The sequence below is a fragment of the Ceratotherium simum genome, chromosome X (genome assembly GCF_057802395.1).
Source record: "Ceratotherium simum simum isolate JZ-2026a chromosome X, ASM5780239v1, whole genome shotgun sequence".
NCBI classification, from domain to species: domain Eukaryota; kingdom Metazoa; phylum Chordata; class Mammalia; order Perissodactyla; family Rhinocerotidae; genus Ceratotherium; species Ceratotherium simum.
In genome coordinates, this window is record NC_141940.1 from 60397101 (window position 1) to 60629766 (window position 232666).

Below are 232666 nucleotides of genomic sequence, written 5' to 3' on the forward strand. Positions count from 1 at the left end.
AGTTCCTATTGTTTTAATTTTTTAAATGTATTTATTCATATTAATTGGTCTTCTCTGCTTGAATTATTTTTATGGACAGGTAGAATTTGCCATTTTCTAGCCCCTGGTGAATAATTTCTACGTGGTTTTGTAAGAAGTCCTCACTTCAGGGCCTATTGGGTTAGGGCACAAAGCCAATTTGAGTCTCCAATTTGATTATTTTCAGATGTTCCTTCCAAAGAATGTGATGTGGCCAGGAGTAACAAAAAGACAGAAAAGAAACCAGACTATCCTTATTGTAGCAAAGTTACATAATTCTAACTTCTCTTTTCCTAAATAAGATAAACAAGCAACTCTGTCTTATTTGTTTTCTAGAAACGAAAGAGTTAAAACAGTCATTCCCTTCACTTCTCATCCCCATTTTGTCTATGACCTGCCCATAAAGGATATCATGACATATTATGGGCTTTGTTTGTCAGGCTCTTAGATGTGATCTTTAATCATGTTTACTGAAATATCAGGGCTCTTAGCTCAGGAAACTTACTTTAAATATTAGTTTGCATTAAAGTAAAAGTGCAAGAAATGCCAATCACAGAATAGCCATGTAAAATGATAGAACAAACTACAAATATAGGCTGTCAGAGCCCACATGAATCATTCAATAGAATTCGAAACCAATCAACATAATGACATCCTGGATTAGGAAAGTTAGGAACGAAGCTAAGACTCCCTAACCCTTGCTGGAGGGAGATAAAGAGTAGGCACACTCATCTCTCCAGACCAGAAGGATGACTATTATGTTACATCTCACATGGCACACTTTTGCTTGCAATATACTAAGACCTTGCAGCTATTATCTGACTTGGAAAAAGACTAAATTAAAAACAAAACACAACAACAAGAACAACAACAATGAGTAAAATCTGTGTCTCCAAAGAGGTCCTTTTCTCCAGAATATCCATGTTTTATCCCAGTCCCACTCATAAATTTATGATAAAAAGCATATACATTATGTCTCTTTTGAAGGCATTGCAAATTCACCTGTTTCCTGTCCAACTGATTCATTCAAATAAAGCTCACACTCTTTACAAACATCTACTAGGTTCTATGCCTTTTAGAGACTCCACTACTTTGTCTCTCAGGTTCCAGTAAAACTGAAATAATAGGATGGATGAATTTAATTCTCTCTTCCTTCCTTCCCTCCTTCCTTCCTTCCTTCCTTCTTTCCTTCCTTCTTCCCTTCCTTTCTTTCTTTCCTTCTTTCTTTCTTTTTCTCTTTCTCTCTTTATCTTTCTTTCCTTTCTTCCTTCATCCCTTGCTTTCTTCTTTCTTTTATTCATATAGCAAATAATTATTAAGTACTCACTATGTGTCAAGTTACTGGCTAGGTGACAGGTATATGAAACAGACCTGACCTTTACCCTCTAGGAGCTCACAATCTATGGGAGTATCCAGACTAGTAAATCTATAATTATGATATAGTGTGATAAGTACCAGGATAGGTGAAGTATGGGATGTTCTATAAGCATGAAAATTGTACTTATCCAAAGTCAGAGAAAAAGAAAAAACCTGAAACCTGGTAGATAAATATGAGCTGGTATATAGGTTATTGTATGGTAAAGTGCCTTTTGAGTTTATTAACTGAATGTTTCATTTTAGCTACACAGGGGAGAATGAATTTGGTGAGAGGTAAAACTGTAAGAAAGGCAACCTGTTAAGACATTGTTGCCGTAGTCCGTGTAAGAATAATAGTAACTTGATCTAAGGTGGTGACAATGGGTTTGAAAAGAAATTGATAAATTGAAGACCTCTTAAGATAGAATCAACCTGATTCAGCAGTTTATTAAATGTAGGAGGTGAAGAAGAAGGAGGAATCAAAGATGACATCCAGATTGTGAATTGGACAATTAGATAGGCGGTGATGGTATCTGTTGGGATAGGGAACACAGAAGAACAGATTTGAGAGGGAGGAGGAAGATGAGTTCAAATATGGATATGTTGTACTTGAAATGGTTGAGAAACATCCAGGAGGAGATGCTCAGTAAGCAACTGAATATTTGGTCTGGAATCTAGGAGAAATATCTGGGACAAGTGATAGAGATTTGTGAGTCATCAACAGAGATAGTTATTCCAATCATGAGCACATATGAGATAATCTATGGAGACTATGTATAGTAAGAAAAGAAGACTCAGCATACCAACATGGATACAACTAATGGACTAGCCAATTTACAGGAAGTGACACATCTATCATAATGTATATCTTCATCTGAATGATTATTAGGTTATTTATCCATTCATTCAAAGGCCATTTATCAAGGGCCTACTATGGGCCATACAGAGACAAGTTTAAAAAAGATACTTGCTGTCACCATGACAGAACACATGGGTATTGAGAAAACAAAACCAAGAGCTATCATGAAGGTGCCCATTTGCCTTCAACATAAGTGCTTGACAAGTAGCCCAAAATAATCATTTTTTTAGAAAATCAAATGTTGTAATCCAATTCTTTTATCAAAATTAGTAAAGAAAATGAAAACACAAAAATCGTTTAAATCACATTGCTTTCAGTGGAATATAGAGATTTCATGATATAATTCTTTGTAAAAGACAAAATTTAACCGAGGTCTTATATCAGAATAAGTAGAGAAAATGAAACCTATCTCTTTTGCGGCCTTACATCGGATTGTTTATGGCTTCTTCACTCATGGCATCCTTCAGGTCATCATTGAGAGAGTGTTTGAAGAAATCTGCACTGATTAAGCACTATTCCTCAAGAAGTTTCCTGGAACCATCTTACACAATGATGACAATAATGATAATTTAGCCTTCAATTGATGACTCTGAATCACTTTATTAATCAGGTCTTAAAACCGCTTCATACTCACCTAAACTTTGTTTAGAGAATTTCATCTTTTTTTATTAGTTAGGATGTATACTGTTAGAGGGAAAAGACAAGGAGACAATTGGAAAGTATTATCAGCAATACTCAATACTATCTTTATATGTATTGTGCTGAGTAACCACTTATGAACATAAATATTACATTGTACCTTAAGTATAAGACTTGTTCTGCTATAAAATATGTAAGAAATAGAAAAATTAAAAAGCCAGCTGCCGGGGCCGCTCCCATGGCTTAGCAGTTAAGCGCGCGCACTCCGCTACTGGCGGCCCGGGTTGAGATCCTGGGCGCACACCGACACACCGCTTGTCAGGCCATGCTGAGGCAGCATCCCACATACAGCAACTAGAAGGATGTGCAACTATGACATACAACTGTCTACTGGGGCTTTGGGGAGAAAAAGGGAAAAAAAGGAGGAGGATTGGCAATAGATGTTAGCTTAGGGCCAGTCTTCCTCAGCAAAAAGAGGAGGATTGGCATGGATGTTAGCTCAGGGCTGATCTTCCTCACACACACAAAAAAAGCTAGCTGTGTGTACAAATTTTAAAACATGGCCATTTCCCTGAAAAATATTAGTGATTCTAAGGAAATAAAGGAGGATTTAGTTCAAGTTAAAAATTAGAATTGGTAATAGAAGTATGAGCACATTGTTTTTAATAACACTTTTTAAAAAAGTATATAGGGCCTTAACTTAATGAAAGATACACATTGTTGTTGATTTAGACACTTTAGTGTAAGAATTTTGGAATTCTTTTGTTTTGCTCCTTGATCTATTCATAGACAGATTTTATCCTAAAAGGGGAGGAAAGCATATGGAACAGGCAGTTTTACAGTGAGGTCTCTATACAAATCTAATTTTGGTACTTATAAGAAGAGGAAGCAAGTTTCTGAGGTAGGATGCAACTTCAGTATTTACTACTCTGAAGAGCTGGACCATGACTGTAAGCAATACCTGACATCTGAATGGGTAGTCTGGGTTAGATTTTGCATTGCTCTATAATTTAATAACTTGGTGTGACTATTATGCTAAGAAGATGACCTCTTTGGGGTCCATTTATAGTAGCATCATATACAAGCACCAAAATTTAATGTAATTATTCTGTCTTATGAGATGTAATTTTTCAGTATATTGTCCCAAGTCTCAGATGGATCTTGGTTTGAATTCTAGCTCTGCCACTTAAAGTTGTTTGGCTTTGCTTACCCTCAGTTGCTTTTATAAAGTGCAAATAATTACATTATCTACCTCGTATAATTGTTTTGAGGATTAAATGAGACAGAGTATATCAAGTTTATGCATAGCACACGAGCCTGGAATATGGTAAGCACTCAGTTCATCTTAGCTTTTCTATCATCATCTGTGATCTCTGTCATTTCTCTTTTCAGGGAGCAAAGATTTCTAAGCACAACTTCAATCAGTAATTTTTCTATATTTACAAAACAGAGACTTCATCTAAAATGAAGTAAGATCCTACAAGATTTAAGCCCTGAAATCAAGCAACTTTATACAGAAAATGAGGCAATAGATGAATTGGTATGAAGCTTTCTGATTCCTATACCCGGGCTTATACTCAATTGTTAAAATTATGACACATTCTCGGTGTTCCCAGTTGTTTCCTCCACTCAATATTTTTCAGGCATTCCCATCATGAAATACCCTTGACAATTGGACCAAGTTTATATTTTAATGTGAAAACCCATGGTGAGTGAGGGAGCATCTAATGGAGACTCCAAAGTTCTAAGAAAATGTGTTAGGGCCCTTTGTAATTCACTTTTTGATGTTTGGGGCAGAGATGGGGCAAAAATGATTCTGAGGAAAAGGTAATAATTCAGATATTTTAAATGTCACAATATGAGCTTTAATGGGCTGGCAGAAATGTCACCTGGAATTTCCATGATGGCAGAAGAAGCACTAATTAACTCTTTCACAATGCTTGATGCAGACACACCCTTAATGTCTTTGTTTTCTCCACTGCATCTCATTTCCTAATGAGGTCTAGGCAAGAAGCTCTGCATGTGGAGGTCCATTGGTTGGTTGTTGAGGAAAGCCAAAGTCTGTTTGGACAAAATTATGACACACATACCTTTCATGTTAGAATTCACAGCCTTCTCTTTCCCTTTTGGAAAACTTCTTCCTCAGGTAGCTCACGTCTTTTTGTAGCTTTTTGATTTTTTGTACTCCTAAATTGTGTATTTCCTTCCCAAGGTATTTCTCAGCTCTGAATCTCTTTCTATCCTTCCATCAAAACCATCCATCAAAACTTTTTCTCTCTCTCATTCCTCCAGAAACCTAGCAGATGAGAAAAATAAAATCATTTACCACTGATTGTTAATGTCTGCTAATGAAATACTAGTCTGCTGCATCAGATTAACCTGGGGTGCCTGGCAAGTATACAGATTCCAGGGCAGACACACTGAATCGGAAGCTTTTAGGGTAGAGTCCAGAAATCTGTACTTTAAACAGATTTCCCGGATGGTTCTAATGTGCAGCCATGTTTGAGAACCACTGTGAATACATTCATGAAACAGCGACTTGTCACAGGAAACTTCTAGAAAAAATAATGTTGCAAGCAAAAGGAGTAATTCTCAGGTGGTAATATTTGATGTATGGTGGCAAGTTGCTAGAGAACATGTATTTTGGATGGAGATGTCACTGAAATGACATTCCTTGAGTCACTTGTACTTCCTATTATAGATGGTGCCTGAGTACTTTTCAGCCTTTTTGAGCTATTAGAACATTTTAGTCTCTCCTTTCCTCAATCTTCCTGATCCCACTCAGGAGGTACTTAAGCCTTCAATTGTTCTCTCTTTCTACCATTTTCCTGAGCACATAGCTAGTGACAAGATCATGTTTGCCTTCTGTAGCCCTCTAGTTCTTCCAGAGACCTCACAATAAGAAACTAAAGAACCCTATATACTCATAGTGTAGATCTCACAAAAATGGCTACTACTATGTTGATTAGGTCATTTTGCTTCCCAGAGTTCCCACCTCATGCCATAATTAGTGTGAGGAAAATAGCATTATCACAGTTGTTCTAATGAAAGAAATGCAAATTGAAAGACCAGTGGGTCAGTGAAGGAACACGGAAAAGACTTGGGAGTCTCTCAGTTCTCTCTAGTATGCAGCCCATTCTAGATAGTTCTTCAGCTTCAATCAAGTTTCTCAGCTTCAATCAAGAGGATATTGAGTGTTATATTTTAATATTTATATGGACATGTTCATAATTTAAGTCTTATAGTAGTTACACAGGATTAATTGATATTATTTTCTATTTGAGGGCAAAAACTGAAACACTGGCAGGCAAAAATGTTTGGATCTGATGACATTTAAAATTGTCCTAATTCCACGCCTTTCATAATTGCCAAAATTTTGATTACAGATGAGAGTAAACAATATAATCATTTTTCTTTTCCCCAGTCCAATACTAATTTCAATTACCAGCCTGAATGAAAATTCCAAATATCTTGGAGAAAGTATCTAATTCAATGCAGTTTTATAATAATCTATTGGGTCTCTATCTCAATTTGCAGATTTTTCAAGTTACTGTGGTTTCCATAAGTTGCTTATGTTATTATGATTCCTCCTTTCAGTTCATTTACTTCTTCAAATATTGTAGCTTTTAGACTGTTTATTAGCAGTAAAACTAATGCAAAGAAAGAAGGCCATTTTTGATTGAAGAGCTTGTTTTAAATGACATTGTTATTGATTCAGAATCTGTTCATATATTGAGTTCTTTCAAAGCCACGTCATTTCAGTAACTATAATAGAAAATTGATCTCAATGAGAGAAATAAGACTCAGAACATGAAGTATAAGCCTTAATTTGTAAATTGTTTATTGAGTGTAACAAGTACGTAGAGATCCAAGTCTTTCATACTTTGTTGTTCCTATTGTGCCACTAATAATGTAAATAGAGCTATAAAACATTGTTGCAATAACAATAGTAAAGATTTCAAGTTATGAGTCATTGCATGAGTAACTTTTTAATGACAAGCTTCTTTTGGAGGGAATGGCTTCGTTACCCAACAGCAACAAACTTCTACAAGTTCCTTTTTAAGAATATAGGGACTTGGAACAAGTTACAGCAAATAAAGCAATTCTATGTAGAGCAAGCTAGTATGTTACCACAGCAGTAAACATAATTATTAATAAGTGAAAAATGTGGCTTGGAAAAAGACTGCATTTCACAGAAAATTAGAGATCCATCAAGGATTTGAGAAGTCCAACTATTTCTTAGCACCCTGTCTCCACTCCAACCACAGAAATGATAGGATGAAGCCCGGCTTATGTTGTTGTAAAAAAATAAATTTCTGAAAAAAAACTTATGTAGTTTGTCTCAGTGTAAGTGAACATAGATCCCTCTATATGCCCACGATCTCCCAGTAACGCCATCATGTCATAACTAGCAAAACTGCAATACATTGAAAGGCCATTTCTCTTCCCACCTCATCCACAGAATTTCTCTTCCCTTTTCTACTTTTTTCTTACAAAGCAGTCATAATTTAGCTATCATCACAATTGATCAGTCATCTGGTAAACCATTAGAGCTCATTCTGTGGGAAAAGGAGGAGAAGCAAACAAGCAAGCAAAGGCTGAGCTTTCTGCAAAATTTTATCTTTCAATAACTCTAAATAAAATCTTCAATACCAGTCATTTAACATTAAAAGAAACTACCTTCAGGGCTTGTCTGGTGGTGCAGCGGTTAAGTGCACATGCTCCGCTTCAGCAGCCTGGGATTCCCAGGTTCGGATCCTGGGCGCGCACCGACGCACAGCTTGTTAAGCCATGCTGTGGCGGCGTCCCATATAAAGTAGAGGAAGATGGGCATGGATGTTAGCCCAGGGCCAGTCTTCCTCAGCAAAAAGAGGAGGATTGGCATCAGATGTTAGCTCAGAGCTAGTCTTCCTCACAAAAAAAAAAAAAAGAAGAAACTACCTTCAGACTATGTTGGACATTGTAATTTGTTTAATTCTATTACACATACACACACAAACACTCACATCACAACTATTATAGTACTATTCTGTAGCCCAATGAGAATGAAAGGGGAAGATTCTTTTCAATCCATATTTAGTACATATTTTTCCAACTTCAGGGGTCATACATCAAAAACTGAAACTGTGATAAAAATTAAAGAAAGTAAAGTCAAATATTGATAGAAGTGTTTTAATCTGCATTGGAAGTTCACTTGTTCATGTTACAAGTTAAACTCCAGAACTTAAGTTCTGGGAGAGATCCTACAGTAAGGCTGCTGCTCCTTCCCCATTTTCAAACTAAATAAGCCAAAGCCAGTTGCTAACAATGCAGAGTATGAATGCACCCTTTCTCCACTCCCATTTACCCATCTCCATTTTCCCACAGTGCTCTTCTCTATTCGTTTGTTCTGCAACCTGAAGTGGGCCTAAGTGCTCTTAATGAATAGTTCCTTTGCAGAGCCTTCATTACTGCTCTGTTTTCATATCTTTAAGCAGGGAGGCTAGGAAGACAGCAGAGCATTATGTTAGACATCAGAAACCCTGGAGTTGAAGCCTGGTTTGATAAAAAAAATTTACTCTTCATTTTTCTACAGACTTCAATTTTTCTCCTCTATAATTAGAAGTGGTGGTCTAGTGGTTAAGATTCAGTGCTCTCACTGCCATGGTCCAGGTTCTTTTCCTGGACAGGGAACCACAGCTCCTGTCTGTCAGTTGTCTTACTGTGGGGCTGCATGTTGCTGTGATGCTGAAAGCTATGCCGCCGGTATTTCAAATACCTGCAGGGTCACCCATGGTGGACAGGTTTCCGCGGAGCTTCCAGACTAGACAGACTAGGAAGAAGGACCTGGCCACCCACTTCTGAAAAAATTGGCCATGGAAACCCTATGAATAGCAACAGAGCATTGTCTGATATAGCACCGGAAGGTGAGAGGGTGGCACGAAAACACCGGGCTGGGTCCCGCTCTGCTGTACAAGGTGTCTCTAGGAGTTGAATTGACTCAAGGGCACTAAGAACAACAACTAGATTATTTAGATAATCGCTACGTTTCCTTCAGATTCTAACATTCCATGATTCACAAGTGTGTGTTTGCCTCATCTGCTTACTGTGGTTTTATTTCCAGTTTTCTCTTTTTTTCCCTCTTCATAAATGGCTAGGTTAAACAATGGGATATCAAGAATTGAAAGTCCAGTTAGTTGCTTAATTATAGAGTAAGCAGGGCTCATATTCTGAGTAAATAAATCTGCAAAATGGACAACTTCTCTGCAGAGTAAAATAATACCATCACCTCAATAAATACAGTAATAGTGATGATTCATAGAGGCTCTTGATTAAATAGCTCACAAAACCAACACACACACACGCACACTCACTAACTCACAAATATGAATTACAACAGCTAACGAATGTAGCTAGAAAATATTTCTTAGGAAGCAAATGAACAAATACTTGACACTTGTGCTGCATGAGACTGTCCCAGGACAACTCTCATCCAATCTACCTTTTACTTCTTGGAAGAGAATTATGGTTTTGATGACAGGGTAGCTGTCATAGCGGCTATTATAAGGGCACTCCATGTATCTTGGTAATGATGATGGTGATAGCAACTACCATTTATTGAGCTATTATTATGTGGCAAGCAATATGTTACTGTACCAGGTAGATGGGAATTTCAACCTGATGTAAAGTAATGTAAATGTAAAGTAATATAAAATAATATCTTATTTTGCAGATAAGGAAACCAAAGCTTGAGAAGACTAAGTAAAGTTACTGAAGGTTATAAAACTAGCAAGTGGCTCTGCCATTACTACAGTTCTGGGAAATAGTGATGTGTTATTTCTGGTCCATATCTAAGACTCAGAGTGAGGGATGCACAAAAACATAAAACAGCCAATTGTTCCTCAGGAATGTTCCCCACGCCCCTCATTTTTCTCTCAACATCCTTTACGTTATGAAGTTCATCTATTTTCTGGAGAGTTTTCATGTAAAAGTCTGCATGAACCTTTCCAATCCATCTCTCTCAGCTATCACTTTTTATGTCTCTTTGACTATCCCTCTCTGTCAATATGTCTCTGTGTCTCTCCTAGTCTCTTTCTGTCTCTCTCCAAGTTTCTCTCTAGTGAGAGAGAAAAATTGAAGTCACTAGGCTAAAACGACAAGTAAATGTGGAACCTAACATTACACTACTCTCTAAACCCAGTGGGAAACATCTGTGGACAAGCAGATGTGTGCAACTTGATTTCTATTGGCTATTTAAAACTCATAAAAGCAGAGAGTAGAATGGTGGTTGCCAGGGGCTGGGGGTGGGGAAAATGGGGAGATGTTAGTCAAAGGGTACAATGTTTCAGTTATGCGGAATGAATAAATTTGGAGATCTAATGTACAAGGTGGTGACTATCTTTAATAATACTGTATTGTATACTTGAAATTTGCCAGCAGAGTAGATCCTAAGTGAGAGCCTTCTCACCACACAGGAAAAGTGATAACTATGTGAGGTGATGGATATGTTAATTAGGTTAATTGCGGTAATCATTTCACAGTCTATACATGAATACACAGTGTATACCAAAGCATCAAGTTATGCATCTTAAATATATACAATTTTTATTTGTCAATCATACTTTAATAAAGCTGAAGGAAAAAGTAAAAACAAAGAAACAAAATTTAAAAAAAAGTGGTCAGGGAACGCAGTTAGGAAGAGGTAATGATTGAGCAGAAACCTGAAAAGAGAAGGAGCAAGCCATGCAAATTTCTGAGGGGAGAACATTCACAATATAAAGGAAAACAAGTGTAAAAGATTTGAATCGGAGAAGGAGTTTTTGTGTTCTTGGAACAGTAAGAACACCATGGTGGTTGGAGCAGAACGAGTGGAGGGGAGAGTGATAGGAAATAGGTCAGAGAGCTTGAATAATGTAGAGTCTTATAAGCCATGGTAAATGAATTTGGAGTTTATTCTCAGAGCAATGGAAAGCCATTGGTGTATTTAAAGGAGGACAGTGGCATGATATGATGTGTGTTTTTAAAAGATCGATCTAATTGCTGTGTGGTGGATAGAGTGTAGGGGGTCAAGAAGAGAAGCAGGGAGACCAGTGAAGGGCTACTGCAAGTATGTAGGCAAATCTAGGCAAGAGTTGATAGTGGCTTGGATTAGGAATACAGTAGTGGATATGGGGAAAAGTGTTTTGATTTTGAATAAATTTTGAAGGTAAAACTGACATATCTTGTTGATGAATTGGATTAAGGGTGTGAAGAAAAGAGAAGGGTCAAAAATGACTCCTAGATTTTTGACTCTAGGAATTTAGTCAATGGTAGTAACATTTATTGAGATGGGAAGTACTGAGAGAGGAACAAATTTGAGATGGGGAGAATCAAAAGTCCTATTTTGACCATAATAAGTTTGAGTTGCCTCCAAGAAGAGTTTTCATAGGCAGTTGGAATATGAGTTTAGGGAACAGGGGGTGAGGTCAGGGATGGAGATGTATTAATTAAGCAACCACTTTGTGATAAACTCTAGATTAAGAACAATGAAGTACATACTAAAAAATATAATAATAAAAGGCAATATAATGGAAATTTGTCATATACAACATATGCCTGCAGGACAAACTTAGTAATGTTTACAAATAGAAAAGTTTGTACAGTTGATTATAAATTAATATAAATTAACATATTGCCAAAATATCCAAGGGGTAAAAAATGAATATCTATTTGAGGACAAGGTGAGGCTAATGCAGAGTTTCTTGAAAGGTCTAGGAGAGAAGGATTAATGAAAAGGCATGATTTGTTTTCCTCTTGATAAAGACCTTATAACTAGGGTTGTATTGTGCAGATTTAATTTAAATATTCACCATTTCATATTTGTAAGATCACAAAAAGGGAAGTAAGTGAGTGGTACATTTAGTGAGTGTTTTTCTAAAATGTACTTGCCATTCTGGTTTCACTGCCTTTGTTAGCGGGGAAAAAAACAATTACAAAACAGGTAGCTCACGCAGTCCTACTGCAATTTTCCAGATTCACAATAAGCTAACCCAGGAAATTGGAACAATAAAGGCTGTCACTCGTTCAGTCAAGCACATGAGATCATGGAACCTAAAGAGAAGCATGGCTCGAGCAAGAGGTTGGGAACTACACCAATTAGATGGGCATGCTTTATATTAAGCACTGTTCCACAGTTTTGCTTAAAAGTGGCTACAGCTGCAATTTAACCGTTTCCTATGGGAACCAAATTTTCTCCTTTAACTTCGCCTCCATTCTCTCTCCCTCATGTCATGGTGCAGATAAGTATGGACATACACAAAGATATCTCTAGCACACATAACAGAAATAAACATAAAGTATACTAGAAAGTGCTTTAGTGTATTGAAGCGAAAATAAGAAACCTCTTGGGATTTACAGATTTACAGATGTCTTGAGGGTAACAGATGTGTTTCAAGAGATCAAGGCTGGGAAAGATGTCGCGGTACCTCTGCACCAGGAGCTTTTTTCCTTTGAGGGGAGGGTGGTAAGGGGTGGTATGAAGACGAAGAGCTTGGGAACCCCTAGCGTAACACCAGGCACCCCTAATCTCTTTCTTTGGTGACCATCATACCTCAGTCGCCACGGCTTAGTTTTTAGTTGCTATCTTCAGTCACAAGGCGTAGCAGTCTTAAGCAAAACCTGGGAGAAAAAAGAAAGTCAATGAAAATGGAAAACTTATTTGGATGACTGCAAATACCTGCAATTAACTCTAGGCTTTTCTTTTCTTTTCTTTCTCCTTATTTGTTTTTTTTTTTTTTGGCTTAGAAAATGAACACAGATTAAAGAACACTAACAATGTAGATATACTCCTTAGGGCAACGATCTTGGAAAGGTTAAATCATCCTACTGGAAGGATTAAAGAAATCCTGTAAAATGACTATTTTATGTAAGTTTGAAGAGCATTTTTTTGCAGCTTTAACTTTTCGAGAAAAGGTGATATTTAAATAAGGTAGAAACTCATAGGCACTTCCTGTTACTGTTTGCTAATATTTTGAAATACTCTTGTCATCTGATTTGCCATCCTGTTTTCATTGCCTGTTGGTATTATTGAATGGCAATGCAACAGCTCAATCCATGGCCCAGGAGTTTACATGTTTGCAAAGATCTGTTTAGGGTGATCTTTGAGAAACCAGGATCCCGTATTTTACACAGGTTATCAGAAAAAGATGCAAAGAAAGACTTAAACAAACTTCCAAAGTCTACTTCGTTTTCTGTCATTCTCCAGGCAGCGTACCTGTCTCTGCACTCCTCTTGGTTCTTCAGTCTGGCAGTTGCTGCTGCTTATAGTAGGAACCACACCTGATTCATTTTTGTAGCTCTAGCACTTAGAACAGAGCTTTGCCTTGTCTTGAGTCCTACTTTGTGCCAGGAATTTTTCTAGGTCCTATGAAATAAAACAGCGGACAAAACAGACAAAGTTATTACCTCCGCAGAGCATAAATTCCAGTTGGAGGGTGGAGCAGGGGGAATAAACAAATAAGTAAATATAAAATATCTCAGTTAGTGATAAGTGTTATAAGAAAAATAATGCAGGGTATCGGGGTGGAGAAATATAGAGGCTTGTAATTTTAAGTAGGATCATTAAGGAAAGGCCTCTCTGAGGAGAAATTCTAGCATAGACTTGAATGAAATAAGGGGAAGAGTCATGCAGAGATCTGCAGAGATGATCCTGAGATTGCATTACAGGCAGAGGGAACAAATTCAAAATCCCAAAGGCCCTAAGGCCCTAAGGCATGCTTACTGTGCTCAGAACAACAAGGAGCCCACTGTGGCTAAAACACAGTGAGAACAGGAAAAGTGCTACATGGTAAGGTTGAAAAGGTTGGGGTCAGATCTTTTAAAGACTTATAGGTAAGCAAGTATAATGAGAAGCTAGTGGAATATTGGGTTTTGAGGAAACATGATCTTATCTAATTTACACTCTGGCCAATGTATGAGGAGCTGACTGGGGTGAGGGTGAGGAGTGGGCCTAAGGGGAATCTGAGAGATCAATTAGGAGGCTAGTGTAAAAGCTGATGGTGGGTAAAAGCTGATGGTGACTTAGACTAACCGGTTGTAGTGGAGTTGGTGGGAAATGGTCTGATTTGAGATATATTTTGAAGGTTATCTGGCGTCTACTGCGATTTCACTATTCTTTATTTTCCAACTCTCCTTGTTATCTCCACATCTGCTGATCAAACCATGGATTCATCTTTGCCTGTGAATGCTTGAATCCTGAAATTTTAAACTTTATTATCCCACTCTCTGACTATAATAACCTCTAATCCTTTCCATTCTCTCCTTCCTTTCTTTCTGTAACACTCATATTCCACCTTATGGATATCTCCCAGTAGCTTTTCTATCAGGTTACCAGATCCCTTTGGTCTTTCCTTTCTCCATCAATCAGCCTAGACTGCATCATCCACCACCGCATCTACTATTGACATCCATCCACAAGACTGTTCCTTCTGTTTACCTCTTCTTTCAAGTCATCTACTAACTCCCACGCCTCTAGTCTCAGCAAACTATCTCACCTCTTTCACAAGCCATTAGGCTAGAATCTCTAAGCATATCATTCCATACGTATAAACTTATCTACCTCCATACCCATTTTTCCCTGTTTTCCATCTTTCTGTTCCAGTCTAAATAATTTCTTTGCCTGCGCTCTGTATATTATTCTCTCCCATTTTTTAAGGATCCAAAGTCCATCACAAACCCCCTCCCTCAAGTTTCCTCAAAGAGTTTCCCCCTCAGTCCCTATTTTCTCTATCTACCATATAATGTCCTACTTTCTCTATAGCCATTGTGTGGAAATACAGTTTAAATTCACTGCTGCTTCTCTCTCATTGCCCGTCCACTCTTTAACCTCCTTTGATTTGGCTTTCTCTTTATCACCCCACTGAAATTTCTTTTGTTGGGGTCACAATGGGCCTTCCAATTGCCAAAATGAATGGATAAATTTTAGTGTTTAAATAAAAAATAAAAACCATACTTACCTTGTCTAGCATACAAGGCCCTTGATGATGTGGCCCTTACTTAAATTTCTCGGTTCATCTCCCTATCTCCCTCTACATACCCTGCTCTCCAACCCTGTTCAACTATTTACAATTTAAGAGGGTATAATGATTTTTTTTTTGACCCCAACACTTTTGTATATACTGTTTCTCCCTACTGGAAATCTCTTGTGTCCCTGATGAACTTCTGTTTCAAGACTAAACTTCATGTGACAACCAGATAAAACCTTTCTAGAACTCCCTAGTTAAAGATGAATATTTCTTTTTCTGTACCACAACACCTCATACATATGGCACTATTCCCATTATGGTAATATTTCATTTACAAGTCTTTCTCTCCTCCAGACGGTAAAACCCTGGGGGTAGGGAGGAGACAATGTTCTAATTATCTTTATAACTTTATTTCCTCAGAACTTAGAACAACATATATTTGATGTTTGGTAAATATTTGATGAATAAATAAATTCTATTCTTAGGCAATGTGCTAGGTGCAGGGTAAGTCAAACAAAGTATATGACATGGTTTTGGGCCTCAAGTGGCTTCCAATCTAGTTAGGGTAACAGAACAAATAAAAAATAGATATAGAGATAAATAACAACATAGAGTATCCTACAATAGTGCCAAATGGGTGATAAGGACAAGTGCTATGGGACTACGAATGAAGAAGCACTATCAAGAAGGAAGAATTAGTCTGGGCTGGAATGGTCACAGAAAGCTTGAACTTGGTCCCAAGGGATTGAGAGAATTTAGAGTGAGGGAATGGTTGTTTTTGACAGAAAATATTTAATGAACAAAGATGCCAAGGCACGGATGCATGTGCTGTGTTCAGGGACCTGGCAATAAAAACATCTGATAAGAGTGAAAAGTTCAAGACATAGTTCTACCATTTTCTCATTGTGTTATCTTGAGTTTCCTCACCGGTAAAAGGGGATTATAATGCTGCCTATCTCATAGGGTTTGGGGAAAGTAAAAAATATATATATATGAATATAAATACATATATATATATATGTCTGACCCATAATAAACACTAAATAAGTACTATTTTGTTGTTGTTGTTGTTGTTGTTATTATTATTAGGGAAGAGAGAGAGATAAGGGACTATAGGTTGCAGCCAGATTCTAGATGATTGTAAATGCCAGAGTGGTTTTCACTTTATCCCTTAGTTCACGGAATAGTCTCCCTTGAGTGCGGGGGTGTCCCATATAAAATGTTGCTTTAGGAAGATTATTCTGAGAATGGCATATAAGATAGATTTAGAGGTAGAAAGACCAATTAAGGAGCAACTGCAGTAGTCCAGAGGTGAAATTATGAGACTCTAAATAAGATGGTTACCATGGGAATGAAAAAGATAATGAAGCAATGCAAAGAATTTAAAGAAGTCGTTGATTAGATATTGGAGGTAAGGGAAAGAGAAGTCAGTGAGACTCCAATATTTTTAAGACTGAGCACCTAAGATAATGATAGTGACACTGACAATATTGACTGATCCATGGGTGGGCAGTGGTCGGGAATTCGTTTGGAGAAAAATAAGATAAATTTATTTTTTGAAAATACAAGTAGCATGCATTGATTGAGTGTCCATTTAGGTTGGACATTGGTGTGAAGATATGAATGATACAGAGACAATATCCCTATCTGCAAGAAGTTTGCAATCTAGTTGGGTAAATGAGACAATACATAAAACAATAGAGGGCACTAGAGGATAAATACTCAAACTTTTGAGTCCAGAGAACCTGGGGAAAAAAGCTGCAATACATTCTTAAATTTAGAATATATTTCTTATTTACAGAATTCACTTTTTTTTTTTTTGTGAGGAAGATCGGCCCTGAGCTAACATCTGCCAATCCTCCTCTTTTTGCCGAGGAAGACTGGCCCTGGGCTAACATCCATGCCCGTCTTCCTCCACTTCACGTGGGACGCCGCCACAGCATGGTTTGCCAAGCGGTGCGTCGGTGCGCCCCTGGGATCCGAACCGGCGAACCCTGGGCTGCCGCAGCGGAGTGCGCGCACTTAACCGCTTGTGCCACCGGGCCGGCCCCCCAGAATTCACTTTTTAAAATGTTTGTTGTTAATAACATGTTTTTGTGAAATTTTAAAACATGCTCATTATAACACATTTGGGAAATAGAGAAAATACAAAGAAGAAAATTAAAATCATCTATAATTCCACCACCCAGAGAAACCACAGTTAATATATTGGTGTATTAACCTTCACTTTTCTTTCCAGAAAGTGTATACATCAGCAGTATATTAGAGTGTCCATTTGACAACACCATCACCAGTGCTAGGTGTTATCATTCTTTTTCACTTTTATTAAGTTGATAGGTGAAAAACAACGTCCTATTTTTGGTTTAATTTTCACCCCTGATTTCTAGTGAGAATAATTTTTTTCAGATATTCACTAGCTATTTGTATTTTTGTGAATTATTTGTTTAAGTATTTTACCCATTTTTAAGTGAATATTACCATATTTTTGATATTTTAAATCAAGGATCTTTTAAAAAACCTCATCAACCAACATTTCAAAACTCATAACCTATTTCTACAGTCTCTGTGGAGGAGGAACACACTGCTAATCTTCATGTTATGTGCCATTTTATAACCTTTTAAGCATTAATCTTTCTCTTCTCTCTTGGCCGTGAAGTTTACCGTAGCTGTGACTGATTATACTCCCTTCTGTTTGTTTACCATTCACTCAAGGAGGCAAAGTCCACAAAAGACAGCTCCATTTATATCATCCTAATATTCCTCCTGGAACAGAATAATGGCATCATTCAGTCCTTCCTTCAAAGAACAAAAGAAGCAGTGTTGTGTTTTTTTTTTTTTTTTTCACTGAGGAAGATTGACCCTGAGCTAACATCTGTTGCCAATCTTCCTCTTTTTGCTTGAGGAAGATTCGCCCTGAGCTAACATCTATGTCAATCTTCCTCTGTTTTGTATGTGGGTTGCCACCACAGCATGGCTGACAGTGGTGTAGGTCCGAGCCCAGGATCCGAAATTGTGAACCCAGGCTGCCAAAGCAGAGCACGCTGAACTCAACCACTAGGCCAAAGGGCCAGCCCCAGAAGTAGTGTTAACCCACTTCATTTTGTTTTATGTTAGAAAGTTCTGTTTTGTTGACTTATTTAAATACTTCTAAATTGATAACCTTTTCACACTGCTGCCTCTTTTAGAAATGATGACATTACAGATATTGCTGAGTGGATATGAATGCATACCCAGTTTTAAAAATGTATTAGAATAGATTTGCAAATAGTCACTCAACCAGGGAAAAGGACAACTTATTCCAAGTAAGTAGAGAAGAATGACAATTGCCATTATTTTACTACTTATGTGTGTGCTGCATAGAAAATGGCTTAGGGGTTTGGTGGGAAGGGAAGGTGTGAACTGTTCACAATATTTCATATTTATTTTGATGTTTTACACTTACATTAAATTTTGTTAAATTTCTTACTTGCCTCCCTTTAAAAAAGAACATGCACCAACATTTATTTAAACCACTTCCAAGTCTCTCTTCGTGGGAATAAGAAGTCTGTCCAGCTGTTTCTTTGTTAACTATTTTTGTCAGTCTTCTCATCTCTGTGCTATCTTGTTGCTACCAAGGCATTTTGTAGTGTGTTAAAACTGCTCTTACTGATCACCCAGTGCCTTGCTCTTCCCTTGTATGTTAGGGGGTTTATTTTGCTTTGTTTTGTTGGCTAGGAAGTCTTGGACGAGTGATTTGTTAATTCAAGTGCTTTGCTGTTCTAGTACAACAAGATGCTTTTGTGACATAATTATGAAAGAGTCTTGCTTTTCTTGACTAGCAGAGGTTGGTGAGATGTGGCATGGAAGGTTATATTGTTTATCCAATCAAGGTCAGGCTAAAGCAGTTAGTGGATTTGGCAGCAAATGTTGCTGACAGCAGCAGGGAGAGTACCTTATCTGGAACACAGAGTGTGAATATTGTTTATATGATTTCCAAGCTAGCCCTCCTTTTACAGGGAGTGCATTTCTTTGTTCTAACATTGTTTCAAAAATGGATTTCACCCAGAAGACTAGGCATAGCTATTCTGGTACATTTGTTACACTGAAATCTCCTCACAGTGTTTTTTTTTTTTTTTTTTTTTTTTATTGCAGTAACATTGGTTTATAACATTGCAAAAATTTCAGGTGTACATCATTGTACTTCTATTTCTGCATGGACTACATCATGTTCACCACCAAAATACTAATTACAACCCATCACCACACACATGCTCCGAATTATCCCTTTCACCCTCCACCCTCCCCCCTTCCCCTCTGGTAACCACCAATCCAATCTCTGTCCCTATGTGTTTGTTTATTGTTGTTATTATCTACTACTTAATGAAGGAAATCATACGGTATTTGGCCTTCTCCCTCTGACTTATTTCACTTTTGCATTATACCCTCAATGTCCATCCATGTTGTCACAAATGGCTGGATTTGCTTTCTTATGGCTGAGTAGTATTCCATTGTGTATATATACCACAGCTTCTTTATCCATTCGTCCCTTGATGGGCACTTAGGTTGCTTCCAAGTCTTGGCTATTGTGAATAAGGCTGCAATGAACACAGGGGTGCATGTACCTTTGCAAATTGGTGTTTTCAAGTTCTTTGGATAAATACCCAACAGTGGAATAGCTGGATCATATGGTAGTTCTATCCTTGATTTTTTGAGGAATCTCCATACTGTTTTCCATAGTGGTTGCACCAGTTTGCACTCCCACCAGCAGTGTAGGAGAGTTCCCTTCTCTCCACATCCTCTCCAACACATGTTGTTTCCTGTCTTGTTAATTATAGCCATTCTGACAGGCGTGAGGTGATATCTCATTGTAGTTTTGATTTGCATTTCCCTGATAATTAGTGATTTTGAACATCTTTTCATGTGTCTGTTGGCCATCTGTATATCTTCTTTGGAGAAATGTCTGTTCAGGTCTTTTGCCCATTTTTTAATTGGGTTGGTAGTTTTTGTTGTGGAGATGCATGAGTTCTTTATATATTTTGGAGATTAAGCCCTTATCAGATGTATGGTTTGCAAATATCTTCTCCCAATTGTTAGGTTGTCTTTTCGTTTTGTTGATGGTTTCCTTTGCTGTGCAGAAGCTTTTTAGTTTGATGTAGTCCCATTTGTTTATTTTTTCTATTGTTTCTCTTGCCCGGTCAGATGTGGTGTTTGAAAAGATGTTGCTAAGACCGATGTCGAAGAGCGTACTGCCTATGTTTTCTTCTAGAACTTTCACAGTTTCAGGTCTTACATTCAAGTCTTTAATCCATTTGGAGTTAATTTTTGTGTATGGTGTAAGGTAAGGATCTACTTTCATCTTTTTGCATATGGCTATCCAGTTTTCCCAACACCATTTGTTGAAGAGACTTTCTTTTCCCCATTGTATGTTCTTGGCTCCTTTGTCAAAGATTAGCTGTCCATAGATGTGTGGGTTTATTTCTGGGCTTTCGATTCTATTCCATTGATCTGTGTGTCTGTTTTTGTGCCAGTACCATGCTGTTTTGGTTACTATAGCTTTGTAGTATATTTTGATATCAGAGAGTGTGATACCTCCAGCTTTGTTCTTTTTTCTCAGGATTCCTTTAGCTATTTGGGGTCTTTTGTTGTTCCATATGAATTTTAGGATTCTTTGTTCTATTTCTGTGAAAAATGTTGTTGGAACTTTGATAGGGATTGCATTGAATCTATAGATGGCTTTAGGAAGTATGGACATCTTAACTATGTTAATTCTTCCAATCCAAGAGCACGGAATATCTTTCCATTTCTTTGTGTCTTCTTCAATTTCTGTCAGAAATGTTTTATAGTTTTCGGTGTACAGATCTTTCACCTCTTTGGTTAAATTTATTCCTAGGTATTTTATTCTTTTTGTTGCAATTGTAAATGGGATGGTATTCTTAATTTCTCTTTCTGCTACTTCGTTGTTAGTGTACAGAAATGCAACTGATTTTTGTATGTTGATTTTGTATCCTGCAACTTTACCATATTCGTTTATTACTTCTAAAAGTTTTCTGGTGGATTCTTTAGGGTTTTCTATATATAAAATCATGTCATCTGCAAATAGTGACAGTTTCACTTCTTCCTTTCCAATTTGGATCCCTTTTATTTCTTTCTCTTGCCTGATTGCTCTGGCTAGGACTTCCAATACTATGCTAAATAGGAGTGGTGACAGTGGGCATCCTTGTCTGGTTCCTGTTCTTAGAGGGATAGCTTTCAGTTTTTCACCATTGAGGATGATATTAGCTGTGGGTTTCTCATATATGGTCTTTATTATGTTGAGGTACTTTCCTTCTATACCCATTTTATTCAGAGTTTTTATCATAAATGGATGCTGGATCTTGTCAAATGCTTTCTCTGCATCTATTGAGATGATCATGTGATTTTTGTTCTTCATTTTATTAATGTGGTGTATTACGTTGATTGATTTGCGAATGTTAAATCCCTGCATACCTGGAATAAATCCCACTTGATCATGGTGTATAATCTTTTTAACGTATTGTTGTATGCGATTTGCTAGTATTTTGTTGAGGATTTTCGCATCGATGTTCATCAGTGATATTGGCCTGTAATTTTCTTTCCTCACAGTGTTTCTAAAAATGTTTACATTGAAAAGAAAATGCCATTTCAACATGAAGCATCACACAGCAGCAGCAAAATCTGAATTGGAAACTATGGACGGCCCCTCTGGCTCAGCTGAGTTGGAAAAAACGGTCACACTGCTGAAATGGCAAAGCCTTCAACTTGATGTGATTCATGAGGCATTGGTGTCTAGTGCAGGCCATGGAATAGGATAGCAGCTATTTACTCTTACAGTAAGTGATGTTAGGGGCTGTTGGGGTGGGGAGCAGAGGTAGGTTCTGAGAAAAATAGTCCCTACATGGAGCTTAGATGTCCCTCTGTGAAAACTTAAGATAACCTGTTTTGTCAAAATCATGGAATCATTGACTTGGGAAGAAACTTAGATGTCCACCAGAGCTTATCAGAGTGCTGACCCATAGTAGGGACTCCTTAACTATTTGTCTCATGACAAATTTAATAACTGGATGAATGCATAAATACACCACATGCAAGAATTCCTTCTACAGAGTTTCCTGCCAGGTGATCATCTAGCCTTTGCCTGAATACCTTAAGTGACAAGAAACTCACCACCACCGGAGTAATCTATTGAAACTTTGAATAGCTCTGGTTATTAGAAAGTTTGTCCTAATAAAACTAAAAAGAGTCTCCTTGTGGCTTCCATCTATTTGTTTCTCCTACTGGTAATGCTTGGAGTCATAAAGAGTAAATCTAATTCTTCTTTACTAGCCCTTAATATTTTGGAAGACTACTATTATCTCATTTTCCTCACTCTAAGTTTTCTCCAGGCCTAATATTGTTTCCAATATTTCTACTCTCCTCAGTATCCTCCACATGGACATTCTCTTCCAGATATGATTTGATACAAGTAAAGTAGGACTATCATATTTCTTGCTAATAATAATAATAACTAGTGTATTGAAAGTTTATACTTAACCCAGTGCTAAGTGTTTTACATGGATTTTCTCATTTAATCCTTGCAAGAGCCCTATGAGGAAGGTTTTATTATTATTCTGATTCTACAGATCTGGACACTAGGCTCTTACTAGTGGCACCTAAGATTGCATTAGCTTTTTTGTTTTGTTTCATTTTGTTGTATTAGTTGGTTCAAAAAATGCTTGTGATCAATGAAATTCTAGACTTTTCTTCATAAATTGCTGTCAAGTTTCTTTCACAGTTCTCTGATTTTCTGAACTAAATACAGAACTTTACGTTTGTACCTATTACATTTTTTTATCAGTTTCATATTGTTTTTTTCACTTCTTTTTTTCTGGAGCGGGTGCATTTTCTTCTAGCATTTTCATAAAATTCTGTTTTGATCTAAATAAACATTCAACATCTTTTACAATATTGAGTTTATCATTCAGAATGTTAACTACCCTTCCCAGCTTTGTTTCTTTTACATACCTGATTAACTTGCCTTCTGCATCTTCATTCAAATAATAATAAAAATGCTAAAGAAAACAGGGTCATGAACAGAGTTATGTAGAACAACATTCAATAGCTCTTTCCAGAATAACAAAAATCAACACCGTTCAGGTTAAGTTGTTCAATCCACCTAAGTACTATTCGGCTTTCATTTTCTCGTCTTATTGAATATCACATTATGAGACATTTTATCAAATGACTTGTTGAGAATAAGATATACTATGTCTGGAGCATTCCCTTTTCTACCTATCTAGTCACCTCTAAGAAAGGAAATGAGACTCATTTGGTATGACTTGTTACCGATAGACCTTTGCTGTCTCCTAGATCTCATCTAAGTATGCATAAATCATCCACAGTATTATATTCTTAATTTTTTTCAAGGATCAAGGTTAAATCCACCTGCCAATAATTTCCAAAATCCAACTCTCCAGTCTTTTGGCATCTTTATAGATTTTCATGATTTGCTCAAGATTACTGACAGTGGTTTAGCAACCCAATCAGTAAATTCTGTCTATTTAATTTGTGTGAGTTGAAGAGTTAAACCTACAACAGAGGGCTCAGTGATATCTTGCTATTGTCTACCCTATCTTAGGCTTCATTCTTTCTTTACTTCAAAGATATAGTCTGATTTTTGGTATTGATCCCCCAATTTCCTTTCTGTCCTGTCTTGTTTCTCACTGGGGAAGACAAATAAATATGCTATTGGCAATTATCTGAACAAAAATGAATTCTAAACAAGAATGTTCTCAAGATAAAAGCAATTTTTTTTGTATTTAGACAGTGTCATCATCTCTCACTTTTATTTATAATCAAGATAGAATAAAGCTAATGTTTTCTAATCACATAAGCACATGAAACAAATTTGATCCTGTAAACCACTGTAAATCAAAATCTACCATGTTTATAGGAGAGGAAAACATTGAAGTGGGGGAGAGGCACTAAAGTAAAAAGTGAGACACCAAAACTATATGAAGTAAATCCAATAAAATAACAAAAGAAGTCTCAAAAGCAAGCAAGAAAAAACTATGAGACATAATAGAGATAAAGATCTTACAGTTAATGATGAAGGGACACTAGAAGGAGCAACTCTCTAATGAATTAAGAATTGAAAATAAGAGAAGTATCAGACATTTCAGAAATCAAAATTATGGATTTGGGAACAGTGGAGGTAAAATTTTACAGGAATTGAGGGAAAACCAGAAGTTACTTCTTTGACATGCAATTTCCATAGGAGTAACATTAGCATTTCCTCTCCCTATAATCCCCCTCTCCAAACTCGAAAGTGATGAAAAATGTCCTGCATCTGCAAATGATTTTATTTACCTCATACTTAATTTGTCTGCAAAAGAGTCCCAAACAAGAATGTGGTAGGATTAATAAGTGCGTCATAAGGATTAATGCTTCAAGCATGAAGAAGTATATAGTGAGATAGTGGTCTCAAATGTAGATTGCAGGCAGTTCTATTCCATTTGGCCCCAGATCACAGTGAAAACCAAAACCATGGTGTCTTAATCCTTCTAACACACACATACACCCATACGTGTATGGGTGTATCCCTGACTTCCAGGGATCCTATCACCTTTTGGTCTCAGATACCCCCACATCCAATTGGCTGAGGTCTACCTTCCTCACCAGTTTCTTAAAATTGTCTTACCATAACTTATTCACACTAATGGAGAGAAGCTTTGATTATCTTCTATTTTTTGGAATCTGCATCTTTGTTTTTCTTCCATGAACATGAATGTTTGAGACCTGACTGCACTATTTAATTACTAACTCAGCTTTGTCTCCTCCCATCTAAGGCTCTACTTTCACAAGACCTCTTTGCTCAGCCCTGATATCTGATAATCTTTAAAAAGAGAGACTTGGCATGACCTTTCATAAAATACATGATTATGGTTGTACCTATCTGAGATAAATATTTTATGTGTGACTCTTTGCAGGAACCCAGAAAAAACCGATTGAGAACATGCTTGCTTGAGTGTGGCACACTATTAGCTAATTACTACCGTTTTTTCTGGAAATCTCCCTTAATGTGATAAAACCTACTAGTTGAAAACAAATTTCTATTGAAGTGTTTGGTAGGACAAAGCTAGTTCTGACATTTAGGAGCTCACCCTAAAGAACAGTGTCCAGCTAGTTCCTTACTAAAAGATTAATTTGCTATTTCATATGCAAGTTATGTGTTAATCTTTCGACTAGTAAAAGAATATGCCAAGGTCTTAAAATTTGGTGAGCTGTTCCAGGAACTATTCTGAACATTGAAGAAACATTATGACTTAGTTCAAAATTTAGGGAAATGAGAAAATGCCTAGACATATAGAAGAAATTGAATGCCCTTTAGTGTTAACTTCAATAGTATCTGAGTCAAAGATAATTTCTTAATGTTCAATTTTCAATATCCTTATGGGCAATCATTCTACTCAATCCATGTCACTGTAACAGACAAGAATCATTCCAAAATAGCCTCCAGTCAGCTTCCTTTTTCAAATCAAACAGAAACATTAATTAAAAATAAAACATCTTTCACACATTGGTGAGGTTGAGTTTTATTTTTTAGAATAGATTTCTTTCAAGCTCTTTCTGACTAAGCACAACATTCGATTACATTTGTGCCTTTAATCTGTGTGTCAGTGCTGAAATGAATCAAACAGGCCTTTGGCCTCTTTCAAAATAATTGCCTTTGCAGTGATTTTTAGACGCTAATAAAACCATTCTAGAGATAAGGCACTAGGAAAAAGGAGAGGCTAGATAAATACTATCTTTAGAATTGAGTTCTTTCAGCAGTACCTAAAAACAGCAACGTTCATGATGAGGAAAAATTAATAGATAGTCATTTATTTCCTTTCTCATTAAGTAAAGCACATGAAGCACTTAATTCAGCAGCATGTGCCTGGTGGCTACTTAAGTAAAGATGATGATAATAATGACTATTGCTTATGCAGGAAGCTTTCCCCGCAGTAACCTTCAAACCAACTTTCGTCTTAGGCCATTTCTCCTAGTGAACCCATATAATTAGCAACGATTACTGTATATCTTTTTCTCTACACATCTGTGCATATTAGTATCTCATTAATTTGTCTTCTCTTCTCCTTTAAGATTATAAAAAAATTATGATGAGATGATTTATATAAAACACATTCAACAAATGGTAGCTATTATTAGTAGTATTTATGCCTGATAGAGTAGTGTCCAATTCAATCTGTATGTTCTCCTCAAAGAACAAAATCTATGTTTCATTTCCTTGGTGAAGGTACCGTGAGACTGGCACACTTATACACTGACGGTAGATGTATATTTCCAAAGGGTAAATCAAAAATATTTTTAACAAAATAATATATACCATTTTATCCACTTCAGTTAATTTATTCTAAGTATATAATTAGGAAAAGTATGAAGACTTATTTACAGGAACATTTATCAAAGCTGTGTTTATAATAAAGTAAATGTTTAACAATAGGAGATCTGTTGATTAAAGTACAATACAATTTTCTTACATGGCTATTAAAATCTTGAAATGTAATATGTATTGGGCATTGAAATATTTATGAAATATTGCTAGTTGAAAAAGCAAGTTACAAGACAACATGTTCAGATGATATTATTTGTCTTTAAATTTCTATGCATATGCCTAAAAAGAGACTGGAATGACATTTGTCTTTAGATAGTGGGATTATGGATGACTCATGTTATTTTTTTCCTTCCTTTGTTTTCCCAGGTTTCTGCAAAAAGCATGTATTATTCAAGAAATTAGTGGGGGGAAATAGCAATTGGTACCTTTTACCAGTGAGAGCATGGGCATGGAAGATGTCTGGAAGAGCTTCTACTCCAGCTTTATGATTCTCTAGCTTCCCTTCCTCTCCTTTATAAAGGGTACCAAGGAATATTAGGTGGAACGGGTTGAGGAAGTGGGTTAAAGCTGCTTGCCTTCCCATATGTCTGCTGGAGGGTTGCTACCCTAAGTCTCTGGTTCCCTCATTCAAGTCAGGCTCCAGAGAAATGCCTCACTGGCTACACCTCTGTCAAATGCACTGTCTATTCCTGGACAAGGATCTTGGTCCCAAGCTCTGCCTATTTTCCTGCCCTGGTTAACTGGGCTGGTCAATAAAATTCCCTCTACTGCCTTTGCTAAAACTTTTAGAGCTTAACAACAGCTCTAGCAAGAAAGCCTTGCTTTCTTTCCTCTTGGATCCTCCCTTCTTACTCTGGAGAGTTAAAGGCACTTACCAGACAAAATAAACCTCAGGCCACCAAATCAGCCTCTCCCTGTATTACCACTGAAGAATCAAGAAAGTAGAAGAGGAAGAAAGCTTTTTATAATTCTTTTTCTGCTCTTGCCATAAGCACAGAGAGGAGAGGTGGGCACACACCACATCGCATTTCCCAAATTTCCCAGAGCAAAGGTTTTGTAACTCTTGGAAATGTGATAGACTTATCAAAAGTAACTGAAATCAGGTACTTAATGTAAATCACACTTCTATTTGTTCTGTGAGAGTGTGAAACTCACATTTTCAATAAGATAGAAGATAAAAGCTAAGCACTAGTGCATCTGCGTCATCGATAAGTCTAACCATTTTAGCTACACCCTGCGTGTGTCGCACCGTAAAATCCATACTCACATATCATGCGTTGTATTGACTTGGGGAAGAAGTTGGGTGTGAAAATCAGGGAATGTCTGTTACTCTCTCCGACCCTCCAAATGGTATTTTTCCACCTCATGTTACTCTTTTCATTACTATGGTGGCTCTTTAAAGCTGCCTACTTTTTAAGTCTTTGATGTATGTGCCAGGGCCCCTGAAGGGATTGGAACAAGGACAGGGAATATGGGGCCAAGAAATAATTCATTCAACATGTTAAATCTCTGGTAAAAAGGAGTCCTAAAACTATATCTTTCAAGTTCCCAGTTCTAATAGAACATGTTCACCTAAACCATAAACTCATAAAATTTAATAAATAGTTGTCTTATTTCCACCTACTCTGTATTTTCCTAGACTAGAAAGAATCTTTATGGAAGTCTCTATTCCTTAGATAATTTTATTTTATCTTCCCTGTAAGTTTTCTTGGACATTTTTATTCTGTTTTCCTTGACATAGAGTGACTAAACTTAAGACACAGTGATCCAAGTATATACATATAATTATGGTTTTGTACTAGACAATGTTAATGCTTTGTGGGTTTTTCCTAACACATTTCTTATTTTTTAAGACAATCCATTCCTATTTTTTGTTGAAATGTAATTGACATATAAAATTATATTACTTTCAGGTGTACAACATAATGATTCAATATTTGTATATAGGCATACCTCAGAAATATTGCAGGTTCGGTTCCAGACCACTGCAATAAAGCGAATGTCACAATAAAGTGAGTCACGCACATTTTTGGTTTCCCAGTGTATACAAAAGTTATGTTTACACTATACTGTAGTCTAAGTGTGCAATAGCATTATGTCTAAAAAAAATAGTACATACCTTAATTAAAAATACTTTATTGCTAAAAAATGCTTACCGTCATCTGAGCCTTCAGTGAGTTGTAATCTTTTTGCTGGTGGAGGGTCTTGCCTCAATGTTGATAGCTGCTGGCTGATCAGGGTGGTGGTTGCTGAAGGTTGGGGTGACTGTGGCAATTTCTTAAAGTAAGACAGTGATGAAGTTTGTTGCATTGATTAACTCTTCCCTTCACAAACAATTTCTCTGTAGCATGCAATGCTGTTTGATAGCATTTTACCCACAGTAGAACTTCTTTCAAAATTGGAGTCAGTCATCTCAAACCCTGCCACTGATTTATCAACTAAGTTTACCTAATAATCTAAATTCTTTGTTGTCATTTCAACAGTCTTCACAGCATCTTCACCAGGAGTAGATTCCATCTCAAAAAACCACTTTCTTTGCTCATCCATAAGAAGCAACTCCTCATCCATTAAAGTTTGATCATGAGATTGCAGCAATTCAGTCACATCTTCAGCCTCCATTTCTAATTCCACTTCTCTTGCTATTTCCACCACATCTGCAGTTACTTCCTCCACTGAAGTCTTGAACCACCTCAAAGTCATTCATGAGGGTTGAAATCAACTTCTAAACTCCTCTTAATGTTGCTGTTTTGACTTCTTCCCATAAATCATGAATGTTCTTAATGGCATCTAGAATGGTGAATCCTTTCCAGAAGTTTTACAACTGATTTCTCCCAGATCCTTCAGAGGAATCACAATGTATGGCAGCTGTAGCCTTACGAAATGCATTTCTTAAATAATAAGACTTGAAAGTCAACATTATGTTGTGATCCATGGGCTGTAGAATGGATGTTGTGCACTGATGGACTTGCTCAACTCAGGGTTGCCACTAACCCTCAATTTGTGAAAAACGCTATATCTGTGAAGCACATTAAAGCAAAGCACAGTAAAACAAGGCACTCCTGTATATTGCAAAACGATCACCTCAATAAATCTAGTTAACATCCATCCCCATACATAGTTACAAAATTTTTTTTCTTGTGATGAGAACTTTTAAGATCTACTCTCTTAGCAACTTTCAAATGTACACTACAGTATTGTTAACTATAGTCACCATGCTGTACGTTACATCCCCATGGCCTATTTATTTTATAACTGGAAATTTGTACATTTTGACCCCCTTTACCCATTTCACCCCCCTACCCCCCAACTCTGGCAAGTAGCAATCTGTTCACTGTATCTGTGAGCTTGGTTTTTTTTTAGATTCCACATATAAATTAGATCATATTGTATTTGTCTTTTTCTGTCTGACTTATTTCACTTAGCATAATGCCCTCAAAGGCCATCCATGTTGTCTCAAATAAAAGATTTCCTTCTTTTTTATGGCTGGAAAATATTCCATTGTGTGTATATATATATATATATATATATATATATATACACACTACATTCTCTTAATCCATTTATCCACTGATAGACACTTAGATTGCTTCCAACTGATACATTTCTCAATGATGTCTATATCTGTATAATGAATCCCTCATCCTTTACCAAAGTTGTATCTAATATTTTGGACTTTGAGTAATTTTCTTGCAAATTCATTTATTCTTACTTGCCCATGATAAAACTCATTCATATTTTCTAACAACTCAGGCTTGGGAGAGTTTTCTGAAGTTTTCACCATAGGCTTGGCAGTGCATCACCTAGATGTAAGTTAAGTGTCTCTCGCAAATATGGAGGCACAGAGGCAATGTATTGTGGAAGTAAACCTAAATTAAGGGTCAAGATTTCACACTTCTTAGCACTGGCTCTGCTGTTAACTTACTGTATGACATTGAGAGGATCACCTAGGGCCTCTTTCCTCCTCTGTTAAGTAATTTCATCATGGACTCCCTCTTCCATATTTATTAAATTCTCTAGTAGTAGAGAGGAGAAACATTGTCTCCATTTCTTGGCTAGACCCGAGTTCTCAGTCTCCTAATGAGTAAAAAGCATGTCTCCTTGAAAGTGGGATGTGTGTCTTTGGCTGCAAAATAATATAACGTTTAACAAAGAATTCAGCAAATGAATCACCATCAAAGAAGATAGGATGTAAGGAAGAATTTAAACTTTTGCTTGAATTCACATATTTGCATCCTTTTCTATAAAGAGAACATGAATATAGGATAATTATGATTAAATCCATCCAAACCCACACAAGAATATACCTACTCACTTCAAATACTGGGAAGACCAATCTAGGTAGATTTTTACCCTGATGGGCTGCAATCAACTACAGAAGGAAAAAATATTTATCTGAAAGTTTGTCTTTTGTATTTGAAAATGTTGTTTCTGTGTATTTTCTTTGACAGACACATAGTCATCAGCAAGATTTACACCTGACCTATTCTTATTGCTGGCTCTTATATTTTCCATATTGAAAAATTTCAACCCAGAACAATATTCTTCTAATGCATCCCTTATTAGCCAGTTTTTAGAATTAGCAGTGCATCACCCCTAGGAATAATGACATAAATGGTGACTATATTCCCTGGTTGGCACACAAAAGCCCATTTAATTCATGATGTGGCTGAAGTATATCAACAGTGTCTTTAAAATTGTAACAGAGAACACTTTTGGGGAATGGTCCAGAAAAGATTAGTCGAAAACTATAAGAAATTTTAGTCAAAGCCAGGATTTGGAGAAGCAAGTGGTCTAGAGTGGTATCTATGGGAGTTACCTAATAGGCACTAGGAAGATAAAGTCCATCAGGCAAAGACAAATTTAAATTTCCTTCAGGATGTTTAAGAGGAAGAAGTTTCAAGGAAGTAAGGAGAGAAGGGGGAAGAAGCAAAGAGAAGAAAAATAGGTCTTACTTATTAACAGGCTGGAAGTTAGGCTCTCTGCCTTGCCTGAATGAATTGCAATATGCTAGCATAACCATTATTATCTCAGGCGGCATCAGCATGGTAGTAAAATAGGGCAACTTTGTAAAAAACAACAGTGTTTGGATCATTCACTAAAAGTCTAGTCCTGAAAGTATCCTCTTTCTGATATCTCTCTTTCAGGGAGACTCTGAGGTGTTTTACACACAATCATAAATCACGAGTGCCGACTTGTACAGATGGTTCCCACCACTCTGTCTGCCATTCCTACCCTGGTTCTTGATCACCTGAAGCTTCTATAATACCCCATGAAATCACGTTTCTTGGCTATTGATACCTTTCCACTATTTCTTATGCTTCACTTAGATGGATAGCAAGGATTTTGTTTAACAATCATGACACTGAAGTGAGGGAGAAAACTTCCTCTTTCATCTCCTACACATCATCTGCTCTATTACAAGGCCACAAAGCAAAAGCACCTCATGCTTTCTGTTTCTAGTCTACTTTAAGAACTTAAATGTAGATCTTTCATTTCTTTTACTCCTTGAGTCAGTTACAGGCCATCTTGCCCTAGGAATCCGCCACAGTTTCCCAAGACAGGAACAGAAGTCATCATCATCACATGGCCCTCACTGGCACCCACATTATTGTACCTACAGTCATTCTTCACCTGCTACCCCTACCACGCTTCTAAACCAAGTTTGAATATCTTGACTCTCATTTTCCTCAAAGTAAGTCAGTGCCTTCACGAAATTCAACATTCTGAAAGAGTACAAGTCAAGATGTAACCCTTATTCCCTTACATATGTGTGCCCTTAGTCTGAGGAGGCATTTGTTAGCCCCAACTCATCCAGTTATTGTCACACGTGAGGATTGTTTGCCCTGATACAAATAAATTCCAGTTGAAAGACACAGTGGCTCACAGGGCTTTTCCTCAAATCCTGGAACTATATTTTCTAAATAAGTGATTCTTGACTTCTGGCTACAGAGAAGACAGATTTCTGGAGCTTTAAAAAGATATTATAAAAGATGCTCAACATTATAAGTCAATAGGGAATTGTAAATCAAAACCACAATGAGATGCCACTTCACACTCACTAGAATGGCTATAAGAAAAAGCAAACAAAATGACAAGTGTTGACAAGAATGTTGAGAAATTGGAACTCTCATATACTGCTGGTGGGAATGTAAAATGGCATGGCCACTTTGGAAGGCAGTGTAATGGTTTCTCAAAAATTTAAACATAAAATTACCATATAATCCAGCAATTTCACCCCCAGGGCTCTACCCAAGAAAAATGAAAACACAAATGTTCACATAAAAATGTTCAGACTAGCATAATTCACGATAGCCTAGAAGTGGAAGCAACTTAATTATGTATCAACTGTGTGAAGAGGTATGAATGAATGGATAAGCTAAATGGGGTATATTCCTACAAAACAATATTATTCAACAATAAAAATTAATGAAGTACTGATACATGCTATAACATGGCTGAACCTTGAAAACATTATGCTAGGTGAAAGAAGCCAGACACAAAAGGCTTGTAAGATTCCATTGATATAAAATATCCAGAATAGGCAAATCCATAAATATAGAAAGTAGATTCATGGTTACCAGGGGTTGGTGGTCAGTTGCAGGGATGACTACTAATGGATATGAGTTTCTTTTTCAGAGGGATGAATGTGTTCTGGAATTGGATAGTGGTGATGGTTGCACAACTCCAAGAATATACTAAAGATCACTTAATTTTAAACTTAAATGGGTGAACTGATAGTATGTGAATTATACCGCAATAAAAAGAAAACCCTATAGAGACACAGTAGATTGGTGGTTGCCTGGGGCTGGGAGTGGGAATAGGAAGTGTGTGCAAATGGATGGGAGATTTTGGGGGGGTTGATGGAAATGTTCTAAAATTAGATTGTGGTGATAGTTGCACAATCCCATAAATTTATTAAAAACTACTGAATTGTACACTTGAAATGAATGAATTTTATGGTATGTAAATTATACTCCAATAAAACTACTTTTAAAAAAGCTATGAATATCTGGTCTCCTCCTAGACTGATTAAATAAGAATCTTTGGGAATAAGTTCTGGTCATCATTACTTTGTAAAAGTTCCCCAGGTGATTGTAACATGTAGCTAGAGTTGAGAACGATTGTCTTAAATCATGGCTTCTGGGTTAAAGAATTAATCCATATTGGAATAGCAAGTCTTATGGCTTATAAAATACTTGATACCCTCACTAGTACTACACCCTCATCTCAGCCCACTTGCTACTTACATAGGATTCATTCATGCATTCAACAATGATTTATTAGGCATATATTGTGTGCTGATCTGGCCACCTAAGACACAGCTCACATTCTAGTGGAATAGAGAGATATATAAGCAACAAATTGTCATATAATGTAATAATGGATAACTGAGATATATGCTAGGTTCATAAGTCCAGGGAAGGGATGACTAATTTGTCCAGATACTCTACTAAAAACTTATAGTCACGTGAAGAAGCAGATATGCAAATGAATAATTAAAGTGCAGTACCATGAGAATTGTTATAGCTTAATCATGCACAAAAGTAAATGTGAGCACCAAGTCTACCTGGGTTTCTTAGAGAAAGCTTTATAAAGATTACATTTGAAATTGATCTTAAAGGAGGAGAAGGAGTTTGCCAGGAGAAAGGGGTGGGAAATAAGGGAGAATCACTAGCATTCACTGAGAGTTTACCATGGACCAGTTCTTGTTTTGAACTTTTTCTATATGTTCTTAGTGAGCTTCAGAAACTTTTGCAATATTACACAATTAGGAGATTGTAAGGCCAAACGTTGAACCCATTTAGTCTGAATATAGATCCCCAAATCATAACCACTACACTATTGTAGGCTGGGATTCTGATAGCTAGCAAGACAACTACTGTGCAAAGACAGCTAAAGTATGAATAACTTCAACAAACACCAAAATATCCACTTAAGAAGAGACCACATCTGAAATTGAAGGATGAGTGATCTGCTACATTATGCATTTACTAGTGAGTGAAAAAGTTAGTTTTGTATAATTTGGGTAATTCCTGTATTCTTTTATTCCTGTAGCTCTGAAGATAATAAACCAAAGAGGCTGAAAAAAATTAGGATGTAGAGTTACTAGAAAAGAATCTTTATGTCAGCTCTTAGCAAAATGTACTGTCCTTTCAATACCTTACTTGAGAAACTTGAGAATAAGACACATCCTGTAAATTATGGATAAAGAAGGAATAATAGTCATCAATGTCTATAGCAGGAAAGATTCATAACAAATTCATTCAAATATTGGTACTGGTCCCTGGAGTAATCTCTTTTTAGGACCTGGCTACCTCTTTCATTTATTACTCTTTTATTAGACCTTTTTCTTTTGGTTATTATATTGTTACCTAAATTAGCTTAAGAAGATAGGACTTAAAATCTGGCTGAATCTACTTTATTATGAGATCGTGATCGGAACTTAGGTGCAAATGTTATTTGTGAAATATAAGAGTATGACTGACCCTTCGCAACATAATTTAAAAGGATTGTTAAAAGAAGTGTGCGTTAAAGTCCATAGAAAAGTTATGACTATACTCACCCTGAAGAAAAAGATCTTGTGGCTCGCTTTCTCTTTGGAGGCCTGCATCTATGATTTTATGGATATATTTACAGAGACCCAGTGGAAGAATTGCTGTTTTTCTCCTGACTGGACCAACTTGACAAGGCAGGCCTAATTCCATGCCAAACTAAAGACTCCTGTAACGATGTCCACTCTGCTTTTCTGCTGTCTGAATAGGTTCTACCCTTCTTGGAGCAGTAAGAGACTAGACTTCCTTTCGGGCTAGGTGAAATTAGAATTAGCCTTTATTTCACTAATACAGTGTAAGTCTACGTTTTCTGTGTAAAGGTCACTCATTTAGAGGGAAAACAACCTGCTGTTCCACTTTGGAAGCTAGAAATTGGTCTCTAATCAGACTAAGATAATCCATTAATGCACTATTCGTATTTTTGTGGTATGCTAATCACTAATTTGCATCAAATACCTAGAAAAATACTTAACACAGAGTTGAAGACCCTCAATAAATATTGATTGATTGGCGTGATCAGTGAATATATATTTAAATGAAAACCTACTTTGAACCAAGGCTTGGAAGAGGTCTTGTGGCATACTCAAGAGAAAACAATGACTGGATCCATCTTGTAAAGAAATTAAAAGCTTGCTTGGGCAGAAAAGACTGACACATTTTCAAATAATTTTTTAACAGCTATACAAAGTAGCATACAATTAGCTTAAAATTAAATTTCACAAGCCAAATGTTGTAAGTATCATTAAGAGCTTTGAGTAGTTTTTGCATAAATGGAATATTAAATTATTCATACTGTCAATGAATAAAATATCTATTTGCATGTTCACATAAACATTAGACCATGCTACATTTCACAACTATAACTGAAGCTCAGTCAATACTTTTCTTTTAACAGATAATAAACAAGCTCTCTTCTGGACTCACTGGAGACATGACTCTGAAGATATAAAAAATATTATAAATCACTTTAAAAGAAATGCAGTTTTATGACGCAATTTTATAGCCATTAAATTAAGCAACAAATTATAATGGACTTCATATAGGATTTGCTTTAGTGAATAGATTTTTAAATGAGAGTTTGAAATTAGCACAACAAATGTTTGAAAGGTAGTTAGAGCTTTTAAATCTCACTTTGTTCTCTGAGAGTAGCTTAAACATTTTCCAAAAAATGTATTTACATTATTAATTTGCATAGCAAAAAATTTCCTACAGAAACATCAAGAAACTAAACTTAATCAAAAGCAATTTCCCAAATGTAAAAATTTCTAAATTAAGAGAACTTGAATTATTCATGCATTAAACAAACATTTTATAGAGAACCAAACAAGTTGGGAATACATCAGTGAAAAAAGCAGACAAAAAGTTTATGTTCTCCTGGAGCTTACATTCTGGCATGGAAGTTCATGAGATTTTAACTTAACTCAGAAATGGAGTCAGGATGAGAAACATTTACTTAACTCAAAGGCAATAGCCTTTCAAATGCCCATGTTACACATAATTCAGTAAGATGTTTTGGCTGTTATATTTCAAAAGACTGCAAGATAGAAATATTCATTCTTGATTCCATATCCCTCTTTTATTCTATTTGTGTCTTTACATACACTGTATTGCACTCTGTGTGTGTGTGTGTGTCTGTGTTTGACAAAAGATAGAAATGGAATGTTTTGTAACTGTAGCTTCTGTCTTCCTCTTGTTTCTTACAATTTCTTTCTGTTTGTCTCTTTTTTTATCTGTTTGTGTCTCTCAATCTGTCTATGCTATGCTTCTTCTCAATGTAGTTTCTGCTTCTATCATTTATCTTCTTTAACCTCCCAACAATGCTTTGAGATAAATACTTTTATTATTTCCATTTTACAGCTGAGAAAACAAGACATAGTAGTTGCTACTTTACCAAGATCACTCAATTGATAAGACAAAGCCTAGGTATTCTGATTCTAAATCATGGAATGTTTTCATTACATAACACTGTTTCACATTTGTCTCTTCAAAAAAGAACAAACAGACAAGGAATCCAGTTCTAGGTAAGATGGAGTAAACACACAGAAACAATTTTCTCCTAGAGATGCAACAATAAAACCTGCACATAATACATGGTACAGCTATTTGTGGTCTCTGAAAAGTAAATATCAGCAGGTGAATCAGGAAAGAACACCTGAATTTGAAGTGTTACTAAACCAATGGTGAGTTTACCTTTGTTTTCCTCTGGTATCCTGTAGCCTGATTTCAATGCTGTCTGAAATGGAAGTGAGCACTGAGAGAGAGAGAAACAGACAGAGAGATAGAGACAGAGACAGAGAGATCTAGGAGAAACCCGCTAGTTCTGGCTCAAGAAAAAGAGGGAACTCCTAAAGTTCAGAGGCAGTAAGAAAAATCCTTCAGGTTTTTTCTCCCCTTTTTCTCCATTCACTTGACTTAATCAGGTCAAGTGCCTGCTAAAGCAAAAATATAAATATTACCAATAGGCTATAAATAAGAGCAAAAATCTCATAATGTACTATTTGAGATATCCAAAATACAAACCAAAATTACTCAACATATGAATAACCACACAAATCTCAACTCACATGAGGAAAAACAATTAACAGATGCCGATGACAAGGTAACCAAGATTTTGGAATTGTCTGAAAAGGTATTTAAAGCAGCTATTATTATGATGCTCAAACATGAAATCATAAACATTCTTGAACCAATATAAAAGAGAAAGAATCAGCAAAGAAACATGAAGCATAAAGAAAAAACAAAGGGAAATTTTAGAACAAAAAATGCTATAACCAAAATAAAAAACTCACTGGATGGGCTCAATAGCAAAATGGAGATAACAAAGAGTTAGTGATTTTGAGGGTAGATCAATAGAAATTATTCAATCTGAGCAACAGAAAGAAAAAAAGATTGAAAAAAATCAACAGAGCTTCAGGTACCCGTGCTACAACAAGAGGAGCTAACGTTCATGTCACTGGAAATAAAGAAGAAAGAGTGTGGTGCTGAAAAATAGTTGAAGAAATAATGGCTGACAACTTATCAAGTTTGATGAAAGACATTAACCCACAGATTCCAGAAACTGAGCAAACTCCAAACAAGATAAAACCAAAGAAATCTATACCTAGACACATCATAATCAAACTTTTGAGAACTAGAAAGCAGCCAGAGAAAAATGACACGTTATCTATATGGGGAAAATAATTCAAAAGACTGCAGATTTCTCTTTAGAAAGTATGGCAATCATAAAGAAGTGGCACATATTTTTTCATGTGCTGAAAGAAAAGAATTGTCAACCCAGTAATCTATATCCAACTAAAATATCATTCAGAAATGAAGGTGAAATAAGGACATTATCAGATGAAGGAATGTTAAGAGAATTCATAGCCAGCAGAAGTGTTCTAAAAGAATGGCTAAAGGAAGTTCTTGAAACAGAAAGGAAATAATATAAGGAAACTTCCAACGTCAGGAAGAAAGTAAGAACAATGGCAAGAGTAGAATTATGGGTAAATACAATAGACAATTCTTCTTTTGAGTTCTTCAAAATTTGTTTGACTGTTGAAAGCAAAAATTATAGCATTGTCTAAGGGGTTGTTAATGTATGTAGATGTAATATATATGAGAACTACAACATAAGGAGGGCAGTATAAAGGAAATGTATAGTCGTGAGGTTTCTATGTTCCACTATAAGTAGTAAAATATTGATTATAGATACACTGTGAAATAGGTGACTATGTATTTTGTAATTCTTAAAGCAACTACTAAAAAAGATATATGAAGAGATATAGTCAAAATCACAATAGATAAAATGGAAAACTAAAAAATATTCAAATAATCCAAAAGAAGGCAGGAAAGGGGAAACAGAGGAAAGAAAGATAGATAGTACAAGAGAAAATAAATAATAAAGTGGTAGAGCTAAATATGAACACTCCTAGGTATTTATTCTAGAGAAATAAAAGCTATATTCACACAAATACCTATACAAGAATGTTTGTGGCAGCTCTATTTATAATTGTCAAAAACTAGAAACTGCCATGATGTACTGCAATGGGTAAAAGGATATACAAACTGTGGTCCATTCATACAATGAAATACTACTCAAAAATAAAAAAGAAAGAACAACTTAGACAAATCTAGAAGATATTTTGTTGAGTGAAAGAATCCAGTCTCAAAAGATTACATGTTGTATGATTCTATTTATACGACATTGTTGAAATGATAAAGCTATAGGGGCAGAAATCGGATGTGTGGTTGCCAGGGATTGGGAGGTGGGGTAACACAATGGAGTTTTGGGGAGTGATGGAACAGTTTTGCATACTGATTGTTGTAATGGTTACACAAATATATATATATGTGTGTTAAATTTTACAAAACTGTACACCAAAAGAAAAAAGTCAATTTTACTGCATGATATTAAAAAATAAGCAGGTGATTAACTTGCTCCTTATATGGCCTTGCTATTTATTTATCTGTTAGTGGCCCTGAATAGGCTAAAATCATCCCCAGTCCTGGACAATCTTAAGCCAACAGATAATTTTTTTTTTTTTTTACAATAGAACTACAACCTACAATCAATGTCATGAACTTCCTAATTATTCTTCCCTGCTAATAATAAAAGATTCTGTTCAGTCTTTAGGGAAGAAATAGCCTCAATATTTCAGTATAACATTGTACACTATTTGGTATGTTTCCATTGAGTAATCAATTGTCTGTATGACCTCCATAAAGGAGAAGTTTGTATTTCAGCACATGATTAGGATTGCTACCTAGAATTTAGTGCTTTTCCAGCTACTAAGACGGGTGGTTGTTAAAGTGGAGATAGCTGAATGGAAACTTGGCTTGTGGGCAGGTGGGAGCCCCAGATATATTGCTTTTAATTGGCAGCATTTATGACCTTTAATCAAACGCAGAGCTGTTCTGTTTTGGTCCCCTCCTGAAAGCACAAGGATGGCAAATAACATGGTCGCTAATGATTCTCCTGAGAAGATTGTGTCTGCAATCGCGTCTAATAACTAGAAATTGGTTCTAGTATCACAATAATCTCACTATCTTTCTTCTGGTAAGCCCTGGCTTTCTTGGGTGTCAATCTTTTATTAAGAGAGTAAACCGTTTTGGCTGAAAAACTATGTATATATATTTAAAACCACAATAAAACAGCCCCTTCACTGGATCTTCGGTTTGAGAACAGGAACTTCCACCAGACTTGTCTTATGTACGGTTCTAATAATAAGTGCATTATTGATTTGAGTTAACGGCAGCCATTTACCAAAACTCATAAAAAGTCGATTAAAAGTCTCAGCCCTGATCAATAATCCTGTCAAGAGTTCTCAGTGGTGAGGGGGGAAGGTGTTAAGACTGATGGGAGCTGAGACTGGTCCAATACGGAGACTAGGGAAAGAATCAGGGTAAGATGACCAGCTGTCTTTAGAGAAGAGCATGGTCCAAATCACGAAGTTCCAGGAATGTGAGGGAGTACACTGCAATCCAGATCATCATTCATTTGCTTGATCAGTCAATACATATTTGTTGAGTGATTATTCCATGTGATGCACGATTCCAATTGCTGGGGATACTGCAGTGAACCAGACAGCCAAAATTCTTCTTCTCATGGAACTATAAGTTTAGTGGGAGGAGAGACACTAAACAGGTAAATAAGATATTTTCTGATAGTCGTAAGTAATATCAAAGAAACAAAACAGAGTAATGTAATAGAGAATGACAAACGATGACAATAGGGGTGGGGTTGGGGAGGCTATTTTACATATGAGGATCAAGGGGACATTTGAGCTGAGACCTAAATGATGAGAAGGAGGCAGTCATGAGAAGATCTAGGCTGAAGGAACAGAAAATGCAAAAACTCTAAGACGTGAACAAGTTTGGCCAGTGTGACTAGAGCATTAGAGAAGTAGGTAGCAAGACAGACCACTTAGGGTTTTAGGAGCCATAGTAAGTAGTTTGGATTTTATTATCAGTACAATGGCAAGCCATGGGATAATTTATAGTGAGCAGGGAATGATCTGATTTACATTTTTGGAAACAATTATGATTTGGCTATTGTGTGGAGAGGGGGTTTTAGGGGGCAAGAGTGAAAGTAGGGAAACCAGTTAAAGGAATAGCGCACTAATCTAGACAAGAGAAGATGGTGACTTGGACCAGTGTAGTGGAAGTGGAGATAAAGGGAAGTGGGTGCATTCAGGATATTTTTTGTAGATATTACTGACAAGACTTAGTGATGGATTGTATGTGGACTATGAAGGAAAGAGGAACCAAGAATGACTGAAGTTTGTACTCTGAGCAATTTTATTGAAATAGAATCATTTACAGAGATGGGAAGTATAAGTTCTTTTGTTGATGGAGGAAGGATACGAGAAAGAGTTCTGTTTTGATTATTTTTAATTTGAAATGCCTATTAGACATCTAAATAGACATGCCAAGTTGGCAGCTGAACATATAAGGCTGGAAATCAGAAAAGATATTGGGGCTGTAAATGTAAATTTAGGAGTTATTAATATAGAAATCATAGACGAAAATGTGATCCAGTCTAGGAGATCAGAGTGTGACAGTAGAGAATTCTAAAAAAGCATTAGTCTAATGTTAAGCAGTTGTCACAACTGCAGATCAAAGCACTTCTTCTGAGTTGATACAGTAATAGAAGAAACTATGTCCAGTTTAGGTTGAGAGTGAGGAATGGAGGGGTCAATTTTACTCCCAGTGCAATAGGAAACTACTGGAGTGTTTTAAGCGAGGGATTTATATCTGGTTTACATTTTTAAAAAGTCTCTTCGGAGAATCATATGCTCAATGGATCATATGAAGACAAGATAAAAAGCAGGGTATGCTAGGCGGAATTCTAATATGGCCCTCTAAGATTGCCTGTCTCAGGGTAGACATAACTTCTGTCAGTTATTCAAACAAATTCTAATCTAGGTAATGTTGTGAAGGGGTTTTGCAGATGTATTAGGGTCCCAAGTCAACTGACCTTAAGATAGAGAGATCATCTGGGTGGGTCTGATGTAACCAGGTGAGCCCTTTAAAAGCAGAGAGTTTTCTCTGATTGGTAGCAAAAGAGCAAGACAGATTCAAAGCATTTCGGGGAGTTTTATGCACCATTGCTGGCCTGAAGATGGAAGTGCCACGTGGCAAGAAACGCAGGTGGCCTCTAGGACCTGAGAGCAGCTCCTAGCTGACAGCCAGCAAGGAAATGGGTACCTTAGTCTTACAATGAAAAGGAACTGAATTCTGCCAACAACAAGAATAAACTTGGAAGTGGATTTCTTTCCTCAGAGCCTCCAGACTAGGACTCAGTACAGCTGACACTTGGATTTCAGCCTTTGTGATGCTCTGAGCAGAGAACCCCATCATGCCATACCAGACTTTTGATCTACAGAACTATGAGCTAATAAATGGGTGTTGTTTTAAGCTGCTAAATTTGTGGTGATTTGTTATGCAGCAACAGAAAATTAATATCCAATGTGTTAGTTTGCTAGGGCTGCCATAACAAAGTACCACAGCCTGGGTGGTTTAAACAAAATAAATGTATTTTCTCACAATTCTGGAGGCTCAACGTCTGAGATTAAGGTGTTGGCTGGGATGGTTTCTTCTGAGGCCTCTCTCTTTGGCTTGTAGATGACTGTCTTTTCCCTGTGTCTTCACATGACCTTCCCTCTGTGTGTGTCTGTGTCTTAATCTCCTCTTTTTTAAGGATATTGGTCATATTGGATTAGGGCCCATCCTAATCACCTCATTTTAACTTAGCCACCTCTTTAAAGACTCTCCTCCAAATATAGTCATATTCTGAGGTACTGGGCATTAGGTTTTCAACATATGGATTTGGAGATGACATTATTCAGCCCATAACACACAGGGAGACTAGTTAGGAGATTTTTGTAGTAGTCCAGAGGAGATTTAATAGTGACTCAGAAAAGGACAATAATGTTGGAGATAGAGAGAAGTGAATGAATTCAAGATATATTTTTAATAAATTGCTGACAGGACTTTCTGATAGATTATATGTGGACTGTGAAGGAAAAAGCGAAATTATGAAAGACAAAGTTTCTTTCCTGGGCAATTGTAAGGAAGGTAGTAGTATTTACTGAGGCGGAGGAGACAGGAACAGGTATGGGATTTTTCACAGGGAAATAAAAGTTTTGTTTTGGTTATGTTCATGTTCTAACTTGGTTTGGTTATGCTCTAATAGGCATTAAATCTAATGCCTATTAGATCAAGTGGAGACAGCAAGTAAGCAGTGGAAATATGAGTCTGGAATTCAGAGGAAAGGCTGGAGATATAAAGTTAAGGGCTATCGGCATTTAGATGGTATTAGAGCCACGAGACTCGAAAGGAGAAGGGAGATTTTTTTTCCTTGAAAGTGTAAAACATGAAATGTCAATGTTATTAATAAAGGAACACTACACATTTGTTCCATCCAACAAATAACCTCTTTAAAAGAGAGAGAGTTAATTATTATCCTATGTTAGAAATAAGTGTTGATATTTCTTTATAACATTCAATAGCCATAATAAGGCATCCAGGGGCTGGAAGGTTAAGTGCAGGGGCAGAGGGGTGGAGTTAAAGGGTGCATATGTGAGTAAAGATCAATTTCAAAGTACCAGGTACTTGAAATTAAGGCTCCAAGTTCAGACTTGATAACGCAGAAGAATGGTGAGATACTAAAGAGCTTTGAGCAGATGCCTAGCCAAAAAAAGATGGTGTTTTGAGTAGATTAATCTGGTGCTGGTACAATGGATAGTTGGAGAGAGTGAAGGTGGGGTTGTGGGGGACATAAATTTAGAAGTAGAGAGACCAACTTAAGGTTATTATAAGAATTCATGCAGGATCATCAGACAACAAAGATTAACGGAAATTCAAAAGAGAGGTAGTATATTTTTCCTGATTAAAAAAGTGTCAAGTTCAACACAGAGTAGGTTCTTAAAAGAATGTTAATTTCCTTCCTTTTCCCATATCTTCAATTATTGGGCCCATGAGACACAAATTAAATTCTTCCTTTAAGAGTGGAGTAAGATAAGGAAGTTGAATCTTTGCCAGTCTCTCCCCTGTTCCAGGGTTTGATATGAGACAAGCAATTAACATTCTTGAACTATGTCTTAGTAAAATATCCCTGAGACAATTTTTTTTTTGTGGACTCTGCACCTCCTGAAGTAAATGTTACTTCATAATATCATTTTCTTTATTTGGTCATCAGACTCTTCCATAAATTAATTGGAGTTATCATCCTTAAATATAAAACTCACTAAGGCAACTTGTTTGTAATACAGAAGTTTGAATTTAAGTACCAAAGCTAAGTTGGAAATAGAAGTTTGTACTTGGCTTCTGGCTACGTGATTTAAAAGGTTGGTGGGCTAATTTTATTCTGGCAGCCAAGTCTTTTATTGCCTGGCCACTCTCATTAAAAGTCAGTAAGAGTTAAGACTTCATCCAGTGACCCTGAAAAGGGGAGGGCACAGTGTCTCTCCAGGTCAGCCTGAAGCAACAGATCATGACTCTAGTGGGGCTACTACTGTATCCCTAGTGGAGGTTCTAGTCCTCCCCCAACTAGATATGAAAGGTCTCAATCACCTTGGAAACTCTCAGGCTCTCAGAACAACTCCACCATTCTTTGCTGCAGGATATCCCATATCCTACCTGGAGTGGTGAGGACTATAACCTTTAACTCAGCTACGGATTCTCACTTTCTTTCTCCACTGGGTCTAGAGCAAAAAGGAAGCAGCCATTTAAGATTGCTTGTGATTTACCTCTATGTTGCGGGGTTCTTGATGAAGCCCCATTCATCCCATAGGAAAAAGAACCCAATTCCAGCCATACTCCTGGAACTAGAAATGTAATTAGACACAGTCGCTACCCTCAAGAAATTCTCAATCAATCTAGATCATCAAGTCAATCTCTTGTTGTATGTATGTATGGTATGTACCTATGTGTGATGGTGGTTGTTTTTGAAAAGTAGTTTTTATGAGAGAATATATCTGTAGTGTGATTCTACCTAGTATTACATTTATTTTGGGACAATGATGAGAGCACTACCATTTGATGAATATCACCTCTCGTTATAAAAGTACAAGAACACCGTGAATCTATTCTCCTTGTCGGTGTGTCGGCAATTTTTTTTCTCAGTATTCTTATCTCCTCCCCTACCACATTTTTATTACACTGTTGTAATTACTTATCCTAGCTTTTATCAGCCAACTGCACACTGTTTATTGCTTCTATGAAATCTGAATACTCTGTATAGTTGCAATTTTTCATTGTGCAGTTTTGCCTTCAGTAACTGGGTCATTTTCTGTTCAGTAATACCTGTTTCAAATGGTCCTATTCAAATTAATAGTTTAGCTTTTGTTCTTTAGTATTTTTATTTTTTAAACAAAATCTTGTTTATGAAACTTAACAGTACACAATCAATATTTTTAGGCTTAATAGTTTTTATTTACAAGCATCCCTCAGATTCATTTTCTTCACTGTTTTCAAGGATTTTCATGCATATAATTTCATTTAAGTTATATATTTAGTATGATACCAGAGATTGAAAATGTAGCCATAACTAGGAAGAATGTTGCAACATTGCTTGAAATAGAGGAAAAGCACACGGGTCCTAAATGTTCATCAGTATGGAGATTGATTTATAATGCCTCTGTACAATAGAATATTATGTAGCTTTTTATAAGAGTGGAAATTTTCAATATGCTATTGATATAAAAATTACCCATGATAAATTATTCAGAGGAGAAAGCACATTGCAGAATATTTATATATGTGTCTGTGTATGTAAATATATATTTATAGAAACTAAGTATATATATACCTAAAGTAAGTTTGGGGGAAGATCAGGAGGATTTCCATTTTTAATTTGTGCTTTACTGCATCATTTGAATTTTCTAAACAAGTGTGTATTATTCTTGTAGTTTAGTAAGTAAATATTAAAATAGAGAGAAAAGAAGGAAGGAGGGAGGGAAGGAAAAGGAGGGAGGGAGGAAGGGAAGGAGATGTAGCCATATCATGTGGGAACATCTGGAAATCTAATCACTAGCTTCTCAATTGAGGAGATAGTAAATAGCTGAAATAATCAACCAATAACTCACTCAATGAAATTTGCTGAATATCAAACTTTTGAGAACCTCTTGAACATGGTGGCATAGAATGAGATGATGTTTAGGTTCCTTTCCAACCCACAGATTTTATTATCCTAACTACCAGCAGTCTGCTAGGTGCCAAGGGAGAAACAGAAGTAGAATAAGCCTTGTATTTAAGAAACTATCAAACATTTATAAAACACAATATTTTACTTTTGCAAAAGAGGATCATAGGGTCTGTGAGACATACAAAGATGTCAAAACTTATACATAAGTGATATGTTTTTATAAATATATTACAAAACATTGCTGGTTGATGCTCTAATAACCCTTCTCCCTTTTCTCCTTTCTAAAACAATCTCAATCTCATTTAGGTATCCACTCCTTCCCATTGCAGTCCATAGGCCTCAAGGAAAACTGACCTTACCTCCACCTCCGGAGGTGGGTCTAATAGATCCAGGAGTGAGTAAATGACCCAATTTGGGGTAATTAGACTGAAAGGCTTCCAATCAACTTATTCTTCAAGACTGCGTGAGAGAGACTTTTTTTTGCAGCTGGATGTAAATGAGGAGGTCTGTAACCCTGATTGCTACTGGCAACCATCATATAAACATAAGGGGAAATTGCTTTAGGATGAAATTGATGCTGTGGAAAACAGATTAGATATCCCCCAAACTGACAACCTAATGATATCATTAAGATGCTGAATCAATCATTCCTGAATCTCATCCTACCTCTGGGCTGCTTATTATGTAAGATAATAAATATTCTTATTGTTTATTCCAGTTTGAGTCAAGTTTTCTACTACTTATGCATGAAATTATCCTAATATACAATGTGCACAGCTATCTCTTGTGGTGGTGGTATTACAAAGGATTTATTTCTTTTTTAATACTTGCTAGCTTTTCCAAATATTTTATTTTATTTTTCTCTTTTTTCACTTGTTCTTTCTTTAAAAATTATTTTATTCAGGTCATATTGTCTTATAGCATTGTGTAAATTTCAGGTGTACATTATTATATATCAGTTTCTTAATAGACTGCATTATGTTTACCATCAATAGTCTTTTACAGTGCACACGAATTACTGCTAGAATTAAGAAAGAAAAATAAATGTTACTTTAACATGATATTTCATATCACAAAACAAATATATGCTCATTGTAGGGAATATGGAAAACAGTAAAACACAAAGCAAATAAAAATTCTTGTGAACACATCATTTGAAAATAATCACATTTTGTTGTATCCCTCTAGTCCTTTTTCTATATATGCACATTTTTTCTTTACAAAAATGAGATCACACTTTACATAACCTGCTCTTTCATTTAATAATTTATTATTTTATGAACATTTTCCATGAATTAAATTCCCATAATATAATATTAATGGTTGCATAATAGTTTTAATTATAGATAGAGCAATGCATCCTTGGATATATAGGTTATCTTGTAACTATACACATTTTTACTGAAATATATTTGACATATAACATTGTATAAATTTAAGGAGTACAGCATGTAGATTTGATACATTTATACATTGTAATATGATTGTCTTTGTACTGATAGCACTTCTATCATGTCACATAAATATCATTTCATTTTGTGGTTGGAATAATTAAGATCTAGTCTCTTAGCAAGTTTGATGATTATAATACAATATTGTTGTCTATATTTACTATACTGTACATTAGATCTCTAGGACTTATTTACTACTAGTTGCAAGTTTGTACCGCTAAACAACATCTCTCGTATTCCCCCACTCCCCAGCCCCTCGTAACCAACAGTTTACTCTCAGTTTTCACATGTTTGGCTTTTTTTAGATTCCACATATAAGTGATATCATAAAGTATTTTTCTTTTTTTTTTTTAATTTTTTGTTTATTGCAGTAACATTGGTTTATAACATTGTAAAACTTTCAGGTGTACATCATTGTACTTCCATTTCTGCATGGACTACATCATGTTCACCACCAAAATACTAATTACAACCCATCACCACACACATGTACCGAATTATCCCTTTCACCCTCCTCCCTCCCCCCTTCCCCTCTGGTAACCACCAATCCAATCTCTGTCCCTATGTGTTTGTTTATTGTTGTTATTATCTACTACTTAATGAAGGAAATCATACGGTATTTGACCTTCTCCCTCTGACTTATTTCACTTTGCATTATACCCTCAATGTCCATCCATGTTGTCACAAATGGCTGGATTTCGTCGTTTCTTATGGCTGAGTAGTATTCCATTGTGTATATATACCACAGCTTCTTTATCCATTCGTCCCTTGATGGGCACTTAGGTTGCTTCCAAGTCTTGGCTATTGTGAATAACGCTGCAGTGAACACAGGGGTGCATGTACCTTTGCAAATTGGTGTTTTCAAGTTCTTTGGATAAATACCCAACAGTGGAATAGCTGGATCATATGGTAGTTCTATCGTTGATTTTTTGAGGAATCTCCATACTATTTTCCATAGCGGCTGCACAAGTTTGCACTCCCACCAGCAGTGTATAAGAGTTCCCTTCTCTCCACATCCTCTCCAACACATGTTGTTTCCTGTCTTGTTAATTATAGCCATTCTAACGGGCGTGAGGTGATATCTCATTGTAGTTTTGATTTGCATTTCCCTGATAGTTAATGATTTTGAACATCTTTTCATGTGTCTGTTGGCCATCTGTATATCTTCTTTGGAGAAATGTCTGTTCAGGTCTTTTGCCCATTTTTTAATTGGGTTGGTAGTTTTTTTGTTGTTGAGATGCATGAGTTCTTTATATATTTTGGAGATCAAGCCCTTATCAGATGTATGGTTTGCAAATATCTTCTCCCAATTGTTAGGTTGTCTTTTCGTTTTGTTGATGGTTTCCTTTGCTGTGCAGAAGCTTTTTAGTTTGATGTAGTCCCATTTGTTTATTTTTTCTATTGTTTCTCTTGCCCGGTCAGATGTGGTGTTTGAAAAGATGTTGCTAAGACCGATGTCGAAGAGCGTACTGCCTATGTTTTCTTCTAGAAGTTTCATAGTTTCAGGTCTTACATTCAAGTCTTTAATCCATTTGGAGTTAATTTTTGTGTATGGTGTAAGGTAAGGTTCTACTTTCATTTTTTTGCATATGGCTATCCAGTTTTCCCAACACCATTTGTTGAAGAGACTTTCTTTTCCCCATTGTATGTTCTTGGCTCCTTTGTCAAAGATTAGCTGTCCATAGATGTGTGGGTTTATTTCTGGGCTTTCGATTCTATTCCATTGATCTGTGTGTCTGTTTTTGTGCCAGTACCATGCTGTTTTGGTTACTATAGCTTTGTAGTATATTTTGAAATCAGGGAGTGTGATACCTCCAGCTTTGTTCTTTCTTCTCAGGATTCCTTTAGCTATTCGGGGTCTTTTGTTGTTCCATATAAATTTTAGGATTCTTTGTTCTATTTCTGTGAAAAATGTTGTTGGAACTTTGATAGGGATTGCGTTGAATTTATAGATGGCTTTAGGAAATATGGACATCTTAACTATGTTAATTCTTCCAATCCAAGAGCATGGAATATCTTTCCATTTCTCTGTGTCTTCTTCAATTTCTTTCAGAAATGTTTTATAGTTTTCGGTGTACAGATCTTTCACCTCTTTGGTTAAGTTTATTCCTAGGTATTTTATTCTTTTTGTTACAATTGTAAATGGGGTGGTATTCTTAATTTCTCTTTCTGCTACTTCGTTGTTAGTGTACAGAAATGCAACTGATTTTTGTATGTTGATTTTGTATCCCGCAACTTTACCATATTCGTTTATTACTTCTAAAAGTTTTCTGGTGGATTCTTTCGGGTTTTCTATATATAAAATCATGTCATCTGCAAATAATGACAGTTTCACTTCTTCCTTTCCAATTTGGATCCCTTTTATTTCTTTCTCTTGCCTGATTGCTCTGGCTAGGACTTCCAATACTATGTTAAATAGGAGTGGTGACAGTGGGCATCCTTGTCTGGTTCCTGTTCTTAGAGGGATAGCTTTCAGTTTTTCACCATTAAGGATGATATTAGCTGTGGGTTTCTCATATATGGTCTTTATTATGTTGAGGTACTTTCCTTCTATACCCATTTTATTCAGAGTTTTTATCATAAATGGATGCTGGATCTTGTCAAATGCTTTCTCTGCATCTATTGAGATGATCATGTGATTTTTGTTCTTCGTTTTATTAATGTGGTGTATTACGTTGATTGATTTGCGAATGTTAAACCATCCCTGCATACCTGGAATAAATCCCACCTGATCATGGTGTATAATCTTTTTAATGTATTGTTGTATGCGATTTGCTAGTATTTTGTTGAGGATTTTCACATCGATGTTCATCAGTGATATTGGCCTGTAATTTTCTTTTTTTGTGTTGTCCTTGTCTGGTTTTGGTATCAGGGTAATGTCAGCTTCGTAGAATGAGTTAGGGAGCTTCCCCCACTCCTCAATTTTTTGGAAGAATTTGAGAAGGATAGGTATTAAGTCTTCTTTGAATGTTTGGTAGAATTCACCAGGGAAGCCGTCTGGTCCTGGACTTTTAATTTTGGGGAGGTTTTTCATTACTGTTTCAATCTCCTTACTGGTGATTGGTCTATTCAAATTCTCTACTTCTTCTTGATCCAGTTTTGGAAGGTTGTATGATTCTAAGAATTTATCCATTTCTTCCAGATTGTCAAATTGGTTGGCATATAGCTTTTCATAGTATTCTCTTATAATCTTTTGTATTTCTGAGGTTTCTGTTGTAACCTCTCCTCTTTCATTTCTGATTTTACTTATTTGTGCCTTCTCTCTTTTTTTCTTGGTGAGTCTAGCTAAAGGTTTGTCAATTTTGTTGATCTTTTCAAAGAACCAGCTCTTGGTTTTATTATTTTTTTCTATTGTTTTTTGGTCTCTATTTCATTTATTTCTGCTCTAATTTTTATTATTTCCCTTCTTCTACTGATTTTGGGCTTTGTTTGTTCTTCTTTTTCCAGTTCCTTTAGGTGCATTGTTAGATTGTTTATTTGAGATTTTTCTTGTTTGTTGAGATAGGCCTGTATTGCTATAAACTTCCCTCTTAGAACTGCTTTTGCTGTATCCCATAAATTCTGGCATGTCGTAGTTTCATTTTCATTTGTCTCCAGGGAGTTTTTGAGTTCTTCTTTGATTTCTTCGTTAACCCAGTCGTTGTTCAGTAGCATTTTGTTTAATCTCCATGTATTTGTGGCTTTTCTGATTTTCTTCCTATAGTTCATTTCTAGTTTCATACCGTTGTGGTCAGAAAAGATGCTTGGTATTATTTCAATCTTCTTAAATTTATGGAGACTTGTTTTGTGGCCTAATATGTGATCAATCCTGGAGAATGTTCCATGTGCATTTGAAAAGAACGTGTATTCTTCGGTTTTTGGATGGAATGCTCTGTATATATCTACTAGGTCCATCTGTTCTAGTGTGTCGTTTAAGGCCAATGTTTCCTTATTGATCTTCTGTTTGGATGATCTATCCGTTGGTGTAAGTGGAGTGTTAAAGTCCCCTACTATTATTGTGTTACTGTCTATTTCTCTTTTTATGTCTGTTAATAATTGCTTTATATATTTAGGTGCACCTACATTGGGTGCGTAGATATTTACAAGTGTTATATCCTCTTGTTGGATTGTTCCCTTGATCATTATGTAATGCCCTTCTTTGTCTCTTTTTACAGTTTTTGTTTTAAAGTCTATTTTGTCTGATATGAGTACTGCTACCCCAGCTTTCTTTTCATTGCCATTTGCGTGGAGTACCTTTTTCCATCCCTTCACTTTCGGTTTGTGAGTGTCTTTAGGTCTGAAGTGTGTCTCTTGTATGCAGCATATATATGGGTCTTGTTTTTTTATCCCGTCAGCCACCCTATGCCTTTTAATTGGAGCATTTAGTCCATTGACGTTTAAAGTAGCTATTGATAAGTATGTACTTACTGCCATTTTGTAACTTTTTTTTTTTCTCAGTGTTTTAGTAGACCTTCTCTGTTCCTTACTTCTTCTATACAGAATTGATGGTCACTTTAGTTTGACCTCTGTCTGAAAGCTGTACTCTTTAACTCCCCTCCTCCCTCCTTTTATGTTTTTGATATCACATCTAACCTCTTTTTTGTGCATTTGTATCCATTACGTTCTAATCGTGGAAATAGATAATTTTTCCTATTTGTGGTCTTCTCTTTTCCCCTTAAATCAGTCCCTTTAACATTTCTTGTGACACTGGTTTCTTGGTGACAAACTCCTTTAATTTTTGCTTATCTGGGAAAATTTTGATCTCTCCTTCCATTTTGAATGATAACCTTGCTGGGTAGAGTATTCTTGGCTGTAAGTTTTTTCCTTTTAGCACTTTAAATATATCGTGCCATTCTCTTCTAGCCTGTAAGGTTTCTGCTGAGAAGTCAGCTGATAGCCTTATGGGGTTTCCTTTGTATGTAACTTGACATTCTCTTGCGGCTTTTAGGATTCTCTCTTTATGTTTAATTCTGGACATTTTGATCATGATGTGTCTTGGTGTGGGCCTCTTTGGGTTTATCTTGTTTGGGGCTCTCTGTGCATCCTGTACCTGGATGTCTGTTTCCTTCCTTAGGTTAGGGAAGTTTTCATCTATTATTTCTTGAAATAGATTCTCTGCCCCCTTGTCTCGCTCTTCTCCTTCCGGGACACCTATAACACGGATGTTAGTGTGCTTGATGTTGTCCCAGAGGTCCCTTAGACTGTCCTCACTCTTTTTAATTCTTTTCTCTTTTACCTGTTCACCTTGGGTAATTTCTTCTAGTCTTTCTTCCAGCTCACAGATCCGTTCTTCTGTATCCTCTACTCTGCTTTTGAGTCCCTCTAATGAATTTTTCATTTCCAGTATTGTATTCTTCATTTCTGATTGGTTCTTTTTTATATCTTCCATTTCTTTGTTGACATTCTCACTGAGTTCATCTATTCTTCTCCCCAGATCAGTGAGCATCCTTAACACTCTTAGTTTGGACTCTCTGTCGGGTAGGTTGCTCATTTCTGTTTCACTTAGTTCCTTTTCTGGGGTTTTGTCCTGTTCCCTTACTTGGAATGTATTCTTTTGCCTCCTCATTTTGCCTCTTTCCCTGTGCTTGTGTCTACGTATTAGGTAGGTCAGCTATGTCTCCTGCTCTTGGATAGGTGACCTTATGTAAGTGATGCCTTAGGAGGCTTCCAGTGTGCTTCCCTCAGTTCTCAATGTTCCAGGGGTGGCCCCTATGTGGGCTACGTGTGTCCTTCTGTTGTGGCCTGTTAGCTCTCCCTATAGGCGCCCAGGGAGGCTGAGTTATGCTCCTGGCCAGCTGTTGTAATGCTCAGCTGCTTGTAGTTGTTGTGGGCCCTTCAGTCTCTTTATCAGGTGTGGGGAGCCCCAGCACAGTTGGCTGTAAGTTCTAATACCACACTTGTGTTGCAGTATTTCTTTTAAGTGAGTAGGCCCCCAATGTGGCAGGTTGTTAGGCTCAGGGCCTTACAATTGCTGTAAACCTCTAGCCTATTAGGTCTCTTGTCAGTTCTCTGAGGATTGCAGCTGGGTGGGGCTGGCCTCAGGCACAGGAGCACCCAATTGTTTCAGGCTTTGGAAGGTGGGGCAAACCCCCTATGTGGGTCTTTGAGAAGCACAAGTCTTCTGCAGCTGACAAGCCCTGTTGCCCACAGGTCCACACACACAGTCAACACAGTCCTGCCCGTGTGAGCACCCCGACCTCCCCAAGCGGACCCAGACTCTCCACGGCGGGAGCCCCACACACTCCGCCACCACCCCACACTCTCCACCCGCTCCTTGTGCACACCCTGCCCCGCTCAAGTCAGCTCATTTGCCAGGCTGCAGAGAATCCAGTCACCAATCTATGCAGGCCCACAAGTTGCCTGAGGGCTTGTTGTTGGGTGGGGCCAGTCTCTAGGGTGGGCTGCCTGCCCTGGCTGAGCTGGATTAAATCGGTGCTCTAGCGGGTGGAGCAGACCCTGGGCTAGCAGGTCTCAGGGAGAACTCCAATGGCGTCTGTGTCAGCACGCTCACACCAGGCCACAACAATGGCCGCCGCCAATGTCCCAGTCCCTGGAGAGGTCTCACCCCTCACCGAGATGCACTCAGGGCCTGTTAGGTGAGTCTCTTGTCACCGAAGCACTGTGCCCCTTTCTTTCTGGTGATTTTAGGATGCTTTCTGGAACGGGTGAGTTTGTGCATGGGCCCTTTAAGAGCCAGTTTTAGTTTCTTTGTGAACCGGGTTTTCTGGGGGTGCGACCCAATGCTTTAGTAGCTGGCAAAGTCAGATATTATGCCACTGGTGTCGATTGTGCTGGGTCCACAAAATGCCCACAGCGGGGGCGCTCCCCGGCTCAGGACCCCGCGCCTCCAGGGAGGCTGCGTACCTGTGAGCTGCTCCCGGCGGCCATGAAGCCGGCGGCTTGTGAGGGCGGCGTTTTTCCTCTCCGGAAGGGAGTCTCTGCCTCTTCCACCCCAGTTAGGATTGTCCGTTGTTGCAGGAGTTCCTCTTATCCAGTTTTCAGTTCTGTCTCAGGGGTAATTTTTCCACGAGTAGTTGTAAATTGGCTGTGTCCACGGGAGGAGGTGAGTTCAGAGTCTGCTTACGCCGCCATCTTGACTCCGCCTCCGTATTTTTCTTTCTCTGTTTGACTTATGTCACTTAGCATAGTGTGCTCAAGGTCCATCCATGTTGCTGCAAATGGGAGGATTTCCTTCTTTCTCAAGGTTGAATAATATTCCTCTGTGTGTGCGCGCGCGCGTGTGTGTGTATCATATCTTCTTTATCCAGTCATCCTTTTACAGGCACTTAGATTGTTTCCATTTCTTGGCTGTTGCGAATAATGCTGCAACGAACATGTGAGTGCACATATCTCTTGAATATCCTGTTTTCATTTCCTTTGGGTATATACCCAGAATTGGAATTGCTGGATCATATGGTAGATCTATTTTTAAAATTTTAAGGATCCTCCATATTGTTTTCCATAGTGGCTAAATCAATTTACATTTCCACCAACAGTGTACAAGAGTTGCCTTTCCTGTATACCTTCACCAACACTTGCTATCTCTTGTCTTCTTGATAATAGCTGTTCTAAGAGATATGAGGTGATATCTCATTGCAGTTTTGATTTGTATTTCCCTGATGATTAGTGATGTTGAGCATCTTTTCATATATCTGTTGGCCATTTGAATGTCTCCTTTGGAAAAATGTCTATTTAGTCCCTCTGCCCATTTTTTAATTGGATTGTTTGGTTTTGTTGTTGTTGTTGTTATTGAGTTATATGAGTTCTTTATATGTCTTGGATATTAAGCCCTTATCCGATATATTGTTTGAAAGATTTTCTCCCATTCTGTAGGTTGCTTTTTCATTTTGTTGATTGTTTCTTCTGTTGTGCAGAAGCTTTTAAGTTTGACGTAGTCCCACTCATTGATTTTTGCTTTTGTTGTTTATGCTTTCGGTGTCATATCCAAGAAATCATTGCCAAGACCAATGTCGAGGAGCTTCTTCCCTACATTTTCTTCTAGGAATTTTATGGTATCAGGTCTTATGTTTAAGTTTTTGGTCCATTTCAAGTTAATTTTTTGTGAGTGGTGTAAGATAGGGTCCACTTTCATTGTTCAACATGTGTTTATCCAGTTTTCCCAGTACCATTTGTTGAAAAGACTATCCTTTCCCCATTGGGTGTTTTTAGCTCCCTTGTTGAATATTAGTTGATGGTGTATGCAGTGGTTTAATTCTGAGCTCTCTATTCTGTTCCACTGGTCTATGTGTCTATTTTTATGTCAATAACATGCTGTTTTAATTACTGTAGCTTTGTAGTATAGTTTGAAATCAGGAAATGTGATATCACCAGCTTTGTTCTTTCTCAGGATTTATTTGGCTATTTGGGGTTGGGGGGATTCCATACAAATTTTAGTATTTTTTTTCCTATTTCTATAAAGAATGCCATTGAAATTTTTATAGTGATTGCAATGAATCTATAGATGGCTTTCGGTAGTATGGACATTTTAACAATATTAATTCTTCTGATCCATGAACATAGGATGTCTTTCCATTTGTTTGTGTTGTCTTTGATTTCTTTCAACAAAATCTTGTAGTTTTCATTGTACAGAGCTTTTACTTCTTAGTTTAATTTATTCCTAGGTATTTTATTGTTTTTGATGCTATTGTGAATGGGATAGTTTATTTCTTTTTCAGATGTTTCACTATTAGTGTATTATAATAATACAACTTATTTCTGTATGTTGATCATGTATGTTGATCATCCACAAATAATGACAATTTTATTTCTTCCTTTCCAATTTGCCTTTTATTTCTTTGTTTTGCCTAACTAGAAGCCAAAAAGGACTTCCAGTATTACATTGAAAAAGAATGGTGAGAGAGGGCATCCTTATCTTGTTCTTGATCTTAGAGGAAGTTCTTAGAACTCAATTTTTCACAATTGAATATGTTAGCTGTGGGTTTGTCATATATGGCCTTTATTATGTTGAGTTATGTTCCTTCTATATCCAATATGTTGAGGGTTTTTATCATGAAAGAACATTTTATTTCGTTAAATGCTTTTTTTTGCATCCTTTGAGATGGTTATGTGATTTTTTAATATTTTCATTCTAGGAATGTAGTGTATCACATTTATTGATTTGTGTATGTTGAACAATTCTTGCATTCCAGAAATAAATCCACTTGGTCATGGTGTATAATCCTTTTAATATGTTCTTGAAATCAGTGTGCTGATATTTTGTTGAGAATTTTGCATTTATATTCAGCAAGGATGTTGGTCTATAGTTTTCTTTCCTTGTAGTGTCCTTATGTGGCTTTGGTGTCAGAGTAATGCTGCCTTCAGAGAATGAGTTTGGATGTGTTCCCTCCTATTCTATTTTTTGGAAGAGTTTGAGCCTTCTCAAAAGGCTTCTCTTGGTGTTAATTCTTCTTACAGAGCTTGGTAAAATTCACCAGTGAAGCCAGCTGGTCCTGGAGTTTTCTGTCTTGGGAGGTTTTTGATAACTGCTTCAATGTCTTTGCTCATTATTGGTCTATTTAGATCTTATATTTCTTCCTGATTCAGTCTTGGTAAGTTGTGTGTTTCTAGGAATTTATCCATTTCTTCTAGGTTATCTAATTTCTTGGAATATAATTGGTCATTACAGTTCCTATGATCCTATGTATCTCTGTAGTATCAATTGTAATATCTCCTCTTTCATTTTTAATTTATTTATTTGAGTCTTCTCTCTTGTTTTTTTCATTAGTCTAGCTAAAGGTTTTCCTTTTTTTTATCTTTTTGAAAAAAATCTCTCTTAATTTTGTTGATGCTTTCCTTTTTTCCTCTGGTCGCTATTTCATTTATTTCCACTCTGATCATTATTATTTCCTTCCTTCTGCTAACTTTGGGCTTAATTTGTTTTTGTTTTTTTTTCTAGTTCCTTGAGGCATAAAGTTAGATTGTTTGAGATCTTTCTAATTTCTTAGTATATGCAATTATCACTATAAGCTTTCCTTTAGAACTGCTTTTGCAGAATCCCATAGGTTTTGGTATTTTCTTTCCATTTTCATTTGTTTTGAGGATTTTTTTTTAAATTTCCCTTTTGATTTCTTCTTTGATCCATTGGTTGTTCAGAAATGTGTTGTTTAATTTCCACATATTGCATATTTAATATTGGACAGCTTTTGTGTGACCCAAGGAGTGTGGTAGAAGTGACACTATGTGACTCTGAGATCAAGTCACAAAAGTTGATGCAACTTTACTTTGTTCCTAGGAATTTTCACTCTTGTGGCCTTCAGCCATTAAGAAAGCAGTCTAACTGCTGTGAGAACTCTATGCTATAAGGAAGCCCAAACTAACCATGTGGAGAAACACATGCAGAAGTCTTGGCACTTCATGAAGAGAGATGCAGATCCAGCCTTGATCTGCTCTCACAACTCAGAGTTCCAGCTCCAGCCACTCTCTGACATGCAACTGCATAAGATCTCATCACAGAACTACCCCACCAAGTCCATCCTACAGAAACTGTGAGAGATAATAAAAATGATTGCTGTTATTTTGAGCCTCTATGTTTGGGGGTAATTTATTACACATCAATAGATAATTGAAATAAATCTTTTTCATTCTTGAAAGAGATTTTCACTGATAATACAATTTCAGGTTGGCAGTGATTTTCTTTGAGCGTATTGAAGATAAAATTTCATTGACTTCTTCCTTTTATTATGTGGCTGTAGAGAAGTCAGTTGCCATTCTAACTGTTGCTCTTTTAAATGTGTTCTTTTTTTCTGACTGATTTTAAATTTTCCTACCTCTTAGATTTTATGCATTTCCACCTGATGTGTGTTAGGATTTATTTGTTTTTATTTCCCTGATTGGGATTCATTAGGTATTTTGATTCAGTAGATTCATGCTTTAAATCAGCTTTGGAAAATCCTAAATCATTATCTTTTTAATGTTACTCCTGCTTCATTCTCTCTCTCTTCTCCTTCTGGAGCTCAGAGTAGATGTTGATTAAGTCTTCTCACCACATTAGTTAACTTTTTGTCCATATTTTCCATATTTGTGGATCTTTGTGCTGCATTCTGGGAAATTTATTCTCTTGAGCTGTGACCAGTCTGCTATTAAACTAATCCACTGAGATTTATATTTCATTTATTGACTTTTTATTTCTAAAGTTCTATTTGGCTCTTTTTCAAGTCTGCTATATCAATTTTTTACAGTTCCCTTTCCATGAAGATGTTTTCAAGCTTGTCATTTATTTCCTGAAACATAATTAGCATAGGTGTTTTATATTGTGTCTGATGAAGACTTGGAGAGTCTGATTATATTGTCTATTGATTTTGCTCATGGTGTCTTGTTCTTCATGTAGTTGGTTACCACGACTGTGGTGCACATTGTCCCTCGTAAACTTATTTGAGGAGATTCTCTCAGGCCTAAGATCTTCCTCCAGAGAGACTGTGGTTTAGTTCTTCTGGGTGCTTGGGAGTATTATTAGTCTAGAACCACTTTAAACTTGTTTCACAGCTTGTGGTTTCTCATACCATATCACTGCTACAAATTTGGGCTACAACTCCAACTTTAGAAATTGATTTTCCTTTTTTTTTGTTGCTCTACTCAGCATGAAAGCAATTCTCTAGCAATATCCTGGTAGTGGGGAAGAGGAAGATTTATCTCTGGTTGACCCTTATTCAGCGAGTGTAGCCCTTTAAGGATCCTAGCTTAATATGGAGTAGGTCTCCTTTGATTTCTGCCTCCCTTATCCTGTGAGGCCGTTTTTTGCTCTATTGCTCTAAAAAGGGGCAAATAATTAGGAAATAGGACCCAGTAAGAGACTACGGATTTTAACCTCTTCAAATTTTCAATGTGTGAAAACTTCATTTAAAAATTTACTTTTCCTTAAAATAATTTCTAACAAGAAAATTTTTAAAGTGAGAAAACCATGCAGCAACACCAAAGAAAACTCATCATCATCTATAGCAGGGGTTGGCAAACTATGGCCTATACTTTTATTGTAAATAAAATCTTACTGGAACACAGCCATGTTCATTCCTTCACATATTATCTATGGCTGCTTTTGCACTACAAGGCAAAGTTGAGTAGTTGAGCAAGAGATTCTGGCCTGCAAATCCTAAGTTTATTTACTATATAGACCTTTAGAGAAAATGGCTGTTTTAGGAAAAAAAATGTCCTTTCTAAGGAATTCACATCAAACTTTATCTAATTTAGCTATAAATAAACATAGCTAATAGAAGATTTTGATGTTGCAAATACCATGCTTAAAAAGTAACCATTTGGAATGTCCGTTTGACTTTGAAGGGTTTTAATGGTTATAATAAAATAAATCCATAGGAACTTTCAGAACCCTAACTAATCTGTTTCATTTAACATTGCCAGAAAAATGAAAGTGACTAATTACCATATTTTAATAGTTTAAATAATAAAAATGAACAGGGTATTTTATGAATGAACTGTAACACCTCTGAATCATGTGTATGTTTATAGTCATTTCTAATCTGTTGCCAAATTACCTATACAGAAAGATATGAGAGTTTTCATGTTTTGTTTTTCTTTTTAAAAGGGAGGAAGAAAAAGACAAAAATAGAAATGTAGTCATGGTTACTCTACTATCAAGTAATTAATTTCTCCTAAAGAATGACATTGACAAACATCACCCTATTTATATAGCCACACAAATGCACATTTGGTGGGACTTGAACAAAGATCTGGAGAGGACAGAAAACCAAGGAAAATGGTCTCCCAATGACTTGTCTCCATTCTCAGAGTAAGGGATGTCTATCTGATAATAGATACAGTTTTCTTAGGATATAACCCCTTAGTAATTCATGGCCTGACAGTTAATGCTAACCCTTCCCCTCAAGCATGCCCCAAGAGAATATCCACCAAGGAGACTGAAGAGTTCCTCTGGGCCATGCATGCCTGACCTGCCCATCAGGAAGCCAGAGTCCTAGTGCTAACAGTTATCTAAATTTCTAACAATGTTCATTATTTTTTTTTTAGTTGACTTACAGTAAAATTAACTTTTCTATTGGTGTACTATTCTATGAGTTTTAATGCATGCGTGAATTCTTATAATCACCAACACTGATAGGATAAAGAACACTTTCACCACCCCCAAAGAATTCCTTCATGTTACCCCCTTTGTATTCAGACCCTCTTCCCAGCACTTATCCCTGGCATCCATTGTCCCTGTAGATTTTCCTTTTCCATAAGCTCATGAATGGAATAATATAAAATGTATCCTTTTGGGTCCATGTTCTTTTCCTTAGTAAAATGCACCTTAGACTCATCTATGTTGTTACATATATAAAATCCAGTCCTTTTTACTGCTGAGTAATATTCCATTTTATGGATGTATAACAGTTGAAGGGCATCTGGGCTGTTTCCAGTTTGGGGCAATTATGAATAAAACTGCAATAAATATTTGTGTGCAGGCTTTTGTGTGAACATAAGTTTTATTTTCTCTAGCATAATTACCTAGAGGTGTGATTGATGCATGTCATGGTAAGCGTATATTTAACTTTATAAGAAATTGCCAAGATGTTTTCCAAAATGGCTGTACCCACTTTGCATTTCCACCAGCAACGATAGAGTGTTACAATTGCTCCTCATCTTTGCCAGCACTTGGTAGTGTCAGGCTTTTATTACTATTTATTTCTAATTTAATAGCTATTTAATGGTATCTTGTAGTTTTAATTTTAATTTCCCTAATGACGCATGATGCTGAACATTTTTCACATGTTTACTTGCCATCCATTTATCTTCTTTGGTGAATTGTCTGTCTGTTAAAATATTTTATCCATTTAAAAAAAATTAGGTTATTTTCTTATTGTTAAGGTTTGAGAGTTTTTTTTAATGTATTCTGCATACAAGTCTTTTATCAGATACGCAATTTGCAAATATTGTCTGCCAGACTGTGGCTTGTCTTCTCATTCTATTTTTGGTGTCCTTTGCAGAGCAAAGTTTTTAATTTTGGGGAAATCCAATTTAGTGAGTTTTTCTTTTATGAATTTTGCTTTTCACATCAAATCTAAGAAGTCTTTGCTTAACCCAAAGGTATGAAAATGTGTTCCTATGTATTCTTCTATGAGTTTTATAGTTTTACATTTAGGTCTATGGTCCATTTTGGGTTAACATTTGCATACGGTGAAAGGTTTAGGTTGAGGTTCATTTTCTTTGGATGTATATATCCAGTTGTTCCAGTGCCATTTGTTGAAAAGACTTGCCTTTCTCTGTTAAATTGGCTTTACATCTTTGTCAAAAGTCAATTGACCATATTTTTGTGGGTCTATATCTGGACTCTATCTTCTGATTCCATTGATCTATGTGTCTATCTTTTTTCCAATACCACACTCTCTTGATTATTATAGCTTTATAGTAGATCTTAACATTGAGTAGTGTGTGTCCTCCAACTTTTCTCATTTTTTTTTCAAAATTAGTATGGCTCTTCTAGTACTTTTATATTTCCATATAATTCTTAGGATCCATTTGTGCATATCAACAAAGAATCTTGCTGGGATATTTATTGGGATTGCATTAAATTTATAGACCAATTTGGAGAGAAGTGGCATCACAACAATATGCAATCTTCTGATCCATGAACATGGGATACCTCTTCATTTATTTAGGCCTTATTTGATTTCTTTTCTCAGTGTTTTGTAGTTTTCAGAATACAGCTCATACAGTGTCTGATATATACTTTAATGCTTCATTGGGGGGTACTGGGAATATTATTGTTTGTTTGCTTTTATTTCAATTTCCAATTGTTCATTGGTAGTGTATAGAAATGCAATTGATTTTTGTATTTTCACCTTGTATCCTGCAGTCTTCCCAAACTCACTTATTAGTTCCAAGAGGTTTTTTGTACACTCCTTGGGATTGTCTACATAGATAATCATGTCATTTGTGAATAGGGGTAGTTTTATTTTTTTCCTTTCAAATTTGAGATCCTTTTATTTCATTTTATTCCCTTTTTTCACTGTCAAGGACTTCATGTATGATATTGAAAAGGAGTGGTGAGAGCAGACATCCTTGCTAGTTCCTGATTGTAGACAGAATGCACTCAGTCTTTCACCATTAAGCATGATATTAACTGGAGGTTTTTTGTAGATTCCTTTATCAGATTGAGGCAATTTTCTTCTTTTCCTTGTTTACTGAGACTTTTCATTAGGCATGGATGTAAGATTTTGTCAAATGCTTTTTCTCCATCTACTGAGATGACTATATGTTTTTTTTCTTTTTTTGGTTTGTTAATATGGTGAATTATATTGATTGATTTTCTAACATTGAACAGTCTTGTATTCTTTGGATAAACTCCACTAGTTCATAATATATTATTCTTTTTATATGTTGTTGGATTTGAATTGTTAATATTTTGTTGAGGATTTTTAAATTTATGTTCATAAGGGTTATTGTTCTGTAGTTTGTTTTATTGAATTGTCCTTGTCTATTTTTAGTGTTAGGGTAATACTGGCCTCATAAAATACATTAGGAAGTGTTCCTTCCTAGTCTAATTTCTGAAAGAGATTTAAGGAAAAATGAATAATTTTTTCCTTAAATGTTTGATGGAATTCATTTTTCTTTGTGGAAGGTTTATTATTATGAATTCTAGTTCTCTTATAGATATAGGGCTAATCAGTTTATCTATTTCATGTCGGATGAGTTGTGGTAGTTTGTGGTATTATTTTATTTAAAAAATAAAACACTTTCTCCTCTGGTAACCACCAATCCAATCTCTGTCTCTAGGTGTTGTTTGCTGTTGTTGTTATCTTCTACTTACTAGTGAGATCATATGGTATTTGACCCTCTCCCTCTGACTTATTTCGCTGCATAATACCCTCAATGTCCATGCATGTTGTCACAAATGGCTGGATTTCATCATTTCTTATGGCTGAGTACTATTCCATTGTGTATATATACCACAGCTTCTTTACCCATTCATTTCTTAATGGGTACTTAGGTTGCTTCCAAGTCTTGGCTATTGTGAACAACGCTGCAATGAACACAGGGGTGCATGTATCTTTACACATTGGTGTTTTCATGTCCTTTGGATAAATACCCAGCAGTGGAATAGCTGGATCATGTGGTAACTATATTTAATTTTTTGAGGAATCTCCATGCCGTTTTCCATAGTGGCCGCACCAGTTTGCACTCCCACCCACAGTGTATGAGAGTTCCCTTCTCTCCACATCCTCTTCAACGCTTGTTGTTTCCTGTCTTGTTAATTATAGCCATTCTGACAGGCGTGAGGTGATATCTCATTGTAGTTTTGATTTGCATTTCCCTGATAATTAGTGATTTTGAACATCTTTTCATGTGTCTGTTGGCCATCTGTATATCTTCTTTGGAGAAATGTCTGTTCAGGTCTTTTGCCCCTTTTTTAATTGGGTTGTTAGGTTTTTTGTTGTTTAGATGTATAGTTTTTTATATATTTTGGGGATTAACCCCTTATCAGATGTATGGTTTGCAAATATTTTCTCCCAATTGTTAGGTTGTCTTTTCATTTTGTTGATGGCTTACTTTGCTGTGCAGAAGCTTTTTAGTTTGATGTAGTCCCATTTGTTTATTTTTTCTATTGTTTCTCTTGCCAGGTCAGACATGGTACTTGAAAATATGTTGCTAAGACCAATGTCGAAGAGTGTACTGCCTATGTTTTCTTCTAGAAGTTTCATGGTTTCAGGTCTTACATTCAAGTCTTTAATGCTTTTTGAGTTAATTTTGTGTATGGTGTAAGGTAAGGGTCTACTTTAATTTTTTTGCATGTGGCTGTCCAGTTTTCCCAACAACACTTGTTGAAGAGGCTTTCCTTTCTCCATTATATATTCTTGGCTCCTTTGCCAAAAATTGGCTGTCCAGAGATGTGTGGGTTTATTTTTGGGCTCTTGATTCTATTCCATTGATCTGTGTGTCTGTTTTAGTGCCAGTACCATGCTGTTTTGGTTACCATATCTTTGTAGTATATTTTGAAATCAGGGAGTGTGATACGTCCAGCTTTGTTCTTTTTTCTCAGGAATCCTTTGGCCATTCGGCGTCTTTTGTTGTTCCATATAAATTTTAGGATTCTTTATTCTGTTTCTGTGAAAAATGTCATTGGAACTTTGATAGGGATTACATTGAGTCTATAGATTGCTTTAGGAAGCATGGACATCTTAACTATGTTAATTCTTCCAATCCAAGAGCATGGAATATCTTTCCATTTCTCTGTGTCTTCTTCAATTTCATTCAGCAATGTTTTATAGATTTCAGTGTACAGATCTTTCACCTCTTTGGTTAAGTTTATTCCTAGGTATTTTATTCTTTTTGTTGCAATTGTAAATGGGATTGTATTCTTAATTTCTCTTTCTGATACTTCTTTGTTAGTGCATAGTAATGCAACCGATTTTTGTATGTTGGTTTGTATTCTGAAACTTTACCGTATTCATTTATTACTTCTAAAAGTTTTTTGGTGGATTCTTCAGAGTTTTCTATATATAAAATCATGTCATCTGCAAATAGCGAGAGTTTCACTTCCTCCTTTCCAATTTGGATCCCTTTTATTTCTTTTTCTTGCCTGATTTCTCTGGCTAGGACTTCCAGTACTATGTTAAATAGGAGTGGTGGGAGTGGGCATCCTTGTGTGGTTCCTGTTCTTAGGCGGATAGGTTTCAGTTTTTCACCACTGAGTATGATATTAGCTGTGGGTTTGTCGTATATGGCTTTATTATGTTGAGGTACTTTCCTTCTATACCCATTTTATTCAGAGTTTTTATCATAAATGGATGCTATATCTTTTCAAATGCTTTCTCTGCATCTATGGAGATGATCATGTGAATTTTATTCTTTATCTTATTAATGTGGTGTATCATGTTGATTGATTTTTGCATCTTGAACCATCCCTGCATCCCTGGAATAAATCCCACTTGATCATGGTGTATAATCTTTTTAATGTATTGTTGTATGCGATTTGCTAGTATTTTGTTGAGGATATTTGCAACGACGTTCATCAGTGATATGGCCAGTAATTTTCTTTTTTTTTGTGTTGTCCTTGTCTGGTTTTGGTATCAGGGTAATGTTGGCTTCACAGAATGAGTTAGGGAGCTCCCTCTCCTCTTTAATTTTTTGGAAGCGTTTGAGAAGGGTAGGTATTAAGTCTTCTTTGAATGTTTTAATTCACCAGGGAAGCCATTTGGTCCTGGACTTTTATTTTTGGGGAGGTTTTTGATTACTGTTTCGATCTCCTTACTGGTGATTGGTCTATTCAAATTCTCTATTTCTTCTTTATTCACTTTTGAAGGTTGTATGATTTTAAGAATTTATCCATTTCTTCTAATTTATCCAATTTGTTGGCATATAGCTTTCCATAGTATTCTATTATAATCCTCTTTATTTCTGAGGTGTCTGTTGTAATTTCACCTTTTTAATTCCTGATTTTATTTATTTGAGCCTTCTCTCTTTTTTTCTTGGTGAGTCTAGCTAAAAGTTTGTCAATTTTGTTTATCTTTTCAAAGAACAAGGTGTTGGTTTTATGTATTTTTTCTATTGTCTTTTTAGTCTCTATTTCTTTTTTTTCTGCTCTGATTTTCATTATGTCTCTTCTTCTACTGATTTGGAGCTTTGTTTGTTCTTCTTTTTCCAGTTCCTTTAGGTGCATTGTTAGATTGTTTTTTTGAGATTTTTCTTGCTTGTTAAGATAGGCCTGCATTGCTGTAAACTTCCCACTTAGAACCGCTTTTTGTGTATCCCATAAATTCTGGCATGTAGTATTTTCATTTTCATTTCTCTCCAGGTAATTTTTTATCTCTCCTTTGATTTCTTCATTGACCCAATCGTTGTTCAGTAGCATTTTGTTTAATCTCCACATATTTGTGGCTTTTCTTATTTTCTTCCTGCAGTTGCTTTCTAGTTTCATACCGTTCTGGTGAGAAAAGATGTTCGGTATTATTTCAATCTTCTTAAATTTATGGAGAATTGTTTTGTGGCCTGATATGTGATCAGTCCTGGAGAATGTTCCATGTGCATTTGAAAAGAACATGTCTTCTTCAGTTTTTGGATGGAATGTTCTGTATATATCTACTAGGTCCATCTGTTGTAGTGTGTGATTTAAGGCCAATGTTTCCTTATTGATCTTTGGTGTAAGTGGAGTGTTCCAGTCCCCTACTATTATTGTGTTATTGTATTATTACTGTCTAATTCTCCTTTTATGTCTATTATTAATTGCTTTATATATTTAGGTGCTCCTACGTTGGGTGCATAGATATTTACAAGTGTTATATCCTCTTGTTGGATTGTTCCCTTGATCATTATGTAGTGCCCTTCTTTGTCTCTTCTTATGGTTTTTGTTTTAGAGTCTATTTTGGGGAAGAAGTCAAGATGGCAGCATAAACAGACTCTGAACTCACCTCCTCTGGTGGACACAGCCAATTTACAACTACTCGTAGAAAAATTACCCCTGAGACAGAACTGAAAACTGGATAAGAGGAACTCCTGCAACAAAGGACAATCTTAATTGAGGTGGAAGAGGCACAAACTCCATTCAGAAGAGAAAAAACATAACCTTCACAAGCCGCAGGGCCTCACGGACACCCGGGAACAACCCAAAGGTACGCAGCGTCCTTGGAGGAGCGGGGCCCTGGGCCAGGGAGTGCCGCCGCTGGGGGCATTTTGTGGACCCAGCACAATCGAGACGAATGGCATAATATCTGACTTTGCCTGCTACTAAATCATTAGAGAGTAACCTCAGAAAAGCTGGTTCACAAAGAAATTAAAACCGGCTCTTAAAGGGCCCACGCGCAAACTCACCCGTTTCAGAAAGCAACCTAAAATCACCAGAGAAGAAAGGTGCACAGTGCTTTGGTGAAAAGAGACTCACCTGATAGGCCCTGTGTGCATCTCGGTGAGAGGTGAGACTCCTCCAGGCACTGGGACATTGGCGGCGGCCATTGTTGTGGCCTGGTGTGGGCATGCTGACACAGACACCATTGGAGTATTCCCTGGGGCCTGCTAGCACAGGGTCTGCCCCACCCGCTAGAGCACGGATTTAATCCAGCTCAGCCAGGGCAGGCAGGCCACCCTAGAGACTGGCCCCACCCAACAACAAGCCCTCAGGCAACTTGTGGGCCTGCATAGATTGGTGACTGGATTCTCTGCAGCCTGGCAACAGAGCCCACTTCAGAGGGGAAGGGCATGCACAAGGAGTGGGGGTGGAGAGTGTGGGGCAGTAATGGAGTGTGTGGGGCTCCCACCATGAAGAGACTGGGTCCACTTCAGGAGGTCGGGGCGCGCACATGGGGCAGGACTGTGTTGACTGTGTGTGGACCTGTGGGTGGCAGGGCTAGTCAGCTGCAAAAGACTTGTGCTTAACAAAGACCCACTTAGGGGGTTTGCCCCACCTTCCAAAGCCTGAAACAATTGGGTGCTCCCATGCCTGAGGCCAGCCCCACCCAGCTGCAATACTCAGAGAGCTGACAAGAGACCTAAAGGCTGGAGACTTATAAGAAGTGTAAGCCCCTGGGCCTAACAACCTGCCGTGCTGGGGGCCTACTCACTTAAAGGAAAGACTGCAACACAAATGTGCTATTAGAACTTGCAGCCAACTGTGTTGGGGCTCCCCAGAGCTGATAAAGAGACTGAGGGCCCACAACAACTACAAGCAGCTGAGCATTACAACACCTGGCCAGGAGCATAACTCAGCCTCCCTGGGAGCCTACAGGGAGAGCATAAAGGCCACAACAGAAGGACACACGTAGCCCACATAGGGATCACCCCTGGAACATTGAGAACTGAGGGAAGCACACTGAAGGCCTCCTAAGGCATCATTTATATAACGTCACCTATCCAAGAGCAGGAGACGTAGCTGACCTACCTAATACGTAGACACAAGCACAGGGAAAGAGGCAAAATGAGGAGGCAAAGGAATATATTCCAAGTAAGGGAACAGGACAAAACCCCAGAAAAGGAACTAAGTGAAACAGAAATGAGCAACCTACATGATGGAGAGTTCAAACAAAGAGTGTTAAGGATGCTCACTGATCTGGGGAGGAGAATAGATGAACTCAGTCAGAATGTCAACAAAGAAATGGAAGATATGAAAAAGAACCAATCAGAAATGAAGAATGCAATACTGGAAATGAAAAATTCACTAGAGGGACTCAAAAGCAGATTAGAGGATACAGAAGAACAGATCTGCGAGCTGGATGGAAGACTAGAAGAAATTACCCAAGCTGAACAGGTAAAAGAGAAAAGAATTAAAAAGAGTGAGGACAGTCTAAAGAACCTCTGGGACATCATCAAGCACACTAACATCCACGTTACAGGTGTCCCAGAAGGGGAAGAGCGAGACAAAGGGGCAGAGAACCTATTTCCAGAAATAATAGATGAAAACTTCCCTAATCTAAGGAAGGAAACAGACATCCAGGTACAGGAATCACAGAGAGCACCAAACAAGATAAACCCAAAGAGGCCCACACCAAAGCACATCATAATCAAAATGTCCAGAATTAAAGATAAAGAGAGAATCCTAAAAGCCACAAGAGAAAGACAAGTTACATACAAAGGAAACCGCATACGGCTATCAGCTGACTTCTCAGCAGAAACCTTACAGGCTAGAAGAGAGTGGCATGATATATTTAAAGTGCTAAAAGGAAAAAACTTACAGCCAAGAATACTCTACCCAGCAAGCTTATCATTCAAAATGGAAGGAGAGATCAAAAATTTCCCAGACAAGCATAAATTAAAGGAGTTTGTCAGAAAGAAACCAATGCTACAAGAAATGTTAAAGGGGTTGATTTAAGGGCAAAAGAGAAGACCACAAATAGGAAAAATTCTCTATTTCCATGATAAGAGGGTAATGGATACAAATGCACAAAAAAGAGGTTAGATACGATATCAAAAACATAAAATGAGGGAGGAGGGGAGTTAAAGAGTAGAGCTTTCAGACAGAGGTCTAACTAAAGAGACCATCAATTCTGTATAGAAGGAGAAAGGAAAAGAGAAGGACTACTAAAACACTGAGGAAAAAAGTTAAAAAATGGGAATAAGTACATACTTATCATGGCTACTTTAAACGTCAATGGAATAAATGCTCAAATTAAAAGGCATAGGGTGGCTGACTGGTTAAAACAACAAAACCCATATATATGCTGCATACAAGAGACACACTTCAGACCTAAAGACACTCACAAACTGAATGTGAAGGGATGGAAAAAGATACTCCATGCAATTGCTAATGAAAAGAAATCTGGGGTAGCAGTACTCATATCAGACAAAATAGACTTTAAAACAAAAACTGTAAAAAGAGAGAAAGAAGGGCATTACTAAATGATCAAGGGAACAATCCAACAAGAGGATATAACACTTGTAATTGTCTTGCACCCAATGTAGGTGCACCTAAATATATAAAGCAATTATTAACAGACATAAAAACACAAATAGACAGTAACACAATAATAGTAGGGGACTTTAACACTCCACTCACACCAACAGATAGATCATCCAAGCAGAAGATCAATAAGGAAACATTGGCCTTAAATGACACTCTAGGACAGAGGGATCTAGTAGATATATACAGAGCATTCCATCCAAAAACTGAAGAATACACGTTCTTTTCAAATGCACATGGAACATGCTCAAGGATTGATCACATGTTAGGCCACAAAACAAGTCTCCATAAATTTAAGAAGTGTGAAATAATACCAAGCATCTTTTCTGACCACAACGGTATGAAACTAGAAATGAACTATAGGAAGAAAATCAGAAAAGCCACAAATACGTGGAGATTAAACAAAATGCTACTGAACAACGACTGGGTCAATGAAGAAATCAAAGAAGAAATCAAAAAATACCTGGAGAGAAATGAAAATGAAAATACGACATGCCAGAATTTACGGGATACTGCAAAAGCGGTTCTAAGAGGGGAGTTTATAGCAATACAGGCCTATCTCAACAAACAAGAAAAATCTCAAAAAAACAATCTAACAATGCACCTAAAGGAACTGGAAAAAGAAGAACAAACAAAGCCTCAAATCAGTAGAAGAAGGGAAATAATAAAAATCAGAGCAGAAATAAATGAAATAGCGACTAAAAAAACAATAGAAAAAATTAATAAAACAAAGAGCTGGGTCTTTGAAAGGATAAACAAAATTGACAAACCTTTAGCTAGACTCACCAAGAAAAAAAGAGAGAAGGCACAAATAAGTAAAATCAGAAATGAAAGAGGAGAAATTACAACAGACACCTCAGAAATACAAAAGATTATAAGAGAATACTATGAAAAGCTATATGCCAACCAATTCGACAATCTGGAAGAAATGGATAAATTCTTAGAATCATGCTACCTTCCAAAACTGGATGAAGAAGAAGTAGAGAATTTGAATGGACAAATCATCAGCAAGGAGATTGAAACAGTAATCAAAAACCTCCCCAAAAATAAACGTCCAGGACCAGACGGCTTCCCTGGTGAATTCTACCAAACATTCAAAGAAGAATTAATACCTATCCTTCTCAAACTCTTCCAAAAAATTGAGGAGGGGAGGAAGCCCCCTAACTCATTCTACGAAGCCGACATTACCCTGATACCAAAACCAGACAAGGACAACACAAAAAAAGAAAATTACAGGCCAATATCACTGATGAACATTGATGCAAAAATCCTCAACAAAATACTAGCAAATCGCATACAACAATACATTAAAAAGAGTATACACCATGATCAAGTGGGATTTATTCCAGGGATGCAGGGATGTTTCAACATCTGCAAATCAATCAACGTAATACACCACATTAATAAAATAAAGAATGAAAATCACATGATCATCTCAATAGATACACAGAAAGCATTTGACAAGATACAGCATCTATTTATGATAAAAACTCTGAATAAAATGGGGATAGAAGGAAAGTACCTCAACATAATAAAGGCCATATATGACAAACCCACAGCTAATATCATCATCAATGGTGAAAAACTGAAACCTATCCGTCTAAGAACAGGAACCAGACAAGGATGCGCACTCTCATCACTCCTAATTAACGTAGTACTGGAAGTCCTAGTCAGAGCAATCATGCAAGAAAAAGAAATAAAAGGGACCCAAATTGGAAAGGAAGAAGTGAAACTCTCACTATTTGCAGATGACATGATTTTATATATAGAAAACCTTAAAGAATCCACCAGAAAACTTTTAGAAGTAATAAACAAATACAGTAAAGTTGCAGGATACAAAATCAACATACAAAAATCAGTCGCATTTCTATACACTAACAACGAAGTAGCAGAAAGAGAAATTAAGAATACCAACCCATTTACAATTGCAACAAAAAGAATAAAATACCTAGGAATAAACTTAACCAAAGAGGTGAAAGAGCTATACACGGAAAACTATAAAACATTGCTGAAAGAAATTGAAGAAGACACAAAGAAATGGAAAGATATTCCATGCTCTTGGATTGGAAGAATTAACATAGTTAAAATGTCCATACTTCCTAAAGCAATCTATCGATTCAATGCAATCCCTATCAAAGTTCCAACAACATTTTTCACGGAAATAGAACAAAGAATCCTAAAATTTATATGGAACAACAAAGGACCCCGAATAGCTAAAGGAATCCTGAGAAAAATGAACAAAGCTGGAGGTATCACACTCTCTGATTTCAAAATATACTACAAAGCTATAGTAACCAAAACAGCATGGTACCGGCACAAAAACAGACACACAGATCAATGGAATAGATTCAAAAGCCCAGAAGTAAACCCACACATCTATGGACAGCTAATCTTTGACAAAGGAGTCAAGAACATACAATGGAGAAAAGAAAGTCTCTTCAACAAATGGTGTTGCTAAAACCGGATAGCCACATGCAAAAAAATGAAAGTAGACCCTTACCTTACACCGTACACAAAAATTAACTCCAAATGAGTTAAAGACTTGAATGTAAGACCTGAAACTATCAAACGTCTAGAAGAAAACATAGGCAGTATGCTCTTCAGCATCCGTCTTTGCTACATATTTTCAAGCAGCATGTCTGACCGGGCAAGAGAAACAATAGAAAAAATAATTAAATGTGACTACATCAGACTTAAAAGCTTCTGCAGAGCAAAGGAAACCATCAACGAAACAAAAAGGCAACCTTACAATTGGGAGAAGATATTTGCAAACCAAACATCTGATAAGGGGTTAATCTCAAAAATATATAAAGAACTCATGCATCTCAACAACAAAAAACTAACAACCCAATTAAAAAAATGGGCATAAGACCTGAACAGACATTTCTCCAAAGAAGATATACAGATGGCCAACAGACACAAGAAAAGATGTTCAAAATCATTAACCATCAGGGAAATGCAAATCAAAACTACAAGAAGATATCACCTCACGCCCGTCAGAATGGCTATAATTAACAAGACAGGAAACAACATGTGTTGGAGAGGATGTGGAGAGAAGGGAACTCTCATACACTGCTGTTGGGAGTGCAAACTGGTGCAGCCACTATGGAAAACAGTATGGAGAGTCCTCAAAAAATCAAGGATAGAACTACCATATGATCCAGCTATTCCCCTGCTGGGTATTTATCCAAAGAACTTGAAAACACCAATGCATAAAGATACATGCACCCCTGTGTTCATTGCAGCGTTATTCACAATAACCAAGACTTGGAAGAAACCTAACTGCCCATCATGGGACGAATGGATAAAGAAGATGTGGTATATATACACAATGGAATACTACTCAGCCATAAGAAACGATGAAATCCAGCCATTTGTGACAACATGGATGGACATTGAGGGTATTATGCAAAGTGAAATAAGTCAGAGGGAGAAGGTCAAATACCGTATGATTTCCTTCATTAAGTAGTAGATAATAACAACAATAAACAAACACATAGAGACAGAGATTATACTGGTGGTTACCAGAGGGGAAGGGGGGAGGGAGGAGGGCGAAAGGGATAATTCGGTACATGTGTGTGGTGATGGATTGTAATTAGTATTTTGGTGGTGAACATGGTGTAATCTATGCAGAAATAGATGTATAATGATGTACACCTGAAATTTATACAATGTTATAAACCAATGTTACTGCAATAAACAAAAAATTAAAATATATATATATAAATATTATTTTATCTGTCAATTATACTTCAATAAAACTGGAAAAATTTCTAATAAAAATTCTAAAAAAAAAAATAAATAAAGTCCATTTTGCCTAATATGTGTATTGCTACCCCAGCTTTCTTTTCATTGCCATTTGCATGGGGTATCTTTCTCCGTCCCTTAACTTTCAGTTTGCGAGTGTCTTTACGTCTCAAGTGTGTCTCTTGTATGCAGCATATATATGGGTCTTGTTTTTTTTATCCAATCAGCCACCCTATGCCTTTTAATTGGCGCATTCAGTCCATTGATGTTTAAAGTAGCTATTGATAAGCATGTACTTTCAACCATTTTTTTAACTTTTTATCTTGGTGTTTTAGTAGTTCTTCTCTGTTCCTTTCTTCTTCTCTTGCTCTCTTCCATTGAGGTTTGATGGCTTTCTTTAGTATTATGTTTGGGTTCCTTTCTCTTAGTTTTTTGTGTATTTATTATAGGTTTCTGGTTTATGATGACCACGGGTTTCATATACAGTAACCTATGCATATAGCAATCTATATTAAGTTGAGTGTCTCTTTAGTTTGACCTCTATCTGAAAGCTCTACTCTTTAACTCCTTTCCTCCCACATTTTATGTTTTTGATATCATATCTAACATCTTTTTTGTGCATTTGTATCCATTACCCTCTTATCATGGAAATAGATCATTTTTCCTATTTATGGTCTTCTCTTTCCTCCTTAAATAAGTCCCTCTAGCATTTCTTGTAGGACTGGTTTCTTGGTGACAAACTGCTTTAATTTTTGCTTGTCTGGGAAAATTTTTCTCTCTCCTTCAATTTTGAATGATAACCTTGCTGGGTAGAGTATTCTTGGCTGTAGGTTTTTTCCTTTTAGCACTTTAAATATTTGGTGCCACTGTCTTCTAGCCTGTAAGGTTTCTGCTGAGAAGTCAGCTGATAGCCTTATGGGGTTTCCTTTGTATGTAACTTTTTGTCTTTCTCTTGTAGCTTTTAGTATTCTCTCTTTATCTTTAATTCTGGACATTTTAATTGTGACGTGTGTTGGTGTGGGCCTCTTTGAGTTTATATTTTTTGGTGCTCTCTGTGCTTGCTGTACCTGGATGTCTGTTTCCTTCCTTAGGTTAGGGAAGCTTTCAGCTATTGTTTCTTCAAATAGATTCTCTGCCCCATTGTCTTGCTCTTCTCCTTCTGGGACACCGATAACACGGATGTTATTATGCTTGATATTGTCCCAGAGGTCCCTTAGACTGTCCTCACTTTTTAATTCTTTTTTCTTTTACCTGTTCAGCTTGGGTGATTTCTTCTAGTCTTTCATCCAGCTCACAGATCTGTTCTTCTGTTTCCTCTACTCTGCTTTTGAGTCCCTCTAGTGAATTTTTCATTTCCAGTGTTGTATTCTTCATTTCTGATTGGTTCTTTTTCACATCTTCCATTTCTCTGTTGATGTTCTCACTGAGTTCATCCATTCTTCTCCCAAGATCAGTGAGCATCTTTAACACTCTTTGTTTGAACTCTCTGTCGGGTAGGTTGCTCATTTCTGTTTCACTTAGTTCCTTTTCTGGGGTTTTGTTCTGTTCCCTTACTTGGAATGTATTCCTTTGCCTCCTCATTTCGCCTCTTTCCTTGTGCTTGTGTCTAAGTTTTAGGTAGTTGAACTATGTCTCCTGATCTTGGATAGGTGACCTTATATAAGTGATGCCTTACGAGGTCCAGCAGTGTGCTTCCCTCTCATCACCAGTTCATAATGTTCCGGGAGTGACCCCTGTCTGGGCTACGTGTGTCCTTCTGTTGTGGTGGGGTTGCTCTTCCCGTAGGTGCCCAGGGATGCTGAGCTGTCCCCCTGGCTGGCTGGTTGTAATGGTCAGCAGTGTGTAGTTGTTGTGGGCCCTTCAGTCTCTTCATCAGGTGTGGGGAACCCCAGCACCATTGGCTCCAAGATCTCATAGCACATTCCTGTTGCAGTTTTTCTATTAAGTGAGTAGGCCCCCGGTGCAGCTGGTTGTTAGGCTCAGGGGCTTACAATTGCTATAAGCCTCTGGCCTTTAAATCTCTTGTCAGCTCTCTGAGGGTTGCAGCTGGGTGGGGCTCACCTCAGGCACAGGAACACCCAATTGCTTCAGTTGGAATGTGGGGCCAATCCCCTATGTGGCTCTTAGAGAAGCACAAGACTTCTGCAGCTGAAAAGCCCCACCACCCACAGGTCCACACACACAGTCAACACATTCCTGCCCTGTGCACACGCCCTGACCTCCTGAAGTGGATTCCGTCTCTCCAAGGCAGGAGCATCACACGCTCCACCTCTGCCCCCACACTCTCCACTAGCTCCTTGTGCACGCCCTATGCCACAGAGGTGGACCCACTCACCAGGCTGCAGAGAATCCAGGCCGCTTGCTTAGCAGGCCCACAAGTTGCCCAAGGGCTTGTTGTTGGGTAGGGACAGTCCCTAGGGTGGGCTGCCTGCAGTGGCTGTGCTAGATTAAATCGGTGCTCTAGTGGGTGGAGCAGACCCTGGGCTAGCAGGCCACAGGGAGAACTCCAATGGTGCCTGCCAGCGTCTGTGTCAGCACGCCCACACCAGGTCACAACAATGGCTGCCAGCAATGTCCCAGTCCCTGGAGAGGTCTTACCTCTCACTGAGATGCACTCACCAAAGGACTGTGCACCCTTCTTTCTGGTGATTTTAGGTTGCTCTCTGAAACAGGTGAATTTGTGCATGGGCCCTTTAAGAGTCAGCTTTCATTTCCTTGTGAACCAGCTTTTCTGGGGGTACTCCCCAATGTTGTAAGTAGCAAGCAAAGCCAGATATTATGGCACTTGTCTCAGTTGTGCTGGGTCCAAAAAAATGCCTATAGCGGTCATGATCCCTGGCTCAGGTCCCCTGCTCCTCCAGGGAAGGCTGTGGACCTTTGGGTCGCTCCTGGGTGGCCATGAAGCATTGTGGCTTGTGAAGGTGGCATTTTTTCTCTCCAGACGGGAATTTCTGGCTCTTCCACCTCAATTAGGATTGTTGTTTGCAGGGGTTCCTCTTATCCAGTTTTCAGTTCTCTCTCAAGGGTAATTTTTCCAAAAGTAGTTTAAATTGGCTGTGTCCGCAGGAGGAGGTGAGTTCAGAGTCCCCCTGAACTCCACCATCCTGACTTCTCCCTTGTAGTTTGTGGTTTTAAAGGAATTGGTCCATTTCATCTAAGTTGGAGAATGTATGTGCATAGAGTTTTTCATAGGATACTTCATTATCCTATTAATGTCTGTGGAGTCAGTAGTGATATCTCCTCATTCATTCATGATTTGGGTTATTTGTACTTTCTTTTTCCTTTGTCTATCTTGTTAGAGGATTATCAATTTTGTGGATTTTCTTTTCAAAGAACCATCTTTTGGTTTTATTGATTGTCTCTATTCTTTTTCTCATTGATTTCAGTTTTATGTTTATTATTTCCTGTCTGCTGTTTGCTTTGAGTACTTTTGTACATATATTGTAAATAATTATTTTGCAGTAAAATTCCTCCTTATAATTTCTCTACATTACAACACAGATACCTAGAACAGACATCACAGTACCTTACCTTCTAACTAAGCTCTTTCATCCTAGCCAAGCTCTGTAAATTATAAATGACTGCCTTACAATCAAGCTTTATTCTACCTTCTCCTTTTTGTTGATTGAGACTTCTCTGTGACTATGTCATCTGACATTTCTCCACTTCTGTTGTTTTCCCCTTTCACAAGTCAGGCTGCCTCCTATGACACTTTCTACGATAGGCAGATTTCTATCTGTAAAGCCATGGCAAGCCCTTTCTTCCTTTATCCAAAGCCAAATCTAGAGCATAATGTTAAGAATTGTCATTTATTGTGTAGCTACTAGGTACCAGACACTACACACTTTACACATATTTTATCTAATCTACACAACAAAGCCTTCGCTAAGAGCTATTATGTATTTCATTGAGAATAACAGAAGTTCAGCGAAGTAACATGATTTGCCAGGCCATAGAACTAATATGTGGTAGAGACAAAATTTAAATCCAGGTCTGTCTGACTGCAAAGCTACACTCATCAATACTCCAATATATATCCTTCTGGTATACTCCAATATTCTCCTTTTATAAAAATAAAAATATTTTATTCTTAATATCAGAATACTTTAAATAACTATAATTAATGTACTGTACTGTAGCTCATTCTCATCCTAACTTCTCCGTATATGTATAACAGTTTGACTCTTACCCAGTGTTGTAGCTCATCTCTACTTCGTAGACTTTTAATCACTCATTCCTGAGCTGCTTACAATTTTTTACCCAATACATTGGAAGTCTCATCTCTCTGGCACTACCATCTTCCTCTTTTGTCCAAACCTGCCCCCAACATACCGATATAATTCAGGGATTTTCAAACTTTAGTGTGCATCAGAATCACCAGGTGGGCTTGTTAAACAGATTGCTGGGCCCCACCCTCAGAGTTTCTGACTCAGTAGATCTGGGGTGGGGCCCAAGAATTTGCATTTCTAAAAACTTTCCAGCTGAAGCTGATGCTTCTGGTTCAGGGACCTCACTTCAAGTATCACTGGTATAGTCATGTAGCTGATCAAAATGGCCTTTGGTATGTTTTCATATTGGTAGAATTATAAACTAGATCTGAATTCCCACTTACTTTGTGAGTTTAGTTTAAAGCATATGGAGGGGAAAAGCGTAAAGAAGAAAAAAATCTGAAGGACGCAAGTCACTGAAGTTCTTCCACACACAATGTATTCCATCACCAACAAAACTTGAAAAACTCTACACATCATTGACCCATTTAGAAGATCACAGTGTACATTAGCTTATAAAAGGCTATAAGAATTATGTCAATAAAGCCACTTCTCAAATTATATTTAACCAAGTATTTCTTGAACTCTTTCGGTCGCAAAACACTTTTTTAGGTATAACACACTGTGAACTAGTGTTATTCAGGTCACACTTTGAGAAACGCTGCTCTTAAGTAATCTTTTTTACTGAAAAGTTTAGGCATCCCTGGGGATCTGTCAGAATCATGGAGGCTTGGTGCCTGTTCAACTGCATTCAAATCATACCGAAGCGTTATTTACTTTGTCCAGTATCCAGGTCTGATTTTCTCTAGTGTGGCTCTTGGTACATTGGAATTAGTTAGTTCTGAGCAAAATCACACCACGGTTAAAATTCACTTAAGGACAGAGATTCAGAAACCAGGATAAGGGATACCAAAGGTCTTTCAAAGATACTTATCTCTTTTCTAAGTATGTGTATCATCAGATAGCTGATAATCTGATATAGACTTTTGATTTGAATTGATGTCATACTAAACTGTTCAGTTTGTAAACTTTGCCATTCATTTTTTAAAATCAAGACAATATTTTTTCATATCTGATATTCTGAAACATTGGTCAGTCTAAAGTTTCCCAACAGCAGTTAAGCAAGCTCAAATTTAAGTTCTGTCAGAAGGCTGGAATGAAGTTCTGCTGGGTCAAGTGACTGGGATCCATTTAGTAAAACATAGGTGCTTTCATATAATCATCTCACTCCTGTGGACTTCCACTCCCTCTGACCAATGCTTGTTGACCCTTTCCATATGAACATACTTCTCCTTGGTCATACAGAAGGCCTAAGTAAAAAGACTTGAGTAACTTCTCTTTAACTCTCTATCCTTTGTCATTACACCATTAACCTCAATCAGTGGGCCAGGGCTAGAGACAGATTTGAGTGTCATCCCCATAAAACAGGAAGTGGAGTACAGGATTAGTTATACACATAAAAACTCAAATGCTGATGCTGATGATATTCATTTGGTGTTAAATTTATTCTTACTTATATTGTTTAATATTCTAAGATAGTTCTGTACATCAATTTTGATAAATTAATTACTTATGTCTTACCTTAATAGTTTTAGGTAGATAAGCTTTTCAAAAACCGGGCCTGGGGCCGGCCCTGTGGCTTAGCGGTTAAATGCGTGCGTTCCACTATTGGCGGCCCGGGTTCAGATCCCCACATACAGCAACTAGAAGGATGTGCAACTATGACATACAACTATCTACTGGGGCTTTGGGGGAAAAAAAAAAGGAGGAGGATTGGCCATAGATGTTAGCTCAGAGCCTGTCTTCCTCAGCAAAAAGAGGAGGATTAGCACTGATGTTAGCTCAGGGCTGATCTTCCTCACAAAAAAAAATTTAAAAAACAGGCCTATAGCCTGCTGGGACATTCACATTTGCTTTTCAAAGCTTACTATTTCACAGAAATCATACCACACCATCTGTGTATAATATATTTAAAAATCTTATATCTGGACAGTGTATTGCAATTAGGCACTTTCATATTTGATCCTAATAACAATTTTATAAGGTAGACAAAATCAAAACTTTTTCAGATGGTCTTCAAAACAAGTCGGTCAAAATGTAAATCATTGTGTTTTTTTTTAATTACCAACAATGTATACAACAGATATTCCTGATCTTTACTTCATCCCTTACTCCCACCATCAATATGGGAAATTTCATTTTCTACTTTATTCATGTCTTTAGTTATTTGAATTTTTAAAGAATGAGTTATTTTTATAATCAGAAACAATAAAGATTTTTTTAAGTCTGTTAGAACTGAATTAGCTTCTAAGGGGATATCAGTTCTAACGGGAAATCAAATCTATCATCATAGTGAGTTTTTTCAGTACTAAACACACAATATCTGTATTACTAAGTTAAATAAAATAACTACCAGAAATATAGTTAAGGATTCTCCGAACAAGTCTGGAGCTGAGAATAAGGAATCAACTCTTACTATCCCATCCACCAAAATCTTGAAGCTTGCAGAGTACAGAGTGTCAAACCCTTGGGTTTTCAAGTAGAAAACAAAGCAAGTACCATTATTAAACAGTCAAATATGTTTAGAAGTATTTATTAATTAAAAATAGGTGAGTATTAACATCTACTGCATAAAGGAGAAATAAAACAATTGGAGATACATATCATTGAATGCACAAATGAATTCTCAGAGAAGGAGCAGAAACTTTGGTGAGAATGATTGATAAACCTCTCTGAGGTGAACAAGGGTGGTCAACATCTGCTTCATAGTTAGATGTGGTGTGTCTGCCAGATAGTGCCTAATCTCATTTCTTATAAACTATCCCTGAGCTTCAACTCTCCTTCTCTCTTACCCAGAGATGAGAAACAGTGGTGGATGAGTCTCAGGCATTGGATGAGGGTGTCAGTTTTACACATTAATTTTTGCCCAACTGCATCAAGACACCTGCCTCAAAATACCACATATTCAAGAAATGTGAATGGCAGGTATGGTCACCATTTTATGAATTAAGGAATTTTTATTCATCATCTTGGTGTCTTACTTTATTTACTAAGTCAGTTCTTGGCTGCAGATATTAACAGCACTGCGTGTATGTGTTTGTGTGTGTTTTAAATTCAGATTTTAATAATCAGAGCTGACTGGACGACCCCACTTAACACCCATTCCCTGTTCACACATAAAGCTTATTCAAAATGATACTGATGATGATATTGACAAGTTATTGATCTGATATTTTGCCAGGCTGTTTGGCAGGTCATGTGTTTCTAATCAAATTTTCATCGATTCTTGAGGAACAGCATTAAAATGAACAAGGATTAGATTTGAAAGCTCTGCACACAGCACACAAATATAAATATAAATACACAGTAAATTATTTTAAAGAGTTTTTAAGGTCTGTTTTCAGCATTTTGCACCCCTCTCTCCCATAAAAAATTCAGATTCCTTTTAAAGTCACTTACAAGCTAGCAGTTCAAAACCGTTTTTTTTTATTTTTCCACCTAGAAGGTTTACTAGATGGCCAGATGCAGCACATAATTTAAAAATTTATCTAGTAGTATAATTTAGTAGATAAGAGCTTCGACTCTAAAATGAGTTTCCCTACGTTCAAACCCCAGACCCACCATTTACTGGTTGTTTAACTTTGGGAAGTTTTTCAACCTGTCTGTGTCTGTGCCTCAGTTTCTCACCTATAAACCCTCATAAAGTTATGAGGATGACAGATAATCCATGTAAAGCTCTTTGCATAGTACCTGGTCATAGCAAGTGACCAGCAAATCACTACCTTTTTTCACTCAGCAGACAAAATCTGGCTAGTCAGCTTGATGGTATTCTCTTCCTCTCCAGAATGGTGATGGTGTGCTAGGTTCTATGGTGTATGTATATACTAGGAAGACATCCCTTTTCTGAAGACACTCTCAGTGAATATTCTAGAGTCCAGTGGTGCTGAAGTATCTTGTAAGGCAAATACTGATGGGTAAGTAGGCATTATGATTTTAATTTTAAGTAGTAATAAATATAAGTGCTAAGCATGTTTAAATCTCATTATATCAGGTAAGGCACCTCTCAGGACTTGCAGCTTCCTTAACAACTAGACTTTAAAAAGGCAATCAAACTTAGTGTCTCCTAGAGCACAAATAAAATCAGGGTACATTTCTTTGTAAAAATGCAAAACAATAGACATAAATGCTAAAATGCAAAGCATTTGTGGAAGGGTTAGTTTTTTTGAAAAATCCCCCATGTATAGACAGTGATTCAATCATTTAGACAAATCTACTTCAATGTATGTTAGAAAGCCATACCAGGCCTAGAGCAAGATAAACAGGCCCATACATTAGAGAGAGTTGCTTGAAGTAGACCCCATAGCAATCTCCCTTAACTGCAATTACCAGCTGGATTTTGCAAAGAATGCAAATTTATCTGTGAAAATTAGTGTGTCCCTAGGCTAATACCTGTATTTTGGTCTAGGACGCTGGAATGATAATATTCATGCTTGTAACTACGTTTGCTAAGCTTAAGATCCATGGGAAAGCCACTTTCACGTGACTTTTGTGACTTTATTTCTCTAGTGAGTTTTGGCATGGGCATGTCTTTGTCTGCCTATTTACAGTTAAAGTGAATCTCCAAGTCTGTGGACTTGGAAGCTCTGGCCTCAGCCCTGAAATTCCACATTTCTCTCTTTCCAAACTCCCTTACCTACTCTGTAGCTTTGTAGCTATCTCCGTGGCAAAGCAGAGCCTTTTCTGGCAGGTAAACCTGCCCTGTGAATCCGCCCCTCAAGGGCGTGTCAGTACCATTTCCTGGAGCAATCTCACAGGGTGGCTCACTTTCCATTCGTGTTCAAATACTTTGCTGCTTCCTCTGCAGCTGCCAGACCTGCTCCTGTGCTGCTCAGGTAACTCTCATCTCTCCCTGCCACCACCATAGGCAGAGGTGGTGGATAAATGGCTTCTACGTGTGCCTGCCTGCCTGCCTTTCTACCCCTTTCTTTCATGATCTCTCTGTCTGTTCCTTAGGGAGAGCATCTGGGGAGTACCTTGATGACCACTGAGAAGATGATGAGCTCAAGCTATTGGAGTGAGACAAGCAGCAGCAACTGTGGGACTCAGCAGCCCCCAGAGGTGCTGCAGGGCCAGCCCCAGCATTACCACTACTACCATCAGTCAAGCCAAGTCCAGCAGCCTCCAGAAAAAAATGTAGTGTATGAGCGAGTGAGGACCTACAGTGGGCCCATGAACAAGGTGGTTCAGGCCTTGGACCCCATCGACTCACGGGAAGTGCTCTCCCCTCTCAAAACTGCCTCCTCCTATCAAAATTTGGTTTGGAGCGACAATTCTCAGGTACCACAAAGACAGCTATGCCAGGCTAGTAGAGAGGGGAAATCTTTAATCTCATTTCTTTTCTTTCTGCTTCTTTGCCTCTGTTCTACAGGATGTTATCTCTTGGTGGATTGCAGCTATATGTGCGATGTACAGTCACCCAAATTCCATCGCTTGGCTGTTATTTCATTTACTAGTTCCTGTGATTGTTTGTTTACCAGTTCCAATGATTTTCATAATCTAACTAGAGCATAGGATGGCTCATTTTTTGTTGGATTTGATTGGAAAATCTGATCCGAGGTATTCTTTTGCCCCAATTGCAAAGCAATCCTCAAATTGAATACAATAATTTTTATAGAATAAGATCCCACGGAGTCACTTCATGTCAGAAGTAAACAAGTTTTTTGTATTAAATATGGTGGTGTAGGGACAATGGTATATATGGAGTGACGAGCAATTATTTGTGTTCAGCAAATAGTATGCTGCTCCAGGATGAGTGATAGGCACAAATGTCTGTTTGAATTGTCATATGTGTTTCTTCTGAAAATGTCACATTGGTTCTTCTACATCCAAGGTGAATATTTTATGAATATCGGTATAAGGAGTATTGAAAGAGTGGATATAGGATTGAGGAAGGCAAGACACAAGCAATTGTTATATGAAAGCTAAAAAAGGTGGAATTCTAAGACACCCTTTAAAATGAAATAAATTTGTTTTTAAAGGCATTATTTTAGCATCAGTATCTGTGCTAATAATGTTGCCAACGAATGGAAAGGAAAATTGCAAAACTATATAAAATTGAAAGCTCTATGTCTGTTTTTATTCTTTGACTCTCTTTACATTAAATTTGCATATCTTGAAGCTTTCTGGAAACTTCCATCCAAACTGAAATTTTGTTTTCAAGATGCAATTTGAGAGCTCAAAAAACAACAATTGGGATGATATTATCCTATGTTGCATGATTATATCAATCTGGAATAATATGGATTATTTTCCCAAAATCCACACTTTAAAGTAGGATATGAAGCAACATTTCTAAAGTATATAATAAAACTATTTTTAAAAGAATTGTTTTAAGATATAGATAACCCAATGACTACACAGGCCAGAATTTTACTCTTTTATTTCTCTCCTAGCTTAATTTGAGGGAAAAATATGAAGAAAAAGTTCAGGATTTGTTGTTAGCAATTTCCTAGTTGAGAAAAATTCCACCTGTATTGAAGTCAAAGGAAATAAAAATATAAAGGTCAAAAAACACTAGTTTGTATAAGTGATAATAATAATGCACATGTAAATTCCAATATTCAGTATTAGGATGTTAATGAACAACATAGTGGCTGTCACCTGTGTTCCTTAGTAGTCCAAAAACAAAGCAAAGGTCAAAAATAAGTTACCAGTATCATAGGAATGCTAGAATCACCCTATCTGTTATAGTTGTTTAAACACGTTAATCTCTTTTCTTGTCAACTTACTAGTAAAAGAAAGATAAATAGATAAAAATTTAAAAGGTGAAATTTGAGAAATTATAAATATTGACTACAGAACAATTTTTAAGATCAGACTTTATTGTACACTCCTTAGTTTAACTTTCCTTTTTGATAATCCCAGGACCAAGCTAGTCGAGCTTTTGTAAGACTCTCCTTCTTTCTACCTGATATTTGCTAAAGTGATCCTTACAAGACTATCTACATCCTGAAAAGTAGTTGCCCATAGAGGAGTTTATAAAGAACCTTAGGGATAGAAAGTATGGCCACAGAAACTGGGATAAGAGATTGGAATGGAGGGTGCTGTGAAGTCTGAAGTTATTTATAATTGAAGAGAAAGAAAAGTAAGGGCTGGGTGAGGATGAAGGAGATGAGATTCTAGATATGTGGTAAAGGAAAAAAATAAGAAGGAGCTTCATTTCCTAAGTGAAACAAGAAGAGAGAAAATTAGGCTATAAAATTTCAAACTGAGTTAGATATCAAAGAGCATTCATTCACAAATCCACCAAAAGATAATTTGGCAAAAAAGCTTTTAGATAGCTGCCACAAATAATGTGACTAGAAAACTCTTCTATTTTATTTTCCTCTTTCCCTGTTTATTAATAGGATAGCATTTGGTACAGTTGGGCCTAGATTTGATCTGAAATTACCTTCATGCTAACAAAATGGGTAAGATGTGGGGGCAACTTTACTATGTACCGTGCCAAGTGCAAGCAAGCAGTACATATTACTCAAAACTCTTTTTTGGGGGGTTTGTTTTATGTTTTAATAAAATCTTCCCTTAACATGCCATGTTTCAGAGACATTTTGAGTTGGTATGCAGCAATTACTCTGATGCTAGAGTTTGTGACCACGGCAGCTAGGAAAAGGGGTGTTATAATCAATTGTTTGCCATCATGAATTCAATTAAACTTTTACTTTAATTGTTTTTAGCACTTTGGTGTTTGGATGACATTCAGAGAATTCATAAGATTTAAAAAATATATATAATTGCCAGTAGTGAAATATGTTCCCTCTGAGAAACCAAAATTGATGTCACTTTGCTTTGCTTCCTGAATCTTAATTTTAGCTTATGTAGTAGACATTTTAGATCTAACCAAATGTTTTTGCAGCGCTTTAGTATTTTCCATCTCTGGCTTTTTAGTACATGTTTTTCCTCTATTTCCTTCTTATGCACTAAAATGGTGTTTATAGACATAAACATATTTTAAGTTTTTCCAGATATAATGTTGCTTTATTTCTTGTCTATAATTGATTAGATATATTCTATGATTCTCTCGATTATTATCTTGTCTGATTGATAGAGTGTTTCTCAGAGAAAATCGAATGTATAAATCAGTTGCTGGTGAAATTGTCTAAATTGATAGCAGAATTAAAATTAGTAGATTTATCCATATGAACAAGTAAAATCAAACATAGGTGTAATCAAGGTGATAGATGCATTTTAGAACTGAATGCAGTCTTGTAAATAAATGGAATTCTAGAAACTACATAAAACAAAAGAAAACAAGAATCCTTACAGCTCAACCTTATAAAAAGCTTAAATATTAACCTACCATCATTAACTCAAAATGAAATACTGCCTTAATGAACAACATTGATGTGAATTATTCATTGGACATATATTTTTCCCTTCCATTAATTTAGCTTTTCATGAAGGTCGAGATATTTTCCATGTATACAGAGGAGCTCTGTAGTGTGAGAGAGAAATGAATCAAAATAAAATATTTTTTAATACCAGTGACTCATTGAGCACACATCTATTAAGTGTCTATTATGTAGGAAGCACCCTGATTATCTGGATAAATACAATTTGCTTATCTGGGGAGAGTCCACATTGAGGACAGATAAACAGGACCTATTCTGTAGGTGTCCCATATGACTATATTTCATTTTTAAATATTATTTTGTGCTTTGGCCATTAATATTTTATTGAATAAAACAATTTTTGGTGCAAAAAGAGATCTCTTAATGTATGTGTTATATGGGTTACCATTCTTTTGAATTTGAAACTTGCAACCAAATTTAACTCTAGAGAGCAGCCCAGAGGAGAACGTATGTTTGTGAATGGCCTCTGCTCTCAATAATTATTCAGCCTGGGCTTATCTTTGTTTACATTATTTTTTTTTCTTTTGCTTTGGTACAAAGATTGTGGATAGCTCCCTTACCATGCCAGTATTTCTATACACTATTAGAAAATTTTCCTGTTCTGTGGGGAGGGGTGTGTTGCTCTGATAAATTGTTGTTCAAGGGTGTGGTCACTAAAGTGAATGATTGTTCAGGGAAGTAGGTTGCCTGAAAAAGAAATGAGGTCATTGGATAAAGAGGCCCATGTTTTCAGTTTTGGTCATCCTTTTTGTGCTTAAAGTTAAATGAAACTATAGAAATTGTGAGTGCAACTAATTGCAGGGTGAAAATGCCCATGCCATTTGTCTCTTGTTTAAGGGAAGTCTGATAAATTGCTGGGCCTGTTTTCAGTCAATGGCACTCACAAGCTGTCATTATGTATGTGTGTGGCAAAGTGGGGGGGCGAGGCAAAAGGATGAGAGGTGAACTTGTCTTTTTCAACTGTTGTGAACCAAATTTCTTTTCTTGACGTTCATGATAAGACAACTGGGAGATTTGCCATGCTCTTAAACCCCATTTAAAAGTGAAAACCTGGGGCCGGCCAGTGGCATAGTGATTAAGTTCGTGTGCTCTGCTTTGGCAGCCCAGGGTTCGAAGGTTCGGATCCTGGGCGTGGACATACGTACACACTGCTTATCAAGCCATGCTGTGGCAGGTGTCCCACATATAAAGTAGAGGAAGATGGGCATGCCCCAGGGCCAATCTTCCTCAGCAAAAAGAGGAGGCTTGGCAACAGATGTTAGCTCAGGGCTAATCTTCCTCAGTAAAAAAAAAAAAAAAGTGCAAACCTTTCAAGGCCAGCCTTGTAGCACAGTGGTTAGGTTTGCATGCTCCACTTTGGCGGCCTGGGGTTCGTGGGTTTGGATCCCAAGCGAGGACCTACACACTGCTCATCAAGCCATGCTGTGGTGGCATCCCACATACAAGGTGAAGGAAGATTGGCACAGATGTTAGCTCAGAGACAATCTCCCTCAAGGAAAAAAGAGGAAGATTGGCAACAGAAGTTAGCTCAGGGCCAATGTTCCTCACCAAAAAAAAAAAAAAGTGAAAACCTTTCTAAACAAGTATATTTGAGCTAATTTTTTCTTTACACCAGCTGCTATCTCAATAGTGATCCTTTTTAAACTTCCAATGGTGCATATACTTCTAGTTTTTAAAGATAGAAAGCAGGTACCGTAAAAAGACTGTATATAGTCATGCACCACATAACAACATTTCAGTCAATGACAGACAGCATACATGATAGTGGTCCCATAAGATTATAATGGAGTTGAAAAATTCCTATCACCTAGTGATGTCGTACCCATTGTAATGTCATAGTGCAATGCATTACTCATGTGTTTATGGTCATGCTGGTGTAAACAAACCTACTGCATTGCCAGTCATATAAAAGTACAGCACATACAATTAGGTGAAGTACATAATACTTGATAATTATAATAAACGACTATGTTACTGGTTTATGTATTTACTATACTTTTTATCGTTATTTTAGAGTGTACTCTTTCTACTTATAAAAAAAGTGTACTGTAAAACAGTATGCCATGTTACACTGGCAGCAGCCTTATACATCTAATGTTTACTGCATCTCTTGATTGCATCATTTTCTCTTGTGCTTGATTTAATCTCATGTTGTTTTATTCATCATGGCACTTAAGCATACAAAATCCAGTGCTAACATTGCCAGTAAGAGGCCATGCTGAGTGATTGACCTGGAAACAAAATTAAAAATGATTAAGGACTACAAAGGTGGAAAGTCAGTGATGGTTATTGCTCTCCAATGAGGCATATCCCATTCCACCACAGCTACAATCTTGAAGAACAGGAACAATATGACAGAACCTGTTAAAGGATCTGCTTCAGTGAAGGCAATGAGACTAACAAAAATTCGAGAAGGGCCTATATCAGGCATGGAGAAACTTCTAATGACCTGGATTGAAGACCAGACACAGAAGTGTATCCCTCTCAGCACCATGGCAATCATGGCGAAAGCAAAAAGTTTGTTTGCAATGTTGTAAGAAAAGATTGGACTCAATTATGATGTTGCATTTACTGCTAGTTGTGGGTGGTTTCAACAATTCAAGAATCATTATTCATTACATAACGTGAAAGTGAATGGTAAGTCTGCAAGTGCTGATGTGAAGGCAGCTGAAGAATTTTTGGAAACTCTAGATAAGCTGATAGTGGAGGGAAATTACTTGCCAGAGCAAATAGTCAATATGGATGAAACTTCCCTTTTCTGGAAAGGAATGCCTAAAAGGACTTGCATCCATAAGGAGGCCAAGTCAATGCCAGGTTTCAAGGCTTTTAAAGATAGGATAACAGTATTCCTTGGGGGCAATGATACAGGCTATGAATTGAAACCCTTTGTGGTCTGGCACAGTGAGAAACCTAAGGCTTTCAAGCATATCAATAAGCACACACTGCCAGTGTACTACAGGAGCAATAAGAAGTCATGGATGACCCAGCTCCTCTTCCAAGATGCCCTCCTTCATTGCTATGCCAGAGAAATGGAGAAGCACTGTTTGGAGAATAATATGCCTTTCAAGATTTTGCTTGTTGTTGATAATGGTCCAGGATATCCTCTTTTTGTTGATGATCTTCATCCCAATATCAAGTGGTGTTTCTCCCTCCAAGCACCACCTCCTTGATCCAACCAATGGATCGAAGAGTTAAAGCAGCTTTTAAGGCTTACTACCTGAGGAGAATCTTTGCCTAGGCTATTGCTGCAACTGAGAAAGAAACTGAGAAGACACTGATGTCATTCTGGAAGCATTGTAACATCTATGACTGCATCAAGAACTTTGCTTGTGCTTTGGGTGATGTCACCAAGGACTGTATGAATGGCATCCGGAAGAAGACACTCAAGGGGTTCATTCATAATTTCAAGGAATTTGCCAAGGATGAGGAGATTGCAAAAAGCAACAAGGCTATGGGTTGAGATGGTAAACAACTTTAAACTGGGCGTGGATGAAGTTGACGTTGAGGAGCTCCTAGGGTTGGTTCTGAGGAACTGACTAATGAGGAGTTGTTGGAACTGGAACAGGAACACACAGCTGAAAAAGAGGCCAGAGAAAAGGAAGCTGCAGGAGAATAAGAACCTCCAAGAAGATTCACAGTGAAGAGTTTAGCAGAAGCTTTTGCAGACCTCAGCAATCTCCTTAAAAAGTTTGAAATCATAGACCACAACACTGAAAAGTTTTCATTAATAAAGAGGAATGTTTATGATGTATTATCTGCTTACAGGCAAATCTATGATGAAAAACAGAAACAAACCAAACAAACCACCATGGACACATTTCTGAATATGACCTCAGGCAGGTCCTTCAGGAGATATTCCAGAAGAAGGCATTGTTATCATAGGAGATGAGAGCTCCATGAGTGTTATTGCCCCTAAAGACCTTCTAGTGGGACAAGGTGTGGAGGTGGAAGACAGTGATTTTGATGATCTTGACTCTGTGTAGGCCTAGGCTAATGTGTGTGTTTGTGTCTCAGTTTTTAATAAAAAGTCTGAAAAGTAAAAAAAATAAAAAATTTTAAAAATAGAGGAAAGTTTATAGAATAGGGATATAAAGAAAGAACATATTTTTGTACCACTGTACAATGTGTTTGTGTTTTATGCCAAGTGTTATTACAAAAAAGTCAAAAAATTAAAAAAAAATTAAAAGTTTATCAAGTAAAAAAGTTACAGTAAGCTAAGGTTAATTATTAAAGAAAAATATATTTTTAATAAATCTAGTGTAGCCTAAGTGTACAGTGTTTATAAAGTCTTGAGTAGTGTATAGAATGTCCTAGGCCTTCACATTCACTCACCACTCACTCACTGACTCACTCAGAGCAACTTCCAGTCCTGCAAGCTCCATTCATGGTAAGTGCCCTATACAGGTGCACCATTTTTTATCTTTTATACAGTATTTTTACTGTACCTTTCCTATGTTTAGATAGACAATACTTACCATTGTGTTACAATTGCCTACAGTATTCAGGACAATAACATGCTGTACAGGTTTGTAGCCTAGGAGCAATAAGCTATACCATATAGCCTAGGTGTGTAGTAGGCTATACCATCTAAATTTGTATAGGTGTACTTTATAATGTTTGCACAGCAATGAAATCACCTAACCACACATTTCTCAGAATGCATCCCCATCTTTAAGGAACACGTGACTGTACTTTTATTTTCTCTCCTAATTTCCTTCAGGAAAAGAAGAAAAAGAATCCAGGAATGAGTCTCTTAAATGAGGGATTTCTTTTTTTTTTATAATTTTTATTTATTTATTTTTCCCCCAAAGCCCCAGTAGATAGTTGTATCTCATAGTTGCACATCCTTCTAGTTGCTGTATGTGGGACGCGGCCTCAGCATGGCCGGAGAAGCGGTGTGTCGGTGCGTACCCGGGATCCGAACCCGGGCCGCCAGCAGCGGAGTGCGCACACTTAACCGCTAAGCCACGGGGCCGGCCCTAAATGAGGGATTTCCATTGGAGGGAAGAGATGCAGGGAAGGAGCTCTATTACTACTACATTCTAGTACATTCTATTGCTTTCTTCACATGAGAACAGAATCACAGATTTTATCCTAAATTAAGGAAGTGTTTTTTCATCTAAAGAGAGATCGTTAGGGCCGGCCCCGTGGCTTAGCGGTTAAGTGTGTGCGCTCCGCTGCTGGTGGCCTGGGTTTGGATCCCGGGTGCGCACCGACGCACTGCTTCTCCGGCCATGCTGAGGCTGCGTCCCACACACAGCAACAAGAGGGATGTGAAACTATGACATACAACTATCTACTGGGGCTTTGGGGGAAAAAGGAGGAGGACTGGCAGTGGATGTTAGCTCAGAGCCGGTCTTCCTCAGCAAAAAGAGGAGGATTGGCATGGATGTTAGCTCAGGGCTGATCTTCCTCACAAAAAAAATAAAATAAAATAAAGATAGATCGTTATAGTTTACATGTTTCTTCCTGTACAAAGTTCAGAACAACATCTCAACAATAACCTAAGGCAGGTGTTTAACCATGTTACTGGCTGTGATAGTTTCTAACAAAAACATCTCCCATACTATTCAAATGGCAGTTTGCCTTGGCAAATTCTGCCAGCATAAGTGTCAGGTGGTTTTCAGTGATTTTCACAGTCGTTAGGACTGACAGGAGCAGCCATAAGGCTACCATGCTTTTCCTTCTTGGAACATTAGATTACATATTAGTTTTTAAGTAAAGTTTTAAAATTTAAATTAGACAAAATGAATGAGTTCCATGTTCATTTCAACAAGCTTCCAAATATTTAGAGGACAAAGTCCTGTACTATGTATGCAATCTTCTATGTCTGTTACTTAATTCTCATTCCCAGCAGTCTCACCATCTCTCATGTATCTATTGCACTAAGGTCTTGAACTCTTTGATCAGAGCTATTAGTAGGAAAATGGAAAGCTAGTAGGTATTGACTGAAGAGGTTCATATTTTGCAGAGTCTAAAGATCAGTCACAGAGAACACTGTGTGGAGAAAATACCCATACAAATAAATCTATGTGGAATGTCTCAGGGAGAGCTGCAAATAATAAACATGCAGTAATGAGGTAGACTTTGGCAGAACCAAACTATGAAACAGTCTAGCGTAGCGGCTAAGAGTGTAGGCTTAGGTTTTAAACTTCTCGAGTTTAATTCCTGGTTCGGAAACTTGCTAACTGTATGCCTCTGTGGCCTCATTTGTAAAAAGGGGCAATAAGAACACCTAACTCATAGGATTGTACTTAGAATCAAATGTGATGATATATGGTGGAAAACACACAGCACAGTGACTGACACATAGTAAATGTTAATGCTGTATTACCTAGAACAAATTACTTGACCTCTCAGGATCTCAACTTTCTCATTTGTTAAACGGGACAATAATACCTTCCTTCAGGGTTGTAGTGAGTATTGAATGAGATAACATGTGAAGGTGTCCAGCACAATGTCTGGCACAGAGTTTGCACTCAACAATTCTTTCCATTTGTATTATTGATTTATAAAAATATAGCCAACAAAAGCGCCTAGCTGCACAGACAAAATAAGATAATAAACTAAATGAATAGACTATAAAATAAGAGTTCCTTTGACACTGGGAAGGTTAGGTAAACACATATGCTTGAAAGGCTTACTAGGGCTCTACTAGCTAAGAAAGACTAATGAGGAAAAGCATTAAAGCACTTTTCTAAAACTCATGGTATATGATCAAAAGACTGGAATAGCATGAATGTATTTGTAATGTTCACTGGCATAAATATCCTTTAGAAAGAGTAATTTGGAAGTTCCCATGCTCTTAGATTCTTTGAACTTGAACATCAATATTTGAGATGGAGTTTTTAGTTTGTGGACTTTTCTTTTTCCTTTTAAAATGTAGTGACACTGAGCATTAAAGCTTGCTTGCAGTCTACCTCTTACCTATTGTTTCCTTTAGAGCTGCACTTCCAATAGGGTAGCACGTGGCTACTTACATTTGCATTTAAATTAATTAAAATTAAATTAAATTAAATATTCAGTTTCTCAGTCACACTAGCCACGTTTTAAGTGCTCAACAGCCTCATGTGGCTAGTGGCTACTGTACTGGAGAGCACAGATATAGAACACTTCCACCATTGCAGAGAGTTCTACTGGACACTGTGGATCTCTATATTTAAGCTACTCATTTAAATATAGAAACACTTCTAAGATCATCACATTCGAAGAAATTGATGGTGGTGCAAATGTGTGATCAAAGTGCTGCCAATTTACACGATCAGCTATAATGGGCACATAGGAATGAAACAAAAAATGAAGCCACAAACTCTCAAAGTATAAGTTTACAATGACTTTTTCAGTCGAAGGAGAATTAAATTCATAAGCCTTTAAGAAAAGACCTGAATGAAAGATTTTTATGAATATATGCATGTATCTATCCTCTGTCTATCTATATAATTTTCCAAGAACATCACTTTTTGATAGAGCAAATGCTTAAGAAGAGGAAAAAGAGGGACCGGCCCGGTGGCGCAAGCGGTTAAGTGCGCGTGCTCTGCTGGCGCGGCCTGGGGTTCGCCAGTTTTGATCCAGGGCGCGCACCGACACACCGCTTGGCAAGCCATGCTGTGGCGGCATCCCATATAAAGTGGAGGAAGATGGGCACGGATGTTAGCCCAGGGCCAGTCTTCCTCAGCAAAAAAAGAAGAGGGTTGGCAGATGTTAGCACAGGGCTGATCTTCCTCACAAAAAAAAAAAAAGAAAAGAAAAAGAGGAAAAATAACCCCCCTCAATCAAAATGCATCTTCCTTCTTTTGGGCACGTAATCTGGGTTTCATAGCCTCTCTGGAACTGCCTATCTCTCTTAACCTACTGAATTAATTTCAAATTTTGGTAAGTAAAGTTCAAATATCATTCTCATTTTTACAGATGAGGTAACTGAGGCACGGAAATATTATGTGACTTGCTCAAGCTCATACAGCTAGTATGTGGTACAACTGAGATTTAAATCCAGCAGTCTACTTCTATCTGTATGCTTGTAACCACCATGCTATACTGTATATTCCTGGTCTACACATTTGACTCATTTATGTTACACAGTCTCTGATATCTGATTCCTATTTATACTTCATGATCATTTTCTTGTACATGCTCCCATTATGAACCACCTAAAATCTCTTGGCACACAAGCCAGGCGAAAAATAAATAATAAATGAATATTTCAATCCTTTTAAAATATTATTTTATTTACCAAGAAGGCAGATATTTTTTGTTGCTGCTCAGAATTCTTTTTTTATATTTGTCTCACAAATTTTACTGATTGTTTTGTATCAAAATATACAAGGCTCCAGCACTGAGTAATAAGTTGATTAATTTTTAGTTATTTAAAGATTCATAAATGCTTTGGGAGAACTTTGCTGGAAATATTACGAAGAAATAAAATCTGCTTGTACCTTATTGTGGAATTTACGACCTCAGCAATAAAATGGCATTGGATTTATAATTTAGAATCTTTTCAAAAACTTTCATAATCAAGTTCCAAAGTTAGGTTCAAACTCCTCGCCTTGATGCTGTTAAAGAGCCTCCTTAGGACAGTCCCATCTTACTTTTACAGTCTTATCTCCTACCACCCACCTCCTCCCACCTTGTGTTACAGACACACTGTACTGTTCTGTTTCTTGAACAAGTTGAGTATTTTGCCTCCCTCCCACTCCCGCCTTTGTTCTGTCCATTCCCCACTCTGGCAACATCCACCCTTCCCTCACATTTCTGCTGGAATTCTACCTATTCCTCAAAATTCATCTGGAAAGTCGTCTTCTTCAAGACATCTTCTCCAACCCTGAATGTTCTTACTCTCTCCTTAATGTAGTACTCCACTCCCACCTCCATTCCAGATGTGGTCTCCTTTTAAAGCTAGTATCACTTTTTATTATTTAACTATAAGTATTATAAGTTACTTATAATAATAAATAAATAAATGTAAGGTACTTATAATACTGAGTAGTATATTATTTCTGTGGTCCTTCTTTTCCTCCACCATGGACTGTATACTTGTTGAGGGTTGATTTTTTTTTAAATCAAAACTAAAAGACAAATCAAAATAAATGTTTTGGAGAATAGAATGGAACAGGAAATTCTCTCTCTCTCTCTGTCTCTCTCTCTCCTCGCCCATCTCCCGCCTCTGTTTGTGATTATGGCTTGCAAATATGCCTGAATGTGGCTGTCAGCGGGGGCTTTAATAAAGATATATGACTAGGACTGTTTGTGAGTTTCACTCTTTTATGCCTTCTCTTTGAACTGAAAATGGAAAGTAGGACACAAATTGCCTGTTTAAAAAAGTAAACACATAAAATAAATATAAGGAAGTTATTTAATAAGTAAATTAGTTTTCTATTCTAATTCTTGGGTCCCATTAAGCATCTAGATTTGACTTGTTTATATTTGATTTACATCTTTTTTCCTATGGACAAATATTTATCATTACTTATTATGGCAAATGCTGTTAAAGCATTAGTGATTCTGATCTGTCATCATATCATTTCCCTGAGATCTTGTTGTGATGCTTCCTTTAACTAAATTAGCTTGAAGCTGCTAACTAGTCTACTTATATAGAGATATTCCCTCTACCTCCCCTGCTACTGAAATTTTGTCTAGGTGAAGTGTTTTTATTTATTGAATCTTGCTCAGTTACCCTGTAATTGGTTTAGCATATCAGTTACGGGCCCTGAGATTCCCTCATAAAAACTACTACTACTGTTCAGTACTCGGCCATACATCAAAATGCATGTAGAACTTTCCAAAGAAAGATTTTTATCCTCAAACACAGTGTTTACCCATTCCTCTTCTACACAGAATTTAGCTTGGATGAACAAGTTCTTGCATAAAATTATTTAAAAATCTTTACAAACCCAATGACATCTAAAAATATGTTCTGTAGAACAGTTACTTAAATTCCCTACAAAGACCTCATACGACTCTTCTGCCCAAAACACATTCAGTGACACTCAGTGTCTATAAATTTCTTAGTCTGACTTTCAAAGCCCTCCATTACCTGGCTCCTAGGGACCTTACTTCCTGGAACTCCCCTTCTAGTATTCTATACTTCAGCCAAAATGTAAACCATTGTTCTCTAAATATAGCCCCCAATTTTCCACAATTATGCCTTTGCTCATGTTGCTCTTACACCTGAAATGCCCCAATCCCCCATCCTCACCAATCTAGATACGTATGCTGAATCGTATCAATTTTTCGAGAACTTCTTCAAGTATAACCTTGTGATGAAATCTCAGATTGTCCCAGGCTGAAGTTATCTCTTAGCCCTCGAAACTCCCATAGTAAGTTCCTTATAGCTCTTACGATACTCTATTTTATTGTTATTTACAATAAAAGTTTTTACCCTCTAGCTGATTATAAGCTTGATGAAGGTAGAGAGCATATTCTGTCTTTATCTTTTTCAATACCATTACATAACAAGTTTTGAACAAATAATTTAGTTACACATGTAACCAATCCAGTAAAAATAATGCCTCATATTAATAGATGATATTTTTTATTTTTCACTATTATTTTACATATGTTATTTAGTCACCAGAACTCCAAAAATTAAGAAGGAAAAACATAATTACAGCCATTGTACAAATTGTACAGTGTACAAATAAAAATATGCATTGTATATTATTTGTCTGTTGTACAAATAAGGAAATTGAGGCTCAAGTATCTCAAAATAACTTGTCCAAGTTACCAACAGCTAGTTAATGAATGCGCTGCGTTTAGAAACAAGCTCTTGATATTCCCACTATATCAGCTATCTCCCTAATTTACCTTAGTTAGGTACTAGAGTATTTTTAGTTTAAACAACTTTATATTTTTTGGTTTCAGCAAATCATTTGATGATTACCCTTACTGTATTTTTCCCATTCAAATGTTCCATTATCAGAGTGGAAAGTATCAAAAATATATTAGAGGACAAAAATAATTTCTGTTCTAATTTTCAAGGTCTTGCCCTGAAATGATCCTGAAATTCAGAGTATGACCTAAGTTTTTAAGATTTCCCTTCTACCTAAAGGAGAATAACGCCTCTCCAGCTTCTGCTTTCCCTTCTTTCTCCAGTGCACTGAGCTACTTAAAAGCTCTCTCGCTGAGGTAAGTAGCTGAGAAATTGGGGCCATTTGCATTTCATATGATTTGTTAACTCTGAAAAACATAGCTATTTTAACAAACAGTTATAAATAAAATACAGTTTTGTGACTACTGAATTGTCCCTAGGGCAACTAGAGTTTCCCAGTTCTGATTTAGGGTATACTAAGGTATGGACAATTATCTCAAGTGATGTAGTGAAATTATCCCAAAAAGCAGACTGATTTTAATCTACTCTGATCTTAAAATTGGTAATGCCATATGTACTTTACAAAACGAGGAGGAAGCATAGGAGAAGGAACAGGAGGAGGTGGAGGGGGAGAAAGAGGAAGAGGGCTGCTACAAGTTTCCCAAGGCTGAAAATCATTACTTTAGGCAATGGGAGAAAAACAGCCCTGGATTTTATGCTAAGCCTGAGCCCACCTAGTTATAAACAAAATTATTTTTCACCAGAACTCTACCTAAAGAAAGTTACCCAAAAGGCAATATTTACGTATTTAGCAAATTTGAGCCACAGGAATAAACGGCTCAATACTATGCTGAATATTTGATCAGAAAAAGTAGGGCCTTCAGCAAAATTAAAGGGTTTAGATGATATGAGTATTAAATAAAAATTCAGTGTTTTTGATTTTAGAGGCCTGTGAGTACACTCTGTAAATATATCATGCAGTCTATTAAAAAAAAAAACAACAACCCTATTGAATTTGTAGAAGTTTAAATTATTTAACCAGGGGCCGGCCCGGTGGCTTAGCAGTTAAGTGCGTGCTCTGCTACTGGCAGCCTGGGTTCGGATTCCCGGCGCACACCGACGCACCGCTTCTCCGGCCATGCTGAGGCCGCGTCCCACATACAGCAACTACAAGGATGTGAAACTATGACGTACAACTATCTACTGGGGCTTTGGGGAAAAAAAAAAGGAGGAGGATTGGCAATAGATGTTAGCTCAGAGCCAGTCTTCCTCAGCAAAAAGAGGAGGATTAGCACGGATGTTAGCTCAGGGCTGATCTCCCTCACAAAAATATAAATAAATAAATTATTTAACCAGGGCAATTCTCTCACACAGTCACTTTTGAGTGGATCTCTTGATTTCAAGCACCCAAATGTTGCCTTTCACAGTAAATAATAAAAAAAGACAAATATCTAGCCTCCTATTATAAGGACTAGTCAAATCTGACAGTAGAATTATGTTCTACAACTTGAAAAACAGAAAATGCAACGAGGCAAGCTATAGATGTGCCAAAATATAGTGATTAAGAGCATGAGTTGTGGAGTCATGCTACTTGAGTTGGCATTCCAACACCTTAGTATTAGCTGTGTGATCTTCAGCTAGTTACTTATCTTTGTCTAAGTTTACTCATATGTAAAATGGTGTTATAATAGTATCTTCTTCACGTGGTTGTTTCGAGTGTTAAATAAGATAATCTATGCAACATATTTGGCATAGAAAGCTCTTACTAGGTGTTAATTGTCATCATCATCATCAAAGGAAACAAGATTGACAAGTTTAAAGGATTTGAAATTGTTTTGTCTGTATGGAAAAATAAGTTGGGAATGACCGCCTATATTCACAGAATGTCAGAAATAGAAAGGTGCTGAAAGCTCCTCTAAGCCACAGTCACCCACACCCACATCCCATTTCTCACACAAGGAAAATGAAGCTCAAGAAGATGACATGAGTTGTTCAATATCACACAGCTGGCTGCTAGTATAACTAGAATTAGAACCTAGGGCTCCTGACTCCAAGTCCAGAACTCTTTCCACTATATTATGATAGTCACCACCATCTCTTCCCCAGCATTTAATTATTTTGTTATAAGGAATGTAAGGCTGTGGCACAGAGGGCATAACCACAAAAGATTACTATTCATTGAATTTAAGGATTTCAACATGAAGGATTTAGGTAAGCTGTATACAGATGAATTATACTGAAAATAAACACTGATATAAGTTATCAAAAGGGAAATTTAGACTTCTATTCCTGGGATACCCTTAAAACCAAGACATCCTCTTCATTCATTTATTCATTCACAAACATTTTTGATCACTTCTTGTAGAATAGGCCCATGGCTATTTATGGGATGACTTGCTGCAATCCTGCCTGGAGCTAGACGCCACTGAAAGTACCTTCCATCATCAAGATAATGTTCATTTTGGACGTTTACTCAGACTACCTTACCTAATTCTGTAGACTTCCAGGGAAAGGGAGTTTTCTTTAACAAGCCTTTCTGGAATTAATAAACCTTATATTCAGATAGGTTTTTTCCATCTTTTGATAAGCCTAATACTGCTACAATTTAAATTCATGCTGGTCAACACCATATGTCTACTGACCAAGGGAAAATCACTACAATTTAAACAGCAGATAGGGCTGGCCCCGTGGCTTAGCGGTTAAGTGCGCGCGCTCCGCTGCTGGCGACCCGGGTTCGGAACCCTGGGCGCGCACCGACGCACTGCTTGTCTGGCCATGCTGAGGCCGCGTCCCACATACAGCAACTAGAAGGATGTGCAGCTATGACATACAACTATCTACTGGGGCTTTGGAGGAAAAAAAAAATTTAAAAATTTAAACAGCAGATATTTATTTGGGCAATTAGAATTGCAATTTGGGAGACACAGATTCAGGCAGAAACCCAAAATGTGCTCCAAGGAAGACAAAAAAGGTGAGGGTTTATAAAGGCAAAAAGAGATAAATTACACAGTTTGTTTTGCAAGATTTGTGGTTGGTACTGGCAGCAACTGTTACTTCTTGGCTATATGTGATTGGTTGCTAAGGCCATCTCTAAGGCAAAAAGTTCTAATCTATGGGAATAAGCATATTTCTTGAAAGGAGGTCAAGATGACAACAGAGATGCACAGTTCAAAAGTTACATTTCATCTGGGTAGAGAAGTGATGAATGTGAATAAAGCCCCATTTCCTTAATAGATTCCCAGCTCCATTTTAGAAGCCCTGACAAATGTCACTCCATTTAGTTACTGCTGTCCACATGTCTTAATCTCTTTGACTCATATTAAGCTACCATCTTAATATTTTATTTTTTGAAGCTATTTCATTTGTCCTGTTTCCATAAGGGTTGTATGGGAAAAGCCACATTTGCCTAGATCAATTCTAATAAAGAAGGCTCAAAACAATTAAGTAAATTATAATTTATGGAATTAATGTACCAGCCTTCCAAATATAAGAAGATTGATTAATTTCTTCATTTTGGGATCAGACTAGACTTTGTGCAAATACACTAATTTGCCTTTTAAATATCTACTATCTTAGCATCTGAATAAAGTAACCCTTCTTATACTACTATAAAAAATGTCCTAAGGGTATGAGATATATATATGTGTGTGTGTGTGTGTGTGTGTGTGTATGTATTTCTACTTGAGTTAATTTCTGCAAATTTATAAAACTTCTCAGTACGTTCTCTTATCTTAAAAAGTAGCCCACTTGGCTAATAAGTTTCATTCTGTTTAATTTGCTGATGTAATCAGATTTGAATTGGTTGAAGGGTATGAGGAAAGAACTACCATTTATAAAACACCTACGAGGTGCTAGGCAGTGTGCACAAATTATCCTCTCAAAATGATCCTAGTATTACTAGCCCCAGCCTAAAAAGGCTAAAAGGTTGCATAAAAGCATTCTTCAGACATGAGTACTTTTACACACTGCTGGTGGATGTGTAATTGGGATAGCCTTTAGAGAAATCAATCGGGGAGTATCTGTTAAAATGAATAATGCACGTACTCTGTGTCCCAGCAATCCCACTTCTTTGTGGGATTTTAGAGAAGTACTCACATTGCACAAGAACGCTCATTGCAGCATAGTCAAACCTGGAAACAATTTAAATGTTGATTAGTAGGGAAATAGACAAACAAGCTATCAAACAAACATTATGAAACACTATGTATTCATTAAAATAATGAATTAAGACATATCTCTAATCTATAATACAAGAGGTATTGTTTGGCTTACATTGCAGAATAACAATAGCAATAAATATTATTGCTTATACATATATATTTATGTAGGGATACACTTGAAAATAGTGGTTACTTCTGGGTAAGGGATTTGGATGGAGGGAAGATGGTTAAGGGAAGATCTTTGACTTTAGGTGTATAAATTTTTGTTAGAATGTATTCGTGTACTATTGCAAAACTAAAAAGCACCCTTATTTTTGTCTCTCTAAACCCACTCCTGTTGGATCTGTGGACCATACCCACCTGCACTTGATTGTATTTATAACCATTTTCCTAAACTGAAGAACACGTACCTGTTTGATCTACAATTTTTACTTCTCTGCATTTGTCTGAGCAATTCTCCTCAGCTACCAGCAGGAAATCTGGGAACATATTCAAAGGCTGCCTTGAAACATTAAGCTTGCAGCATTGCTGTTGATGCAATGGAGAGAGGGGATGAAAATGTTACAAGTTGAAACAAAAGAAAAACTACAGCTCAGAACATTTGGCAGTTTGAGTAAAGGCATAGTCCTGTTTTAAGAACAGCATGTTATTATACACCTGAAATTTACACAATGTTATAAACCAATGTTACTGCAATAAACAAAAAATTAAAAAACAAAAAAAAGAACAGCATGTTACACCTATATCATAGCTATACTTTCGTATGAATCTGTCAGTGTTTCCCTTGCAAGTCCATATTCTGATTTTTAATAGCCTCCTTGTTCTAAAGAAAACAAATATTTTTATCATTGTGGGAATATATCCTGGAGTTGTGTCAATTGGTTGTAAATTATCGTAATGTATGAAGAGATTGAGTAATGCTATCAACTCTTTGCAGACTAATAAATCTATGCAGTTTTGCTAATTGTGGAAAAAATGTAAAGAATGCCAGCATAATTGATAAGGTGACTATTTCATCTAATCATTATTAAAAATCATATTCTCACATTTATGGATCATTTTTTTAACATCAGAACCTACTCTTTGAAATTAAACTAGAAGCAGATAAAAGACAAAGCATAATTAAGAGTCAGTTTGAAGTAATCTAAGGGCAGTAGTCTTAGCTGAGTTTTCAAAGGTAGTTACCTGTAGTATTGGTTTGAGAATTTTTGCATTTAATGTTTTTGTTTGATAAATTTTGCATCTTGTTAATTGCAGACATATAATAACATTGGGGTATATATGAGCAGAATTCTCAAAAAAGAAAAACAAGACGCAACCTAAAAGTACAAGAAGAATGTATTATTATGAAAGCATTCTAGAACTTATCATTAGGCTACTTGCAAAGGTGACAAAGGAATTCAGTAATGTGCTCCTTGGAAAGATGGACATCATCTAAGAAAGCACTAATGTTATTTCTGACAAATTGGGTTATTATAAAAATAAAGGAAATAACACCTCAAGAATGTAAGACATTCAAATGACACTGTTCAGTAACACTTTCTGAACCTCCTTTTGTTTCTCTCAACAGGAACTCCATTCTCCAACTCTGAAAATATCTACTTGTGCCCCAAGCACTCTTCAAATAACCGAAAACACGGAACAGGTAAAAGAAGTTATGGATTAGATTAGATTCTTTTCTTTTTAAGTCAGTCTTGCTCATATGTTTTAGCAATCTTTAGTCCTGCATAAGGCTTTACACATTCACAAAATGTCAGGAACATAAAACTGGAAAGGAGATTCTCACATATGAAAATCAGTTCATCCCATTAAAGGAATGTGAAACAAGTGCTGAAACAAGTGCTGTGAACTGAGATTTTTCAGTTTCACTGTCTACTCAATCTGATTGCTTTTAGTTTGAGTGCAGTTTATTTTTAGCCAAGGATCTCCTAGTGATTATGTATATTTTAAGAGTCCTTGATTTGAGTACAAATAAAGTACCTAGATCTTGGATTAATTGAGGATCTGACTTGGTGAGTGATAGTAGTGTAAGTTTACATTCAGAGAGAATAACTTAGAGGATCAGAACTAGCCCTTCTTGAAGGTGCATGATTTGAAAGACACACAAAGGTCTAGTTCCCTTGGCCTTTACGACCTAATAATCCCACTTTTAAGATTATTCTTGAGTCTAGGCACTATATCTCCAAAAGGTACCTATAATAATAATTAAATACCGTATTAACAAATATGTGTTTAATGAGCTAGTCACCATATATCAAAAATTAAACACTAAGAAAATAAAACATAAAACATTTTAAGTTTGTTACTACATAGGAAGGAAGTATAAAAGGTGGGATTTGGAGGATAGGAGAGAGAAAGATGATGTTCTAAGAAAACAGGCCTGCCCAGATGAGGTGCCAGGATGTGAACTTGGGACAGTAAGGTGACAAATGGACAAAAACTGGCCTCTAGACCTTGGGTACAGTAAGGAAAAGATGATATTATGTAGAACAAATAAGATTATGAAAGAAAAGTTTGCCTACCACTTCCCAATTTGGCCTAGCCTAGAGCTAAGTCAGTTAGAGTCCTGCACTTATTCAACAAACATTTGCTGAGTGCCGAGTATGTACCAAACATTGCACAAAGATGAATTAGACCCAATCACTATTCTCAAAGGGCTCACAGACTAGCATGGGTCAGTTACATACATAACAAAACATAGCATAGTGGGATAAAGGCTACAATTGAGTTAGAAATTTAGCCCTACAAGACCACCAAGATACAATTACCTCAGAAAATTAAGCTACATATTTCAACCTATGGATGATTATTTAATCTTTCCCTTCTCCATAGGAAAGTGCTCCTCCTACTGCACCCTCATCAACATCATTATTTAAAAATTTTTTCCAGTCAAAATATGGTATTCTTTTGTTATGTTTATTTGATTCCTAGTTTGGTTGAATACTTTTTGTTGTTTGTTAACCATTTGCTTTTCTTCTTTTATAAATGTTCATGGTGTTTGCTCATTTTTCTATTAGTGCGAAGATATTTTTCTTATTTAGGTATAAAAACTCTCTTTATATTAATGATATCGACTCTTGTTCCATCAAAAGTTTACAAATGACTTTGTTCTAGTGTTTTGTCCCCCTTTTAATGTTATTTATGGCCATCCCCACCACCAAACTGAAGATTTAAATGTCTCAGTATATACGCACACACATATTTTTCTCTATCTCCTTTCATTTTTTAAAATATGGGATGTCCTTTTCAAACAGAAGATCTAATTAATAAATATTAAGCTATGTTGTCTTCTAATCATTCGGGGGCATTTACAGTGAAACAAATATTTTGAAACTCTCATCAAATGTAGTTTGGAATGTGTGATGAATTACCATGAAATGAGCATAACAGAAATACGTAGCACAGTGCTGAGCACAAAAACACATGCTTTCACATATATTTTTGAGACTGAATTAACTAGAATGTAAATTCATGTCATGATTTATGCAAATGACTATAAAAATTTCACTCTGGAAATTTCTCCTTATTATTATGGCTCCAAGGTCACTAAATAATTGTGATTATACGCAGCATTTATCTTTTCTTCACAGGAACTCCATTCTCCAACAGTGAAAGTCACTACATATCCACAGACCACTATTAGGAGATACATAGTTCAAAATCCTGAGGTAAGGATTTTGCAACTCTTGTTGCAACCTACAATTCCTTAGAAATTGATAGCTTAAACAAGAAGGATGAGTCAGTTACCAGATCTCTAAAATCAGATTGTTGGACATTCTTCCAGTCATAAAGCTAATTTCTAATCATTAGTATAAATAAAGGCATCTTTAATTCCAGAGAACCATGTGCCCATACATTCTGACTCAGAGATGTAACAGTTCCAAGCAGCATGGAAATTCTTGGGTTATAAAATATTTCTACTTCTATAGCCCCACCCTTGTGATAAAGGATTTTTGTGCACTTTGAACTAGAGAAATAAGGGACAAAGGTCTCTCACCGGCTTCATATAAAAACTGTCAGCTGTTACATCAGGGGTTAGAGTCTTTAGTCTATTTAGATTTGCCATTGTGATATGGGCTAGGTAGAAGAAAATGAAAAGTCAAAAGTTCAAAAGTGTCTCCATGCCTTTGTTGCCTATGGTATATAAACTTTTGTGCCTGGCAATGAGCTCTTTTGAAAATTACATTATTATATTTTCTACTAAGATACATAACCTTATATTTTACAAACTAGGATATTATTCACTGTCTTATTTTGAGAAAAAAATTAAATATTTTTCCCACAGTAGTAAGCCTGCCACAACACACACACACACACACACACACACACACACACACAGCCTTCTTTAGCTGCAACAGAAGGTTCTTCTATGGGGTTATAAGGACAAAAAGTTTCACAAATAGAAACAGTGTGCCCCAGATGATAATACAGCAGTTCTCTGCTTTGCTCTTTTTTTTTTTTTTTTAAAGATTTTATTTATTTATTTTTCCCCCCAAAGCCCCAGTACATAGTTGTATGTCATAGCTGCACATCCTTCTAGTTGCTGTATGTGGGATACGGCCTCAGCATGGCTGGAGGAGTGGTGCCTCAGTGCGCACCCGGGATCCGAACCCGGGCCGCCGGCAGCGAAGCGCACGCACTTAACCGCTAAGCCAGGGGGCCGGCCCTGCTTTGCTCTTTATTGTGTTTCTCCACTGTTGCAGGAAACAATCTTCCCCTCTCTCACAAAATAAAATTGATTATTTGCTTCAGCTGTGGAAAGCAAATGGTTAAATTAGGGTAACACACTTGGTACTCTTTTGGTGGGTGGGGAGGGTGTACTTTTCTTCTGCTTGTATCTATCTCCCGTCTTCTTTCTTTATTTTAAAATCATGGTCTCATGTCTCTTTAGCTAGGGAGGCTGTTAGTTCTGCATGTGTGCCTGTGTGAACCTATGAGCACGCAGACTCTGTGTTGGGGGGTGATTGTTTTGGACATTTGCTTGAGTTTTCATATATCTATGTAAATATCAAAAGTGAATGGTTAGGGCCCGCCCCGTGGCTTAGCGATTAAGTGCGCGCGCTCCGCTCCTGGCAGCCCGGGTTCGGATCCCGGGCGCGCACCGACGCACCGCTTCTCTGGCCATGTTGAGGCCGCGTCCCACATACAACAACTAGAAGGATGTGTAGCTATGACCTACAACTATATGCTGGGGCTTTGGGGGAAAAAATGAATAAATAAAATTAAAAAAAAAGTGAATGGTTACAGTAAAGCAGCTGCTTGCTCCTTCTTTTACAGAATCAAAAGTTTAAGCAACAAATCTGAAAAGTGTGTGTGGGGTGAGAGGCACATGAGGAGGGTCCGGGAGATGGGAGTGTGCCTCTTTCTATAACTTGACTGATCACTTTATGCTTCCCCTTCTTCTTCCCTCTCTCTTTTGCTTTCTTTCACACACAAACTGGAGAATATGCATACTCAGATGCATGTTCCACTTGATATTCCTGGCTTTCAAAAATTAGTTCTAGATACCACTTCTTTTTTCATAATGTGAGAATTACTATGTTTATCTAGGATATATCCAGAGAGAAATTTTTTTTTAATTTTTTGTTTATTGCAGTAACATTGGTTTATAACATTGTAAAAATTGCAGGTGTACATCATTGTACTTCTATTTCTGCATAGATTACATCATGTTCACCACCAAAATACTAATTACAACCCATCACCACACACATGTACCGAATTATCCCTTTCACCCTCCTCCCTCCCCCCTTCCCCTCTGGTAACCACCAATCCAATCTCTGTCCCTATGTGTTTGTTTATTGTTGTTATTATCTACTACTTAATGAAGGAAATCATACGGTATTTGACCTTCTCCCTCCACAGAGAAATTTTAAATATCAAATCATTTGGATTCCAACCCACTTTGCCAGCGATTCTTTTTTTGTGTATGTGAGGAAGATCAGCCCTGAGCTAACATCCATACCAATCCTCCTCTTTTTGCAGAGGAAGACTGGCTCTGAGCTAACATCTATTGTCAATCCTCCTCCTTTTTTTCCCCAAAGCCCCAGTAGATAGCTGTATGTCATAGTTGCACATCCTTCTAGTTGCTGTATGTGGGACGCGGCCTCAGCATGGCCGGAGAAGCAGTGGGTTGGTGCGCGCCCGGGATCCGAACCCGGACCGCCAGTACCTGAGCGCACGCACTTGACCGTTAAGCCACGGGGCCTTGCCAGCGATTCTTATGTGACTTTGGATGAATGCTTACTCTTTAATTATAGGGGAAAAGGAATAATTAATATTTATTGAGTATGTACTCTGTGCTAGGCAATTTACATATTTTATTCCGATTAATCCTGAAAGGTGAGAAAACAGAAGCACAGAGAAATTCAAGTCATTTATTCAATGAATATTTATCAAATGCCTACTATGTACCAAAAATTGCCCCAAGAACTGGGGATAGAGGAGTGAACAAAACAACATACCACCATTCTTGAAATTTAAGTTCTTAACTGGCCCCAAACCATTCAGTTACAAAGCAGCAGAGTTGGAACTGAAATTGAACAATGCAGATGTGGGAGAGAAACATTTGCAAATTAAGGACAATTGATGATGTAGGTGAATTAGGATCCAGAGACTCACCTACATACCACCTTCTCCCTCATCCTCCCCAGCTACAGTGTAATTACAAAGGCAGAGAAATTAGAAGTTTGTATGCAAGTACATAACATATTTGTATCACTGAGCCTGCCCCTGTAAAGGCTTATTATTATGGCTGCGTTCAACTACAAAGAAGCAAATAGTTTCTCAGGGAGAAGACCCAGCAGAGACTTAACGAAAAATGATCCCTTTAAAGCTTTTAACTCTTTTGATTATTGAGAAATAAAACAAATTTCAATCCCCATGCTTCGTAAACAAAAACAATCTGAATGGTTTTGCAGAGCAGGTTGAAAATCCTGTCTAGATATATTCTACATTTTATTTATCTAAGTTTATGCCTTTTTGTTTGCTCTTTTAAATTCCCCCAGGAGAGGATTCTGGCTTAATTACACTATTTATAATAAACTGAGCGTCTTAAATGGCAACTTTATCCTCTTTTACCTCCCAGCTTGTCTAATCTTTACTTCTCCTCCCTGTAATTAAACTGATCTCAATCCACTTCTCTCATTATAATTTCCTTCTACCTCTATTCAGCCTTTTTATTTTTGGTTGTTCCTGATCTTCCTTATTCTCCATTTATTGTCATTTTAGTCAAAAGATTTATGCATTCTGGTATATAACTTGACCCAGAAATGAAGGCAATATTTTTGTTCCATCAGTAGATAGAATCCAATTGATATTAATCAGTTTCATTAATTTTCCAATTGTAGAGCTCCTGCTGTGGGGAGGGCACTATACAGCCTTCAAATAGAAAAAAAAAGGAAATAAGACATGGTTTCTGAACCAAAGGAGCTTCCAGTTCCTCTCAGGAAGAGAAAAAAGATGTCCACAAGCAGCTATGTAAAATACATGAGGGGTATAAGATAGATGCCATGAGAGAGATACAGACAAAGTCTTACTGAAGTTCAGATGTTGGAGATAATACATTTGTTTGGGGGAATAAGAGAAGGATTTATTGGGGTATTTAAGGCATTATTACAAATAACATTGGTATTAGTATCATTTTACTAATGAAGAAACTAAAGCTTAAATGTGTGACATTCTCATTTTGGAGTCTTTTGACTCCAAATCTATCACTCTCTATCTTTTCTGACAGTTATTCTTGGAGTAGTTTTGACAAGACTTGATAACTTATATTGGATATGGGGTTAAAAGAAGAAGAAAAGTCAAATATGACACTAAGTTTTCAGTTTGAGACACTGGCAGTATTGTAGCCCAATTAAAAGGATTAAGAAGTGAGGGGGAGGAGAAGCTGGTTTGAGAAATGGGGAGATTATGAGATCTGTATGAACCAGCAGCATCTGAGGTGCGTGGAAGGGAAGATGCCCAACAGGCAGTTAAAAATAACTCGGAGAAAGGTCACATTTGAGATAGAGACATGGGAGTTATTCCTCCTAAAGTTATCTTTGCAATGTTGGAATGAGTGAGATCATTGAGGGGTAATGGAGAACCTTGAGAAATGTCTACTTTAAGGAAACAGAAGGAAAGAGCCATTTTCACAGGCAAAAGAGGTGTCAGAGAGAGTTGTGAACACAGAGTAACTGAAGCAAATAGAGAAAGGGGGTGGTCAACCGTCTCAAATGTCCAAAAGGCCAAGGAGGATGAGGTTTGAGAATGGAGTTTGACCATTAAGTAAGCAATGGTGATATCTGACAGATCAGTTTTGGTATACTTGTGGAGGTAATATCCAGATGCAAAAAGTTAATGGGTGAATAGATCAAGAAGTGGAGGAAATAAGTGAGGATTACTCTTTTAAAAAGGATATTGGTCAAAGGAAGGAGAGATGTAATGGTAGCTAAAGGAGAAAACAGAATATTGGAGATCTGAGAGGTTTGTAGACAGAGGGCAAGAACTAGTAATAAGGAAGACTAAAGATGCAACAGAGAAAAGGGAAAAATGGTATAAGACTCTGGAAGAGACAAGACGGGATAGGATTCCAGGTATAGACAGAGAAATAACTTCAGGGAAAAAAGAGCACATCCTTCTCCATAACAAGATGGAAGGAGCAGAAACTGAGGAGAGATTTTTGAGGTGGGGCGGAAAATGGGGGAATTTCATTGGATAGATTATCTTGGTTTTCTCAATAAGTAGAAGGAGAATGGGGGAACATGAGCATAGGGGATTGAGGAAAATGAAAAGATTTGTAACCACAGTTATAGAGAATTTGGTGAATAAAAGTATGACCACGAGGGTTGGAGGGCCTCTTAAAGTTGGATAACTTGAATTTGTACTGGGCCAAATTAGTAAATCTTTTGTTTATTTTTTAATTTTCTCCATCAAGGTGTCATGGCCTGGGAACAGTAAAGTAGATGTTGGGGATTATGTACTTTGTTAGACGTGAGAACTACTGCCAGAGGTTCTAAAAGTAACAATTAAAATTATAAGATCAGCCATCTTTGAAAACACTTCTTAATTTTTAGGGTGGACCTGGCACCAAATCAAAAGTACAAATAGAAAAAAAATAAGCTGCCAAAATAGTAAAACTGTCTAGCAGCTCATTTATGAGAAATATAAGACTTCTAAGTAAATTTATTTTGCTGACATATGACTTGTTTTGCTCAAAATGATTTATTCATGGTAATATTTGGGTTTACTTTCTTATAGATTTTGGAAAAATAATAGTTCCCTAAATTTGGACTATTTATTAAGTCATTTAAAATAATAAGTACAGCACACATTTTAGAGAGGCTCAACACTTTTAGCAGCTAAATGATTTTTCTTCTTAAAAAATAATAATGGCTTAGCATTTATAGTGGACTTTAGTTCACAGAGAAGAAAATTTCATGCTTTTGCTAAATTTGTTTTCCCCTCTTAGAAGATACTTATATCCTTAAGATAAAGGTTCACACCATCCCTTCTCTTCCAATCATCTGTTCATTCGCTATGAGATATTCAATATGGATCAAGTCCCTACCCTCAATAAGCCTACTTTTGCACATTTTTTAACTTGATATCCTGGAAAAGTTCTAACAAGATTCTCATAAATTATTTTAAATGCAGTATGGATTTTAAATATTATATCACTATATTATTAAAAACCAATGTCATTTGTACATTAAAATGACAGATTAAAGGTACTTTAAAATACATTATTTTGATTGATATAAAGTACCCTGCATTACTATTCCTGTGATAAGGAAACTGAGCCTCAGAGAAGGTAAATGACTTGCCTAAGTTCCCACAGCAAGTAGCTGATAGAGGCAGAACCGGACACAGGTTTTATGACTCCAGAATTTTTTTCCATTGCACCTGCTTCAACTAATTTTAGTAGTCAAATCTAGTGGATTTGTAGTAGTCAAAATCCAATCCACTTTGTAATTCTCACCTGTTGACCTCTCTGAAGCATTTATACCTTCACTCACCTTCCTACTGCCTCTTGAAAGTTTCTCCTCTTGATTTAATGACATTTTTCTCTTCTGATTCTCGTATCTCTAAAGTGTTGTCTAGTTCTGTCTTTGATCTTCACTTGCTTTTTCAGCAGTTGCATGATTTTAACTAGAATTTCTCAGCGTACGATTCTGAAATTTAGAACTGTAGCCATGAAATCCGCATTCAGTTCCAGACGTGTTTTCAACTGTGTGCTGGACATCTATACCTGAATGCCCACCTGCACATTTTTTGTAAAAGAGTCTTTTTGCTAGTTCTTTGCAATAATTTAATACATGTTTAAGGAATTGCTTTGCACTATATACTTTGATAAGTGTTATTAGGAATTAAAACATGAATCAGATCTAGATTTTTACCAGGAACATGTAAAACTCAAATGTGTCCCAACTTTTACTTTTTTTGTTTTTGGCACCACTGGCCATATAGTAGATCTCTCAGGTTCAAGATCTGTCATCTTTGAAAAGTACTGTCCTTGATGATTTAGGATAATCTCATAACTGGCCTCCTCACCTGTACTCTTCCCATTCTCTGATTAATCTTCCTGAAGTAGACTTATGTTCACCTCACACCTGTTTAAAAGCATTCAACGGCTTCTCACTGCTTGCAGAACCAAGCTCCATCTGCCAAGTGTGTCCCCTACCTATAACTTACACATTTCCAACCTCAGTGTCTTGACTAATTTTGTTTCCTTCACTTAGAATACCATTTTCTTCCATCTCCTCATAGCCAAAGCCAACCTTAACCTTTTCTCAAAGGCCACTTTATCCAAGTAACCTACCTGAGCACTGCCAGATGGAACTGAGGTTTTTTCTCTTTTGAATTCCATCCCATAAGTTATTTCTCTGTACCTCTTATGGGCACTTGCCTCTTTATACCTTGTATTATGGATGTTTGTGTTCATATATCACCTAGACCAGAGATTAGCAACATTTTTCTGTAAAGGGCCATATGGCAAATATTTTAGTCTTTGCTGGCCACATAAGGTCTTGGTCTTTTTTCTCTTTACTTACAGTCCTTTAAAAATATAAATGCTATTCTTAGCTTGAGGACATTACAAAAATAATGCTGTCTATAGTTTGATGAACCTTGATCAATATTCAATGCTCCTGGTAATAATCTGTTTGATTCATGCCTTATAACACTTAGCAAAGTATATTGTGCATAGTAGGCTCTTAAACATGTATTACATGATTGCAAGTAACTACCAAAGAGACGTTTTTTGTTTTTTTTTTTGGTGAGCAAGATTAGCCCTGAGCTAACGTCCATTGCCAATCTTCCTCTTTTTGCTGAGGAAGATTGGCCCTGGGCCAGCATCCATGCCCGTCTTCCTCTACTTTGTATGTGGGACGCCTGCTACAGAATGGCTTGATAAGCGGTGTGCAGGTCCGCACCTGGGATCCAAACCTGCGAACCCCGGCTGCCGAAGCAGAGCATGGGAACCCAACCATTACACCCCCAAGCCAGCCCCCAAAGAGACTTTTTTTTTACAAAATCAAACACAAAATAGGGGAATATTTCTAAATATATCCATCTTTAAATTTAATAATTCATCAGCTAGTCAAATTTAATCACTTATAAGTTTGTTTTACCAAAGTATCCCGGGAACATTTAGTTAAAGCACCCTTTATTCAAACTTGAATAAAAGAAGTGTATGGCTTGGGGTTCAAGAGTGTCTTGCCTTCTCAACAAACAGTGTTTTAGTCCAGTTGTTCTAAGAGATTTTACAACAGCAGACTACAAAAATGCTAGCACATTTTGTTGATTTTGAAATGGCCCTAAACACATTAACTGGTAATGGGCTTGGCCAATCCCCTTCTATACTGTTCCCTTGTATTACAAAAATAAATGAATGCAATTTTTGGTTTATAACAAAACAGCCCCAACTCCCCCCCCCCATACAAATAAAGACTCATGAAAACCAAAAAAAGGGAAAGAAATATAGTACATGTTACGTTTATTTTAGACTCCTGGTCTTATTCTTATTAGCCCTTCCCTGGTTTCTTTCAGATCTTGGATATGTCACCAGCCCTTATTTCATTGGCTGACATCTTCTAAGCACTTGGATAATCCTACATCAATTTAGTTGATTATATGGAGATACAGTGGCTCTGAAAGCCTCTACTCTGTTCTCAGTATTCAAAACCTATGTTGTACTGAGAGTCTTACCTTTGATTATAATCACAAGTAAAAATTGTACACTTCAAGAGCACACAATTGAGTTCCAGGAAGGAAATCTTTATGGCTCAATGGTGCTGAATTATGTTTAGTTTGCATTTCTCCGATAATACTTTTACATAGAAAGAAACCTGCCAGTGAACCCAATTTAAATGAGGTTGACCTCGTGCCTGTCTATCTCAGAGGAAACTCATTATATCTTGCCTTAGCAACAGAAAAAAAAGATCTTTCCCACCCTGTTCCAATTTCCTCAAAACACTTTGTTAGGCCTAGGAAAATGTAGTAGCAGAGATTCAGATTGTTTGAGAAACTGGACTATCTTTATTACTGTTTTCTTACATCTCTCAGAACCGTACTAGTATATCATTCCACTCTCCTCCTGAAGTCTGCCAGTACCTCAGAATTTATTAGAGACTGGATATTTGCTTAAGTTAATGTTCCTTTGAAAAGGCACCTGTCAAATCAAAACACTGTCTTTACTGTCTTTATAGGAACCACTGTCTCCGTTCTTAAGAGGAGGTCATTTCTTCCCAGGAGACAATGTTATTTATGAAAAAACAATAAGAAAAGTGGAGAAGCTAAATATGAATCAGGTATGTAAAATTTATTTTAAGGCTTATTTTGGAAGTGTATGCTTTTGAATTATGAATATTTTAATAGAGCTAAAATGACATTCAGTTGTCAAGTGCCAGGCAAGACCATTATGCATCATAATAAAACCTTATTATGTCTACAGCCCTTCATATCATCCTTAACACTTCCATATCCATTTTCTCACGTGAAGTGTTATTGTCCCTTTTCTACTGAAAGGAAAACTGAAGTAAAGATACGTCAAGTCACACAGAAAATTTATGGTAGAATTTGAACTTAATATAGATACCCCAGTGCTTTGTATCTTTCTTTTAAACTGGTCTCACAAAAATCACAATTTAAAACATTATAATTTGTCTTAATTTATTTAATATGAAATTAATTTTTAAATGAACAATATGTATGAACAGATATGTAAAATACTGTATACCGGAAAAGATCTAGAAAACTAAAGCTTCAAGTCACGTTTTTGAAATTCCATTAAGCTTAATTGAGAGAACAAGTACAGAGTACACAACTGCCCCCAGTCCTTGAAGCAGAGTTGTTACTTTAAGCAGCAGAAGTTTCACATTTATCTGCTCAGGGGATACAACCATGTACAGCCCAGACAAAGCCTGGGACTGGTCTCTTGGATATTCTTGAACTAGGAGAGTGTATTAGTTTCTTAGGGCTGCTGAAACAAAGTACCACAATCTGGGTGGCTTCAAGCAATAGAAATTTGTTGTCTGACGGTTCTGGAGGCCAGAAGTATGAAATCCTGGTGTTGGCAGGGCCACGCTCCCTCTGAAGCCTCTAGGGAAGGAATTCTTCCATGGCTATCTCCTAGTTTCTGGTGGTCTCAGGCATTCCTTGGCTTATAGATGCATAACTTTAATCCTCCACCTTCACATGGCATCCTCCTTGTGTGTCTTCCCATTGTCTTCCCTCTGTGTATATCTGTCTCTGTGTCCAAATTTCCCCTTTTTGTGAAAACACAAGTCATATTTGATTAGGACCTATTGTAATGACCTCATTTTAATTTGACCACCTCTGTAAAGACCCTGTTTCCAAATAAGATTCATGTTCTGAGGTATTGAGGGTTAGGACTTTAACATATGTTTTTTGGGGGCACAATTTAACCCATGACAGAAAGTTAAATAATATTAAATGAATTTTGATCACAAATCATTTTTCTCAAATACAAATGAAACATTAAAATATACTAAATTCTCCTTTTTAATTTTCTTGGCATGAGAACATGTCTTATTTTTATGAGCATTTATGGACAGTTGTTACTAGATTCATAGAAACGAATACATTATTACTTATTTGATGCCCAAGAAAAATGAAATAGCGTAAACTCTCAGAATCATGAACATTCACATCTTTAAGAGTCTGGTCTGCTTGGAAAGCTGGATATAGTCTGAAGGATTTGGTATGGTATGTATTGAACACATATCTTCCAGAGGAACAGCAGAATATTTCTAAACATGATACCAAATAGAAAAATTTAGTCAAATATGTCAGTTCTTCAAGCGGCACTTTTCTCAAGCTATCAAATTATAACATTTGTCCTTTATCCAACTGGACTGCCGAAACAATAAGTTTGACACATTCTGAATAGTAAGGAATGTTCAAGACACATCATTTCATGCTGCTTCTAACTTCTTTTTTCAAAAAGAATAAACAGGTTTTCTAAATCTTGGTCCCTAGAGGAAAAGATTGAATATCGTATACATTATTATTGCTACACATCTGGAACAATTTAAGAAGAACCCCTTTAAGAGAACATTGCTGCTACTTACTATTAACTTGAGTATTTACTTTTTTACATCCCCTTTTCTTATTAGTGACTTAAATGGTTTGGGAGTTTTGAAACTGCCATAGGAGACTGCACAAAGTAAAAGGAACCATGCATATGGAACAAACTACAACTGCTTTGACCTAGTTGAGTTTCCTCAGTGATAGAGATACAGTAGGACGAGCTGGATAAAGCCAGGGTCTGGATGAACCTGTTTAATGTCACGTGAAACTAATTCAAATATGACTAGCTCTTAGGGGATGGGATCTGTCCAAAAAAGATGTCTTTGTAGTGGAAGAGTGGTCAAGTGGTGCCAGTTGCAGGATAATTATCCAATTCATATGAACTGTACTCTGTGTATCTTTTTTCTCTATCAAAGAAGACAAACTATACATAAATCAGAAATGTTTGATCTTTTGTACATTAAAAATTCAGCTTGTGGTGGGCTTCAAAAGTATAAGTAATGTATGAATATCTTGCTTTGGAACAATAATTTTAGTAGTCAGATGTGAGAATTGAAAACTGAAAACCTGCTTAGACTTCAGTGGTACCTATAAGTGGTTCAGAGGCCAAATAGGCTCAGGGAAACCACAAGACACCCCAGAGGGAGAGTCTGTCAGCATTTTATTCAAGAGTCAACTGATACATTAATAAAGAAAGATGATTGAGAAATGGGTTTTGTTTTCTTAATTGTCCTGCGTGGTTGTGTTCTTTCAAAGTGTTCTAACTTGCTTTTTAGGAACACATTTTTTTTTGGAGGAATTCTACTTTGGTAGTGTACAAGCTCCCCACTGGGTGAAGGTTTTCTCAGACTGTCACTTGGACTTTATCCTAACCCAGCGTATGCAAGTATTTTGTAACATAAAATAATAGATAATACATTCACACCCAAAATTTGCACAAAAGTTGCTCATAGTACACAGTTGGACTTCTAAACTGTAGAGATCTTAGTGCTCGCATATTTGTAAAGTGAGTCAAATTTGAAAAAAGCCTAAAGAAAATGATTCTATGACCTTTATCATCTATATGTCTACCAACGTAGTTTGTATTTGTAAAATGTATTTCTTTATATATTTTTTCTTTCTTTCAAAATATTTTTATATACATCAAAAGATAATTTGTACACATGGCTAAAAAATTTCAAAGCATAAAAATTATAAAAAGAAAATAAAAATGCAGTAAAAAAAAAAGCCTCTCTATCCTAACCCTCTTGTCCCTCAGTTCCTCTTCCCAGAGGCAGTAACTCTTAAAAGTTTTTTGCTCTATGCATTTAAAAGCAGTTGTATATATTTGTAAATATACATGTATGTACCGTTTAAAAAATGTTACACAAAAGGAAGAATACTATATTCATTCTTGTGCATCTTGCTTTTTTCATTTACTATAGTTTGAAAATTGTTCCATGTAAAAGATTTAAAATTTGAAGTGTTTTACTTTATTAATATAGGTCAGCATTCCACAGTCAAAAGGAAGTAGAGCACTGAATTTATACTTTCAAAGTTAATTGTGTGTGCGTGAATGTAGTGTTATGATTAAAAATAGAATATTTTTTCTTTGAAAACTGGCTTTCAGATGCCTGTTATCAAAGTAGAACAATAACAAAATAATATAGGAAATTCAAGTACAGATCTTCCTCGACTCATGATGGGGTTATGACCCGCTAAACCCATTGTAAGTTGAAAATATCATAAGTCAAAATGCATTTAACACACCTACCCTACCGAACATCGTAGCTTAGCTTAGCCTACATTAAACATGCTCAGAACACTTACATTAGCCTACAATTGGGAAAAATCATCTAACACAAAGCCTATTTTATAATAAAGTGTTGAATATCTCATGTAATTTATTGAATACTGTACTGAAAGTGAAAAACAGAATGGTTGTGTGGGTACAGAATTGTTGTCCGTGTATTGGTTGTTTACCCTCATGATCGAGTGGCTGACTGGGAGCTGCGGCTCGCTGCACTGCCCAGCATCATGAGAGAGGATCATATCGCACATCGCTAGCCCAGGAAAAGATCAAAATTTAAAATTTGAGGTACGGTTTCTACTGAATGTGTATGGCTTTCATACCATCATAAAGTCAATAAATCATAAGTCAAACCATAGTAAGTCGGGGACCATCTGTATACCTGAAAACCCCCAAACTGAAATAACCAGATATATTTTGTTATTCTGTGCTCTACACTTATCAGAAAAAAGCCATGACAAATAAACAAGCAGATAGCAAAGATTTAGTTTAAAAACAAAAAGTTCCAGAATATTTTGAGGAAAAAACACTACAAATTCAGCCTCATGCTCTGAAAGAACTCTGAGTTGGAAATCATGAGTTCCAGTTCCAATTTTGCCATTAATTAGTTGTATCATTACAAGTAAATCGTCTTACTTCTCTGGACCTTACTTTTTTTTTCCACCTGCAAAATTAATGGGGTGGATGATGATTAAGTTGATGATGATGATGATGAACTAATACAATAATAATAATAAATGAGAAATAATATGATAATAATAAATGTTTATTACCTACTTTGTACGAGGCACTTTATATACATTAGTTCATTTACTCCTCACAGCAACCAAATGAGACACATATTATCTTCACCTTTACAAATGAGGAAACTGAGGCTCATAACGGTTGCATACACAGTTTCCCAAGATCCCAGAGTAAATGGTAGAATCAGCGTTAGAATTCATGTTTTCTGGATCTGAAACTTCAGTCACTGTTTTCCAATCTTTTTTCTTAATTAATGCTCAATTTTCATAAGCATAAGAAGTTCGCCCACTCCCACTGTGATTCTAATATGCTTCCTGACATTGAAAATCACTACATTATATTATTTTCTAATTTTATATCCGTCTACATCTTCAGTATTATATTATTATGTAATTAGATCCTGAAGTGCTTGTTGAATCATCAAAGATTAATTAATATTAATATTCATTATAGTTTTAGTGTTAAGTATAACTAGAATATTAATTTAACCAGAACATGCAATTCCCTGGCAATTTAGGTAAGTATTTGGGTGGTCACAGCTGTCTGATCAAATAAAAATAGAATTCAATACAATCTCTTCCAATGGAATAATTTGAAAAAATAATATATCACTTATTAAAACTAGAAATCGTAAGGCTTGAACTATCTTGTGAAAGAACACATTAAATTTTTAAAAATCAATTCAGTTGGGTTTTTCTTGATTAGTAACTTTTATTCTCAGTGACTGTTTTTGGCATGTGTATGTGTTTTAGGAATGCTATCCTCAGGTTCAATGGCATCATCACATTGTCCAACAGCCTCAGATCATCCACTCTCCACACTGTCAGCAATCCCATTCTAACTCGCAAATCCAAACCATCACAGAGAGTGATTCAATTTCTACAAACACTGGAAATGAACTGTACCACGGTGGATCAAGCCATATACATGAGCAGGTAAGATCAATCAGCTGACTCTTTACAAAGCTGAACTAACACTGTCAAACCCTTCTCACACAAGTGTACAGGTACCCACATTAAATTTTCATCAAAATATTGAGGAGTTATACCCCTGGTATTTGTGTCTTGCTATGGCATTTTTAAAACAAAATTTTCTGTCTCCTCAGAAGACAAAATAATTCAGGTCTATTAATACATTAAATCTATGAGGGAAGTTATGAACTGATTAATGAATACCTAATTTTTAGCTGATCCTCAGTTCTAAAATGGGTCCTTTGGTTGTGTGACATTAAATATTTTCATGAGGTATAGTATTTAAATGAACAATGAATTGGAAATATTATCTAAGATGATTGTAATGATATCATTTCACAAGCTGGCAATTACTTCCTCTATGTCTCTTTGAAAATATGGTATATTAACTCAAGTCAGAATATGTGTACATTTTATTGTATATTACATCAGCAAAATATAAATTAAAACTTTGTTGCTAAGGAGAAATCTCTTGGGACATAATCGTCAGTGACTAATTTATGTTCTGAAGACTTTGGAATCTTGTAAACATCTGTTACACAGTGTTAAAGGAAAAAAGATTTTCTTGTATTTTGGTAAAACTAACAATTATAACAGGAACAATGAAGAATCAGCTATCATTTGTATTTTTTCAGATCTTTTTTCCAATAAGGAGTAACTTGCTCAAATTGACCTCTCTCATAGGCAACTCTTACTAAAAGACAAACGGAAAGAATAAGAAATAATAAAGAAGGAGCCTGACCACATAAGAATTTGATCATTTATATTAAATATATGTGAGATTATGTCTAAGGACTGAAACTCTGAAATATGTATTTTGGCCAGATTGGTCAAAAAGAACAACAAAAGATTTAAAATCCATGTTTTTCCAATCTAAAAAAGCCAAAAATTATCTTTTCTCTGAATATCATGTATGGAAATATTGGCCTCTAGAATTACTCTAAATCATGGTCCAGATGGTGGTGTATTTCTTACGTTAAATGGATTAGTAATAAGCATTAAAAAGCTATTTTATTAGGTTAAATCATTTGAAATTGTAATTTTATAGGTCAAAGTTGGTCAAATAGCAACAACGTCATATGGTTCAATCTAATACTTAACTTTGCTTCAGTTTCCTCATTGTAAAATAGAGAATCATCACCCATTTCTTACAGGGTTACTGTGAGAATAAATTATGTCTTGTAGGTTAAGCACTTACCAATGTTGAGTGCCGATGGTAAGTACTTAACAAATGGTAATTATTAGTTTTTAGTAGTAATTATTCTTCCTAAACATTAAATCTTCATGCCAGGTACTATGAGAAATACAAAAGTGGGTAAGACATTGTCACATTTCTCAAAGTGCTTATTGTCTAATGGGGGAAAGTGGCAAACACGTAAAACATAATACAAAGCAAAGTGTTGTCTGTCATAAAAGAGGAACAAGCAACGTGCTTTGGGAACAGAAGACAGAAGAAATTAATTTCAGCTGGGAGATCAAGGAAAGCTTTGTTGAGGAGGTGGGAATTGACTTGGGCTTTGAAGAGTAAGCAGAGTTTTCATATGTGGTATTGTGGTGTGGCATGGAGATGACATCCTAAGAAGAGGGAATCACATGAAAAAAGTCATAGATTTGGGAAAGTACATTTGGGTTTCAGGAATAGTTAGTGGTTTGGTTTGTATGGCAAAGAAGACATGGGATGAGGAGTACTAGAGTGCAGGGCTAAAATGATACGTTGAGGCCAGATCATGAGGTCCTTGAATGTTAAGTTTAAAATTTTGAACTTACTTTGGTAGGCAATAGAGAGTGAGTAAATGTTCTTAAGTAGGAAAATACTGATAGGTATGCTTTAGGAGGTTAATCCTAGCAGCTTTGTACAAGATAGATTGGCATATTAATTAATTTCCCTCTCTCAATAATCAGATGAGGAAAGTGTTATCGTTGGCCTTATTGTTCAGATAAGGAAACTGAGATTCAGAGAGGTTAAGTTACTTGGAAATATTTGCACAGCTAACATGTGGCAAAGCCAGCCTTCATACATAGGTAGCCTGACTCCAGAGCTTATTGCGAGTTCCCCCTTGAAGCTGTCAGTAATGTGGAGAGTCCTTGATCAATAGTGTAAACATGAATAGAGCACTGGATTACGAGTCGGACCGTGGGGAAGTATTGATGATATAACAGAAAGTGGACTAGCTTCAGGGTAAGAAGACCTTGGTTCCAGTCCTAGCTCTGTCCCTTTCAAGCTGTGTGCTCTTAATAAATACTACATCTCTCACAAATGTCCTTATCCATAAAATTTAGGTAGAAATGTCTACCTCGAAGGGTTGATGTAAAGACCAAATGAAAATATATGTTGAAAGTGCTTCATAAACTATAAAGTTTACAACATGAAAAAATGCCACAGAGAAGGATTTGCAGAGAGAAGATTATTAGAAGCTATTCCAGTAGTCTAAGTATAAAACTTAAACTTGATGACAGTAGGAATGGAGTGAGGGACAATTATCAGAGATGGGAACAATATCACAAGATTAAGAATCTTGTCAGGTGGCAATGGTAATGCTATGGTATCCTTTCACTAGCTTAGTACAATTAATAATATATTTGACTAGATTAGATATTGTCTATTTAGAAAATTGGCAGAGTTGTGTAACTAATATATTACTTTCTATTTTATTATTCATACTTCAGTTTGAGATTATGATTTAGCTTTATTACAGGCTGGAGGCTTTTTGTATAGATAAAAGTTTTTCTCGTTTTTCAATATTTTATGAGGATAAAGTTGAAGTGCTGCTGAAAATAGAATAGTGTCCTGGGAAGCTTAGAGCTAGTAATTCCACTTGTATGGATTACATAGGACTGGATCCATTCCTGGTTAGAATGAGGACAGGGTTACCTGCTTATGCAGATCCCACGGACAGAGGAAGGCAGAGAATGAGTTCTCTCACCTAGGCTCCTTGGTGTTGACATGTCTCTTCCACATGGGTGGAAGAGTCCATTCAAAAGGTAATAGAGCAGACGTATATTAGACTCTTTTAAAACTAAAGATTGACCCATTTTTAGTTTGTGTTCAGAGTTAAATTGTAATTTGGCAGTAGCATAATAATATGGACAGAATATAGATTTTCAAATAAATTATCTGGGTTTATAAAACTTGATTCCGCTGAGCTGCATGATCTTAGGTAATCAACTTCACTGGACTGAGATAATTGACGTAACTGGACTGAACCTTAGTTTCCCCAAGCGTAAAAGAGGGAGAATCATACTTAATGTGCAGTGTATCCTACAATAGGATTAAGTGAGATAAAATGTGTAAAGCACCTTGCTTAGTGTCAAGCACATAGTAGATACTCAAATGAATGTTCGGTTCCCTACCTTCTTCCTCCTCTAACCCCAGGCCCCAAATCTTTCAAAGCATCAATATAAGAAATTGGTTCCTATTGTAATGATATTTTTAAATGAAACTAAAGAAATTTAAAAATGTTCCCAAAAAGCAAAAGGCATTAAAATATTTTTGAAAATCAGGTGTCAAAAAACCTGGCTTCAAAATATTTTTTTATAAAACTAATTTATTTATGTTTTCTATGGTCCTCCCTAGAAACATCATCATTTTGGTTTCAAATTCAAACATCACTGATCACATTTCCTTTCCTGGAGACATTAAGAATAATGTGCTGTGATCATTTCCCTGCCATTAGCAAGGAACAGATAATCGCACATATGTTAGTGACAGGGAAAAGCTCAGCTGAACTCATTTTACAAGTTGTCCTACAGGTGGTGTTTATAAGAAAGACTCAATAATTATGTGTATTGTATGTGTGACTCTTTTCCACTTGGCTTGAGGCTCCCAAGAAACCTTTTGGAGTAAATGCAACAGTCCTGCTCACTTGGATAGTGCTATTGCCAATGGAAAATACTCCAATTTGTGATGCCTTTCATCTGTCATTTCAAAATTCAATTTTTGTCAACATCAAGACAGCACAGATCTTAGTGTCAGGTGCTTTTTCTGGAAAGTATCCAGGAAGCTTGCTACAATGTTTATTTAATGTAAATCATTCACTAATGGCGGAATCTCTGGATTGGTTAGCTCAATAAACTCAGCAGTTCTGCCTGTTCCCTCCCTCATTAACATGTGGCTCAAGTCCCTCTCCATGTTTATTGCCTTCTTCATCACCATTATTGAAAATGCATGTCTTTTGTGCAAACCTCTATCCCCTGCTACCCCTTCAAAAATATAATTCATATCTGTTTTGGACCCATCTTTTCCCAACACCACCCTTATTTGTCTCCTGTTCTTGCTGTGGTGCCCTTTGAAGTCTTGTTTTGTGGCAAACAAGAATTGTTACTTATTTGCTTTTTTAAAAATTAGTTTTTATTTTTTTAAATCAAAGTAATGTATGTATACGGCTTAAAAGGTCAAATAGTACTAAAAGGCATATATAACAAATAGCAATTTCCTGCTCCAACCCTCTTCACATACACCTGATCCACAGAGGCAACCATTTTCAACTCAGCTTTTTTTTCTGCTATTACATCCATATAGCTAAATAGTTTGCATATACTTATGCTGCTATTTCTTGATTTATCAGTGGTGTGTATTATCTGTTGATAATTCTGCTACATAAGGATTTAGTTCTATTAATTCCCCATCCACCTGTTTCCATCCCTTCCATCATTCCACTATAGTTAAATTCCCATTTTTTGGCTGACTCAGTATTCAGTGTTTATATTATTATTGCTATGAAAATATTATTTACTGCTGAACCAATTTGTGCACAACTTTGCTTCTTTTGTTAGTACAACTGGTGGTGTTAATAATTCCTTAATTTTTTTCATTTGTTTGGTTTTCTATTATCTATTGCTAATTCTTTTCTCAGTACAATTTTTTACAGTCAAATGTTCTGGCTTTTGTTGATTAACCATCTCCTCTCTTTAAAATCCTGCAATCCATAAACACCACCCCTCTTGGCTTCTATTATTACTCTCTACTGACCTTCTAGTCACTCTCCCCATCCTTCAACAGTTTCATTGGCAGGCTTACAGTCTTGTCTCCACTTCTCTTCTCTTCCTCTGCCCTGGAATCATCTATGAGAACTTACCACTCATATCAGTGATGTTTCTCATACTCTGTCCTCATGGTTCTTCATCACCCTCAGTTGCTTCATTTCTCTACATCTTCAGCCCTCATAGACTTTGGCCACTATTTCAACCTCATCATCACTTGAAACTGTTTAATCTGGAATGCTGAATGTCTCTTTCTCTTATCATCGCTTTCTTACTTCACCTCTTACTCTCTCATTCCTACTGAATCTTGCCTCATCAAGCTCCCCAGTCCTCAGTTCCAAGCTAGGCTGGTCTCCGTTGTCAATCAATTCAGCAACGCTCTTGCTATAAACCCTTGAAATTTTTGTTGCCTTCTCTAATTACTGTCCTCACTTTGCTGATCCCTTTCTTTGGGTAGAGTACCATCCACTTTCTCTGCCCCTAGATTTTGATTTCTTTGTTTAGACTAGAGATAGTCCACAAACTAGGCCAATTTAGTCTAGTACAGATTGTCTCTATCTTGCTGGACTCCCTCTGTTGCTAGAGAGTTCTTTTAATTAATTCTAATTGACTTCCTACCACAGTCTTCAATATCTAATCTTTATCTTTCCCACCATCCTCATACTCTGGGTCCCACTTCTATTCTCTCCCTCTCTGCAGGTGGCCTTGCCTTCTACTGGGAATGGGCAGTGGAACTCAAATTTTATTGTGCACCAGAATCAGGTGGAGGGCTTGTTTAAATAGAGATTCTTGGGACCTGATAATGTGTATTTCCAAGTTCCCTGGTTATCCTGATGCTGCTGGTCCAGGGACCACAATTTGAGGTCACTATGTGACCTCAAACTCCTTCAATGCCCCACTTCACTGAAAGATTTCTTTGTACTTTCAGCAAAGTACAATGATTATTTTGATTTTCAAGAATTAAGAATCTAACTTTGTCTTCAAGGCGACTCTCTTAATAACCCTACCATTCTACTGACTTATGATCTCATCTTTTTCATTCCCTTCACCTGCAAAATTCCTGAAGGAGGAGGGCATGCTCACTACTTTCATTTTCTCACTACCCACACATTCCTTAGCACTTTGAAAACCAGATTCTAGTTTCAGCATACTCCTGAAACTGCTTTTATTGACCTTCAAGTTGCCAATTCTACTTCCTTTTCTTCGTTCTCATCTTATTCCAGTCCTACAGCATATGACACTATTGATCCATTCTGTTCTTGATATTCTTTCTTCCCATTATACTGTACTGCTGCTTCTAAGGTTTCTTCTCAGGCTCCTCTTCCTTCTTTCATCAGGAGATCTTCCCCAGGGTCCCATCCTTGACCACCTTCTCCTTTCTTACCCCCTTTCCCTTGACTATATGATATAAAATCTTCTGAGACCTTTACATGGGCACGGTTACATGATCACCTTTACATGGACAACTCCCAAAACTTTCCTCCTCAGCTCTAATCCATCTTTTTTAATGGACTAGTTGACATCTCTACTTGGCTGTCCCACAGTCACCTTCAAATGACCACATACTAGCTTTTCATTCTATGTCCTCTATGTCTATTAATATATCCAGTGCCCTAATCACCAGACTTAAAATTTAGCATTAGTTTTACTTTCCCTCTCCTTTGCCATCCCACACCTAATCAGTTGTCGTATTCTGACAATTCTTCCTACATAGAATCTCTCTCATATAGTTGAAAGTTAGGTTTCCCTCTTGTAACTCTCTTAGCATTTGATCTGTGCCTCTCTTTATAGCCCTTATCAATTGATCAATTTATTACTTATATTAAACTTATTTAGGTACATATCTTAGCTCTTCTAAAAGGCCATAAAGTCCTTGAGAGAGGAGATAGTATCTTATGTGTATTTTTTTCCAGTAGCGCTTAGAACTATACCTTAGGATAGTGCTTAGTAAGTTCTCAATAAATGTGTGCTGAATGAATGAAAGAATCATGCCCCTGAGACCTTTTAAATCCTGCATGTGGCTTGTGGATATAAATTTTAGCCTTTGGTGTAGGAAAAAAGTTATAACATAAGATAAATTGCATTAAAAGAGTTACTGTATGTGTGCTGTAAGTTCTTCCACTGGCTTTCCTTACATAAAGAAGTGGTTCCACTCCTTGAATAAATTATATACTAAAGAATGGCGAAATAGAGAAATGACAGAGAAGTGAAGAGGAGAAAAAGGTAGCAACGAAAGTATCACCAAGAAGTTATGTATTAAAAAAATATATATTCATTTAAAATTAATTTCTTTGGTGTGTATATATATATATATTTATTTATATATTTATACATATACTTATATATAAAAATATACGTTTATACCTGCCACTTCATTACAAAAAGGATTTGGAGTGGCTTAAGAGAACAATTAAGATGTAATATAATAGAAAAAGAAATGTCAGGGACAGTGTAAATATAATGGAGTAATAACAATAGAAGGAAGAGAGAGTACACAGAAATGCAGGCCACAGAGTTCCATGTCATCAGTAAAACTGGGCTAAAAACTTGGCTCTGAGCTTTCTGTATACCAGAGGAAAAAAAGAAACATGATTAGTGACAAAATTCCTATTGTCCATGAGAAAAAACTTCATAAATTCTTGATATTCACTTATAGGAAAATATCATACATTTTATTTTCCAGTCAGAAAGAATAGTTTGAGCTGTTACAAATGTTACAAATTCAATCACCTGTATTCATTATAAAATGACAATCCAAACCACCTACTTTTTTGAAGAAGAAGATTGGCCCTGCGCTAACATCATTTGCCAATCTTCCTCTTTTTCTTTTTTCTTCCCAAAGCCCCAGTACATAGTTGTATATCATAGTTGTAGAGTTGTGGCTCTTCTATATGGGACGCCACCTCAGCATGGCTTGATGAGTGGTGAATAGGTCTGTGCCCGGGATCCAAACCGGTGAACCCTGGGCCGCCGAAATGGAATGCGTGAACTTAACTGCTATGCCACCTGGCTGGCCCCCCCAACCTAATTTTCTTTTACTTGGTTTGGAGTGGAAGAATCATCTTATTTTATAACATAATGTCAAAATGTACACATGCACCAAAAAGGAGTGAAAACAACCTTGATTAGGTTTCACTAAAGTCCATTTCAGTGTGCTTTGTAAAGCACCTCTTCCAACTAGTGCTTTTACATTTGTTATACTTAATATTTAGCCCAAATTTCATCCTTTATTATAAACAGCTTCCTCACTACTTACCTTGCAACAAATGTTTACTTAACGTCTACTATATTCAGGCACTTGGCTAGGTGCTAGAATCAAAGAAAGATATAAAGACAGGGTCTCTACCCTCAGGCAACTGAGAGTCTTGTGGAAAATTTGCAGTCATCTTCCACTTGTATCATTATTCCAATAGCCAATTATCCATATGCCTTAAGTTAAATAAAACCATTATTTGTGTGATGGTTTTGCATGATGTATATCTCCAGCAATATGTGTGATATCTCCAGCAACTTTATAAAATAGGTACTAAATTACCTGTATTTTACAGTTGAGGAAACTGAGGTTCAGAGAGGTTAAGCAGTATACAGTATATGTAACCTACAATTAAGAAGTGGGAGCTCCACTTCTGGTTGCAATTTCTATTCTTTCTTCATTCAAACACTTTGCTGCCCAGGTTTACCTACATAGAAAATTAAATTAGGCCTTTATTTTTAAGTATAGAACTGTTGTTATGAGTAAAGTCTTCATTTTAGAATTGTGATTATCGTACAGTACATTCAATTCATTGACAACATTCATTGAAAATCTTCTATGTACCAGGTACTGTATAATGCAATATTTCTTTACTAAAATATCTATGGAGATTAAAATAGCAGTGAGGATTTTCAGAACCTAAAATTCTGACTCTCTCTCCTGCTAGGATTTCTTCTTGTGGTATAAAATAGGAAGAGACCGATTATTTTTTTACCCTATTAGCCAAATGACATTGTACCTAACATGCATTTAATTTCACAGGGATTAATGCCCACTGGATTAACTGTGGTTTCAAGCAGTCTGACAGCTATTAAATGTCCCCAAATCAAAATTAATGAAGCAGTAGCCTTATTTACCTACAAATGTCGCTATATCATTATGAGCTTTGCAGTATAATAAGCTATACATTGTAACCTTTTATTAATAGTGATGTTTTCCCTTGTCATGCAGCAAAAAGTTTCTACCCAGTAGGGTCTAAGCACCGCAGACCTTGTTACTTAACATGTTCATGACCTTTTAGAGGGTTAGGCATTGATGTATAATCGCTTTTATATAAGATGGCATTTTAAGCACTTTATAATCTGCTAAGCAACCCTTCTAAATAGGTGAAACATGCACACACTTAAGCCAGTTACCTAGTGGGAATAAATTTCATTAAGTCAACGACCTGTACTACCGGATTGTGATTTGTTCCTTTATCATAAACTATCCCTAGTCCTGAGTAGCATTCTCACAAATGTATGCCATTAAGCTTGAGGGGGGCCAGGCATGAAAATATAGATAGTTCAGCCCAAATCCATAACTATTGTGTACCTACTATCTCCAGGGCTCCATAATAACTACCACTGAATTTTGTAAATATGGTTGTCAGAAGTATCATCTTTGAATATCAAAGTTTATATAATGTAGATGCTAGCAAGAAAATTCCATTCCAAGAATCTCGTAGACCACAAACAAGAACCAAAACCCAAAATTGGAACCAGGACAAGAACTTCCAAGTCAGTAGTGAGGTGAGGTCCATGGTTTCCCTTTACAAGGTACTTCCTTTCTACAGATTTTCTGAAAAATGACCACTAATTTGCCTCTAGTTTCACATCAAAACATTTTTACCTTGCCTTGAGTTTGCAGCAGCAATTCTAATCAAAGGGTTTTTAACTACAATCAGAGACAAGGAATTGGATTGCTTGGCTATTATTATAGTCAAATAGTGATCTGATTAAAGGTACTTGATTGATGCACGCTAAAGAATCTTTAATAATTGTATTAATTTTTTGGAGAAATATCACATTTTATGTATCTGGGAACAACTATGCTTAGCACAGTTTGTATACTTGCCCTGTTTATATGTGAAGAGCTAAAGCTATTATCCAAGATTGACATTTGAGATAGCTCTCATTCATCAGGCAGAAAAGTAGTATGGGGTACACGTATATCTCAAGTATCCTATCAACTTAATATTGTCATAGAGAGAAAACTCCATCCATTAGATTTATCATTATTCTCACCCAAAACCTTCATGTTTCTTTGGGAGGCTCCCTATTTTGGCTCTTTCAAGGCAAGAAGAACACGGCTTTGAGACAACTTTAAAAGATATGTCAAAACACACCCATAGACAGTTCCAATAAAACTAAGAAGCTCTAAGGACCTGTGATTTAGTAATGGAAAATATTGCTGACTGGCACATCACAGTTTACGGTTAGGAAATTTCATCCTGTTGTTGAGAATAGTCCTGTCAAAGACTTAACGGTAGATGAGAATCTGACTTCTGTCTGTCTTCTCCTCTCCACACTTTTGAATTCAACTGGGTTTTGGTTCTTATTGAGTGTTACTCAAATGTTATTGTAAATTGTAGACTGTACAAAACTGAGAAGGAATATATACACAAAGGAGTAAAATTTCGCTTCCTATTTTTCCACGTTGACATCTCTTTTGCCAAAAGAACCCATTCTTCAATTCTAATGCTCTTACCTTTTCTCTAGCTTAAATTTATTTAATACAATTAAAATTTATTACCTGAACTTCAGGCACATTTTGCATAGTTTCACACTAAGAAAATCAAACTCTTTACTGCTTCAAGTCCTAGCCCAACTAACCTCCAAAATAATGCAGTTAGGGGCAGTATAATTTCAAAGTAGCCGAGAAAACAAACACAAGAGGTCATCTGAGGAGGCAATGTTGTGTAGTGGTTACAAGACAGCATTACCTCATTTAATCTTTATGTGAAGTTCATAGCACAATGTCAGGAACATAGTAAGGGCTAAATAAATATTTTAAGACATTTTGAAACTATGAAATTACTCTGTCAAATGAATCAAACTGGAAGGAAAAACCAGGATTTTCATAGCATTATGAGGGGATTATAATCAGCTAAGAGAGAAAAATATGTAAAATACTAAACATATCAAATTAGTTGTTTGCAGATTCTAACAAAGGGGGCTCAGTACTTGAATATCTTTGGCTGAAGAAATGCCCTCTTCTATTTGAGAAAGTTACAGTTTTGGAAGGGACACACATGGAGAGGTGAGGCAGGAAGAGGGTATCTATCTGGCCAGCTACAGCACTGAAATAACCTGAAGACCAATGGAATGACATTGACATCACAGCTAGATTTTCTTCTTATCCAGTTAACTTTGATTTTTAAAATCATATTTGAAACCATGTTTTAGGCCACTCCCAGTTTGGTGAACATATAGATGGTGTATAGGGAGAAATGCATGAATAAAATATGAAATCAAAAATATTCATGATTATTTTAAATAAAGACTTGCCTAATTTTGACCTTCATTCCTTGAGAGGGGACTGTCACTGAGGAGCTGACTGCCAAGATCTAGAAATCTAGGTAGAACTCAAATGTCAGTCTCCAACAGTACAAGGAATTCAGTTTAGTTGCTGCACTTAAACTTACCTGAACTTAGGAAGAGGGTGTAAGGGATCACCACGATATTCTCGAGGAAGTGCTGCCTGTGCTCTTTTTGGCTTTCTTAACCATTCTTGGTTGGTTGCTATAAGAGAGAAACCTGTAAAAAAATTCTTTCCAGAATTAGCTGGCATTGGGGTCACTCCTAACCAGGTAGATGATTTGTTTCAATTCAACAAGTACTTACTGAGCAACTATAGGGTGTTCAATCAGTATTGTGCTAGATACTATGGGATATATTAAAAAGGATGACTCATTCTTTACTCTTAAGTTTGTTTATTTCTTTTGGGTAAGGAGAGGGTGCTAAGAGAAAAAGATTTACATATGTAAAATAATATGAAAACAGTTCAAGATAACTGAGCACAAAGAGCTTAACTGAATTAGCTTGTTGGCTGGCATTGTTTCAGTTTTCATGGTGGTGGTAGATCTTGAGATGGATTTCAAAGGATGGGTAAGATTTGGATACACAGCCAGAAGGAGAGAGAGTATTCGAAGGAGTCAAAAATGTCGGTAAAAACCAGAGGCAGGAATAACAGGATGTGTGCCCAGGACAGTGAAATTTACTATGGCTGGAACAGAGAACATGTTGGGAAATAGAAAGTGTTACTGTGTTCATGTAAGCATTTAAAGGTTTTATATTGAATATATACAACTTATTAATGCTATGACATTTAAACATACTGTATGATGGTATTGACTTTACCAATTTATCCATCTACTCATCCCTTCATATAGGAGACTTGACTCAGTTTAGGAGGCAATCATTACTTCTCTAGGAAAGCAACTTCAAAGGGTACATGGATAAGGTAGCACTGTGGTGTATTCAACCAGACTTTTAAAAATGTAAAAAAAATATATATCTTAATAAAAACATGATGATACTATACTGTATGCTGAATGTGGCTTCTTCCATTTATCTGTATTTTATAAATGGCTTATCGTATCACAGACATGATTATGAAAGCTCATCTTTGCTTACTTTGCAATCCTTCCATTTGCCTCAGCATACGTGATTTTTTAGGGTCTGCATTCAGAGGACAGTGTGAAAAGGAAGTATCAGTGGTCAAATTTGAAGTTTATTTATCATATATATATATATATATTCAGGAATATATGTATTTATAAGACATCTTTGGTCCCACATGTAATATCAAAGGTAGTATGGAATGCAACCTAAGTTATTAACCTCCAGGTAGTGTTGTTTTGAGGATGGACACAAGGTAGTCAATAATATTGAAAAGATTCATTCCAAAGGATATGAAGTCAATAGAATAGGTCTTATTTAGGACACTATTCATAGTAATTTGTGTTTAGGATCTCAAGTGCCTATGAGGTCTAGGAATTTTCTACATTTGGCCCTGAACTGCTCTTTCTCATGTCAGATTGGCTAGATATTCAGTCCAGATATTAAATGGAGGGAATCCAACAAGAAATACATAAAAACACATTGAATTGAGAAGGTTTTTTAATCCAACTTTAAGATACACTAATAAATCAAGCTGACTTTCTCTGAAAGGATGCAAGTCCAAATGAAATTAATTCTTCTATGGTTAGTAAAATTCAAATAATTCACATTTTCTTTTCCAACAGGGGACAGATGAGTAAGCCATGTTGTGATAATGGGCAATTCAGAGATTTTGAATTACTTGTTTTACTGTTTTATTTAAGAATCTATATTCAATAAATTTTATATAAATTATTCAAGATTTGCATTCATTAGGTCACTTAGACTTGAGTGAAGTGAAATTGAAAATGTTACTGCAATGTTACTTTTCCTTTAAATTCTCCCCATATTGAAAAATGTATACCCTAGATACAAAGAAATTTAGTGGCTTGATTCAGGTGATGATTTTGTAATGAGTTATTTGTATTAATAGGTTATTTCACTTTTTTCATTTTACATCAAAGCATCTGTGAACTTAGCAACATTTAATATTATTTATAATTGTGGTTGATGTTTTCTTCAGGTGATAATTCAGGATGATGGCCCTGAAAAATTGGACCCCAAATATTTTGGAGAGTTGCTTGCTGATCTAAGCCGTAAAAATACGGATCTATATCACTGCTTATTAGAACATTTGCAGAGAATTGGAGGAAGGTACTGTAAATATATCATTTGCCTTGATGTAGCTATCAAAAATTTTACAATACTCTAGTATTTTTTTAATAGACTTTATGTTTTAGAGCAGTTTTGGGTTCACAGCAAAATTCTACTACTTTTAATGGGGAAACAGGGTAACTATATGAGAAGATCTGAGCAAATGTCTCATTTTAAGAGTTAATGTTCTTTATGAAAATCATCAAAAAGATCACAACAGCCCTTTTAGGATCAGTAAAGAATTCTGTGTACCTTCTTTTGTAATGTACTTTGACGGCAAATGCAGCCTCTTGGGCAAGGAGCTCAAAAATTGCATGGCACACTGACTTGTTACACTGACTTGTTTTAAGATATAAGATACAATCTCACTGCCAACACACTATTGCTTATCTTCCACTGATGTGCGCTCAACATATGAAGGCCAGAGTTTAATATACATTTAGTGTTATATACTATTATATATGTTATGTATTATTTTAATAGTATATATTATAATACATATAACTTATTTAATGATAATATATCAAATATAAATTATATAAACATCTATTCATAAATCAATGTAAATATAAATATGTATATTATATAATATTAAAAATAAGTAATATATAATTATATATTTAAATATATATATACATAAGCAATTTATCAACTGTTCATGTATAGATGAGAGCATATTATGTCATGAAATGAATTCCATAAGCTACACCCCAAAAGTTGCCTTCTACTACATAGTCACATCATATATATGGCCATCTATCAGGCAAAATCTAGGAAAACTCCACAAATTCATAAAAATCTTGAGGATAAAGGAAAGTCAATAGAATTTTTTCTGGTTCACACTTCACTAACTAGATTCTTCTACTTCTTAGAGATCTTTAATCTCTTGTCCGTCTCTTTTCTCTCAATTTATTACATCTCTTTCTCTCCATTTACTAGTTCCCTCTTCCCTAACTTTCCTTGCTTTCATATTCATGACTGCAACCATTCTCTTACCATTACCCTCAATTGCCTTGCCTTCTAATCTTATTGTCTCTCCCACTTAGCAAAATCTCAACCCTGGATTAGTCTAGCTTTTTGCTTTTTTTTTGTTTCTTTTCACCACCATCTCCTCCGTCCAGTACCCAACACTCACTACCCCTAGAATTCAGAGGGGTCCATGAGAGTTGTTTTATTTACCCTGGTTTCCTTGGTGCTTAGTTTGGTGACTGATTTAGTGTGGTGCTCAATAAATATTTGTTGAATAAATGAATGCTTTCTTTACTGCTACACCCATGCAGTTGAACACTGTTAGAGAAAAGCACAGCCATTTATTTGAATTGGGGTCATTATAAACGCATGATTTCCATCTTCAGCTAGGCCTTCATCACTGTTTTATACTAATCAACACCCTCTCCCATTCATTACCCAACTATTTCACACATTCATCCATTTGCATAAGGTCACTACGTTAAAATCTTCCCCCTTACTCTGTCATCAATTATTTATCGAGTGTCCACTATGTGCCAGACACTGTGTTAAGTGCTTTTTCTACATTATCTAATTCACACTGTAACCCTAAAAAGTTTCAAATGGAGACCCAAGGGAGTAAGTTATTAACTTAAGGTTACACAGCTACTAAGTGCTTGAGATGGATTCAAACATTTCTGAGTACTCTTTTTACCTGTAAACTATGACTCAGCTTTTCTGTAAAGCCTTCCCTAGATACTCAGTTTGGTCTAGGTGTTTCTCTTCTGTGCATTAATCGTGACCTGTGAATATTTCTATCAAAGTATCACATTGTAAAATCAAGAGCATATAGAGACATAGACTTAAGTACTTTGATTATAGATCCAGAGTTCATATTGGGGCTCATGTCCCAGCTTTTGTTACCTACTAGATGTGTAATATCAGGCAACTTGTTTAACCTCTCTGTACCTCAGTTTCTTCATCTGTAAAATAGGGATTATAATAATAATACTTATCTCATAGATTTGCTATAAGCAATAAATGATTTAAGACATGCACTTAGAAGCAGTATCAGCATTATGTGAGAACTTGGAAATAGACCTATGGAATCAGAAACTCTGGGGGTGAGGCCCAGCAACAAGCCCTCCAGAGGATTCTGATACATGCTCAAGTTTGAGAACCACTGACCTAAGGCCACAAAAGTGGCAAAATCTGGGACTAGAACTCATACTCTGAGAACTTTTTCTCCTTAGGCAAATCGCTTAACCTTTCAATACTAGATATGTATCTCCAAATTATTTAAGATATTGCAGACAAATTAAAGAAATTATCAATTTTTTGAATCATCAAATTTGAAGAAGTCACAGGATTTAGACTGATTTTACATTGTTCAAATTTTGCCCTGGAACAATTATGTTTGTATGAAGTACAGAACAAGATAATATTCGTGTTTTGTATTGTCCAAAAATACTTCAGAGCACATGGCATTGATAAAGTCGCTACTCAGTGAAGGTTTATAGAATACAGTTAAATATATTCTAAATGTATTAATCTCATATGAATTAGAAGTAGACAAAATAATTTAGCAAGGAAAGATAAATTATTTCATAATGATCATCCAGGTAAAGGTCTAATCTGGGTTTTGAAAGAACTTCCTCTCATTGAGGAAGTTTGATTTGATAAATGTACATGGGTGACCTCTCATTTGATAAATGTACATGGGTGACCTAAATGTGTAATTAAGCACTGCAAAGCCTTGAATTTAATTCCTAGAGTAGCTAAAAATACCAAAAAGAAAATAGAAAGCTAGTATCCCCACATAAGTAAACACTGTAGCACGGGGAGGGTCTCATAAAATTTTGGTGCTTAAGAGTTTATGTTTGTCAGAAGGTTGTCAGTTTCTTTCTTATCATTACTTCCCTCTCTCCCTCCTTTCTTTCTTTTTTTTGTTTTTCCTTATTACATTCCTTCCTTCCTGGGAGGTGAGATGGTATACAGTGAGTGCCACTCTTTTTTTTGTTTCTGCCCAATGTAATTCTGGCTACCATCCCCCAGTGCTGAACAGAAACATAATCCACACTGACCTCTCCACCTCCCTGCTCTGCTCTATTTGTTTCCACTCTCTCCCCTCTCCCTCCCTTTTTGTTTCCACTTTTCTTCTCTTTCCAAATTGCAATTCAACAATGAGTGGGCTGCAGGGTCAGAATTAAGGAAGGTTGTCTTAAGAAACCATTCTGGTTACTTTTTCAAATTCCAGTGTTAAGTGCTGTTGATTGTCTCATTTTGTTTCTTTGTTTTGTTTCCTTACTTGTAGAAAGAAGTAAGTGACTAGAGACGTGTGTACTAGGTTGGCATTGGAATGGAAATTTTAAACATAAAAAGTCTATTAATAGTGTGATAATTCCAGTTAACAATAATGCAAGACTACTAAAACTGCATTGTGATTCATATTTTTAACTTGTTTTAGCTTCCAATATTTGCATGCAGTTACTTTAGTAAAACATTTAAACAGTAGAAGATATTTCATTTTTTTTTTGCTAGGGCCTCTCCACAATTTCTATTTTGGGCAACACAGGAAATACCACATACATACATACAGACGATTGCACATATGCAGTTATGCCTTGGGAAATGGAATCTTCAGTTCTCTTTCTCCACATTAGCTTGTGTATTTTTATAAACGCATGCAAGAGGTTTTGCACAGTGAGTGACCCACTTATCTCTGTAAGCAATATATTACTCATAAGTACTTACTTAGAAGGTAAAGGTAGGAGCTAATGTACTAGCTTATATCTCTAAAATACTGTTCTGTTGTACTGAGGATATGGCAGTCATATATCTATGATTTTCTGAAACCGTCTTAGTACTGGCTTTTTGTTTCACAAGTATGTTCACCATATGTATTTTGAGCCCAATTCTTACACTAAGTGCAGAGAGAGCAAGTAGGCAAAAATAAAGGCCTGTCTGTAGCCGCTCACAACACTAGAACTGTATCCTTCCCAGCTTTCACCATTCCCCAAAGGAGTGAGTGCCAGACTGGTATAATGACTAACAATTCTCTTGCAGGATTTGCCTGCCTAACATGGCTCCACAAAGGGCCTTCCAACCCTCGTGGCCAAACCTTCATTTTAATGCTGGAAATTCTATTATCCCACCAGAATTTTGGTCATGCTGCTTAAGGCTCTGTCCTTATGTAAACATTCAAATACCCTTTAAGCTTCATCATTGCCATATATATTGTAGTGTAGATTGAATGAGTTACTCAGTTTTGTCTTGAAGGTTTTGATTTTGATAAAAAGAGCATGAATGACTTGAAGACACTGTAGAGAGAAGCTGGAATCAGCACTGAAAGGGAGCAATACAAGGAGAAAAGGGAGGTGGAAATAGAGAGAGAACAACTATTATTGTTGTTTATTCACTCAGGTAGCATTTATTGCCAAGCACTGAGGACTTCTACATCTAGCCACAAATGGACTGGTGCAAATGGATGGTAGTAGCCAATTCTACACATTCTATTGGCTTGTTATTTGGATGTTGTTCATTTTTAATAGATTAGCTAGTTCAAGGAAAATTTTATTTTTTTCAAGTGTCATTGTCATTTTAATTTAAAATTTTTAGTTTGGATTATAAATTGAATCAGTGCTATTATGATGTATCAAAAAGTAAGATAAAATAATTAGAACACGAGCATTTATATATGATCAATGTATACATTTTCCTAAGGTTATCTATCTCTTTTTTTCATTCTTGCAGCAAACAGGACTTTGAGTCTACAGATGAGGTAAGTGCAAAAACAGTTGAAAATCAAATATAGTTTATAAGGCAGATTCTGATATTTGTACTAATAATATTGTTTTAGTTTGATACCTTTATTAGATTGGAAACACACGTTAGTGAAAGGAATAATGATCATTTTGCCTCTAAAATGATATAACCCTTATATCTTTGTAATGGCTGTAAAAGTAATAATAGTAAAAATAATAATCATTCATACAATGTTTTATCAGCTGTCGCTTAATGATTTAATTTGTCTTTGCTTATCAGAACATTTAAAGTTTTATTGACCACATACTGTCTGCTTTAGAAAAGTGAAATCTACATTAATAAATAGCAAGTTTAGTTTTAATGTAATTTGAAACCTTGTATGTCCCATGCCAAATAGCCAGCAACTGGAAGTAAATTTTTTTCGGGTATTAATTCTAGTATATGTGAACATTTTGTTAATAATTACTTTTAATGAAATAAATCATCAAATAGAGAAATAACTGATTTCAATGTAATATATAAAGCACAATGGCCTCTTTTGTGTTACTATTTATCTTTTCTCCAATGTACTGATATACTGCATTCCTTACAATAATTCAGTAAGCCCTAAATTGTCTTTAAGAAATACTGACTTCAATTCAGCTTTTAACTTAAAATTAGTTGAAGCTTCTCAATGTTGCTGTGCCAATATCATAATCTTTCAAAAGTCACCACAGCTTTATGTAAATTCTTAATAAACGGTTAATTTTATTTCAATAAACACCAAATTTTCATTATTTAAAAAATCAGCTTCTAAAACATCATATCTACCACCCAACAAAACTTCCAGTTGTTGAAAGATACACTGAAATTAAGTGTTTAATGGAATTGAAGAGACTATCCTTTTGTTTTTAAGTTACTTAAAATAAAAAAATAGAACATCTGATTTGTTGCCCAAAGCTTTTTCTTAAAATGCCTGGAATTCAGGGCTCTTTCCATGGTGTATGTACTATAATCAATTTTTTAAAAGAACTGATAAGGCTTTAAATGAAGTTTGTAGCAACTATTGCCCAAAAAGTGAAATAATCTTTTGATGTCCCTAAAAATATGCCCTGCTGCACAAGTCTGTGGACTGCTGACCCAGGATTAAAATACTAATGTGTATCTGTTCAATGGATAAACCTCTTTTCTTACAGTCAGAAGACATTGAATCATTGATTCCTAAAGGATTGTCAGAGTTTACAAAACAGCAAATTCGCTATATTCTGCAGGTGAGATGGGGTCAAGAGTGGGTGTGAGATCAACACTTAAGAAACCACTAGCCTAGAATGCTTCCTTTAATTAAGAACAGAAAGTTTCAAATAAAAATCCTGTTTCACAAGAGTTGATTATACTTCCATTAAATGGGTTACATTATAGTTTGGTCAGACTATCAAACATGAGTATTGAATGACTAGCATTCAGGAAAGCATTCTAGAAATATTAAACCCTTGTTATGGAATGCTCTTATTCTCTCCTTACTGCTGTAGCACAACCTGACTCTAATTGATAGCCTTTGCTCTCCCCTTCTCCATTCTACTTTCTACCCCTTCCCACCCTACTCCTGGCGGTGAGAGATGGTTAGTGCTTTTCCTGAACAGTGGAAGGCTAGAGATCACTGGAGCAGTAAATTCCCCTACAATGAAAGGAGAGACAGATCAAGATAGGTGCCAAGGAAATATGGAGAAAAAGAACACATGTTTGCAAGAAAGGATTCTAAAGATAATCTAGTTTTGTCTAGGGAGGCCAATTTCTAAGTTAGACATTTGGTCTCAAACCTTTTTGATCATACAAATATGAGACCCGGTGTCATATTTGTGAAACTTAAATGAAATATTATTTTTAGTTTCAAAGTGTCTTTATTATAAAGAGACAGTGGTGTGGGGAACATATATACTCTGCAGAACCTGAATCTTGGAGACATAACTGATAGCATCTCTGGTGGTGGGATGTCCATCCAAAGTGCATTCAAGGGCCTATTTCTTTGAAAAACTCTGAGATTTTTGCATCTAAGTTGATGAGAGACATTGGTCTGTAGTTTTCTTTTCTTGCCTTCTCTTTGGTTGTGGTATCAGAATAATACTAGCTTCATAAAACGAACTGGGAAGTGTTTCTTCCTTTTCTGTTTTCTGGAAGAGACTGTATTCACTTGGTATTAATTCATCTTTAAACATTTGGTAGAATCCTTCAGTGAAAATATCTGGGCCTGGAGATGTTTTTGGGAGTTTTAAAAAATTCTAAATTCAATTCCTTAATAGTTATAGGTCTACTCAAATGATCTGTTTCAAATTGGGTGTGTTGCAGTAGCTTGTGGTTTTCAAAGAAGTAGTCCATTTAATCTAAATTGTCAAATTCATATGTGTACAGTTGTTAATAGTATTCTCTTATTATCCTTTTGATGTCTGCAGGGTCTGTACTATCATCCCCTATTTAATTACTGATACTAGTAATTTGTGTCTTCTCTCTTTTTTCTTTGTCAGTCTTGTTGGAGGTTTATCAATTTTATTGATTTTTTTCAAACAACTTAGATTTTATTTTATTGAGCTTCTCTATTGTTTTCCTGTTTACACTTCTATTGATTTTCGCTTTTGTGTGTATTTTTTCCTTCCTTTGCTTGCTTTTGGTTTATTTTGCTCTTCTTTATCTAGTTTCTTGATAGAGGAAGTTAGATTATTAATTTGAGACCTTTCTTATTTTCTAATGTAAGCATTTCATGCTATAAATATGCTCTCAGCATAGCTTTAGCTGTGTCCCACAAATTATATGTATTTTCATTTTCTTTCAGTTATGTGTATTTTTTATCTCTCTTTAGATGTCCACTTTGACCCATGGATTATTTAGAAGTGTATTGTTTAGTTTCCAAATGTTTAGAGATTTTCCTATTGTCTTTCTGTTATTGATTTCTAGTTTGATTCCATTGTGGTCAGATAACATACTCCATATGAGATCAATTCTTTGAAATGACTAAGTTTTGTTTTATGGTCAAGGATATAGTCTATCTTGGTATATGTTGCATAGACACATGAAAGGAATGTGTATCTGTTGTTGGATGGAGTGTTCTATAAATTCTGATTAGATTCTTTTGTTGATATTGTTGTTGATTTATTTTATATTCTTGCTCATTTTCTGCCAAGTAGTTCTATCAGTTGCTGAGGGAGGGGTATAGAAGTCTTCAGTTATAACTGTGGACTGGTCTATTTCTCTTTTCAGTTCTATCAGTTTTTGTTTTACACATTTTGTAGCTCTGTTGTTTGGTGCATAAACATTTATGGCTGCTATGTCTTCTTGGTGGATTGACCCTTTTATCATTATGTAGTGTTCCTCTCTGTCCCTGATAATTTTCTTTGCTCTGAAGTCATTTTTATGTAATATCAATATAGCACTCTTGTTTTCTTTTGATTAATGTTTGCATGGTATATCTTTTTTTCCAACCTTTTACTTTCAATATATGTATTTTAATTTTCATTATATTTGAAGGGAGTTTCTTGTAGAAAACATATAGTTGGGTCATGTTTTTTTCTTACTCTGTCAATCTCTGTCTTTTAATTGGTGTATTTGGACCAAGTTATAATTATTGATATGTTAGAGCTAGATCTGCCATTGTTATTTTTTGTCTTCTGTTTGTTCTCTGTTTTCTTTGTCCTGCTTTCCTGTGGATTACTTGAATATGTTTTAGAATTCCATTTTGATTTATCTCTAGTGCTTTTGAGTGTATCTCTTAGTATAGCATTTTTAATAGTTGCTCTAAGTATTACATTATATATATCCGTAATTTATCCCAGCGTACTGGTCTCAGTATTTTATCAATTTCAGTGATCCATAGAAAATTTTGCTTCCTTTATCTCTCTTTGCCCTCCACATTTATAATATAATGGTCTTAAATAGTTCCTCTACATTCATTGAGAGACACATCAGACAGTGTTATAATTTTTTGCTTCAACCATCAAACATAATTTAGAAAATGCAAGAGGAAAAAGAAAACCTACTCTATTTACTCATATTTTTGCTTATCATATTATTTCTTCCTTCTTGATGTTCCAAATTCCTTCTTTTATCATTTTCTTTCTTTTCAGAGAACTTCCTTCAGCCATTCTTTTAGGGTAGGTCTGCTAGTGACAAATTCTTTTCATTTTTCTTTGACTGAAAATGTTGTGATTTCCTCTTCATTCCTAAAAGATATTTTCATTGGATACAGAATTTGCTGTTGACAAGTCTTTTCTTTCAGCACTTAAAAATGTTGTGCCACTTCCTTCTGGCCTCTATGGTTTCTGATGATAAATCTGTTGTCATTTGAATTGTTATTCCCCATAGTTAAGGTTTCTCTTGCTGCTTTCAAGATTTTAAATTTATCTTTAGTTTTCAGAAGTTTGACTGATTTGTCTGGGCATGGATTTCTTTGGGTTTATCCTGTTTGGGGTTTGCTTAACTTCTTGAATCTGTATGTTTATGATTTCTGTTAATTTGAGAAAGTTTTAAGCCATTATTTCTTCAAATACTTTTTCAGCTCTACCTTCTTCGTTCCTTCTAGGACTCTGACGACATGAATGTTAGATATGTCTTACAGTCCCACAGGTCTCTGAGGCTTTGTTCAATTTTTTTCCAGTCTATTTTCTCTCTGATATTCAGACTGAGCACTTTCTATTCTTCTGTCTTCAAGTTCACTGATTCTTTGCTCTGTCCTTTCCATTCTGATTTTTAGTCCTTCCGTTGAGGGTTTGGTTTTTATTTTTTAATTATTGAGCTTTTCATTTAGTTTCTTGAGATTTTCTATTTTGCTGCTGAGACATTCTATTTTTTATTTGTTTTAAGTTTGTTTGTAATTTCTTTTTGAAGCATTTTTATGATTGCTGCTTTAAAATCCTTGTCAGACAATTCTATTATTTATGTTATTTTGATGTTGGCATCTATTAATTGTTTTTTCTTATCAAGTTGATATTTTCCTGGTTCTTAGAATGATGAGTGATTTTTTTATTGGAAACTGGACATTTTGAGTATTATGTTGTAACTCTTGATCTTATTCAAATCTTGTTTTAGCAGGCCCCCTCTGATACTGAAACAACAGTGGAAGTGGGGGAACAGCTATTACTGCCAGCTAGGGGTGGAAGTCCAGGTTCCCCACCCAACTTCTGTTGACACTGGTCAGGGGAAGAGCTCCTTGTTCCTCCTGAGCAGGGATAGGAACTTTGGCTCTCTAAGTGGCCCTCACTGATATCACCCTGGTTTGGATGGGGAAGAGTGTCTCATTACTCTTTCCCACTTGGCCTTCACTGACACTGCAAGGTGAACGGCCTCATTTCCATTGGGCAGTGATGAAAGTCCTGACTTTCCACTAAGAATCCTCTGACATCACCTCAGCAAGGAGGTGGAGCAGTATTTCATTACTGCTGGATAAGGTGAAAGCCTAGGCTCCCTTTCTAGTCTCAATTGACACCACAGTACTTGGGGTCTCATTTTTGCCCAGTGGGCAATAAAGTCCCACCTCTTCACCCTGCTTTCTCTAACACGAACCTAATGAATGGTGTTGGTACACCTTTTAGAGCCTGGTGAGGGGGAAAGTCGAGCCTACTTTCTTGGCCTTTGATGATTTCGGTGGGAGTAGAGTTGTAGGTTTTTTTTCTGTAGTGTTTGGCTGGAGTAGAGTGGTTACTATTTAAAAGTTTTTTGCCTTGCTAGGCTGCCCTCTTCAGAGTCCTTTGGCTAGAGAGAGCAGGCTTTTCTAGGGATTTTTGTTGTCTGTATCCATTGGTGTTTCTGGGTTACTGGTTCCCCAACACCAGTCTGTTATATATGAAGCAAAAAGAAAACCCAGGTACTCACTTCTGTGTCGTTCTTCAGGTCCTAATGTTCCTAACCAGACTTCCTTCTTCTTTCCACCTTTCAAAGTCTTTACATGTTTGTTGCATACATAACATCCTGGGCTTTTAGGTATACCTAGTAGGAGGAACATATAAAGGTATTTCTACTCTATTTTTACAGAAATGGAAGTTGCCTGGTTTTAAAACCATTTTTCTTTGAAGAAATGAGTTTAATCTAGTGAAAGGGTTTTTCTCCCTCCTCTTTAAAATTTGAGATGTTTCTATTCTTCAAGGTTAAACTTTAGTATTATATTCTTCTCACCTCAGGCAAAATCTGTGCATTTAGCAGCACTCTTAGGGAGATGCATTTTATTATGTGAAGGTTGACTTCCTCAGTTTTTTCTAATCTTTAATTAAAGAATAAAAGTAAATTTGAGAATTTGCTGATAGATTTCTGTCTTGTGAGAAAGATGATACTTCATCATGGAAAAAATAATAGACCCTTGTTCTAATCACATAGCTATGATCTCTTCAGGAATATTGGTTGGATTAATTACACATATTATTGACAAAATGCCCCTGTATCATATTCTAATATTGCCATATCAAAAACCAAGCTGTTAGGGGCCGGCCCCGTGGCTTAGCACTTAAGTGCGTGTGCTTCACTACTGGCAGCCTGGGTTCGGATCCCAGGCGCGCACTGACACACCGCTTGTCGGGCCATGCTGAGGCAGCGTCCCACATACAGCAACTAGAAGGATGTGCAGCTATGACATACAACTATCTGCTGGGGCTTTGGGGAGAAAAAGGGAAACAAAGGAGGAGGATTGGCAGTAGATGTTAGCTCAGGGCCAGTCTTCCTCAGCAAAAAGAGGAGGATTGGCATGGATGTTAGCTCAGGGCTGATCTTCCTCACAAAAATAAATAAATAAATAAATAAAGCTGTTAATAAGTTTGCTTGTAGGAACAGATAGATAAGATTACTATCACTTATATTGCTTATTTTTAAATGCTAGTAAAAATAAACCATCAATCATTTCCTTCCTCCAGATGAGGGGTATGTCTGATAAATCACTCCGGCTAGTGCTGTCCACATTCAGCAACATACGAGAGGAGCTTGGACATCTTCAAAATGACTTGACAGTAACATTTATTTTGATTTTTCTTTCTTAAGCCTTTTTAGTTCCTAGCTTCGTAACATAGAAATCAATGCATTCAGTCTACCTTTTTAAAATCTGAGACAACACAACAATATTATACTCACCCAGACATAGTTATTTTCTTGAAAAAGTTAATTGGGATTGAGAGAGGAGAAAAGAGGCGTCCAATGTAAAAATGAAAGAAAGTTGGGTGTGTTCATATTATTCAGTTTACCACTAAGGTAATTTAATGCTTAAAGCCAGGGAGTAGCTTGTATAATTAGAATAGTATGTCTCATTGAATGGGAATTTCCCCCTTTTCTGTAATAATAAAGCATACCCTGTTTCTTTGACTACTTGAAAACGTCTTTCTCCAAGAACTTAACCCTTTCTATTTTAATTGATATTCTTGGTGCCATCAGCTACATGCATTCAGAATACTTTCTATACAATGAATAACTCCTTGAGGATTTTGGAGTGGTTTTTTTTGTTTCTGGGTTCTGATGAACACATTTAGACTCTAATTTGAAAATTCACCACCTGCTGGGATTAACAAGGAGTCTTTGTAGCTTGGGGAAAAACATTAAAATAATTCAGAAGGCTCTGCTTCATTGAACTTAGAATTAGTCAATACATCAAAATGTCTCTTTCAATGCAGGTTTTTAAAGTTTAAATCTTTTTATATCTCATATTTTGCTTAACTTTTAAGAATTCTGCTTTATTAAGCAACTACAAATGAAACCAAGTGTGTACTTAAACCTTCCAATGTAAACAAGTCTTTGTATTATGTAACTGTTGACAAGTTTCTGTAATTCTGAGTCAAAACAAGTAATTTTGCTTCTAGTCACTAGAAAATGACAAGATAAAACTTGAGAAAGACCTGGCATTCAAAGAAACTCAAATAAAAGAGTATGAAGAACTCTTGGCATCAGTGAGAGCAAATAATCGCCAGCAGCAGGTAAGTTGATATTTTCATTGATGATAAACTAAACTGATAGCTTTTCATATGCACAATTACTGGCACATTGGAGTTATGAGATACAATCCAGACAGAATTAAAATATGATGGAACAATTTATTCATATGAGAACTGAGTTTCTTTGGTTATTTCCAATGACTGAAAGCCCTCTCAAAGCAATAGATAACCTTATGTATTTTAGATATAAGGTATCTATACAGTCCACAGTTATCTGTATTGTTGGGTGACAAGAACTCTATAAATATTGAAAATCTAAGTTCACTCATTCATTTAATCTACTAATGTGTTGATTAAAAGTTTTTGTAGGTCTTAACATATCTGTGCAATGAATAAATGAATGAATGAACTCTATAAGTGTTCTCCAAATGTCTGAGCGGAGATGATTCCTAGGAAATTGTAATGAGTCTCTAAGGCTGATCCTTTCCTAATCTTTGCTGCCTTGAAGCTCCCCAGTTTTTTCTCGGTTTCCAGTTGTCACATAAATAATCAGGCATGTGGCCTTTTTTGTGCCTACTAGAGGGCAGGATACAGTATTGTCAAAGGGTTACAAGAGTCAGATTGCTAAATCGGTACATTGAAAATTCATCTAGTCTTGATTCTTTCTCACTCAAGATAGGCAAGTCAGACTAGAGGCAAGAATCCAATATCTTACATGGCTGATTTAACTTACCATTTAAGGGTAAGTATATAAGAAAACTGGGCATGGAAAAATATTTGCTATATTTCACTGAATTAATCAATTAAAAGAGCACTCTTCCCCCCAAAGTAGAATCCATTTGTCTTATTTTTTTGTGTCTTCTTTACAGCAAGGACTTCAGGACTCAACCTCAAAATGCCAAGCATTAGAAGAAAACAATCTCTCTCTTCGACATACACTATCAGATATGGAATATAGACTAAAAGAACTGGAATACTGTAAGCGTAATTTAGAGCAAGAGAATAAAAATCTTAGAATGCAGGTATTAAAATTTTGTTTTAAGTATGTTATTGCCTTAGTTATACCATTGTAATCCCAGCATTGGCAATAGTAAAGATATATATATACATATATATATATATATCCTATTCATCTTGAGAAAATACATAGACTGCTTTCTCATGATCGCACATGCAGTTAGGTCTTATTTCACTGCCATTTGAGCTGTATAATACAATTCCTAAAAATCGCTCTTGTTATTTCAATGTCTTGTTTAATCATGTGGTTTTCACCTAATAATAAGTCTTGTAATACAATATGTATTTCCTTCCTAACAATCCAATTACAGAAAGTTATTTTGTCTTGTGTAGGTTTCTGAGACTTGCTCAGGCCCAATGCTGCAGGTTAAAATGGATGAGATTGGCAACCATTACATGGAGATGGTAAAAAACTTAAGAACAGAGAAAGATACAGAGATCTCCAAGCTAAGGGTATGTTGATCCTACACTGCATAAATGCACAGGTCAGCACAAACTTTCTAATAGGATAATTATGGTTTCAAGTTTAAAGCTACAAAGAAAAATCAACTGAAGGTAGAGTTTTAGGAATATATACCATAGAACCTTTTGTTTAAATACATATATATCACAGAGTATAGAATATTGCTAAACTGTTTTCTAATTTAGCTTAATCTCTTCTAGGAAAGCAAAAGAAGACATTAAGTTCAGAGTTTTGGTTTTTAACTTTTATTTATTTTTTTGTGTTGGGGAAAACCCTTTATGATCTTGCCTAAAGTATACTTATGTAGGCAAGAGCAACATTCGAGGTTATCTAGCAAAGCCACAGTTGGATTCATAAAAATACTTACTTGACTTTGAGGAATGATACATAGCAAGAATTTGTCAAGCACAAGGAGAAAAACAGTGTTGAATTATGTACCTCTAATTGGCATCAAAATTAGGGTGATATTTGTGAGAATAAGTATACATTGCCTTATCTTGTAATTCTAGGTCAAATTGATGACATCTTAATTTACTGATTCCTAAATGTAGTTAAATATACTTAAATATTTTAATGGAAAAACTGACCACAGATTTTTCTCTCCAAATATCACTGTACAATCTTTACCAAAAATCAAAATGAAACAAAATATAATTTGTTCAAAAGCCTATTGATTTTTCCAGCAAATTTCCTCCACTGGTTTCTTATCCATCCCAACATTACTAATAACACTTTAACCTAACAGCCATCTATGCACACATAACGTAGTAAGGAGGAAAATGGACAGAAATTGGAGTCAGAAGACCTGTTTTGGAGTTGCAGCTATGTTGCCTATTAGCTGTGTGACTTTGTGTCATTTAACCTCTCTGGATCTCATTTACCTGTGTTGTAAATAAGGATTATAATACTTATTTCCCAGGGCTGCTGTGAGGACTGAGATAAGTCATGCAGGAGGAATATTTTGTGAACTGAAAATCTCGATATAATATTAGTTACTATTACTAAGTTTTCCTTAATATTTGAAGGAATCTAAAGTGCCTGTTTTCTTAGCTTTATTTTAATTCTTGTGGCCTAGGACTGTTACTTAGGTAATGCCTAGCCCTAAATAGTAAAGGCACCTTTAAAAAAATGAGAAATTCCTAATTGGCGTTTCAATTCATATTTTACATTCATAAAACTCTATAAATGTTTATAACTACTGGTATTTTGCTCTTCATTTCCTAACTAGCTGTATGACTTTATGTCACTTTACCTCTCTGGAACTCAGTTACCTATTTTGTAAATGAGAAATATAATAATTCTTATTTCTTTTTAAATCCTTAGACTCAATTAAATCAGTACCAAAAAGACGTTTCAAGAAGAGAAGGAAGTTGCAGTGACTTCCAATTCAAGCTTCATGAACTGACAAGCTTGCTGGAAGAAAAGGATACTCTTATAAAGCGTCAGTCAGAGGTGAGAAAGGAAGGAGTAGAGGTGGAGAGGAACAATACAACTCAGTCCTGTAGGATAAATGCTTCCCATCAACTAGAAAAAGACACATTTCCAAGACTCACTTTATTCATGAAGTAGAATGTAAGTGACTGAAAAAGTAAAATATTCATATTTGAGGATAGATAATTCAAATGAAAGCTAGAATTGAAGCAAAAAATAAGTGCTATCATGCATTTAGTATTTTTAAGACATTGATTTTGTATTTCATTAGCAGTGAAACTCTCAATAAGACTGTGAGCTCCTTACTAGATTATTAGCTGCTTCAGCAAGCGACTGTGTTATATTTCTCTCTATCTGTAGCATGTAGCCCAAGATCTGTTATAAAATAGGTACTGAAGGAAGGAACTACCAAAAATGGTGGCTAACGTTGTATTGCTGTTATTGAACAAATAGTACTTGTAATGTTCAGTGATGGACTTTCTGTTAGGAAACAATACCTGCTTCCATATTGAAGTTTCAATACTTTTCTGCTGTGGCTATACTTTTCAAGCTTTTTAGAACAAACACTTTCACATCTTCATCTTGAGAACCATGCCCATTCACTCTCATGTGATCCATCAAATATAGAAATCCTATACCAGTTAGTGGATTCCTGCACAGTCATATAATGTAACTTATTAGGTACCATGAAGCAAGAATATATGGTATTCAAGTGGAATTAGAACATACTTACCTCGGGCCGGCGCCGTGGCTTAGCGGTTAAGTGCGCGTGCTCCGCTACTGGCGGCCCAGGTTCAGATTTCGGGCGTGCACCGACGCACCGCTTCTCCGGCCATGCTGAGGCCACGTCCCGCATACAGAAACTAGAAGGATGTGCAGCTATGACATGCAACTATCTACTGGGGCTTTGGGGAAAAAAAGGAGGAGGATTGGCAATAGATGTTAGCTCAGAGCCAGTCTTCCTCAGCAAAAAAAAGAGGAGGATTAGCATGGATGTTAGCTCAGGGCTGATCTTCCTCACACACACAAAAAAAAGAACATACCTCAAGGGTAAAAAGAAAGGAAAAAAGGTAATTATTCTTAGTAGCCTTGTTAAATGATCGAACATGCTTCTTACCTCATGTTTCTACTGTTTTCAAATGATTATATTGTCTTTTATTTGTAAGGAACTGTCGAAGTTGAGACAAGAAATATATTCATCTCATAACCAATCCTCCAGTGGTGGAAGGACTACTATTACCACTAAAAAGTAATGTAATTTTTAATAAATTTGAATATGACTTCGGTTATTATACAAGTTACAGCATGTTTAATTGATATATACACCCCTAAACAAAGTTTGGTGTTTTCTGCAGGCCAGTAATTCTACTGAAGAATGAATAATCACAAAAAGACATAGCTATTATGGTCAATAAAATTCTGTAGCACACCTTTCCTTTATTTACAATATATTAAACACAATGAAAGTGAAAAGCAAATAATTGGTTGTTTAACCAACCATATTAGTCAGGACTCTTTCAGTTGCACTTGCTAGAAACCCAACTTAAACTGGGAATTAGTTAATTCACTTAATTGGGATTGCTTGGTGTCCAGATGTATTTGTGTGCTGAAAATATGACTTCAGAAATCTGTCTTTCTCTATCTCTTGGTTCTGCTCTTTCCTGTATAGATGTGACCACAGTTTACATCCTAGCAATTTAGCAAAAACAAATAGAAAGTGACTCTTTATGAATAGTTTCAGCAAAAGTCTGTTTTGTTTATTTCATATAAATGTAATAATACAGAATGTGGTCTTTTGTGACTGGATTCTTTCACTTTGCATGATTTCAAGATTCATCCATGTTTCCATGTTTTAGCGTGTGTTAGTACTTCATTGCTTTTTGTTACTAAATAATCTTCCATTTTATGGATATACAACATTTTATTTATCCATTCATTTATTGATGGACATTAGGGCTGTTTTCAATTTTGGCTATTATGCATAATGCTATTGTGAATATTTGTGCACTGATTTGTGTGGACGTATATGTTCATTTCTTATGAGTATATACCTCGGAGTGGAATTGCTGGGTCACATGATAACTCAATGTGTAACTTTTTGAGGAGTTGCTAAACTGTTTTCCAAAGAAGCTGCACCATTTTACGTTCCCACTAGCAGTGATTAAGGGTTCCAATTTCTCTCCATCCTCCCCAACACTTGTTATTGTCCATCTCTTGGATTATAGCCACCCTAAGCAGTGGGAAGTGGTATCTCATTGTGGTGTTTTGATTTGTATTTCTCTAATAATTAATGTTGATTAGTATTTTTTCTTGTGCTTATTGGCCATTTGTATATCTTCTTTGGAGAAATGACTATTCAAATTCTTTCTTCATTTTTAAATTGGATTATTTGCTTTTTATTTTTGAATTGCAAGAGATATTTATATATTATGGATACAAGTCCCTTATTAGAGATATGATTTGCAAATATTTTCTTCCATTCAATGGGTTGTCTTTTCACTATCTTGCTAGTATCTTTTGCAGCACAAGTTCTTAATTTTGAGGAAGTCCAATTCATCGATTTTTTTCTTTTCTTACTTGTGCTTTTGGTATATGTAAGAAACCATTGCTTAATCCAAGGTCATGAAAATTTACACCCATGTTTTCTTTCAAGAGTTTTATAATTTTATCTATTACATTTAGATCTATCATCCATTTTGAGTTAATTTTTTTTGTTTGAGGAAGATCGGCCCTGAGCTAACATCTGCCAATCCTCCTCTTTTTGCTGAGGAAGACTGGCCCTGGGCTAACATCTGTGCCCATCTTCCTCCACTTTATATGGGACGCTGCCACAGCATGGCTTGACAAGCGGTGCGTCGGTGCACACCCAGGATCCGAACTGGCGAACCCCGGGGCGCCGCAGCAGAGCGTGTGCACTTAACCGCTTGCGCCACCATGCCAGCCCCATTTTGAGTTAATTTTTATATGGTGTGAAGTAGGGGTCCAAGTTCATTCTTTTTTTTTTTTTTTAATTTTTTGTTTATTGCAGTAACATTGGTTTATGACATTGTAAAAATTTCAGGTGTACATCATTGTACTTCTATTTCTGCATAGATTACATCATGTTCACCACCAAAATACTAATTACAACCCATCACCACAAAAGGAATCCTGAGAAAAAAGAACAAAGCTGGAGGTATCACACTCCCTGATTTCAAAATATACTACAAAGCTATAGTAACCAAAACAGCATGGTACTAGCACAAAAACAGACACACAGATCCATGGAATACAAGCGAAAGCCCAGAAATAAACCCACACATCTATGGACAGCTAATCTTTGACAAAGGAGCCAAGAACATACAATGGGGAAAACAAAGTCTCTTCAACAAATGGTGTTGGGAAAACTGGATAGCCATATGCAAAAAAATGAAAGTAGACCCTTACCTTACACCATAGACAAAAATTGACTCCAAATGGATTAAAGACTTGAATGTAAGACCTGAAACTGTGAAACTTCTAGAAGAAAACATAGGCAGTACGCTCTTCGACATCGGTCTTAGCAACATCTTTTCCAAGTTCATTCTTGTGCATGGTGATATTAAGTTGTCCCAACATCATTTGTGGAATATACTATTCTTTCTCCCATTAAATTGACTTAGCATCCTTGTCAATAAAAAAATGACTATAAATGTAAGGGTAAATTTGTAGACTCTCAATTTTACCCATTGATCTATTTGTCTGTTTTTATGCCAGTACCATACTGTCTTGATTACTATAGCTTTTTAGTTAGGTTTTGAAATCAGGAGTGTGAGTCTTCAATCTGTTCTTATTTCCAAGATTACTTTGGCTATGTTTGGTCCTTTGCTTTTCCATGTGAATTTTAGGATAAGTTTATTAATTTCTGTAAAAAATCTCATTGGGATTTTTATAGGAATTTTTGGAATGTATAGAAACCTTTGGGTATTATTGCCATATTAACAATATTAAGTCTTCTAATCCATGAGCATGGGATCCTTTTCCATTTAGATCCTCTTTAATTTCTTAAAACAATATTTTGTAGTTTTCATTGCACAAGTCTTACACTTCTGTTTTTAAATTTATTTCTAAGTATTATATTCTTTTTTTTTTTTTGGTGAAGAAGATTGACCCTGAGCTAACACCTGTTGCCAATCTTCCTCTTTTTGCTTGAGGAAGAGTGGCCCTGAGCTAACATCTGTGCCCATCTTCCTCCATTTTGTATGTGGGATGCCACCACAGCATGGCTTGATGAGTGGTGTAGGTCTGTGCCCAGGATCTGAACTTGTGAACCCCGGGCCACTGAAGCAGAGCGTGCCAAACCTACCCAATGTGCCACTGGGCCAACCTCTATATTCTTTTGATGTTCTTGTAAATAGAATTGTTTTCTTAATTTCATTTTCAGATTGTTCATTGCAGGTATATAGGATTAAAATTGATGTATGTGTATTGACTTTGTATTCTTTAACCTTGCTGAACTCATTTTTTTTTTGTGAGGAAGATCAGCCCTGAGCTAACATCTGCCAATCCTCCTCTTTTTGCTGAGGAAGACTGGCCCTGGGCTAACATCCATGCCCATCTTTCTCCACTTTATATGGGACGCCGCCACAGCATGGCTTGACAAGCGGTGTGTTGGTCCGTGCCTGGGATCCAAACTGGTGAACCCCGGGCTGCGGCTGTGGAGCGCGCACATTTAACCACTTGCACCACTGGGCCGGCCCCCCTTGCTGAACTCATTTATTAGTTCTAATGGTTTATTGGATTACTTAAAAATTTGTACATACAAGATCATGTCATTTGCAAATAGTTTTTAACTTCATTTCCAATCTGGATGCCTTTTATTTCTTTTTATTGTCTAATTGCTCTAAAACCTCCAGTACAATTGAAACAGAAGTGGCAAGAGTGGATATTCCTATCTTGTAGTTTGTGTCTCTCAAGGAATTTGTGCATTTCATCTAAGTTGTTGACTTTTTTGGCACAAAATTGTCATAATATTCCTTTATTATTCTTTCAAGACAAAGGCTTTTTTATTATGCTTTCAAAACAAAGGATCTCTTTTTTAAATTTTTTATTGCGATATAATTGACATATAACATTATATTAGTTTCAGGTGTACAACATAATGATTTTATATATGTGAATATTGTGAAATGATCACCACAGTAAGTCTAGTTAACATCCATCACCATACAGTTACAATTTTTTTTCTTGTGATAAGAACTTATAAGATTTACTCTTTTAGCAACTTTCAAATACAATACAGTAATTATTGACTATAGTCACCATGCTGTACATTACATCCCCTGGACTTATTTATTTTATAACAGGAAATTTGTACCTTTTGACCACCTTCACCCATTTTTTTCAGCCTCTACCCCCATCTCTGGTAACCAGCAATCTATTCTCTGTATCTATGAGTTTTTGGGTTTAATTCCACATATAAATGAGATCATATGGCATTTGTCTTTCTCTGTCTGACTTATTTCACTTTGCATAATACCCTCAAGGTCCATCCATGTTGTCGGAAATCGTAGGATTTCCTTCATTTTTATGGCTGAATAATATTGCATTGTGTGAGTGTGTGCATGTGTGTGTATGTATATTTATGTGTATATAAACCACACACATGCTCACACACATATATATATAAAACATTTTCTTTATCCACTCATCCACTGATGGACACTTAGGTTGTTTTCATGTGTTGGCTAGTGTAAATGATGCTGCAGTGAACACAGGGGTGCAGATATCTTTTCAAGTTAGTGTTTTCATTTCCTTCTGACACATAGCCAGAAGTAGAATTCCTGATCATATGGTAGTTCCATTTTTAATTTTTTGAGGAATTTTCATACTGCTTTCCATAGTGCCTGCACCAATTACATTCCTGCCAACATTGCACAAGTGTTCCCTTTCCTCCACATCCTCGCCAGCACTTGTTATCTCTTTTTCTGGTGTTCTTTCTTTTATTTTTATTTATTTATTTATTTATTTATTTATTTATTTATTTATTTATTTATTTTTAATTTTTTGTATATTGCAGTAACATTGGTTTATAACATTGTATAAATTTCAGGTGTACATCATTATACTTCTATTTCTGCATAGATTACATCATGTTCACCACCCAAATACTAATTACAACCCATCACCACACACATGTGCTGAATTATCCCATTCGCCCTCCTCCCTCCCCACTTCCCCTCTGGTAACCACCAATCCAATCTCTGTCTCTATGTGTTTGTTTGCTGTTGTTATTATCTACTACTTAATGGAGGAAATCATACGGTATTTGACCTTCTCCCTCTGACTTATTTCACTTTGCATAATACCCTCAATGTCCATCCATGTTGTCACAAATGGCTGGATTTCATCATTTCTTATGGCTGAGTAGTATTCCATTGTGTATATATACCACATCTTCTTTATCCATTCGTCCCTTGATAGGCACTTAGGTTGCTTCCAAGTCTTGGCTATTGTGAATAACACTGCAATGAACACAGGGGTGCATGTATCTTTATGCATTGGTGTTTTCAAGTTCTTTGGATAAATACCCAGCAGTGGAATAGCTGGATCATATGGTAGTTCTATCCTTAATTTTTTGAGGAGTCTCCATACTGTTTTCCATAGTGGCTGCACCAGTTTGTACTCCCACCAGCAGTGTATGAGAGTTCCCTTCTCTCCACATCCTCTCCAACACATGTTGTTTACTCTCTTGTTAATTATAGCCATTCTGATGGGCGTGAGGTGATATCTCATTGTAGTTTTGATTTGCATTTCCCTGATAGTTAATTATTTTGAGCATCTTTTCATGTGCCTGTTGGCCATCTGTATATCTTCTTTGGAAAAATGTCTGTTCAGGTACTTTGCCCATTTTTTATTTGGGTTGTTAGTTTTTTTGTTGTTGAGATGCATTAGTTCTTTGTATATTTTGGAGATTAAGCCCTTATCAGATGTATGGTTTGCAAAATCTTCTCCCAATTGTTAGGTTGTCTTTTCGTTTTGTTGATGGTTTCCTTTGCTGTGCAGAAGCTTTTTAGTTTGATGTAGTCCCATATGTTTATTTTTTCTATTGTTTCCCTTGCCAGGTCAGACATGGTGCTTGAAAATATGTTGCTAAGACCAATGTCGAAGAGCATACTGCCTACGTTTTCTTCTAGAAGTTTCATGGTTTCAGGTCTTACATTCAAGTCTTTAATCCATTTTGAGTTAATTTTTGTGTATGGTGTAAGGTAATGGTCTACTTTCATTTTTTTGCATGTGGCTGTCTAGTTTTCCCAACACCATTTGTTGAAGAGACTTTCTTTTCTCCATTGTATGTTCTTGGCTCCTTTGTCGAAGATTAGCTGTCCATAGATGTGTGGGTTTATTTCTGGGCTTTCGATTCTATTCCGTTGATCTGTGTGTCTGTTTTTGTGCCAGTACCATGCTGTTTTGGTTACTGTAGTTTTGTAGTATATTTTGAAATCAGGGAGTGTGATACTTCCAGGTTTGTTCTTTTTTCTCAGGATTCCTTTAGCTATTCGGGGTCTTTTGTTGTTCCATAGACATTTTAGGATTCTTTCTTCAGTTTCTGTGAAAAATGTTGTTGGAACATTGATAGCGATTGCATTGAATCTATAGATTGCTTTAGGAAGTATGGACATCTAAACTATGTTAATTCTTCCAATCCAAGAGCACGGAATATCTTTCCATTTCTTTGTGACTTCTTCAATTTCTTTCAGCAATGTTTTATACTTTTCGGTGTACAGATCTTTCACCTCTTTGGTTAAGTTTATTCCTAGGCATTTTATTCTTTTTGTTGAAATTGTAAATGGGATTGTATTCCTAATTTCTCTTTCTGCTACTTCATTATTAGTGTATAGAAATGCAACTGCTTTTTGTATGTTGATGTTGTACCCTGCAAGTTTACTGTATTCATTTATTAATTCCAGAAGATTTTGGTGGATTCTTTAGGGTTTTCTATATATAAAATCATGTCATCTGCAAATAGTGACAGTTTCACTTATTCCTTTCCAATTTGGATCCCTTGTATTTCTTTTTCTTGCCTGATTGCTCTGGCTAGGACTTCCAGTACTATGTTAAACAAGAGTGGTGAGAGTGGGCATCCTTGTGTGGTTCCTGTTCTTAGAGGGATAGGTTTCAGTTTTTCACCATTGAGGATGATATTAGCTGTGGGTTTGACATATATGGCCTTTATTATGTTGAGATACTTTCCTTCTATCCCCATTTTATTCATAGTTTTTATCATAAATGGATGCTGTATCTTGTCAAATGCTTTCTTTGCATCTATTGAGATGATCATGTGATTTTTATTCTTCATTTTATTAATGTGGTATATCACGTTGATTGATTTCCAAATGTTCAACCATCCCTGCATCCCTGGAATAAATCCCACTTGATCATTGTGTATAATCTTTTTAATGTATAATTGTATGCGATTTGCTAGTATTGTGTTGAGGAGTTTTGCATCGATGTTCATCAGTGATATTGGCCTGTAATTTTCTTTTTTTGTGTTGTCCTTCTCTGGTTTTGGTATCGGGGTAATGTCAGCTTCATAGAATGAGTTAGGGAGCCTCCCCCCGGCTCAATTTTTTGGAAGAGTTTGAGAAGGATAGGTATTAAGTCTTCTTGGAATGTTTGGTAGAATTCACCAGGGAAGCCATCTGGTACTGGACTTTTATTTTGGGGAGGTTTTTGATTACTGTTTCGATCTCCTTACTGGTGATTGGTCTATTCAAATTCTCTATTTCTTCTTGATCCAGTTTTGGAAGGTTGTATGATTCTAAGAATTTATCCGTTTCTTCCAGATTGTCGACTTTGTTGGCATATAGCTTTTCATAGTATTCTCTTATAATCTTTTGTATTTCTGAGGTGTCTGTTGTAATTTCTCCTCTTTTATTTCTGATTTTACTTATTTGAGCCTTCTCTGTTTTTTTCTTGGTGAGTCTAGCTAAAGGTTTGTCAATTTTTTAAATCTTTTCAAAGAATCAGCTCTTGGTTTTATTAATTATTTGTATTGTTTTTTTAGTCTCTATTTCATTTATTTCTGCTCTGATTTTTATAATTTCCCTTCTTATACTGATTTGGGGCTTTGTTTGTTCTTCTTTTTCTGGTTCCTTTAGGTGCATTGTTAGACTGTTTATTTGAGATTTTTCTTGTTTGTTGAGATAGGCCTGTATTGCTATAAACTTCCCTCTTAGAACTGATTTTGCTGTATCCCATAAATTCTGCCATGTCGTATTTTCACTTTCATTAGTCTCCAGGTAGTTTTTGATTTCTCCTTTGATTTCTTCATTGACCCAATCGTTGTTCAGTAGCATTTTGTTTAATCTCCATGTATTTGTGGCTTTTCTGATTTTCTTCCTATAGTTGATTTCTAGTTTCATACCGTTCTGGTGAGAAAAGATGCTTGGTATTATTTCAATCTTCTTAAATTTATGGAGACTTGTTTTGTGGCCTAATATGTGAGCAATCCCGGAGAATGTTCCATGTGCACTTGAAAAGAACATGTATTCTTTGGTTTTTGGATGGAATTCTCTCTATATATCTACTAGGTCCATCTGTTCTTGTGTGTCATTTAAGGCCAATGTTTCCTTCTTGATGTTCTGTTTGGATGATCTATCTGTTGGTGTAAGTGGAGTGTTAAAGTCCCCTGCTATTATTGCGTTACTGTCTATTTCTCATTTTATGTCTGTTAATAATTGCTTTATATATCTAGGTGCTCCTACATTGGGTGCGTAGATATTTACATGCGTTATATCCTCTTGCTGGATTGTTCCCTTGATCATTATGTAATGCCCTTCTTTGTCTCTTTTTACAGTTTTTGTTTTAAAGTCTATTTTGTCTGATATGAGTACTGCTACCCCAGCTTTCTATTCATTGCCATTTGCGTGGAGTATCTTTTTCCATCCCTTCACTTTCAGTTTGTGAGTGTCTTTAGGACTGATGTGTGTCTCTTGTATGCAGTATATATATGGGTCTTGTTGCTTTATCCAATCAACCACCCTATGCCTTTTAATTGGAGCATTTAGTCCATGGACGTTTAAAGTAGCTATTGATAAGTATGTACTTACTGCCATTTTTTAATTTTTTTTTCTCAGTGTTGTAGTAGTCCTTCTCTGCTGCTTTCTCCTTCTATACGGAATTGATGGTCTCTTTACTTTGACCTCTGTCTGAAAGTTCTACTCTTTAACTCCCCTCCTCCCTCCTTTTATGTTTTTGATATCATATCTAACCTCTTTTTTGTACATTTGTATCCATTACCCTCTTATCATGGAAATAGATAATTTTTCCTATTGGTGGTCTTCTTTTTTCCCCTTAAATCAGTCCCTTTAACATTTCTTGTAGCACTGCTTTCTTGGCAACACACTCCTTTAATTTTTCCTTCTCTGGGAAACTTTTGATCTCTCCTTCCATTTTGAATGATAACCTTGCTGGATAGAGTATTCTTGGCTGTAAGTTTTTTCCTTTTAGCACTTTAAATATATGGTGCCACTCTCTTCTAGCCTATAAGGTTTCTGCTGAGAAGTCAGCTGATAGCCTAAGGGGGTTTCCTTTGTACGTAACTTGTCTTTCCCTTGCTGCTTTTAGGATTCTCTCTTTATCTTTAATTCTGAACATTTTGATTATGATGTGTCTTGATGTGGGCCTCTTTGGGTTTATCTTGTTTGGGGCTCTCTGTGCTTCCTGTACCTGGATGTCTGCTTCCTTCCTTAGGTTAGGGAAGTTTTCAACTATTATTTCTTCAAATAGTTTCTCTGCCACTTTGTCTCGCTCTTCTCCTTCCGGGACACCTATAACACGGATGTTAGTGCGCTTGATGTTGTCCCAGAGGTCCCTTAGACTGTCCTCACTCTTTTTAATTCTTTTCTCTTTCACCTGTTCAGCTTGGGTACTTTCTTCTAGTCTTTCATCCAGCTCACAGATCCATTCTTTTGTATCCTCTACTCTGCTTTTGAGTCCCTCCAGTGAATTTTTCATTTCCAGTATTGTATTCTTCATTTCTGATTGGTTTTTTTTTTATATCTTCCATTTCTTTGTTGACATTCTCACTGAGTTCATCTATTCTTCTCTCCAGATTAGTGAGCATCCTTAACACTCTTTTTTTGAACTCTCTGTTGGGTAGGTTGCTCATTTCTGTTTCACTTCTTAGTTCCTTTTCTGGGGTTTTGTCCTGTTCCCTTACTTGGAATGTATTCCTTTGCCTCCTCATTTTGCCTCTTTCCCTGTGCTTGTGTCTACATATTAGGTAGGTCAGCTACGTCACCTGGTCCTCGAGAGGTGATCTTGTATAATTGATGCCTTAGGAGGTCTGCAGTGTGCTTCCCTCAGTTCTCAATATCCCAGGGGTCACCCCTATGTGGGCTACGTTTGTCCTTCTGTTGTGGCCTGTTTGCTCTCCCTGTAGGCGCTCCGGTAGGCCGAGTTATGCTCCTGGCCAGCTGTTGTAATGCTCAGCTGCTTGTAGTTGTTCTGGGCCCTTCAGTCTCTATATCAGGTGTCGGGGGCCCCAGCACAGTTGGCTGCAAGTTCTAATACCATATTTGTGTTTCAGTATTTCTTTTAAGTGAGTAGGCCCCCGGTGTGGCAGGTTCTTAGGCTCAGGGGCTTACAAATGCTATAAGCCTCCTGCTTTTAGGTCTCTTGTCAGCTCTCTGAGGCTTACAGCTGGGTGGGACTGGCCTCAGGCATGGGAACACCCAATTGTTTCAGGATTTGGAAGGTGGCACAAACCCCCTATGTGGGTCTTTGAGAAGCACAAGTCTTCTGCAGCTGGCAAGCCCTGCCACCCACAGGACCACACATAGTCAACACAGTCCTGCCCTGTGTGCGCGCCTCGACCTCCTGAAGTGGACCCAGTCTTTCCACGGCGGGAGCCCCACACACTCCATCACCGCCCCTTGCTCTCCACCCACTCTTTGTGCACGCCCTGCCCCACTGAAGTGGGTTCAGTTGCTGGGCTGCAGAAAATCCAGTCACCAATCTATGCAGGCCCACAAGTTGCCTGAGGGCTTCTTGTTGGGTGGGGCCAGTCTCTAGGGTGGGCTGCCTGCCCTGGCTGAGCTTGATTAAATTGTTGCTCTAGTGGGTGGTGCAGACCTGGGCTAGCAGGCCCCAGGGAGAACTCCAATGGCGTCTGCGTCAGCACGCCCACACCATGCCACAACAATGTCCGCCACCAATGTCCCAGTCCCTGAAGTGGTCTCACCTCTCACTGCAATGCACTCAGAGCCTATCAGGTGAGTCTGTTTTCACCAAAGCACTGTGCACCTTTCTTTCTGGTGATTTTAGGTTGCTTTCCGAAACAGGTGAGCTCGCATGTGGGCCCTTTAAGAGCCAGTTTTAATTTCTTTGTGAACCAGCTTTTCTGGGGGTACTCCCCAGTGTTTTAGTAGCAGGCACAGTCAGATATTATGCCACTTGTCTCAATTGTGCTGGGTCCACACAATGCCCACAGTGGGAGCACTCCCTGGCTCAGGGCCCCGCTTCCCCCAGGTGGGCTGCGTACCTTTGGGCTGCTCCCGGGTGGCCGTGAGGCACTGCGGCTTGTGAAGGTGGCGTTTTTTCTCTCCAGAATGGAGTTTCTGCCTCTTCCACCTCAATTAGGATTGTCCTTAGTTCCAGGAGTTCCTCTTATCCAGTTTTCAGTTCTCTCTCAGGAGTAATTTTTCCACGAGTAGTTGTAAATTGGCTGTGTCTGTGGGAGGATGTGAGTTCAGAGTCTGTTTATGCCGCCATCTTGCCTTCTCTCCAACACTTGTTATTTCTTGTCTTTTTGATAATAGCCATTCTAGATGTGTGAGGTGACATATTCTCTTTCTTGATGTTGGAAAATTGTGTGTTCTCTCTTTCTTTGCTTATCAGTTTGGTTAGAACTATATCAATTTTAGTGATATTCTTGAAGAACTAGTGTTTGTTTTGCTTTTTCTCTACTATTTTCCTGTTTTCTATTTCATTAATTTTTTTCTCCTCTCTTTTTTTTCTTTCTTATGTTTATATTCCAGTTAGTTTTCTCCTTTTTTTTTTCTAGTTTCTAACCTAGAAACACAGGTCATGATTTTAGACCATTTTTAATACAAGCTTTTAATGCTATAAATTTCCACTTAAGCACTGCTTTAGCTGCATCCCGCAATTTTGATAAGCTGTGTTTTCATTTTGCATTCAGTTCAAAATATTTTTTAAGTTCCAATTTCATTTGTTCTTTGATCCACAGGTTAGTTAGAATTATATTGCTTAGTTTCCAAATCTTTGAGATTTTTCTAGATATCTTTCTGTTCTTGATTCCTAATTTATTTACATTATGCTCAGAGAACATACTTTGTATTGATTATAATCATTACAATTTTATTGACACATGTTTTGTGGCCCAGAATACGGACTCTCTTGGTAAATGTTCCATGTGCCTTGAAAAAAATGTGTATTCTGTTGTTGATGGGTGGGGCATTTTATAAATGTCATTTAGCTCTATTTGGTTAATAGTGTTGTTCACGTCTTCTATATCTTTACTGATTTTCTGTCTACTTCTAATATCAATCTTCTTGGAAGGCATGTCAAAATCTCCAACTCTGTGAATTTGTTTATTTCTTTTTTCATTTCTATCAGTTGTTTTGCTTCACATATTTTGAATTACTGATAGGAGGTGCATGACCATTTAGGATTGTTATGTTCTATTGATGAATAAACATTAATGATTGTTACATCTTGTTAATGAATTGACTCCTTTATCATTATTAACTGATCCATTTTATCTCTACAAATGCTTCCTGTTCTGAAGGCTACTTCATCTGATATTAATATAACTACTTCGCTTTCTTTTGACTACAGATTGCATAATATATATGTTTCCATTCTTTTTTTTCTTGGTGAGGAAGATTGTGCCTGAGCTAACATCTGTTGCCAATCTTCCTCTTTTTGCTTGAAGAAGATTGTCCCTGAACTAACATCTGTGCCAGTCTTCCTCTATTTTACATGTGGGATGCCGCCATAGTGTGGCTTGATGAGCAAGGTGTAGGTGTGCGCCTGGGATCTGAACCCATGAACCCTGGACCACCGAAGCGGAGCACATGAACTTAACCACTATGGCACTGGGCCAGCCTCTATATGTTTCCATTATTTTACTTTAATCTATTAATTTGTTTATATTTAAAGGTTATTTTTTAATTTAAATAGCATATATAGTCAGGGCTTGTGTTTTTAGCCAATGTAACAATCTTTACCTTTTAATTGGAATGTTTAGACTATTTAAATTTAATGTGATTATCTATATGGTTAGGTTTATTTATTTATTTATATATTTTTTAAATTTTTGTTTATTGCAGTAACATTGGTTTATAACATTGTAAAAATTTCAGGTGTACATCATTGTACTTCTATTTCTGCATAGATTACATCATGTTCACCACCAAAATACTAATTACAACCCATTACCACACACATGTACCGAATTTTCCCTTTCACCCTCCTCCCTCCTCCCTTCCCCTCTGGTAACCACCAATCCAATCTCTGTCCCTATGTGTTTGTTTATTGTTGTTATTATCTACTACTTAATGAAGGAAATCATACGGTATTTGACCTTCTCCCTCTGACTTATTTCACTTTGCATTATACCCTCAATGTCCATCCATATTGTCACAAATGGCTGGATTTCATCGTTTCTTATGGCTGAGTAGTATTCCATTGTGTATATATACCACATCTTCTTTATCCATTCATCCCTTGATGGGCACTTAGGTTGCTTCCAAGTCTTGGCTATTGTGAATAACACTGCAATGAACACAGGGGTGCATGTACCTTTACAAATTGGTGTTTTCAAGTTCTTTGGATAAATACCCAGCAGTGGAATAGCTGGATCATATGGTAGTTCTATCCTTGATTTTTTGAGGAATCTCCATACTGTTTTCCATAGTGGCTGCACCAGTTTGCACTCCCACCAGCAGTGTATGAGAGTTCCCTTCTCTCCACATCCTCTCCAACACATGTTGTTTCCTGTCTTGTTAATTATAGCCATTCTGACGGGTGTGAGGTGATATCTCATTGTAGTTTTGATTTGCATTTCCCTGATAGTTAATGATTTTGAACATCTTTTCATGTGTCTGTTGGCCATCTGTATATCTTCTTTGGAGAAATGTCTGTTCAGGACTTTTGCCCATTTTTTAATTGGGTTGTTAGTTTTTTTGTTGTTGAGATGCATGAGTTCTTTATATATTTTGGAGATTAAGCCCTTATCAGAAGTATGGTTTGCAAATATCTTCTCCCAATTGTTAGGTTGTTTTTCCGTTTTGTTGATGGTTTCCTTTGCTGTGCAGAAGCTTTTTAGTTTGATGTAGTCCCATTTGTTTATTTTTTCTATTATTTCTCTTGCCCAATCAGACGTGGTGTTTGAAAAGATGTTGCTAAGACCGATGTCGAAGAGCGTACTGCCTATGTTTTCTTCTAGAAGTTTCACAGTTTCAGGTCTTACATTCAAGTCTTTAATCCATTTGGAGTTATTTTTTGTCTATGGTGTAAGGTAAGGGTCTACTTTCATTTTTTTGCATATGGCTATCCAGTTTTCCCAACACCATTTGTTGAAGAGACTTTCTTTTCCCCATTGTATGTTCTTGGCTCCTTTGTCAAAGATTAGCTGTCCATAGATGTGTGGGTTTATTTCTGGGCTTTCGAATCTATTCCATGGATCTGTGTGTCTGTTTTTGTGCCAGTACCATGCTGTTTTGGTTACTATAGCTTTGTAGTATATTTTGAAATCAGGGAGTGTGATACCTCCACCTTTGTTCTTTTTTCTCAGGATTCCGTTAGCTATTCGGGGTCTTTTGTTGTTCCATATAAATTTTAGGATTCTTTGTTCTATTTCTGTGAAAAATGTTGTTGGAACATTGATAGGGATTGCTTGAATCTATAGATTGCTTTAGGAAGTATGGACATCTTAACTATGTTAATTCTTCCAATCCAAGAGCACGGAATATCTTTCCATTTCTTTGTGACTTCTTCAATTTCTTTCAGAAATGTTTTATAGTTTTCGGTGTACAGATCTTTCACCTCTTTGGTTAAGTTTATTCCTAGGTATTTTATTCTTTTTGTTGCAATTGTAAATCGGATGGTATTCTTAATTTCTCTTTCTGCTACTTCGTTGTTAGTCTACAGAAATGCAATTGATTTTTCTATGTTGATTTTGTATCCTGCAACTTTACCATATTCGTTTATTACTTCTAAAATTTTTCTGGTGGATTCTTTAGGGTTTTCTATATATAAAATCATGTCATCTGCAAATAGTGAAAGTTTCACTTCTTCCTTTCCAATTTGGATCCCTTTTATTACTTTCTCTTGCCTGATTGCTCTGGCTAGGACTTCCAGTACTATGTTAAATAGGAGTGGTGACAGTGGGCATCCTTGTCTGGTTCCTGTTCTTAGACGGATAGGTTTCAGATTTTCACCATCGAGGATGATATTAGCTGTGGGTTTCTCATATATGGTCTTTATTATGTTGAGGTACTTTCCTTCTATACCCATTTTATTCAGAGTTTTTATCATAAATGGATGCTGTATCTTGTCAAATGCTTTCTCTGCATCTATTGAGATGATCATGTGATTTTTATTCTTCATTTTATTTATGTGGTGTATTACGTTGATTTATTTGCGAATGTTAAACCATCCCTGCATCCCTGGAATAAATCCCACTTGATCATGGTGTATAATCTTTTTAACGTATTGTTGTATGCGATTTGCTAGTATTTTGTTGAGGATTTTTGCATCGATGTTCATCAGTGATATTGGCCTGTAATTTTCTTTTTTTGTGATGTCCTTATCTGGTTTTGGTATCAGGGTAATGTCAGCTTCACAGAATGAGTTAGGGAGCTTCCCCCCCTCCTCAATTTTTTGGAAGAGTTTGAGAAGGATAGGTATTAAGTCTTCTTTGAATGTTTGGTAGAATTCACCAGGGAAGCCATTTGGTCCTGGACTTTTATTTTGGGGGAGGTTTTTGATTACTGTTTCGATCTCCTTACCGGTGACTGGTCTATTCAAATTATCTACTTCTTATTGATCCAGTTTTGGAAGGTTGTATGATTCTAAGAATTTATCCATTTCTTCCAGATTGTCGAATTGGTTGACATATAGCTTTTCACAGTATTCTCTTATAATCTTTTGTATTTCTGAGGTGTCTGTTGTAATTTCTCCTCTTTCATTTCTGATTTTACTTATTTGTGCCTTCTCTCTGTTTTTCTTGGTGAGTCTAGCTAAAGGTTTGTCAATTTTGTTGATCTTTTCAAAGAACGAGCTATTGGTTTTATTAATTTTTTCTGTTGTTATTTTGGTCTCTATTTCATTTATTTCTCCTCTGATTTTTATTATTTCCCTTCTTCTACTGATTTTGGGCTTTGTTTGTTCTTCTTTTTCCAGTTCCTTTAGGTGAATTGTTAGATTGTTTATTTGAGATTTTTCTTGTTTGTTGAGGTAGGCCTGTATTGCTATAAACTTCCCTCTTAGAACCGCTTTTGCTGTATCCCATAAATTCTGGCATGTTGTATTTTCATTTTCATTTGTCTCCAGGTATTTTTTGATTTCTTCGTTGACCCAGTCATTGTTCAGTTGCATTTTGTTTAATCTCCACGTATTTGTGGCTTTTCTGATTTTCTTCCTATAGTTGATTTCTAGTTTCATACTGTTGTGGTCAGAAAAGATGCTTGGTATTATTTCAATCTTCTTAAATTCATGGAGACTTGTTTTGTGGCCTAATATGTGATCAATCCTGGAGAATGTTCCATGTGCATTTGAAAAGAACGTGTATTCTTCAGTTTTTGGATGGAATGCTCTGTGTATATCTACTAGGTCCATCTGTTCTAGTGTATCATTTAAGGCCAATGTTTCCTTATTGATCTTCTGTTTGGATGATCTATCCATTGGTGTAAGTGGAGTGTTAAAGTCCTCTACTATTATTGTGTTACTGTCTATTTCTGTTTTTATGTCTGTTAATAATTGCTTTATATATTTAGGTGCACCTACATTGGGTGCGTAGATATTTACAAGTGTTATATCCTCTTGCTGGATTGTTCCCTTGATCATCATGTAATGCCCTTCTTTGTCTCTTTTTACAGTTTTTGTTTTAAAGTCTATTTTGTCTGATATGAGTACTGCTACCCCAGCTTTCTTTTCATTGCCATTTGTGTGGAGTATCTTTTTCCATCCCTTCACTTTAAGTTTGTGAGTGTCTTTAGGTCTGAAGTGTGTCTCTTTTATGCAGCATATATATGGGTCTTGTTTTTTTATCCAGTCAGCCACCCTATGCCTTTTAATTGGAGCATTTAGTCCATTGACGTTTAAGGTACCTATTGATAAGTATGTACTTACTGCCATTTTTTAACTTTTTTTTTTCTCAGTGTTTTAGTAGTCCTTCTCTGTTCCTTTCTTCTTCTATACAGAATTGATGGTCACTTTAGTTTGAACGCTGTCTGAAAGCTCTACTCTTTAACTCCCCTCCTCCCTCCTTTTATGTTTTTGATATCATAGCTAACCTCTGTTTTGTGCATTTGTATCCATTACCCTCTTTTAATGGAAATAGATAATTTTTCCTATTGTTGGTCTTCTCTTTTCCCCTTAAATCAGTCCCTTTAACATTTCTTGTAGCACTGCTTTCTTGGTGACAAACTCCTTTAATTTTTGCTTGTCTGGGAAATTTTTGATCTCTCCTTCCATTTTGAATGATAACCTTGCTGGGTAGAGTATTCTTGGCTGTAAGTTTTTTCCTTTTAGCACTTTAAATATGTCGTGCCATTCTCTTCTAGCCTGTAAGGTTTCTGCTGAGAAGTCAGCTGATAGCCTTTGGGGTTTCCTTTGTATGTAACTTGACATTCTCTTGCAGCTTTTAGGATTCTCTCTTTATCTTTAATTCTGGACATTTTGATTATGATGTGTCTTGGTGTGGGCCTCTTTGGGTTTATCTTGTTTGGGGCTCTCTGTGCTTCCTGTACCTGGATGTCTGTTTCCTTCCTTAGGTTAGGGAAGGTTTCATCTATTATTTCTTGAAATAGATTCTCTGCCCCCTTGTCTCACTCTTCTCCTTCCGGAACACCTATAACACGGATGTTAGTGCGTTTGATGTTGTCCCAGAGGTCCCTTAGACTGTCCTCACTCTTTTTAATTCTTTTCTCTTTACCTGTTCAGCTTGGGTAATTTCTTCTAGTCTTTCATCCAGCTCACAGATCGGTTCTTCTGTATCCTCTACTCTGCTTTTGAGTCCCTCTAATGAATTTTTCATTTCCAGTATTGTATTCTTCATTTCTGATTGGTTCCTTTTTATATCTTCCATTTCTTTGTTGACATTCTCACTGAGTTCATCTATTCTTCTCCCCAGATCAGTGAGCATCATTAACACTCTTAGTTTGAACTCTCTTTCGGGTAGGTTGCTCATTTCTGTTTCACTTAGTTCCTTTTCTGGGGTTTTGTCCTGTTCCCTTACTTGGAATGTATTCCTTTGCCTCCTCATTTTGCCTCTTTCCCTGTGCTTGTTTCTACGTATTAGGTAGGTCAGCTACGTCTCCTGCTCTTGGTAGGTGACCTTATGTAAGTGATGCCTTAGGAGGCTTCCAGTGTGCTTCCCTCAGTTCTCAATGTTCCAGGGTTGACCCCTATGTGGGCTATGTGTGTCCTTCTGTTGTGGCCTGTTTGCTCTCCCTGTAGGCGCCCAGGGAGGCTGAGTTATGCTCCTGGCCAGCTGTTGTAATGCTCAGCTGCTTGTAGTTGTTGTGGGCCCTTCAGTCTCTTTATCAGGTGTGGGGAGCCCCAGCACAGTTGGCTGCAAGTTCTAATGCCACACTTGTGTCGCAGTATTTCTTTTAAGTGAGTAGGCCCCCAGCATGGTAGGTTGTTAGGCTCAGGGCCTTACAATTGCTGTAAGCCTCCTGCTTTTAGGTCTCTTGTCAGCTCTCTGAGGATTTCAGCTGGGTGGGGCTTGCCTCAGGCACAGGAGCACCTAATTGTTTCAGGCTTTGGAAGGTGGGTTAAACCTCCTATGTGGGTCTTTTAGAAGCACAAGTCTTCTGCAGCAGACAAGCCCTGTCGCCCACAGGTCCACACACACAGTCAACACAGTCCTGCCCCGTGTGAGTGCCCCGACCTCCCCAAGCGGACCCAGTCTCTCCACGGGGGGAGCCCCACACACTCCACCACCGCCCCACACTCTCCACCGGCTCCTTGTGCACACCCTGCCCGGCTCAAGTTGGCTCAGTTGCCAGGCTACAGAGAATCCAGTCACCAATCTATGCAGGCCCACAAGTTGCCTGAGGGCTTGTTGTTGGGTGGGGCCAGTCTCTAGGGTGGGCTGCCTGCCCTGGCTGAGCTGGATTAAATTGGTGCTCTAGTGGGTGGGGCAGACCCTGGGCTAGCAGGCCTCAGGGAGAACTCCAATGGCGTCTGTGTCAGCATGCCCACACCAGGCCACACAATGGCCACCGCCAATGTCCCAGTCCCTGGAGAGGTCTCACCCCTCACCGAGATGCACTCAGGGCCTATTAGGTGAGTCTCTTGTCACCAAAGCACTGTGCACCTTTCTTTCTGGCGATTTTAGGATGCTTTCTGAAACGGGTGAGTTTGCGCGGACACTTTAAGAGCCGATTTTAGTTTCTTTGTGAACCAGGTTTTCTCGGGGTACTCCCCAGTGTTTTAGTAGCAGGCAAAGTCAGATATTATGCCACTCGTCTTGATTGTGCTGGGTCCACAAAGTCCCCACAACGGGGACACTCCCGGCTCAGGGCCCCGCACCTCCAGGGAGGGCTGTGTACCTGTAGGCTCCTCCCAGCGGCCGTGAAGCTGGTGGCTTGTGAGGGCGGAGTTTTTCCTCTCCAGAAGGGAGTCTCTGCCTCTTCCACCTCAGTTAGGATTGTCCGTTGTTGCAGGAGTTCCTCTTATCCAGTTTTCAGTTCTGTCTCAGGGGTAATTTTTCCACGAGTAGTTGTAAATTGGCTGTGTCCATGGGAGGAGGTGAGTTCCGAGTCTGCCTACGCCGCCATCTTGACTCCGCCCCTCTATATGGTTAGGTTTAAATTAACCATCTTGCTATTCGTTTTCTACTTGTCCCATATTGTCTTTGTTCCCCTTTTCCTCTTTTCTTTTTTCCTTTTAGATTAATTGATCACTTTTCATTATTGCATTTCATCTATTTTATTGGCTTATTAGGTATATATTTTTTATGATTGCTATAAGGCTTACAATGTTCTTCTTTATCTTATCACAGTATACCTCATCACATGTAGCATACAAACTTTATTATAGTATACTTCCATTTCCCCTTCATGATCTTTTTGCTAGTTTTGTCATATATATTTATTTTTACATATATTATAAACCCCAAAATACAGTATTATTTTTGTTTTTAACAGTCAATTATTTTTTAAAGAAATATTAACAATAAGAAAAACATACTACCTAGCAATAGTAATCAAAACAGCATGGTACTAGTACAAAAACAGACACACAGATCAATGGAACAGAATTGAAAGCCCAGAAATAAAACCACACATATACGGACAGCTAATTTTCGACAAAGGTGCTAAGAACATGCAATGGAGAAAGGAAAGTCTCTTCAATAAATGGTGTTGGGAAAACTGGACAGCCACATGCAAAAGAATGAAAGTGGACCATGTGCTATCGCCATTCACAAAAATTAACTCAAAATGGATCAAAGACCTGAAGGTGAGACCTGAAACTATAAAACTCATAGAAGAAAATATAGGCAACACACTATTTGACATTGGTTTTAAAGGAATCTTTTCGGATGACATGCCTACCCAGACTAGGGAAACTAAAGAAAAAATAAACAAGTGGGACTTTATCAGATTAAAGAGCTTTTATAAGACAAATGAAACCAGAATCAAAATGAACAGACAACCAACCAGCTGGGAGAGAATATTTGCAAAACATATATCTGACAAGGGGTTGATCTCCGTAATATATAAAGAACTCACACAATTGAACAACAAAAAAACAAACAACCCGATCAAAAAATGGGCAGAGGAAATGAACAGACACTTCTCCAAGGAAGATATACAGATGGCCAATAGGCACATGAAAAGATGCTCAACATCACTAATCATCAGGGAAATGCAAATCCAAACAACACTAAGATACCACCTCACGCCTGTTAGAATGGCTATAATCACCAAGACAAAAAACAACAAATGTTGGAGAGGATGTGGAGAAACAGGAACCCTCATACACAGCTGGTGGGAATGCAAATTGGTGCAGCCTCTATGGAAAACAGTATGGAGATTCCTCAAAGAATTAAAAATAGAGATGCCCTATGATCCAGCCATCCCACTACTGGGAATCTATCCAATGCACCTGAAATCAACAATCCAAAGAGGCTTATGCACCCCTATGTTCATTGCAGCATTATTCACCATAGCCAAGAAGTGGAAGCAACCTAAGTGTCCCTCGACTGACGATTGGATTAAGAAAATGTGGTATATATATACAATGGAATACTACTCAGCCATAAAAAAAGACAAAATCGTCCCATTAGCAACAATGTGGATGGGCCTGGAGTGTATTATGTTAAGTGAAATAAGCCAGAAAGAGAAAGACAAACACTGTATGATCTCACTCATATGTGGAATATAAACCAACACATGGACAGAGAAAACTGGACTGTGGTTACCAGTGGCAGTGGGGGTGGGGGGTGGGCACAAGGGGTGAAGGGAGTCATATATATGGTGATGGACAAACAAAATGTACAACCCAAAATTTCACAATGTTAGAAACCATTAAAACATCAATAAAAAAAAATAAGAAAAACAATGTTTTAAATTTACCCACATATTTATCATTTCTGGTACTATTTATTCTTTTACTTAGATCCAAATTTCCATCTAATCTCATTTTCCCTCTGCCTGAAGGACTTGAATATTTCTTATCATGCTGGTCTGCTGTTGAAGACTTCTCTTGGCTTTTTATGTCTGAAAAAAATCTTTATTTTGCCTTCATTATTCAAGCTATTTTTGCTGTGTATAGAATAGTAAGTTGATAGTTTTTTTTTCTTTCAGTACTTTAAAGATGTCATTCTACTATCTTCTGACTTTCATCGTGTCTGATAAGAAGGTTGCTGTTAATCTTATGATTTTTCCTCCTTGAAAAGGAGGCTCAGGCTGTTTGTAAGATTCTTTAGCACTGGTTTTCAGCAATTTGATAATGATGTGCTTCTCTGTGTTTTTCTTCATTTTTCTTTTTCTTGAGGTTCACTGAGCTTCCTGGATCTCTGTGTTTATAGTTTTCATCAAATTTGGAAAGAGTTTAGTCATTATTTCTTCAATTGTTTTTTGTCTCCTGTCAATCATGTAGGAATTCAATTACACATACATGAGGGCACCTGATATTTTCCATCGCTAACTCATACTCTGTACATTTTTTTCAGTCTCTTTTTTCTGTTGTGCTTTATTTTGGATAATTTCTCTTGATGTCTTCAAATTTAATAGTATTTTCTTCAGAAGTGCCTAATCTGTTGTTAATTCCATACAATGTACTTTTCATCTTTAGAAGTCCAATGTAGGGGCCGGCCTGGTGGCGTAGTAGTTAAGTTCATGCGCTCTGCTTCAGCGGCCTAGGGTTTGCAGGTTCGGACTCCAGGTGCAGACCTACGCATCACTTATCAAGCCACGCTGTGGCAGGAGTCCTACGTATAAGGTAGAGGAAGATGGGCACAGATGTTAGCCCAGGGCCAATCTTCCTCAGCACAAGGAGGAGGATTGGAAACAGATGGTAGCTCAGGGCTAATCTTCCTCCCAAAAAAAGAAAAAAAGAAGTCCAATGTAGATCCTTATATCCTTGATTGGTCTCATCATGTCCATGCTTTCCTCTAACTTCTTGAGTATACATTTTATATAATTTTTATATTTCTAATAGATGCATCTTTGCTTACTTATTTCTTTTATCTGTCACTTCTTGGTCTGTTTCTACTAATTTATCTTTCTTTTCATTATTAGTCATATCTTCTTGCTTCACTGCATGCCTACTAATTTTTTATTGAATGTCATATATTGTGATTTTACATATTTGAGTTCTGGATTTTTTGGCTATTACTCTTAAGTACTTTGGGGTTTTGTTCTGAGGTGAAGTTGAGTTACTTGGAAACAGATTAATACTTTCAAGTCTTTCTTTTAAACTCTGTTAGAACAACTGCAGTATAAGACTAATGTCATCCCACTACTAAGGCAACACTCTTCTGTAGTCTCTGCCTGATGGCTCCTGTATTAGGCAGTCTTTCCACTCTGGTCAGTGGAACACAAACTATTCCCTTCACTATGTGAGCTCCAGGGATTTCCAGATTGCTCCTTACCAGTGCTTCTTTCTCCAGCCTTGGTAGCTTTTTCACATGCTTACACTGATCAGCACTCACCCAAAGACTTATGGGGAACTCTCAACTGGTCTCCTGACCTCTCTCCATCTATGTAGCTCTCTTCTGTCTGGTATTCTGCCCCACAAATTCTGGCTGCCTCGGCTTACCCTTACTCGAAATTCTGTTATCTCAACTTGGTGAGACTGCTGGGATCTGTTTTGGCTTTCCTTTCCCTATGCTTTGACCAAGAAAATCTCCAGGCAGTGAGCTAGGTACTTGTAGGGGTCATGTCATTTGCTTCTCTTCTCTGGGATCACTGTCTTGTGCTGCCAGTGCTCCATCATTGCCAGAGCAGAAGTACCTCCCTCTTACTCTCTTGAAAGTAATAGTAAATCTTTGTACATTGAGAGGAGGTTTTCCTTTTAGAAAGAGTTAAAAGTCATTCAGAGCCAAATTAACTTAGTAAGGAGAATCAAACTAAGAGTGACTCAAAAAGAATGAAAGTTATTTTCTTGTACACATTGTAAACTAACTTTTTTTCTGTATAGGTACAGGACACAATATCCAATCTTAGGCCTCCTGTATGATGACTATGAATATATACCACCAGGTAGTGACACACAGACTATTGTGATTGAGAAAACAGAAGACAAATGGACTTCTGTAAGTTCACTTGGGCATTTCTAGTCCTTAGGATTAGAAATTTATATATATTCTATATATAACAGACTTCAAAAATTGTGGTAAAATATCAAAATGAACTAAAATCTTATAGAGTTTATTCTTTTCTTTTAAGACTTTTCCATGTTTCCCTTACTGATATATAGTAGGAATTATTAAGAAACTTTGGAATGATTCATACATAGGGTAATATAATTGATTATCTAAACTATAACAAATTAGGTATGATTTTTACTCTAAAGAGGAAGATGATTAACATTGGCAATATACTAATTTTATTTTCTTGCATATCTTAGGAATTATTGAACTGATTCCATTTAAATTTTTAAAAAAACTCATTTTTTCTAAAGCAGGTAGAAAATGTTATAGACAATTTGAAGGGGAATGGAGGATGAAGAACAGGCATATTTTAATAGAATTTGTCTTGCAACCTTGAATGTAGTATTTATTCCTGTAGATTATAAATTTTTAAGACATTGAAAGAGAGGAGGTGTGTCTGTCTTTCTCACTAGATTGTAAGATCCTCCAGCTTTAAATCCCACAGTTATAATGAGGCTGATGAAGAGTACTTTAAAGATCATGTTTCTTTCTTTCTTCTACAATACCCTCCAAGATAACCAGGTGACATGAACCTTAGCATCTTTCTAAGTAGCCCAATACATTGCTAAGGGGGCTGGTCACTAAAACCCTCTTCTTACAAAGGACCAAAAGCTACTTTCCTAAAACTTTTACTTATTGACCTACTAACTTTTAAAGTAGTGAATGTTAACACAGGGAATATATATTTCCCTAGCACAGTGGTTCTCTACCCAGGGCAATTTTGCCCCCTAAGGGACATTTAGCAATGTCTGGAGATACTTTTGGTTTTCACAACTGGGGGATGGGTACTATTGGTATCTGGTGGGTAAAGGCCAGAGATGATGCTAAACATCTTACAATGTGCAGGAGAGTTCCCCACAACAAAGAATTATCCAGCACAAAATATTAATAGTGTCCAGGTCGAGAAACCCTCCTAACACAACAGAATGGCCTTCAAGTTTTTTCTTCCTAATTATATACTCCTACACTACCGCTAAGAAATTCTAACAGTAAGCCATTGATAGTGATGTGAATGTATGATATCCTTCTGGTGCAATGGACAGAAAAAAGGTTGAGAATCTCAGTTCTAAAACCACACAGAATCCGACTTCAACACTGTGAAAATGACAGCCTTTGTTTTATGTTAAAAACTGCTTAGGTACTAAAAGCAGGTAAAACTAATCTACTATTATTAAAGTCAGGAAGTGGTTATTCTTGAGGGTAGGTACTGATTGGAAGGGAGCATAAGGAGGACTACTGGGGTACTAATACTCTAATGTTTCTTGATCTGCGTGATGTTGGTTGCATGTGCGTGTTGAGTTTGGGAAAATTCATTTAGCTGTATACTTATATGTGCACTTTTTCTACGTTCAGTAAAAGTCTTAAAATGCTTAAGTATACTGTGATGAGCAATAGATAAATATAGAAATGTCAATTATTCTGCAGAACTTTTGAAGAACTTTTAAAATTGCACATGTATAGTTAATAAAATACTGCAGATGTATAGTTAAAAAATTAATCACCTGTTAAATAACTCATTTTAAAAATTATCTGTTGGTTTAACAAGCTCAAACATTTGAGTAAACAAAAAAATTCAGAAAGTTTTTAGTTCTGAAGCCCTTCTCTAACTACAATCAAGCCATCAATCTTACATATATGGTCTCTATCATTAGTGAAAGCAACCAACATTTAATAACCCCAAAAGAAAAATAATTTGCGCTTTGACATATGTTGTGTTTCTTAGGTCATTAATTAGTTGAGAATTACTTACTACTAATTATTAACTGATAGAAGGTTCTTGAGGGCTGAAGAACCAAATGAGCAGCAAGGGAAAGTCAGCATGGGATTTAAAATTTGTCACTCAGAGATTATTTGATGCTCAAATTTAAGACTGAGAAGCAACTGCTGCTACTAAGCCCATGAGCCCCAGAGGTGGCATCAATGTGAGGACCTGCCAACTACAAGGTCTACAGAATAGTAGTCATTACTTCTCTCTCAATTAAAAATGTGCAGCAACAAACATCAAACTTGGTATCTGAAGGGACTAGATAGTGATAGCAAATTAAAAATATATTTAAGTAAGTTCACAGATGATAGAGCTATGTTAATAAATATTTAGAGATGATTGGACATATTTAACCTCTAAATGTGACACCAAGGAGGAAATCTACTCAATCCTCCCTCCCTCCTGCTAAAAATCATTTGAAACATATACCTTGACTAAAGTCAGATAAAGCATTGTTTCACTGAATATACATATAAAAGAGTACCACAAAAGTGCAGTACATTTCCTTTGGTTTTATATATATATCAATTTAAATAATTTTTCAAAACTGTGTGCATACAATAACAATGTCTTAAATTAATTATGAGCCAATTGTAAACTAACTTTTTTTTTTTCTTTTCTAGCCATGAATGAATCTCCAACTCAAAGGAGTTTTTTTTGTGTCTGCATTAGTACTTTGTTATTTTTCCAAAACTAAAGGCCAATCAAAATTTTGAACCATGCTACTACCCAGCGAATCTAATGGAATGAGTTAGTTCTGCAGATGAGTTTCTCCAGCAATTTATGAGGCCTGAATCCTTTCCATCACATTTTTGTATTCAATATAGCAAAATATCACTTGTTTAAAATTCAATTGCAGACACTGTAGGACATAATCCACTATTTTTTAATAGTGGATTCCTAGACACTGAATTAATTTGTTGGGGTAGAGATTTTACAAGTTATTAAATTAGAAGATTTTCTCTTATATTAGATGTGCAATTCAGCTACTGTTTTTAATAAAAAAAGAGGCAAGACTATTGAATTAACAAAACAGTTTAGTGCATGGTATATACAGAATATATTTGCTTTTTACACATTAAACCTTGTGTCTAAAAGAGATGCTTTATTACATGCTATTTATAACTCTTGGAGACATAACTAAATCAAAGGTGATGGTTAATTTCATTTAGAAGGGAAGTGGGATAATATGTTTTTAAATAACTAAATCCACTAAATTGCACATTATGTTATCATGGTTCTAAGTAAGTATCAGTGGCTTGGCAAATCTGTTCTTTCAAAGCATATCATCCCCAAATGAGCCCATCCACTTCCTTAAAAACACGTAACACGATATTGTAGTAGTGGGTAAAAGGAAGGAGGGCTTTTTTATAGCAGTATACAAAACGTAACACTGAAATATTGCATAAAGGCTTAGGAAATATAAACAGCAAGAACAAATACTTGATATCTATATCCTACTTGGGAGAAAAAATTTTATAGTAGAGTATTTGATTTACTTAGAAATTTGTTGATTAATTGGGTTCCAATGACCTTACAAAGTGAACAAAAGTATTTTCTAAATACATTAGTAGATAAGAAGGAAATTTCTTAATTTCAACCCCTCTGGTTAGTTAAGAATTAAGTAAAAATCAAAATGTTTGAATTTGACATAGTGTAGATTAAGGCAACAAATATATTTGGGTGACATGTGAATGAGGTTTCACACTGAAATATCTCTGCAAATATCTATATAGAATTATGTCACACTTTTATAGTTATTCATTATACTAAGAAACTGTTAAGATAGGAATAGATGAGGCACTACACTAAATCAAACCATAAATGAGGAGGAGAATGCTTTTAATACTCTTATATAAATATTCAAATAGGTCTTGATATGAAGCTAAAAGCCTCATTTTATTATCTTAATACTTTGACTAAAATGTTAACCTCTGTTATGTGGATTATACAATTTCAATTGTATCAATATTTTGTGATAGAAAATGTTGATATTCTTCATGAGCTATATAGTCCTTATATTTTTTGCCCTTGGTCTAGGAACAACAGGGCAGTCTCTTCTCCACTAACTACTCCTGTATGTAACTGTAACAAAACTATGCCATGTTATTTACCTATTACATATGATATAAATGGAAGCTTTTAGTAGCCTGATAGAAAACTGCCACCATATTTGTTTGAAAATTAGAACAAGTGTGATTTTCCCCAAATACTCTTAAATAAAAATAACAGTGTCCAAAATTGGGGGCAGTTAAGAAGTCAGCACTTCATTGGCTCACTTGATCCATGCATACTGAGTGAATGGGGGTCATAACAAAGTGCTTATTACACTTAAAAAATTTAAATGTGTGTATTTCTTTTCCAATTTGTGACTAAGATAAATAGAAATAGTAGTGATTTTTTTCCTCTCACGTTTCACACAGCTTATCTCTGAAAATTGCAAAAATGTTGTCAGATGAGGAATGCCTTTTTATCTAATTTCTATTCCAGTATGTTTCACTTTAGATGTTGAATAAAATAGAGACTGTGCAATGACATGCAAAGTAATTTGTTTTAAGTGTCAAAAATATGTGAAGTATCTCTATGGTCTTTGTGGAAGTCCTAGTAGGAAACATGCAGGATGGTTTTTTAGCTTAGCTGTATATTTTTGTCAGGAAGATATTAACAGGTGAATGTTTATGTTAGAGTTAACAAGTACTAATTAAAAAAAAAAAAAGTCCTGATGTGGACTACTAGAGACAACACTTTAACATAGCTGGACCTCAGGTTATTGCAGGTTTCTGGTTTAAATGAGAATTTCTTTGCTTACAAACCTGGTCTTCTAAGTTCCATTACTAACTTGTTTCAAACCTGATTACATAAAGCGTTCTTCCCATCCTTGTAATGGTGCTTCAACTCTAATACTTTTTCTTAACACAAACAGTACAAAAGGAAAAAAATAAAGCTTAAAAAATTGCATCTCACCTCCCAATTTAGATCACCTTAACAAAAAGCCATTCTCACTTCTTTCTCATTATTGTAATCTACAAAGATGACATGTAGACATAATTCTTTTGAAAGTAAATAATCATCTGTGAAAAGACTTCCCTACAAGGTACCTCTCCCTCACCACACAACATTACTAAATTTATTGGATTTCCATAGTACTTTTTGTCCAATAAAAAAATACAATGCATTTCATGCTCATCCTAGGATAAAACAGTAAATATAATTTAAAAAAATAAAGAATGTAATAAACAGTTACATCTGTCTTAATAAAGCCTTTACTATTTAGTGACAAAATAAGACATACCTCTTTTGAGTCTACAAAGGAACACTGGAATTATTATATGACTTAATTACATAATAGCCAGGCAGTAGTGGTAATCTTCTTGGATTGGTCTCTTGTAGATGAGATGCTGTTCAGTCCAGGGTCTTTATATTTGATTTCAGATCCCATTACATTAAAATAATTTTTTGTTATTAAAGTTTATGTTCCAGAGATCCTTTATATTAAGGGATAGCCTTTGCAATATAATGCTTTGATTCAATAGCTGGTTTGCTAACACAATCAATGTCGAACACTCCTAGCTCATGTGAGCCAAGATATAACAAATCAGACCAATTTCTTAAAATGGGAGAATACATAGGCTTTTTGAGGTACTTCCCTTAAGGGGTCTGATGAGCCAGCCATGTTATGATGGGTAGGTGGTGCCAGGATCTAGGATGACAGGGTTTTGGAGTCAGATGGGACTGAGACTTACATTATAGGTTAAATGGGATAGTTTCAATACTGCCAATTGGTCCACATTTAAAAATGAAGCAGAGTTCCCTTTGGAATAGTTACTTGGGTAATGCTCAAAGAGAAAGGCATAGTAACTCAAACAAGGCAGTTGAAAACATTTTTAGTTTGGGATATCTGGTGCTAGAGCCTTGACCCTACAAATTACACAATTTCTTCTGTGGGGCATCTACATTGCCAATAACAGGAGCCAGTTCTTATCTAGGATTCAAGGTTCTAAGAGACCTTTCTTAACCAACTATCAAATTTACAAGCTAATTCTTTTGGAAGGACAGGGTGGAGCTGAACAAAGTTGGGAAGATTCTCCTATCCAATGATATTCTACCGTTCCAATCTAGTTCTGCATTGTCTCTAATTGAAGCCTTATTAGTCCTAAAAACCTTATTGGATAGAATTCCAAGTGTAGCCAGTTTTTTCTTGATTCTCACAAGGAGAAATAAAAAGATGTAAACAAAAGGATTGTTTTGTTCCTCTGCCTTCATGGGAGGCAAGTCACTTTTTTCCTGGAAGGAGGCATATTAATATTAAGAATTGTGCTGTATCTTCCTTCAAAAATTTTTAAAAAGATAACTGGGATTTACTTCAAATTAAACCAGTGGGAGAAGGGGGCTTCAAAATAAACCAACCAATGGTAGGCGGGTGAAGGGATGAGCGAAGAATAATATAAATGAAACAAAATTAGCCATGAAGTGATGATTGTTGAAGCTGGGTTATGGCTATATAGGGGTTCACTATATTCTTCTATTTCTGCATATGGTTGAAAATTTTCTGCAATAAAAGTTATATATTTATCATACATATCTTTAAGGGCTCAAGGTTCAAACTTGTGGCTGTCCTGTATTAGACATGAGTTGAATTTGAGAACCCTACCTGAGTAAGAATTCCAAATACTTCCCTCTCCATCATGGTACAGGCCATTTAGAAGCGGCAATCACACAAATCCATCTCCACATAATGGCCCTGAACTGTTCTGAAAAAATGCTTTTATAGTAATTCCCAAATTATTTCTCCTTCTTGTGAAGGTACTTTGACCTCCATTTTTATATGAAATATGTTTTGTTATATAAGGCAGGCCTGTGCCGGTAAAATCCGTATGTTTTAAGACAATCTTTTGTTTATAACATGGACTGAATTCTTATCTTGGCTGAGATTTTCTAGACCCAATTTATAAGTGAAAGAAATAAAATTCATCTACTTTTCTCCAGATCCACTGTAACCATGAACAACTGGAATAACCTCTTCACATGGCTCCCTACTTCCCTTGGCTCCCCTACAATACATTCCCCACACAGCCTCCAGAGTGATCTTCAAAATGTAAATTGTATCACATTACTCCCTTCCTTAAAACACTCTGATGGCTTCCCATTTCAAATTCTCACAGGTCTCATCTCTTATCCGTCCCCACTCACCGAGGTCTAGCCAAAGCTTGTTCTATCTCAGGTTATTTGCATTTGCATGTTTTTCTGCCATGAATGTTCTTCCATAAGATCTTCATACGACTGGTTCCTTCTTGCCACTCATGTCTCAGCTCAAATGCCATGTCCTCAGTACAGATTGCCTCTATCCACTAACCCATAGCTACCTGTTTAAGCAAAGTTGCCAAAGTGTACCAGAATTACACTGGGGGCTTTGGTCTAACACCTTATACTCCCATGATCACAACGTATGGGAGCTTGCTAAAAATGCAGAATTGTAGGCTCCATCCCACACCTACTGAATCAGTATATGTATTTTAACAAGATCCCTAGGTGAACTCCATACACATTAAAGCTTAAAAAGCATTGGTCTAACATGTAATGGTTAATAGATTTCTTCTTTTTCTGTTACTGATCATTAAAGAATAATTAACCCAATTGACAAAGAGTCTTAAGCAATAGTGCTATATATCTAGGTACGTGTATTCTATTGAATGCTGACTAGTTTGAATATAGCAGGTTATTTTTATACTTGTTTGCAGAAATCTTTCCCAAATACTTGATTTAATACTTTTTTTTTTTTTTTTGTGAGGAAGATCAGCCCTGAGCTAACATCCATGCTAATCCTCCTCTTTTTGCTGAGGAACACCGGCTCTGAGCTAACATCTATTGCCAATGCTCCTCCTTTTTTTTTCCCCCCCAAAGCCCCAGTAGATAGTTGTATGTCATAGTTGCACATCCTTCTAGTTGCTGCATGTGGGATGCAGCCTCAGCATGGCTGGAGAAGCAGTGCGTCGGTGCACGCCCGGGATCCGAACCCCGGGGCCGCCAGTAGTGGAGTGCGTGCGCTTAACCGCTAAGCCACGGGGCCGGCCCGATACTTTTCCTTTTGAATGTATATTGATCTACTAGGCACATTAGGATTAGATTTATTTCTCAGGATCATGTTACTTAAGCAGGTTAAGAATTTTTAATTTTCTCTATAATACTAAATCTCAAGTCTTAAGATGGGCACCTTAAGAACATCTGTCATGGTTTTAGCAAAAACATACATTTTTGAAAAATAATCATGGCATAGTTGTCATAATTGTTTAAATTCCTAGCTCATGTTGTTAACGCACAAAATTCTACAAGACATTAAATTGTGGACCAAACTGCATAAGAGCAATTTTAAGTGAAAAGTCTTTTAATAAAAAATGAAAATTAACAACACTACTTTAAATAAACTCATAAAACCTTGAAGTGCAATAAATGCTTTTTATTGTATGCTCATTTCAATGAGTAACATTTAGAAATAATAATCCCACATAACAGTGACAATCTTATTTTACAGCGTGTACATCATTTACAGCCACATAACACACAATTTTAGATTTTCCAAATTTAATATTCTGAAGTTAAGAAAGATAAAAAATTTATTTTCAAGGAACTGATTCTTATCTGGTGCAAAAACAGAAGGGTGAACATTATTTGAAACACAAAACCACAATATAGCATGAAGTGAAATTACATTTTAATTATGTTGAACAGCTGAGTATAAACATGAAGCAACTAAAACTTAAAAGTACACATCATATGCATTACGTTTATGAACATAATTTTCATTAAATTTCCCTAAACCAGCTTTTTATATTAAGTGCCATTTTGATTTGCAGCATGCTAACACAAAGCGTTGTTAAAGGGATGCATATTTAAATTTATACACTGTAAACTGAATATCCACCTTCAAACTCTATTGGCAGCATAGTTTTTTGTTAAATACTGCATAAATACTGCCTCATATTGAAAATGCATGTTAATAACATGGTTATCTAGATTTTAAAAATCAAAATCTTCAATAATGGCATAAAATTGCACCTTTAAACATTAGAGCAAGTAAGACTAGAACAATCAAACTTGCTAAGACTGTCTTAAAAAAAAAACCTCTAAACATTATAATATTTAAGAAAACTGTGTTCTCTCAATTTAATCTTTAGATCATTAAGAAATATAGTGCTAACTTTGTTTGCAACAATACTGTTGCGTCTGTTTTAGAAAGCCACCTTTGACTCAAATACACTTTTGTCATATATGTCATACTGAACAACAATCAACTTGAACATCAGAAAAAAAAGGAACTTTAATCCTTAGACTTCACTTTAGACTTCAGCAGAGTGCTACAGTTTAAACATCCTATCCTGTGATAAAATCTTAGCAGCTTTGAAATTCTTTTTAATAGTACTGAATTAATCTAACCTGTTTTCCAGTGAAATTCTTTTAATGAATACACAAAACTTTTGCCATTTCTGGAATTCAATTTCCAAGTACCATATAAAAGGCTCAATGACTAAGTGACTGATGGATGACTATATTTTATTTCTCCACCCCATTTCTAAAATTGCATAAAAGTGAGGCTTGCTTGCCATAGCAAAGCATTGCTACACTCCTCAATTATGTATAATCTTTTCAGAAACATTTGTCTCTAGTACGATCAGCCAAATAAAGTCGTTGTCTTTGCTCTTCCCCTCTGTAGTTTAATTATGCATATCAGACTATTAAATAGACATTTAAGAAGTTTTTATGCAACCATTCTATGGTGCTTCTTAAATTCTTTAAGTAATTTTCAAAGGGCTATGAGATCCCCTGCTAACTCAAATATCTTAAGATCTTTAATACAAAGAATGTAAAGTTATGATTTAATATCAAGCTTTGTAACCAGATGAAATAGTTGGTGAAATTTTCCTCCCATGGAGCTGATTGTATTTTATAAATAGCTTCTTTCTTTATATTGATCTTATTACATAAGAGCCTCCTTGTGGTGCCTCATAATATGCTGATTTTTTTCTGATGGTCTTCGGAATCCCTTCTTGCAGAATTCACACCTATGTGGATAGTCTTTTGTATGTATTGATATTACATGTCGTTTAAAGCCAGATGCATCTGTAGTGCTGTATTCACAATACTCACATTGGTAAATCTTCCTTCCAGTGTGGGTCTTCATATGCTTTTTGAGCTCATTTTGTTGTCTAAATCCTCTCTTGCACCTTTTACACTTCAATGACTGATCCTTAGTATGAACTGAAAGGATATGACCACTAAGAATAAATGGATCTGATGTTTTAAAGTCACAGTGCCTACACTGATGAATCTTCCTACCCTTATGGATATCACTATGCTTTTTGAGCTCAGAAGGACGATGGAAACCTTTATCACACACCTCACATTTGTGAGGAAAATCCTTAGTGTGGACAGATATGATGTGCCGCTTAAGGTCACTTGAGTTGGTGCTCTTATGGTCACAATGAGGACACTGGTGTGTCTTATGTCCTTGAAATAAATCCATATGGCGTTGAAGCTCCCTCTCATCACCAAATGCTTGGGGGCAATGCTCACATTTATAGGGCAAACTGTTACCATGCTTAGACTTAATGTGAGTTTTCAGATTTGACTGATCTGCACACCTGAAGACACAATACTGACACTGATATGGCTTCTCACCAGTATGGGTTCTCATATGTTTCTTGAGTTCAGAAGGATGTCGAAAGCCCTTCCCACACTCAACACAAACATGAGGAAAATTCTTGCTGTGAACAGCCAGTAAATGTCTGTTTAACAGTCCTTGTTCTGCAGTTTCATAGTCACAGTATTTGCACTTATGCATCTTCGGCTCCTTGTCTCTTAATATAAGTTTATTTGAACTCAGTGGACTAGCCTCTCTGTATCTTCGTGTGTATTCTGTAAATTCATGGGTTTTGTCAACTTTGTTTATAAGCTTATGGCTTTCTAAGTGGTTATGGAAACTCACTTTCTTGTTAGTTGTAAAGTCACAATCTGTACACTGATATTTTTTTCTTATCAAATGATCAGGATGATTCTTCATGTGTCTTTTCAAGAATCCCCTGGATTTAAACTTTTTTGTGCAAATATGGCAAGGGTATACTGTCAGGGGCTGTCCATCAGGGCCTATTATGACAGCTAGATAAAAAAAAAATAGGGAAATTGTGACATTTGGCCAAACTGTTTTAAAGCGTGTTACAACAAAGGGGCCAAAATCAGCTGACATTCACAATGTGAGAACCATACTAGTGGAATAAAATCCTGTAAGATAAAATATACATTAAAAGCAGTTTATGATAAAGTAGCTCACTAAAAAGTAATGAACAGCACTCTACTATATACTCACCTGTCAAAATGCTATATCACATGTACTTTGTAAACTAGAAACAGGCACCCTTTATTGTTAAACCAACCTGAAAATTCTGTTTAAAAACATCATTTTGGCAAAGAGCAAACAAGCATAGTTTTATTAAGTATCAGTCAAACACTTTTAAAAAACCAACTATTTAGATCAAATACAAACAGGTACATGGGAGTAGGACTACACTATAAACAACTGACTTTTTTTCTTTGGTTACAAAAAAATACTTCCACATTTCAAATCATTATAATATTCATAAAGCAAAATATTAGTATTTTACCTGTTTGCCACTGCCTGGTTTCTCCCCTTCTCCTCTTCTTGGTTTTTTGTTTAAGTACTTTATTTGTATTAATGCTATCACAAATTTGAAGGTACTGTGTTGCTGTACTACTTCTGTTTTCTAACGCCGAGTCCAAAGTATTTCCTGAAAAAAAAATCAATAGATCATTAAACTACATATATTTACACTTTTTTGGTTTGGGTAGATGAATTACTATAGACGACATGGCATCAAGTTGCCCCTGTGGTACTAAATTTCACAAAGTATACCCATCTTTTTCTCTCTCTGTTACACTCTTACACACACGCACGTGCATGTGCAAATACTTTAAATAGGATATCACATGAAATTAACTTTAGAATATCCCAATTTATTCATCCCAAAGGAATAAACTGATAAGGTGAATGTGACATAAGAAACTGAATTTTATGACCCTAAACAAAATCTTGGCATCAGATCAATTTCTCACCAATGAAGGCTAATTAATTTAAAATTAGAGATTTAGCAAAGAAATATACATGTCTCAGTGAATCAATATAGTCATGGTGACTATACGTAATACATAACAAACAAAATATCTCTTGTATATATGCCTTAGAATAGTTTACTTAATGTGAAAAGCATTAAGCATTAAGATTGATTTTAAAGGTTAAGATAGATGTAGCAGGCAATTCACCACACAATTTCAGTGAGATCAGTGTATACAGAATAAAGTACTTAAAATCTCAGTTCTCATAAATCTGTTGTTTTATGCAATTTAGTTTAAAAATGTAGACCTACAAGACTGTTTAGCTCATATGCTGTGATAAATGCCTTTTATCAATTCATCTGAAATCTACATTTAAATTTAGAGAGTCAATACCTCCTAACGGTAGAACCAGAATAGTCAGATACTCTATCATAAGAAAAAGACTCCTTGCTTAAGAAAATAAAAAGAACTATCAACCATGGAATAACATTATATGGAGTGTATTAAGACTAAAAAAGAAAAAGTTAAGCTGACACATGGGTTTTATGTAACAGTTATATAAATCTACTGGTTGCCATAGAAATTAAGAAAACAGTTCCGTCCTAAGGAAGACATTAACAAGTGGTTGATATCATGGATAATTTTTACTTTTCTGTAAAAATAATTTCTATTTTATAATTTTTTCCATAGCAACCTTTTATGGCCCATGTGGTAAGTAGCCTGATATTTGCATCTTGAGGTAAATCTAAAATGAACTGCACTCACAGAATAACACACATTATGTCTATATATAAATTAATCAATTCCCCAAAGAGGCAAACTCTTATGTAACTAACTAGATAAGATACGACCAGACAAGTAAGAGTCCAACAAATGTGTCTGTATACACAAACTAATAACTCTTCATTTACTGAGCAATATACAAAACCGGCTATTTAACTTATATCTCACATATAATCTCCTCTCACCTGATGCTTGACAATCTTCATACCTTCGGGAAACTCTTCTTTCATCTCCTAAAAAAAAAAAGAGTAATTAAAAACTGATATACTGAGTATAATGATTACTAGGGGATAACATCTTAATCTACAAAATCTTACTTTGATCACCGTTCCTTGGATTAAAAAAATTTTTTTTGAGTTCTTCCACTCCCATAGATTAGATAATTTCACCTACTGAAACTAAGGGCTGCTGTCAGCATCCTGTTAACATCTAAAACAATCTTACTTTTAAAATAAAAACTGGGTTGATATTTCTGCAGTATGCTCTCAAAATTGAAGATGCTCAATAAATGACTGTTGAATGAATGAACCTTTGGAAAAAGCAAGTTGAGATTAATTCATTTGAACATCAAAATTTTTCAAAGTAAAAGAGTATACCTGGACCATCTTGTAAATTAAGTAGGAATGAGATAAAATATAAAGGAAAAACTAACTTGATAAATTTACCTTCTATTACGTATTTTCTAGAAGAGCACCCCTGGATTTCTGTTCCATTTCAAAACCCCAAAATCTTATTATTTGTGGTGTTAGAAATAAGTTTTTTCCAATAGGGGAAGGATCAATTTTCAAAGGATATTCCTATTTTAGAAAAGTAAACCTTTTTATGTCACTTATACAGGTAGGATTTAAAACAAATCCTACCGAAAAACACAATGCATTGAGCAAGGTTTATCTTAAGTAACACAAGATATGTGATAGGAAAATCATGTAAGTAACTAGAGGTCAACCAGTCCACAGCAAAACATTTTATATTAGCCAACTCATGGGGGGGCATCAGCACAGCATATTTAATGACCTAAAGGCTGATCAAATAGATATGTTATGTACTTATCAGGTGAAAAAATGCCAGTGTCCTACCATATGCCGCAGACCAGACAACAGGGACAATTGTTTTATTAACATCAGAGTCCTCAAGCTGAGTCTCAGGGAGAGAAGTTCCTTCCTCTTCCCCTACAATGACTTCCATGTAAACTTCATCTGCTATTTCAGCGCAACCTAAATTTTAGAAATAATTTCTTGTTTATAACCCCAAATATTTAATAAATGGGTAAAAAATTCTAAACAATTTAAATCTTGCAACTTTCAAGATTTCAATTTGGTTCATTTAAAAATTACATTACGCACTTTGGAGGCTGATGCCACTAGGAGACAATCATTTATCAAAATTCTTATTCTCCTCGTAGAACCTAGTCCTATGGAAATGACGTGCGCCTGAAATATACTGCCTAATTTTACAGTCTATTGGGTATTACAAATTTATAAAAAGGGTTGTATTCCATAATTCTGCCTGATAGTTCTTTGGAACTCAAAAAACATTTCCTATAGAATCATAGAAAGTGGTCCATGTAATCCCACATACTGTAATTTAAATGCAGTACTGTACATGCAATGAAAAATAGTCAAAAATACTAGCAATTGAAAAAAATAAAAATAATTAAAATCATATATATAAAATATATACAATGTTGGTGGTGCTCAAGAATATGTGGATACTCTTTAAGAGGCAGGATTTTCAGAGACCCTATTGAGGAAAAAAACATTAAGTGAGACTCATTTAAAAAAATACACTACTAGTGTACGTTATGTGAAATAATCCATTTAGATTTAACCTGTTAAAAATAAAATTGGCTTGAAATTTATGCTTTTCCCTTGATTCACATACCGGGATCTTCTATTCACAATAAAGGAAATGTGGAAAAAACGTGGAGAAAAAGTGTCCCTCTTAAGTTTCCCGCCTTTCAATTAACTAGAAAGAGACATTGGTCTAAGTTTTCCACATCCCCATGGAATTCTGGCTTCAGCTAACCTAAGCCTCAGCCTCCCAACCTTCTACTGTGCCCCTTTACAGACCAATGAGTAAAAAAAAGAAAAGTGATTCAGAAACCAAATAAAATTTATTTCATTTAACTCTTTCTCTCTCCAACCAAACCCTCCAGATGCACTTATTTTGGTATCTTCAGCTGAGATATATTATTTATGTCTGGGATTGGAATTCAGCTCCCCATGGCATCTAGGGAAGAAAATCTGAGCAGTGGGGATCAGAGAGCAGTACAGGGAAAGCTGAGTATTGTCAAGGTAATGCACTGAAGTAGAGGCTCTTGCCCTTATAGGGCAAAAAAAAATAGTTTTTGTCTCAGCATGGCAAGATGACAGAAGCAGCCTTAGAGAAGGGCTGCAATGCTACACTGAAGTGAGGAGAAAGCAGGCAGAGTGTAAAATGTCTTCATAATGAAATGGGTAACATGGCAAGAAAACAAATCTGAGGAGCTTTTTTCACTCTGTGGTACTCAGCCCCAAGAAACCTTAAGCAGCAACTACGTGGAGATGATCAAAGGCATAAGTAAAGATCCTGGCAGTCTGACTTGGAAGAATACTTACTCAGCTAATCCTTCAGTGACAGAAGGAAAACAACCATTTAGCCCTTCCACAGCTAAATCAGAGAGAGGCCAACAGTGCTCACTGCCATGTGGAAAGAACACTGGCAGTAGAGTTAGACAGATATGAGTTCAAATCCTACCTTCCTCATTTAATACTGGGATGATTTCGGGCAATTATTTAACTTCCCTGAGCATTTCTTCCTCCCATAAAACATGCATAATACCACCTACCTCAGAGATGAGCTGTGAGAATTAAATGAGATAATATATATGCAACATATCCAATAAAACACACAAAGTAGATTCTCAATAATTACCTATATATCTGTGGGCTCTACTGAAGTCAGGAACCTCATGTTGCTTATCTCTGTATCCCTAGTATGTGAGACATGTTTGCTGATTTGAACAATACATGTATGCATGAATGGTTAAAAGAACTCTTCCTTTTTAAATTAATTACAGCAAAGGGTCAGGCTTATTTTATTGAACTTTGTTCCTATATAGTGCTTTTATCTTTGCGATTGCTTTATTTTTTAAAAAGAATGCATGAAGGCTACTGATAAGTCCCTACAGCCCTTTTTTTCTTACTGATGTCATCTTCTTCTTGAGAAGAATCTTTAACTGCCATGTAAACCATCTTCTCCCGCTGCATTCGGCTCTGGTCAAGCACTCCAGATACAGAATGTCCATTGGTGTACTCGCTCTCTGTGACAATTTCTGTTCCACCTTAAAAATTAAAACACATATCACAATAGAGAACTATCATGGAATAATTCCCTAAATTAATAAGGAGGATATATAAGAAATAGTTTCCTTTAGAAGAATATTCCTCCCAAATATTCCAATACAAAATATTCCTCCCAAATATTCCAATATAAATTTCTAAGTGTCAAGAGAATTTTCTTATAAATTACACTTGAAATTTTCATTCATCACTGAGAAATAACAAACGTTAACAATTATATCACACTTATATGCCAAGCACTATGTAAGTCTTTTACATGTATTTACCTATTTACTTCTCACAATAGCCCTATGAGGTAGTTAGTATCATTATAGCCATCTTATGGATGAGGAAACTGAGGCAGAAGGAGGTTAAGTAGCTCACCAAAAGCCACTCAGCTAAATGGCAGAACTAGGAATACTACTCAGCTATAAAAAAAGATGAAGTCTTGCCATTTGTGACAACATGGATGGACCTTGAGGGTATTATGCTAAGTGAAATAAGTCAGACGAAGAAAGTCAAATACTGTATGATTTCACTCATAAGTAGAAGATAAAAGCAACAATAATCAAACACATAGACACAGAGATTATATTGGTGGTTACCTAACGGAGAGAGGGGAGGGAGGAGAGTGAAAGGGGTGATAGGGCATACGTGTACAGTGACAGATGGTAATTAGTCTTTGGGTGGTGTACATGATGTTGTCTACACAGAAATCGAAATATAACAATATATACCTGAAATTTATATAATGTTATAAACCAATGTTACCTCAACAACAACAAAAAAATCCAAGCAGCCTGCCTCTAGCCTGCCCTTAAATACTCATTATAACTTCCTACTCTAAACCAAATCCTCTCCACTCATTTGTTTTGATATTTCAACTGTAATATTCTACTCATGTTTGAAAGAATCTAATAACGACATATTCTGCATTCTTGTTTATATTCATATACATTTTTTCTATATTCCATCCCCAAAGAAACCTATAAAAAATCTGTGCTTTGAAGACAATTTTAGAATAGTTGCCAGAAAAGATAAGAATAAATTCTAATTCCTAACTATTATAGCAATAAATTAAAATTAGTCTTTGTACCTATTTCAACATCATCTTCAGCCTCGGCTTTAAATATATACACTTTTATTACTTCTGAACCAAATCCATCTTCTTTAACATCTTCTTGTGAACCATCACTGCCGATTTTTAATGGTGTGTTCCCCAAATGCTCTAATTTTTCCCCAACATCATCCACTGTAAAATATAAAGAGGAAACTACTGCATTCAAAAAGTACCATTGACATTTTAGTGGGTGTTAAGCATAAGTGCAACATGAAATAATGTGGTAACTATCAACCCCTATATTCACTTAATGACCTATTATGCAACAATTAAAAGTGTTATGTTTCATGAACAAACAGTATACAAGATACTACGTGATCACAATTACATAAAAAACCTATTCACAGATTTCAATTTATATAGACGAAATACCTAATAACCATAAAGCTTTAATTAATGGTTTGGGAAAAAATTAAATAATCTTCCATCATGTTCAATATTTTAAGTTAAATCCTAACACCAAAATTAATAACAGAAAAATTAGAACATAGCATACATAGTACTCATAAAAAAAAGCGCACGTAAACAACAATTCCCAAATTAAATAGCAGTTATTTCTAAAACCAATTAACAAAGAAATCTAAGATTAAAGAAAGACGAAATAGAAAACATCTGAATGATTTTATAAAAAGGGCTTTTCAGAAATCATTATGAAAATAAAATCTTAGTAAATACTCTTAATTTCTGCTGAATCAATGGAATACAACTTCAAATCAGAGATTTTGTATACTTCTAGATTTACTAACTTATGCTTTACTTCAAAATCATATACAAAGGTAAAGTAACAATATTTGAGAATATTACTTACATTTTAAGTATACTTTAAAAATTTGATTCTCTGCTATAGTCTTTAAGAATAACATTTAGTTTCACATGAATACTATGCACAAACTATTCAATGAATATATTGTATTAATAAACTTTGCTCTTTGACCATAAATATTAAACAATATATTCTCCCAAATATACGCCTACCATTTTTTATTTCAATGCCTGTCCCTATAAAAACTGAAATGTAATCTAAATAAAAAAATCTGCTCCTCCCTATTAATACATCATACTACCATATATGAAACATAAAGTCATGAAGCCTCTGACTACATCTAAACAATTCCAGAACTACTGAAAACAAAATAAAGTGACATTAAAAAGTTATTAACTCAGTACACTTAAAAAACGAATTTCAGGAAGATCTAAATGGGTCAAAGTCTAGATTTTCCCTATCTCAGTTTCAAATTTGATACATACAACTTCAAAAATATTCTTTTGGCCTTTCACAATGGTGAAACACAACAAATTTCAGAAATTCTTTTTATAATGCAAAGCTACTTTAACTTTGTGATTAAATATAAATGATTCCATACTATTTAAGAATTCAAATAGTTTGTCTGTGAAAGAAAATACCTAAATGACCAAAAAAAATAGACTAAATATTTTCATTCCACCATAGCCCCTAATTCTATTACTACATTTTTGGGCAAATATTTTTTTCACAATGAGAAAGATTAAAATGAAAGAAAAAAAGATGATGAAGTACCTAATATTATTGGTTCAATAGCTTCTCTATTAAAATATGTCAAATAAAAAAATGAGATCATAGAAAAAATTAAAAGAGTCAAGTTTAGTCCAGAAAAAATGTACTTTTTTATTCTTGGAAATAAAGACATGGGATATACAAAAACCTCAAAAAGTATCCAAAATATGAATTTCTTAGGTTGGAATAACTTCATACTCTCATTTGATAAATACTGCTTTATTATACTTGAATGGTTTAAAGTAATCACAGTTCCATCTGAGATAAACTGAATTTAAACTATAGTTCACAAAATTAAAGCTCATGAAGTAAAATACACATTTTTTGGTCACTTCTTAATAGTTTTGTACCATAATTTTCACTTGAAATTACTGTTGCTCTTTTGATTCCATTTATACCTTTCCTTTAGGTCCACAGTTTAACAGACCAATTATTTTCTACTTAGATTGGATTCCTCAGAATGAACAATTTTGAAATGTATTAAGTAACTAAACTTGTTCTGTGTTTTAAGTTCATAGATGATAAATTTATTAAAGATGTTAGTGTACAGTTTTAAGAGAAAAACCATCAACTTCACCAAGATTTAGTCTATATCCTTTGTTATAGAAAGTACAAAGTTAACAAAGACTTAACAGTCAACTGACTTCAGAAATAGATCCTCAAAGACTCTTCTTAATGCAGATAATACTCAAAATACCCAAAATTCAAGCTTAACCTTTCTGCTTGTTGTACAGCTTGTAATATTCAAGCCCCACAGTGTTGTTTCTCAACTCACATGCTGTCCCAGCCACTAATAAGGGGATAATATTATATACACCACAGAATTCTACTGGCGCTAAATATAACAAAAGAATAAGGTGCATTGTTTGCCAACATTGCAAAATTTGCTAACGTTCAATACTCTTATATAGCCCATTGGAACAATTTGATTAAAATTTCATTTTAGCAAAATGTAAATATAATATTCCTTTTTAAAGATAAGTAGGCTTTTTACTGTACCTTTTATTATATCTACAAAAATTATATGGTGGATATGATATTATCATGTAGAGTATATTGATGTACCACAGGGATGGGGTCTGACAATGTGTAAAGGATCTGTACTTCACAATGTTGAAACAAACAAAAATTAGTAACATTTAAATTACAAAGTTGTTCCACTCCCAGGTACATACCCAAGAGATCTGAAAACATATGTCCACACAAAAACTTGAACATGAATGCTCATAGCAGCATTATTCATATAGCCAAAAAGTGGTAACAACCCAAATGTCCATCAACTGATGAACAGATAAATAAAACGTATATCCATATAATGAAATATTATTCAGTAATAAAAAGGAATGAAGTACTGATATATGCTATAACATGGATGATCTTTGAAAGCATTACGCTAAGTGAAAGAATCCAGATACAAAAGGCCACATTTTATATGACTCCATTTATTGAGAATAGGCAAATCTATAGAGACAGAAATTGGATAAGCGATTGCCTGGGGTGGATGGAGTTGGGGGAGTGACTGCTAAAAGGTATGGGGTTTCTTTTTGTGATGGAGAAAAAATTCTAAAATTGTGGTGACGGTAGTAAAATTCTGTGAATATACTAAAAGCCAGTGAATTGCACCTTAAATAGGTGAATTATATGGCATGTGAACTATATCTTAATAAAGCTGTTACCATATTTTAAAAAACTACCAAGGTGTTAACTTTTTTCTTTTATCCCTGAAATTGCTGAGGTTTGATGAGATCTCCCGTAATGACACTACCAAGATATTTTGCTTTATACAAAACTGTTCCTGAAAGAAATATAAACTGATTTTATAGATTAAAAATAATTTGAATGCATTATATTGGTTCATTATTTAAAGGAACCTCCCTCCTCCAGTGAAGCTTTTCATAAAGGAAATCATCAGCCATAAATGTCTTATGGGTGTTAGGCATTTTTAAAGAAGAGTGCGCCTAAAGTAACTTTAGACAGATACAGTTATCCTATATTAATCTCCAAGTTACTTAGCACAAGTGGGAGAGCCTAGCCATCTGCTAAGATAAAGAATTTGTGAGATAAAGAATTGTGACGTTTGGCCTGAAAGCAGAAAAAAAACTCAGACGCACCTCAGATATTGAGAGAAGACAAACTCCCTACCTCTGAAACTCAGCTACTGATAAGATTTCCTTATAGGAATATTTAGGAATTCAGGAACAAGACAAAGGACGGTATGAAGTTCCCAACTTTATCTCTTAGATATTTTGAAAATCTTTATCTTGGGGAAAAAACAGAGAAGAGGACTTTTTAAATTAACACGGAGGCCTTTCAAAGTAATTTATTCTCCTGAAAGATTCAATGGCCAACAGAAACCAAGCAGTAAGAAAATGAAGATTATTACAGCAACTAGAAGGATGTGCAACCATGACATACAACTATGTATTGGGCCTTAGGGGAAAAAAAGGAGGAGGACTGGCAATAGATATTAGCTCGGGGCCAGTCTTCCTCAGCAAAAAGAGGAGGATTGGCATGGATGTTAGCTCAGGGCTGATCTTCCTCACCAAAAAAAAAAAAATGAGGATTAAGAGATGAAGAAAAAAAGGAAAAACTAAATCAAAATAGAATAAAATAAAATAAATGGAAATGGTAAAAAAAGAGTAACTAGGCCCAATTTGGGTATTATAACCATTATAAAAATGGTCAATGATCTGTCTGGATGGTGGGAAAATGGTTGATGTAAAAACGATATTAAATTTTTGTATATTTGTATATTCCATTTTCCACAACAGAAATTGCTTAAGTCCTAAAGAGATTTTACAAAATTTTTGCTGTTTCTCTACTAATAATTAAAGTTAATTAATTCCAAGTCTAAATTCCCCCTAAAATGACCCCGCAGCAGTTCCAATATTATTCGAGCAATACAATGTTCTTTATAATTTTCAGTTTAACTCTATTCGATTAGGACAGAAGTCCTTTGAATTTGACATATATGGTAATATCAAGATAAATATTCTAAATTATAATATTCTAGAAACTGTAAAAAAAAACCTTTTGCAGAAACAAATCACAGAAGATATGTGAAGGTGTGACTATTCACAACACATATGATGTCTAAATTTTAGACCACTTTAATACCAAAGAGTTTAATTTGACGAGTACCCTTTTAAAGATATACAGAATTTATTTTGGTACAGAAAGACTACCAATTTTTGCCACACCATTTTATATAACCATAATCATAGTTTTTTTTTTTTAATGTCAGGTTAAGATATATATATGGAGTTGCTTTAGTAACCTACATCAATTTAAAAAGAGGTAATAACATTTGCACAGTCTCTTAGTGGCTTAAATCATTCTCCTAAAAACAAATATTCACCTTCAAACCTACTTATACAGGATAAAAGTTAACATGCTAGACTTCAGAATCATGTTTACAAATTAAATAGATCTAATTTGTTTTTAGTTTTAAATTCATTGTACACACATATAACATAAAATCACTTTATACACACATACACATACTCTACCTGGCAATGCACTTTCCAAACATCTTTTACTTTAACAAGAAAAAAACAAAAATCCTCCCTGGAAAAGTGAAGTCTTTATCTAATCTTTACTACTTCTAGCATGATCCCTTTAAATTTTATAAAGAATAGAACCACTTCTTCCTCAAGCTCCATCAATAACTTATCATGAGATTTTTATTATTGTTGCTGTTCAAGCAAACCCACCACTTAAAACGAGAACAAGATATTTCTGTCTTCCTCCTCAGATAAAGTGTCGTAAGGACATTATAAAGCAGTCTGAAATAAACACATTCAAGTATGTTTGCATAGAATATACACACATATTTAAACAAACAGAAAATAAATACACGGAGAACTGTAGCACACAATCTGAGTTTATGATTTACTTTTCAAGTATTTAATAAGAAACTAATTATAGATTTCTTAACATATTATACTTAAATTCCTAAGCAAAACTGAGCTGACAACTCCAGTATTTGCCATATTAAAGAGAAGGAAGTGGCTGGGGCTGGCCCCGTGGCTTAGCGGTTAAGTGTGCGCGCTCCGCTACTGGCGTCCCGGGTTCGGATCCCGGGCGCGCACCAACGCACCGCTTGTCAGGCCATGTTGAGGCCACATCCCACATACAGCAACTAGAAGGATGTGCAACTGTGACATACAACTGTCTACTGGGGCTTTGGGGAAAAAAAGGAGGAGGATTGGCAATGAATGTTAGCTCAGGGCTGGTCTTCCTCAGGATTGGCATGGATATTAGCTCAGGGCTGATCTTCCTCACAAAAAAAAAAAAAAAGAAGGCGGCAGTGGTTGTATAAAATAAACTTCCCGTTTTGAAAAATATATATTTACCATTAAAATTTTATATCAGTTAATGTTCTTGTTGAACCTTCTAAACCTATATTTCTGTTCTAAGATATTAATAAATTACACTATTTTATTTAATTTTGGATATGAATTTTCATTGAGTAAATTTAAAACATTATCAAATTCAAAAAAAATCATCTCAACACAGCTTTGAAAAAATTTACTTTTCAAAAAGACTACCCCCATGATTTTTATTGAATAGATGCCCCATCCCAGAAAACCTTTCCAGGTTATATATAAATCCATCTCCCAAGTAATTATGGACTTTATGTTTCACTTACAAGATATCATCAAGTAGTCTTCAGAAGTGCTCTTGACATCATCATCATCATCATCATCATCATCATCATCATCATCTTCGGTTTTAATTGTAACTGTAGAACCAGGAACACCACCAGCTGCTTGAATCACAGTTTCTGTATCTGAATTAGTTACAAGAACCTCCTCTGATACCATTGTGGGAGAGTCAACTCCTGAAACACAATCTTGGACCACATGTTCTAAGTGTCCATCAGGACCAGTAACAAGGTCAGCCACAAAAACTTGCTCAGGTACTCTAACGGTTTCTGTAATTAGCTCAGAAGTCAAGATGTGATCACCATCATCTTCCTCTAAATCTTCTTCAATGGCAACATCAGCTTCAAGTACAGCTTCAGGAACAATAACACCTTCTGTTACTACATCAGTCTCGGTGATGATATCAGGCCCATGGACAACTTCAGCTGCAAGGCCATGATCAAGAGTTATTCCATCATCCGTGACAACATCAGAAACTAATACAGCCTCAGGAACTGAAACAACAATATGGTCTCCATCGATGTGTGCAGTACCAGCCATTCCAGCCACTATAATACAAACAATTAACAAAAAAAAGTAAAGTTATTTTATTAATTAAAAGTACTGTGGATGGAGAAAGACAAATATCGTATGATTTCACTCATATATGGAAGATAAAAACAGCAAAAAACACACAGACATAGAAATAGATTGGTGGTTACCAGAGGGGAAAGGAGAGGGAGAACGGTGAAAGGGGTAAAAGGGCACATGTGTACAGTGATGGATGGCAATTAGACTTTGAGTGGTGAACACGATGCAGTCTACACAGAAATCAACATATAATCATGTACACTTGAAATTTATATAACGTTATAAAGCAATGTTACCTCAATAAAAAATTAAAAATGTAAAAAATGTACTGTATTTAACATATCGGATGACATAAAATATTTTTTAAATATGAAATAGTCCTGGCCAAACTGTCATTTTAAAAAATCACTGACAGTTTAACTGCAATAAAAACCATCACCAACCAGCAGTCGGGGTAGAGGTGGGTGAAAACAATATTAGTAAAATCTAAATTAAGACCTTAAAAATAATGTACTTTACTTTCAAGTAAAACATAAAGGCTACGGGGCCATCCTGGTGGCATAGTGGTTAAGTTCGCACATTCTGCTTCAGCGGCCTGGAGTTCGCAGGTTCGGATCCTGGGCATGGACCTACGTACTGCTCATCAAGCCATGCTGTGGAGGCATCTCACATACAAAATAGAGAAGAATGAGGAAGATTGGCATGGATGTTAGCTAAGGGACAATCTTCCTTAAGCACAAAGAGGAAGATTGGCAACAGATGTTAGCTCAGGGCCAATCTTCCTCACCAAAAAAAAAAGCTATAGTGAGATATCACTACACACCAATTACAACAGCTAAAATAAAAAAACAGTGATAATACCACAGGTTGGTGAGGATGTGGAGAAACTGGATCTCTCACACATTACTGTTGGGAATGTAAAATGGTAGCAGACACTCTAGAAAATAGTTTGGCAGTTTCTTACAAAACTAAACAGGCACTCACCATAAAACCCAACAATGGCACTCTAGGGCATTTTTCCCAGAGATATTAAAATGTGTTTACACAAAAAACTGTACATGAATATTCATAACAGCTCATAGTAGCAATTACTCATAGTAGCAAAAAACTGAAAACAACTCAAATGTCCTTCAGCAGGTGAATGGCTGGTTAAACCAACTCTGGCACATTCTTACCATGAAATACTACTCAGCAAGAAAAAAAAAGGGACAAATTCAACAACCTGAATGAATCTCCAGAAAATTATGCTGAGTGGAAAAAGCTAATTACCAAAAGTTACAATACTGTATAAATGGAATCATTTATATAACACTCCCCAAATTATAAAACTATAGAGAGGGAGAACAGATAAGCAGTTGCCAAGGGTGGGTGTATGTGTGTGAATATACTGGCATAGCATATATATGGTTATGTAACGGTTCTGTATCTTCTTTTTGGTGGTGTTTACACAAAGCTATCTACATATGGGATAAAACTGCATATAACTATATACACTCGCACACATACAAATGTATATTAAAAAATGGTGAAAACTGAATGATGTCTGCAGTCTAGTTAATAGTATTGCACCAATGTTAATTTCTTGGTTTTGATATTGTACTACACTTATATAAGATGTCACCATTGGTGGAAGATGAGTAAAGGATAAATGGGACTCTACGTACTATTTTTTCTACTTCCTGTGAGTCTGGTATTTCAAAAAATAAACAGGATACACAAACATAAAAGGGTGCTAATATGTTAAATTAAGTGAGTTAATAAAATATTAAAAGCTTAATATATTATAAAATATGTATTATAAACAAAAAAGTCCCCGAACTTCTTTATCTTATAAGAATTACTATGTTCAAAAGTGGAAGGCATCTTTTAACACCTGATTTGGGGGTAAAAAAGCCTAACTCATTTTAGACAAAGATTTGGTTTGATTAAAAAATCCTACATATTGGACTCTAAATTGTATTAAATTCTAAATTAGGAAAACTGCAGGAATAAAGCTTTAAACAACGTCTTTCTTGAGCAGCATGGTAAACAGCAACTCCTACTCCCATTGTAAATATTGTAAGAGTGTAGAATCACTTCATGAGGAACTGTTAAATTCTGCTTCCCTGAGGTGGGACAGTAAACAAGTTAATCGAGTTTGTGAACCAGTTATAACAAAATTATCTACATGAAATAATATAGTACAAAGTCTTTTCCACATAATGATCACTTTCTATAAAGTAATACCTGGAAGAGTGCCATTTGCTATACAGTGTTCACTATTATTAATCAATTCATTATGGAAGTCAGTTAACAAGTTAGAATGGAGACCAGTGGACACTATTAATATCCTAACCCATCAAAAAATACGGTGAGAAAGGAAAGCTGCCTTTCAGGATTATCTTCCTTTCAACCCTTCTGTATCCCTCTCACTCTTCTCAAACTCGCACTAAACCACCATATTACCCCAAAAGGCAAAGCCTCAATCTTGAAAATCTGGTGGACAAAGGGAGTATGTATAAAACAAGTACTTTCTATTCACTTAGTACTCCACTGGCCATTTTGGAGACAGGGAGAGGGTGGGGTTCAAATTTAGCATTCAACCAGACTGGAAATGTGGTTTTTACCTAAGAAAAATTTAACGTTAAGCCTAGAAAATTCATAGTAATGAAATTCTACACATATAAACAATAAAATTAATAATTTCTAAAGTATTTTCACAAGTCAGACTTAAAATATGGGAAATTTCATTTATTTTAGAGCATTGCTGGAGGTTAGTTTGATTCCTGAGAGTAGACACTAGGGAAGGATAGAAAGACAGAATAACGCTAATGCTGGCCTGGGTTCAGATTAACCTGGTTGGGAGGATTCTAAAAAGATGGAATAAGTGCTATTCAGTTTACCTAGCCTCTACTCTAGTAGGAACTTACAGGTCAAAATAAATCAGATATAAACCAAAATAAATCCAAACATGTTTGTTTACCATGAACTAAATAATTGCAAGGATCCTAGACCAAGAATTGACGAGTTCCCCACAGGGTACTGGCAGATCACTCAGACCTAGATCCAAGAAGTCTCCAATTAATTTTCGCTCTTTCCTCTTATCAGCTCATCTGTTAAATTCCACTGAATTTCTAAACAAAGTCACTTATTTAGCTATACACCAGCTATATTTATTTAGCACTGACTGTGCACCAAGCAAACTGCTAATACTTTTACATGTATTATCTCATTTAAGCCACAGAACAACTGTGTAACAAGATGAGTGTTATCTCCATTTTAAATATGAAGGAACTATGGTTTAGAGAGGTTAAATAAACTTGCCCCAGGATCAAGCTGGGAAATGAACTCATCACTTGACTCCAGACTGGCTTTTCTCTACCTGCCTAAAGAAAGGGAATAGAATTTACTTACTCTAGACTTTTTTAAAAGAGATTTATAGAGTTAAACAAATTGAGTCGCTACTAAAGGAATAGTTTGAGAGAGAAAGAATAAAAAGACCTATCACGTAGTCACTCATTTAAATTTTAAAGCATTGAGTAAGCAGCATTAAATGGCATTAAAAATTTATCTCACTAGGTAGCAAATTACAAATAAGAAAAAATCATTTAAAAAGTGTGAAATCAATTAGATAACCAAATAACAGTAAGAAACAAGTCATCATTTCAAGCATTTCCCATTTTACTAAAGTTACTTCATTTAAATGCAAATACCTAGAATTTCACCACACGGATAGCATAAAATTTGGTATTTGTTGGGTCTGTCTTGGGCCACTATTATTTAAGGCTGTTTTGCTATTTAAGTCCCAAAGCAACATAGACTTTTTGCAGCAATAGCATCTTAAACAACTATTAAATTCGATGGCACAGATTTCAAGGACAACTATTATACTGAGACACGAGCAATGTTATTACATAAAGCATAATGCTGTAAATTTAAAAATCTCAAATATCCTTCAAAAGAAACTGGTGTAATGAATTTCTGAATTAATGTTTCAGATTCTTAATACAGTAGCCATCCCATTCCAACCAAGAAGCTTGTAGAATTTAGAGATTCTGTGCCACATAGTATACTTACTTGGCTAGTTCTACCTGTGTATGCTAAACTCTATGTTTCACAAATATCATTAATTTATGGGACTGCAAATATATGTCTTGATGTTAGCAGAAATTTAAAGAATGTATCTAGGGCCGGCCTGTTGGCTTAGTGGTTAAGTGCCCGCGCTCCGCTACTGGCAGCCGGGTTCGGATCCTGGGCGCGCACCGACACACCGCTTCTCCGGCCATGCTGAGGCCACGTCCCACATACAGCAACTAGAAAGATGTGCAACTCTAACATACAACAGTCTACTGGTGCTTTGGGGAAAAAAGAGGAGGAGGATTGGCCATAGATGTTAGCTCAGAGCTGGTCTTCCTCAGCAAAAAGAGGAGGATTGGCACGGATCTTAGCTCAGGGCTGATCTTCCTCACAAAAAAATAAAATAAAAAAAATAAAAGAATGTATTTAACTTCTACTGAAATTGTGGAATGTAAAAAGTTTAACTGGGGGGGGACTAATCACAAGGGAACTGCTTTCAAATTACCTAAATTTCAAATTACCCTAAGTTATCAGGGCGAAAATTTCCATTGTCAAAAATCTTCCCAATAAAGGTCCCTTTAGGTTTAGACCTGCTTGACACCTTTGTAATTTTTACAGTATCACACAAAAAATGAAATCATCTATGTATGAAATTGAGCTCAAAACTGCACATCAAAAAATATATAGAGTCCCTGCCTTCTAAGAGTCCAGAATTTATTTACCAAAAACAAATGCAAACCTAACTTATACTTCAGGCCAACAGCATCTCTAAACACAAATGAGTGAACATTTCCCATATTAGCCATTTCTGACCTAACTGGATATTCAGCAAAATAATCTTACCAAAAATGTAGAAACAGTTAAGTTGCTATCTCTTTATTTGCCTAAATTTAAAAGAGCATAAAAATTAAATTAAAAAAGAATTTAAGGTGCTGCCCCGTGGCATAGTGGTTGAGTTTGGTGCGTTCCGCTTTGGCAGCAGCCGGGGTTCGAGGGTTCAGATCCCGAGTGTGGACCTACACCACTTGTCAGCCATGTTGAGGCAGTGACCCACATACAAAATAGAGAAGGACTGGCACGGATGTTAGCTCTGGGCTAATCTTCCTCAAGGAAAAAAAGAGGACGACTGGCAACAGATGTTAGCTTAGAGGTGAATCTTCCTCACCAAAAAAAAAAAAAGAATTTAAAAAGAATGCATCCTCTCAAAAGCCAATAACCTCAAAATACTATTAGGCAGTTACATCATGACCAGCTATATAACAAAAAAACTGTGGCTTTAAACTCTTTGTGATATAAATAAGTTGATTTACTCTATTAAATTAATTTTAGAAAGGGCTTTAAATGATAGTGAAAACACCAATAAAAATCTGGAAGTAGTTCTCAAACTTTCCCATTTTATTATTCCCAAAAAGACAGAGAATAGTGAATGAAAATTTTGCTTTCTATCCCATAACATGTTTACATGAGTATAATTGTGTCTATATGTGTATGTGTATTCCCCACAATTCAAATGAAAGGTACTAGAAGAAGATGTGCTGTTTATCCTGTGGTTTCAGATACATCACCACATGCCTCCAAGGCCAATCATACCCTAGTCTAAGATGCAAAGCTTTAGGTCAAACAAAAAGTGTTCTAATGCATTAAAAATATTTCAACAACTCAAATGTCTGACAACTGATAAATGGATAAACAAAGTGTGGTTTACCCATGCAGTGGGGAATATTATTTGGCAGTAAAAAGGAATAAAGTACTGATATAGGCTGCAACATGGATGAAACTTAAAACATTATGCTAACTGAAAGAAGCCAGACACAAAAGGCCACATATGGTATGATTCCACTTATATGAAAAGTCCAGAATAGGTAAATCCATAGACAGAACAACTAATGGTTGCCTAGGTCTGGGGGCGGGGAATAGGGAGTGACTGCTAATGAGTATGAGGTTTTATTTTTATGATGATGAAATGTTCTAATATTAGGTAGTGGTGATGGTTGCACAACTCTGTGAATATACTAAAAACCACTGAATTGTATTCTTTAAAATGGGTGAGTTGTATGGTATATGAATTATATCTCAATAAAAAGTAAATAAGAACATACATAAAAATATTTCAATTTGCATGTCCTACTTCCCTAGCAACTAAAAGGTAATAAAGTATTAGATGTAATAAAGAATTAATTAAACCTCAAACACTGAGAAGAACAATGGAAAGGAAGGTAAGACGAACACCAAGTAAATATTCACCAGCACCAATCAGACATTTTTTTCAATCTTTGAAAGGAATCATGCTTTACTTGTTAACAGGCAAATTCTTTGGGAATGTAGGGGGTTCTGGCACTTTACCAAATGCTATAGGGTAGGTAATATTTTGTATTAAATGGAGAAAACCTGTATTTCTTCCGTTTTTAAAATATCTTTTCTTTAAAACGTAAAAAAATTAAAGTTGACATTTCAGCCAAAGCTTATTTACCATACTGAACTTCAAGTGTTCCAGTATTTTAAAAAATTGCTCTAGCAAAGAATTCACAAAATTCTTTGTGAAATCTCTTATCTTCAGCCCTTTGTCCTTCTTCTAGAATTTATTCCTGTACTTTTTTTCACCCAAAATCACGTCTAAGTTATCCATAATCAACACAACTCACTTCTGACTTTTTAGCAGAATAAATCCATGATTCCTTTCATTTCATCAATTAACTACACAGTCATCTCAATCTCCACCACACTCAATCTTGATCTATGCACCACACCTTTATTAATCAGACAGAAATGTCAAGGAATCAGAACTGAAGAGGACCTTAAATGTTATCTAGTTCAACCCCCTCATAAAAGTGAATTAAGTAATTTGCCCAAGTTTACACAGATAGTTAACAGGACTGCTAAGACTAGAATCCAGTTCTTTTGGTTCTCATTACTGTGGACTTTACAACAGGGGACAAATAACATATTATCTGAAAATAGTAGTAGCATTTTCTTAACTGACCAAAGTATGTAGTTGTAATTCCCCATCTCTAATTTTATCTTTGACAATTCCATAATACCTCATGTTTTCTGTTTACTTTTTATCCCAATTTACCACTTGTCTCTTCTGCTCTCACTCCGATCTTTTCTTCAATTCTTACCATCCTAAGCCAGCCTCTTAAATTTCAGATACCTCTATCTCTTCTATAATCCAGACTAACCTTGCCCAAATTCAGTTTCTTTGTCGACTGTCAATCAAGTCCTAGCATCTTCATCAAAATGACTACTGTTAAGAGGCTACTGAAAAACTTGGCCACAAAAGTAGGGAATTTTTTTTCTAAAAGAAAAAATGTAATGCTACTAGTAACAACTTTCTGAGGATATAGCATCAGAATATAATTAATCACCAATGCATGATTTTCCTATATCACTATATAAGGATCTAACTTCTTTAAAATGACTGAAGTACTTCCTTTTCCAGCTTTATTAAAAACACAAATTAAAATATATTTTAAAAAGCCAATTTAATATTTCCTATGTGCAAGAACTGATGTAGTTATTTATGCAAATTGAGTTTAACATTTCCAAGGACATATTACCACTATATTCCAAGTTTCCTCACCTCAACCTTTCCGCAAAATTTTAAGAATGATTTTAAGTAGACAACTGACATCACTTTAAGAAAATAAGCCCTACAAATGTATTTTATTAGCAAAAGAAGAATTTTTCATTTTAATTCTCCCCGTCCTCGATATAGTTTTGATATTTAGTATGTTCTGGCTTTCAAAAAAGAAAGAAAAATACAACAAAGAAAATGCTTTACCAAAATCCTGCATAATCATGGTATGGGCCATTCTAGAGTCTGATGTGTGCAATCCAAGACTTCCACCACCTGAATCCATACTTAGCAAAGTTTATTCACAAATCTCTGTAAAAGAAATGGTTTTAAAAATAGTTTAAATACATTTAGGCCAAAGTCAGTTGTTTTTTGAGGAAAAAAATGCAATTGAAAATATGCCTCTCAACCAGGCGTGCAAATCTCATTACAAAGGAAAACAAAACAAAAACCTTGATTAGATGCTTTATGTGACAAACATAAATAAAAGGGCCAAGTGGAAGTAAACCAAAGATAATGAAGAATAAGACATAGTAAGGGTGATGAGCAATAGGGAAGTGATAGAAGCAAGCAAAAGAATAAAACTGTAGCATTGAGGTTGCAGTTAAAATACAGGTTATAAAACAAGAAGAAAAAGAACAAGATGACAACAGACAATAGTTGGGATATTTATACATTACTAGAGGACTCAGGTGTCTAGTATTAGTGAATTTCATCCAGTGGCTCTCATCCATTTCTTCCAGACCCAGATCAGCCCTGCAGCGGAGCTCTGCAGATAAACTTGTTTCACCTCTGGCTCTTGGGGTTCTACTTATAATGTAAAGTGTTCTATCCCAGTTTCCCCGGAGTTCTTTGAGCCAGTAAGGACTTTTGGCCTCACTCTACTACATTCTCTTGTCTCACAGTTTTGAGGACTCATGAAACATGACTGCTTCCTAAATATGGTAGAGATAAGATCAATCACATACAAACATTTAGCAAATTGTTTCTTTCAGAATATAGTTTACTTGTAATTGTACAACTGATTTTTTTTCCATTAATCATTAATAAAGTCATGCTAGCCTCACGTTAGTTTTGAAAGCAAGGGCTCAAGCTATTTCATTTAAAATGACTTATGCTATCTTTAAGATCACCAGATAGTATTGAACCTAAAGTCAGATGCTGTCACTCAACATATTTCTCACAAGTAATAAGTGTATTTCCCTTTCGAACACTAGATTCTAAGTAAATCAACCAAAACACCTGTTAATTTTATTAAACATTTATCTCATTTTTAGTTAGAAGTGTTTAATAAACTGGGCTATAATGCACAAAAGATGAGGTTACATCATTAATGAAAGTTTTAGAAGCTGCTATGTAAAACAACTTAATTTATCCTTAAGTGCAGGAGATTACTAAGATTTTTTTTCCTTGTCTTCAAGTTCTATACGTGTACAAGAGGCAGGAGAGTTTCAGAGTAACCTCTATCAACATTTGAGTCATGTATATAAAAAATCCTACAACAGTAGGTGACATTTCTGTGTATCAAATGGTTCACATAAAATTACTTTAAGTGAGCAAAATTACAAATTTTTAGAAATTCCTAGCTGTATTTTGTTATCTTTTTTCAAATACCACATTGTTTTCTGCCTTCAAAGTGAAGTCAAGAGAGGCCAAGAGAGTTCACAATAAACTACCTGTGTGTTCACAGAGATACAGTAAAATGCCATAAGGACTGATTTTTAACATTAAAAACAGTGTACTATTTCAACTTTAGAGTAGTTGCTTTCTTTATCACATAACAGAACAATTACAAATGTCTTAAAATGTTTTAAAAACTTAATTTTGTTTAACTACTAAATAAGACAAAATAGTAAATAATACGTTATTCACCTTAATATGAGAGTCTTGAAGAAACTGTAGATTTTCTTACATATCGTAAAATAAAATCTGCAGTAATTTCTTTGTGTTATTTTTCCTTCTGAACTATATTAGTTTCTTTGGAAAAGCGTTCTCTTTACCTATTGTAAAAATAAATTCAAAATTAGATATTCTAAAACATTTTAAACCAAATCTCTTACACAACTTAAGAATTTTTCTTTACACTTTACCGTGCAGGGTGAGGTTGGGAAGGGCTCATGTGCTCAAATCTGTTAATCTAAAAAGCAATTGAAGGGAATCCAACAGAAACAACTACCTACTACGATATAAGCAACGTTAATTCACTTAGAATTCGACCACTTGATTAAACCAAAATCTGCTGTAAAGCACGTTTTAAAAATCACTAGCAACATCTTATTTTGGAAAGTGAAAGACAACCAACCAAGGGCAAGCTTCACCCTTGCCAAATCCATAGAGAAAAATCTGCACTAGCACTCAATGAAGTGAAAAAATTTTAACACAGTGCAACTATTATGGGAAATATCACACGGTATGAATACCAAACAAATAAAATGGAACACCTTTTTACCATAAAGGAAGTTTAAGTAAGATCAATAATAAATGAGGTAAGAGAACAGCAGTGTGTGAAGTATTCAATAGCCAATAGATAGCTAGGGTTTTCAGTATTCTCAAAAGTGTATCTCACATCCTTATTGAATGGAGGTAACCACCAAGTACGCTTCAAGTAAACATCTTTCCATAAACATATGGGGAGCATAAATCATAAAAAGAAAAACAAAAACATTTTACTCTTATCCGTCTCCTCTAAACACAGCTCTTTCAGGACCAAGCTTCTCGGTGATGTAAACAGGGTGAGGGATAGAAGAGAAATCCTAAGGCGGCAGAGCAAGAGAATGCGAAAGTAGTATTCGCAGATAGGAGACAAAGGAGCCCTGGCAAGTAGCAGTATTGCAGCTTTGGATGCAACCCTCTTCCCGCATAAGTCTTCCTTTCCCACGACCATGCCAAGTTTCAATCATTTCGAGCAGAACGCACACACGTGCCCTCTCATATATTACCCATCTGACTGGATCTCAAACCGAACAAGAGAACCTTAGCCGTGGAAAAGCAGAGAGCGAAGAGACAAGAATACCCTTTCCCTCCTCCCTCCTCTCACTTGGCGCAGCGGTCGCCACCGCTGCTACCCATGCCATGCTGCCGAAGCCCTCATCCTCCTCCCGCTCCCCCTGCCCCGCTACACGGGAGATGGCTGGGAACCAAAATGGTGGTGATTTAGCGGAGGCGACAGTCGCCGCACACGCCCCCCCCCACCCCCCAGGCTCTGACGGCTCCCGACCCCCTAAAACGCCCGATTCCGTGCCACCTCCTCGCAAACGCCGCCATCCCTCGCGCATTCCAAGGTTACCATCAGCCGCGGGCGAGGGCGAAGTGGGCGGGTGAGGTGAAAGGAATATGGGGGGGGGGGTCGCCGAGAGAAAATGCCAGAGGGACGCCGCATTCTTCACTTCACCGTTTTGTTTTCCGCCATTTTCCCGTCACCCTAAACCACCGACGGCCTCAACGACGGCTCTCGCCCCCGGGGGTTCTGGCCTGGGGGAGGAAGGGGGTGGCCGAGGGGGAGACACTTATTTCCCTCAATTCCGCCAGCAAGCCGCCGCGACTGAGGAGAAAAATTGTCCGCCCGAGGGGGAGGGAAAGCTTAGGGACTAGACGCCACTTCCATTGTTCCCTTCGCCCTACACTACACACTGGGTGTGAGCCTCGCCTCCCCTCACGCGAGCGACAAGGAGAGCAGCGGACCCAAGTCCCTCTACTTTCTGCTCAGGAGTCTCCTTACCTGCCGCCGCCGCCGCTGCCACCGCTGCCAGTTGACCGCACTCCGGATTTCTGCGGGGGGCGGCAGCTGTGGATCCGTAAGGTCCTCCTCACATTCGGGTTTCCGAGGTTCCGCAGCCCGAACCAATCACAAGCTACTCTGCGTCTGGGAGGCGCGCCGCCTCGTCCTCCTTTATATTGCTGCTGACATGCTGAGGTTGCATTACGTCACGCTACCCTTGCTGCAGGGTAGGGGGCCGGAGGGGGGCCGCGCGCACGCGCGCGCGCGGGGGATCGAGAAGCCCGCGCTGGGCTTGTGCTTGGAGCCCCCGCGGACTCGCAGTGGGGGCTGCAGCGCCGGGTGAGTCCAAGTGCGCAAGCCTCGATCTTGGAGCGCCCATCAGGAGTTTCCGTGGGAAGATTTTCTGTTTTCCAGGTTTCCCAAGGGAGAGGAAGAGGGGGAGGGGGGAAATCAATGACTGAATAACCACTCACTGAACCTGTAATCGATGTTGGACGACGTTAAAAAAAAAAAAAATCGGCCCTACCCTCGAGGATTTGACCGATTAGGCTGACCAGAGTGATAAGAGGTATGCCTCCCCCCAATAAAACCTGTGTGTGTTTTGCAGTTTCCTTCCCTCCCTCCCTTCATTCCTTTTATATTTCGTAATGGTAGACAATTCGATGAAGAAAGTAAAGAGTGAAGAAAGGCATAGAAGGGAAAGGTGGACAAGGGAGCTAAATGAAGTGAACACTATCTTTTGAATGTGTCGCTTTCAGCTTGTGTCTGCACAGAATTGGAGAACAGTGAGAAATTCAGTGGTGACTGGTGGGAAAAAGTGGTGAGATGTGACTAGAAGGCTGCATTTGCAAAAGGCTTTATGTTCTGAAAATTTAGCTTTAGTGCTATGAACGTTTGGAATGAATAGCAGTATTTAAGCAGGGAAAGGATACTTTCCTTTTTTTAAAAAAAGAAAGTAACTCATTACCTTTGCCTAAATAATTAGAATATTTTACAGATAAAACATGTTGTTGTTCTCGATTAGCTAGATAATTTCTCCAGGTCTCTATACCGAATGTACCGCTAAAGAGTTTGAGAAAATTAGAGGAGACACGATGTGAAATCCCTATCACAGTACCTGGCTTATAGTAGACCAGGAGTTAGTGAACTTTCTTGGTACAGGGCTAGGTAGTAAATATTTCAGGCTTTGAGGGCTATAAGGTCTCTGTCACAACTATTGATAATTATTGGCAATTGTAGCCCCAAAGCAGCCATAGACGGTATGTACATAAATGAGCATGGCAGTGTTCCAGTAGAACTTTATTTATGGACACTGACCTTTGAATTTTATATCATTTTAACGTGTCATGAAAAATTATTATTCTTTGAATTATTTTCAACTATTTAAAATTGTAAAAAGCATTCTTAGTTGCAGGCCATTAAAAAAACAGGCAGCCGTCCAGATTTGGCCTGTGGGCTGTACTTTGCTGACCCCTGTAGGTGTTCTTTATTTACACTATTTTCCCTCAGATGAACAAAGGTATTTTTATGAGAGTATTCCCATATGTGACACGTTTCTATATTGGATACCTGGGCAAATACTACTTGAAAAGTTTACCCCCGGCGACAATTCCAATAGGATACTGATGGAAGAAAGCTGAGAAAGGTGTGGGGTTTTTACATCAGTCACCTTTGTGAACAGTACGTTGTGGTGGATAATTTTTAAAACTTGAAGATCATCCTTGCTCCTCCCTCTTTCTCCAAATATCTGGTCCATCAAAATGTTCTGAGAATTCTACTTCCTTAATATCTGTGGAATTCATTCTTTTTTTCCATTCCTAATATCATTACCTTGTTCAGGTTCACATCCCTTCTTACCTGGATTACTGCAACACCTTCCTAACTAGTTCCTCTGTGTCCATTTTCCCATCAAATCCTGAAATCAGAAGTCACCAAATCAGAAAAATACCTCAAATCAAGCCTCCCCACTCCATTTTCACTTCACTTGAGGCCCTCAACAAACGGGACTGTGCAATAGCCTCCTGACTCATTTCTCTGCTACAAGTCTTTCTTTCTCCACTCTCTATATATTTTACAGTGTAGAGTCTACACCACCACAGAGATCACTTGCATAACAAAACAAACAAACCTGATTATCTCACTCCTCTGCTTAAACATTGCTGTCAATTCCCAGTAGAAGTCAAGGATGACACCCAGGCAAGGAGGGGAGGACACTTGTGGGAATCCCCGATGGGCAACAATGCGGAAGACCATCCACCATATGTCTTTGAGATATTTGGTCAATATTTAAAGGAGTAAATTGAATTCTGTGTTAAGGATGACTGTTTGTGCTATTATTTTAAGTAGTAAGTGTTGTTTTTATATCTATGCTTCGGTGTTTTTGCCATTTCATGTTAGCCCCTAGACCAATAATATTAATTAGGAGCTATAAACTCTTTGCAGTTTGTAGCTTGCTTTGTTTTATGGCTTGCTCGCTTCACTCCCTTGACTTGCCCCAGTAATCTTGGCCAACTAATAGTGTTTTGCTATGGTACATTTAGAAACCACATATTGCTATCTCTTCTTCTTCATATGCCTCTGAAGTTACAGTTTGTCATCAGCTATACTCCCTTTAACCTCAACCTCTTCTATGAAACCTCTTAGCCTTCTTGTTTTAACTGTAACCTGACCATCTCCCAAGGAAATAATCTCAAATAAATTGACATAAGCATATTCTTGGTCATCTAGAAGACTACCTTATAACTGAACATTGTCATACGCTATAACACTCACATTTGTATTTGTATTTACAAGCGCATTGACACCACATAGTAACACTTGAATTGTTTTGGGTTGGTTTGAAATGAAGGAGTGAAACTGTTTGTAAATTATATGGTCCTCATACCAGGTGTGCTGTACATAATACAATTTCTTGGTAGTTAGAATCAAGTGGTGGGAGAAGTGAGTCATCCCATCGCACGTAATAAGACAAGCTGCACTCAATATGCCATTGCAGAATCATATTCATGTTGTGAACTGTAATTTAGTTTCAGCAAAACAATATAATGCATAACATTAAATTAAAGCTGTTGATTTATTAGTTTTGTTGTTTACTGTTTTGGTTTTATAATTGTGTAAGCACTGTAAGCATAAGGCATTTATTTATACATAGCTCTACTGTTGTTTATGTTTAAGTAATATTGTAGTAAAACTAATTTAAATCAATATTGAGAGTACAAATTTTTTCTTTAAATTAGTGTACAATAAAAAAATACAAAATAATGTACAAAAGGTCTCTAAATACTATCCTACATAAAAAGTATCAGGACTTCTTGAGGGAATAGCTAATTCCAGGTTTGAGATAAGAAATAAACAAGTCAAGATTGTATTATATTGTTGTGTCAGTGAGCAAGAAAACCATTAAAGACTAATGGAATCATGTCAAAAGTGCACAAGAGCATCAAAAAATAATAGTAACTGCAAGTGATCAAACATTGAATATATAAAAAATGAGTTTATTAAGGATACTGAAAGAGAAATAGAGAGAGATTACCCCCCCAATCCCCCCAGAAAACCTCATTGGATACCATTTGAAGTAAATAAGACATCAACTTCTTATTCTGACAATTAGCAATTAAAAGAAAATAACTCAGTATTTTATTCTGCTTTTCCTGTATAAACTATTTTAGGACAACCAAATAGCCCTAGTTTGATGAGGGAAAGTTCTTCTTTTCGCAAGAAATACAATTAATAACTATAGAAGAAATGTAGAAATAAATGTATAAAATCACCATTTTACAACCTCTAATGAAGTAACAGATCAGGCAATGATCATCAGTGTGTAAAACATTAGATGAAAGACTGATGGAAAACTTTATAAAGGAGTTCAGGCTGTCATCACCTGAACCCTCTAATCAGTTTCTCCAAATCCTCACCAGCATTTGGTATTATCACCACTTTTTATTTCAATAGATGTGTAGTGATATCTCATTGTAGTGTTAGTTTACATTTGTCTGATAGTTAATGATGTTAAACATCTTTTCATGTGCTTATTTGCCAAAACCTCTTTGATGATGTTCAAGTTCTTTGCCCATCTTTTAATGTGGTTATTTCCTTATTGTTGAGTTTCAGAGTTTTAAAAATATATATTGTGGATACAAGTCCACATATGTGATTTGCAGATATTTTCTACCTATTGTCACGTGGCCTTTTTTTTTTCTTTACAGTGTCTTTGGCAGAGCAAAATCTTTTAATTTTCGTAAATTCTAATTTATCAATTTTTTTCTTGATAGATTGTGCTTTGGTGTGGATTCTAAGAATTCTTTGCCTAGTTTCAGCTCACAAACATGTTCTCCTATGTTTTTTTCCTAAAAGTTTTATTGTTCTAGGCTTTACATTTATATCTGTGATCTATTTTGAGTTAGTCTTTGTATAAAGTGTGAGATTTCGGTTGTGCTTCCTTTTTATGCATATGGATGACCAGAAGTTCCAACAACATTTGTTAAAAAGATTATCCTTTCTCCAGTGAGATTTTGCACCTTTGTAAAAAATCAAATAGCCATATTTATATAGGTTTATATCTGTCCTATTTATTAGGTTCCATGGATCTGTGTATATCTGTCTCTTCACCAGTACTGCACTGACTTGATATTTTAGCGTTTTGGTAAGTCCTAAAATTGGGTAGTCTGATTCTTCTAACTTTGTTTTGCTTTTTTTTTTTTCAAAATAGTGTTAGCTATTCTCATTCCTTTTAGTATCACCTTGTCTATATCTATAAAAAATTCTGCTGGAGGGGCTGGCCTGGTGGCATAGTGCTTAAGTTCACGCACTCCACTTCAGCAGCCCCAGGGTTTGCAGGTTCGGTTCCTAGGCGTGGACCGTCGCACCACTTGTCAAGCCATGATGTGCCAGCGTCCCATATAAAGTGGAGGAAGATGGGACAGATGTTAGCCCAGGGCCAATCTTCCTCAACAAAAAGAGGAGGATTGGCGTTGGATGTTAGCTCGGGGCTAATCTTCCTCACCCCCCAAAAAAAAATTCTGGGATTTTGATTAATATTGTATGAATCTGTAGATTTCTGAGGAAAACTGACATCTTTAGTATGTTGATTCTTCTAATTTGTGTAACACAGTATGTCCATTTATTTAGGTCTTCTTGGGTTATTTCATAAGCATTTTGTAGTTTTTGGCATTCAGATTCTGAGTATGTTTTCTTAGATTTATACCTAAGTATTTCATTTTTTTGGGAACTATTGTAAATTTTTTTTTAAATTTTGGTTTCTAATTGTTCTTTGTCTTTAGTTTTAAGCAATTTGATTATACCGTGTCTGGGCTTGGATTTCTTTGGGTTTATCCTGTTTGGGGTCTACTCAGCTTCTTTTTATTTATATATTTGTGTCAGATAATTTGCCAGATTTGGGACATTTTCAGCCATTATTTCTTTGAATACTCTCTCAGCACTGGTATCTTTCTCCAGTCCTTCTGAGACTTTGATTATATGAAGTTTAGACATTTTGTTGGTGTCCTACAGGTCTCTAAGGCTTTGCTCATTTTTTTCAATCTTTTTTCTTTTTGCTGTTCAGATTGGATAATTTCTGCTGGTCTAACTTCAAGATCACTGACTTCTTCCTCTGTCATCTCTATTCTGCTATTGAATCCAGACAGTGAGGTTTTGTCAGTTTATAATTTTTTGGGTTACTGTATTTTTCATTTCTAATATTTCCATTTGATTCTTCTTTGTATATTCTATTTCTTTGCTGATACTTTATTTAAATATTTGATTCAGAAGTGTTCATGATTGCTTATTTGAGCATTTTTGTCATGCTGCTTTAAAGTCCTTATTAGATAATTCTAACATTTTTGTCATCTCATCGTTAGCATCTGTTGATTGTCTTTTCCTAGGTAAATTGATATTTTCATGGCTCTTCATATGCTGAATAATTTGGTTTGTGTACATTTTGAGTAATACATTGAGACTCTAGGTTTGTTTTTATATCCTATGGAGTATGTTGATGTTTTTGTTTTAATAGACACTTGAGTTGATTAGGTCAACTGAATGGAGAAAAATGAGAGAGAGAAAAAAACAAAGGTATTTTCCCTTACTCTCTTTGAGCTTTAGGAATTCTCTTTTCCTCTCCTCCAGCCAGAACTAGTGGATTTCTCATGGCTCTCTCTGCGCCCCCAGTGCTCACTTTTGGGTTTCAAGCTATATCCAGTTCAGGCCAGGGAATACTGGAGGGGAAAAAAGGGGTAAATTGACCATTGGTTCAGTGGTACTTTGAATTATGGTTTTCTTTGCTGATGTTTACTTTTCAGAATTCTCAAGCAGCTTTCCATGCAGTCTGTCCAGGTTTTATATTTGAATTCAGTAGGAGATAAAGAGAAGCATGTGTTTACTCTATCCTAACTGGAAGCAGAAGTTTCAAAGTAAACATTTCCAATTGTTTGAAATTTATTTAAAAATCATATTTTTAAAAAAGTTTTTACCAAAAATGCAATGAATGCTCAACTGTATCAAATGCTCTTGACAGACAGTTTGAGTACAATAACAGCTAATAATTGATCATTGGATTTGGCAGTATGAAAGTTATTGAGGATCTTGAGCAAACATCTTTTGGGAAAGTGGTGGAGACAAAAACCTGGTTGGAATAGGTTCAAGACAGAATTGGATGAGAAAAAGTAAATATAATGACTAGAGACAACTCTTGAGTTAATAAGTTAAGGCTTTAGAGACCTGAGGCGTAGACGCCTAGTATTAGTCATTCATTCAGTCAGGCAGTCATTCACTCATTCATCAGCTATACATTCAATAAAGATTTAGTACCAGGAACTTCTAGACGCTGGCAATAGAGATGTGGACAAGACAGTCTCTGCCCTCATGGAGCTTACATGCTTATAAAGATCTAATATTTAACTCGAAGAAGGAGTGAACTCACATGGACCACTTACCACTTTAGGGACTATGGCCAAAATTTTTAAAATCTGCCTCAGTTTCCTCATTTGTAAAATGGGAAGTTAAAGGGTACTTTACCTCATAGGGTTGTGAGAATTGATGTGAGAATTAAAAGAGGGAATCCTTATAAACATAGTCGAATGCTTGGTACTTAGTAAAAACTCAACAACTATTAGCTATTTTTAATTAATCTTATTGTCATCTTTACTAACAGAACAATTTGAATGTGTCCCTTCCCTACATTCTTTGCTGGGAATCTGAAATGATTTACTCAAGGCTAAATATCTTTGAGTGGCCATACACTTGCTTAAACTTTGTTTTTGTGCTTTAGAATAGTCCAGTGGTATGCTGGTAAACAGGTTTGGGGAAAGATGAGAACCTTGATTTGTAGTGTTGCCATGATGTAAATACTCCCACCATGGACAATTTTAAGCTACTAATGTGACATCATTGAATGTGGACTTGGAAAGAGATGCACACAGTCAGCTTTAGTGAGTCAGTACATACAGCTCTAGCACACCATTGAAATACCCCTGCTATTTCTTGAACTCCTGTAATAGGAATCTACCTCACTTCAAACCAAGTAAGATTTAGGCAACTCCAGACTGTTGAAGTACTATTTTCTGTATGTTACAACCACTTTGGAAAACACTTTGGCAATATCTACTAAAGCTGAACATATACATACCCTGATATCTAGCAACTCCTCTCCTAGGTATATACCCGTCAGATATGTGTACATAAGCACAACAACAACAACAATATGTGTAGCAGCATTTGTAGCAGGATTATTCAAAATAGCCAAAAATTGGAAACAAACCAAATGTTATCAAGTCATTTATTTATTCATATTCTTTGAGGGCCTCCTATATGCCAGGCACTTGTCTCGTGTGTCTCTGCCTCTTGCAGCTTACATTCTAGTTGAGAGATACAGATAATAAAACTAACTAACAAACAAATACATGTAAATTGTTGGTAGTGCTATGAAGGAAAAGGAGTGAGCACTCAGGTAAAGCCTCTCTGAAGAAGTGATATTTAGGCTGAGACCTAAAGTTTAAGAAAATTTTAGTCAGAAGAAGAGTTGGGTAAAGAGCAACACACAGAGAGAACAAGCATATGTGAAGGCTCTGAGGCCAGAAGAATCTTTATGCATTTAAGAAATTGAAAGGCCAATGTGGCTGGATCATGGTAGGTGAGGGGGAAAGCAGTGCAAGACGAAGTTGAAGGCAGGCAGAGCCCAGATCATTCAGGGCTTTGTAATGACTTTGGATTTTACTTGATTCACAATAGGAAGTCATTGAAAGATCCTGTCAATTCTACCTCCTAAATATTTTTTTGTATTCTCCATCCCCAGGACCTATACCATATTTCAGGCTGTTATCGTCTCTCACCTGGGTTTCTGCAGTAGTTTCCTAACAGGTCTCTTAACTGGTTCTTCCCCCTTCCTTCAGTCTATCCTTTTCACATCCACAGAAGAGATATTTTAAAAATGCAAACCTAAACATTCTGCTATCCTCTTTAAATCCTTCAATGGTTCCCTTTTATTCTACAAGATAAAGTTCAACTCCTTAACTAGGCCTATAGAACCTGGTGTGCAAGACCACATCATGACTTTCATGGGCCCTAGGCACTTCTGCCTTCCTCCATAAGAATATAGAAAAAATTATATTTTGTGACTGTGTTGGTATAAAGACTAATATAATTCAGGCTGGATTCATTATTGTATATTCATTATTATTATATTCCCTTTTTCCCCCTGATTTTAAAATAAATAAGTTAAAACATTTTCATGACATTCAAAGTTATGGTGGGTCCTGCACGGTGCCTATTGTACTTAATGAATATGTCAACCCTGCTAGTGTGATTTAGCTCCAGCCTAACTCTCTAGATTAATTTACTCATTAATTTAAAAAATATTTATTGATCACATACTGTATGCCAGACACTGTTCTAGGAACTGGGAGTACATCAGTGAACAAAAAAGACAAAAAGCCATGACTTCATATTGCTTCCATTCTATTGAGGGAGGGAGACAAAAGGTAAACAAGTGACTAAGTAAAATGAGTAGTGTGATAGACAGTGATGAAGCAGGGAAGGATGAGGGTTTGGAGGATGGTTTGCAATTTAAAATAGGGTGTTCAGGGAAAACATTATTGAGAATACGTTATTTAAGCAAACACTTGAAAGAGGTGAGGGAATGAGCTAGGTGGATATCTAGAAGAAAAACATTCCAAGTAGAGGGAACAGCAAATGTAAAGGTTCTGAGACAGGAATTTGGCTAGTGTTTCACACAATAGCAAGGAAGCCACCGTGGTTGGAATCAGAGAGAGAAAGGTGGATCAGATCATGGGCTTTTTATCATTATAATAACTTTGACTTTTTCTCTGAGGGAAATGGAAACCTAATGGAGGATTTTTACTACGGAAGTGACGTGATTTGACATATATTTTTAAAAGGATCGTCCTGGCTGCTGTGTTGAGAGTGGACTATAACAGTGCAAAGGGTGAAGCAAGGAAACCATTTAGGAAGTAATTACAATAATCCAGATGAGAGATAATGATGGCTTTGACCATGGTGGTAGCAATGGGTAGTGAGAAATGGCCAGATTCTAGATATATTTTTAAGGTAGACCTAATATGTGTCACTGAGAGATTGGATGTGGGGCAGAGAGAAAGAGAGAAGTTGGGGATGAGTCCAAAGTTTTCAGCCTGAACAACTAGAAGTATAGAGTTGCTATCAATTGAAATGAGGAAGTCTATAGAAAGGAAGCCTGTTTTTAGTGAGTTCAGTTGTGGACCAGTTAAGTTTGTGATGCCTGTTCAATATCCAAATAGAGTGTGGATTTCAGGGGAAAAGTCCAGGATATAAATATAAAATTTAGAGATGATCAAGAAAGAGTGTAGATACAAAAGAGAAGGGCTGAACTCTAGAGAAGTGAATTGTTTAGAGATCAGAAAAGTGAGAATAAACCAGTAAAGGAGAATGAGAAGGAGAGAATAGCAAGGAAGGAGGAAAACCAGTAGAGTGTGTCATTTTGGAAGCCAAGTGAAGAAAGTGTTTTGACAAGGGAGTGATCAATTGCATCAAATGCTACTGATAGTTCAAATAAGATGGGGACTGAGAATTGACCACTGGATTTAGCAACATCGAGGTCATTGACGACCTTAAGAGTAGTTCCAGTGGAGTGGTAGGAGTAAAAGCCTAGTTGGAATGGATTCCAGACAGAACGGGATGGGAAGAATTGGAAACTATTAATGTAGAAAAATCTCGAAGAGTTTTACTCTAAAAAGGGCAGAAAAATGGGGCAATAGCTGGAGGAAGATACAGGGTGTCTAAAGAGGACTTTGTTCTTTAATGTGGGAAATTATAGCATATTTATATGCCAATTGGGGCTGACCTAGTAGAGAGGGGAAAATTAATAATGCAGGTGAGAAAAAGGAGAATTACTGAAATGACATCTTTGAATATGTGAGAGTGGATGGATTCTAGTGCAGAAACAAAGGGATCTGCCTTACCATGGAGCATGGATAATGGTAAGAGGGAGGCAGAATATGTGTGTGCTGTTGCAGGTAGGTCAGTAGGAAGTTCTCTTCTGATTGCTTGTGGAAAAATATTTCTTTTTAAAAATTCTTCATTATGGAAAAGTTCAAACATAAAAGTAAAGAGAATAGGATAAGGAACCTCCATGTTCCCATCACCCAGCTTTAACAATTGTCTGTTCCTGGTCTATCTTGTTTTTCCTACAGCCCCACCTACACTCTCTCCTTTCCTCAGATTATTTTGAAGGAAATCCCATGTGTCATATTATTATAACCATAAATATTTCATTATATGTCTCTAAAAGACAGCTCTTTAAAAAATATAACCACATTACCACACCTAAAAGATTAGTTCCTTAATATCATCAAATTTCCAGTCAATGTTCAAAATTCTCCAATTGCCTTTTAGCGATGTTTGTTTGAAACAGGATCCAAATAAGGTCCATGCATTGCAATTGGTCAGTGTGTGTCTTAAGTCGCTTTAATCTAAAGGTTCTCTTTCCATCTATTTCCCCCTAATTATTTGTTGAAAAAACTGAGTTGTTTGTCCTGTAGAATCTCCCACTGCCTAGATTTTTCTGCTTTCATCCTCATGGTGACTTTTAACATGTTCTTCTGTTCTCTGTAATTGTTCTTCTAGAGGCTTAATGAGATTTGGGTTCAAGTTTTTGCAGGAATACTTCATAAATGGCATTGCATACTTCCATCAGGAAGCACATAATATCCAGTTGTCTCTCTTGTTAAGATGCTAGCAGCAATTGATAATTTTTGCTTAGATCTATGAATTCATTAGGGGTTACTGGAATTAGCTGGAATACTTCTAAAATGATGAACTTCCCCTTATTCCTGATAAGGTTACACTAGTGTACAATTGGAAATTTTATTTTGATTGCTTCAATTTTCTCAGTGAAATAGGAAGATCATCAGCTAGAGTGAGGAGAGAGGAGATATTGGAGATTTGAGAAGGAGAAGGTATGAAACAGACACGTAGGAGAATGGGAACATGATTGGACTAAGGAAATTTAGTATGATTGCTAGGTAGTACTAAGAGCACAGATAAAGTTCATTGTCAAGAATTTGAAGACCAGTAAGTGTGGTTGTGTGCTTTTCTCAAGCAACCTTCAGCTGCATCAATGCAGGTAAAAGTAGGTGAAGAATTGTATTTAACCAGGATTGGGTTTTGGAAGATGAGTAGAAGCAAGAAAAGGGCAGGAATGTTGAGGGTATGTGCATGGAAGTGATTATAATGATGAGCCATGGAATTTGAATTAGGTAAAGGGGGAAGTGAAGGCATGAGAATGAAGAGGAACAATGAAAAGCTGATAGGGCCAAAGAAGTGAATATCCTGTGAAGGTTGAAGAATTTGAAAAGTCAAAGAGCTAAAAACGAGTGTGCTGGATAGATAGGAGGTGTTGATAAGATAGTGGAATGTTTAAAAATTGAAATTATGGAGAGGGTAATGACTAGGGCTAGGGAAAGACTAGGAGAGTAAATGGCTGAAGCAAAGTGAGGAACAAGATCCCGGAAAAGATCAAGGAAATGAGAGGCCAAGGAATTAGAAAACTCATTAACATAGATATTGAAATCATTAAGTATTATGACAGTTAGTGGGCCAGAAGCCAATCTGCTCAAGGAATGAGTGATATAACTCCAATAAGGAGGGGTAGTAAAATGTAAGTTCCATGTGGGAAGGGATTTTTGTCTATATTTTTTATCATTGTATCCCCAGCTCTTAGAAAAATACTTAGCATATAGTAGAGTGCTCAGTAAATGATTATTATGTGAATGAATATGTGAATGAATGAATAAATGAATGACTTGACATTCTAAGCTGGGGGGGAGTGTTTAGGGAAGAGAGAGGGTAAATGGTCTGGAAGTGGCAATGAGGTGTAAGCAGGACATCTAACCCACCTCTAGGACCATTGATTTCAGGGGTATGGGAAAGAAAACAGCTGCTACTTGATAGGACTTTAGGGGAAGCAGTGTCTTCATGAGAGCTAACATTTCTAGATCAAGAAGATAAAAAGAATATTCAGAAAAGAGGTTGAGGATATAGAGAATTTTTCTGGTGATGAACTGTAAGTTCCAGTAGACACTGTAGAAGAAATTTATGAGGTTTTGAGGAGTGGGGAAAAGGGTCAAAAGGAGAATGTGCTGAGTTATATGCAGATTAGAGTCTAGGGATTTGGAATTTCTGGAATTCTTTAGGTGACTGAAGTAAACAGAGATAAAAGGCATAATGAGGGCCGGCCCTGTGGCTTAGCGGTTAAGTGCGCGTGCTCCGCTACTGGCGGCCCGGGTTCGGATCCCACGCGCACCGAGGCACCACTTCTCCGGCCATGCTGAGGCCGTGTCCCACACACAGCAACTAGAAGGACGTGCAACTATGACGTACAACTATCTACTGGGGCCTTGGGGGGGAAAAAAAGGAGGAGGATTGGCAATTGATGTTAGCTCAGAGCCAGTCTTCCTCAGCAAAAAGAGGAGGATTAGCATGGATGTTAGCTCAGGGCTGATCTTCCTCACACACAAAAAAAAGGCATAATGAGATCCTAATGATCTCAAAACAGTTAATGGTTGTGAGGTTGTGAGTGTTGGGGGTGATAGGGAGAGAGATGAGGATCCTACAAGGATCACAGAGAGATATGAGGCCAATTCTTCATTCATGTAATGAAAAGGTAGAGACCAGGTAAGGGGGTGTGGCTCCCTCCTAACTCCTGGAGAACAAAAAGCTATGGGATTCCCTTTTGATTCTTGTATATCTCACAGTGTTGAATGCCAGGGATCCCTTTTGACTACTGTGAAAGTTGAACGTTTCGGGAAAAGAGATATCTCGTGCATATGCTCTTTGTGCTTCAGCCGTACTTGAATTACTTGCAGTTCTCTCAATCCAGCGTGCTCTCTCGGATTTCTTTACCTGCTAGTCTCTCTTCCTGGAATATCATCTGTATCTGTTCTCCATCTACCCAAAGTGTTCCTACTCATTCTTCAAGCCTCAGCTTAGAGATATCTTTCAATACAAAGTCTTCCCCTTTCCCCACATCCAAGGCAGATTTAGGTACTTCCTCCTGTTGTATCCCTTAGCACTCTATAAATATACCATCATGACATTGAATTTTTTATTGAAATTTTTACTGGGATAGTATAGATTCACATGCAGTTGTAAGACATAATACAGAAATATCCCATGTACCGTTTACCCAGTTTCCCCCAATGGTAACATCTTGCAAAACTATAGTACAATATAGCAACCAGGATATTGACATTAATACAATTCACCAATCTTATTCATGTTTCCCCACTTTTATTTGTACTTGTGTGTGTGTGTGTGTGTGTGTGTGAATTTAGTTCTATGCAATATTATATGTGTAGGTTCTTTTATCCACCACCACAGTCAAGATACGGAACAATTCTGTCACCATGAGGATTCCTCTTGTTGCTCTTTTATTAACACGGCAAACTCGCCCACCTCCTGCAACCCAACCCCTGACAACCACTAATCTGCCCTCTATTTCTAAAATGTAGTCATTTCAAAAGTGTTATGAAAATGGAATCGTACAGTATGAACCTTTTGGGATTTGCTTTTTTCACTCAGCATAATTCTTTGGAGATCCATCCAGGTTGTTGCATGTGTTAGTAGCTGATTCCTTTTTATTGCTGAACAATATTACATCATATGGATGTATCACAGTTTATTCATTTACCAGTTGAAGGACATTTGGCTTTTTTTCCCCAGTTTTGGCTACTATAAATAAAGCTTCTATTCATGTACAGGTTTTTGTGTGAACATAAGTTTTCCTTTCTCTTAGATAAACATTCAGGAGTGGAATTGCTTGATATAGTGAAAGGACCAGGGTAGTCCATCTCCTCTTATCAGGAAGGCAAAAACTTTCCCAGAACCCTCTTCCCATCATACTCCCCCTTCAATCTCATTGGCCAGAACTAGCTGCAAGAGAGGCTGGAAAAACAGGGACAAGCTTAGATGCCCCAAACAAAATTGGGATTCTGTTAGCAAAGGTAAAGGAGATATTGGTTATGAAATTAACAATGCCTGCTAAAATGTCAATGTCTGAGAAAAAAAGAAACTGAACAGGAGAAGGTGTATCATAGTAGTTGTAGAGGGCTGAATGGTAGCCCTCAAAAAGATATGTCCATGACTCAATCCTTGGAACCTGTGAACATTGCTTATATGGCAGAAGATGTGATTAGGTTAAGGATCTTGCTTGTCTGTTAAGATAGACGCAGAAGAGGAGACAGAGACGCACACAGAGGAGAAGATGATGTGAAGATGGAGACAGAGATGGGAGTGATATGGCCACAAGACAAGGAATACCAAAGCCATCAGAAGCTGGAAGAGGTAAGGAATGAATCCTCCCCTAAAACCTCTGCAGGGAGAGCAATGGTGCCAACACCTTGAATTTACGGTTTTTAATTCCAGATCCGTGAGAGAATAAATATCTATTGTTTGAAGTCACCCAATTTGTGGTACATTGTTATGACAGCCACAGGAAACTAACACAGTAGTTAAGAGCACTGACATTAGAGTCAGATCTGAATTCAAGGCCTTCCTCAGCTACTTGGGACTATGACCTTGGAGAAGTGACTTCCCTTTGCTGTGTTTGAGTTTCCTCATCTTGGAAATGGCAACACAATATAAAAACATTTAGCACTGTGCCTGGCACATAGTAAGAACTTATTAGCTTTCAGTCATTAGTGTTATTAAGAGAGGTGGAGCTACAAAGGAAGGCGAGAAAAGCACTGGCATTAGTAAATAGTCTCTCTCTTCCAATGTTATCATTTCCATAAAGAACACTTCATTTTCATTTTGTAATCTGAAAGCAGTAGCTGGTATACTCCCAACTATGATTCGTGCCTGCATTCATCCCCCACATCCAGAGACATAAAAGTGTACAATGCCTTCTTCATTCCTATACTTAAGAACATATTCTTTTCCTGTAGGTCTGAATACATGGTTTTGCAATGTTGACAGGGAAAATATCAGAATGTTAATGTAGTGACAGATCTGATTTTATCTGTTAAGCTAAGGCTCTGGGCATTGAAATACTAGCCTACTACAGCTACCAAGGGAGTTCCACAATATCAGTAATGAGTTTACTAGTGAGAAGTAGTGTTACCTCAAGGAGCCCTGGGCAAGAAAGTAATTTAATATATAGTATAATACTTCATTTTAATTGTGTGATTCAAAAACAAGTAATATACATGTGTTATAGCTGATTTTAAATGGATAACCTAATCAGATACTAAACTGTTAAAATTTGGGGTTCCCATCAGAAAACTTAATATATTCACCAGTTCCGTGTTTGAAAAGTGAGCATGCTATTGCCAACTGTCAGCTTTCTTAAAAGGAAAACAAACCTATGAATTGCAGTCTTCTAACACAGAGATTTTTGTCTCTTATTTGGGGATCATAGCTAGTCCTTTGTCTGACTTAACACAGAAGGGAAAGCCTGGTAAGTTTATCAGGATTACAGAGTTTCAAGAACATTTTGAACAGATGAAACATGCTCTGATTTCTTAACAAATGTTGAAAGTTCCAGACTTTTCAAATTCATTAATAATGGTCCACTACAAAATTGCCTGTTTTGTTTTAAGAACATGAAAATGTAAAACATCTTGTAATATATCTCAATAGAAAGCTATTGCTAAAAGAAAGAAAATTGTTTTCTTTCTAGAAATAAGATCTAGTAATGTTTCAGGCTTTGCACAAGTCACTCAGGACATAATTTTTAGGTAGCAATTTTCCTTTTGAACTCATCCCCAATCCCTGACAAAGATAATTGCTGTGGTGGTCATTATCTAGAACTATCTTTTCCCCTGCTCTTCTAGTCCATTACTTCAGACAGTCACTCCTACTTTTGTTTCTACGGATTGAAGCCGCACCTATATTGAAAACTATTCTGAGTGAACCTGGGTAGGAGGCATGTAGGAAGTTCCTGCCCAAAAAGATGTTTGAGTCAGTATCAAGTGTCTTTTTTGTTGCTGATGCCCTGTGTCTATCACTCAGATCCCATAATTAGATAGCAACTTTTTGTGGCCCGATTCTTTGGTCTAGGATTTTTGTTCCCCAGTCAGCAAGCCTGGTTTTCTGATCTCTGCTAATTGTCCTCCTAGATCTGACCCACTTTCTGGACCTAGACTCCTTATCTTGGCTCATCCTCCAGGATTTGGATGATGCAACATAATGGCTGGAAGGGAACTGAGAGGTCATCTAGTCTAACCTCTTCATTTTATAGAGGAGGAAACTGAAAACTTGACCTCTCTTTTCTCTCTGGCCCGATCACATATGCCTGCTTCTCTTGATCTTAGTTGACTTCCCTGAAATTCTCTTTTCTGCCTTACTCAACATGTTATCCTTCTTCCAGTCTAATAAAACTCCCAGCCAGGCACTCACCGAATCCTGCCAGGTCTCTAAATTACAAGTGTCATAACACAAACTTTGTGGGCAAGGACATGGGATAATTCCTAAGATAAAATATTTTTACTCTGGTGAAATCTAAACCAGATGATATGAAGGCACAAAACTTGAACATGTACTACCTAGACTAATCATAACTAAATATACAGTGTACTCAAAACATCTATTAAGATAAAACCTTAACAATAGAGGAAAAATATAAAATTCCTCTGAAACTGTTAAAAAATCCCAGAAGGGATGTATAGTCCTTCAGAAAACAGCATGAAAAGCTTTTCAACCAAGACTATAAAGTTGTAGCCATTTCAAGGATAGCTAAAACAAGAGCTATTGTGTACAAACTTAAAAATAATCTAGCTAGAGATTTCTAGTTAGAAAAGTAATGTAAATTGGAATCTTTTATTCCTTAAGAGTTCAGTAAAATTCTCTCCTGGTTGAGGAGAACCTATTCATGGGAATACTTTCCCTCTTAAACTGTGTTATTTTTTGTCTCTCCTTTAGTCATGAAGAGCAAAGGATATAAGGACTTATTATTGTTGCTTGACAGTGTCAGAAAGACAAACCAAAATCATCTTTGAAAAAAAAGGAAGCAATTAAAAAACAAATTGTCTTTGTCACTGTGAGGTAGATGTAGGAGTCAACAAAACAGACCTGATTGTAATTTCATAATTAGGTAGTTAAATCAGACAATCCAGGTGGCATACACCAGAGGAACAGACAGGATTGAAAAGAGTAAATACTATATATATGTGCAAAGTGTGGAAAAGTCGGCTAAGGAAGGTATAATTAAGCATATACTGTAAGTTCAAACGTGTTATTTGTTCCTTGGAGTGCCAAGAGCATAAAGGAAAAGTCATTTGCTCAACGTCCCACAGCTAATAAGTGGAGAAGCTGGGATTTTAATGCAGCATGCTGACTACAGAATTGTGTAGGTTGTTAACGACTGTGCTATATTATCTCCTGTATATAGATTATGCCTTTGACCATCCTGGGTCTTTTCCTGTTCTGACTCTAACACTTACAGTAGAAGCTTCTGATGTCTTCAGTGCATACAGACAAAATCTCTAACTACCCAGACTATGTTCTCATGCCATCTTCATGAAGAGATCAATACTCAACATCCAATGCATATTCCTGCTTAGATCTACAGGAGCCAGCTAGAGCCTGCTCTTATATTGCGTTAACCACCTACAGAAGTCCTACCACCCGGGGTCTGGTCCTACATGACTCCCAGGATGAGTAAAGGAAGCTTTCAACAACCTGAAGCTTGTTCCTATTCTGGACTATGTGGCATTTTTTACAAAATTTTCAGCCACTCAGGAATTCTTTCAGGGCCAGCCAAACTTAGAGGCTTTTTTCCAGGATGGCCACATCTTCCACAGAAGAAACATGTGAATGTCATGGATTTATTTCTGATTAGGTTATCCAGATAGTGGGAACTATGTGTATGAAGGCCCTGAAAGAGAAACTGAAAGTCCAGTGTGACTAGAACCGAGAGCAAGATGGAGAGTGGTTTGTGAAGAACCTGGAAAGAATATGCTGCAGTAGTTACAGAGTTTGGAGTCAGGCTGGTTGTGTTTGAATCCTGGCTCTGATACTAATTGTGTGGCCTTGGGCAAGTTACTAAACTCCTTGAAGCCTCAATTTCCTTATTTGTAAAATGGGAAAAATAATACTACCTACCTCATTGAGACTTTGTGAGGATTGTGTAAGATAATGCATGTAAAGCATTTTGCACTTACATCATAGTACATGTTCTATAAATACTACACACTAACACTTGCTTGATAGATATAGATATAATTATAAATAGAGAGAGAGAGAGAGACAGAGAGACAGAGATCCTAGGTCTTGGAGTCTTGGAGGGCCTTATAAACTATGGAAAGGATTTGAAGCTTAATTCTAGAGTAATTGGAAGATATCAAAGGGTTTTAAGGAGAGAAGTAATAAGATTAGATTTGCATTTTAAAATACTACCCTGGCTGTACTGTGGCAAATGTATTGGATGGAGACAAGTGTAGATATTGGGAGGCCAATTAAGAATCTGTTGCTATAGTCCAGGGGAGAGATGATGGTGTCTTAGACTAGGATAGTAGCAGAGTGCATAGATAAAGGTGGAAAAGAGAATATATTTGAGATACACTTAGGAAGCAGAAGGGACAGGGATTGGTGGCCAGTTACATTGCAAGTGAAATGAGACTTGTCAGCTACTTCTTCTCTTTTTCTCACCCCCTCATCCCCTGGGATTAAGGAGAGATGACTGAAGAACAGGACCAGTAGTTGACAAGTGAGCCTAGGACTCTTTGTGATGTATCTTAAATCCAGGAAGGGGCAAATGCTCTCTTGCCATAATGTTAGTCCGGGTGGAGAAATGTGTTTGATTTTAGATACTCTAAATAAGAACTAGCTTCATTACAACCTAGACTAGAAGACCTCTACATTTTCTTCCTCCCAACTCCATCCATGGAATCGGAACAGATGCTACATTCAGCACTGGAGGCCGTGGAATTTGCAAAACCCCAAAGGGGCCTTAGGACTTGATCGTTTCTGTAGGACTCTTCCTAGGAGAGGCTGACCCAGAAAGTTGGCCAGGGAGGAAAGGGGCAAAAAGGGAAAGGGGTGCTGAAAGACTACATAGAGCAAGAGAGTAATGGAGACACAGAGACGAAAAGAAATGGAGAGAGAGATTGAGTAATTAAGGAATAAGGGAGGTCCATTTGGTTCACTCTTCAAAGGCTTAGGGTGTAGCTACATGCTCCCACCTTCTCTGCAAAGGAGACCTAATCAGATCTTACCCCTTATGCAAAACAAGGTAGTAGAGTAGCAGCCAGAAGCACTATGCTAGATTCTCCCTCCCCCAACTTTGGAACAATCATATTAACCCCTTCTCTCTAGCTGTTAACAAAAATGGCAACATCTTCACTGTGGCATACTAAGTGGCAATTGAATGTTTCTTTTTGAGACAACAGCCTAGCTGGAGAAACAGTTAAGTCAGTCTCCCATCTGCTGATCCCCATTTACCTTTCTGTAAGAGAAAACAAAGAGTACTGCATGGGTTAGAATTGTATTTGGGGCAATTGGCAGACACTTCTGGATACCACTCTAATATCCATTCTCTCCTTCCCTCTTGCTAACAAACCCTGCATTGTGATCAAAGCAACTTACTCATTTAGAAATTTAGAATACCTTGCAATTAGGACTGGCCCTGTGACCAGTTCTGGCCAATGAGATGTAAGGGGAAATTGCTGAGCAGGACATCCAGGAAAGTTTTCTAAAAGAGAAAGCTGACAAATACTCTATCTTTCACCCTTTTACTCATTTGCCGTTACTCTTTCCTCCTGAACATGGATGTGAGGCTGTAGGTGAAGCAGCCACCTCGTACCCACAGATGGTTGTGACATGCTGAGGATGAAAGCCATTTGCTGAGAAGAGTGGACTAGAAAGATGATATTCTTGAGTATCCGCACCAGCACCAGACTGCCCAGCTCCAGAGTTCATATTATGTGGGATAAATAAACCTATCTGTTGAAGCTACTAGAATCAGGTTTTCTCTTACTTGCACAGAAATGTAATCCTAAAAGACATAGGGTGCTAAAGAGATTAAGTAGTAAATGATGACTCTCAAGTTTCTGGTTTGAACAATGCAATAGTCAGAATAATGCCCCTCCCCCAAAGATGTCCATGTCATAATCCCTGAAACCTGTGAATGTTACCTTAAATGGTAAAGGGCAATTAAGGTTGAAGATGGAATTAAGTTGCTAATCAGCTGACTTCAAGATTGGGAAATTATCCTGTTTTTCTAGGTGGGCCCAATGTAATTCTTAGAAGTGGAAGAGGGAGACAAAAGAGAAGTTTGGAGTGATGCAATATGAGGACTTAATCCACCATTGCTGGCTTTGACAGAGCCATAAACCAAGAGCTGTGGCCAGCCTCTAGAAGCTGGAAAAGGCAAGGAAATGGACTTTCCCCTAGAGCAGGGGAAATGCAGCAATGCCCATACTTTGATTTTAGCCCAGTGAAACTCATGTCAGACTTCTGACCTACAGAATTGTAAGAGAATGAATTAGTGTTATAAACCAAGTTTCTGATAATTTGTTACAGTAGCCATAGAAAACTAACACAAGTCACTAGATAGATGAGCTAACTTTTAGAAATATTGAGTTTTCAATGCTTTTGAGATACCCAAGTGGAGATGTCAAGAGGCAGATGGCCACATGAGAAGGTCAGGAAGATGTCTAGGTATAGAATTGAGAGTTGTTGCAGGTGATAATTAAAACAATGGGGACAAATTAAATTGCTTATGGAGAATGAATAAGGTTAGAAGAAAAAAGGGCCTAACTCCAATAGTTAGTGAATTGAGTAGAGGCAGAAGCCAGCAAAAGATGCTGAGCAAAGAGTGAGGTATAAGACAAGGAAAACATAGCCTCACAAAACCAAAGAGAATGTTTCAAGGAGGGTCATTGGTGATGAATGTTGATGAGTGGTAAGATAAAGACTAAAAATCATATATTAGATTTTGTGACACAGAAGCGATGGATGGGTGACCTTAGTAAGAGCAGATTGGATGGGATAATAGATACAGTAGGTATTGAAGGTAAATTGGTGTGAATTGAGGGATGAGGCAAAAAGAAGGAAATGAAGGCAGGGAGTAAAGACACCTCATTCCAGAAGCTTGACTGTGAAGGGAAGAAGAACAGTGAAGTTGCAGGGGAAAATGGTGTTAAGGGGGTATGTTAAATAACTAGGCCCTCCCAGAAGCACACATCAGGATGGGATTAGACTGTGCAAGGATTTTTTATTAGAGGAAACAACTGTTGAGAGAAAATGGGGAGGGATCTGGAAAAGGCTGAGAGAGTCTGAGTGAAGGATAGAGGAAAAGAAAGTTGGGAGGAAGTGTCCTAGACTGCTGTGCCATCTAAGGGAGGTTCTGCAAAGCCCTTAGGGAGTCCTCAAGCCAAAGCCATCAGAGGGGTCCCATGACTGTCAAAAATGGACTCACATTAGTATCCTTCCTTCTTCTCTCTGGCATAAGCTAGGAGCAGCCTGGGGGAAGCATAGCCTCCAGGCAAATGCAGGGATAGATTTTCAGAGCACAGTAGCTTGGGCCCTTGGTTAGAAGTCTGTGAGGCACATTCTCATGGCTTCCGTAGAGGGGTTCTCTGTTTATTTTTTTTAAGTTTAGTGTATATTTCAGCTTATGAGATGGAGCCAGTGGAGAGGGAGAAGTTGAAGATACCCAGGAGAAAAGGAGGATAATTGATACAGTGAGGTCCAAGTAAAGGCCGGGGAGGATGGGATTAAGAAAATAGGTAAGAGCATTGCCCTTAGTTGGCATGTGAGACACCCTGAAATAAGATGGTGAATGCAGGACCATTTGTAGGTTTAGGAGTTCCCATCTGATGGGTTCCATTTACTCTTTAAATTACAAGGTGAGGTCATGCCTGAGAATGGGGGAGTGAGAGTGGAGAACGGGTCAAAGCTCAAGGAAAGGTGTAAACTAATCACTGTGGGGAGTTGGAGAGTGACCTGTCTCGTGGTCAGATGGCTGGGCAGTGTAATGGCCCAGTTGAGTCTGGAGGTCATGGGTTTACAGTGGCATTAATCTGCCCCTATCCTTCCAGCTCTTTCCTTCTCTTACTCTCAGCCAGCCTGCGCATTGACCTGTTGACCTGTTAGAGACCTACCTCCATGAATAGTGCCAACATCCTTTCAATCATAATAACTTCTTCCTTCTGTCTGTGACATCCTATGAGCCTCCAGGTCTTGTCAGTTTCCTTCCTAGAAAATGCTTCCATCTGCCTTTCCTCTCAGTTTTTTTTTTTCACATCTCCAGTTATAGTACTCATCATCTTTGCCTTCTAACTCTTCGCCCTGCCTCTCATCTTGTCTCCTTCAAATCCATCCTCCACACAGTGATCAGAGTGATCAGTCTAAAACATAAAATCTGATTATGATTATTTAAAACCCTTCAATGGATCCCCATAACCAATAAGATTTAGTCTAAACTACTTAACAAGGTATATGAGACCCTCCATGACCTAGTGTTTGGGTACCTTCCCAGCCTCACCTCTTATCCTATTCTCTTCCTCACTTTTACGCTCCAGCAGTACTTGAAGTTCTCTGCATACTCCATGTTGTTTTTCACTTCTGTGCTTTTTGCTTTCTCTCTCTCTAAAACTCTCTTCCAACCTCCCTTTATAAAGCTAACTCCCGCTTACCTTTTATGACAGTTTAGGCATCACCTTTTTTTTTTACGGCCTTATTCCTCTACTATTATCATCACATTTATTCCTAGGCTTGGTTGATTTTTCTTTGATTTCCTACTTTCTTGTATACATTTTTATCATTGTGTTGATCACATTAGATAGTAATAAGTGATTTTTGTCTCCGTCTCTTCTAGCAGTCTGAGCTCCAGGGGTTACCTCAAATTGATCTTTGTACCTTAGCAACTAACCAATGCTTAGCACATAGTTGGCGTGACATAAGTACTTTTTAAAAGAAGGAGGGATTGGGCCGGCCCCGTGGCTTGGCAGTTAGGTGCACGCGCTCTGCTACTGGCGGCCTGGGTTCGGATCCCGGGCACGCACTGACGCACCACTTGTCCGGCCATGCTGAGGCCACGTCCCACATACAGCAACTAGAATGATGTGCAACTACGACATACAACTATCTACTGGGGCTTTGGGGAGAAAAAGGGGAAAAAAAGGAGGAGGATTGGCAATAGATGTTAGCTCAGGGCCGGTCTTCCTCAGCAAAAAAAAAAAAAAAAAAAAAAAAGGAGGATTGGCATGGATGTTAGCTCAGGGCTGATCTTCCTCACAAAAATAAAATAAAAGAAGGAGGGATAAATGGAGAGGAGAAGGAATAAGGGAAGAAAGAAAATAAAGGAAGGAGGAACCAAGATCTTGGGATCATTTCACTGCACCACTCAGTTTACAGAAATCTTAGTTTATTTTAAGAAATGAATTTATAATCAAGCTGCACATTTCAAATAAAATTCATTATTTATATGCTGATGCTTTGGTGCAATTCCTTAGATTTATCTAGTAACTAGAAAGTATTTAATATTCTCTATAAGCAATTTGCAGCCAACATTCTATGCATTTCACTG

At 36.5% G+C, this 232666-nt stretch overlaps 2 protein-coding genes across 7 annotated transcripts; one reads left to right on the top strand and one right to left on the bottom strand.

Annotated features, from left to right (window-relative positions):
• Positions 1-82528: 82528 nt before the first annotated feature.
• Positions 82529-177754, top strand: POF1B (POF1B actin binding protein). 2 transcript variants are annotated; one of them, XM_087427539.1, is made up of 17 exons: positions 82529-82568; positions 82690-83013; positions 102619-102693; positions 104639-104716; positions 113741-113842; positions 118869-119051; positions 132706-132836; positions 137538-137565; positions 138725-138799; positions 144413-144505; positions 145346-145459; positions 146287-146439; positions 146768-146887; positions 148221-148349; positions 149495-149577; positions 173193-173307; positions 175813-177754. In XM_087427539.1, exons 2-17 carry the CDS (start codon positions 82714-82716, stop codon positions 175816-175818), a joined length of 1785 nt encoding a protein of 594 aa, XP_087283665.1. In that variant the 5' UTR covers positions 82529-82568; positions 82690-82713; the 3' UTR covers positions 175819-177754. The 2 variants fall into 2 exon arrangements, with proteins under 2 accessions (XP_087283665.1, XP_087283664.1); XM_087427538.1 differs by lacking the exon at positions 175813-177754 and having other exon boundaries at positions 173193-173331.
• A 3874-nt stretch (positions 177755-181628) lies between these two features.
• ZNF711 (ZFX family zinc finger ZNF711) lies at positions 181629-208785 on the bottom strand. Of its 5 annotated transcripts, none has more exons than XM_014792367.2 (11): positions 208654-208785; positions 206808-206935; positions 205616-205870; positions 205143-205247; positions 196720-197283; positions 190511-190666; positions 189279-189416; positions 187171-187308; positions 186280-186327; positions 184843-184986; positions 181629-184339 (listed from the first exon to the last, which is right to left on the bottom strand). In XM_014792367.2, the coding sequence occupies exons 4-11, from the start codon at positions 205219-205221 to the stop codon at positions 183162-183164; spliced, it is 2445 nt and encodes an 814-aa protein (XP_014647853.1). In that variant the 5' UTR covers positions 205222-205247; positions 205616-205870; positions 206808-206935; positions 208654-208785; the 3' UTR covers positions 181629-183161. The 5 variants fall into 5 exon arrangements, with proteins under 5 accessions (XP_014647853.1, XP_087283145.1, XP_014647854.1 ...); XM_087427019.1 differs by having other exon boundaries at positions 205611-205870; XM_014792368.2 differs by lacking the exon at positions 205616-205870.
• Positions 208786-232666: the final 23881 nt, after the last annotated feature.

Coding starts and splice junctions, on each gene's coding strand:
- POF1B (XM_087427538.1), top strand. CDS start 82,714: ATGACCACTGAGAAGATGATGAGCTCAAGCTATTGGAGTGAGACAAGC. Junction 137,566..138,724: donor ACTTTGAGTCTACAGATGAG/GTAAGTGCAAAA, acceptor CTTTTCTTACAG/TCAGAAGACATTGAATCATT. Junction 149,578..173,192: donor ACTACTATTACCACTAAAAA/GTAATGTAATTT, acceptor TTTTCTGTATAG/GTACAGGACACAATATCCAA.
- ZNF711 (XM_014792368.2), bottom strand. CDS start 205,221: ATGGATTCAGGTGGTGGAAGTCTTGGATTGCACACATCAGACTCTAGA. Junction 189,417..190,510: donor TGAAGATGATGTTGAAATAG/GTACAAAGACTA, acceptor TTAATTTTTAAG/GTGGAACAGAAATTGTCACA. Junction 184,340..184,842: donor AACCAGGCAGTGGCAAACAG/GTAAAATACTAA, acceptor TTTTTTATCTAG/CTGTCATAATAGGCCCTGAT.